Source organism: Phalacrocorax aristotelis, chromosome Z (genome assembly GCF_949628215.1).
Source record: "Phalacrocorax aristotelis chromosome Z, bGulAri2.1, whole genome shotgun sequence".
NCBI classification, from domain to species: domain Eukaryota; kingdom Metazoa; phylum Chordata; class Aves; order Suliformes; family Phalacrocoracidae; genus Phalacrocorax; species Phalacrocorax aristotelis.
The window spans coordinates 54,332,377-54,620,734 of record NC_134311.1 but is presented as its reverse complement, the minus strand read 5'-3'; the positions used below and the strand labels follow the sequence as shown (position 1 = coordinate 54,620,734).

The 288,358-nt window shown below is 42.3% G+C and overlaps 1 protein-coding gene across 11 annotated transcripts; it reads right to left on the bottom strand.

The window, feature by feature from the left end:
- Nucleotides 1-146,579: 146,579 nt before the first annotated feature.
- On the bottom strand, nt 146,580-276,993 carry ARHGEF28 (Rho guanine nucleotide exchange factor 28). 11 transcript variants are annotated; one of them, XM_075078226.1, is made up of 37 exons: nt 276,325-276,993; nt 268,352-268,395; nt 246,281-246,428; nt 244,132-244,425; nt 232,273-232,456; nt 230,703-230,883; nt 227,235-227,307; nt 223,298-223,344; nt 221,721-221,781; nt 199,125-199,255; nt 196,538-196,839; nt 193,916-194,060; nt 191,840-191,951; nt 189,562-189,642; nt 188,534-188,573; nt 187,899-188,022; nt 186,395-186,527; nt 185,967-186,022; nt 184,415-184,466; nt 183,712-183,847; nt 183,489-183,610; nt 182,439-182,579; nt 181,716-181,966; nt 180,696-180,818; nt 180,183-180,300; nt 179,185-179,439; nt 178,173-178,249; nt 177,297-177,475; nt 176,528-176,622; nt 175,495-175,677; nt 173,148-173,279; nt 172,328-172,413; nt 169,525-169,563; nt 169,388-169,435; nt 167,546-168,025; nt 164,281-164,593; nt 146,580-147,665 (listed from the first exon to the last, which is right to left on the bottom strand). In XM_075078226.1, the coding sequence occupies exons 2-37, from the start codon at nt 268,382-268,384 to the stop codon at nt 147,508-147,510; spliced, it is 5,133 nt and encodes a 1,710-aa protein (XP_074934327.1). In that variant the 5' UTR covers nt 268,385-268,395; nt 276,325-276,993; the 3' UTR covers nt 146,580-147,507. The 11 variants fall into 11 exon arrangements, with proteins under 11 accessions (XP_074934327.1, XP_074934328.1, XP_074934331.1 ...); XM_075078227.1 differs by having other exon boundaries at nt 244,135-244,425; XM_075078230.1 differs by lacking the exon at nt 164,281-164,593.
- Nucleotides 276,994-288,358: the final 11,365 nt, after the last annotated feature.

The window sequence follows — 288,358 nt, the reverse complement described above, 5'->3', positions numbered from 1 at the left end:
GCTGCTGCCTGTTATGGCTGCTTGGGTCATCTCTGTTACTAAACATCTGAGCTAACCCACTCCCCAGGTAAAGGGCGTGCTTGTGATCTCTTTTTTTACAGAAATATATGTATATATACATTTTCTATGCTGCTTTGTAGAAGGTATAGATACAGGAAATAAATGGTGGGGAAAGAACTGCACGATTTTTGAAGGCCTGCACACAGATCCATCTCCCTTTCTGCACTTCTGCTGCTATGTAGAACTGACAGGAAAATGTATGTTGCTTACAGGACACTGTCAAGGAAAGAGAAAGGGAAAGGAATCTGTGCTGCTTTGTCCTGGCAGAATGAAAGAGCAGTAAAGGAGAGTGAAGGTGAGCAGGGACTGTGTGTGTGGAACGGCATTTCACAGCATGTGTATTCAGCTGTGGGGCACCGGCACTGTAGGAATATCTATAGGATGTGGCATTTTTGTCTGGTTCAGTAAAAGGTAAGAGAATACATGCTTTAATTTGCAGGAATGTAGCATTTTGTTCTCTTTGTCACCTTTATTATTTACTTCCATGACGAGTTTTTAAGCTGGTTATGACAGTGTTTTAAGTGTTATAATTAATGGGAAAAGGTGTTGTTATTGAAGTAAGGAGTGAGCATTTGCAAATACACAGCAAGTTTTGCCAACAAGTAGAGATATATCTACAATCTATTTGGTGTGAGGTTACCACCTGCTAGTAGCATATAGATTTCTTGCTACACTACAGTGGAGGAAAAACATTGTGCTTTAAAATATTCTTCCTCCTGATCCACTTCTAAATCAGGTTCAACATTTTCAGGTTGAGTGGCCATGAATTGTGATTGGAAGAGCTTATCCAGAGTGCTGAGTATGTGCAACCCCTCCTTCCAGCGGAGTTCAAATAATCATTTTCAAAATGAGACCCTGGGGTAGGGAGGGGTAGAGGTGCCTCAACATAAGCCTCCGCTGTCTGATCCTCTTTAAGAAGAACGTGATTAAAGTAAGTGTAGAAAACCTGGGGCTCCTTGGCTTCGAGGAAACAGTGAACAAACCATGAGGCCAGCAGGAAAATAAATGAAGGAAATCCTGTAAATAGAAAATGGAGCTCTTAGCAAATAGAGGAGGGTTGCTGGAAATTTTGAGGCAAGATGGCTAAGGGTGCTTCACTGTATATTTGTAGGAAAGACGATTCAAAAAAAGAATCTGGTGGGGGTAAGGAGGTATCAGGTCCTGGCATCATAAAGAAAATACGCTTGCTGGATTGTAGGGATCAAAACACCAGAGGAAGAATTCAAGGATGTTTCCAGAGAAATATTCTGTAATTAATGCACTAGCAGCTCCCATTCTCAAGCAAAGCTGGAAATCCTTATTTTACTTTTAAAATATATGCTGTTTTAAGTATTCATTGCATAACTGTGGGTAGTTTTTTGAAGAATGTGAAACTTTTTAGCAAGTGTTTTGCCAAGTGATGACAATCTCAGTAGATTTACAGAAAATAAATATTGGAAATTATTGTGCTAATTACTGCAGTTTTTATAAGATCTCATAACATCATCTTGCAAGAAATTTTAAGACAGGGTCAGACTATTGGTTATGTCCAAAGGAGCTTTTCTATTTCAGATTTTTCGCAAGCCTAGTTTCCCTTACTTTTGATTGAAACGATAATATGAAAACATACTGTGAAGATTATCTGAGAGGAATTATTAACTGTATTTTAGTTGTTCAAATTGGGTTTGTATCTCTTTTTATTTCCATTGATAGTGCCTCATGTAGCCAATAAAAGTAGTTTCAAGACTATTTGCAAGAACAGCAAAATTTAAGCAAACATTGTAGACTTAAGGTACAGAGTAGAAATCCAATTCAGGATTATGAGTGTCTGCAGAAGAAAGCTCACTGGAAAATTTCTGTTTATCCAGTCAGAGTACAGTAACCAAGTGGCTTAGGAAACTAAGCCCTGAATATATTCAATGTTCATATCTAATGGCTTGTTCACAGCCTGTAGGATGAGATTAGCCTTGCAGAATTCTTCAGAAAGTATTTTCAAGCAGTGACTAAATTCTAGAAGGCTGTGATTAAAAGAGACTTTTGAAATCACATTATTAGTAACTTGTCCAGCTTTGGAAATTGCAAGGTCCCTGGTAATGAATTGTGCAAAGTAAATATCCAAGTTTCCTTGCTTTTTCAGTTGGAGCTACAACACTCAAGTTTAGAGAAGTAGTATAGGGTAGTACTACATCTGTCTTGCAATCATGAATTTTTAATCTGAGCTTGCCACACTGAGATGAGCCCCTTTTCCAGGACTTCAGAAATATCCCTTTAGTATTTGTAGCACAGGATCTGCAACTTTTGTTAGAACAACTTAGTGAAACCAAAGGTAACCTCATATTAATGACTTGGAAAGAAAACAATTTTTTAACACACTTTAGTTGGCTGCTTGGAAGTGGTAGAAAAAAGTTTCTGTAAGATATTCAATAACAAGGAAGAAATGTGTGCAAATCCAGAGGACGTACAGATTTGTTATTGGCAGAGGAAGCATTAGGCATTGGCTAAGTATGTGGTTGCCTGGAATGCCACAACTAAAGAAGTATATCAGTATTAGGAGAGGTGGTTACTCAGTAACACCCCAGTTGAGTAGCTGTTCTTTGATTTTAGAGGTACTCATTGTTATTTGACTATGCAATGGAACAGGGATTGGAAAAATCTATCTAAAAGTGGAAATGCAATAGACAGGGAACTGGATATATGGCTGAGAAAAGTGTCAGGCAAGGTCTTATTAATTAGAATTATAATATACTCCTTAAACTTGTTCTATACATAGATAACTTCAAAATCAACAGACTGAAGCCCTCATAGTTCTTGAATTAATTTAATTTCTCTGGGATATAGGTCTTTTTATGAGCACCCCAGCCAGGTCTTGCCCCCCCTCGCCCCCAGCTGCCAGCTTCTTTTCCCATGTTTCTCTGCCAAAATGAAGCCCCTCCGCTGCAGACCCCTGCTGCTCTCAGCAACCGCTTCTGCAAGCTGTGTGTCCCTAAAGCACTTGCAGGTCTGGTCTCTCAGGACCAGTAAGGCCAGTGCCACAAACACTGCTGGAAAACAGAGTATGATTTGCTCTGAACAAACTCTTTCAGGGATGGATCAAATTAATAAAACACTTATAAGCATGGCAAAGTTAGTTATGAAAGGTAGTGCTTTTTGGTCACAGAAAACAGACAAGCTTGGAAGCATATAAACCTTTCCACATATTTGCCTTCTGGCACCACCTATTTTCCATGTGGAGACCCTGGTAGGTGAGGGATGACCAAGGTCAGCCCACAAAGCCTATTTTGTTTCTCAGTGTTTCATGCTTCCCGGCTCTTGACAGCCCTTCTTTCTTTCTCTTTCCATAAAAACACACACACAAGACCCATGTCTCATTAAACCTTTTGAATGAGACGAAACCAGACAGTGTGAGCCTTGCCAGAGGGTGAAACATCAAAAAGGTAGTTATTTGCCTCATTTCATTACTAGGGACCTAAATTAAGCACCCACCAGTGCCTTCAGTTCCTACCAGAAGCATTTACCAGGAATAAAATAACCAACAAACTTATGTGAATACATAGAACAAGGATAATTCTGTTGTCCTGGAATATTTTAATTATTATTTAGTGTGTCAGTGCAGCCTTATCAGTCAAACAGTCCTGAAAAGTGTGAATATCTTAAACAAAATCATGAGCGCTCAGGGAGAGAATGCAAAATAAGCCAGGAATGACACAATCTGGTTTCAATAGCAGACAAAAGGGGGGTTTGAACTACAGAGTTGCAGACTCAGAGATGAAAGCTGGAGCTGTGAGATATTGCATCAGCACAACCGCAGCTGCCTTACACTCATACCAGCCTCTTCTAGATATTGCAGGGGTGGTCTGTCAGGGGGTGCCCAGAACCAGCATCACATCTGCTGAAATCAGGACGCCATCAGAAAGACCAGAGAACACTGTTTGCGTCTTGTTAGTCCTAAGGATTTTAGATGAGTTTTCCCACTGTCTCTTCTATTCTGTTCTAGCTGGTAAAAAGCTCCATGACCCAGATGTGCTAGTGTTGTTGTATCTATGCTTTATTCCTTTGCATTTACTTCATAAACTTTGAGGTGTTTTAGTAGTTGCTGTGGCACAGTTACCACAGCAGTGCAGACTCATGCTATAGCCAGTGTGTTGCACAGCCCAAATATCCCTCACTATGTCAGAGAGAGGTGCGTTATAGCAACTGGAGAAAAACAGAGTATAGATAATTATAAAGTGCCGTGAAGTAAATTCAAAAATTATGGCCTTGCACAAATTGATTAGCATTCCCAAACCAGGGCTACAGTCAGCCTAAAACCAGTATGTCTCGTTATTGTGCAAGTGTAAGCAGGTTCATGACCATAATTTTTGATACTGAAATGTGTCTTAATCTTCATCTAGACCATGATCCTGTAACTCAATATCTATTAATAACTTTGAATAATAATTTCACTTGTGTGTGCTTCTAGGTAGGAATGGCAGCCAAAGCTCAAAGCTCCTTCTTTGTCATACTTCAGCCGGTCCTCTGGGACACCTGCACAAAAGTCTCTGCAGCAAACCCCAAGATAATAACAACATCCTGGGTCCACTTATTGACATCTACAAGTTCAAAAATTGAAGTGTCTGGGATGTAAATGTAATGTTTTTAAAAAAGACGGAGGAGTTTTAAAGATAACAAGGAGCTGAGAAGATTTTCAGAAAGATTTTTTCAGAAAGTTTTCTTGTAGGAACCAAACTGGAATTTGAGAAATTAGGTCTGTGTAAGAGGAGTACAACCAGTCACACCTAGTCTTCTTGTAATATTGCCCTGTAGTATAAATGGGAGAATAGCTGGAGGCATCAACAGGCACTGGGAGCCCAACATTTATATTTCTTCTTAGTAAATGAGAGATTACTTTTAGGTTGAAGGAGAAGATGGAAAATTATTACACAGGATGGTGGGGAAACAAACATGTTGAGGCTGGGTGTACTCTAGGTTGACTGTGGTATCTTTTAAAGGAGAATATTCACACAAACCCGTCCTTGTGCTGCACAGAAGAACCTAAGGTATATGTTTTTTTGACACCATTTCCCACAGCATTCTCCTGAAGAAACTGGCTGCTCATGGCTTAGACAGGTGCATTTTTCACTGGGTAAAAAGCTGGCTGGATGGCCAGGGCCCAAAGAGTTGTGGGGAATGGAGTTAAATCCAGTTGGTGGCTGGTCACAAGTGGTGCTCCCCAGGGCTCAGTGTTGGAGCCAGACTTTTAAATATCTTTATCCATGGTCTGTCTGAGGGGATTGAGTGCACCCTCATTAAGTTTGCAGACGACATCAAGTTGCGTGGGAGTGTTGATCTGCTTGAGGGTAGAAAGGCTCTACAAAGGGATCTGGACAGGCTGGATCAATGGGCGAAGACCATTTGTATGAGGTTCAACAAGGCCAAGTGCCGGGTCCTGCACTTGGGTCACAACAACCCCATGCAACGCTACAGGCTTGGGAAAGAGTGGCTGGAGAGATGTCTGGTGGAAAAGGACCTGGGAGTGCTGGGTGACAGCTGGCTAAATATAAGCTGGTTTTAGGCCCCTCACTGAAAGACGGTTGTAGAGATGTGGGTGTCAGTCTCTTTCCCAAGTAACAAGTGATAGGATGAGAGAAAACAGCCTCAAGTTGTACCAGGGGAGGTTTAGATTGGATATTAGGAAAAATTTATTTACTGAAAGGGTTATCAAGCATTGGAACAGGCTGCCAGGGAAGTGGTTGACTCACCACTGCTGGAATTATTTAAAAGATGTGTAGATATGGCACTTAGGGACAATGTTTAGTGATGCTGGACTTGGCACTGTTAGGTTAATGGCTGGACTCCATGGTTGTGAAGGTCTTTTCCAACCTAATTGATTCTATGTTAACCAGTAAACCTGCTGCACTGTGAGAAGAAGGGCTGGAGGTTGCTTTGGGCAACAGGCATCTTGTTAAGACCATTGATCATGCCATTTCTCCTTATCCTCAGGGGACTGTCTGCCCTGATTCCCCAAGGTGGCACTTGCCCCTGAGATCCATCAGTGATATGGGCTGTAAGTTGTATTACCCCTGACTGATCAGGATGATGAGGACGTGCAGTGCCCTCCACTCACTGTCTTGAAATCTGTCTCTGTCAGCAGGGAGTCTTGTCAAAGATGGAAACATTTTTATCAACATTTTTTCCCCACCTACTTTGTTGAAATAAAAAGGAGATTTTTTAAAAACTATGACATACATGAGAAAATTACAATGCTAATGATATTTCAACTGAGGTGTGAGAAGAGGAAAAAGAAATATGATTATTTTAATAATAAACAGCTGATGGTGATCTGGAACCATCTGGTTGTGCAGATGTTTGGTGTACCAGCTCATGTTATCCTTCTCCTCTCATTTGCTTTTCCCTAAGATGATGTGGGGTTTGTTTCTTCACTCATACTTTTAAGTATTTTGGCACTTTAAGTGATGCTGCTGATCTGAGGTTCATGGCATGTTCCCCATAATAGCATTCTTAGAGAGTATCCACTCATGCTTCCTATGTTGTTGCAGACTTCCCACACCTCTGGGCTCTTGGTCTGGAGGACAGCTTCTATACATGCCTCCTTTACAAAATAAATAACCTAAATTACAACAAATTGGAGCCTGCGGGATTCCACTTCCTCCCAGAAAAGTCACAATGATGTTCATTCTCATGAATAAACATACTAATGGTCATTAATTCTTTGCTTTGTTGCAAACACAGTCTTAGAAAAAGTAATTTCATAATTGAAACAATAACAATTTAAGACATTTCTGAGACCAAATATGTAGACACTTAGGATTGCTAGATCTTCTCTATCAATGAGTAAATAAATGCCTTTTGCAATCTCCATTACTTTAGCGTATTCATGTTGTTGCAATGGAATAAATGTGTATGTTTCATGCAAGAAATCATGGACTTAATATTGTCCATAGAGCAGCGGCAAAAAGGGCTCCGGGGTCTGAGACTGGGACTCCTGTGAGTCTCTCCAAGCCAGTATCCACAGTACATCACAGGCTTCAGCTTAGCTTCAGTGAAGGCTGAGCTGCTGCTTTCAAAATGGTTCATTGGCACAGAAGTGTGTATTAGCCTCTGGATTCGCAACAGAAAATAGCTGATGAATGCACTTTCTCTAAGAGAATTTAGTCTGAGAAGTCTGTGAAGACGCTGGTTGGAACTTACATGCCTGATATTAAAATGCATTTAGAAGAAAGGTTTTTGTTGAGTAGGCAAGGTGAAGACGGAATAGATGGCCTGAATTAAATAAGAAAATTATGCTAAATAATGTTAAGATGGTGGTCTGTGTTAATAAAAAGCAGGTGGGAAGACTTCAGTTTGATATTCTAGTGTGAATTTATTTTCCTTCTCAGTTAGTGTCATTACCTCATGTTGTATTTATATAAAATACTTCATTATGATGGAAGGTGAGGACATATAGAAGAGAAAAAAATAGCACATGGTAAGGGCTGTTTTCTCTTGAGGAAATATTTAGAGTCTTCCTTAGAAAGCTTACCAACTGTGAGCTCAGTTACATGGGCATAAATCTTCAGTAACACTTTTGAAATCAATGTAATTATAATGGATTTATAGGGGTATAATATGCCTTTTACAGATTATTTACCTGATAAATGCTAATGACTCCTTGGAGGTGAAAGTGGAGGGAATTTGGGATTCTACCCAAGGAATACAAAGTGGGATTCTAGTGTATAAATCTTCCTTAACTTTTGAATTGTTGCCAGCAGATAAATTCTTCTCAAGGAAATACTAACAAAAATCTTTTCTGAATTGTATGTGCTAACAGTAACAATGAAACAAAATGCCACAGTGTTCTGAAGTTGCACCAGAGACAAATTTGGCCCATGGTAAACATAAACAAAACTGGCATCTCCTTTTAATACTTTCCCATTTTTTCATGGCAGTGCTGTGGAGGATTTGAGGCACAAGCATGTACACACAATTTGCTTACTGCTGTGCTGCAATACAGTTAACATTCCTCTCTGCTCAGGGCTGAAGCAGCCTCAAGCCTCCTGCTTACCTCTGAAGTGCAAGAGTTGTTAACTTTAATTTTATCATAATTTCCTGTGTATGGCCAGAAGTCCATTTTCTTCAACTATTAATACAATACCAGGGAGACTTGTAAGACTTCTACAAAGCTTGCTCCATTTTGCAACTAGTTGTGTGTGCTAGTCTCATATATTTATGTGTTAATGAATGACAGTAATGCCCAATCTCTTTTTAGGTCAAAATCCAAATCTATGAGTAAACTAAGTGCAGAATGGCAGGAAGGGTAAGGATAGTACATCCATTCTCCACATTCCTTTCTAGAAGAAAATTCAGAAATTACTCTTTCCAGAAAAGCTGCGTAATAGAAAACACAATTGTATGTTTATCAGTTAGTGTAATGAATGTACATTGTGGGTTTTTAACTGATTATCTCTAAAAAGTACTTAAGGGGAAAAAGGGAATATATGTTAAAGAAGAGGTAGCCTGATAAATACAGAGAAAATAGTAACACTCCAGAGAAAGAAAATGCAACAAATGGAGTCTGTTTTATCTCCCGTAGGCTCAAACCATCAGGCCCTTCCAAAAATAAAAAAAATCGCCTTAGCTTAACTGTCATAATGAAATAAGTCTTGTCTAAGCATTTTGCAGCTTCATGATAACAAAATAAATAACAAATGTTGTATCTTAAATACTTCCTTTCCTTCACACTCACAAAAAACAAAACAAGGGAGAGAGAGCATCTAGCTCTCCCCAAAGACATATAGACCCACCGTTGATTTGACAGGCAGCTTTCCTTCAAGAGCTCCCTCAGTGTATGATGGCATCCTTATCAGGGATAATGACCTGTTGATAGCCTCTGGTACAGCCCCGGACACCCACTGAGTGGGAAAATGATGTGCTCAACCATCAGCCAAACCAGCCATAAGCCTACACCAAGGTCTCCCTGTGCAGCCATTGAAGTGGGTCCATGCTTCCACCTCCACAACAGGGTACTTGGGATCCAGAGGGGTTTTGCCATCCAGAGGGACCTTGACAGACTTGAGAAGTGGACCCATGAGAATCTCACGAAGTTCAACAGAGCCAAGTGTAAGGTCCTGCACCTGGGTCAGGGCAAACCCAAGCAGAAATACAGGCTGGGTGGAGAATGGATTGAGAGCAGCCCTGCAGAGAGGGACTTGGGGGTCTTGACTGATGCTCAGTATGACCTGGCAATGTGCTTGCAGCCCAGAAAGCCAACCACATCCTGGGCTGCATCAAAAGAACTGTGGCCAGCAGGTCGAGGGAGGTGATTCTGCGCCTTGGCTCTGCTCTGGTGAGATGCCACCTGGAGGATTGTGTTCAGCTCTGGGGCCCCTGACATAAGAAGGACATGGGCCTGTTGGATTGAGTCCAGAGGAGGATCATAAAGATGATAAGAGGATTGGAGAACCTCTCCTATGAAGACGGGCGGAGAGAGGTGGGGTGGTTCAGCCTTGAGAAAAGAAGGCTCTGGGGATACCTTATAGCAGGCTTCCAGTACATGAAAGTGGCCTACAAGAAAGCTGGAGAGAGACTTTTTACAAGGGTATGTAGTGAGAGGACATGGGGCAATGGCTTTAAACTGAAAGAGGGTAGATTTATGTTAGATATAAGGAGGAGATTCCTTAAAATGAGGGTGGTGAGGCACTGGAACAGGCAGTCCAGAGAAGGTGTGGAAGCCCCACCCCTGGAAGTGTTCAAGGCCATGTTCGATGGGGCTTTGAGCAACCTGGCCTAGTGGAAGGTGTCTCTGACCATAGCAGGTGGGTTGGAACTAGATGATCTTTAAGGTCCTTTCCAACCCCAACATTCTATGATTCTATGATTCTATGATTCTATGACTCTATGATTCTATGACTCTATGATTCTATGATTCTGTGATTCTATGATCGGGTTTAAGTAAACCCTGCGATACTCCCACTGATGCTCAGAGGGAATTTGTTCCTGATTTCTCCTAATGTAGAAGTCTGAAATGCCAGTTCCGCTGCTAGAAAGGTATGACCTGATTGCCATTACTGAAACTTGGTGGGACAAATCCCATGACTGGAATTTGGCTATCGATGGCTACAGGCTGTTCAGAAGGGACAGGCGAGGAAGGAGGGGCAGAGGTGTTGCTCTCTACATCAAAAAATAAACAGAGTGTGAAAAGCTATCCCTGAAGAATAACCATGGGCAGGTCAAAAGCTTATGGGTAAGAATCAGAGACAGAGGCAACAAAGGGAACCTTGTGGTTGGTGCATACTACAGGCTGCCTGATCAAGGGGAGCCTACCGATGAAGCCTTCCTCCTCCAACTCCAGGAGGCTTCACACTTGCCCCCCTAATGGGGAACTTCAAGCACCCAAACACCTGCTGGAAAAGCAGCGCAGCAAACTGTAGTCAATCCCGGAGATTCCTAGAGTCTGTTGAGGATAAAACTTCGTGAGCCAGGTAATAGACAGCCCTACCTGAGGGGATGCAATACTAGACCTGATGGTCACCATTGCAAGTGAGCTCATCAGTGACATCAAGATTGGAGGCAGCCTGGGCTGCAGTGATCACACAATGGAGGAGTTCATACTCCTGAGGGATATGCGGAAAGTGAGGAATATAGTCAGGACCCTAAATTTTAGGGAAGTGGAATTCTAGCTCTTCAAGGAGTGAGTCCACAGGACCCCCTGGGAAACGGTCCTCAGGGGCAGGGGAACAGAACGGAGCTGGCAGATCTTTAAGGACAAATTCCACACAGCACAAGAGCTCTCGGTGCCCAGATGTAAGGAATCAGGCAAGGAAGGCAAGAGACCAGCATGGCTGAGTCGAGACCTGCTGGTCAAAATAAAGAGCAAGAGGGAGCTGCACAGGCAGTGGAAGCAGGGACAGGTATACTTGGAAGAGTATAGGGATGCTGCTTGGTTGTGTAGGGACGGGGTCAGGAGGGCCAAGGCATGGCTGGAGCTGAATTTGGCAAGGGATGCAAAGAATAACAAGAAAGGCTTCTACAGGTACATCAGCCAGAAAAGGAAAATTAAAGAAAGCATACTCCCCGATGAACAAGAATGGTGGCCTACTATCAACAGATGAGGAGAAGTCTGAGGTGCTCAGCAACGTTTTTGCCTCATTCTTCACTGGTAACCTCTGTCCTGACCCCTCCCAAGCCACTGGACCACAGGACGGAAACCGGGGGATAAAGCATCTCCCACAGTAAGGGAAGATCAGGTTCATAACCGCCTGAGGAACCTGGATATACTCAAGTCTATGGGACCTGATGAGACACATCCCAGAGTCCTGAGGGAATTGGCGGATGAGGTTGCCAAGCCACTCTCCATGATATTTGAAAAGTCGTGGCAGTCAGGTGAAGCCCCTGGGGACTGGAAGAAGGCAAACATTGTGCCCATCTTTAAAAAGGTAGAAAGGAGGACCTGGGAAACTACCATCCTGTCAGCCTCACCTCTGTGCCTGGGAAGATCATGGAACAAATCCTCCTTGGAGCTCTGCTAAGGCACATGGAGGGCAGGGAAGTGATTCGAGGCAGCCAGCATGACTTCACCAAAGGCAAGTCCTGCCTAACCAACTTAGAGGCCTACTATAATGGAGTGACTAGATCAGTGGACAAGGAAAATGCTACAGATGTCATCTGTCTGGACTTCTTTACAAGCCTTTGACATAGTCCCCCCCATCATCCTTCTCTCTAATCTAGGGAGATACGGATTTTATAGGTGGACTCTTCAGTGGATAAAGAATTGGTTGGATGGTTGCATCCAGAAGGTAGTTGTCAATGGCTCAATGTCCAGATGGAGACCAGTGACAAGTGGTGTCCCTCAGGGGTCCATACTGGGACCAGTGCTGTTTAATAACTTCATCAATGACCGAGACAGTGGGATCGAGTGCACCCTCAGCAAGTTTGCAGACAACACCAAGCTGAGCAGTGTAGCTGACATGCCTGAGAGATGGGATGCCATCCACAGGGACTTGGACAAGCTCAAGAAGTGGGCCCATGTGAACCTCATGACATTCAACAAGGCCAAGTGCAAGGTCCTGAAGCTGGGTTGGGGCAACCCCCAGTATCAGTACAGGCTGGGGGATGAAGGGATTGAGAGCAGCCCTGCAGAGAAGGACTTGGGGGTACTGGTAGATGAAAAACCTGGACATGAACCAACAGTGTGCACTCACAGCCCAGAAAGCCAACTGATTCCTGGGCCACATCAAAAGACATGTGGCCAGCAGGTCGCAGGAGGTAGGTGATTGTGCCGCTCTACTCCACGCTGGTGAGACCCCACCTGGAGTGCTGCATTCAGCTCCAGAGTCATCAGTACAAGAAAGGCATGGACCTATTGGAGCAGGTGCAGAGGAGGGCAAAAAAGTGATCAGAGGAATGGAGCACCTTTCATATGAGGACAGGCTGAGAGAGTTGGGGTTGTTCAGCCTGAGAAGACTGCAGGGAGACCTTATTGTGGCCTTCCAGTACTTGAAGGGGGCTTATAGGAAGGATGAAGGCAATCTCTTTAGCAAGGCCTATTGTGACAGGACAGGGGCTAATGGTTTTAAACTAAAGGAGGGTAGATTTAGACTGGATATAATGAAAAATATTTTACAGTGAGGGTGGTAAAAGACTGGCACAGGTTGCCCAGAGAGGTGGTAGATGCCCCATCCCTGGAAACATTCAAGGTCAGGTTGGACGGGTCTTTGAGCAACCTGATCTAGTTGAAGATGTCCCTGCTTACTGCAGGACGGTTGGGCTGGATGCCTTCTAAAAGTCCCTTCTAACCTAAACCATTCTATGATTCGGTGATTCTGTACTTTAAGAAAAAAGTACAAAAGAACCAAGACACTTTGCTCCCTCAAAGAGGTTAAAAAGATGGTGCACTGGGTGTTCTTTGCCTTTGCCATTGAGCCTAAAGTTTTCCTGTTTTTCTTCAGTGAGGTTTAAAAGTCCATTTTAAATGTGAAAACAAATGTTTGAGTAATGATGGGACTTTAGGAGCAGCAATGGCAGAAATCATTAGGTTTGCTGACCAGGAATTAACTGATGTCTTCGAAAAGTATGCCTTAAGGACTATCTTCACTGGGCATGGTTCCTGAACGGGAAATTATCAGCAAGTTTTTAAACAGTTTCTCCTTGTCAACAAATATTTCTGTGTAGATGCAGATAAAGCTGGCATAAAATATTATTCTGATATTCTGTAGCATGCTTATATTTGTTGTTTGGCAATCACATTGGTAATGTACATGTGTCCTTAAAAGTACAGAAATCGTCTACATGGTAAGCATTTATGGCTCACTGATAAGCAGGGAGTTTGGAGCTCTGTTAGCCACTGCCCTGAGTGTGAACCACACAGTATATATATGTATGGAGTATATAGTTTTCTGTTTGGCTGCAGTAACTTCTAGTTACTAGTTGGGGGAATAAAAGTAATTTTATTTTCAATGAAAGTAATTTTTTTTTATTTTAAAAAGTATAAAATCCTCAAAAATATAAGAAATATAATGATAGAAACAACAACAGCAACAATAGTAACAATAACACATTTTAATTATTATTAATGTAATAAATAAAAATTACAAGAAGAATTACACATGCTTCCTTTTCTTCTGCCATCTCCATGATTTCTTTTGGAGGGAGTCACCCTGTATTGCTGGCATAAGCAAAGATTTCAAATAATATTGAATTACTTTAATGTCACTGTTGATTTCTCAACAGCCTCTGGTCTTTCTTTTAGAATTCTCACCCCTTTAACAGCTTTCCTGTACCTCCTTTTAATACATTCAGGATTCTCCATTCAAGCTTCTTTGAAAATCCACATGTACTATTCAGGCTTTACTGCCAAGGTAAAATAAGGCAAAATATGGCACTGGCAGCTTTGTGCCAAAGCCTGAATTACCTTTCCTGTTGTCTCAAACTTGTTAGTGATACTGGCAGTCAAAGTCCACATTTTGCCTACAAGTGGAGAGGGGTTTTGTTTGTTCGTTTTTTTTTTTTTTTTTTGATGCTTGGCACATCGGAGGTTTAAGTCTCACCCAGGTATACTCAATTTGTTAAACACACATTTGTAGCTGAAAAAACAATCTCTATATTCTCCAGGAGGCATTTATCAGGCCTATCTTGGCAATAGCAGTAGGCAGTTTATGGTCAGTTTCACCTAACAGTGGTGTCCCATCAATAAAGAAATTATTTTTACAGCCGTGGCTTAATGCAAAAGCCTCCTTCATTCTTCCAGCATATTTACATTCAGTTTTTGTTAGTGGCTGTGATGCATTAGCCACTTGTCTCCAGCTTCAACTGTGTTATTGAAAGAATATTGTGCCAATACTCTTCTGGGATGCATCCATTAACAAGTTACTTTTGTGCTTATTGTCATAGTATTTCAGGACTGGGGCCTCTTAATTAAAACCTTCAGTTTCTCAAACAATCCCTTAAGGTTTGCATCTGTTGTTCTTTGAGTGTTTTTGAGCAGTCATGCTCTAAGGCTGCTGGTTCAGGCAGCTACGTCAGTCATAAATTTCTCTATGTAATGTACAGTTCCAAGCAATCATCACACCCCTTCTTTCTTTGTTCAAGCAATTATGCAATGATGGCCGTAGCATTATTATGATCTTTGCTGGGTTCCCTTCTCTCCCATCCCCACCCTTTGCATGACACCATCTGTGTTTGTTTAGCTTTAACCTCACAGCACCACGTCTTTCCAAAGCTGTCCAATGCTTGTGATCATGGTTGTGTTATCAAAAGCTAAGTCTGGGTCCCCTAGGAGCTTTGATTTGAATTGTTCCTGACTGCCATCTACTCTCTTTTCAGGGTTGAAAGCCTGAAATCTAGGGAAATCTAGCCCTGCATCCAGTGATGCAGCCCTAGATTTGCAAGATTGGCGCTGTAACCTCTTTAGTGCTTTTTTGACTTCAAGCAACTTTAGTGCTTCTGTTTAAAAATAATGTGTTCCTCTGTTTCACTTCAGTACTTCTGAGATTTCTGGACTACTGTTTCATAGTTGCCTTTTTCTGCCTGAAACCAACAACACTGAAAAAATCATGTGGCCTGGCCACCACTGTTATCACCAATGGAGAGACTGGCCAGCTGCCTTCCTCTTGGCTGCCACCCATCACCTGCAGATGTATGCATGAAGGCAGAGGCTTCCGTACTTTCCAGTGTGCTTCCCAGGAACTGCTGGTTACCACAGCTCAGCTGTGGTGTGCTGATTTGTTAAGCTTTAAGCTAATCATGTGACTGCACACTGAGAATGAAGAGCTTGAAATAACCATCTGTGGGTCTGCACCTTGAGCTCCTGTGGGTCTTTTACCAGTTCTGTCTTCTTCCCAGGGTTTCTTTATCTTGCTCAGCCTCTGGGATTGTGCTTCATTCACTGACCATGTGGAGCCTGACAGAGCAATCATATAATCATAAGATAATTAAGGTTGGAAAGGACCTCCAGGATCATCAAGTCCAACCATCAACCCAACCTCCTAACCAACCCATGCCTCCTAAACCATGTCCCAAAGTGCAACATCTACACATTTTTTGAACACCTCCAAAGATGGTGACTCCACCACCTCTCTGGGCAGGTTGTTCCAGTGCCTGATAACTCTTTCAGTAAAGGAGTTTTTCCTAATATCCAATCTAAATCTCCCCTGATGCAACTTGAAGCCATTTCCTCTTGTCCTACCACTAGTAATCAACACCCACTTCGCTACAACCACCTTTCAGGTAGTTGTAGAAAGCTATTCTCCTGACTAAACCCCAGTTCCCTCAACCTCTCCTCATAAGACTTGTTTCCCATACCTTTCACCAGCTTCATTGCCCTTCTCTGGACACGCTCCAGCAACTCAATCTCCTTGTTGTGAGGGGCCCAAAGGTGAACACAGTATTCGAGGTGCAGCCTCAACAGCGCTGAGTACAGGGGCACAATCACTTTCCTACTCATGCTGGCCACACTATTTCTGATAAAAGCCAGGATGCTGTTGGCCTTCTTGGCCGCCTGAGCACGCTGCCGGCTCATGTTCAGGTGGCTGTTGACCAGCACCCCCAGGTCCTTTTCCACCAGACAGCTCTCCAGCCACTCTTTCCCAAGCCTGTAGTGTTGCATGGGGTTGTTGTGACCCAAGTGCAGGACCCGGCACTTGGCCTTGTTGAACCTCATACAAATGGCCTTCGCCCATTGATCCAGCCTGTCCAGATCCCTTTGTAGAGCCTTTCTACCCTCAAGCAGATCAACACTCCCACGCAACTTGATGTCGTCTGCAAACTTAATGAGGGTGCACTCAATCCCCTCAGACAGACCATGGATAAAGATATTTAAAAGTCTGGCTCCAACACTGAGCCCTGGGGAGCACCACTTGTGACCAGCCACCAACTGGATTTAGCTCTGTTCATCACAGCTCCTTGGTTCGGCCATCCAGAAAGATTTTTACCCTGCGAAGTACACCTGTCTAAGCCATGAGCCACCAGCTTCACTAGGAGGATGCTGTGGGAGACAGTGTCAAAGGCTTTACTAAAGTCCAGGTAGACAACATCCACAGCCTTTCCCTCATCCACTAGGTGGGTCACCTGGTCAGAGAAGAGCAGGCTGGTCAGGCAGAACCTGCCTTTCATGAACCCCTGCCAACTGGGCCTGATCCCCTGGTTGTCCTGCACATGCCTGGTGAGCGCACTCAGGGCGAACTGCTCCATAATCTTCCCCAGTACCAAGGTCATGCTGACAGGCCTGTAGTTCTCCGGATTCTTCTTCTGGCCCATCTTGTAGATGGGCGTCACATCGGCAAGCCTCCAGTCATCTGGGACCTCCCCTGTTAAACAGGACTGCTGAGTGGCTTGGCTTCTCCACCAGCTCCCTCAGTACTCTCGGTTGGATTCCATGTGGCCCCATAGAGTTGTGAGGGACCAGGTGACTCAAGAGGTCAGAAACTGTTTCCTCCTGGATTATGGGGGTTTGTTCTGTGATCTGTCCCTGTTTTCTAGCTCAGGGAGCTGAATACCCTGTGGATAACTGGTCTGACTGAGGCAAAGAAGGCAATAAGTACCTCAGCTCTCCTCTCATCTTTGGTGTCAGTGTTCCCCTCCACATCCAGTAGAGGATGGAGATTCTCCTTGACTCTCTTTTTGTTGTTAATGTATTTGTAAAAGCATTTTTTGTTATCACTTCAATACTTCATTCAAAATGAGATTTCAATACCCTGACACTGGCCTCTGCATAACAGTAATCCATTTAGCCAGCTCTTCTGAGAAGGTTTCAAGGATGCATATGTTAGAGAAGTTTAGCTGCATAGCACAAACTCATCTTAGGACTCTAATAATGTTCATAGTAGTGGTTGACTTGTTGATAGTAGTGATTCATTTATTTGTAGTAGTGGTTTCCAGAAACTCAAATGGACATATATTTGCTTACATACAGACCTGATCTTTTGTGTCTCTTCTGTGTTTTTCTTTTATGACATGGTAAGTTCTGGACTGAACTGTACTCCCAATAGAGCAAAATACAAAGAAAATTTGAAAAGGTGTTTTGTCTTAGCTGAAAAAGTTTTCTTGATACTGGAAAATGCTTGTTCTATGAGACCAGAGCAAATCTGGGAGGGTTTTTGTTAGCTAATAGCAAAAGAGTCCAACTCTGCATTAATAATAAGCCTTTTTAGGCAAAGTCCTAGAAACTTTATCAGTCTGAGCCTCAGTATCTACAATATGCTCTATAATCACTGGTAGAATACCTTCTGCAAAGAACTTACCTTCAGTGCCTTCAATTCAGGCAGGCAGTCCAAGCCATCTCAAGGTACAGTCTTTGGGATTGAGATTTGTTGTGGAGTGTCATCTGTGCTTGGCATGTTGTTCAGGTATGGTATGAAGGCCAGCAACAATGACTTGGTTTCTTCAGTGTTGATTATTTTAGCATACTCTAATTCTCTAAATGTCTTGGAAAATGTAGGCTATGGATCAGAATTAGGGAATTTTCCACTACATTATGCAGTGTTATCCAGTTTCCAGCCCATGAATCAGATTTGGCACTGTGGCAAAGGAGCCCAGGGAGCACACGGTCACCTGTCTCACTGTCATGGTTTAACACCAGCTGGCAACTAAGCCTCACAAAGCCGCTTGCTCACTTCTCCTCTGATGAAATGGGGGACAGATCAGAAGTGTGAAAGTGAGAAAACTCATGGGCTGAGATAAAGGCAGTTTAACAGGTAAAGCAAAAGCCACACACACAAGCAAAGCAAAACAAGGAATTCATTCACTGCTTCCCATGGGCAAGCAGGCGTTCAGCCATCTCCAGGAAAGCAGGGCTCCACCACACGTAATGGTTACTTGGGAAGACAAACGCCATCACTCTGAATATCCCCCCCCTTCCTTGTTCTTCCCCAGCTTTGTATGCTGAGCATGACATCATACGGTATGGGGTATCCCTTTGGTCAGTTGGGGTCAGCTGTCCTGGCTGTGTCCCCTCCCAGCTTCTTGCACACCCCCAGCCTCCCCACTGGTGGGGTGGGGTGAGGAGCAGAAAAGGCCTTGACTCTGTGCAAGCACTGCTCAGCAGTAACTAAAACATCCATGTGTTATTAATGTTGTTTCCAGCACAAACCTAAAACATAGCACTTTAGTAGCTACTGTGAAGAAAATTAACTCTATCCCAGCCAAAACCAGCACACTCACCTTCCCAAGGATGTCAAATATGTGCTACAGTGTAGCAAAGCTCTACAACAGCTGTGACTCCCTTCTGCCCACTTGTCTTCTTAGCTTCCTTGGCAGCAAGAGAAAAATTTGCCAAAGGAGTGACTGAGTGGTTTTGCTGAGCAGTGAAGAGCTGCCACCACCTTTCCTTCCTTTCCATGCCATAGCAGCCCTCAGCACTGTACATTTTCATCTCCTTGACAAGCCAGTAGGACCTGGGCGCACAGCCCTTGATCCTCTCATGCATGAGCCAAATGCAACTACTTTACTTTCCATTGAAGTATCTGTGGCCAACAGGACACTAAGACAACTTTAACTGTTCTTCCCACCAGACCACACAAATGCCCTGACATTGGCATCTAATCCCCAGCATGAGAAAAACTGAACCTTCAGCTAGGAGTTTTGAGGGAGCTGGTGTGGGACACTGAACAACTGGAAGTCATTAGCTTCCCTTCTGAACAAAAATTCAGCTTTGTTGTGTCTATGTGCCTTCAGCTTCTCACTCTAAACAGTGTTCATATTCTTCAGACTTGTTGCAGAAAATAGTTTATTCCAAGTAAATACAGGAAATTCCTTTTTGGTATTCCAATATGTCTTGGACAAATCCACTGCTGCTGTGGGTTGAGGTATTCGTGCTCAGATCAGTGATCCAATAACCTCCCTTCATTAAAGAATAACCAAATATGCTTGGTTTTTTTCTGGAACCAGATGAGTGAAGCAACAGCAGAGTTACACTTAAAGCCCAAGTAACTGTCCGTGCTGAAAACAAAGAAACCTGCAACACATATGTGGGCATTGCGGTTTTGCTAGGTATTTTGGTGAAAGACAGGATTAGAGTAGAGAGTCTGCTTATTGGCGTGAGAGTATCAGAAAGAAACAGCTGGAATAGGCCTGGGCTGCTTCCAATCAGCCTATTATGTTGTTGGACCAAAAACAAATTTAAGAGGAAGAAGAATTCTGTGTACTGGAAACCCAGGTTGCCGTCAAACACCAGCAGAGTCAAGAGGTGAACTTTGGTCCGCAATGCTGACCACAACCAACTCCAGCTGCTCTGATTCCTGATGACGACCGAAAGGCTGCCTGGGGTGGGAAGGGAAGGGGAGTCAAGATGAGTGGTGTTCTGCTATACACAGGAATTTAATTGCACTGAAATGCATTTCTGGGGTCAATATTAAAGAGTTTATGTCTACCCCACTACTTTTTAACTGGATGGTTTCAGCTTTTCCAGCCCAAATCTTGTTTCAAACTGTTATAAATAGGAAGCAGTAGCCTGGAAGTTCGTGGAGCTGCACAAACATATGATCCCAACAGAAAAAAAAGGATCAGGCTCTTTCAAGCAATATACTTTATGCTAGGGACCTTACTGTGAACTCAGACAGTGAAATACTTGCATGTTGGTTTGTTCAAAAGTTGAAAGATCCTTTTATAAACCACCTTTATTGTACACGCAGGCTTTATTATATACCAACATGTATTTAATTTTTGTCTTTGGAATGGTTTGCATTAGTGTACCTCAGTGCACATCCAATTTAGATTTAATAAGATAGTGCTTGTCCGTTAATAAAATAACAATAATTAAAAACATATTTCTTGCCATTCAAATTCTATGCAATCAATATATTTTCTTTGCCTCTTGAAGTATGTTTTTAATGATGAGGTGGAATTACTTTTATGCAGGAAAACTGTTTTTAATAAATGAAAATTAATGATACATTTGTAAACTTTAATTTTATAAGAAAAAGGACTAAACAACCCCCATACACTTTGAACATAAACAACAAGCTACAAGCAGATTAAAATTTCAAATGCTAAATATGAAAAATAATTTATTGACAGAGTTAAAGATGGTTCTTTTAAAATATCTCTGTTTTCATCTTTTTCAGTGTGCGAGATTAATTATTTCTTTTTCACATAGCCCAGTTAGGGTTCTAAAAGAAAGGGGTTTCTCCTCATTTCAAAGGCCCTTTTATTCCCAGCGCAGAGAAGAGAGAGGATGAAACCCTTGACTCTACCCTTGGAACCCTGCTCTGCCTGTGCATTAAGGACCCATAAAACCTGACGCAGGACATTCCCTTCTATGGCTGTCTGTCCCATGTCCCTGCTGGAGTTTGGGAATGGTCTGTGGGTCACCTTCTCAACCTGCTGTCATTCTCCATGGGGCGTAACACCCCACCACAAGTTTCAGGTCAGATCAAAAATGGAGGAAGAGGGTATAGAGGCAGAGGTGTGGATGTGATGTACCTCTTGTTCCTTCTGCCTGAGAGGCCAAGAGGAGAGCTGGTGGCAAAAACTTCTTCAGTCACCCAGCATGGATGTCCAGGGCTGCTCTGAGGAACTTCTGTTTTCATGGCTCTTGGCACAGAGACATGTTGGAAATTCAATTGGGGATGAAGGGTGTGGCTAAGACACTTAACTTTTGGAGGTAATTCCAGCTGGGTCCAGCTATGGACCTGCCCTGAAATATATGGGGTCTAATCAGCATTCCCATTTATCTAGGATCAGGGAGCCAAAGATCATGGACAGAAATTGTGTATGACCTCTTCCGTGCTGCACAATACACTCGTTTCTCTGTTCCCAGAAGAGTGTACCCATAACTGAAGACCAAGACATTGTCTTACAGATATTTTGAAACTAATAAGAAACGGTGACTATGTCAAGCAAAATACATGCAAGGAAGTTTTGTTATGGGGGGATCAAAGGACAGATGAAAGAGGCTTTTATTTATAAACCACTTTTATTCTTTAACCCACTGGGGGCTGTCATAATATAAAAGACAACCCTTTCTTTGACCTTTCTGTGCAGCTTTATAAAAAAATAAGCATGAGACAAGTTTATAAAAGCATTACTTGAATTCTAGAAATAAAGAAGTTATTGTTCTCAGTACCATAAAGCTCAAACACAATTAGCACAATGTGCAAAATCTAAGAATAACTGAAAAATTAGTTTATCTTAAAACTATTAAGAGTTTCACTATATTTTAATCTGCTCAGAGGATTATAAAATATGTAAAATACATATTTATTTTGCCCAAACTACATTTTAATATAAGCTAGTTTCTTTTTCAGTGTCAAGTACCAAAGCTTTTTCTAACTCTCAAAAAAATACCCACATTTGTAGTTTTACTGACAGAATATGACCCCATCTCACTCACAAGACAGGCCTTTTTAATTTTTCCTCTAAACCATATGCTTTGCATTTTCACTAATACCTACAGTAGCATCACCAGTATAATTAAAATATAATTCAAAAAATATTTGCAGCCTGTTAACATTTCTTTGACTATGCACAGTTGCTAAATCCCACTCTGATCTGAAAACACCTTTTTTCTAGTGTACATCTGATATGCAGATTTAACTTAGTCTCTTTCTAGGCACCAGTAGCTACCTTCACAGAGACTGACACTTTAATTGTGTCCAAAATTTTGATCCTTCAGTCTCCTCTTCAGCTGCTGCCTAACTTGAGAAGAAGCCAATTTTCCCTACTCTTTTATTTCTCCCAGGAAAATCTCCAGAGTGCTTACATATTTGCCACACATTTGATATATCTGCCATCAGTCATTCCTGCAAGGTAGCTCACAATGTGTCCCACTCTTGCCCTGCCCACCAGACATCCTCCATGCCTTAGTCAGTGTATCTGAAACTTGCCTACTAAACTGGCTCTTGCACAAAATAACCAAGCCACACTGCTCGTGCAGAACAGAAAATGCAGCTGAGAGTCGGAGAGAGAAACTAGGGACCATATTCCTACTTCTGCCTATGGGCAGAGCAGGATTTCAAACAAGTTCCCCAGAGCAAGACCATTAAGCTACCACGAAAGCCGGCAGCAGTAGTGTGATCCCAGCCAAGGCTTTTTTCATGTCCGTTTGCTGAAAAGGACCACTCTGCTCTGGGCTCCAGCCACAGATCCCAGCTCTGAATCCAAATGGAAGCGGTCAGGTACTGATTGCTTTTGAGGCATTGATGTTGGGCTGTTTTCCTCACCTTGCTATTTCCTGCTTAGCTTAGGAGCTCCCTGACCTCTGGGGCAGCCCTCTTACACATTTCTTTATGTGGGGGTCAGGCTTCTAATTGAAGGCTGAGAAGCCTGCAAACGATAAGTGGTTTGGGAATAAACACCAGTCTGTGGAAGCCAGGCTCCTTTAATAGCACTACATCTTGCTTGGGCTATTGTAATAATTTCTCTCTATTTTGTTAACTTGTCCTCCTCTGCCTGAAATTCCCAGTCATGATTATGAACTAGGCTGTATTCTGTTTAAAGCCAGAATGCTGTACCCCAGTAGTCAAATCTCTTCTCCCAACTGATCGAAGTGGAGTTGTTCAGGCCTGAAGGAACAATTGATAAGATCAGGCATTTATGTTTCAGTCTTGTAAACAGCTTTTATGTAAATAATGTCTTGAGTTCAGCGGGGTGTCTTGCCTGCGTAAAATACATCAGGCAAGTCTTCTTTTGTACGCTTCTTGTAACTTGGAGAACTGAGGTCAGCTGTTCCATTTTAGCAACTCTTTGCATCTTTGCCATTTTGGAGATGGGAAGCAGAAATGCTGAACTGCCCCATGGTAGATAATTCTCTTCCTGTATTTCTTCCAAGCTGCTGCCAAAACATATTAAGGTAAATTTGCTCTCTTGCAATTTATAGACCTATTTGCAAATCTGTACATTCTGACAAAGTCTGAAGAAATTGGTACTGCTTCTCTGAGCTGGACAAAACCTCTGGGATCCACACAGTGTGTCTCCAGGCTATAAGCCAAGGTCAACACCACACTCAGTTCATCTCACTGAACTGATCTGAAATTGCATTTAGGGTATGACTTGAGATGTGTTGGTCAGCAATGACAAACATGACTGAATAGTTTACTGCAGACAGGTCCATTTATCGAAGACCTGAATTAGTGAGGTATTACATGACAGGCATGAGTCATTTGGTATTTCTGGGCTTAACTCTCACCAGAAGAGGTTGATGAAGAAGCAGGTTTCAAGTAAAGAAATAAACTTAGTCACCATAGGATTCTGGAATCACCTTCTTTCACAGGCATATGTTTCTTCTTAAGCTTGAACTCTCCTTAATACAAGTGCTTCAGATCTGAAGACAATTTGTGCTGATATCAACAGGAAATTCTGTTATCATGCCAATGAATGTCTCATGACTGACATATAACCTGATGTCTGCTCAGCTGTGAGTGATTTTGTGTTAAATTGCATACACTCAGAATTAAAGCCTTTCTGCTTCAAGATAAAGTTCAGGCAAGATTTCCACTGAAATCAATTGCATTTACCTGAACAACTATAGGACTGGGCCAGCATAACATGCAGATCTAAGACACAATTTCACGTACCTAGAACAGAGAAATATAGTCCATGGCAAATAAGACTAAAAATTATGCCAGTGTTCTGTGTTGATTTCCATCTTACATTTCACAACAGTCAAGGTGAACTAGTTCTACTGTGCCTTTAACACTGAGTCTCACTCATCCACCAGAGACAAAAACGCTATCTATATCAACATTCACAAGGACAGGCATTGCACTGGAAAACTCAGGTTGTCCATGGGACCGAAATAGAATTAGTTCTTGCAGATCTGATCAAACATACTATGTCTCCATTAATAACATGTTGGAGCCTTTATTCTATTTTGAATACATCTTTCATGCTTTCTTACAGTGAACAATTTTGCTCATTTTATGTTGAAAAAGAAGCAGCTGTAGATTTTTTACAGTGAATGCTCGGGTATGAATTAAGGAGTTGTAATGCATTGTAAGGGCAAAATATTCTACTAACTTTCAATTCCAATGAGAATGAACAACCCTGTAAAAGGTCTGGTGGCTCAAAAGCGGTTAGGTTATTTTTTTCTCAGCTATATCTGCTGGCTTGAGAGAAATCATCATCTCTTCCCACAGGCTTTGCCTGACAATAATATATAACAGGCACTGGATGGATCTCACAGTGCTTTGCAAGAGAGGGTGGAATGGGTGTCCACCAAGTCAGTGAGGGTAAAAGGCAGGTGTCCTAAGTGCAGAGTGTTGTAGCTGTCCCCAGCCTACTCCAGTACTGCTCTAAACCAGAGGATACTTCAGGTAGTATTCTCCTTACTCACTTTCATCAGAAGCAGACCCTTCCTGGTAGAATCCTGTGAAAGGGCAAGAGCAACCGGCACTAACTGAAATACAGAAAATTCCATTTCAGTGTAAGGAAAAAAACCCCACCTTTTTTTTTTTTTTCAGCTGTGACAGTGGCCAAACACTGGAACAGGATATCTAGAGAGGTTGTGGAGTCTCAGACCTTAGAGACAGTCAAAACCCAACTGGACATGGTCATGAGCATCCTGCTCCAATTGACCTTTGAGCAGGGGGGTTGGATGAGATGATCTCCAGAGGTCCTTGCCAACCTCAATGATTCTGTCATTCATAATCTGTTCCAGGCACTTACCTAACTGGACAAATTCTTCTTATTAATGATTGTGCATCTGAAGCAGTTTGTTTTCCATTTTGCCTCCAAGGAAACTGCACGTTTCAGAGACATTTCATACAACCACTAGGTCCAATCTGATCTTAGGTTAATTAGAACCCAGCACCGCCTCCTTAGCAATTAGAAGTATTTTAATCTGTTGACTTTACTTAGATGAAAATAAACATGAATGGATTCTTTCAGTCTAGTTATACACTTTGAGATGTATACACGGAATTTAGTCTGTGCTTAATCTTGCAAATCTCCCACGTCTCTTGGAATGCGCACTGTCCCCTCAGTTGGGCTATCTCCTGGCTTCCTGACATAAATAACTAGGTTTCTCAATAGTTTCCAAATGAATTTTCTTCCTGTTTAGATACAAGGCCTACATCAACTAAGCAGCTGGAGGTTGCAATAAATTTTGATGGTGGACCCAAATAGTCCCTCCTTGGGAGGGAACCAAGTAGAAATCAGCACAGTGCTGAGGACCCTACTTGATTTTCCTGTGTTACAAGGCTGGGGGAGAGAAAGGAAGAGGAGGAACTGGCCCTCACTGTGTAGCCAAGAGACCCTGGCTCACTGTGACCATATGCATCCCCTTGCCATGCTGCCCCTGCTATAAAGAAACTGGCAGCTGCAGATGGGTTAGATCATCTCCAGTTAAAACCTCAGTTAAATCCAGCAAAGACAGTGAGTCAGAGCCTCTGTGTTCACAAGAGAACTTGTCTGAGCTTTTTCAAACTGAACCTGCACTGAAAACTACTTCAGCACAAATCCCAGCCTGACTTGTATATGGGTACCTTTTCAAAGAGTATCTATCTTTGCTTGAAAACTTCAGGCTACGCCTGCACGGTGCAAAGCAGAGCTGAGTGGAGAGGCTCCCAGCCCTGAGGACCAGCCATGCTCAGCAGCAAGGGCAGAAAGACCCAGGAGAAACCAGGCTGCTGAGCCTTAGTCCGGTGTCATGTCAATGCATTGCAGCACCTGAGGGACCATCCTGGCCTGGCACCAAGACATATAAATGAGCCGGTGTGCATGGAAGTCTGTTGGGAATGTCTGACAGACTGCACTTAACCAGGTAAACCTGTCCTCAGAGGGGTGCTTCAGTGCTAATCACCCTTATAGTAAAAAAAAATTATTTTTCATCTTTTGCAACCATTATGAACTTCCCACCCTGAAATCATGTTCTGCCTTCTTTGCTTCACTAGAGAATCATCTGCTATCAACAGACTTTTCCCTTTTGATTTGCTTTCAGATAAAGCAGATAGATTGAGTATTGAGTTTCCCACCACTAGGCACGTTTTATGGATTCACTGAGTCATGTAGCTCTTTTGAACTATTCCCCATTTTTCAACATCAATTGTAAGTGGGAACACCAGATTTGTTTGGACATACTACTGCATTTGTTCATGTCAAGTTACAACAGCTGGGCTAGCTTGAGTGGCTTCAAGATAAAATATCTGCCTTTCCCTATGTTCATGTTCAGTCTAATCAAACTAATGACGCTGGCTGAAAGAATAAAACTGTTATTGCTATTAAATTCATTTATTTTTATTTACCAAAGAACTTGTCCCACTTGTAGACACCTGTATAAATAAGACTTGAGAAAAAGAAAAATGTTCTGGCTTCATTTGTTCTGGCTCAAAAAAGCTCATTCTTCATTGTGAAAAAAAAAAATATAAATGAGTGTTTTAGTTTGCTCTGCAAATCCAGAAATCTTAATTGGAGAGGCAAGGTCAGGGACATGGGATCTTCCATGGTGACTTTCCCTTTTAGTACTGCTTAAGGAATTTTCTTTTCAAGTGGAAGGAATTACTACCCTCAGATCTTGCGTTCAACCCAAACAGCATTGCATCGCAGAGGAGAAAGTGCATGATCTGTTATGATCAGTGGAAGGTACTGAACTGTTGGGCAGCAGCGAGTCACCTGAATTTCCTATGTCATGGAGGAAGACCGATTAATGTAGTTATTTAAGTCAGAGACCTGGAGGGAGACTTATACTGAGACGTTTGACTTCAGTTTTCTGTTGCTATAGTGTCTCGTGGCACATCAATCTCACACAAACATACCACTCCTGGGGACAGGGAGCAGGTCAGCTCTGTTGCTTAGTGTCTAAGAAAGCCAATATTCTATCATGTAAGTGGTTTCTATTCACTCCTTGCAAAACAAAACAACAACCAAAAAAAATCCTTCCTGTATTGTTTCAGGGCTTCTTTCTGGCAGCGCAGCAAGTCTGTTTCCCTCTATTCTCCATTGTTAGGGTTTTTAAAAGAAGTGGGTGGTAGAGGAATTTTGAATGGGAAGCAAGTTTTTGTGTGTTACCTATTATAAAGTCCCCAGCCAGCAACAGTGATGTGTACCTCCATTCATCAGGTACATCTTGCAGAAGTCAGCTGCAGAGTGGGGAAACAAGTTTTGTCTCTTTGCAGGACTGTACACCTGCTTCTGCTCAGTGTGTTAGTTACATTTTTCCTCCTGTCTGCCTTTCCTACCACATTCCCCTCCTCGTAACTGTTTCACTGCCTCTGAGAGGTTAAAAGTAGCAAAACCTATACGATCACCTAGTCTATCACATTGTCAGTCTAAATTGCTGCCTCCAGCATATCCTCTCATGTTTTGTCTGTCTGGGCTTTTTCTTGCAACTGGAGGCTGGAGATGATCACGAGGCCCCAGAGAGCAACTTTTTCCCTTTTGATCTGCTTCAGAAAATTAATCTGTTCTGAATCAGAAGATGGATGCGTATAAATACATGTATATATACATATACATGCCTATATCTATCTATATATAATGACATTTCAGGTTTCTTGCATTTATTTGCAAAAAAGAAAAAGAAAAAAAGCCAAAGGCAGAGTAGTTCTTAAAGATTTAATTAATAAAACGTATGCTTGACAGAAGTTCATAAAAACATCTGTTATTTCATTTTGAGAAATGCCAAGTCTGCAGTATGAATGGCATCCTGGCCTGCTTCCAGTATGGATAATTGCTTTCTTCCTACCTGTGAATGTTCTTGCCATTTCAATTGGATGCAGCATTTCTTCCACCCTCCTTTGCCAAATTATTCTGTGCTACTGCTGTGAATCTTTAAATGGCTGCCACGTTTCAACCCAGAGATGGCTTCCTATCTGCTTGCAAGTGGCACCTGAAGCTTTGACAGGATTGAGCCTGCTGGAATCCCTGCAGGTATAAAGGATGTCATTGTCAAACCTTTGCTTTGGGGCTCTGAGACTAAAAAAATCTAGAAGATGTGATGATATGGCCAGCAACAGTCAGCCATTCATCTGAGCTGCAAATTTCATTTTCAGAGATATTTAGAAACAATGGCCATACTAGTATGCAGTAAGAAGTATTGACGTAAGGACAGTGCCAGGCATGCCCAGCTGCATTGCCTCTGGAGCAGAGCTGTATGGGGCTTTGTTGACTTTGCAGGTGGACAGAAGCACCCTGTGGACCTGCACTAGGCCATGGGCAGGCTTGTCTACTGAAGGGTTTTCTATCAGGCATCTTCCAGCAAAAGTGAGCTGAACTGAAACAATTGTGAGAAGTGTTTTTCCAGGTTCATGCAGGACAAAAGTTAACATGTGGCCATAAGTGGGTTTTGTTGCAGTTGTTGAAAAGATTGAGACTTGAAAAGCAAACAAGCAAATAAAAGCATAAAAGGTCTCAAAACTTCCTCATACCTCTCTACTCTTCATGTTCCCATACCCTGGTGGGCTGGTTCCTGAGGCTGTTGGCACTTATTACTCTGCATAGCACACACAGGCATGATGCATCCAAAATGGCACAAATGCTCTTTTCAAGTAATTATTTTGAGATACAAAGTGTTGGAATCAAAGAAAAGCCTTTTGCAAGAAAGATTGGATATTCCTCAGCCTTAACCAGTGACTTTAATTTATGTACAGTATCACAAATGGATTTGGTAGCATTTCACTGATTTTGGCTGAAGGTTTCCATTTTATGGGAATTCTTGGGGGAAAATATTCACTGTTAGCTTAAATAGTGAATGTGGGAAGCAACATTTCCCACAAAAATTTTTTTTTAAATCACCCAAAGGTCTCTTTTCAAAAGGAGTCTTAACTTAGAATTCCCTAGGATTAAATGCCCCATCTCACTAACGATTCCCAGAGGTGTGACGATTTCTGAGCCGATGGCTCCAAACAAGAAACATGGAAGTTTCAGGAGTCCTATTGACTCAGCTTTCAATAGCTTCCACAGCAAGGTTATTTCAGAGCTGCTGACCCTGGAAGCCCCACAATGTCCTTTGTCAGCTGCACAGAGGCTCAAGCTCACTAGCATCTTTACAGCAATGAACACATGGTAGGTGGTAGCACAGAGGTCCAAGCTGGACAGTTAATGGGCTAACAAGAACCTTATGAAGTTCAACAAGGAGAAGTGTAAGATCATGCACCTGGGAAAACATAACCTGGGAGTGCAGCACAGACTGGGATCCACCTGGCTGGAGAGCAGCTCTGTGGAAAGGGACCTGGGGTCCTGGTGGACAGAAAGCTCAACATGAGCAAACAGTGTGCTGCTGTGGCCAAGAAGGCCAACAGGATGCTGGGTTGCATCAAAAAGGGCATCACCAGCAGAGAGAAAGAAGTCATTATCCTGCTCTACTCAGCGCTTGTCAGGCCACACCTGGAGTACTGTGTGCAGTTCTGGTCCCCACTGTACAAAAAGGATGTGGACAGGCTGGAAGGGGTCCAGAGAAGGGCCACCAAGATGATCAAAGAACTGGGAAGCTGCCATATGAGGATAGGCTGGGAGAGCTGGGTTTGTTCAGCCTTGAGAAAAGGAGGCTCAGAGGGGACCTCATCACCATGTACCAGTACTTAAGGGGTAGCTACAAAGAAGATGGAGACTCCCTTTTTACATGGAGTCACATGGAGAGGACAAGGGGGAATGGACACAAGTTGCTCTTGGGGAGATTCCGGTTGGACATGAAAGGAAAATTTTTCACAGTGAGGATGGTCACCCATTAGAATAATCTCCCCAGGGAAGTGGTCGACTCGGCCACGTTGGACACCTTCAGGAGTCGTCTGGACAGGGTGCTGGGGCATCTTGTCTAGCCTGTGCTCTTCCTAGAAAGGTTGGACTAGATGATCCCTGAGGTCCCTTCCAACCTGTGATTCTGTGATAAGCTTCATGAGGTGAAACCTGACATCTGTTCAGGGATTGCCGGATGTCTATTGGAGCTGCCTTTTGTCACGAAAAGCTATTCGTCAAAAATTCTGACTAGTTTTCTTTGACTTTCCCTTTTCACCGGGCTGAGAGATGCACTACCAGATGCACTACCAGATCAAGATCAGTCAGCTCCTTTTAAAGCACTAGGTAACTCCACTGAAATCTCTGAACTTGCCTCTTCTCCACCACCAGAAATCTTGGAACAGAGTTGGGCTCTTTCAAAGTCTTTTCAGTCATAAGCCCAGGAAGCAGAAAAAGAATAACTGCATTCCTATAGCTTACAAATGTGCATTAATTTGAAATACCAGTGTTTGAAGTGAGACTACTAATCACTAATCACAAAAATTATTTTCCCTCTGAAGCAGGGATATTTTTGAAAAGTAATTGTATTTATTCCAAATCCTATTCCCTCTGGAAGAAAAAAAAATTGATCTTGTTATTTCTCAGAATGTGACGTATTTCTATCTGTTATTCTTTACAGCACGCTATATATATATGTATGAAGGTAATCTAGTGGTCTTTCCTTCTTTAACTGGTTACTAGAATGGAGTGAAGTGAGATGGGGATTATCTGTGTAGATTCTTTCTTGATTCCCAGCTTCAAATCCAGAAACATGAACGACAATGAACTGGCTCCTAATCAGTTACTAAGCAAGGTTTATTAATAGACAAACTGTGGGAAAGGTAAACTTTAGAAAGTTAAGTGCCTGAGAAAGGAGGTAGCTAGCAAACAGAAAAAATCCAATTTCACAATGAAGTGACAAGTTAGTCGCTTAAATGACATGAAATTGATTTTTTTCCCATTAGAATTGTCCATTGTTTTTTTCTGATGTACATAATCAGGGCCTGAAAATGTATTTCAGTTTGTTTTTTTTCATATGGATGGTTTGTATTCCATGGTTTTCTACCTGTGTTATCAATTGGATGACCTAAATATTAATAATTATGTTCTCTACTTCAGAGCTTTGTGAGTTACTGGATGTTTTCTGTGTATATGCATACAGCTTTACATAGCACTTTCCAGAAATGAAGGATATCATGTCAGAAGCACTTGAGTGACTTGGGTTGTCTTTACACAGGCAGGCACGCACAGGCATGAAGTCTTCTGCCTCTACTCTGCACTAGTTTGAGAAGATCCACATAGATGTGTTTCTGTTGTGTCAGCAGAGCTTTATCGCTGCTGATACCCAGAGAGGCTGCTGACATCTGTTTTGGCATCTCTGCTCAGCACTGCAATGGGAAGTGTAAACAGGTTCTGAATTCCCAAGACCTGTCAAAAACGATGTATAAATTCATAGCCAGCTAAATCTTCAAGACATTTTTCCCTTTAAACATCTCTCCAGATCTTTTTTTTCAATCCTGTCTTTATAGTGTGCCCTCACTGGCTTTCGACTCCTATATTGTTTACACAGGAAAAGAAACAGTGGGTTTCTACTGTGAAAATTTCGCAGACAAACTCCTTTCTGGCTTTCTTCATTCATCGTAAATGAGAAGGACAATAAAAATTGCCATCTGCCCCATAAAGCTGTGTCCTAGACAAGCCAGGTGCTTTGGACACAGAGGAAGGGCAGATGTAATGTGGCAGAAGTACTTCTTTTCTTTTTCTTTTGATATTCTGTTTACCAACACACACTTCCTCTTCAAAATCTTTTGTAATCTGAGTAAGGAAGGAAAGTCAACGCAACTGTACTTGAAATAAAAGCTTTTCATGAACACCTGAAGTAAGTGCTAAGATACACAGGTTTGTTTAGCTTGCAGCAGAGAGGGAACATTTGGCAATAACCCTTAAAGACAGCAAATACAATTCGCTTTACATTTTGCTTCCCTCCCTCTCTGTGTGCAAATGTGGACATTATAATGGCTGTTTTGCTTTGCTATTGTCAATGACAACATGGTCAGCTGGGCAGTATCCTTCCCAGAAGCAGCCATTCTTTTATGAAGGTGGTTGTTTTCTCCATCCTCTATGCACACTGGCATACTGCAGTGAGTTCTGAAACATGTCTGCTTGCCCACCTGCCACTGTACCCTTAAAATTGCTGTGCTTGAATATATGGAGGACCAGTGCTGCAGAAGTGGAAGGGACAAGCATGAGGTAAGGTTAAATGACTTGAACAACTTGAATCTAGCCATAGAGCTAAGAGCAGGTCCCAGGTGTCTTATGTTGTAGATGCCTACCCAGGGATGCAATAATTTAGCCCTTCAAAATGCAGGCTGTATAAATGAATACATGCTAAAAAGAGAAAATCTTTTGGAAAATATTCATTCTGTGAACAATAGAGTCATATTTCCTCACTGCCTAGTAAACAAGGAGAAAAAACTGTACATGACTGCTTTTCTTCACTGTCCTGTAGAAGGAAGCATTAGCCTGGTTGTCTTCTCCTATCAGCTCCCAGCACTGCTTCTCAGGTGTTTCCTCTTCCAGTAAGCCTCTTCTCCATGGGTTCCCACCGCTGCCAGTCCCATGCAGATGGGGGTGACTGTGTGAATGCTATCAGCAGTAATCTTTCCTCTGCTACTCAGACCTTCCCTGGCCTCCAGTTTTTCCCAGTGCCTTGGAAATGAGAATGCCAGGCCCCCTAGTGCAGCTTCCACCCCATTGGAGGGGAAAATGTTATCTCCACACAGGTTTTTGCCCACGCATTCACTTAAGGGGCTTCCATTACTGCCCCATCATTTGAGTCACAGTATCAAAGCTCCTCCAGTCCCTGGCTTGTTCCTTTCCTGTTTAGGCTATGTAATAACTTTGATGATTTACCAGGAATATGAGATTACTACCCTTGCAGTTTCTAATCAAGTACGACATAGGTTATAAAATGAGTGTTGAGGCTAAGATAGCGTTTTCTCTTAATCATTCACACTTCCCAGTACTTAAAGGTAATGCACATCCTTTTCAGGAACAGATTTTCCCTACTCCTACCAGTCTGTTAACAAACATTTGCTGCAGACAGTTCAATCAGTAGAAGAGCAAAGACTCTTCCCAGCCTTTTTAGGTGAGGCTTTAGTGCAAGAGGTGCACTAGATAAATACCTCTTTGTGGGATGAAAATTATTATTGAACAGTGCTCTGGAGAGTCACAGTTCACAGTATTTGGTGTTACATCATGGGTGGGTCAGTGACCTTTTCAACTTGGCTGGGAATCCACTGAGAAACAGCTGTGGTGTTTTTTCTCTTGAAATGCAAAAAGGAAATTCCTGGCCTTAATGTCTAGCATTGTTAGCATCACTGCAGTAAACTTCTGGGGGATATTGTAGAACACTTGATGTTGTTTTTTAACTGTGAAATGCTGATTTGTTTGTCATTTATAGGGGTTACCCCAGGGTGAGCCAACACAGTTTAGTCTTGTGTTACTTTGGTCCTTGAGCCTATAAAAATGTTGCAGACCTTTAAAACTGCAATGGGAAACAGATTACACAGTGACATATTTTACTCCCAGATGCTGAAGAGGTTTGGGCAGAGGCAACTGATTGCAGTATTTTCTGTTCTCATGTTAACTCTGATAAAACATTTGCTAAAGTCAATCACTGATATACCAGGGAAATACCTACTTTTTTCCAAGTAACAAAGTTACAATATATGCCAGAGTGTGAGAGGTCAAAATATAAAATGGAAGAAGCATGAAATAGCAGTCAAGTCTCCAGGGTGCGACTGGAGACATCCAGAGATTTAAAGGAATTAAGGAATGATGTGATGGAACTTGTAGCAATAGTGTTTGCAATGGGTAGATTATCATAATGTTCAGTGATAAGCAACTTTTCTCTGCTGAAGGCTGAAAGCTTTTCAAAATTTACTCCAATGGCAGAACTAGGTTATAGCATGTAATCTGAAAAATCCTTACCAAGACTTCACTGAAATCAGTGATTATCCCAGAGACCTGAATGACAGTGTGTATTTTATTTGTCACATGGAATAAAAAGATCAGGTCTGTGTTGCTGCTTACCACAACCATGCAAAGACTTGCCCCTTACCTACCCGTTACTACCTAGGCAGTCTTATTTGGGAATACCCACCTGGAGGACTACTTGAACTATTGAAAGTCAGAGACAAAAGCTAGTATGAACAGTCAGAGAGTCTGGAGAGGAGCTTGGGGGAGCAGAGCACTGCCAGGAACTGGAGTTTCCTTTGGGCTTGCCTCCTCTCTCACCTAGATTAAGCGAGTGAGCTATAGGATGGACTGCATACATTGGGAGGGACAAAGCATTGTATCACTTCTCGTTTAGGCAAATCAAATTCAAGGAAATACAGTAAAACTCCAGTTGCATAGCTCAGAAGGGAGTGAGCCCAGCTGGAGCTGTAAAATACAAGTGATTGACCGCTTCCCTTCCTCTCCCACTACTCTGCCCCTTGCTTATCACCGCTTATGGCTTTGTCTCTTGTTTCTGCATCTCTGCCATCAGTCTCTAAGTTTCTGTGTGTTCACAATTTCTCTTCTCAGTATAAAACACTAGTCTCTTTAGATTTAATACTGCCACATTGACAATAGTCCTGTGGACTTTGTAGGTCTGAGAATGACAACCTTCCTGGCAATCCTGTGTGAGGCTGTTTCCAGACCCCACAGTCTCTCTTCTGCTGGGGGAAAAAGACCTTCCCCTTGTCATTTGAGGAACAAGGAGGGAAAATTCTTATCCTCAAGAGAAAACCATCAGAGTCTAAAACTCCATGGGCTGAAGCAAGATAAGGTTTGTCAGTGTATCACAATTGCTTAATTTGTGCTGGCCGTGTTTCTCTTTCACTCTACCTTCAGGAAAAAGCATGCCGTACTAAGTTACTGTGTCTGAGGCACTGCATGGGGTGCTTCTGTTAATTCAGACAATTTCAAAGAAATTGTAAAACAGGGACAAAATTTCTGCTTTTCAAGAAAGAAAAGAGCCTCACTAGGAAAGATCTTAGAAAACAAGCAACGCAGTAAGGAGGTAAGATTTGGAAATAACATGGACATAGATGAGATAGTCCAAGTGAGACAAGTCTGTAAGGAACTTCTGCTGGAGTAGAGAAAGCTAGGTGGCTTCATGGTAGATTAAATTCCTTGCAGACAAAGGCAAATTAATACAAGTTGGAAGGAAAAATCAGACTGACATATTTCTTGGCTCTAAATTAATCACAACTGTACAGAAAAAAAGTGTCACAGCAGATATCTAAGCCAAACCATATGCTCTGTGTGCAGCAAAAGTGCTGGCAAACTGATAGATTGTAGCAGAAAAAGGATAGAAGACAGTACTGGAAATAATATAATATAATTATATAATCCAGTGACATGCCTTCTCTGTTCCTTCCTGGTCACCCGTTTTGAAAGTAATATTGCAGAAGTACTAGGGGTCCAGGGAAATATATGACAAAAATGGTTAGAGGAATAGAAATCTTTTTTTTGTTTTTTTCATGTAAGGAAAACATGGGAAGTGTAGAGATGCTTAGATTAGGGAGGAAAAAGAAGCGACGGCATGACAGAAGTGTACAAAATGCTGCAAGTAAGATTGCCTTTCCCCCCCCAAAAAGCATGGGGACAAGAAACTGAATAACAAGATATTTACAAACAATAAAACAACCCCATTTATATAATGCATAATAGGTGAGTTAGACATCTACATGAGCAACAGGAATGGAAAGATTTTTTGGGGACAAAAAAAAAATAAGAAATAGAAAAGGGCTTATATCTGTGTGATTTGAGGCATAAACCAAAAGACAGTATTAAGAAGCAATTTTAGCCCTGTGGGCAGGTTACACTCTTAATATCCTTTATGAACAATTTTTCTGAGAAGAATCTAGGCACACTTTGAAGCAGGGTGCCATAACGAATAGGCCACATCAGTTCCCACACTGAAGGCAGCTGTGTTCCCACTACATATTGAGCAAGACCTGCAACGTAATGAAGGCACTGGAAGAAGCTGAGGTACCGATATGCCATATCTGGGACTGCCATGGGAGAAACACCTGTGGTTGTGCATCGTGAGTCCAGTGCTGTCTAGAGGTGTTGGCCATAGTCTGCCTGTCCCGCTTGGGGCAATAACTGATAAGCTATCCACGCAGCACAGGCAGTGCGTGCCATCTAGAAGATTTCAGCTCTGTGGTGGCCTGTGATCCAACTAGGCATCCAAGAACTGAGAGAAAAACAGAGGAAGCCACATCTGGAAAAGCTGGGTGCATGGTAGCCTTATCTAGACTTGGCTAAATAGAGTATTGTGTGCGTTGAAGTACTCTACTGAGAGCAGACATCTGTGGAGATACATCCTCACAGTTTTCTAAGTGAGAAGGGACAAAAATTTCTAGCAGATGTAGTGCAGCAAGTAATTGTTCAAGATCACTTTACCATGTCTGATGTCCTTGTATAAACTACATACACTTGTTTATATTAAAAACCTAGAAGCATTTCTTGATGATGTGCTGGTGGATTAATTTTGCTCAATAACTGGAGATGATGTCTATCTTTTGTCTTGCTCCAGACAGGAAGCTAAACAGTCACTTCTCAATCTTATAATCTCCTTTTCTGAGGTACAGCTATATGTTAACTGGAACTGCCTGGAATTATTTCCCCCAACAAAATGATACTCTGGGAAATGCTTCCATTAAACTTCTGCCTGGAACATTTAGAAAATTCCTAATTAAATGCTTTTTACCTAGATTCTCCAGAATATTGCTATGGTCTACAGGAGACTGAATCCAAGTCCTTGATCTGCCTGATGTAGCATTTCATTCTAATTCCAACGCAAATCCAGGGATATCTCCTGTGTCCCCAGTAGCCCATAGTGTCACAGAAGGCCTGGGCACGCAGTCAGCAATTTCATCTTCACTTCAGTATGGAAATCATATATCAAAAATCACAAATTCTGCTATGGGCACTCTGTACTATCTGTCACAATTTACTGCACTGGTCAATAGCTATATTGAACCTCTTCCTGTTTGGTCTACTCAATTTGCAACCTTGCAGAACTCGTTTCCTAAAAGTCAGCATTTTACAAGAGAAACTCATGAGCCATTTGCTCAGCCTCTTGGAAAAGGAAGCCCAGAGATGCCTGCATGTGGCAGTGGTGACGCAGCTACTGAATTTGCAAGGGTTCATAAGATGGTTGAGGTTGGAAGGGGCATTTGGAGATCATCTAGACAAACACCCATGCTAAACCAGGGCCACTGAGAGCAGGTTGCCCAAGACCAAGTCAAGAATTTTTAGTAGGCCTGTTGCAATAGGGCAAGGGCTAATGGTTTTAAACTAAAGGAGGGTAGATTGAGACTAGAAACAAGGAAGAAATTTCTCACGATGAGGGTGGTGAAACACTGGAACAAGTTGCCCGGAGAGGTGGTAGGTGCTCTATCCCTAGAAACATTCAAGGTCAGGTTGGACGTGGTTCTGAGCAACCTGATCTAGTCAAAGATGTCCCTGCTCACTGCAGGGGGGTTGGACTAGATGTTCTTTAAAGGTCCCTTCCAACCCAAACTATTCTATGATTCTAAGTCAAGTTTTACACACCTCCAAGGACGAAAACTCTCAGCTCCTCTGGGACACTTTTTCCAGCATTTACCACCTCAGAGTAATTTTTTTCCTGTCTTGTCACCAGGCACCACAGGGAAGAGTCTGGCTCCATCTTCTTTACTCCCCTCATCAGATGTTTATTGACATCTATAAGGCACATCCTGACCCTTTTCTTCTCTAGGTTGAACATTCCTAGCTCTACCATCCTCCCTTTGTATATCAGATGCTCCAGTCAGTACATTAACCATCTTAGTGGCCCTTTGCTGGACTTGCTTCAGTAGCTCCATGTCTCTCTCATCCTGGGGAGCCCAGCACCCAACACAGTACTCCAGATATGTCTCATCAGTGCTGAGTAGAAGGATCACCTCCTTCCACCTGGTAGCAATTGTTCTAATGCAGCCCAGGATGCTGTTGGTCTTCTTTGCAGCTAGGGTGCATTGGTGGCTAGTGGGTAACTTATTGTCCACCAGAATCTCCATGGCCTTTTCTGCACAGTTGCTTCCCAGCTGGTCAGGCCCCAATGTGTACTGGTATGTGAGGTGCAGGACTTCACAATTCCCCATGTTGAATTTCACGAGGTTCCTGTCAGTCCATTTCTCCAGCCTGTCAAGGTCCCTCTGGATGGCAGCACAACCCTCTGGTGTATCAGCCACTCCTTCCAGTTTTCTGGTAGCTGTACTGGTGTCTGTAGCTCTTCTCAAAAGGCCAGGGGACAAAGGTGAGGAAAGGATACTTTTTAGGGACTGATCAGGCAGGCAAAGACCAACCCCACTATCCCACTGTCTAAGTGTTAACACTCTGAAACTAAGGGTGAAATCTTGGTGCTACTGAAATCAGAGGTGGTTTTACCATTGTTTCCTACTAGGCCAGGCTTTTAGGCTTTCTTTTCAAAACCATTCTTGCTTTTTGCTTTTGTCACATGTTCCTTAAACACTTCTTGTTTGACTGATGGAGAAAGGACTTTAACTGCTGAGAAAAGGACACTGGATGAAATCCCCTTCTTTGTTGGACATCGTTGGCTGTAGTATTGTTGAGCTTAATGGCTTTCTTCCCAGGTTTTGCCTACCCGTTATAATTTTCATGGAAAATCCAAGGAATCATTGTCATTCCCATTTAGGTTACCCATACATTTCTAGGATGCAGGTGAACTGCTTAACTGGAAACATCTTCTATCTACTAACAACAAAAGATTTCCTGGCTTGAAAAAAAGAGTTTTCCTCATCAATAACAAAGCAGACAATTGCTGCAATAGTGCCTGCTTTCATGTATGCCTTAATTAATTTGTTTAGATGAATAAGTTCGATGAATAAGTTCTATGAATAAGTTTCCTATGAAACAGAGAGAGCACCAAATTAAACTTTGCTTTGTGAAATGATTCTCCAAGATGTCTAGCTCTCTCTAGACTCCTTTAGCTATCAGATAATCTGGGCAAAAGCTTTGTCTGAAATCAAGAAGAGAGAGCTGGTGTTCTTACCTCTGTCACTCTCTCCCTTCTCTGTCTACACACACAAAGAACAAAGTTTAATAGATAGCATATGCTGTTAGCCAAGCCTTTGTTCCTGCCCCAGCAGAGTCAATACATTGCCAAGTCTCACTGAGTTTCAGTGTGTCTCCCCATTTTTGGCTTGAGTTTTCTGCAATCTGAAGCAGTCTCACATAAAACTCTGAAGGTTCACAGTACTTTTAAATGGAAAATTTGAACCATCACTCAGAAAGTTCATTTTTCAAATCTGACTCCTTTCAGTGACCAAAACTTGGCAGGTTTGCCTACAGTCTGATAAGGATGGATGAGAGACGATTGAGTCTCCTCCCTGATTCCATACAAAACCTTAAGCAATCGGAAAGTGACTAATCTCATGAAATTAATGAGTAAGGTGTAGAATCCTCTGCTTTTGTTTTTTGTTGTTTTTTTTCTGTTTCGTTTTTTTACAACGATATTTCAGAATTGAAGATAGTAGACCTGCTGTCAAGCTTAGGATATTAATAAGTTGTCTAGTCTGTGGTCTTAGAAAGATCTTAGGTATGTGGAAAGATATGGTGCCTTTCCCTCAATGGCTGGGCAATTCTTTAACATGCCTCCTCCAGGGGAATTTCCCAGGTGAAAAATTGTCTGATTCTTCTATATTTGGCCTGTTAGAATTTGTTATTCTGTCTCTTTCTTTTTGAAAAGTTCTTTCCTTTGATTCTGTCTGATTAATTGTTGAAGGATTACACAGGCTTTTAGCTCTATGCCTCTTACTAAAGGTCAAATTGACTAAGTCATAGTGTACTGATAAAACTTCATGAAATACTGTGAAAATGTGGAGGCTAGAAATTGTAACCTGGGATGGGCTGGTTCTGAAAATCCCACAGTCTGCTTTTTATCTTTTGCGTGTAGTGGAGGAACATTTGTAACAGCATAGTTTGCTGGTGAGCTTTTTTTTATCTCAGTTGTTTCCTACCTGGCGGAGAACAATGCTGTGTGGTACATACTGTTTATAAAGTCTATTTGAGTGAGGCTGAGAAAGATTTTGCCATGAATCTGATTAATGGAATATGTTTGAAAAACTTCCAATAAACCTTTATCATTGTGAATTGTAGCTGGCACATCAAATGGGTGTGAATGTACACAGAGACATGTCTAATGGCTTGGGAAATGCCCTGCTAGACTAGCAGGATTTTGCAGTCTAATGAATTAAATACCTAAATGATCTTGAAATAATGTTAAGGAAACACAGTTGACAGAAGCTGAGAAAGAAGAGAGATTCAAGGTTGGGGTTGGCATTCCTTCCCCAAGACATCACATTGCTCTGTGAAGAATAGCAAAAATGCATATGTTCGAGTAAGGGAAGGTCAGTTTCTTTATTTTTTGTGTCCTGGACTCTCAGTCTCACCATGCTTGCTTTTATAAAACCAAAATTACAAGCCAGCTAAGTAAAAGTTAGCAACTGCACCAGTTACGAAGGACTGCATTCTGAGATTCTTACTTCAGCAATAAGCCTGCCCATGTATCCCCATGAACCCATGGGTTGCAGATACCAACTGATTTTCAGCAGGCGCAAGTATTTTGTGAGGTATTTTGTGCAGATCAGCTGAGCTTGATACTCTGTATTAATTAGGATGGTTCCTGAGCTGAGGTCCTCTCCAATCTCTCAGAAGGTCCTGGGGCACACAGTCTATTTCTCACTCTTTTTTCTGGGTGGTCCTGGGTAACTGCCTCCACTCCTCTTTTGCCTCCCTTTGGACCTGGACTGCACCGCCTGCTTTGATTTCCCATCAGTGATAGGTCTGTGTACATGATCAACACAATGCAGTAGAAACTGCATACAGATAATAAATCTGCAGTATGGATCACAGGGCAACGTTTCCTAAGGTGTTATTTCCATACCTAGAAAAAAAAAATTGTGATCCAAAGATAGGGATGGGTTCTGCTGCATCTTCCTCCCTACCAGAACAAAATCAGATTTGTGGCAGCAACACTGGTAGCCTCAGTAAGTCAAGTTTCTTTCTCTCTGTGAACCAGAACGCCACCTGCACAAGATGCCCTCGGTGTGGCCCTCCTGGGACACCTTCCTTTGGGAGCAATGCTATGTTCTGAGTTTTTTCCTGCAGAGCAAGAATCAGAGCTTCAGGCCTTGGCAGATAAAGTCAAGCCCAGCTTTGTTATTGTGGCATTAGGATGATTCATTACCTTTGTGCCACAGTGAGCACGTGTGGGGAAACCTAATAAATATCCCTATTCAGCCAAGATAATGGGGAGAATTAAATTGGTTGGCACTTGGATCAAAGCTCATTAGCCTTGCATCTAACAACTGACACCAGAGATAATATCAGAAAGGGGGTTTTCTTATGCCGTTTTCTGCATGTGTTGCAGCGATTGGTCATGTGTAATGAGATATCTTAGCAAAGAATGAGAAATAGCATTTTTGCTGGTTGTCAAGACCTATCTGAACATAAAGCTTACTTAAATACATTTTTTTGCTATAAGCTCATATTAAATCTCAGCAAGTTTACCCATCTCTAATTTAGTTATATGGTCATTACATGGAAAATCCACTTCAGATAAAGCAAAGCATTGTCATCCTCTAGTTACACAAGTATCAGGTCACAGCAATTACATGCAAATGTCAGATATCTATTACGCCACTGCAGGGTTAACTTGTACATGTTCTGCACAAATAATGAGGAGCTTATTCTGCACAACAACATAGTGAATGTGACATTGCATCAGCAGGATGAAGGAGGTGGACAAGCCTAGTGAATGAGCTGAGCCTCTACAAGGTTTTTGACAGAGTTTTTGATAAGTATTCCAAATGATTCCTTCCCTGTGGATGGCCTCCACAGGCAGCAAAAGAAACAGCACAATACAATATCTGGTGTAAACCTCCTGCAGTGGATTTGACTGACCTTACCCCACTGAGCTTCAATCATTTTCTACGGATTCCTAGCCCACCTCCTGTGAAAGGATGGAGTAAATAAGCCACACCTGCTACAACATTTTAGCCTTGCCTTTCCACCCCTGCAGCCAAACTACTCACACACACCTAATCACTCTCCTCTTCGGCTATAGCTAAAGGACTGCTTTCTCCCTTTGCTGGGCTGTCAGAACATTGCTGTCAAAGACATCTTTCTTATTCTGGCTGTGTCATCTGCCTCTCTCAATGTTGGCCTGTTTCCTCAGTGCTCTCTAAAGAAGTTTAATGTCCTAGTCTTGAAGATCTGCTGCTGTGCAGTTTCTCTTGCTAAATCTAACCTAGTTTCTTTACCCTGTTATTTCTACTCCGTCATGCTGGCTACCTTCCTTGTTCCAGAAAAGCCTCCATGCCCTCTTTCCCTGTCCTCACCAAAGCTGCTCCTACAGCCACCTCCTTCTGGCACTTTTGGCATTCAAGGGCATGAACTAAAACAAAGGAAAGAACCATCCATATGGTTTGCTATTGCTAGTCTTGTTATTGTCACCGTTGTACTTTCTCTTTCCCATCTAGCCTGCCTGCAACCTTCGCTTGCTGAGTATATGCTAGGCATGTTCATTTGCCTGAGGAGACAGACAGTATTCTCCAGTCTGCTGCATTCACTGGCCAAAGACTCCCACAGGAGAATTCCTGTCATACAGCAATATTCTCCTATGGTACAGAGCTCCAGCATCAGACAAGCTTTTTGGTTATGGTGGGGCATGAGCAGATATATGCAGGAGGATCTTTTAAACTATTGTATTAGAGGCATTTTAGCTGAAAAAACAGAGGAAATAGTAAAGCATGCAAATTTAAAGCAAATCAGTGGATCAGAAAATATCTTCCTTTGTATCCATAGAAATTATCTTGACTCTTTTTTTCTGGAGCGATCTAAAAAACAAATATGGTCAAATAAGTATTGCCATCTGGATCCACTGCGTGAGTATGTTGAACCCCAGTAAAGATAGGTCTTTGACAGAAGAATTTGACAGTGCAAATGCCAACTGACCATTAGCAAAATCAGTATGATAATAATTGCATTGTTATTTGTCTCTGCAGCCCTCTTTAGAAAAAAGCACAAGCTGTGCCAGACAGAAAGCGAAAGAAGAGCAAGCTTCAGTCTGCAGCCACAGCAAAAGCCAGTGTTCTTGCTACACTGACCACAATCAAGGCTATCAGTCACTTCTCTAATATATTCTTCCTGGCTCCAGCCACATCCATATTTACTAGATCAATCAAAATCTGCCTTTTGTTTCCTTTTATTCCCCTTGGTGGCTTGAAGAAAACAAAACAAAAAAGCAACCAAAATCTAATAATTTATAAGATGTATTCTTATTCACTCCAAATGATAACATCACTCTGAGACAGCTGTTCTAATCTTCTGGATGAAGACCCCAAAGAAAAGATGGGCTCAGGCACTTCATGATTAGTCCATACATTTGTTGCTGTAAAATGCATCTGTTTCACCAGTTTTCTCTGTGTCTGTGTGTGTGTGCGTGCACGCGCACGCCATGGAAAATGCTCATACAGAAAAACATTTACATGGTACCGACATCACAGTCTTACCAGAGACCTCAAAGAGGCAGGTAAATGAGCTTATTCCTGCTCATAAATGCAGGCACTTGCATTATTTGTGTGATCTCTCTCATCATCTTTATGGTCAGTGTACCTAATCCACAGGCCTCTCTATAACTTCATACAGAAAAAATTAAGGAAACTAAAAGAACCCGACAACAAGAAGCACATGAAGTCCTGTGTTTTAGTAATGGCACCCCTTCTGTGAAGGCCATAATCACACAAGGACTGAAATTCCATGGTCATTGGTGGGCATTCTCCCTCCATAAACAGAGGAATTGACCCCGCAGGGAGGGGGCAATAACACAGCATTTCCAGAGTCCTTCTTCCCTCTCCCACATCAGTTTTAAATGAACTCAGCAAATCTCCTAGATTCTTACTTAAATAGAGGGCCACAAACTCAAGTCTGTTGTCTGCAGGACGTCTGTCAGCATCCTGACAGGGTTAGGCTTCTTGGAAGCATCGTGAGCATAAATCTCAAGTTACCTGATCCACATACTATGAAGAGATTCTCTTCATTTAAGGCCTCCTATTCACTGCCCCCAAATATTTGTAGCAACATAAAAATCATATTGCTATAACATTTTCCATCTGTAAAGGCATATTTAAACAGTTTTCAGCCTTTAATTATATACATTGAAACTAATTTTCCATTGCAGACCGTCATACTTCTCAAACCAGCCCTGTCACTTTATGTTGTCTCTTCCCAACCTGTCATTTTTGGTATCTGACCATCCTCTGGGTGGCCATGGGTAAGTCACTCCTCCTTTGTATGAGTTTACTTCTACATCTCTAAGTTAGACTAATAATATTTACCAGCTTCACTGTGGTTCCTTTTCACAAAGAACTGCAGAGATTTAAAGGACTATGGAAAAATTAAATGCCACTGCCTTTAAACAAGCTGTACTTTTCAAATTCTGTCACCAGGACTGATTTTCAAGGGACTCTCAGAATGGAACCTAAACCTTTTCAAATGCCTTCAGATTATTTCTATTTTTGTGCAGCACATATTTTTTCCCATTAGCAGTAAGTTCTAAAACAGAGCTATCCACTTGTTGGCAGTTGGCAGGAACTCAGCATTCCAATGTAAAGTGATCTTTTTTTGTCTGCCAATAATGCAATATTAACAAATTTGTCTTGATATTTATCTGTTGTTATGTCTGTTGTCAGACTGTACAAAGAAAACAAAACTTGGAACACTGCAGAAGCCATTGTTTTAAGATATCTGATATGGCACTGAAGACTTTCTTTCAGGAATTACCAGTTTTGAGGCAATGCAGAATCATATCATGTAAGAAGCTCCCTTGCATGTTTTCCATCACTGGCCATTTCAAGATACACCTTCTTTCATAGCCCCAAGAGCTCAGATTTCATTTCTGCTGATTGGAAACCTACCTTTGTCATGTTATTTCTGGTAAGTTTTACGTAAAATGCAGGACCAGCTGAACCAGCTGTGAAGAAATCCGTATCACATCCAGTATTTAAATTTTCACAGCAAGAATATTTGGAGTTTGTCTTCCAGTACTCACAGTATCAAGTCTCCACATATACTAGTGCTGGACAAAAAGCATGAAGAATGGCATGGTTTGTCAAACCTCTTGCTTAGTACTTAAGAAAGATGGACAGAGATGTCTTAGATTAGGATAAAATGAAGCTGATTAAACCTAGTCTTTAATTTGCATAGTCAGAACACAGGCAACTTGTCTGAGCAAAAGCTCCTGCAATACTTTTGTGAATTTCAAGTTAGATAACAACATATACTTGTTCTAAAAATGCAAACTAGCCATTATCAGCCTGATAATTGAGATCAAAGATCTTATCCAAGATAAGTAAAAGCCAGGCTTAGTTGAAAGCAGTGGCTTTACAGAAAAATCTTGAACAAGGATTTCACAATTCAATATCCTTCTCAAATATCCAACTCCTCTCTGCAAGAGTAACTACAGATCTCTTTCTTGCTGTCTTATTTTACTGTCAGGTATTGTTTGGGGCAGGATCCTGCATGGCTTCCAAAAACAGAGTGTGAAGAAAAGCACACAAAGGAAAGGGTGAGAGAGCATCAATTTATTAGTTACAACTTGATCAGATCGGTAGGCTGGAACTGAAAAGAAATGGTGATTTTTATCCAGATTGATGACTATATTTATTGTAATATTGATGATCAGCAGAGACTTAGTAATAGTTGTAACAGATGTGGCCTCCCTAACGCTGCACACAGGAGTCCTCTTGCCTAAGAGGGAACAGTAATTATCCACTGTTTTTTCAAAACATCTAGCCTGCAATTGAGTTGTCACAGTCTCCCAGACACTGCTCCAGGCACCACAGATGGTACCAGCTGACACACTTGGGGCATATCATTATGAGCATGTGTAAACCACATGATTTTGTCTACTTTCCTGATACCTAGTGCATGACAGCGTGTCAAAGAGAGACGCCTTTCAGGAGGAAATATGGGCTCCGCTGAGCTGCAATATGACTGAGGAGAATGTTCAAGTGAGGACACATCTGAAAGAAATTGCTAGCATAAGTTATAGCAGGGAACAATCAGCTTCTGTAACAAAATTCTTGTTTCTAGCCTGAAGTATCCAAATTGTTTTTATAGGAGGCCCAAGTCAATGCTATTGAAGGCCTTTTCTGTTTATCTTTAATGCTTCATCTACTGGATTTGCTGAAGAGCATTGCTTAATCTGAGAGTGAATGCATTAATAAATGCATCCAGAAGCCCATTACAAATGATTTGCATGCCAGGGGAATAACAGGTTTGTGGAGCTAATAAAAAGAAAACAATTGCAAATGTTCACTTGGAATTTACACCACTTTGTTTTTAGATAAGTCAGTCTGAGGCAGTCAGTTTCCTAAGCCTGGTGGTAACGTAAATCACAGCTTGAAGCTCATTGCAAGTAAAATTAAGTCAGCCTAGTGAGAAATCAGAAATACAATAAGTGTCATAGCGTACAATCTTGTAGAAAATCAACTTCAAAGTAATTTACAGTAGTTAGAAATTAACATTCAGTGCTGAATCTCTGGCAGCAGCCATGCAAGTCTGTATGAAGAGGAGCTGAATGCAAAAATGTTTCCACAAAAGTGTATTTCACCTTCCTTTCTGTCCACAAACCATTTATAAGCCATATCAAAATCAGCCAATTTTTGGAAATTGTTCACACTACTTTTGGCAAATTGGTCTTTCTGTGCAAACTTTGTATCAACAGTTCACTACAAAATGAAAAAAGGATATCAAGAATGTGAAGAATATGCTGTGCTGCTTATCTGCACTATGAGTTGTTTGGAGAAGTGATTACCTGACAGAAGCATATAAGCAGTTTCTGGAAAACTGGGTCCAGATCCTGACATTACTGTGATGGAAATAATATGAAAATAAACGAGGTACATGCATTTTCTATGAACTGAAGATTCAAATGGAAGCAACAGGCAAAGGTGTTAAACCTGTGCATAAACTTAATTGGTATTCAATGACTTGCAAACCCTGAAGTGTACAAGATTAGAAGTAATGCTTGTAAATCCTTCAACTCATGAGGTTTCAGAACTTAAAAGATAAAAGGAAAGTGAACTTGGAAAGATGAGGACTGTGGCCAAGTTAGACATCACTTCTGTGGCCCACTAGATGCTTTTCTGGTTTTCTTCTGGTTTTTTCATTCCTGTTTAGGCCAGAGTCAGTATCACTAATACATTCCTTTAATACCCTTCATGCCATCTACATAATCAAATGCATAGCCTACTAGAATTTCATGAAAATTCAAGAAGCCTTATAAGAACTGCTATAATAGAGCCTGGGACACATTTTAAGTTGGCTTACATTCTGGCTAATCTTATGCAAATTAAAGGGATTTACTGTATATAAAATCTGGTTGGATCATACAAATTGGTTAGAAAAAGGATAGTAGTAGTAAATTAGTATAACTGGCAAAAGCATGAATTAGAAACTATAACTGAGAAAACTCTAAGACATGCAAAAGGCCTCTTTGATTAGATTTGACAAATTTTTTTGACCTGCCAGCTTCAAGCTTCAGCTTCTGCTATCAGCGTAAGAGATCTCTGAGTCAAAGAACTTGCTGAGGATGAAGGTCCAGGTCTCCTGTCAGTCAGAAGGCCATGCTTTGGGCCTCTGGGGACAGAAGGGGGTGAATCCATCACCTTTTCTGTTGCAATCATTTTGCTCTCTATAAAGAGCTATTTACTCATGGGAAAACGGGCTTATTTCTGTTGAGTGCCCTAGCCGCTGGATTAATTGTAATATGAGCTTCTTTAAGAACAGATATTCAAAGCACAGTTCAACAGAATGGCCTTTTCACTCTCACCATAATCTCATGAATTTGACTACACTGTGTAAATATAGCATAATTTATGTTGAATCTAGTAAAATCTGGGTATGTGTACTCCAACTTCACGAATTTTTTATTAAAAATCTGAAATTAGGTAAAATCAGTTTATATGCTGGATATATGGATCAACATAGCATCACAGTATTCGTACTCTTCAGTTCCAAAACATACATTTTAAGTAGTTCAATCCTATCAGACAAGATAGATATTAGCCTGTAAGGGTTTGGAAAGTGCAGTACCCCTGACATTAAATGCTTTATTTGTTGGCCTTCTTTCAAAAAGAAAAATAATTTGACCTTCCAAAATCTAACTTTCCACATCATCAACAAAGACTCTCACTTTCAGATTACTTCTCTGTTTTAAGACTGCATTCTCTTAAAAAGAGGAAACAGTTGTTCAGATGACCACAATGATTTAAATACTTGGCTGGCAGCTTCAGATTACCGATTATTTTGAACTTCATATTTATGCATGGCAAACTGACCTCCATTTCTTCTTCAGATACAGACTGTCCATCAAAGGCATTGGTTACAACTTGTTTGGAAACAGACTGCTGTCAACTGCATGCGAGCTTGCCGTGAAGGAGATAGGCACCTAGAAGGAGCTGTGGAAATACTGCAGCTTTCAGCTTTGACCAACCAGACTCTCGTTCTGTGATCCCTGGCATTTTTAGACTCATTAGAGGACTGATCACCTCAAGGCCTAGTTATTATTTCAATATTTCAGATTTTCTGTTTAAGCCCAAACAATAAATCATGGTGGGCAACCTTTTCACAGTAGAGTGCTCTTTAAACAAGCCTAGTATGCTGGGATGAAGTTCAAATAAGATTGTTTTCCACTTTTTAGTCTCTATCTCAAAATGAGACTCAAGTCTCCTGGAGAACTGAAACAGATCTCTGAAAATTTTTACCACTTTTTTTCATTGTTATGTATCTTGGCACTTGCTAGTCATGACCAGAAGTAGCTGTGGTATGGAATGGGCTATCATTATTTCTTGATTTACTGGACAATAAGAGCAAGGATATTCCAAGGTTTGTGGCAATGCATCTGAATATGAAGAAACATTTCCTGAATTTCAGGTAAATTTTTCTTCCCTGTGTTGCACTCTGATCTTACTGCCTTTAATCGTATCATTTACAGGTTTACCATGTCCAAAGTCCTTGTTGTTCTTTAACATCTCCCATTCGTTGACTCAAGCTTTGGTGATTTCAGTTAAAAAGGATCAAGATCCAAATTATTTCCAATTCCGAGATTGTTAAAGCACTATTTTTTTCAAACTACCACACTTGTTTGCGCACTATGTTATAAAGCTAAAATCTTGTATATGAGTCACTCTGAACTTTTATTCACTGTCCATAGTGAAATCCAGATCTGAAGTTTCCCTGCTTTGAGGTCTTATTTTACAAAAAAAAATCCCAAAACTAAAATCAGGACCCTTCACCTCATGTAGCAAGTCATACCTAAAATAAAATTAAAAAAAAGAAAGAAAGAAAAAAAAAATACTCCTAATTCTTGCCTAATATGATGAGCAGTCATACTGATGTGAAAGGAGGAGAGCCAAGACTTCTATTTGAAGTTGCAGTGGGAATTTTAGTTAGTCCAAAGTGAATTACTCAAGCTGATAGCCGGGGTTTGGCTCAGTCAGGCTCCACCTATGATAGATGACCATGAGACTCTTATTGACCACAAGTTCCCAAATCTCAGCTTCAGTCTCTAGCGAAAGTCCATCTCATTCAAAAGACGAAGAACAAACAATATTTCCTTACTGTTCATGTGGTAAAAATCTAGTGCTCTAATCCATCTATGTGCTTATTTTGAATCCTACTATGTAGACCACATTTACATTCTAGGCAAAGCATTTATCCATGCCTGTACATCTGGATAATCCTATTTTTTTCCATAGGCCTGTGATGATACACGTGTATATAACCCTTCCCTGCACACTCAGGCAAGACAATATGTAGAAATGCAAAATGATAAGCAACGGCACAGTTTTATATGAAATGTGAATTTTCAGTTCTGTATTTTATTCTGTCAGGCAGTCCTGACACAACACCACAGCAGGAGAGCCAGAGACCATGGTCTCCATTTTACAGCTTTTTGTGGTAGGAAAATCTCGGAGTGATGCTGAAGTCCCTTTGCATTTCAGGTGGGAATTTGGTGCGTGGTTTTTTATCATCCTTTTGTCCATACTGCGTATTATACAATTGTAGAAGCTGTGTCACAGAAACACTATTGTAATTAGACAGTACTAAAAGACGTTTTCCTGGAAGCAGTAATTCAGCAATGAGTTCAGTTCTCCTGCAGTGAACAACAGGGTACAGCACAATCTTCAGAGTTCTGGTGGGATAACAAGCTTGGGGGGGTAGGAATTCCCAAGCCAGAGGCTTGGCTCCTCAGAGGTCTTCCCACCAAAAGGTATGACTAAACCAGACAGATATTCACAGAATTAGAAGAGTCAACAGGAGATAAAGCAGAAAAAAACTCTTGGAAATGAGCCTGACATCTTCACTCAGAATAGAAAATGCTTCCTGGAAAGTGCATTTTCAGCAATGCAACATTGTAAAATAAGAACAGAAGAACAGGCTTTTGCATAGAAGAAAAAGGGAAACTTTTCTAAGCTGACTAGGAGTCAATTCAGATACTCTGGTATCAATCTCAGTTGAGGCAGCTGGGTGACAAAAAGGTCAAGGTGTGAAGACACTCAGACTAGTGGGATGCTTCAGATGGATTTATGCACCTACTACGGCATTTAAGTTCAGGGCAACAGTAAGCAATTCAGCCCTTGTACACTCCAAAACTGCCAAACCCCGACTTCTTATGCAGCCACCAAGAAAAGCAAGTCTTTTGTAGGATACAGATCCCATCACTCTCAGAAAAGCAGAGTGGCTGCTTTTTGGAAAGTTCAGATTAATTTCTTTGGGATTTCTCATTATCAATTGTACAAGTGATTGCATTAATCCTGAGATGGGTTTTCAGGAGGGACCTGTGCAGGGTACAGATAAAGATCTCATGATGTGGCTCACAGTGCATAGAGGAACGAGTTGTCTGGGCAAGGATGATGTTTTGTCTTTTAGCAAGCTGCTTGGTCACCCTTACCCATGTTCTTGTTTTAAAGAAGAATAAATTTTCTGTTTCATGATTGAATGTTGATTTTAGGACCCGCTGAGCTTTTGTAGGGCATGTGACATATGTTGAAGAGGAAACCTAGGCACATTAGATATTTCTGGGCAAAAGTTGCTCACTACCAGTTTTTGGATTTCACATGACCCCAATTAAAGAGTCCTGTGCTGACATAATGAGTCCACCTTATGTCCTGCATTTGATAGCATGCTACAAACAAGTTCCTGAAACTTGAGACTTACTGGAAATCAATCTTTTCATGTTTGGATTATATCATTTTGGTTTAACCTAAGACTGAATTTGTTCCAAGTGAAAAATCAAAAGCCTCTTTTGGGATGCATTTTTACCTGCAGAGAATCTGTGAATTTAACCATTGCTTGGCAAATGAGGAAGGGCCTGTGTTTCAATCCACAGCATTCACTCACAGGGAAATAGTTGCTTTTATAGCTTATTTCCCCTGTTTTTTAGCCAGAGGGGAAAAAAAAAAGACAGATGAGAAAGCATCTGGGGACATACTCAGAGAAGCTGTAGATTGGCTTGTGGTAGGTGCAGAGTGTTCTTTGCTCTTATCCTGATTCCCTGCCAGCCAGTATCACTTAGCAGAAAGCTAGGGGATGAAGCCTGAGAGGGCCTGCCAAAAGCACAGCTCCCACCTCATCCCCTCTCCCAGGCCTTGGCCTGTTGAGAAAGATTTCTCTGTTCAAGGACCTCTATCTTCTATTCTCTGGAGAGCTGAAATAAAGTTGCCTGGGAAATGGTCAATGCCTTGCAGTGCCTAGTGGGATACTGTTTATAAAGTGGCTACTTTAATGAGCAGGCCCAGGATTTCCCTGCTCCATTTATGCACAATTAATGTAATAGTTAATTCATAACAACCTGAAGCAGCAGAACAGGCTGGAAACGGTAACTTTGCAGTATACAAGACTAGAATTTCTTGAAGGCTTAGCACAGGGATACGGCTCGATTGTGGGTACAGACATGTGAAGAGGTTGTAGGGATAAAAAGAGACTGCATGAACAGAGCATCAGAATGACGTCCATTAACTGCCAGTTATCCCATTGTGAAAGACAGGTAATTACAAGTTGCTTATTTTTCAGTCTAAGAGAAACATGCCTCCCTTGTGTTTGAGGAGTAAGAGTTGGTACACAAGCAATTAGAGTGGGTCAGCAGATACACTGTAAGTTCACCTTCTAATTCACCCTACAATGATTCATTCATGTGCCTACACCTTGTGTTTTTACCAAAAGCCTTTCAGCTTGATTTAGCTCCTCTGTTTCGGTTCCTGCTGTTGTTACAAGCTGTTTCCCATGTTAAAGGTTCAGCTGCTGTAAAGCTTCACTACTGTAGCCCTCAGTAGAGTCAGCTTGGAGCCAGCTCCGGCAAGACCAGTAGATGCCATTCTGAGACGTTGGTGGGAACAACCAGTAGACAGGTTTAGTAATTTCCAATTTTCTCATCTTTCACTTATTATAAAGTATTTTCTTTTCTTCTTTTACAACTTTTCCCTATTGATTTCTTCCTTCTTTGTTTAAGGAAGGAAATGAAGAATCTTTACTCTTCATGTCCTGATGGAAAACCTTGGAGCAACCATCTACTGAACTTACTCTTGCAGACCAGACAAGACTCCTTCTTGGCATACTGCCATGAGTGTTGAGACCACCATGCTCTGATTATATAGTATCTAATTGCTTAGATGGCACCCAAGATCCAATTGCTGTTAGAAATATAACACTGTAAATCATACAACATTAGAAATCAAACCCATATCTCTTTGAACAGTTTTTATGTAGTCAACTGAAACAGGGACAATATCACATTTTTATCATCTACTCCCAAATATAACTACCAGCTGTAGCTGAAGGTTTGCTTAGGTACCAAACAGTATTTTATTTTCTAAAAGAGATTCAATAAGCAAAAAGTAATAGAAAAGGGAAATCACAGGTGATTCGTCCATTCCACCTGGATCCAATTGCATCTAATCAATTGTTTTGGGTGGAAATTTCTGAGTTATGGGCATTTACTATGAGATGACTAATGTCTTTTAGGTAGACTCAGGTTCTGACTCTGGGGACAGAGATCTGTTGAAGTCAGATCTGACATTTGCCCTAAAAGTGTAAAGGAGTTTTTGAGATTACAAATGCTTTTGCTTGAAATGTTCTCAGCTTCCTCAGACCAGATGGGTCTCACTAAGAACAGAGCCAAAGCAGGCTGCCAGTGTAACTCATCTTTTTTAGTACAAAGCCAGGTAAATTTTCATTTTCCCTTCACTCACTAAGTTTTCTGATGGCCAGCATGGTTTCTGCAGTTACTTGGTGTGGCTGTAGAAGTTGCAGTGACTAAAAGTAACAGAGTGAGCCTTACCCTTTTTCTAATTTACAGACAATATCCTTTTGAGCATGTGAACTCCATCAGGAGTTAAAGAGAGGCCCAAGAAATGCTTGCAGTGAAAGGGCTTTCAGTGCTCAATTCACAATTTCCTGCTCAGACTCAGTCCTTACCAGCTGTGATTTGGGGAGCTGGGAGAACAGTGTGTCTCCAGGAGCACAGGCGGGCAGAGATTCTGCTGTTGCTCATTGCCTTTTCCACTACAATGACAGTGAAAGAAAAGAAGTGAAACAATCTTTGCTTCACTAATTATGTACCTCTAATAAAACCTCTAGCCAGAGCACTGAATGCAACAATATACAGTGCTGAGTGAAACTTAAAAGGTTCTCCTGTACAGCTTGACTGTTTTCTGATGTGCAGCCAAATTGTAAATATCTCTTGAGCATACAGAATAGGCTGGAAATTGCATGCACACAGTCCTACCTCTGTAAGGATTCTACCTTCTACTGCAAATGGAAACATCCCAGTAATATCCTTGTGATGGTGTGTCTGGGTTTCCAGTTTCATTCTTAGCCAGTTTTAAGAAAAAGATAACTAAGATTACTTTTTAACCCCTCTCCTTCCTACTCCCTACCTCTGAAGAATTTGCTTGGACCTTTATGAAATATCATTATTGCTTTTACATTTGTTCCAGTCATTTCACTCTTAGGGAATAGGGTACTTTAGCATAGGCCAGACCCCATTCTTGTTGGAATTCATGCTCTGTCTGCTGTGACCGCTGATGACTGGGTCTTCAGGCTGTATGTCAGCTGTTCACATAAGCCAGAGTACTTCTTTCTGCCTTTTGAAGGCTTTTTAGGCAGCCTGAACTGTAGCCTTGCTACACCTCAGCTTTCTGACACGTTATTTTGGCAAATAGTCTTTGAAGACTCTAGTAAAGGGCTTTAAAATCCTCAGGGCTCTTCATCTCACCTGTGGTTGCACATCCTCGTTCCACAACCCAGCCACAGCTCCCAGTTCTGCCTGTTGGTTGCTGCTCCCCATGGCAGCTGGAAGTTACTGGCCCCTTGCTCCCATCCAACAAGGTGATAGCATTAGGTCGTCTCTCAACATTTCAGCCCATGTGAGCTGAGTTAACACAAGCCTGATACTTGTGTTATGCACATCGGTGTGACTAGAGGCAGAGCTGTTGCCTGTAGCCTGTCCAGCTGCTCTGAGGAGGGGAGTAAAAGGGGAGACCCAGGGTCTGCTGCCCCACAAGCATGGCCTCCTGCTCATCCTATGCTGCCTGGATTAGAGTCTTGGCCCCTGTTCAAACACTTAGCATGTATGGACTTTTATAGGGGAGAAGAGGTTTAAATAACAAACAAATTAACTCTTCTCCAGTTTCTTTCTTAAAAATATTCTTTCCCATGGAAACTAAAGAGGAGTGCAGACAGTAGTCAACTAGCAGTGAAGCCTGCCCTTTCATGAGTGTTGGTCCCTCTTTGTGCAGATTTCCTTATCTCACATCCTCTCTGTAACTTTTCAGTGCCCAGCCTCATCACTACCATTTTTCAAGCTCTGTAGAGCAATTACAACCTTTAATAATTACAGCTACTTAAGTATTTTTCCCTAAGGCAAACAGAAAGCAAGGATGGCAGCTCACCAGCAATTGGTGTGAAACAATTCTGTACACTGTGCAAAATACATTAGACAGATCGGAGCTACAGTTGGGAGAAAAATTTCCTTTACATTGGAGAACATTTTCATCCTCATGAAATGTACATAATGTGAGATGATTTATATACATGGCAGCTCCAAATATTTGCAAATACAGACACATGCATATTCAGAACCCTAGAGATATTTCTAGTGCACCTGTCATCAAAGTACTCCTGGGTAAATATGTTGCACAAAACCTCTACTGGGGCTGACTGTGATATCTCAACCCTCTTCATAACTGAGTACACACATATTTGGGGATGTTCTTCCCAGACAGTTCAGTTTCCATTTAGTAACTGTGTACACAAGCGATATAATTTAACAAATGAAAATTGAATGTTGGTCATGTCCACGCGCAACAGGTAGACCCTGCTAACCTGTGTATAGAAAGTGTAGGCAAGAAATGCAAGCAAAAACATGTCCATGCACAGGGACTGAGGGATGCTAGAGTTCTGTTTATGCTCTACAGTTCCAGAATCGTGCTCATTCTCTCTAAGGATTTCTTTGCCAGTTGCTTTCAAAGTTATTCTTCTCCTCCTGTTTCAGCCCTTAAATCTTAAATATTGAGGAAGGCCTATAAAAAGACAAAATACAAAATATCTTTCACAATATACATAAGAATGAAGCTGTGCCTAGCAGGGCAAGTTTTATGTCCTGCAAATGCTGCATGGGTAGGGTACACAGCAATCACTTGAGTTAATATAAACATACATTGTTCCACTGGGGCATTAGAGTAAATTGGGTTTCTACTCGTTTATATCCTGAGGATCTGGGTCACTTATTTCATGCTGTATTTTTATTGTATTTAGCATAAAATTGCTCTGAAATGTGCAGTTAATTACACAACTTCCTGTTTTAAATTCCATAGTAACTATTCTCCTGCCAGAAGTCGATTGCTTTTAATAGGATTGTGTCCTTTTTGGCAATATGTGGTTATGTATACTCCATTCCCATCCTATTTATTCACATACTGCATCAAGAGAATACAAACTCATGGGGTGAAATTCAACCTGTGATAAAGTCAGCAGCAGGCCTTGCAGGCATTCAGGAAGGCTATGTTCCCATCAGCGTTTTTGCATTCCCACCACACCCTTCTGCTTGTCAAGCTAATGAAGCATCTCCACTAACTGCACTGGAGGGGAAAGCCTGGTCTGTCTATAACCCTAAAAGGCAGTCACATCATTTTTCCTCAAAGCAAGTGGGTCTGGCAATATCCTTTGAATCTTAGAGTCTCTCCTGCACTTTTAACCCCTGGCTGTAGATATGCAGCAGCCATCAGGAGATGCTTCCCTCCAGGACAGCTCTAGAGCAACTAACAACCCCCTACCCATCACTGCCTAAACACGTAGTAGGTGAACAGAACACCTGCTGAGGAATATGTGAAGGGTGCAAATCTGACAGCACAGACTTGACCATCACCTTTTTTTATTTATTCCCATCTGCTGTTATGCTGAATAGTTCCCTTTTGGTATGGGGGTAATGCCTGTGGGTGTAATCTGGCAGCCTTGAAGATTCAAAATATGTCTGAAATAATTTTTCTCCAGGGTTAATATTCTTTATTGTTCTTATTGCTTTAATGTGCTTTTGCTGGGAATTTCAAATGCTTTTGTGGCAAGCATAGTCACTACCATGCATAAGACTAAATGCAGACATATTTCTTTGTGAAATCTAACAAATATAAATACTGAAAGACAAGCATATACGTATGCACATATATATGCAGATATGTTTTTATATAATAAAAGTTAATGTATTCTGTTTATCATAGAAACGTAATACATTAAGATTTTAATATTTAAGTGTAGCTGATTTACTTGCATGAATATATTCTGTGCTAAGAAATTTTTGTGTTCACACTCTGGACTATACTCTGAAACATACTGGTTGAAGAATTCACTACCAGGGTACATCATTTGCTACAGAACTTCTACATAAGCAGATTTTTATAGCTTTATGATACCAAACATCAAATTTGTTATACCGTTCCTGTGAAGCATTTGCAGAAAAAAAGAATAAAGGAAAAAAAGGAAGGGGCATTTCTATGTATTTTCAATTAAAACATGTTATGCTCTATATTTGATATGCCATACCTGAGATGAGTTCTTCCACAGGGCATATGCAGCTCCTCCTTCATGACTAAAGCTACTAGTCAAACAGCAAGGTATCTTCTGCATGCAAGTATTAATAACTGAGCTAGCAAGACCTATTAATGGAGGCAATACACTGGGAAGCCTTAAGACATAAAAGTAAGGTCAGGAAGAAAACATTCACTACCAGCCAATACAGATGTTAGAAACACAGAATTTCAGAAATGTCTCAGAAGGGCAAAGAGGTCGCATCAATACACCAGATGATGGGATGGCCCCATCCTAAAATGTAGTTGTTTCAGAGATGACTCCAGGATATGTGACTCTGCCTTGAGGCATTCATTTGCCAAGTTTTGGGCCAACAAACTACTGTGAACTTTTCTTGTGGACCGCCATGGCTCTTCTTCGCAAACCTTGAGCTGAAAACATTCAGAATTGAAAACCCTGCTATGGACTTTGAGAGATGCTTATCACCCACACTACACAGCATGGGAACTGCTGCTGTAAGGTAACCAAAACCGCAGCTGCCACAACATTTGACTCACCTGCTACCCAAGTACTGTGAAAAGGAAAATGAAGCCTCATAACTCCTGTTCTCCTTGAAGATCCACAGTTATCTTGCCTACTCTGGGCTATGGGGAATTATGTTGGAGTATTAGTGAAAACCCTAACAAAGCCATGGCACCTATCTCTCCCACTCAAACAGGGCTAGCAGTGGCATTGGAAATGGGAAAATCCACTGCCCAGTCATGCATTTGTGTGGGAAAGGAGGTGGCAAGGGCTGGTCATTACTAGGCAAAGCTTGACATGTTTACACTGAAGACTTCAACATACTGCTCATTCCGGTATAAGCTGATCAAAGCAAAGGGCATTATTATATATTTGTGTAGTCCCAACAGTGTGTTAGGCACTTAATTTGCCATCTGAGGCTGTTCCTTTTGCTGTGATATTTCAGGCAGGAATTCCCATTCATCACACTGATCCCACTCTGGGGCTGGAGCACAAGGTCAGCTATCATTGGCTCTGTCATGCTCAAAGGCTGCACTGCTCTGGTAATTAAGACTGTTAGATGGGAGGGCCTCTTTTCCTGCTATTTGATGTAGAGTAGGTGCAGATGAAAGATTTATAGTTTTAATTCAAATACAGGACTTGTCTTTGACAACTTAATTGTGTTTGCAGAGAAGTTCTGGACCCTTTCTCTTGCCAAGTCATTACAGAAGGGCCTCACATCTTGGATCTACCAGGAAGCTGTTTGGATTAAAGAAATAACCAAAGGGACTCTGCATTAGTGCTGATAGAAACAATAAACATTTGCTTGTCCTTCTTCTGCTTATAGTAAATATGTTGCTCAGGATAGTACATTTTCATAGTTCGAGGCCAAAGTAGATATGTGTTTCCCTAACTTTTCTTCTGTGGCTGTATTCTTCTCTGTAAGCAGAATTTTCCTTTTATAGCACCCTTATGAAATTGATTAGTGAGGCTGCTAAAATGAAGGGCTAGACTGAACAAGATACTAAAGCCACGTACTTGTTCCTTTAATAAATATGTGATTATAAATAATAAAACGTGGTTTAACTCTATGAGCAAAATTGCTTTTACATTTTTTTTGTTGTATGAAGTCATTGCAACACTTTGTAATTATCACAAGGATTTTCCTTATACACATCTAGTAAGCACTAAACGTCAGGAACTTCAAAGAAAATTACCTGAAAGTTAGGAATCACTCAAGGCACTCAGCCAGTAACATGCAGATTTCTCATGGATAGGTATGTAGTTTTGAGCTCACACTAATTGCCTTGATCACCAGCATTGGCTTCTGCCAGCAGCTGCCGGCAGAGGCAGGCTGTTACGCTTTGTGTGGACAGAGTGAGGAAGACAATGCACTTTGTTTTAGCAGATTACGGAGTAATTCCCAATAGGCAAGGTGGGAAATTCCCAGCACAGGAGCACCTGGCTCCTGTGCCTGGCTCTGGAAGAGGTGACAGATGGTTAGATGGGTCGAGACAGCATACCTTGCACATTGGTTCACTTGTTCAGGAATGGGGTCTGCAGAAGAGCTGCAGGTTTGGGATCCAGGACCTAGCTCTGGCTCTGTTTGGCATAATAAGTAAACTCAGTTTGTCCACAATAAAAAAAAAGATTCCTACCTTCCTTACACTGGTCGATGTAAATGAACAAAACTAGGCAGCTCCACTTATGTGTCTATCATTACAGAGCATCTGAGGGTTTTACAACCATTGTTGCAATTGTCCTCGTAAAAGGAGTTGAAGAAGAGAGGCTTAAAGACTGGCATTTAAAAGGCATTTCAGCCCCTAACGTGGCTGATAGTTTCCTGGTGAGATTATCCAGAAGTCCCTAGCCAGGCATTTTTCTCAGCATAGATGAGTATCTTCAAGCTCATAAAAGCCTTCAGACCATTGCTATCTGACCCATAGTCTCATGAGAAGCAAAATGAGGAATTTAACCCCAATCTCATGAGCTCCTGATATCCAGCACTTTTTCCACGTACACAACACATTGCTACTGAGGTATGGCTCAGGGCACAGGGTATGGTCCCTTGCAGCTCCCCTCCAAAAGGGAAAGCAGAGGCGGGGGGGGATGCGCATTATGCTGGGAGGAAGCGTGAGTGCTACTGGTGGGACCATCTCTGCAGGGGGATCAAGGGAGGGGAGGACGTGTCACCTCCCCAGGACCTCCAGCTCCTGTTGCATCTGGACAATGCTGCTTCCCCTCCAATCCCAGTAGCCCAGTGGCTGTGGAGAACAACAGGCCCCATTTAAAACAGTGGGAAGGGAGGACAGGCACTGGGCACATCTGAAAAAAATTAAAAGCAATTGAATTTGCACTGAAGGGGAGAGGGTAGAGCTGTTGATTGGGGTTTTTTTTAGCCTGGTTTCCTGGTGAGAACCAGGGCTGTGCAAGCTGGCTCCCACCATGGGTTTTTGCCTGAGACCCCAACCCATGGCCATACCCCCTGCTGGGGGGCCTTCCCAAAGGCTGGTCCCCTCCTGCCCGGGGGCAGCCTCCATCCGAGGCAGCAGTGCGCCTTTGGGTTTGTGGGTAGCAAAGGGAAACAGCCTTCACCATTTCCTAAGCATTGCCTAGGCCTCAAATGAGGGTTATGACCTCTCAGGTAGAGGCAGACAAAAGCAAACCAACTGAAGAGAGCAGCACAAGGGTACAGGTCCTTGGCCTCTTCACCCAGAGGCCATAAAGCAGAAATGGGAAACTTTCCTGGGGTTAGCAGAGGCTACAAGGACAGAAGAGCAATTTGTGATACCAGGGTGGGACTGACCACCCCAGCAGATGAATGCTGTGCTCTCTTGTTTACCAGTTCTGCAAATAGCTCCCCCTTATAGTTTATGCTACAAATAAATCTCATAACTTTTACCGGGTGGTGGTGCTAACTTCTTCACATGTGTGATGATCTAGATTCAGGCCACATGTTGATGGTATAAGAGGGGTCTTTCAGTCAAGAAGTAGTTTTTCCTCGTGTTCAAGCATGTATCTGCCTGGCTGCCATGTCATCTCCACAGGACGCAGCATGAGGAGATTCATCCACCTTTTGCAAAAAAAAAGAAGCAGCTCTTTATTTACAGGCATCCCTGGTCAGTATGATCTGGAGCCAAGGATGTCCAGAAGTGTGCGTGTTGGACAAAAACACTAGATGTACATTTGTGTGGGATTTTTACCTCTGAATGTATTTTCAATTTATACACCTATGGATCTTACTCATCTCTCAACTGGGTCCAAAACCTGATTTTCCTCTGCATTTGCTTAGTGTTCCTAACAACCTGGCAGCACACATTAATTGTACACACATGATTATAGGATATAGCTTTATAAAAGAGGGAGTTTTACAGCCCTCAGTTTTAGTGTGTCTCATAGTGCAATTTAACAGTAGAGCAGAGCCAGTTGTGTCACCACATGCCAATGCTCCTGCTTTGGAGAGCACTGTGGAAGCAAGCAGGAGTCATCCAAGAAAAGATTTGGTCCAGGTGTTCAAAAAGAACTCAAGTTCCTTTAATGAGACAATGTCGACAGACCAAGAAGCATATTACCAGTGTAAAGGAGAGAAATGGCTGTAGGAGACAGAGGTTTTAATGGTTTTGAAAGTTTTTTGATTAGGCTGATTTGTACTTGGTGCAGTAGAAAAGGAGGGCTGGAAAGCCAACTTTTCACCACCTCTGAAAACGTGAACAATTTTTTTCTAAATACCTGAAAGTAGATTTAGGAGCTTAGTATTAGCCATCAACTTTTGTAAATGCTGGCCAACAATAATGACAGATTTTCCCAGCTGCATCTTAAATCCTTTGCTTCTTGTTATAACCTCATTAGCTAAGAAGCATGATAGATATTTCTTTAGCACGTCCCTTTGTGTTTCTGCAGTTAGTTGTCATCTATCTGTCATTCTCCACGTCATTTATTGTATGTGTTACACTCTTCTGAGCTCTAAAGGAGGCCCCAGACAATTCTAGCACCACAGATGAATGATGTTGGCAGGACTGTTCAGTTGCTGTTCCTCAGAAATAATTCTGCCTCTGCGCAGGGATGAAATGTTGCAGCAGATCCTTTCTCATTAGCTGTGAAGTCCTTCCCCAGCATTGCCATTGCACTGCCAGACCCTGCTCTCTGGAAGGTGGTCAGAAAGTATCCGTTGACCAAAATTAAACTGAATCAGATGCAAATAATTCAGAGAGCCTTTTGGAAGGTGAATACAATTTCAGATTATTAGTATCATTATTATTATGCATCTTGATTGCTCTTCAGCAGGGTAAACTAGCCTGTGCTGTGCTCTGAGCTGTCATAACAACGCTATTATCAGCTTCAAACCTGTTAATTTAAAGCTACCTCAGACTCCCTACACTATTATTCTCTTCCTGTCTAGATATCTTTTGAAAAGACACACTCTTACACTCTCCCTGCCTGGTTTTTGATCAAATACATGCCTGAAAATGCCACGGCGTATTAGCCAACCATCAAAACCCAGCTCTTTAGCTGGGTTCTTTAACAACCACAGTACCTGAAGCCCAGGGATGGTGGAAACAGAAGGTAACTAAGGGCTAAATGTAGGAACATTTCTGACAATAATGCGTGCAGAGTGTCACAGCATGTCCATCCTTGTATATCTTTCTGGATTTCTCACATGCTTTAAATCAGGCCAGCCATTTGCATCTTGGGAGTATAGAAAATAATCTATCAGAAGACAAAAAGGTATAATAATGCTGCAGACAAGAATATATATCTACTGGGCTATTTCTTAAGCAGGTCTGACTTTTACTTGTAGGGATAGCCTATTTCTTCATTGGAGATATAGCAATTCTCACATAATGGATCACTGTGATTTAAAAAACACTTTTGATTAATATCACTCAGAAATTAAACATTGAGATAGTTTAGTTCCTTCCAAGGAGGAAATTCAAATCCACTGGGGAAGTCACAGACAACATGTGTAAACTCTTTCACGGATGGAAAATGATGAAACATCCCAGAGCATCATTATTCTCACTACTTCCTGAAATCTGTTCCTCAAATCCCCCAAACTAACAACCCAGTGGATTTATGATTTACTGAGAGGTCCATGGGTTTCTCAGACCATTCACCCAGCTTTGTGAGGAAGTGAGGGATTACAGGGAACTACACAAGCAGGTCAGCCAAGGTTCATGTCTTGACTTAACTGTAAGTTGATGGTGACGTTTTCCAGATATTTATGGGGACTTCATCTTGGGAGACGTTCATTTTATAGACACAAGGTGGAATTTCCTGAAACAGGTATTTCCAGTGCCATGTACATCCTTGCAGAGTAGCAACACTTCCATCTCACCAGCTTTTTCAAGGGCACTTGAAACATGAAGACACTGCATTTTGTGGGTAAGAGAGGAGAAAGCTGAGACATGCCCTTTGTCCCCATCCATGCTCCATCCCCAGCCACCATTCACACATGCATCTCCTACTAGGCAGGTTCTCAAAATGATGCAAGAAGGAGGTGGAAGTGTAGTTCCTTCCCCTCCACACCAGGAAACTGTGGAGATCCTTGCTAGCAGGGGATGGACAACACCTCTGTAGGGTCAACTCTGAAGCAGGGGGACCTCATTACACATTCATGAAGGGAGGTCTGTGTCTCTAAGGCAGGCTGGCTCAATTCCTCCTGAAGTTCTGGAAAGCATTGATAACTGCTTTCTGCTGTGAAACAGTGTCACTGTAAATTTTAAGGTTGATATCAGCAGCAGTGCAGGCAGGAGACTGCCTAAAATCAAATGGTATACTTTCAACTCTAAATCTCTTGCTACTCTTTAAAATGCCAGATGGTCATTTTATGCAACTGTCTAATTGTTCTTGATAAAAAGCCAGAGGTGTGCATGTTCCTTTACAGATAATCAAAAAAGGGCAGGTCTGGACTGTAGATGGCTTCCAGTCCGATTAGACACAACACTGCAAGGGATGGGAATGACACAGTTGCAAGTGAGGGCTGGAGAAAGTGAGGACTGGAAGAGTGAGAGATCACTCGAGACCCTTCTTGTATACACTAGTCATCTCCATCCTCAGGAGACATTTGAATAGAAGTTTAAATGGAGATGATTTTAAGCAAATCAGTGCTCTGTGGACAAGAACTTGTTCAGCACTAGCTTGAAAATGATGGTCACAGTTTTTGCAGATGTTTGATTTCAATGCGTTTGGATATAATATTTGTTGAAAGACAGGAACAGATTTCCCTTGAAGAATATGTTATTGCTGCTTGCTACAGCTGTTCATAAGTGTTTCCAAAATTGATAACCACTCTTGCCAGCCCTCATTTTGCTATCATTCTCTTTTATAATACTTAGAAATATTGTGTAGGCAGATTTTCAGATTGTCATTTCTCCACTGCCCTCTAGTCTGCACCTACAGATTTACCTCTCATATCTGTTGGGTAAGAGTAAGTTCTTCAAGGAAGTTCCACAGATTTTTGGCACACCTGGGAACACAGTGGGGTGCAGAAACAATTGACACTGTAGGTCCTACTCTGCAATATATAACAAGATATGGCCATTCATATTTCTGTGATTTCTAATGCAATATTTATAGGTATATCTTTGTAATCTAAATGTAAAATCTGTTGAGTGACTAATGCTGAAAGGAGCCCATTCTTGTGGACCCATGTAGAACAAGAAATATTTTATATATGACGTGAGCAGGATATTTTCTGTTTGCACCCACTGTCTTGCCCAGGAGTATCTTGCAGTCAGCAATATTGAAAGCAACAGCAAAGCACAGAGATTACCATTCAGCACAGTGAGCACCGGTATATGGAGGAGGAAATGCTGCTGTATGATGCTAATATGTTAGCTTGTCTAAGAGGGACATGCCTGCACAGGACTGTATTCTTTCTTTCTTTAGGACAACTTAGAAATCTTTTTTTCCTTTTCACATGTATTTGGTCATCTGGTGCCCACACAACTTTATAACTTTGATAAAAGGAGCTAAATGTTTTTATTTTTAATATAATTCTCTGGAGATATAAGTAAAGGGCTTGAATTATTCTGACCATAGCCTGCTGTTGCATTGCTGTCACTTCAGCTGATCACAAAACTCAATTATTTTGCTAAAACAAAAATATGGTTTCCCAGGCATAGTTCATAGAATCATAGAATCGTTAAGGTTGGAAAAGACCCTCAGGAGCATCGAGTCCAACCGTTAACCTATCACTGCCAAGTCCACCACTAAACCATATTCTCAAGCACCACATCTACCCTTCTTTTTTGAACACCTCCAGGGATGGAGACTCCACCACCTCCCTGGGCAGCCTGTTTCAGTGCCTGACAACCCTTTTGGTGAAGAAGATTTTCCTAATTTCCAACCTAAACTTCCCCTGGTGCAGCTTGAGGCCATTTCCTCTTGTCCTGTCACTTGCTACCAGGGAGAAGAGACCAACCCCCACCTCGCTACAACCTCCTTTCAGGCAGTTGTAGAGAGCGATAAGGTCTCCCCTCAGACTCCTCTTCTCCAGACTAAACAACCCCAGCTCCCTCAGCTGCTCCTCATAAGGCTTGTTCTCTAGACCCTTCACTAACTTTGTTGCCCTTCTTTGGACTCAATCCAGCACCTCAATGGCCTTCTTGTCGTGAGGGGCCCAAAACTGAACACAGTACTCGAGGTTCGGCCTCACCAGTGCCAAGTACAGGGGCAGGATCACATCCCTGATCCTGCTGGCCACACTATTGCTGGTACAAGTCAGGACGCTGTTGGCCTTCTTGACCACCTGGGCACACTGCCGGCTCATGTTCAGCCGGCCATCAACCAACACCCCCAGGTCCTTTTCCTCCAGGCAGCTCTCCAGCCACTCCTCCCCAAGCCTGTAGTGTTGCACTGGTGACCCAAGTGCAGGACCTGGCACTTGGCCTTGTTGAATCTTACACCATTGGCTCCGGCCCAACGATCCAGCCTGTCCAGGTTCTCTGGGTGTAAAAGAGAGAGCACAAATCCCATTACCTGTAAACAAGATTTGTGCATTTACCTCCCATACAGAGATTTGGAAAAAGTATTCCCATAGACTTTTACCCAGAGACCTCAGCTGTGTTGCTAGTTGTAAAAACTATTTAAGGGCAAGAGCATAAATTTCAAGATGTGGGTGTTAGCACTGGGGTACGCAAACCCTGAATGAGGGCATCAGCATTTCAGAAAAGAAAAAAATCAATTAAAAAGGGGGATTTCTACAAGAATGCCATTGGCTTAAGTTACAGTATCTGTTTAATTGAATCATTTCTGTTGAAACCTTTTAAAATCTGGAAATCACTGTCATAAATTCTTTACTGAAGTCAGGACAATATAATCATAACAGGTTTTGGACCCCTTTCCTAGCACTCTTTTTCTCTACTGTTCTCCTTTTGAGTTGAAAAAGTAGAAACACCATCTCTAAGCCATTCTCTGCTATATTATCTACACTGAGAAAGAGGGATGCCTCCCACCACCTTTTCCACTCTCAGGCATTTGCTGTCTGGATATTTGTTTTCTGTTTTCTCTCATGAAAAGTTAGCATGTTGGATGAAAGCACCACCTCAACAGGATCTGGCCAGCAGGCCACCAGCCAGAATGTGCTGTAGTGCCAGTGTAAATGTCTGTGACCCGTTTAGGTATCCAGCGCTTTGCAAAGGCTGTAGCTGTAACATGAATGGTGTGCCTGCATTTTGCATACCAAGATGCAGTACTTTAGGTTCCTTGCATGCTGGCTTCTCTCTTGCACAGATTCAGCATCATGTTACTCTATCAACAAGCTCTAAATAGTTTGCAGGAACAATGTGCAATGATTTCGGTGCACAGTGCTTCTAGGAGAACACTGGATTTTCCTGTTCCCCTCTCCTTCTGCCTGTGAGGGCTTATATCCTAAGACGTAGGGTCTATCAATTGACGGCAAGCTGGGAATCTCTGAGGGAGTTAATTACTACAGTGCTGGAGCTCTGAGTAGTGTGAACATGCTCAAGTAGTCTGTTTACCAGACGTGGATCTGTGCACTGTGGGGATCCTGTACCAATGGCAGTGGGTGGGAATCCCTTGGATGCAATTCATTCATACGTATGTCTGCAGATACAGAGATCTGCACCTGAGCTGGGATCCGTTAGGGAATCTGACTGAGGGGATCTGGTCTTTAGAGTCTGTGAAAATCTGGAAAGTACAATCAATGGAGTCTCAAGCATTTACCATCTTGTTTCAAACTAGGTGTCTGAACCGAAACAGGATAATTTTAACTTCTCTAAATTCAAGCAAATGAGAGCTAGGAGTATATAGAGTTTTAGTATCAAAGGAGCCAGGTGGAAGATGTTTCCAGCCTTAATAATGGTGGAGAAGCAACAAGAGAAATCATTTAACAATAGAAATTTTGTGTGTGCTATCACCCCTCTGGGTCCAAAACAATGGTGCTGAGGATTAATTACCTTTTCACTTGAAATCTGCCAGAGCTGAGGTAAGTGGCCTTGAAATAAATACAATTCCAAAGAAGCTTTGCTGGTCCACACAAGCGGAATTTGCCAAAAGGATTGTTAGACATGTACATATTCACCTGCTTGGTGGCAAAGAAACTTTGTGCATGTAAACCCTCCCTTTCTGGTTGGACTTCTGCAAGTATCAGCTAGTGTCAACATTTCTTTCCAAACTCCTTTTGTCATGACTACCACTACATCTCATCAAATTTCAAGAGGACATTCAAATGGTGAAGGATTTTTAAAATGGGTTTATTTAATATGCTTTGCGCTTTAGTCATGGCAGGAAATTTTCCTTCATGAACGGCTCAGTCTGTAGGCTTCAGCTCTCTGGACTGAGCATGGCAAGAATCTTTTATTTCTTTCAGACTGTCAGAGTACCTCCCATCTGGTAATCAGGAAAATGCAGAACAAAAGAGTGTTTCCAACAAACACCAGCTTCAGCAAAAGCTTTTTTTTAAGTTTTCAACCAATCTGGGTCTGCATCATAAAGCAAAAGGAATGGTACAATATGTGAAGAGCTGTGCTGTGTAAACAGATTGCTGTTGATGTGTGTTCCACAGCTGGACTTACGGCTACATTAACTTGTTCTGATGTGATAAAATTTTAACATCCAGGCTTCATGTGCCAGCTGATAAATAATGGGGGACAAATTAAAAACAGTTTCATTAGCACAAAACAACACTATATCAGGAGTCTGTCAATTAGGTGCTAGCACAGAACATTGTCATTATACAAGTGCCTTTTGGCTGTAAACGACTGTCCAGAAACTACTAGAAACCTGGGTCTAGAGGATTGCTAGTAGGAGGCTGATTTCAAAGTTCATTAGGCTAAAACTTGGCAGACTAATTCTTAGGCCAGATGTGCATTTTTTATTTTCCAAAAAATTGTATCAATGCATTCAAGCACCTTTGATCTAGACATTGGCAAACAGCTCCCAATTTTCAAAGTTTCATATGGATGGTTTTATTCCAAACTTTATGTTAACAATGGTTTCCTTAAAAAAAAAAAAAAAAAAAAAAGAGTCCTTGTAAGCATCTAGCCCTTCAGGATAGCTGTATTGGCCTCCTACATTTTCCCCCTTCCCCCTCCTCAAATATTGCTTGCAAACGGCAGATAACAAAAATGCATGAACATATCTAGTAGCCTTGTTGCCATGCTTCAGTGCCAAATTGAAACCATGCCACCCTATAACAAACCTTGACCTGCAGCGTAATTGCTCCATTTTTCATGGTTTCCTACTCTGTCCTGGCTATTTCAAATTGCACTGACCTGCCACCCACTATTCCAGACAAGTTACCAGCCAGGAGTCCAGCTTTTAAATGAAGCAGGGTTTTAACTCCAAAATGGCATGAGGAATTTAACTGCTTCAAGATGTATCAGGTATGGCTAACCAAAGCCTGGAGTGTTACTTAATATATGACATCCCCATGGAAATGTCAGCAAATGCTACTGCAGTGCAGAAATAACAGAAGCTGCCTACAGTAAAGGGAATGAGGGGGAAGATTATAGATATATTGGTGAGCTTCATTGCTGGAAGTTTTCAAAATAAGTCTGCAACTACAGCTAGACTTTTATGAATCGTGTGTCACAGATTTCCAGAGGATTTTGTAGATTGAACAATATAATCTTCGATAAATTGAAAAAAGGCAGTGGATTGTTAAAATGTATTTTAATGCACAACTAGTTTTTTAAAGCAGTGGTGTGTAAGCCTCAATAGAGACAGTTTCATGCCACAGATATTCTACAGTCACCCTGATACTTTTGGAGGTCCCTCTTTGCGCTTAGACCTGGATTAAAGTAAAGGTTCTGCAAATGCTTTTCACAGGACCCCAGCTCCTTCAGATGCACAAGGGTCTAATTTTCACTTTCATTAGTGTTTAGGGTATAATATCCGTTTCTAGCCCAAGCTGATACAAAGCACACCTTGAAAATATAATTGTCCGCCTTTCTCTGCAGGCAGCCTGGAAAAAGGATTTGTGCCGTATAAACCACCTGGGCATCTTAAGCACTATAATATTTAACTCTGTCTGTGTACCAATAATAGAGGGAGCCTGTGGCAGAGGAAAATGCTAGCTGGCCCGAAACACCCTCTAACACAGACACAGCATGTGCTTAGCCAGGCTTAGTGCAGACCAGACATATGGTCTGGCCTTAACAGAGTAAGTCAGCAGTACCACTCTGGGCTGCCCGAGGAAGGCTGCTGCCCTGTGTGGGGGAAAGGGCAGTGTGGTTGCAAGGTGCTGAGGAGCCTCCTTAACCCAGACTGTCTGGTCTGGGAGGATGAACCTATACTGCCCCATCAGACAGAGCTCTCAGGACCTCCTCGGAGCTGGCGATGCTTTCAGCTGGCATTGATGGCACCAGGACAATGTGAGGGGGCGATACTGGCTCCCTGAGCAGTGCAGCTCCCCTGGCTTCTTGTGCTGTCCAAAGGCAGGAAAGTATCATTTGGGTGGAGAGACACCTGTTCCTCCTAGCTGAAGTGTGCTTGGCTCAGCCAGGGACTCTTCCGGCTACAAAGAGGGGGCAGGTTTTTGCATGCTGTTAGGCTCTTCAACATTGTTTCTTGATGAACAGTATTAATAAGGCAGGTGTTTTACCCAGCCCAATTGGTGTTTTGTCTCTGGAGAGGTGTAAGCCAGGGGTGTGGGAGAAGGATGTTTGTGTAGTAAATCTTTTATTATTTAAATAGGAAATACTTTTTATGGGGGATATGAGCAGTGTTTAAAAGCTGCACAGCTAGACACTCCCCAGGGATCAGCTGTAAACGAAGGTTAAGCCTTGTGAAGGCTTCTACCTTGGCTTTTTTATTGGGATTGTTATTGTGACTGAAGCCTTGATGTTTTATAACACTGGCCATATGGTTATATGGTTTTGGAGAAGATGGTTTGGCCAAGGACAGAGGATAGGGGGGAGGGAAAGGAGGTGGTTGTTACTCCTGCAGTGAAACAAGTATGTTCAACTTTCTCATTCTGGTGTGTCCTAACTTACAACATATGGACACCAATTCCACAGTCTTTATAGGGAAATCACATGGACATTGTTAAATCATTTAATCTAAACTTTGAAAGAGAAAAATAGTAAGGTGATTAAGGACAACCTGAAGCTACTTGATAATGTGATGCTGAGGGGATGGAATTGCCTTTCCTTACTGAGCTAGGATGAACACTAGCTGCTGAGTGCAGGGAAGAGGTAGGTGATGGATTTTTCTGTTTTTTTTTTAATAGGGCAGCTGCTTATGTTCTTTCCATTATAAGAGAGACAGTTGCATAGAGCAAGAGCTTCAATGCTGTCTGCAGAGAGCTCTATTAGTTCTCAGCTGAAATTGAAACATGCTAATTTTAAAGCACTGCAATATAGCTATTTATTTCCTCCAGCTGTGGGTCTTGACTTTCAGCTAGAAAGAGAAGGCAGAAAGACAGGGCAGAAGAAGGACTGGAAAAAATAAAACTGCAGGATTCCTGTCAATACCTACTTTTGAGTTAGGAGACCCTGGACAGGACTAGAATTGAAAGATGTTATTAAAGTATTGTACTGCCTCCCCCTGGAAATTAGCACAATCCTTGTCTTCTCAAAATATTTGGGATGCACAATTCAAGAAATCTTTTCCACCTGAAATCCTTCTTAGGAATGGGGAGTGCCTGGAGTGTCCTAACAGAGTGCATGTGGTAAGGCCTGCTATTCCAATTCTTTTCATCGGAGGCATCAGTGGGAAAACTTTTCAAAGACACAAAAGGGAATTGGGTACTTACTTCCTACCTAGTGCTTAAATCCCCTCTGTGCCACTGGAGACCTATCCTTAGACAAATAACCAATGAACTCTGAAGAACCCATTTCCAGATGTGAAGCTGGATTTATGATACTAGAAATTCTCAATAGTGGCAAAGTACTGAATTTATAGTGCACATTTGGATTCTTTCAAAAAGGCTCACTTGCTAGAATTTTGTTGGAGGTTTCCCTATTAATTGATATAAAAGTTAAGATGAGGAGAAACGTCAAGGAGTGATTGGCAGGTGCCCACAGGTTTGCAGGCATTTGCTTTGGTGACATTTATGAAATGTTGGAGGAGCTGAGTGTTCCCAAAGTATCAGTCCACACTTCGCAGGAAGTCTAAGCCATTTCATCCTGCAGATTAAAAAAAAATAGCGTCTGTTTCTTTAAATCTTTAATGAGATGTGCTACATGTTGCACCAAGGATTTAAAAGCTAAATACACTTTAGGACCTGCTTTATATCTCTGTTCTTTGACCAGCTGCAGTAGATAAATGCAGCTTAATGCGTTGTACTTAAAGGATAATGTTATTCATCCTGTTATTATTTGAGGCAGTGTGTCTCAGTCACTGCACACTGGCAGCATGCATTTTAGGTAGCTCTAGGCATACTCCACAGTTTGGAAGTGAGTAAACATCAGTGGTGAAATTGCCAGATTGCTTTGTGAGCAGTAGTGCTCTGGCTTTGCGAGAGCACATACCTTCCAGTTGCACGCTGACTGCTAAGTAACAAGAAATGGCAAGCATACTGGATGAGAATAACTCCTGGAAGTGACAGAAAGGTGGCCTTCCCAAAAGTAATGAGGAGCGAGAATTGCCTCACCTTCCTGAGGCCAGAGCTATGGCATTTCTCTGAGACCTGCAAATTTCTTCCAGGCTGTCTATGATACTGCAATGCCAAACCACTAGCAACTCATTACATTCCTACCAGTGAAGCCTGGCTCTGGGAAGTCCAGGCTTTAGTAGCCAATATTAACTTATTATTCTAAGTAAAACTATTTGTAACAGGTGTGTGCCAGACACATTTCCAATCTGATTAAGAAAGTAAAAAAAACAAATAAGGCAAAAGGTGGATTTTGGTTGCCATCCAACAAAGCATATATGTGCACATGTACTTTCAAATGTGACATACATCCTTCATATTATCATTACGATTAACACTTGACTTATAGCTGTTGCTTTTTATCTCAAGTTAGTAAAAATGCTTGATCATCTGCCCTAAAATCTTCTGTCTTGGAGAGTTCCTGAGTAGACCGTAAGCTCCAAAACTTTTGCCGTGTGAAGGCTGACAGTACGTACACCTGCATTCCCTGCCTCTGGAAGCAGGGGTGGAGGGGTCCAGAAGCAGAGCACAGCCTTGCTGGAATATGGCGAGTATAGAGTCCACGTGCTCAGTATAACCTATGGGCAGAGGAAGAAAAGTAAACTTTGATCTACTCTGATCATTCCTTGCCTTGGAGACACTCCATGGCTCTCACTGAGGGTGGTGGTTCTAGGCCAGGCGTACAAAACTAAAAGCCCAAAGTTAAGCCCCATGTGGGTAGGCACCAAAACAGGAATCCAAAGGACTGTGGAGACCTAGGTGTCACTGCTTCCTCTGGAGATTTACCATGGGCAAGTGTGCAGGCTTATGAAACAGAAGGTGATCCTGAAGTTCTCCAGTGACATGTTGGAGGCTAGTGATGATCTGGTGCTAGCAACTGGGCTACACTATGGATGCCAAAAAAGACTGTCTTGGTTTAGCCAGCAACTCAGCCCCACACAGTGGGGCCCCACACCATTTACACCATTCCCAGGTCCCATACGATCCAATACAACCTTACCAACCATGACCCCTCCCCTTCCCATTCTTCAACATAATACACAGACATCATTCCCTTAGTCTATGGACCTTCCCTGTAAAATGTCCATAAAAACGTCCATTGAGTTCACCCGGTCCATGACTCTGGGCTCCATCTGTCGTATCAGTCTTTCAGGGTGGGAGAGATGGTGTGTGGCGTTGGGTTGCTGCATACCGAGTCAGTCATCGTTCCATCGGTGCTGTACTTTGCTTGTTTCACCATTTATCTTCCATGGGTTAGGAGGCTCGTACTCTGATATCATTGATACAACACAGAGCTGACACACAATATTATATAGCAGTTCGCATTGTGCCATTAAGTTCATTGGCTGGTTTTGCCCCAAATCAAATCCCCTTGAGGCACACATCACATTTCTCCATCCTCCTGCATCACCCACCAAATGCACCCAGGTCCTCAAGCAAAAGCAGTCCCACGAAGGGGTTTGCCTTTGCCCAAGACAGGAAGAACCCAGGCTGCTTTGCCCAGCATACTTTTTACATGCAGTACAGGGACTCTGTCCCCTTCCACAGTATGTAGGATTTCTGACTGGGCAAGGCCAGCTCGATTGGCAGATCCCCTTGTGTTAACTAACCAGGTGGCTTTTGCTAAATGTGTATCCCAGTGCCTGGATGTTCCACCCCTCAATCACGAGCCCACCTGTGTGTTGCATCTCTCCCTTGATGGCCTGAGGTGTCATGGGCCCACCAAGCTAGAAATAGTTCACCCTTATGTTGCCAGTCCAGATCCACCTCAGCCACTTCAATCTTGGCAGCCTGATCCACCTGCTGGTTGTTCCGATGTTCTTCAGTGGCCCAACTCTTGAGGATGTGAGCATCCACATGACATACTTTCACAACCAGGTTCTCTACCCGGGCAGCAATATCTTGCCACAATGTGACAGCCCAGATGGGTTTGTGCCTCTGCGCTGCCAGTTGTTCGGCTTCCACTGCTGTAACCACCCCCACAGGGCATTTGCTGGCATCCGCGAGTCAGTAAGAGATAAAGCACTGGACACTTTTCCCATTCAGCGATGTCTAAGGCCAGCTGGACAGCCTTTACCTCTGCAAACTGGCTTGATTCACCTCCTTCAGCAGTTTCTGCTACTTGTCGCGTAGGAGTCCACAGAGCAGCCTTCCATCTCCAGTGCTTTCCCACAAGGCGACAGGACCCATCAGTGAACAGGGCATACTACTTTTCATCTTCTGACAGTTTGTTATACAGTGGGGCTTCTTCAGCAAGTGCCACCTCCTCCTCTGGTGATAATCCAAAATCTTTGCCTTCTGGCCAGTCCATAATCACTTCCAAGATTCCTGGGTGACTGGGGTTTCCTATTCAAGCCCACCGGATGATCAGTGCAACCCATTTACTCCATGTAGCATCAGTTGCATGGTGTGTGGAGGGGACCTTCCCTTTGAACATCCAGCCCAGCACTGGCAGTCGGGGTGCCAGGAGCAACTGTGCCTCAGTACCAACCACTTCTGAAGCAGCTCGAACCCCTTCATATGCTGCCAATATCTCTTTTTCAGTTGGAGTATAGCGGGCTTCGGACCCTCTGTATCCCCGACTCCAAAACCCCAGGGGTTGACCTCAGGTCTCCCCACGTCCTTTCTGCCAGAGGCTCCAGGTCGGGCCATTCTCCCCGGCTGCAGTGTAGAGCACATTTTTTACATCTTGTCCTGCCTGGACTGTCCCAAGAGCTACTGCATGAACTATTTCTCGTTTAATCTGTTCAAAGGCTTGTCGTTGCTCAGGGCCCCATTTGAAATCATTCTTTTTCCGGGTGACTTGATAGAGAGGGCTTACGATCATACTGTAATTTGGAATATGCATTCTCCAAACAGCCACAACACCTAAAAAGCTTGCGTTTCCTTTTTGCTAGTTGGTGGAGACATGGCTGCTATTTTGTTGATCACATCCATTGGGATCTGACGATGTCCATCTTGCCATTTGACTCCTAAGAACTGAATCTCTTGTGTGGGTCCCTTCACTTTACTTTTTTTGATGGCAAAACCAGCTTTCAGAAGGATTTGGACTATTTTCTCTCCTTTCTCAAAAACGTTTTCTGCTGTGTTGCCCCACACGATGATGCCATCAATGTATTGAAGGTGTTCTGGAGCTTCCCCCTGTTCCAGTACAGTCTGAATCTGTCCATGGCAAATGGTACGGCTGTGTTCCCACCCCTGGGGCAGTCGATTCCAGGTGTACTGGACACCCCTCCATGTGAAAGCAAACTGTGGCCTGCACTCTGCTGCCAGAGGGATTGAGAAGAATGCATTAGCAATATCAATTGTGGCATACCACTTGGCTGCCTTTGACTCCAGTTCGTACTGAAGTTCTAGCATGTCTGGCACAGCAGCACTCAACAGTGGAGTGACTTCATTCAGGCCACAATAGTCTACTGTTAGCCTCCACTCTCCATTAGACTTCCACACTGGCCATATGGGACTATTAAAGGGTGAGTGGGTCTTATTGTTGACTCCTTGGATCTTCAGTCAGTGAATGAGCTCGTGGATGGGAATCAGAGAGTCTCGGTTGGTGCGATATTGCCACTGGTGCACTGTTGTGGTGGCGATCGGCACCCGTTGTCCTTTGACCCTCAACAACCCCACAATAGAAGGGTCCTTTGAGAGGCCAGGCAAGGTAGACAGCTGTGTAATTCTCTCCGTCTCCAAGGCAGCTACACCAAAAGCCCACCTGTACCCTTTTGGGTCCTTGAAATGCCCTCTCCTGAGGCAGTCTATGCCAAGGATGCACGGAGCCTCTGGGCCAGTCACAATGGGGTGCTTTTGCCACTCATTCCCAGTTAGGCTCACTTTGGCCTCCAATACAGTTAGCTCTTGGGATCCCCCTGTCACTCCAGCGATGCTGGTGGGTTCTGCCCCTGTATAGTTTGATGGCATTAAGGTGCACTGTGCACCAGTGTCCACTAAAGCTTTATACTTCTGTGGGTCTGATGTGCCAGGCCATTGGATCCACAGAGTCCAGTAAGCCCAGTTATCCCTCTCCTCCTCCTGGCTGGAGGCAGGGCCCCTCTAGTCCTGATCATGGCAGTCACAACTCACTTCCTGTAAATGTGAATCAGGAGTTCCTCTATTACACTTAGAAATAAAATCAGCACTTCTACTCCTCTGTCTGGGGACTTGCTAGCTGGAAACTGGAGCAGCAGCTTTCCTGGAAGAGCCTCCCTGAGTGACTGTTCTTCCTTGCAGTTCACGTACCCGTGCCTCCAGGGTCGAGGTAGGCTTGCCATCCCACCTCATCATGTCCTCTCTGTGGTCACACAGGTAGAACCATAGGGTGGCCTGTGGTGGGTGTCCCCTCCTTTGAGCCAAAGGACGCTTATTCCTAACAGGTGAGACACTGCTCTGTCGAGGTGGGGAGTAGGACAGATCTTCTTTGAGTTGCTGGACCTCTTGGGATAGTTTCTCCAGAGCAGAGACAAGGGAAGAAGAGATATTTGTTTGGTAATCCCAGAGTCTATCAATCACCTCTGTCACTGTTGGTGCCTCATCCTCTCTCCAGGACATCACTGCCAATGAGTTTGCATGCGAAGGTGCTGCGCTCCGTACAAACTTCCGCCACATGGGTCATGTGCACTTGGCTTCATCTGGATCTTTGGATGACCATTGATCGTCCAGGTCACCCTAAATCACCTCAAGTACAGCCAATTCCCTTAGACACTGAATGCCCTTCTCCATGGTTGTCCATTTTCCTGGGTGATATGTAATATCATATTTAAAGGGATACCTTTCCTTCACTCCAGACAGGAGTCGCCTCCAGAGGCTGAGGGCTTGTGTTCTTTTTCCAATTGCTTTGTCAACACTCTCTTCCCCAGAAAGGGGTCCCAGTTGTTTGGCTTCTTTTCCCTCTAATTCCAGGCTACTGGCCCCGTTATCCCAGCATTGGAGCAGTCAGGTGACAATGTGCTCACCTGAACGATGGCTGAAAACTTTTCGCATATCGTGCAACTCACTGAAGGACAGGGATCAATCAGGTGGTGTCTATTTCATTTATGACTTCTTCCTCCTCTCCTCGTAATGGCCTTGCTTTTTCATCATCCCTTTCTAAACGAGTTGACGTCCGCTTCCAATATTTCTTCTTGTGTATGGGGGCAACTCATACTGGCAAGGGTTGATTCTCTGAGTCAGCTCCAGTACTCGTCGTGGGGGTTTGAGTAGCCACAGTGCTTGTCCTGGGGGTTTGAGTAGCTGCAGTGCCTGTCATCGGGGTTGGAGTGACCACAGTGCCTGTTGCTTTGCCTTTCAACCCAGAGAGCTTCTCTTCCCCTTGGGAGAACTGAATACTGTTGAGCAGGGCTCGGTACGCGGGGGCCAGGCCCCAGCACGTTGCAGGCATCTGTGTCTCTCTGGATTTCCCAGCATAACAACATACTTTCTCCAAATATTCTACTAGTTTTTTCAGGATTCTGAACTTGTTCAGGGGTGAAACTCCAAAACACTGGGGGTGCCCACTGCCCTAGGTATTTGCCCATGCTATCCCACATGCCCTGCCACTCGTAACTATCAAGCCTTGGGGCAGATTTCTGGGTAATATTCTTAAGTTGTTTAGTCAAAACCAAAATAACATGCCCAAAAACTAACTATAAGTATACCTTAACCACCAAAGGATGTTCAAGATACAAAAAAGTTGTTGTAATAAAGGCAGAGACATCATAGAAGAAAGTAGCAAAGACACCATTCTGTATTTCCTCCATATAAAATCTCTCAGAGAAGGAGGTATAGTTGCTAATAGCCTCAGCAAGGTGGTATCCAAAGTACAGTAACAATTTCAGCAAAAACCCCAAATACCAGATAAAGATGAAAACCAGTGTTTGCATAACAAATCTCGTAGGCAAAGCATCACTAATCAAGGCAGACCAGAGCAGACTAAACAAACCAACACCAATCTTTAACACAAACTGCAAAAATGAAAACATGGTGCTGTGACCAGCAGCTGTTGTTATCTCCAACCCTTGAGCCCCACGCTGGATGCCAAAAAAGACTGTCGTGGTTTAGCCGGCAGCTCAGCCCCACACAGTCGCTCGCTCACTCCCCCACCAGTGGGATGGGGGACAGAACCAGAAGGGTAACACTTGCGGGTTGAGATAAGAACAGTTTAATAATTAAAATCTAAAAAAAAGAAAATGTAATGGAAAGGAAAACAACAAGAGGCACAAAATGCCAGGGAAGGGGAAGGGGGGGGGAATGAACCACCAAAACAAACCACACACGACACAGCCACTCACCACCCACTGACCCAACACCACACCTCCCCAAGCCGCAACTGCCCCCTTAATATGCTGGTCATGGTGTCACATGGTACGGAATGAACATGCCACTGGCCAGTCGGGGTCAGCTGCCCTGGCCGTGGCCCCGCCCCTCCCAGCCTCCTGCCCACGCGGCAGAGCGCGGGAAGCTGGAAAAGTCCCCAACCACCACAGTGAAGAGAATTAACCCCTTCTCAGCCAAAACCAGCACAACACTCCTAAGAAAAGAAATAATGTGTAGAGCTGGATCCCTTGTTCATTCCTCACTCTGTAGTACTTTGTACTGAAATGTTTTTAAAAGAAATTTTAGTTTGGATCTCCCAGTTCTTCCTAAAGGGTTTTAGTGATGTCCATATCTCTGTATTGTGAAGTTCCTGGGGTAGGGCTATATCCCCCACTTAGTAAACTTTACCTGTAATGCAACCCTAGCCACTTTGGCAGTACCACAGGCAAATAGGACTAAAAAGTGCATGGAAAGTGATTAGACAATTTGATCTGAATTCAAAGACAAGAAGAACCTTTTGGCTGTTAGTAAAGAAACACTAGGTCCCACAGCTCAGTGTTCTGTATCCTTTAGTTAGCCAAACTCCAACTTGCTGTCTTATCAAAATCATCTGATCCTGCTGCCACCACAGGAATGTTGGTACCTGGCATAAATACTTTTCAAATAATATTTAGTTGTTTTTTGTTATACCAAAATATGTGCCCTCTGAGGAAGGTCTCTGCAGTGCACCTGCAGATGATATGGTTGTTTGAACTGTCTTAAATCTGAACTGTGAGAGTCCTGGAGTACTTGGACTAGCAAAATTCCATTGTCATAGTAACCACTGATTACTTTAAAATAAGCCTCTCTTCACCTAAATAATAGTTAATAATACCTTTTATTCCTCACGGATATTTTCTTTCAAATTGTTGCTCCTCATGAAGCTGGAGCAGCTTCTCACATCTCAAGCAAACACATGAGCAAAAACATAAACCTAGATCTTCTAGATGCATAGAGGATTGGATTCACTACTGTGAACCTATTTTTAATCCCTGTCACGGCCTGTATTACATAAACAATTTTCAAGCAGAAATCCCCATTTACTTTGGTTAGTAGTTCTGCTTTAAAATCAATTACATAATATATCTTCCGGGAAGGAAACAATTTCTGAGAATAAATGAAGGCCCAGATTTCTGGATCTTGGAAATAGCACTAAGATCTGTTAAAATGCAAACCAGCTGTTTAAGAAGCTCCTCAGAGGCTTCTAAAACACAGAAGAAAATTGACAATTGATCTTCCAGCAGAAGTGTTTACGTTAAAAATAAGTAACATTAACAGGACTTTGATGTCTCATTACCTAAAATTAGGCACTTCTTAGCTCACTAATTTCCTCTGGTTTTCATTTGGTATGGTTAACCTGCAGGAAACATACCCAGTGCATCAGCTAAACGCCAACTGGACTACAAGGAGTGGATTGACATGACACAAATCACAAACAATACAATTTCTTTAGAGGCCTTGTAAAGCTCTTGTTCTATTCATCTGAATGCATTTGTGCAAGAGCTCTCTGAGTTATGCTAGCAACCCAAAGCCACCCTTCCAAATCAGTGAGCTTCTGGGATTTAATCACTTCAAGTAAATGAGCTATTCTAGTTACCGACAGGGAAACAGTTGCCAATCATAGTAGAGAAGAAAGCAGACCCACTGCAGGGCATGAAATTAAATTTTCCAGGTAGTAGCCAGTAATTGATACCACAATGTGACCTTTGCCTAAAGCATCCAATTTAGAGCCATGTGGAACCGCAACTGGGGCAGGACAGAGTCTGTGACCACCAGCAGGCTTGCTCGGCAAACAACTCTGACAGTACTCTCCAATTCCACTGACAGGTAGCTCTGTGGCTTTGTAATCTGCATGAAGTGAGGCTCTCACCCGATGCAGACAGCACCCCAAGAATATTTTTATACAGATCTATATTTAATAGTATTTTTGTAGCAGGAATATAGCAAATTTGCATTAAAATGACAAGGAACCAACAATTTTTGTTGATACTAGCATATTGTACATGCTATTAGGCAATGGCATTTTTTCTCCCTGGCTTATAGCTCAAAAATTAATGAAGAACCTGTCTGAGAAATATAGCATAGCTTCTTCCTTTTAAATTACCTAGATCTCTGGACTCCCACGGATTCAATAGCAAGTGCAGCTGATGATTCCCATGTGAGATCCACACTCAACCTCCAGCCATACCCGCAAACCAAGGCACCTGAGTAAGGCACACAGATGGCCCAGCCATCCCATGCAAGAGAAACAGACATTGATGGAAGGGTATTTTTCTCAGCTGCAGGTTCAGGCAGCCTCCGGAGGTGCCCATCTCACATTTGCTATTGCTCAAAGAGAGAATCAAGTGTCACCAAACTCCCAAAATAGGCACCTCAGTTAGATGACCAAAGCAAAGGAGGATCAGTCTTGGTCCACCTGCTGAAGCCAACAAATCTTTTTCCAAGAACTTCTGATGAGGACTTAAACTGTCATCTGCTACTAATGAAATCAAAAGGACCTTTGTCACCAACACCACACTGTCCAGATCAGGCTACAAAACTGAAAGCACACATAAGGGAATCTTTGTAAAGTGACTGCCTTTCATACCTTACAAAATGCAGCAGCTGCTTAAAAAAGAGTCTTCCCACACTACTCAGGGCCTTCCCATGGATTTTCTCCAGCACATTTTTCTCCATAAAATTAATAGGACTACATGTGTGTTTAAACAGGCAGGATTCACCAGTCGGTGCCTGGAACAAGCCCAGTATCACTGGGGCTTCCCCCCAAAGCACTGTTTATAGTGCTGAATATCAAACCCGTTGCTGACTTTTTACTGCTCTGCTGTAGGAGCAGTAATGCACTCTCTTGGGCTATGGGAGTTTGAAGCTATGCACTGAAACCAAAACTAACAGACCCAAGAAATGCTGAAAATGCTATCAACTGGGAGAAATTAGATACATGTAATTTAGAAACGCTTCTCCAAACACAGCTGTTTCCCAGATTATTTATTCTTACAAATATGCATCCATAATCAGAGATAAAATTCTAGCTATTTGATTAGAAATGCCTCCTGAGTTTGGGCTTATTAGAATACAAAACCAAGTGCATAAGCAGGACCAAATTTTAAAAAAAAATACCCACACAATTAGATTTAGCTCTCTCAGCCATGTCATTTTATGATTGCGGAAAACTGGAAAGTCACAGCTCCCCATTCATTTTATATTGCAATCAGATTCTAATTCAGATTTCAATTAATATTCTAATTTTAGGGAAAAATGCCACAATAGTAAAGAAAAAAATGAGCTGCGGGGACTCTCCATACAGAATTAAATGAAGGTCAAAGTTCAGAAATTCACAGATGAATAGAAACCCCATGCTATTCGTTATGACCACTGCATACTAGGGAAGGGCAACGAAGCAGGAAATGTCCTTTTCCTTTTTGATTGGATCGTTACAAAAATAACTTCCCAACTCTCTCAATCTCACCTTCCTGCAAATGAGACCAATAGGTGTCATAAAATTCTTCAGCCTGCTGGTAGCACCGACAAAGGAAAGATGATACTTGGCTGTCCTGCATTCATTGCTAGACCTCTCTCTCAGCCTGCTGTCCCTGAATTATATTACACTAACAGGGAGGGCTTGACTGCCTCTGAACCACAGAAAAAATTGAATTTTGCTGCTCCAGATAAAGGATTAAATGACTTCCTGGCATAGCACACGTGTGATATGTTCCTTTCCACCCCTGTACCCACCCACATGTGCGCACACACAGTCCTTGTTTCCTTCCTGACACTGAGCAAATCCTCTTCTGCCCCATTCCCTCCACCTGGAGCAATATACCTTCCCCTGCCACAGCAGCCCCCAGCACCTTCCCTGCACCCCATCACTTTGCAGACTCTCATTCAGGTGCCTTCTGCACCCATTCTTCTGGCCCAAGTGTGCCTGTAAGGTACCCCAGCTAAGTAGCTATACCCATGGACAAATGGCTACTGACAGCCATCAGCAAGTGTATAATCAAGTAGGCATCTGCCTCTGTTTCGCTTTCAAATTGGATGTAGTTTTCTGCTCATTCAGTAACTTCCAGCAGACTGTGAAAGTCAGCCCATAGTGGTAATGGAAAATGAGAGTGCTAAGGGACTATTTACAAAGAAATAAACATTTTCCCTGTTTTTAACAGTTGGAGGGTTATAAGGAGTTTTCTGTGAAGCAACCTGATGACAGGATATGCTATGGCTGGAGTGGGAATTTCATGTGAAGAAGCTGCTTGAAATGATAATGTGGTAAACACCCCAGATGCTGTACAAAGCTGAGATATAAAATGTAGAACAGCTTTCAACTGACAGCTTTAATCTTGCTTAATGTGCGGTCCTGAAGCAAAAAAAAATAATGTTTGGACATAATGCTCTGCTATTTGCCCTTGAGTATCGATGTTCAGTGTAGAGGAGGTAAAAGTACCCCCTGTACAGAGGTGATACCAAGGCAATGCCCACCAAGGCACCAAAAGTCAGTGCTTTCCCAGCAGGGAGACAGAGGCCAGGCATTGGGAGACCAGGGCCAAGCTGTGCCTGGGAGCGCAGGCAGATGCCTGCATCAGAAGCAGAGGTGCCAGAACTCTTTCTTCAACACCAGCTCAGCTGAGGAGGCCATTAGCACAGCAATGGCCCAAGCTGATGAAGCCTTCAAAAACTCTGAACTCCAGACTAACAGAGTTAGTGAGCACCAGCCCTGCACAGCTGTAAAGTGCCATTCTGCCCTGTGCTCCCCCAGTGCTTTCCCTGCCCGCTCAGGCTTCCCTAGTGCATCCTACCATCCTCCATTTCACAATGTAGTTGTACCCTATGCCTGACACATTGAAAACCATGTTTGTGTGCTTTCCTTTCCATTTCAGAGTCACTTGCTATTGAAGAAAAGGGGAGCTGCAAGCACTTTGCTCCTTGGAGAAGTGTGGTTATGGGGCCCAGTGACTGAGAACATGCTTTCTGCCTTCGGCTCCTTTTGCCAGCGCTTCTTTTGCTCCCTTGCTCACTCTTTGGTTTTTTTGTTTGTTTGTTTTCTTTTTTTTTTTTTGGCCAGGCCGTGAAATGTCAGTGTTAATACCTATGAGGGGGAGGAACAGACAGCTTGTCTCCTGAATTTACTTATCATCAGATAACTGTTCATGTAAAGAAAGTCAGGAAACATATTATTTCTGTCCTAATGAAGTACTTTTTCAGTTGAGTTAAGGGCAGTACACCCTCAGCCAGCCTTTGGTGGCCCTGACCATTTCAAGGTGCCCTGTTGTGGAGATTGGCAGCTAGCCCAGGGCAAAAGCACTCCACATAGAGTCAGGCTAAGACCTTGGCGAACCAGCACAATGAGGAGTTCAATAGCCAATCAATAAGACAACCATCAAAATTAACATTAAGGGTGTCTTGTAGGGAACATAATTAATTTTATGATAACAACTATGAACTAATAGTTGAATGCCATTAAGAGATGACATCGCCCTCAGAGCTTTTGATGAAAGCAATTATCTAGCTGCGTGGAGGTTATTGTTCTGCCTGCATCCAAAGTTGAGGGAAATAAAGTGTAAAAACACCAGACTGTCTTTATAAGCAAAAATATAGGCTCTGTGTGTCACAGTTTGATGATTATATTTGTGTAGTCATGTGAAGCTTGGTGTTAATTTTTGGAGACCTTCCTCCCTAATCAATTCTCCACAGCACCCAGCAGCACTCATTTGCTTCACTGTTACAAGCTCTATCCTGAGTTAAGAGTCACATTTTTTTAAATTGCTGTATAAGAAAGGCTGATATTTTTAAAGTGTAAGAAATAGGCTTAATTTACCTAGTAATTATGGCTGAAATTAATATCCTATATGAAATGCCATTAATGTCTGTATGTCTGTTATTATTATTTCTTTATATGTATTTTGTGAAAAGAAAACTCTTTTAACCTCAAATAATGTTCTGGTCCACGCTAGCCAGAAAAAGTTTAATTTGGACAAAATCCAGATGCAGTTCTGACTTTCACAGCTGTCACAGTTTTCTTCAGCAAGCAAATCCAGAATACCAGGTTTTAAATGCTCTTCCCATACAGTTTCCCCCCACAACAATATGCCTGGATCAGGGTCAGAAATTCCTGAGTTTATGGCTTCAGTTTGATCTTTTTGTATGTCTCTCATTTAGATACACACCAAAATGGAAGGAAGCCTGAAAGGTTTTCTGCTTCTCAAGATGGCAGAGTTGTGACAGATTCAACAGTTTCTCTGGCATTTTTATTTTGGCATGAAATCTGACAACACAGATTTTGAAATTTTCACATGATTAGGCCTTAGCCTCAAGTAAGATCTGAGCTCTAAGCTACACCAGCCTTGTGCAAAGTCTCATTCAAATGCTACTTAATGTTGAAGAAGAACAGAAATGTTTTCCAGTCATATTTTAGGGCATTGCTCCATCCCATCTCACAGACTTTTACTGTGATATTCATTAATGCTCTAATTTCTCTCTCTAACTGCCTATTTCGGCCATTTCAGAATACCCTCTGAACCTGCTTTGCTGTGAAACCTCAGGTAGGTTTTTTTTTCTCATCATAATGATGACATAATGCATTTTTTTAATCTTATGGATGATGGGAAGTGACCAATTTTATTAATGATGTTTTTGTGTTGTGCTGACTTTCTTAATAATCTGTTGACCTGATGGTGGACAAAAAGTAGCACAAGGTATGATATTTCAGTTGAGGTCTTCTGAGCAGAAAGGGCTCGGTTCTGACCTGCAACATATTAAAAATAAATTAAAACATCAGAAGACGTGAAAAAAACATTTTGCAGTGTTAGAAAGTGTTTTACCAAAAAATAATCCTATAACTGTATTTATTAGGATTATAGGATTATAATTTGGTGCTTGTGTGTAGCTTTTCACAAGTGTCTGGAAATAGAAAGGACCCGTATATAGACAGTGCATAGTCTTGAATTCCTAGAATACTGCAAGAACCGAAATCTGCAGGGCACCATCTGTACCATTTCTATTGTTCATCTGCTGAGAATCTTGAAATCAGTGTTTTTACAAAGAATCACCGTGCTGTCTTAATTACAAGTTTAGAAAAAAAGCCGAATAAAATTTTTGGCAGCACCCACACTGATGGGAAATTCAAACGTCTTCAAGCGCATAAGCCAACAAAGCTGCTAAAACTGAGCTCATTTGGAGCAGGACTTTGTTTTGATGTGTGTGAGATGAGCCTGAGGCTGGAGGTGACTCTGTCAAACAGAATGGAAGAGTAGCAGCAGGAGGAGGAGGGTGGGGATGAATAGAGCACCAAAACGTGCTTTTTCTGTGAGTGTTCAGTGGGTATTTCCATGCCCAGCCTCCTGCATCCCTGCAGAAGCCGTCGTGCTCTTGGGCATGATGCCAACCCTAAGCAGAGTAGCTGGTACTTGCCTGGCAGGAAATCAGCATTTCCTGATGCCCTATGGGGCAGACCATGTCCACAGGGCTGGCATAAATTGTCCTCCTTTCCAAAAATATGCCAGCTACTTACAGGTACTGACACTAATTTTACTTCCTTTCAACATTTCTTCTGCTTGACACATCGTGCACCGTCTCCTCAAACTGTTATTCATCAGTACAAATTCCCTCTGGCTTCCTCTGAGTTGTTTTCAGAAAGATCCTGCATTTTTTGATCTAGCTGTGTATCTATTTTTCCTGATCTCATTTGCATTCATGGACATACACACAGACACATCAATTTTACAACCACTACTAACATCATCTTCAGGTGAACTCTGGCAGCCAGACAAAACACGGCACATTTTGATCTGCCATGCTTAAATGAGTAGAATCTATTGAACTCAAAGCAGTGACAGCAAGATAACATAACAGATTGGGAACAAAACCTTTTACATATTGGGTAAACTAAGATTATTGGGGACCAACACACTTGGAAAATGAAAATGTGCAGAAATCCAATTTGCCTTCCTCCGTGGAAGAGGGAAAAAAAACCAACAAACATCCACAAAACCAGCTAACTTCCCCACCAGTAAGCTATTCAGTTCTTTACTTACTATTCAATAAACTAAGGTAAATAATATTTCATTTTCTATAACCACTGTGTTCTTGATATTGCGTCTGCATGCTCTGCGCTCTGTTCCAGGCAGGTTGTTCTTCAAAGCTCAAGCGACTAGCTGTGAGTTTTTGTTTCTAAAACAAGAAATCCCTTTTCACCCCAAAAAGATTTCTGTCTTGGCTACAACCAATCAACTTCTCTCCTCACTAATAAAGCAACTACATAGTTCTTTTCTTCCTGAAAGAGAATGACATCTGAAGAACTATTTGAGCCAAATTAGTAATCTTAACTAGTGACTCACTGCAAAGTGAGGCAGGCTTTGCACAAGCAGGCTCCCCACACACTGCTTCCTACGCAAGAATTGGCAGCAGTGTCCTTCACCGAGCTCCCATCAGCTCTCTGGAAAGGACACAATTGTGATGCCCTGTGGGCCATTCTTGCTGCTAAACAATCAGTAAAGCTGGCAGGGGCCAAGAAGGACTGCCCTCTGAAATGTAGCTCAGCTGGCACATGCTGCCCTTTTACTCATAGGAAATTTGAAGGAATATTCAATGGCAGGATTCTTGCTTTGGGTCTTATAGCTGGAGGATTTGAAGGTGTTATTCCTTTTAGGAAACAGAAACAGCTGAGCTCCTAGTAATGAAGGAGGTCTGCTGAATTTTAAAATATGACTAGTAAAACTGCACAAAATGAGGCATTGATCCCTCTGCATATTCCATGTATGAATGTTGTTGGAATGCTGTCACAGGATTAATAATATTAGTGTCCAGAAGATCATGACTGCAAATCACTGCAAAACAAGATCCTAGCAGACCAAGAAAAATTAACAGCTAATTATTGTGTCCTCTGAATACACAAATCAGTTCCTTGTATTGTGGGGCGCAAACACTGCTCTTGACTAGGCTGAAACCAATGAGCTTGCATTTCTGTAACTAAGAAATACAACCCTTAACCTTTTTCTCTTCTTGAAGCCAAATGCTATTCTGCTGCCTTCTGCTACTTGCCCCTGTGGGTTCTTTTCTTCAGCCTCGAAAGAGCTGGGTTGGCCTTATAGGGACAGTAATAAATGTAAAATTCAGGTAAGAACAGGCTCCTTTACCTCAGTTGCCCTTTTCCACCCTAAATTGCCTCCACCCTGCCTCAGCTTTCCCTGGAGGAGTAATCAACCCCCAGCATTGCCACTGACTAGCAGTCCTTGCTATTCCTCAGCTCTCTTTCCCACCTTCTGCTTATGCCCGTCTTTTTCAAGCTCTTCAAAAGCAGAATAATACATGCTTTGCAGTTAGGTTTGTATATGTCTTTAATTAAATCTTCCTGTTCTTCTGAACTAATCTCACACTTTCTGCACCCTGCAGATTAGTTTGCTGTTCATTTCCACAGCTCTCTGATGAGACACGCTCTTTTTCAAGTCTGTGATATTGCTTTCATGGCTAATTTACTTTCCTCCATTAGAATAGGAGTTTTATTAATCTACTCACATTGCAAATCCTCTCCATCATTTCTTAAGGATTTCCAAATTTCCAAGAAATGAAACTGTTCCTCTCTCCCACTCAATTTCATAAACGTTATCATTTTCTATAGCATATTTTATGGTGTGCCTATGCAGGAGTATCTGTGGTAATATGTATTTATAGGACACCCATAATTCTGTAATGTTGCAGCATTAGCCAAAGAATGAGTCTGGGGAAAATGAGAATGGGAGTATTTTCAGCTACTTCTTGGATTACTCCTCACAGTTTATAAAACACTTGGTGTCCAGACGGTAACTTCGGTGGGAGCAGAGGGTCAGCTCCACAGCCAATGAAAGCAGATGGAGCTCAAGCAATTCCAGTCCTTTTATCTGTGTGCAGTAGCTGGGACTCGCTCACAAGTCAGAAACATTTGGCTTCCTCAGAAAGAGAAAAATCCTGCTCTCAAAGTGTTGCTCCATGTTGTGTTTTCCAAAACAAACAAAAAGGGGGCTGCAAGGTTCAGCCTGAATCCCTGACCTGGCATTAAGCGTAGTCCCAGGGTATCACTGGCCCAGCAAGGAGTGAGACTAAATCTTATTTAGGGATTGGAATGAGCAGCCAGAGGCAGGAAAAGGTGGGGATCTCTCAAACCAAATTTAATGTAATAAGGAGCTACACCCTCAGTCAGGCCAGGGGAAGCAGTTATATAGAGCAATTTCTCTGCTACAGTAAGTGCTGGTGATTTAGCTCAACTACATACAGAGTCCAGCAGCTGTAACGGCTTCATAGCACAAAGTAGAGATATAGCTCAGATTTTGCCATCCTTTCCAAAAACTGTGACAGAAGTCCCTTTTGCCTCACATTTTGCCCATATGTTTGGGAGTCAATGGGCGAGCTCTCCCTGAAAGTTGAGCCCTTTAGGCAAATTGATGTTTGGTTATGGTACTGAGAAACTAGCAATTCATGAGGATATGGAAAGTCTTCTAGTACATTTACTACCTGTTAAGAATACTTCATTCTATCAAATGTGAAGTTAGTTCAAAATAGTGGTGAGGGCTGATGGCTTTGGGCAGAACTAAGGAAAGGCCAACAAGGAAAGAAATTCACTGGCAGACCAGAGACCCGTGAAGGACATGGCATGTCTATATAGGATCCTAAACTACACTGTAGTAGAAGCAAAGATCTACATGTCTCTAAACAACCTTCTCTTCAATGAGTTCCCCTGGAGTTCAGCCTATGGGGGTAAGGATTCAGCACCAGTCCATAAGATGTTTTCCATTTGATTCCTGCCACCCGTGCTAGCTGGACTTTCATGGAGAGCTTGGATTTCCAGAGGCTCAACCAGTACAAACAGAAGTAGTAAACTGGTCCTGGTGGGAGGCTGAGGACTGAGGGATCTCCTGGCACTTGGGAGTGTGGTGTTGTGGAAGGGCAGGACCAACCTATTCAGTGCCCGAAAAGCTGCCTCGGATGTCAGCAATGCAGGCCAAGACCTGCAGTTAACAGCCATCTACCTGCTCTGCAGCAAGGCAAAGCAGCAGTTGTGAGGAACACCTGGGCAGCTAAAACCAGCTGGGTGCTCGTGGCTATACAGACACTGTGCTTTCTGCTGGTATCTCTTCCCGTCTGGCCACTTGTGGTAACACTCAGTGTAGGGACTGGCTTTACAGTGGAGAGGTTGGCATTAGTTTTGCAGGATTTAATGGTAGTTGTCCTTGATGTAGCACTGTTTGCCATACAAAAGCTAGGAAAGGTGTCAGAGGGCGGCAGGGACAGGATAAAACCTAACGCTTTCAGCATGTGAGGGAATTGTAGTGCCCCAGACAGTGGCTTCAGGGGTCCCCCCTACCCACAGAGGGGCTGGCATCAGCCTGTCCCAGTGGGCGCCCATTTGGGGTGCTGTGCTTACTTCCCTGCCTTGGCTCTGCAAGGTCTACTGCTGAAGAAAGAGCCTTTATGGAGCTACAGGCTTCATTTTTATTCCTAGCCACAGGCGCTCCCCCTCAGCGGTTCTTATTTATGGGCTGAAGTGCTGCTGAAACCATAAACATTCAAGGGTTCAGTAGCTTTGTTTGCCTGGGGTGCGAACGAGGTGGCAGCTTTTGCAGCCCCATTCTGGCCATTTTCTTCCTGTCAGGGTGCAGATGCCAGCTGAGGTCTGGCACCTTGTTTTATTGTGTGATGACTGGATAGAGATTTCTCAATTAGCTTTAAATTAACTGTCTCTTGTCATTAGGAGTTCCCTGAGGATGGGTGTGAGGGTGCTCTCAAAAAGGTTGTTAGGCAGGCTGCCTGTGTGTCCACTATCTGGGCACCCACCAGACTGCGCCTGCCGTTTCTCATCCCCAGGTTTAAAGCTTTAATTAGGAATCTCCTGTGTGTCTGGTCTTCACAAGCACCATCTGGCACACTGCAGAAAATATGCTCCATTTTCATTACTCGCAAATCCTAGGACAGTCATTTCTGTGTGTCAGAGGCAGGGACTGGAGGGTCAGAGGATGGGGGTAAAAACTTTCAAAGCATTTCAGAGTGGAAAGAATCTAAAGGGAAAATGAAACCTGCATCCAAGCTTGGATTTGCATCTGGAATATTTATGAATATGAAGTTTTATGCAAACATTTTCATCGTCAGGACTTCTGCATAGGGACTGTGCTGCAGCATGCTGGAGCATGGCCACATTTGCCACTTCCCAAGCCAGAAATGGAAAATATAAGATGACTTCTTATTTATGGCTTTGCTTTTCTGTGTGCATTGTCACCAAGATGCAACATTTTGTTTCCTCAAAATTCACAGCTACACAAAGGTTTTTGTTACAGGCTAGAGCACATCTGGTTAAATGCAAGTCCTTTAATTGACTCTGCTGTGATTTTGTAATATCCCGCACTCAGAAATGTTTGTAACTTTTTCATATTAATACACACATCTTCCTTTTCCATCACTTTTCTTAGTAGATTATTAAGCTGTAGATTGTAATTCTAACCACTGAACTGGAGCTACTGAGATACAACTCTGATTCACAAATCAGTGAATGAAGAACAGGCACCACACTGTCCAAAATCTTGAAAGCCTGCTAGAGGGTGGTTGCCTGTGGTTCCTTGCAATATCTGTCACTCTGAGAGAGAACGACAACATTTTTCAAGGCATGTCTTGGAAACATTACAGCAGGAAGTGCTTTAATAGGTATTTCTTCTTGAGGTTTATATTGGACAATTATCTCTTCATGGGGCTAGTAAAGACAGCTTTTGGATATGTCAGCTTTCTCAAAAAGTAGCATAAAAGTTCTGTTTTGTGTGGTACCTACAGTGCAAGTAGAAGGATTCAGGCTAAACTATAACTGAGCATAAATTTCTCTCAACCTTCCTTCTGCCCTTGTGTTTAAGCTTGTTTTTTTCTAAAATCAGCCTTAATATTTCTCTAGTGCCTGTTTTATGCTGGAATTGGCTGCATTTTCTTGATTAAATTATTGTATATAGTAAAGGAGTGCTGGATCATTAGCCTAATGTATGCTAAAATATTGCTAATGTTCAATTTGGTTTGAATTTTGGATGCAAATTCCAGTCAGCACTTATTCCATGGGAACTGTTGGTCTTAACCCTCAGGGTTTAAATCCCCGGGTGATAAGAAATGCCATACAACCTTTAGCACTGGGAAAACTGAAATGCACTGGGCCATTATTGTTTGCAGTTGCACACAGAGAGGAAGGCGCTACTCTTTCCTCATCCTTAATTTGGTTTCCTGGTATCCCCTGGGGAGCTGTGGGGGACCACCGCAGGCACATGTGAGAATGGCATTCGAGCCTTAGGTCTCCAAAATTCACCTTCAGCACCTGATCACCAAAGCATCTGGAGGGAGGCTTTTCAGAAGCTCCCACTGAGAGCAACTGGGAGCTGGTGGGTGCCTGCTTGCTCTGTTGAAAACCTCTCCCTAATTGCATACGGTGAATGCTCTGGCAGACCTGCTCCCCTCTCCTCCCTGGAAATTCTCCTGCTTTTGAACTCTCTGGACACAATTACAGGTCAAAGTCTTTGTGACCAGTCCTGACATTATGGTTTCAATGGCGTTTTGCCTGGGGGCATTAACATGTCCATCTCCCAGGCTGACCTGAGAGGATCTTTATTAGCTCATAACGGTTTTGTTAAACTAGTGAATGGCACTTTAGGAAACAACAGACAAAATGCTTATTTATGGTGAAAGCTTCATCTATTTTAAGATGCCATGCCCCAAAAAGATAAAAAAAATATGAAATGTAGAAGGAAATGTTACTTTGTCCGTATCCATCAGTCTTAATTATTTACCATACCACAAGTTTTGTGGGATCCTTCGAGAAGGAAAAGTCCTGTATCTCACAGACTCATGGTAAAAAGTAGGGGCAGCAAAATGGTTATTGAAATGAGGATTTTTGTCAAAAAATGAGATGCACTGCTGTGTTTGGCTAGAATAGTGCACTGCACAGATAAATTGCTCTAAGTAAGAAGTGGGCAGAGAACTGGACTTTTATGTCACCAATACTCTGATAAGATGTCTTAACTACTTTTTAGAAGACCTAAAATGTAATAGTCATCTGAAAAAAACTTTTTCCTTGGAATGTGATCCATTTTCGCAACCCAGGTAGCACTTACAGTGCTAATAGCTATTCTAATATAAACAAATAAAAGTAAAATTGCTCCTTAGCTCCTACCCCAGAATATAATTTTGCACAAGAATATCTGATTTATCACACCCTAAGATAATGACTCAGCTGCACTTCTTTCATACATTGTTCTCTCCACCCTCAAGAGAAAGAGGAAGCAATATACTTGCTGTGCAGAGACCTCTTTCAGTTACAGCCGCAGAACAATTAACATTACCTCATTAGCTTTTGCAGTTCCTTGAAAGCAGAAAAATCCAGATTTTCCTCTCTCCATCTGCCACTATTATTCAGCACAGACGGTTGGGTGAGAAGTAAGTTGCTTTAATTTGAACAAAATCTTCAGGGCAGAAATCCACGATTGCTAAAATGAACGTCCAGACTATTCTGCTGCTCCCAAACTGGCTAACTTGGAAGCCAAAATTCATTTGTACGCTGGTAATAAGACAGAGGACTAATTAATTCTCTGGGCTGTGTTTGTTTTGGTTTTTTGGTTTTTTTCCTTTTTTCTTTTTTCTTTTTTAACCAGGGCACAAGTAAAACATTTGTGTAAAACCCTAGAAGAGGCAAGGCACAGCTTGTACCACAGATGGCTGGCAGGATGTATTGCACTCCTCCTACCCCTGAATCCAGAGCTACAGACCTTTGGTAAACAGAAACAGGGGCATGCACAGTATGCAATGGCCCCAGTTGGAAAGCTGAGATTTTGATCCTGTCTCTATTTAGGTCACGTATTACAGTGAACCAGGGACTTCCGAGTTTTCTGAACAGCATGGTCTGCCAGCACCAGGGCTGAAAGGGGAGCTGTGGTGTGTATGTGTGTTGTCTAAAGAAAAGGCCAGGCATCAGCAGTGCCTGCTGACCATCGCAGGAGATGTAGGGTATGGCTGCACTGCGGTGGCAGATGCGACTAGCACTTGGGGCCTTCCAGTGCCAGGGCTGATGTACCCTGGTGGCAGAAATTACATTTAACAGACACTGACTTAGTCTTAGAAAGCCCTTCAAGATATGCTTTTGTATGGGACTTTTGCTTTTATGGCCCTTCAGCACATTAAACATCTGTGAGGTCACTGTAAATGAAACAATGGAGCATTACAATATATTTTGCCCTCTGTCTCCACATTTCTTGATTACACTGAATTCACTCCAAGTAAGGTATGGCAGCACCATGAGTTAGGAAAACACTCGGCGTATGCATTCCTAGATAAATTTATTATCAACACTCTCAATGGTCTCAGTGTTAGTCTCTATGTCATTGGCTAGATGTTTTCTCTGGAACATCAAGGAAAATGGTAACATTGTTCCTCAAATGAGGCATTTCATTACCAGTAAAGTTAGTGCATTTCAAATCTTGGTATGCAACTGGGCACAACTGTTTAAAGTAACCATTGAATGCTCTGGATCCTTCCTTCCAAGCAGGTGAATACAGCAATCCAGTTCTTTAACCACGATCAATCTTATTTAGGACCTGATTCAGTAGAGCATGTAAGGAATTACTTAATTTAAAATGGACATGTATTGCCACTGCTTTTAGAGAGATGAGGTAAAAGTTAGCCAAACAGGCCTAGTAAAAATTCTCCTTTGAAGAGGTAACAGAATAATTATTCCAGAAAAAGATATAGAAAAAGTACAATGAAAAAGCAAAAAGAGAAAAGTATATCTATTTTTACCCTTTGAAAAGGAATTACATTATTGTATTTCTGGAATTACAGTTAATTTGCAGAATTTTTGAGTAAAGAAAGGAAGCTATTCTCATTGTTCGCAGACTCCCATCTAGCAGAACGGTACTATGGTGACAACTGCTAAACGAAGCATTGTAAGAGATGGCAAGATAATATTTAAAAAGAGAGGAAAACTTAACCTTGCTGGGAGCAGGGATAACCATAATGACCTAAACAGATTATTCCTGTTTTCAAGGCTGTACACTTGTCCTAGTGAGTGAAAACTGTCAAGCTCTGAATGCCCCATTGACACTCATCCTCCATTGTTTGCTGGCTGTCTGAAAGGGTAGGATGGAGTGATGTGAAAAATAATCAAATAATAAATACTAAAAAAAAAAGAAGGATTAAAAGCTTTCTCACCCCTACAATCTGTTGAGAAGCTCTTAAGGATTGCTATAGCAATATTGGGATTCTTCCGTGACATTACTTTTCACACCATGCCTAGGGAAACTGCAGCTGAAATGACTCAAGAGCTCCTTCTGAGTCTTTCCAAACTGTAGCTTTCTGGATATAGACAGCACCTTTTAGCCACCTATCCAGTCAGAAGTCTTAAAATTTCTAATAAGTGTAGCAGGAGACTGGGTATTGGTTTCACCAAAGTAGCATAGCTCATGGTTATCATATTAATTTTGTTTAACCAATTAAAAGTTTGGACGTGAGTAAAAAACCAGCAGCAGCAGCAGCATTGCACTGCATATGACAGGAGGTATGCAATTAGTATGTCCATCTGGAATATAAGAGGATATCAGCAATTGCTATCAAAACCAGAATTCACATGGAGATCATTACAATTCAAACAGCTATTTGACCTGAGTTTTTAAAAGACCAGAATAAAGCAGCCTGATTGGATTCCCCAGGGAATCTGGTGTTCAGCTGGGAGAAGCTTTAGCTTTGTTAACTGTCAAAGCACTGGCAATTGTTTAAACTGGAATAATAAGGTTTGTATTCTCAGGGTCAGTAGGCCAATGCAGAGAGTGTATTTTTAAAAGAAAAACATGCTTTCTAAAGCAATTAATAAAACTCAGGCCCTAAGGTGGCATCTGTTCCATTTATTTCAAGAAAGGCATTGCAGAGTATCAGCAAATTGGCTTATTTCTTTGTCTGAGTTCATCTGAAAATGTATCTAATTGTAAAAGAGTCCCAGGAGGACTGCCATCAGGTATGGCAGTCATATGTAATTCTCATGGGCTTGAATTTGTATAAGAAACCATAAGATGCATTTCACTGAAACTGAGAAGCAAACCTGCTGTATGAGGGTGACAGCCACACATTCTCACTTTCAGGTATGGTGGTATTACCAGACAAAGCAAACTCTTGTGCAGTCCTAATTTATGAAAAGAACCCCTAAGTAATTTCTATTATTATTTTTTTCCTTTTCTTTTCTTTTTAGTTATGTTAACCCAGTAAGTGAGCAGAGAAGAACTATCACTGGAGGTACTCTTTTAGGACATCTCAGTCTGGCAAGAACCATAATTACACGGACATTCAATTTCTTAATCAGCTATGTCTTTTCCTCTTGTGTTTGAAACATTAATCTCTAGCTTGTTTCACTATGAGTTACACTGTAACATTTTATACAACAACCTTTGGTCTCATTATATAGATCCACTGTAAGTCAAAGGCAGCTTTAGGTTACCACAGAGCAAGCCTCATCTTCTTACATGTGCTGTAAATGCCACATAGCTTGTATAAATCAAACAAACTACTGGACATCGTCAGGATTTAGGTTTATGCTGCTGCTCTCACTATTCCAGGCTTGCAAAGAATATTTCAGTCGCAGTCAGCAGTTGAAATAAACAGTATTAACAAATCATTACAAATTTGTAATGGAAACTAAAAAGCAAAATAAATATACATTTTTCATTTTAGAAAACTTTTGTTTAAGTTTCCCAACACAGTTTGATACAGTGTGATCACTTTCATCACTCATTTCAGGCTCTGATGCATATTTAGATGCACTGCAGAGGCTGTGCAAGTAAATTAATGGCATGCATTTATAACCTAACCTGTACACCAGAGCTTGTGGAAGACATTAACATGAGGAGCCTGCATGATCAGAGAATATTTTCAGAGGTACCCCATATGTTGCCTGCAGGATCTGTTTTTAAAACAGACATAGGTATCTCTCTCCTATTAAACTCCATGTAACAAGGTACCAGAATACCTTCTCATTTGTTTATCTAGTTCTTATGGCGACAGTATAACAACTAAGTATAAGGCAGTTCACTTGAACTGGTATTAATGCAAGTGTTTACCCTGTCCTCATGACTGAATTAGATCCTTAACGGGACATGTGTGCAACCAGAGCTACCATGTCCAGCCAAAATTTCTGTGCAATGATTGATGCTAATAACTCTGCAGCAAAAGTGCATCATATGGAACAAACTATTCCTGAAAACATAAATCTAAGACCCTAATTTTGAGTTATTCTGTAAAGTAGAGCTAGATTTTTAAAAATAAAGGGTTGTTTTTCAATATAATTTTGAGCAGTAAAATCCTACTCCAGTGAAAGTGCTGTTCAGTGCCTCAAGACAGTCCTTCTCCTTGTTCATCCTTTGAAGATAACTTCTACTAATCTCTGAAACATGTCCACCTTAGGTATTCTGATAGTTCAGATGCGTGTGAGCCTGCTTGGAAGCTCCAGTATTTACCTGCTAGTCATAACAGTCTTGCAGAAAGCTAAAATCAAGTACTTAAAGAGTAGGAAGTATTTTGATTGCATTTTTTGGAGGTGAGATAAATTAAATCTAAAGTAAATAACCATGAGCTTTCCACAGTTAACTCACTTTGGATCAATAGTTATTTCTCTTGTAATTGATGTCTAATCCTCTCATCCACTCATTACCAATAGTTAATTCTGTAGAAAATTGCACGTAGAAGGTCAACCTTGTTCATCTGTTTTTAAAATCTCTCCCTCTGGGTTTAATTGATCAAAGTTGCCTCTTAGTTAAGCTCTGTGTTCATAAGAAAGTACAGAATAACCTCCTGTCATAAAACATAAAAATACCCTGTGGTTCTCCTCCTTGGGAAAACAAACAGCTTATGCCTTTAGAGCAAGCCGAAGCCCAAGGCAGGAGAGATGAACTTGCCTCCACATAGTTCCAATACTAACCACACAGCATCTTCCCCATCTTCCAGACAGGAGGATGAGATGCCCTTCAGATGTAGCTGTCACAGCAGAAGGCTCCTACCCTTCCATTTTGTCTTCTCAACCAGAGTCATGAGGAGGTAAAGTGAAGGGCGTTGGCTTGACACGAAGGGCTATGATTTTCAATCGTTATCTTCAAAGCAGGTAGCCTCTTGTCACCTGCTGTCTGTTTTACCTGCCAATTAAGGTAAGACACCTTCACTTTGATGTTTAAGGTTGGCCAGCAGCATAGCTTCTTCACAGAGTTGCTCACAGTATGAGGGAATGTTTAATTCAAAGCTATTAAGTGTTTATTAATAGAACAAAGGAAAACACACCCATGTCTCACTTTTCCATGTACCTAAAATATTACCATGGCATTGCTGACCTGTAAATTGGCTTTTAAATAGTATCAGTCACCAGAATTTGGGCATAGGAAAATATCACTGCAACTTAGGAGCCATTGCTTCTCATGACCCTATCCCCTGGCCCCAGATGGAAATACTGTCACTTGCAGCACCACGAGGAAGGTGACCTTTCTGAACTTCTCCAAATACTGATGCAAAATGGAAGAGCAGCTAGTACTTTATCCTTGTGTGTTTTCCAGATGGTACTGCAGCTGCAAGGTTGCAACCCATTTCACAGCATAGATCAGATCACATCCCATGTGATCTGCTGCTATCCCATGTGAGCTGCTGGTTGCTCAGCAGTTTCCCAGGCTGGTCACTTAGACACCCGTATGAGAATTTAGGATGGCAATTTAAAGTGAGAATTTCCAGGTACATTAGTAATACTACTTAATGCTTGGAGCCTTGTTTATACTGGCTTCAGCAGAATAACTGTATCCAAATATGGAAATCTTTGATATAAAACTGGTGTTGTCCCTTAAAGGCATGTCCCTACATAGAAATAGGAGCTTGTACAGGACCTGTAGTACTCCCACAGGATTGAGCCATGACATTACTAATGCAGAATTAAATGAGCTTCTGAACTATCTCTTATATGCTGCCCCTTCCACTAACCACATCCTACAGCCAATGCAAAAAATTCCAGGGTATGGCAAGGATTTTTGTGTTTAGAGAGTACCAAGGGCCAGCCATGCTCAGGATACCAAAGCTTCAGCTGTGGTCAACCCTACAGATGTAAGTACAAGGACAAAATTCTTCCCATGCTCACTTTCTCCTGCACACATACGGAAAAGTTAATCAATCCTGACCCTACAGGACTGTTGGAAAACGACAAGCACAAGGTAAATCTTTAGGTCCCAGTCTCCCTGTGATTACAAAATTTAGAAAAGCAATTATCCACCCTTCCCTGTGTCCCATCTGGCAGAGAAAGATGCCATGTTACTTTCTGGAGTGAAGCCTTGCCTACGTGTTGTAAACTGTCTAGGGAAGTTCATGCTGGGATATTTACAACCTTGGCATTACAGCAATAACTTTTCCTTTGAAATCTTCAAATTAAAGGAAAGAAATTGATATTTCATGGCCTTGAGCTTTAAACAGCAGATTTAGAAAAAGACTTCCAGTAAAATAGCCTGATAGAATTTTACAGGATTTGCTACTTCTGCCATATCCTATTATGATTACCATAATTTGATGTGTTTGGTTTGCAGTGGCCCTTAGGGAGTCAAAACAAGGGGAAGGCACCCCACTGGGCTCCACAGTGCTCTCAGGTACAGCACAAGGGTCTTTGCTACTCCAAGTGTTCTCTAATCTAAGTAATGTTTCAAAAAATAGTATAAACTGTGCTGCTAGAAATAATGGTGGGAAATCAATACCTACTGTTTCTCAGCAGACAGTGTCTGTAAAGAAAGATACTTTTGATATGTACTTGCTCCATTTGTACTCACTCTTTTTTTTTCTACAGTTCCCACTCTCAGGTCCTGAACTCTTAGAGGAAGCAACACAGTTTTCCATGAACCTTAATTCACCTTCTTCATTATATGACATATTAAGCTCTACCATGAAAAATATTGTTCCAATTTGTCTTGTGTAAAAAATAATGGTAGTACTCAAGTATTTCATATGTTGACATAGCACCTCTGTTTCCAAAGTGCTACACAATGTGAGGATAAATGAATCTTCACAATACTCACAAGATAAGAATGGCAGGTAAATATTGTCCCTTATTCAATTATGGAAGTGGAGACAAAGATTTTTACATGCTGGAAGGTTAACACAAGTGGCCAGCAGAACCACAGCCCTTTTAATGATAATAAACCTCTAGTGACCTTGGAGGAATCCTGACTTTTTGTCCAGAAATTTTGGGAACCACTGATCTGTATAAAATCACACAATACTATGATTTGATGCTGTCCTGAAATTTGTGCTGTCTTGTATTGAGGACACTTGAGCGTCGTGTTTGGGTGAAGGGCCTGATTTTATTCAGAAAGAGTTCAAAGAAAAGACAACCTATGTCAAATTGCTGTAGCTAGTGCCACAAAGTGATAACATTACTGCGCTTTTTCTCTCTGCTCTGTCACTGGTGTGTGAGGACTTCTCCTAGGATCTCTGCAGGACAGGAGGCAGATCATCCTCACAGTGTTTGCTCTGCATTTCCTTATAATACAGGTACAAAAGGACAGACTTCACCAAGTGAAAATTTTACCTAAGTCATTAGGAACAGGAGTTCATTATTATCACTACAGCAAATCATAGTGGATATCATTAAAATTCCATCTTTATCTGCGTGCCTGCAGAGCATCTTGTGTTTTAATTCTAGGAAGAAATAAAATTCACTTCAAGGAGTTTGGACAGTGGATTTTACTTTTTCAATGTTGTTCCATTTGTGAAAGCACCAGTGTTGTCATTAACACTCATACTAGCTAGAAAGACTCCTCACAGTGGAAAAACCAAGTAGCTGTGAGATACCCCGGGAACTTCCATGCAGATGGATGGACTGGGAGAAGGAGGACACTTAGAAATTCCCTTCCCATCGAAGATGCATGTGGGAGAGTGAAAATGCTGAGCGGGAACAGGCTGACACAGACAACCTTCAGTTTGGTCAAAAGAAATTCTTTTGCTAAAGGCAAAACCTCTCTCACCAGCATGTCAGATCACTAGGCTCATAGCAAGCAAACATTCTGTGTTGAAAAAAGTACAAAAATCCTGCATAACAAAAGCTGAGTTCTGCAGATGAATATACCCCTTCATGTAGGAGCCAGAGACAGATTGTGGTATTCGTCTGACTGAAAGGAGGGAGATGGGTACAAAGACACTGCCTGCCTCTCAGGCAGCTAGTCTTCCCCTTCCTCTGATTTGTTGGAGATTTTTTAATCGTATTTTGATCTTCTTTTGACGGATTGTAAATTGGAGTGAAAGCCCTCTCACTGGCCTAATATTTTAGGATGGCGACAGCAGAGGTAAGTCAATACCTCCTCCTTCAATCATTTAGACAGTGCCATGCTTTAACAAAATGAGACAAAATGACAGCCAACCTCTGTGATCCCTCCTGCTGACAGACCCTGCAAGGCAGTGCCAAATTCAATACAACCCATCATTTTTGTTCAGTTTCTCTCTCAACACGAGCTGTTGCTTTCTTACTGTGACTTCTATGAAACAAAGTCCTTGGCCATTAAATAAAGGGGGATCCTTAGCACTGTACCAGCATCTCTTTCCCCGATAAAAGATGCTGCATGCAGGTAGGAGAGAAACACAACCAGAATGGATAGGTGAGACCCCCATTGCAGGCCACACCAAGACCTGCTGTCCCCCAGCCTATTCTCACCTCTGGCAGGTGACAGGACAGCAGCAGAGCTGCCAGTACCTGGGGCACATGCCCCACTCTGCAACATCACCCATTTCAATGCCAGAGCTTAAACTGATGCACAACAGTGCTTGTGTGTTTAACAGTCTTGCTTTTTACAGCATACACTGTTGTTACCATCCTACAGCACCTTCACTATTTCTACTGACTCTTAGCAAGGAAACCCGCTGCCTCTCACCAGCTATATAAGCTGCAAAATGGGGAAGGCAGAAGCCTCACAACTGGCCGCAGCTGCAGGGCTGTTAGCTGCACTTTGTGCATGGCCCCCAGCAGTAGTAAGGGCTGGGACTTCCTCAGCGTCCCTGGGGCTGGACCAGGGGTGGCAATGGCATGGACTCACCACAGTGGAACCAGGTGTGGGACTCAGAACAACAGTTTTGTTTAGCAGTGAGAAAATATAAGGAGCTCTAGAGCATAATTTAGAAAAAAATGAGCCAATTTTATCATGATAACTTCAATCCTACATCACACTACTGGGATAAAATAAAGATCTCCATTCTTAATTCCTGAAAAGAGCGCCACAGAATCAGATGCTTCTGCTTAAAGTACAGTCTCTGTCCCCCAGCAAAGCCCAGGGAAAAGAAAGGACATTTAATAAGCTCTTTACAGTCAAAAACTTCTCGAAACAGGCTATTTTGGCTTGAGACCCAGAGAGCCCTAGAATAATCTAGAAGATGATCTAATCTATTTCCACTGCCCATGTTGACAGAAAAACCATTTGTGGTGAGTTAAAGTGAGGTGCACGTGGTGCTCCTAACAGCTTTACCAGCATCCCATGAACAGAGAGGTCCCTCCCTGCGGGGGAACATCAGCAAGCAGCTGCAGCTCAGCTGAGATGGAGGAGCTCCAGCTGAGGAAGCCATTACCTGGTGTTTGCATTGGCCCTGGTTGTCTGAAAAGGGAGAGGAGCTCAGCATTTAGTTTTCTTGATTTTCTGGGGAGAATAAATGAGAAAAAAATATGGGCAGGCAGAACAAATCTCTCCCTCAAATCTCTCAGCTGTCAAATTTGACAGGACAGCTAAGGAAAGGGAGAAGAGCAATCAGCAACCAGAAATCCCTGGAGCAGAGTTATAAAATGTCCGGAAAATATGCTGTCTTAGCCTGAAGTTCTCCTGCCTCCCAAACTAGGTATAAAAGAAAGAAACCTGCCAGGAGCTGTCTGTGCTGGAACAGGGTAGTGGAGGATTCAAGCTTAGCTACTCAGTGATTGGTGAGGAGGTTTCTGACCATCCCAGAGTGGCTGGTTTTCAAACGGGCTTTTCAGACAGCACTGCACCTGACGTTTCCATGCTGAGTCTCAGGCTGTGCTGCTGTGACTTTGATCCTCCCTCACGTGCTTCCCTGAAACTCATTTTCTCTCACAATTCACATACAAATAAAATATGAAAAGGTGACACAACCCCCATCTTCACACTGCATTTCTTTGCTTGATGTAGATACTTTCACACACGTGCAGTGTTTGGTCTGAAAGAGCAACCCAGGAGGAAGGAAACAGACGCTGTAGAGTAATAACACTTTGCATTCCCATAACTCACCATGCCAATGGTCTTCAAAGTGCTTGTGAATGAGGTTCAGAGATTTGCTGCTACACACATGCTTTTCTGTCAACAAGCATTATTCTGTTATCAATATTCTGCAGGCGCCTGCCATTGGCTTTTGTATATGTGTGCCTGCATTGAACATCACCACTCCCTTCCCTGGGTATGGCTGTCATCAAGCATAATTATGCAAAGCAAACATGTCAGCTTGCAAAGCAGCAACCTCCGAAAAATGAAAACCCTACACTTGCCTCTTAGTAAGGAAGATCACAACTCTTTGGTGTTTGATTCTGATCTCACACTTCTTCCCTGTTAATAGAATTTCTTTGACTTCAAAGCGGGCACAATTCACAAGGGAGTGAGATCCTCATACGGCCCCATGAGTGTAAACTGCTGTCAGGCAGTCACACATACTGGTCCAGCAGAGTAATAATCACTCCAAGACTGAGTTCTTCCACTCCTTCCATAGCTGACATCCCACTGAAGACTTGTTAACAGCAGTGAATATATGTGAATCACAGCAGCAGCAGCAAGATTAACCAGACAGGCCCAATCACAGCACAAAGAGCTGTGAGGTCAGATTTTAAACCTGGCCTCAACGCTGTGAGCTCAGCACTCATTTCTAGAGCTGGAAGGACAGAAATGTGACAACAGCCTGAGAGGCTTAATCATCACAGTTATTAATTGCAGTTTCCAGCTTGGGAATTATGGGTCTGATTAAGCATTATTATGTGCTTGTTTAAAAAAAAAAAAAAAAGCCCACATGAATTAGTAACAGCAGGACAGCAGGAAAGATTACTAGCTCCTCCAGATACCAGCAGAATAAAAAGTGTGAAAATTTTTCCTTACATATACATTATTTACAATGCTGAAAGAAATTTGTCTTCTGAGAGAGCCAACACTTTCCAAGGGAAATCTCTCATTGCTTTATCTCAGACTTATGAAAAAACAGAGGGCCATTAAGGAGACAGATAGGAAAAGTTGGTTTATTACTGCTTTCAGATGCAGTGTTTTCTACACTGGGAGTAGGTACATGGCAAATTTTACAGAGCTGTAATACCCTTCTTTGTGAGGAAGAAGGACATAAAATATCAAGCCAAATCTTTATCAGATAAATTATTCTACAAGTAAGTGAATAGCTGCATCTAAATATTTGTTTGTTCTTAAAAAAACCTCTAGCAATAGATGGTGATTAAAATGAGGCACTGGAATATTAATTTGAGACACCAATCAAGATTGAGTCTGATAGCTGGAAGTTTCCACAATGAAATTCGCACCAATAACACTTGTGAAAAAGCAGCACAGCAAGATATAGGAAAAGGACAATAAAGGACATCAGAGACTGATTGCAAGGCTTCAAACTGTCATCGTGGCCAGATGAGCTTGCAGGAAGCTTTCCAGACCGCACATCATGGCATACAAAGATAGAGGAGCACTCTGTTCCCCAGGGCAAGAAGCTATCTATCTCCTGTATTTTGTAGAGATCCACCAGGCAAGAGCATGCAGCGTTTCCCCAGCACAGTTGATGCACTGCAATCTCACACCGTGCCTTACACCACAGTGACTTGTTCCCACTCCAACTGTGGCTTCTGAGTGTGAACTGTAAAAAAAGGAAGGCTGTTTGCTGACTGTGTGAGCAGCATACCAACGTTTTCATGTCTTTGCAAACTGTAAGCAATTGTTTGAGGGGAAAGGACACTTGAGAAGTTGCTCATGGGCAGGAGATGACAGGATTGAGCTAGCCAGGACTCGCTGCATCCTCTACCCAGCCTCTGCCGAGAGCACTGAGAGGACCCATGCGCTCACTGCCTCCCAAAGCCGGTGGGAGGGAAAACATTTCCCCAAAGCTTTCAGGGCAGCACGGTCCCGCCATCATCTCTTGGTGAGCCTCCAGCGTGGGAGACACACTTGTGCTCCTTGAGAGCTGCATGCCTCTCTGACACTGCAGCTGGCACTGATGTGGGAAAATAAAGAACTGATATATTTGTTCTGGCTGAAAAGCAATGGGGAAAATGCATGATAGTTGGTGGGGGACAGCCAGCACAGTACTAACTTCAGTACCTTCTGCTGGCCTTTCCAAACTGGACTAAGCTAATGGCAGTAGATAATCAGATTAAATTCTATGCATACTATAGGATATGCATAAGTATTACATGTATTAAACTATATGCAGATTACACGGCATAGCAGGGAAGAAGCACAGCATCAACACAGGCATAGAAATTGCTATTAGAATTCTAAATTCCCACTTTCACCTTTTACACACTAACAGTCCCCTAAATACCTCACGTAGCCAAGCTCATAAAGCCAACACATTAAGCAATAGATTTTGTCAGACTTTCCCACTATCCTAAGTTACCTAGGTTTGATAAACATTAATGATATCACTTTCTCCATTTTCTCACAGTGTCTCCTGGTGAGGAAAGGAAAAATCTTAACTTACAACTACAATAGCCTTCTCAGATTTTAAATAAGGTTTCCCTCACCCAATGAGGTTAGAATTCAGCTTTCTAGCATTCCTGCAAAACCAGTGTCCAGAACCACAGTGCACCAAAGCCTCAAGTATGCGCTGCTGCATAGTGCAGTGGGTATTTGGTTTTTTACACTAAGGACCCCAGAAACTCCAGGAAATGTGTGGGATACCTCTACAGAGTCTGCAGAAGGCAACTGAGAAAACTAAGACCATGTCAGCAGGCTAAAATTTGTTATATTGGCATCTATGCCTTCACTAAACATAAATAAATAAAATTTTAAAAATACACACAAAACAAAATTACTTGTATAGCACAAATATATATTACAATTACTTTTTTGCTTTAGTGTGCATGCATCTGGAACTTGGATTTTACTTCCAAAGAGGAAACAATGTTTTGTACATAAGACAGAAAGAAGGTGAGGTTTTCTGTCTGTTTGCTCTTTAAGGCTAATAATCTATGACCCATGTCAGAAATTAGTGCACCATAAACTATAGAGGATCAAGAAGTGTTTGAGTTTTGGTGACACTCCTACCTGTTTTGAGGGTTTTCAATGTTTAGAGAACTATGTGTGACCTGTGCCTCAGGAAGACAGCATACACTAAGAGGGGATAGACTGGTTACTTGATCACTGAGAGTTTAGCTTGGTGTTGGAGTGGTCCAAGTGGTTTGAGTTGTACTAGCCTATCATTTAACTGGATTCAATACCTTAAGAGAGGAACAATTTGGAGGGAACTAAAAAAGCAAAATGGACACATTTTTGGACTCAAGCATTTCTCTTCAGCTCAGCTTCAGTTCATCAATGGCTACAGTGGTGTTATCATGAAGCATGCAGAGAGTGTGAGCAGGAATCCACCACTCAAAAAGCTGCCCCTGCCTTTGAAGGACTCATCTTTGCCTCTGTTTTTCTCCCCCTCCTGCTCCCTTCTCCTGCCCTGTAGCAGTCAGAGGTGGGAGCATATCCCCTCTCCATCAGCACACCCTCCAATGTTCAAACTTGCAGTCTGAAGAAGGCACTGTGTCAATCAGAGAGTTAAAAATAAAAAGAGGCCTGGTTTGTTTTCCTCAGTAGTCTATAATACCTGTCAAAAATTAATTAGCTTGTTCTTAGGCTAATGTTTGCCAACCTGTGTTCCTGTACGCAGCAGGTAATCACTAAAATCCATATTTGCTCTCTTAGCCTACCTGTTACAATGAACCGAGCAGCCCATGATAAGGTTGTTATGTATTTTAGAGCAGGTACAAGTTGGAAGATGCAGGAAGGAAAGGACAAGCTGAATGCTGGAATTCATGCCTCCCTTTATTTAAATCCCAGTACAGAGGAGCTACCCATGCAAATACTTCAAAGCGTGTCAAATGTCAGCAGCTATTCAGGACCAGCTAACACTGTATTATTACTGAATAAGTAACAGCACACTACCAGGCAATATTAACATTGGGTGGTGGGAGGCAGAAAGCCATTAAGGGTTCCATTAATATTAGCTTGCATTGAACAACTTCACCCTTAACCTTAAGGAAATATATTATTTTGCTCCAAGATACAAAATGCCCTTGGAGGCAATTGGCATATTTTACTTCTGCTACTGCCCTTTTGACTTCTCTGTCCTCCTCTTCTCTCCTCTGGCACGTCTTTAGATATGCCTGGTGATAGCGACGTGGCACAATGTAATGGAGGAGAAGAAGTGATGAGGATCTAACACTCTCAGACTGTGTAATCTTGCTGTCCAATTCAGTGTGCTTCCACTTAGTCAAACTTTGATATGATAATAGCCTCTGGCCCCTTTGTAGCCTGTTTTGCTTAACTCACTGCAGGTTTTGAAGATTGGCGCTGGTCTCTCCCTCTCTCATTACTGCTGTCACTGCCTGAATGCTAACTTGCAATCACCGCAAGTAGGAGGACCAGGAGAGTCTGGGCATGCAGAGTTAAATCAATCCAAAGGTTATTTGTATCACATTAAATTTTTCCTGCCATTTGCTATATACAACAAGAAGAGGCTCTCAAATGAGGTAATGCACATGGAAGGCATTGATAATATATTTTGACAGGTAGAGTAAATTAATTTGGAGACTACCATAAACAGTGTGAGAACATAGATTTTATTGCAGTTTCATCTGTGGAAAGATGGCAAAAATATCTCTTTTCTTAGTAATTTAATAGACTCTAGTTACTTCCAAAATACTTTGATGAAAACTTCAGCCTCTTAGACAAGGGAGACTCCACTTGACTGGCCAGATTCCAGCAGAGCTTTAGCAATTTAAACCAGATGAAACTGTGGCCCATAATACTGTGTTTACACCCTCAGCCCTGGAGAACATTTAAACAGGACAGGTCCAAGTCTCTACAGCCAGTGGAAACACTAACATTAATTTCAGAGCTAAACTGAGCCATTAGCCAAACTGAGTTGATTCATTTCAGATGAAAGGGAGGCATATAGGAAAACAAGTCAGATTTTCAGTTTTAAAAGCATGGATTTCAGAAGGTGAACTGATTAGTGAGGCCAGTCAGGCCAAAGAGTTGTATGGTACTTCAGTTGGAGGAGACCTATAATTTATTTTCAATAAAAGCTGCAAGGAGTTCTCTGGAATTCACTTCACCAGGAAAGGAGAGAAACTTGCAGGAAGGGGCTGCAGACTGAAATGGATGGAGAACCACCTTAGAAAGTCCAGCTTACCATCCATCTGGAAAGGAGGAAAGAGCTAATCAGCAAAGAAAACTTCATTTTGGAGGCCAGGAATCACAGGACAGGGGTAACTATTGCCAAAAGTCAAATTGAGTTAGAAGTTTGCAGAGGAAATTAAATAGCAATAATAAAAGGAAATAGTAAAAAGTTATTTAGTTATTGAAACACAAAGATTTTAAAGGACGAAAGAGGTGATGTTTTTATACTGAGAGGATTAGAGCTGGCGTAGGTGTGTGAAAACACTAAATGGAACTCAGCTTTGGTTTTCTCTAAGAACATTAAAATCTGGAGAAAAGGAGGATAGATACAGGATGAGTGTCAGGAAATTGAAAATACCTCCTCAGGGGAGAAGGAAAACTCTGAGAGCTAGATGTACTCAGCCAGCAGGGAGTAGATCCCTCACCACAGGATGCTTGGAGACCTGGCAGCCACTCCAAGTAATTTTGTCAAGCCATGAAGGAGAGGGATCCACATGACTTGAGAACAGTAAATATAGTAACTGTAATTAAGAAAGTGAAATTGCATCTAAAGGTATGTTAGCTTGATTGTAATAGTATGCAAGAGTATGGGGCAAATTTTAAAGGAAAAGAATAATTAATGATGTGATGATTAATGAAAAATCAGAGAAAGAACTACAGCCTGACCCTGCCAACTGGAGGGTACCAGGCCAGCCTAATGCCTTTCCTTGCAAGGGAGCTGATTGATTGATTAAAGGAAGGTAATGCAGCCAAGTGAAGCTGTCTGAACATCAGAGAAGCACTCATGATATGGGAAATCATTGGTTTAAATGGAGAGAGAAAAAAGGGAAAGGGCACAAACTGCAGCAAAAAAGTAAGAAATGGCTTTAAGGGGAGATGGTAATGGGTTGTGCTGAAGGAGAACTTGTAACATTTTCCAGGGGAACCAGGATCTTTTCACCTGTTTCCATCAAGGACTGTGGTTGAAAAAGAAGATGTGTGTTAATGAAATTTGCTCATTAGCCAGTTGCAGGAGACAACCTGGCATAGGAAGACATCTGAACATGATACAGGTAGAAGGAGATAACCCATAAATCTGGAATGATAGTAATAGTGTGAAATTTAACAATCTTTTCAAGATCATCTGTTTAGTATCTAAAATGAGGCTTTCCGCAGTAGTCTGGGGATTCACCCAGGGGGTTCACTCTACATTTCTGCAGGAGTCTGGGGAAGTGACTGAGAAAGAACGGGGAATTTTATTCACTTACATGAGTTACTATGAATCGCCAGGGTGATACAACTGTACAAAATGCAAATGTCTTCCCAGACATTTTTAGGGAAAGTAGATGTAGAGAAGGGTTCACAGCTTTGTGCAGCATACTAATCAGTGTTACTTGGAATATTGAGAACAAGACCAGTAACCCACATTCAGAAGAGATAAATTCATATGGAGGAGGTAATACAAAAAACTCTGTGTCAAGATACTGGGAGAGTTTGACTTGCTTAGCAAATCAAGGGCTCTAATGTGCTTGAAATACTAACATCTTTGTTAAGTAGAGCGTATAGCCCGACGTGCATTTTGTGTTCAAAAAACAGGTATCCTTGTACATACGTCTTCCTAGGGATCAGCCCCCATCTTCTTGTCCTAGTTTCCTCAGAAATCTCTGGGGTGGTACCAGCCTAGGGTAAGGTGTATATCTGATGGTGCCTATCTCCATCTCTGGTAAGGCATCTCCTGCTTTCTATTGAGTTTGGACTCCCTCACCTATCACATCTGGGAAGGGATGAAGAGACACCCTTAAGATAAAAGTATACAGTAATCAGAGAGGTTGCTTTGAAATCTGTCATCGTACCTGGATTTAGGTACCTAGAACATCCCTCTGGGTACAGGTAACCAGAGACCTGTCTTATAGAGGGCTAAAGGTAGAAGACATGAATCCTACATTAAAGGCTAGATCCAAAGGTATGCTTTCTTAGTCTAAAAAACTGGGATAGGGAGACTTTTAGGGTGTTTTTGACATAATAGCTCAATGTCTAAAGTACATATGCAGGCAATGGGTGAGGTGGTCTGAGTACCATCCTCAGACTGGAAAGCTCAAACCTGTATATTTCTATGTTTTATAAGAGAGGGTCCTAACCTATAAGCTGAAGGTGAATCTGGGGTATGGAAATTGTCCACCATTCATGTTAAAGCCATGCCACTGGTCATCTGAAAACTGAATATTTGTGAGGCTATGGAGGGAGCAAGCAAGAGGGAACGCAGCATATTAAGAGGGCTTGACTGAGAGGAAAATAATCAGGCAGAGCAAACAGCATAAGCCTTGCTCCCTTAAGAAATTGGAATAAGTAGTATTTAAAAGTAAGCAGTTTGCTTTTTCCTGGAGACAGAAATGCAACCTGTCATATGATCTTTCTTATAAACAGTTGATAATTCCTTAGAAGACCTGGAAGAGAAATACATATGTCCTTGTGCAAAAGATCACATGGTGAAATGAGGCTTGGGTCACATCCCTCAAAGGAGTTACATGTAAAGACACACAGCTAGTGAATCCCAGACACACACAGGTGTTGAAATGGGTGCCCATCTGGTCTGTTTATCTGTCCATCATCTGGGTTAGCTCTCTGGGTCAAATTCATCTCTCCTCACCAACATGGAAGGAAAAGCTAGTTCTTCAGGTGTCCCCATGATCAATGAGACAGGTGGTTCAGCACTCCTACCTGGTGTGCTCATCCCACACTGAGGCAGACCAGCCTGCCATCTTCACAGGTATCTCTGCTGGCTACAGGGAGAGCTGGACTGCCAGCTTAGATGACGTATCTTTCTCTGAGAGGTAACACCAGGTGGGACAAATCCCATCATGTGGACCTTAGCACACAAAGATCCAGGTCACGGCAACTCGGGCTCCTCTGAGGTTCAGATGCTTTGGGGAATTTTACCTGGCAAAAGGCAGGATGGAGAATGAAGATCAGCTTGCCTGTGAGAGACTTCAGGCCAAACAGCTGTGGATCAAAGAGTTTAATAGTTCCACTGGCAAAGATAATAGATTTTCGCATGTTCAGCAAACCTAATCTCTTCATTTAACTTAGAAAATTTACAAGCTCTCCCGGCACAGTTGGTAGAGCTTATAACCTTTGTGATCAGATGAAGCCAATGGAACATATGTGTTATGATTGCCAAGTAGTTCAGATGTTCCTTTCCCTCCTTCCTCCTTTAAAACAGCAGAAAAATAAAAGTAAACAACTACTATTAATATTAAAAAATAGATCATTCAAATCCCAGGAAACGTCCCAAATCAGAGATCCCACTGCAGAAATAATTCTGCCCCACTTGTCTTTCTACTTTCTGTGAGAGTGTTTATCATCAATATCCAGCAAGACCACAGAGATTATTGTTCTACAATTGGCAACATTCACTTCAGGAATGTCTTTCCTGTTTCAGGGTTTGATTTCTCAACCTTAATTTTTTCATTAACTTTAATGCTTCACTTTTCATTATCCTCCCATTGGGAAATGACTTGACAAAATAATTAGGAATGCCAGTCTAATGCAGGAGTTCATTTACCACACACCTACTCATTTTCCTGTTTGCATTTGTGTAACAGGGCTCTGCATGCATAGGTAAACAAAAGAGTCCTGCAGGTCCAGGAATAAGTCAAATATAAATAAAGAATCAGGTAAGCCAAGCTAACTCCCTATTGCCAAATTAATCTGAGCTTGTTGGAAACATCAATGGTTTAGAAGGAGCTGAAGTACATTAATAAGGAAAATGCTAAGAGGAAGTATTATGGGGGGTTAAGCCTATTCTGCATCCAGAGGGCAGCCCTGGCTGCCCCAGGGTGTGCCAGACACAACACAGATGCAGCAGTCCTGGGGAAAGGTGCAGCTAAAACCAGCCTCCTGGGCAAGTCAGTCCACTGCCTACATACACCTTTAGTACAAGCTATGCACAGGCAGTCTCTGCAGGCTACCACTGAGGTGGGGTGTGATGGGATAGAGTGGGAAGCATGGCTGCTCTGGAGAGCATTTTCTAGGGTAGTAGAGAGCTTTTGAGTACAGAGTTTGATTGGAAAAAGCCTACCTCAAAACACTTCACAAGTAAAAGTAATAGCAAAGGCTCAGCAGTGCTTAAGGTGGAAATTCTGGTACCAGCTTCAGAGGTTTGACACTGTGGGGAGTCTGATTCAACACCCAGGATGGCGTAGAGATTAACCAGAACCCTTTGTGTATGGGCACAGATGTACCCAGCATTGCAAAGGTGCTATCAGAGAAGGAAGGAGTGCCTTTCACCTCTCCTTCTTCAACTTTTCACCCTGCAATATTTGTGAGGTTGTTTTAAGCAACAGAGCTCTTGTGCCTTCTCTGACTCTTGTGCCAAGGTGAAGCTCTTGCTACATGAAAAACACCCTGAAACACCTCTGGCATTTATGACACATTAACAGAATGAGGCCCAGGGCCTTGTCAGTTTCACAAACTCATTATTTTTTTCAGAAGGGATAGTAAGTCTTGGCTTCTAGGAGTCAAGATCTGTGAATGTTTTCTGGAAGTGCAAGTGTGACCTTAAGACTAAGAAGGTCGTAATGAAAAAAGAGTCACTGTCTTAGAGCTGTGACTTTTAGGTTCTGTCTGGGGTGAAATGTGAGGTTTTCTACACATCAGGGATGTCAGGTTCTCTGAGTCATTCTGAGTTTGTTACTGAATTAGGGCATTAGAATGTGGATCTAGATCTGCATCATCTTTTCCATAAAGTCCAGAAAAGATTCTATCTAGGACTTAGGTTTGAGCTTGCCTCCAGGTGACTTGTTCTTTGTCTTCACTGTCTAAACTCAGTTTTGAAGTTATCCCACCATTTATTCCTATGTGTTTATGCATACACATGCACATATATATTTCTTTTCCACCTTTTTTAAAGAACAGCCATCATTTCATAAGAAAAAGTCAGGATGTATGCTTGCATTTTTTAGCTCGCAACTGAAGGGCAGGCAAACTGGTTATTTTTATCCCTATTTCACCAATCTACCAAGAAAACAAGATTTTACTAACTTTCTCTTGGGCCATCTTTACTCTGAGCTTCAGAGCTCTCTCCCACTTGAAATCAATCAATTTGACAGAGGGACAGTAAGTCCTAATTCCTAGTTTTGTTAAAATCAGTAACTACTTAGAAGAGAAGATCAATTTCTTCAGTGAAGGCAAGTTTTCAGGGCACCAATTCCTCCACCAGCCGGCACATCTCACCTGAATGCCAAGTCCCCAGCTATCTGCTGGTGAGGTGCAGCAAGGAGTTGAGAAGGGAGGACTTGGGAGGGATGTGGAGGGCAGAGGAAGGAGCTGGAGCCATTCTGGACACCATGACTGTGAGGCACTGGTATTGTTGCTCTGAGATAAGGGTAAGCTGTTCTCATATGCCAAAACTAAGTTTTAGCATATGCCACTCGTTGAATTCAGGAAGAAACTTGCAGCAACCTAGCCACATTGTAAATGTGCAAAGAAAACTATATCACACTGCCTTCAAAGAGAGTGTTAGTGTACCTAAACAGTGCCCAGACACTCTTTCTATTCCACCAGACAAACTCCCACTTATCTCAGTATTAGTGGGAGTAGACCAAGAATGTACCACTTGGAAGTGATTTTTCTGTTTCTGAATGAGGAGGAATTTTGCCTCTTCTGCATCTTCCTGGTTGGTTGGATTCACATAAAAGTGCCTGGTTCCTGTGGCTAAACTTGGAATTAACATATATACAGGCCAGCAATCTCTCTTTTTGGTATATTTCTGCAGTGGAAGAATAATAAAGTTCTCACTAGTTCCCTGATTTAAGCTATTTTTAGAATGAAACGTAGTGCAAGTGTCTTTTGTACCCTTTTGAAACAGAAGGCAAGAGGAAACTGTTGACTGGTCAAGTCTTGACCAGGTCAAGTCTTTTACAAATGGTGCAACCCAATGTTAGAAAGATCAAAACTACTTTTTATTTCCTTGTGTAAAATTTGGTTTATTCACACTTGCTCTTTCAGACCAACAAGCTCAAATCTTCACTGTTGTTGCTCATGACAAGCTCTGACACATGTCTAGGCAACAGCTTTAGTACTAGTGCTCTGCCTGCTTCAGCAGAAAGTCATTCTATTCCACATCATTTGGACCCTGAGCACTTTTGCTGTTAGTGACATGAGTCCAGCGTAGGATGGCATTTTACTATGGTCACATAGAATCTTTCTGCAGAGCCATGGAGGACACCTCATGGCCAGCTGCAGCATTTTCTGCAGTGATGTAATTAATGCTGACAATAGGTGCCATTATTAGGCACTGAGCTGGCCCTACAGGATGAACCTGCGAAAGGAAACCACAGTGGTTTGATCACAGTCAAAATGTGACTATAATCCCAGTCCTCTTTCTGCTGTCCCTCCACTCTACTGCAGTTTCATTATGATTTTTGAAGTCCTACCGTAGGCGAGTTTGTAGCCCATTTGGTCTGAACTAGGGACAGCTACATAACTTTTGTGACAACCTATTTTATTCTTAGCAGTGGCCAAAATTCACCACCTTTGTAGCAGGTCCTCACATCAGGTCCCAGGCAAACATCTTCCTACAGCACCTCGGGGCACCCAGCACATATATGTCTCTGGCTGTTCCCTTACATTCTGCATCCTGCCAAGCATGAGCATTCACAGTCATGAGTCAGACCTCAACATTGTGTGAAAGTCTTCTAAAAAACAGTAGTTCTTCGTATTTTGACTCTCGAGGAACTTTTTGGGAGTTATAGCTTGTGACTTGTTTTACAGAAATTTAAGAGGGTTTTTCATATGTTCCTGTGAATCAGGTGGCCCCAACCCCATGGAAGCCCAAGCGTCCCACTGTTTTTATTGCAGCCTGCTCTGGACCCGGTCTGAAGGCAACATAGAAGCGCCGAAACCTCCTGCAGCACTTTTTGCTCTGGCCTGCTCTAATGACAATGACAAGTGAGGTGATATTGTTAATCTTCACAGCAAAGGCTAGAGAGAGGATCCTGAGCTTTCTAGCTGCTAGCTAATGCTGCCTTGGCAACAGTTTAATGGACAATGGTCTGTACTTGAATGAATTCAAGAACAGATGTAATCAACCATTCACTATCTTTCTTCTTTCCATTAAGTTCAAAGTACTATATAATCACTTCAATTTTCTTTCAGTGGTGATAAGGCTCAAGTATAAACTACAAAGCCTGAACTCTCAGTCAGACTCCCTGTTTTATCCTGGGTTTATCTTCAGCCATCATCAGGTGCTGTCTTTCTGCCCGACCCCGTAAGGAAACTGGCCTCCAAGGAGGGTCAAGTATTCACTTTCATACTCCTCTGTGCTGAAATGCTTTTCCTGGCAAGATTAGATAAAGCAATTCATTTTCATTTCAGGCCATCCCAAGTAGATGCTTTACAAAAAACCTAAAGCAATTATTTTTGTTATTCATTATAGATTTTTAGATTGAGGCTACAGCCAGGCTATTTTTATATTCACTGTGCCAGGAAGAAAGCCCAGTAATTTACTCTGCTTGTAGAAGAAAAAAGTTTATTTTTATCTTAAAAAGTCATTTAGAGGATATTGTTGAAGACTCCTCTCCCAGTCACTACCTGCTCAGAATCTGCAATACAACTCAGAGCCAGATCCAGTAAAAGCATTTAGAGGTGTAGTTTAATTGAGTGTGGTTTAATTAAGTACAAATTAAGTAAAATTTACACCATTCCTACATTTTACATTGAACAGCCATTGATGAAACATAGAAGCAATATTGGCAACAGAGACTGGGATTTTCCCTTTCTTGAGTCCTCACCACCTAGCCCTTCTCTTGCTCACCAGGTGAAGCTCGGTTTCTTTGCCTTGCAGCAGCACCAGTCACAGGGGAGAGGAGAGTTCACCAGTTTTCTTACAGCCTAGAGCTGGGATATCAGCTGGGACAGTTTACTGTGGAAATGAGGGTTCATACCTCTGTGAAGAAAGCATTAAACATCTTCCTTCTTGTGTGAATGTCCTTGCCACGTGGCTCTCAGCAAGTTTGTAATTTAAAGGTGGGATCACGCTTTCAGATGGTTTCTACAGTGTGCCTGAAAGCCTGGGGCACCACTGCCTTGAAGGGACTCACCCATATAGTAATGTTCTGCCTACCCAGCTGTTCCTCAGCCCCCCTGGCCTGTGGCTGCTGGACCCCACAGCTCTTGCCCCAGACTTGTGCAAAGCAGCTGCTCCTGCCCCCAGACCTGAATGAGAGCTGAGGCCATGCAGGCAGGCATTGGGTCTTGTCCTTCACCCAGTGACTGGGCAAACAAGGACCTACTGATGTACATAGCCCATGTCCTCAGCTTGGCAGTGATCCTGCACCTCTTTGAATGATGCTGCTGTCCTGCCTGTCTTTGCTGCAGCCTACAGGAGGGATTTCCACATCTCTGCATCTCTGATGCATGGGTTGTGATGCCAAAATGTGGTCCAGCTACCCCTCTGTCTTGGCAATCCTCTCCACGCTGTCTGAGCAGTAGCTGGCATGGAGACAGTCTCTGCCACATGCAGTGCATTGCTCCTTTGACCATGCTATGCCTCCTTGCTTGGGGGAAATATCTGGACCATGGCACCATGCCCCCACCTTTGGTGTGGGGGGCACCACAGAGAAGTTGCCTGAAGCAGCAAGGGGCACATCCTTACTGGGGAGTGGGGCAGCAGGGCAAAACCCTCTGCTCTGAAACACGTTGTCAAATGCCAGGATGCAGTCATAGCTCAGAAGTTAAATTAGTCATGTGGTAAGTATTTCCAGCATCCTTGCACACACGCATGCATGTACACACATGCTTACATGCACCTGCATACACACACACACATATTTCCTTCTATACACATAGAGGTACAATCCAATGCACAGCTGGTGAACCCCAGTTCACCCCAGAAATTAAATACAGGTATTTATCCCCATTTCAGTGTCTTGATCATACAGGGAGTGAGGGAGCTTCCTGGTGTGTAACAACATGACAGGACATGCAGCAAAGGCACAGAGCACTTGCAACATGCTTCAGAAAGGTGAAATTAAATATTGCAGACAGGGCTGCTGGCTCCACCCATTCTTAAGGTTACCAGACACTTCCCATTGTAAGACCCTGTTTTCAGTTTTGACTGCCTGGACTGACATTTACATGTGCCAGATGTTTGTACTAAGTTTCTGCACTATTGATTTCTGCAGCTGTAGAAATTACAGAAAGCAGTAGTGCAAGGCACTTAAAATTACAGAACTAGGGAAGAAACATTGGTTTACCTTTATTAAAAAGATATTCTTGAGGGCCTTGCCCTGAGCATCTCAAGGTGTCCTGTCACCTTTGGGAAAGATTTGGCAAGCTGAATAAGACTGTTTTCACCCTATACATTTATGCCTTCTGTCTTGCTGTGAAACTGTTCCCAAGTTTGCCCAGACTGTAAGTTTAAAAAAATCACCCCTACTGAGTGCAGACCTTGATTTTATCAACTGAAATCCTGAAGACTATTTAAGTAACACCTGTCCTGCACACAGAGTGGTGTGTTCACACCTGCAGAGCTCTTGAGTCCCCTGTCTATCCATCTTCAGTGGCTGGTAAAAAGCAGGGGTAAAAAGCTCTCCCTTTTCCCTGCCATGACCAGGGACTCAGAGCCCTGTACACTAGATACAAGCCAAAAATGTCATTTGGCACCCAGCTGCGCTACACATACCCCAGCACCTCCCCTCACCCTGTTTGGGACAGAAGGGACCTGATGGGACCAAGGAACCTGTTTCAGCTGAGGCAGGAGCAGGAGACAAGTGTCCACAGGAGTGAAGGGGATCCCAGCTCTTGGAGGCACCACATATATGCTTGCTCATCTGGGATCTCACTCACCTACATCTTAAAGGTACCTTTCTTTGCCCATTCTCTGGGTTGAAGGCCACTGCATATTTCTCTGATGTTTAAGCATCTTCCTTTAAATTACAGCCTAAATGTCTTTGTGGGAAGTTTGTAACTATTTGTTCTCATGCCAATGCTGCCTTTTAACAGTGGTTTTCTTGCTTAGGTATTTTTTCTTGGCTACATTTGTAGGCTGCAGCAATATAGGTAGACTGATCAAAGACAGGGTTGGCATGAGGAGCTCAAAGGGAGATACTGGAGTTTCAGTATGGGGAAAAAGCCATGACTCAAAAGTGGAGATGAGTGGGTCAGGGTCTAAGTCCTAAGCTGGAAGTGCTAACTGTTTGTCCTCTACTAGCTATAAAAAAATATTTAATCTTTCACCTAAGGGGGCCAAAAAATATCTATCGCAAAATCAGTGGACAGTAAGGAACACCCTGTTGTCATCTGGGCAGCAACTACAGCTTAGTACAAACTTCAGGTACATAGTCACAGTCTTTTTTCAACAACACCCAGTGTGCAAGATAGATCAGCCTCAAGGGTGAAACAAATGTTCTTCCAATAGCAACATAAAAAGTCTGGTTAAAAATAGTCTAGTACCCCATATACTCAAAAACAGTCTAAGTGTAATAATTCTAAACTTAGGGAATACTTCTGATCCTAATCACTCTGTGGTTCAACTTGCCAGCTCTGTGATGGAGATAACCCTCACCATTGTCCCACAGAGCTAGTGGGAGGATATATTCATTATTCTTTGTAAAACATTCAGGCTTCATAATGGTAAGTACCACAGAAAAGCCTATAAAGCAGTTAATAACTTCATCCTCACAGCAGGATTTATAGGGGTGAGTAATAAATTAAATATAAAACCTCATATTAAATAGCAAGGATGGAATAAAACACTGAATAATTGCTCACTGAGGGGACTCATCTGCCCTGTGCACTTAATGAGGCATAGGTATATGGGAACTTTAATATGTGGTCTTCTTAAAACTGTGCATGCTGCATAAGGTATGAGGGCACCAGGGGTAAAAGAGTACAGGCAGTCTTCATTCTGGCATTTCCTACATTTTGATTAATCGGTATAACAATCTTAATAATGTGCTTTAGCACGTTACTTGTCTGTGCATGTGTTGTGATACAAACATAGAGGAAAAAAGATACTCATGCATTCATCATATTATTTGTACAGCCTCACCATTGCTGCCCTTTTATTCTTCTGGAAAGCGTTATACACGTTTGCTGTATAAGGCAGCTAGGGTTTCCAGTACAATATCCTGGGTTTAGGTGCTTGTCCCACAGAAAGAAACATGGGCCAGGCCAGGTCTCAGCCTGCTCAGCAAAGCAGAAAGGGAGAGCTGCAAGGCTGTAGAGTTTATTAAAATCCTCTCAGACAAATGAGACATCTGCCCACAATGTATTTTTCAAATGTATCAAAAAAGGATGAACTGTTAAAATTAGCGTTTTGTCACTACCCGCTGAGCTAGCAACTTTCCCAACACCAGCCCCCATCTCTGCCCACAGTGGATTTGCTGGCAGTGACAATGGCATGTACACACCTCGGCTGTTATTTTTTCCCCATCTGATTATGGAACTGACGTTGGAAATGGGATTTCTTACCTGGGAAAGACCTTTTCAACTGCTCACTCTGGGTGAAAAATCCATGAAGGTGTGAGCATTGGAGGTAACTGAGCTCTGTTCCCTGCTGCGCCCCTGTGTGGCAGCACAGATGGGACCCAGTGCCACCTCACTGGAGCATGGCATCCCCCCCAGCCAACACTAGCACAGGCAGGAGTGTGGATCAGGGATGCAGGAGAGCATGATCTGATGGCTGCTGAGATGTGCAATATCTACAGGATGTCCTGTAGCTGTGTCGTGTCTCTTGAGTATTGCTTATCTCAAGACAGCTACTAAGTTTAAAACAAAAATTTAAATGGACCATGCAATTTGGTTTTCCATTAATACAAACAACTTGCATTAAACATCAAGAAGGCCAAAAATATAACACTTCATGCATTCATATATATAAACACATACATACACACAAAGATATTTATATATGTCTCTGAGTTTCATGTATGCACAAAAATATCACACATCCTGTTAAGGTAGTGGCACAATATCCCTATGGTCTTGCAACAGGCCAAGGACACACCTGGCTAGAGCATGCAGGCACCCTGCTTCCCATTTCAGCCCCCTGTCCTTAGGACTACGCTATTTAGTATCATGGGAAACCAGGTTGTTAACAGTACTGGCAACCTGCAACACAAGCAGCCTGCTGTAACTGAATGAGAAAATGCTCACCCTCTTGCTAGCACATACTGGACCTCTGGAGCAATGACGTTGACATGGTTGTCCGAGTACACAGTGCTAGCTCAGGTTTCCAGGCAATATCCGGAGCTTAATGTGCCGATGTCTCAAAATACAGGTCCTATGCAGCCTAGTGCAGTGGTATAGATTTAACATTATGTTTAAGGTCATTTTTAATATATCTCCTCTATGGTTGTTCTTTCTGTTTTTATTTCTTCTTCTGTGCTGGAATAGGTATTTCATGGGGTTTCTTTGCTTTCATTTTGAATTTTATAGTTGTGGCTCCCTTTTTTTTTTTTTTTTTTGTTATTGTTGAACTTCCTGCTCTGTTGCAACTTACTGAGTTATTCTCTTTTTTTACAGGGTGGCTTGCATAGTTTTCCCTATCTCTCTCAGGGTTTCAATAAATATATTTCATGTGCCTCTTAGAGTGTTTCGCCTTTTATATTTTCTACCCAGGACATAAAGAAAAATAGATCTGGAAATCAAAGAACACATCCAAATAGATAAATAAATGTGAGAAAGAGCATCATTCCCTCTGGAGCAACAGCATCACTTCCCAGTGACTCCTGAGCAGGTCCTTCAGGACCAACACAGGAGATGGGGCATTTATGGCTAGCCATCACTCTCTCTCCTTTCTTTCTGAGTTGCTGGTTGTGGGCATTTATTCAGTTTATTTCTGAGCTAGTTCTTTCAGCCTTCCCAATAATTTATGTGAAAATTGCCATCTGAAGTACCCCCATAAATTCACTAATGATACCTCAGCTTTTGAAAACTGAGACCACAAAGTCCTTCCAGCGATACAATTTAATACCAAAATTTTAAATTTCTTGACAGCTTTCTGAGACTTACGTGGGCAATGGTAATTGTTTAGCCTGGCTGACTGAGCCCTGGACAAGGACAAAAAATCTCCCTTTGAGAGCTGTTCAAAGTTTTGACTGAGGACTGTCAGCCATACCAGTATGCACTGCAAATGTCTGTGCTTTTCTGGGGCTCTATGTCCTTTTTTATTACCTCTACCTTGATAAGAAATGCTGGCCATTGCCAATAGACTATGACTTCATGTTGTCTCCCTTTCTCTCATGCTCAGATGCAGGTGAGACCATTATTGGCAGCTGCCCATTAATATGACAAAGCCCCCTGACACAATACAATATATATCTCCGCAACACAAAAGTTCTGAGGGAAATAAATCTTTGTCATGACTGATTCAATCAGGTGTATGAGAGAGATAGATAAAGATATGGCAGGCTTCATATGAGATCTCCATGCTGCATATTGCATGCAGTGCCTAATAAAATATGAAACATTTAATTACAGTGAGTGATTACTCTCATTTCTTCAGGACCCCTAGAGCTGTGGTAATTTGATGAGGGAAGATTTGAAAAATGATGCATGAGAGCAGAAACGATGAAACACTGCATGAAAAAAACCTGCTACCTAAACAAGGTCACTGTAGCACTTTTAAAAGAAACCTCCATATTTTGATCCAAAATAAAGGCATCCCCTTTAAAAAGAACTACCTGCTTCTGGACCAAGATACAACAAACAGCACCAGTCACTCTTACAGGCTTCTGTATGGATTTATTATTTTTCAGGATGAAAACAGACTCTGGTAAAACCCAGTGGGATATGAGCTCTGTATTTAATAAAAATTATTATTCACTTGAAAGTCTCCTACAAGGCAGCCTCACTGTATTATCTCTCTTAAACTCTGTTTATGCCTTTAGACTCTCAGGGTTTCAACTAACATTTGTGAGTTTGTAACTCAGAGGGTCATGATCAATGGAGCAGAGTCTGGATGGAGGCCTGTCACTAGTGGTGCTCCCCAGGCGTCTGTGCTGGGTCCAGTCCTGTTCAACATATTCATCAATGACCTAGATGAAGGGACAGAGTGTAACCTCAGCAAGTTTGCAGATGATACCAAGCTGGGAGGAGTGGCTGATACACCAGAAGGCTGTGCTGCCATCCAATGAGACCTGGACAGGCTGGAGAGCTGGGCCGAGGGGAACCTCATGAAATTCAACACAAGCAAGTGCAAGGTCCTGCACCTGGGGAGGAACAACCCCATGCCCCAGTATAGGTTGTCAGCTGACCTACTGGAAAGTGGCTCTCTTGAGAAAGACCTGGGAGTGCTGGTGGGCAGCAAGCTGACCCTTAGCCAGCACTGTGCCCTTGTGGCCAAGAAGGCCAATGGTACCCTGGGATGCATTAAAAGGACTGTGGCCAGCAGATTGAGGGAGGTCATCCTCCCCCTCTACTCTGCCCTAGTGAGACCACATTTGGAGGACTGTGTCCGGTTTTGGGCCACCCAGTTTAAGAAGGACAGGGACCTGCTTGAGCAAGTCCAGCAGAGAGCTACGAAGATGATCAGGGGGCTGGAGCATCTCCCTTATGAGGAAAGGCTGAGAGACTTGGGCTTGTTCAGCCTGGAGAAGAGAAGACTGAGGGGGGATTTCATCAATATCTATAAATATCTAAAGGGTGGGTGTCAGGACAATGGGAATAGGCTCTTTTCAGTGGTGCCCAATGACAGGACAAGGGGCAATGGGCACAAGTTGGAACACGGGAAGTTCCACAGAAATATGAGAAAAAACTTCTTTACTGTGCAGGTGACAGAGCAGTGGCACAGGCTGCCCAGGGGGGTTGTGGAGTCTCCTTCCCTGGAGACATTCAAAACCCACCTGGACGCGTTCCTGTGCCCCCTGCTTTAGGTGTGCCTGCTCAAGCAGGGGGGTTGGACAAGATGATCTCCAGAGGTCCCTCCAACCCCTACCATCCTGTGATTCTGTGAGTTACTGTTCTATTACCCATGAACTTATATTTATAGGGACTTAAGAAAGAAGGAGCTAAACTAAGCAACCTGTTTCCCTATTTTGCCAAAGAGCTGCCTCCCTCATCAGGACTCAGAGAAGGATATGGAGGGCTACGAGCTGGGAAGGACACAGAAGACTACCTTATGGTCCTTTGCAGAACCTCCATGCTGATGTGGTAGCTCTGAGGAGATGGCCCCAGGAGGAAGGCCAGGAAAGGGAGTCATGGAGGATGTTAACGCAGCATTCATCTTTCTCCTTTGACAAGCTTTGTTTTTTCAGTCTCCTCTCTCTTACAAGATACACTAACTGATGACAGCTGCTGAACTGCAGCACAGTCTGTTACTCCACAAGTGACCACTTGGCTGGTGCACATTAGTCTATCACTTGGTACACAGTGATGTGACAGGGCAAGAACATAAGCAGCCACAGTTGTTTTCAAATGCTAGTTTGCTTATTTGAACGGGGTAAAACTGTGCATGCTCCTGAAGTAGTAACTTTTATAAATGAAACTGGTAATGACTCGGCTTTGCAAGGAATGATGCAGCTGTGACGGCATATGTCCAAATGTCCTAAATGCTCATCACCTAGCTACTAGGAGATCCAACCCCTGTTTCCCAGGGAGTATGCAGGCATCTGGGGTCTAGCCCATGTCTAGCAACCTGCCTTTTAACCCTGGGGTCTCTAGCATATGACCACAGTGCAACATCTGCCCAGCAGCCTTTTCCTATTCCTCAGGTGCAGTCCTGGCTCTTGAATGTAAGTGCATCCTCTCCCAAAAAGCAGAATCTTCTATCCTACAAAATATCTTTGCGAAGCCTTGGACAGAGGAGCAAGTAGGCATGTGGATATAAATAGCTTCTGCAAAGACTATGTAAAGACACCATTGCGTTTCCTTACAAAATAAAACACAAGAGGTCAGGTGTCATTAGAAAAAATAACATACCCGTTAAGTGTAAAATCCCCCAACCCATTTATCCTCTACTCAGAGATCACCGGACTCTGCCAGAGTCTGACATCTCCAGCTTAGAATGATACCCTAAGCCAAGTTTGCATGGTCACTAAGCCCACACCTGCCTATGTCCCTAGATTCCCCTGTGTCCCTCCCAGTGATATTTTTTAGTTTGCCTCTCTTTGTCTTGAGGTTGGTAATTTTCAATTTTCTCCAGTCAGAACAGGAAGGGCCACCTCCCCCCAGATTTGGCAAAAGCACCGTCCCCACGTCCTTCATCATCTGTAGGTGATGACAGAGTTCACGCCATTACCTCTGCCTTGGTGCAGACTTGATGCAGCTTGCCTGTCTGTGTGGGTTACTTAGGCAGTCACAAGCACAGCAATTCCTGGGGCAAAAATCTCATTAACTTCGGTAGGATTTCTTAGCCTGACTTTTTCATTTGCCTCTCAAGTGGGACTTACATAGCTTAACTGATAGAAGTAAAAGGTAAATTAAAAAAACCAAAAATAGCACAGTTCTACACCACAGACAGTTCAACAGCTAGCTGACTGAACAATGCTATTACAGGAATCTAAATTTGTAGTCTATTATCAGTGAAAAATACTGAAGCCACTGCAATGTTTTTATCAGCTATTTGCATAGGATTTTTTTTTTATGAGTCCAAAAACATCTATAAAGCATGATCTGCCAGATTATATCAGATGTACTTTTGATTTGTGAATACACATCTCATTTTTATTGCATATGAAAAGAAGACAATGCATTTAACTTTACTCTTATATTAAGGTGAGATAATTTTGCCCATAAGCCTGTGAGCACAATACAACTCTGTATAGACCATGCTTTTTCAGGAATGAGTTTCACTGAAAAGTACCTTGTCGTTTACACAAATATAAATCAACAAACTTCCTTAGTGTGAGTTTGACATACAAATTAGAAACACACACTTCAACTGCATTGTTAATATTACTCTATGGTTATTTGCTATTTGCGTTATTGTAGCACATGTAAGCTGCAATCTGAAACAAGAGCCATTTGGTTGGCACAGCTAGCCACAGACAGGTCTTACCCCAAAGGCCCAGCAAGCCGTATATAAAAAAAAGAGACAAGAGGCATTGAAATAGGTGCTGGGTACAGACAAAAAAGAAGACATATGAAAATGAGAGATGAGGCATTGAAATAGGTGCTGGGTACAGACAAACAAGAAGACTGTGTTAGTGTACATCACATACACTAGCTGTGTTCCACTGGGAACCTAGCAGCTGTCATGTCTTTGCAGGGCACCATGGAAAAAAAGTAGTTTTAAAGAGGTTTAGACAAAATTTCAGCTTGGACTGAAGGAGGTAGTTCTGCAGCACAGATGTAGCTCAGGAAACATTGCAGAACTGACAGGGTTAAATTCATGTTCCTGGCTAGGACTACTTAGAGATAAGAGGTAGAGCAAAACAAGAAGGCAGCCAACAGCAGAGCTGTACAGGGTACTGCAGAAAGTTGACAAGGCAGCAGAAGCATCCCCTGAAGGATGTACCTTGCTGGGTAATTAGGGGATGACAAATTACAGGGAAATCAGAGGAGGACATTCTAGATCCATCATTAGTGTTAGGACATTATCTTAAAATGAAAAAATTTAGTTTAATGATCTATGAGGTAGTTTGTTCTGAGAATGATCTTCTCCTGCAGCTCCATGCCAGCAGGCAGTACCGTCAGATACTCTCACATCAGTTTCAGGGCAATTACAAAACAGTGAATAACCTGCAGAAAGAGGCTGGTTACTTATTTTTAGCATTACTACTTAGACTGGTTAGAATGGCAGAACATACTCTCTAAGAGGGATTTTGCTATGGTTTAATCCCAAAACAGAACTTCTAAGGTCATAGAATCATAATCATAGAATCATTACGGTTGGAAAAGACCTCTAAGACCATCAAGTCCAGCCGTCACCCCAACACCACCAGGCCTCCTAAACCATGTCCCAAAGTGCAACATCTACACATTTTTTGAACACCTCCAAAGATGGAGACCCCACCACCTCTCTGGGAAGCCTGTTCCAGTGTCTGACCACTCCTTCAGTAAAGACATTTTTCCTAATATCCAATCTAAACCTCCCCTGATGCAACTTGAGGACATTTCCTCTTGTCCTACCACTAGTAACCTGGGAGAAGAGACCAACACCCACCTCACTACAACCTCCTTTCAGGTAATTGTAGAGAGCAATAAGGTCTCCCCTCAGATGACTCTTCTCCACACTAAACAACCCCAGCTCCCTCAGCCTCTCCTCATAAGACCTGCTCTCCAGACCCTTCACCGGCTTTGTTGCCCTTCTCTGGACATGCTCCACCACCTCAATGTCTTTCTTGTCGTGAGGGGTCCAAAACTCAACACAGTGTTTGAAAAGTGGCCTTACTAGTGCCAAGTACAGGGACACCATCACTTCCCTGCTCCTGCTGGCCACACTATTCCTGATACAAGCCAGGATGCCACTGGCCTTCTTGGTCACCTGGGCACACTGCTGGCTCATGATCAGCCGGCTGTCAGCCAACACCCCCAGGTCCTTTTCTGCCAGGTAGTTTTTCGACCACTTTTCCCCAAGTCTGGTACACACCTATTGGCCACCATGAAATTTTCTTTCTGAGCCCTATGGTGCTCCCTTTTCACCAAGGTTTACAAGCTTTGTGAAAGCTTATCAAGAGGTTTTAAGGTGTTGTGATTTTATAATTTGAGATCTTGAGTGCTTGGTATTTGTTAGTCATGGGCTTTGCTGGGCTAAATTTGCCTTACCACAAGGAATGTACATACCCAGACGATTTCCTCCCACCTTTCCATCACACGCCTAGGCAGGCACCTAGTTTTGAGAGATGCTGAATTAGTCATGTGAAGCTGCCTGTGGCTGTTAGGAAATAATTCTCACATCTGTTTTCTTGGCATCAGACAAAAAATGCACTTACACATCTGAAATCTGGCTCTTTGGAACATTAAAGGTATGCACAGTGTTTAAATCTAACCACTGCTGTTGAGGCAGCTTTTGATGCTTTTCTCTCCTGGACTTCATGTAACAGCTGTGTTTTTCCTCTAGTGGAAGGAAGCCTCACTCCGAACACCAGCGCTTGCTCCTATTGAAGTCAGAAGGGAACATGCCATTACCTTGGGCTAGAGTCTCAAAGGGTATAAATCAGCAGAATTTCTGTCTCCACTATATGGGAGAGACGCCAATGCACTCTGGTTGCAGATCTGCCCTTGCAGGTTCATACACCATCTGCTCTGCAGTTTGCTGATTCCCTGGATTAAGAATAGGAAGATGCTCTCAGAGGTGATGGGTGCAGTCCTAGCACTCTGTGGCATAGCTGTGTTTATCTTGCAGTGCTAGAAAAGCTGCAAGTCGCCAGAGACAAACTGATGTCATCTGGGAGTAAAAACCTGTAGGAACTTGCCAGCTTTCTACTATATCAGAAGTAAGGGCTTGCACTTCTCTCTCAGGTTCATTCACTCTATAACATGCCAATGTTGGTAGACTTCAAAGACTTCCCTTTCTTCTGTGGGGATCAGCAGTTTCTGAGCTCGGAGTGGGATGAGTAATCAAAGCTTTGTAAGCATGCCATAGCATTTACAGGGGATATAATTCATACAGAAATAATATATATATTCATGCATTTGATTTCTGAGCCTTCCGCAGTCCACATGCAATGAAAGAAGAGAATTAATGTAAAACCTCACCAACCTGATGTGACATGTTTTACAGCCAGAGCTCACTCTTCGCAAAAGTGTAAATGACTCTGTACGATAGAACCAGGTGAATGAAGTAGATATAAATATCTAAGAATCACTACTGCAGGCCTAAGTCTTAATGAATGCCCCGTGAATGAAGCAAACTCTATAGCAGGCTCCAAACAACTTTCTGGCTGCCTCAGTAGCATTTGCAATATAATTTCTAATTCTAAAATACTATGCAATAAAACAATAGGGTAAATTAATCCAGGTCAACAGAGACACACAATGTGTCGGCCACACCTTTCCTTCAGATGCAGCATTTGGGTTTTTTCCGCCTGCTTACTTCATGGCAGCTCTCAGCCTTTGCATTTGCCTCATAACAGTCCTTGCTTTTCCATAGCAGTAAGTGCCAGTACTGGCAAGAAAGAAAATGTTGCCCTTTCAGCAGCCCATTTTTCAGCACATCTCCCCATTTCAAGCTGGCCAACATGATTCATTTTAAGCACCATATTGTGCTGTCCATCTAGTAATCAAATGTGAATAACAGTGAATCTTAGCACACTTAACCTTTTTTTTTCCTGAAGCAGGATATGTGTGGTGACAACAACTAAATTATTTCATACTGGCCCTAAGAAAAATAAAGAGTCAAGAGTAAAGACTCATGTCCTGGTCCCTTAAAATTATTTAACCATGTGCACAGCACTAAAAGATTTCCCCTAAATGTGTCTCTCTCCAATTTTTCCAGGAGGGATTACCACTTCCTCAGTCTATTCACCTAATTCGGGAATTCGTCTTGCTTGGAAAGTGTTGCTCTGATTCAGTCCCAGCTCCCAAAGTAGCATAGAGAGGTACACTTACTTCCTCAGCCTGGAACAAACTTGGCCTGGCTTGAGGGGCTGGAAGCTGGTTTGCAAAATCAGAAGCCAGCCAGACCCAGCTCAAAGGTTTTTCACTCCCTTTCAGGCAATGGCGAAGACTTGATCCCCGTGGAAATGAGTGCCAAAATTTCTGCTGACAATCTGAGGCCACAGTTTTAACCCAGCAGTATCATAACTGGCCATTCATTTTCTAGGCCAGCAACGAAATACAAACTCTAACCCATTTTGCCATGTTGTCATGAGAGGGAGAAAAATGATAAATGGATTTAAAGAGCGCTCACCCATATGGAAAGAAAATGCTGAGGTGCAGAGCAGGCATGCATGTTGGGAGGACATGGGTCAGAAAATGTTCAAGCCCTGCCAATACATCCCAGCACTTTTGACTCAGCTCCTGGTGTGTGAAAAACCTTTGTCATGTATTGAGGGGAGGTGATTCCTGGAGGAAAGAGGCCTCTGAATCATCAAGGACCCTTCCTAAGGCTCTCACAGCGTCTCCTCCACCTCAGGGATATCAGGAAAATCATGCATCAACAAGGCTCTCTGATCATCAAATTACAGCTAGTATTTTCCAGGATTTTTCAGTCTCTCAAGTCACCCTGGCGAGGAGAGCAAACTGGTGCTAGGCTTCTTTGCTGCAATGGTACTTGTTTGTCCCAGCCCTGAGCAGAAACACAGCCTCACGTCCTGGTGATCAAGGACCACGAGTTTACTCAGCTTATCCCCGAACACCCTTAGCCCTTGATCTGATTCTCCCCTCCTGCCTTTCTGCTGAGCTGGGAGAGCCAACAATCCTGCCTCCTCTCTGTGCAGACACGATTTTTAAGCTCCTTTTCAATTCCTTGTGGTTAGGCTGCTGCAAAGTGCCTGGCACACCCTCCCCTGGACATTCAGTATGCAGCCACAGCTCCAAGTCTGCAAGGTAAAGAAATGTCCAGGTGGCAAATCTGCAAAAGATGGTGGGGATGGGACCCTAACAGGGCAGTAGTTGCCTGTTTGCAGTGTCACAGCTTAGAGCTTGGGATGGTGTAGGAGGGGATGTTTGGGCTTTTTTTGCACCTAGGAACAGCCCCACTCCTGAAAGGGCACAGTCCTGCCCCTGACTCCTGCTTTTCTAGGTATTAGATGGAGGCATGCTGCAGCCCTCAACTCAAACAATTAATCATGTTCTTTAAACATTGTCGACAGAGACTTGTTTCTCATTAAACCACCTGAAAGCAGATCTAGTGACAGTCCCAAGAGGAAAATAAAGAAGAAAGGTATTTGTTTCCAGACACAGTTCAAAGGCAACAAAACTAAGAACTGCTGAACAGAAACAATTATAGTTAATTTTTTTTTCCACAGCCTGAGATAAATTCCCCAAGAGATATCCTACTGAGGGAAAGCAGCACAGCAGATATACTGGTCTACTATTTCATGTCTTCCACATGGGGTGAGAGGAGGTAGCTTGAAAAGTGACAAATTAGCGTGACAAAAATCCCTCTCAACTCCAGTGACATAGATGGCCATGAGCTCACTGAGGTCAGTTACAGGCTTGCACCACCATAATCAAGACTCTAGTCCACAGCTGCTCCATGAAATATGGTCAGACAAACAAATACAGATATGTTTAGACATAGATAGATAGATAGATAGATAGATAGATAGATAGATAGATAGATAGATAGATAGATAGATAGATAAAGCAATGCATCTGAATTTTCATGCCCCCTCTCTGCCAGCTGGTCCACCTGACCCAGTGCAATGCTGATCTGAATTAGCAGAGTGGTGAAGCCTTAAGAGTCAGAAGTGTCAGCTCTGTTCTGCAAATAGCAAATTAAAACCCTTGCAGCTGGTGGAGGTACAGGAGGCTCGACGTTGGCTGCAAGCCTGCTCTTTTTCTGGTTTTTTTTTGTTTGTTTATATGTATTCCCACTATATATGTAAAATGCACCTGTTTTTGTGAAAGGACACAGCTGCACTTCCTCAGCCTGGATTTCGAATTTGTTGTTTCCCAGAGTGTATCTTATCTCTGTGCTTCCTGAAAAATTGCTGCAGTCTGGCATGCCAAAGAGCTATGCTGTGATCAGGCAGATAGGAGAGTCTTGGGAAATCCCTATAGAACAGTTCTTGGCTGTTAACTCTTCAGTGGCCTCAGGGACTCCATTACAATTTTCCTGAGCCCTTGTTTTTCTAGCACACAGCATTCATGCCCTCCCAATGGCTCTGTACTTGGGAAGGGTTGGCTGCATGGCCATATGATGAATATGAGCAGATCTCTGAGATCGATCAGAGGTGCTGCTGAAAACCTTGTAACCACCTGGTTTAATAAATCCGTGGTTCCTCAACTTTCACCCATGAAATGGCAATGAGCTTCCCTTGCTCCTGCAGTTGCACCCGGTTTGGCTTTGCAGCAAGACGTGTAGGTAACCCTGCCACTTGAAGGGTGATTGATCATAACACCCTGCTTTCCACAGGCAGTGAGCGCTGGTGGTGGGAGAAGGGTCATCTGAGGAATGGCCAGGATGAGGAAGGAATGAAGTAGATGCCTCCCTTCCTGCTTCTGCAGCCACAGAAAGACTGAAACCATTAGTCCCTTCATTTCCCTCTAGCACATGGACAGCTGAATGACACTCCATCACTAAACCGGTTTCCCATCTTTCTCCCTTTCTCACATCTTTACTCCACTTGGGCTTGGAGGGGAGAGGCATGCAGCTATGTTGGCCAACCTACCATGAATCTTTAAAGTTTGTCATTTGCTTTTGTTTTCCAGATAATTTTTCTTGGCTGTCAACAGGAAGATCGCTCAGACCCTGATACTAGTATACCAAAAGAAGCGGTAATATTTAAGAAACTGACAAATGGGTACGTGATCCTCAGATGTGGCAGACACCAGACATGCCACCCTTAGCCTTTGCTCTTTCCTTTAACAAGGAGAAAAAACATATTGAACATATAAAATAATACATCATCTGAGACCACCACAGCCCGGACATCCTGCTCTTCATACCAAGGAATGTCAGACGTGATTTGATTTTCCAAGAAATTTTACTAATTGCTCTCAGTCACTCAGAAGGTTCATTATCTCCTCTGCTATTGTTTACCAATCAGCTGCACCTATTCCTAGAGCCTATCCTTAAACCATCAGCTAAGATGAGTGCACCACCCAAATGCTGGAGTCTCTGCTGGCATGCCCTGACCCTTAGCAGCATCTCCCAATGTCCATGTGCTAATTCCCGATGTAGAAGGTGCACACTATGGTAGCAAGAGTCTGAAAAACTTCTCCCCAGAAGCTGTCTTAACACTCAGCATGCCGGATCTGACACTCCTTTTGCTACATGGTCCTAGATCCAGCTCTTAGGCTCTGCCTTTCTGATCCAGCCCCAGCAGTGGTGGTCAAACACTTCAACCTCCTTGAGAAAGAAATGCATCACACACTGCCTAGCTGGTCATTAAATAATACAATTCCATCCCCTTCTGCCAGCTCCAGATGGGAGCTGGGGATCTCCATGCCACTCCTGGGAGGCAGATGCTTGCCCTCCCCTTGCGCTGTGCCTGTGGGTGGCCTTCCTGGGCAGCCCCACAGATGTCAAAGGAAGAAGGACAAAATGCCCCTAGCCTCCTTGTCAGCCCCACAGGTGACATGCCATGTGGTGTGGCAATGGCTTTTGCACTGTTAGTACTTCTGTCCCTGGTAAATAAAGGGACACATGCGTGTTTGGCTGGCACCTTTCCCAAATGATTACAGGGCATTTGTCCTGGGCCTATTAAAGCCAATGCAAGTTTTCGCCTTCACTTCAATGGGTTTCTTAAAAACCTTAAAGAAAACCCCACATAACCTCAAACTACACATCAGTGCAAGAGAAAGAACTTGAAACTTGAACCTCTGTGTTGTAAAAATAATTAGTAGGACTTAAATGATAAAAAAGAGGCACAAATTGTTTGGAGTATGTATCATATCTTGTGTGCAAAAATACCTATTAAGGTCACAGGTTTTCAGCAGGAAATTCTATGTTAGCGAAGATTTTATTCTGTAGCTTTGATAAACAACTGAAACAGTGTGGATTGACGTTTATCATGTTTCAGATCCTCGGTTGCCTTAGGTATTATTTCTAGACAGCATGTGAAGCCAAGGCTTGTGTTCTTCAGTCCAAGAAGAATATTTTAAGAAAAAATATTCCAGCCCAGCCTCTGAACCTACTGCCTGCAGAAGATCAGCTAAATTGAAGGTGAAACCAAATAATTGACAGAAGCGAAAGTCCTTCTTGGTGTAACACTTAAGATAACACAGTTACATATTGTGCCCTACAGAGACCAGTGACTGTGTAATAAAATCCAGGGTAAAGAACAGTGACCACTGGAATTGTATTGATAGAAAATAAATCTGTGTAATTGCAGAGTATGGAATTTGAAATAAGAGTAGAAATTTGTCTGTTCACAGTAGTAAGTATCTGTTACATGCCTTGTAAGTCAGAATCAGAACGAAGGAGGTGGTAAAACCCAAATGAAACACCAAGGCTCTAGTAGAGCGATGCAGACAATAATGCTTTTATATGCTGGTAGACTGGATGGGGCAGGATAGATTTAATAGTGATTCTAACAAAATCAGGGAGTAATTTAAGTTGAAGGAGATCTCTAGAAGTGGGTTGGTCCAACCTCCTCCTCAAAGCAGGGTTAACTCCAGGTTAAGTCGGGTTGTTCAGGGTCTTGGATAGATACATTTTGAAAATATCCAATGATGCCTCCCTGCACAACCTCTCTGCACAACCTGTCCCAGCATGTGTCCTCCCCCATGATGAAGAATTTTTCCTTTAAATGCAATAGGAAATCCCCTTGCTGCTATTCACATTTGCTGCTTCCTGTCCTCTGAGAGCAGTCCGAGGGCAACTCTGAGAGAAGTCTGGCTCCATCTCCTCTATATTCCCCAGGTGAAGGCAGCAGTAAGACTGCAGCTCAGCCCTCTCTTCCATGGACTAAGCCATCATGATTGCCTTAGATGCTCCTTGTATGGCATCCACTCCATCCTCCTCTGGACCCCCAAACTCCAGTTTCCCAATAACTGTCTTGTGCTGGGTCCCCAAGCTGGACACAGTATCATTGAAATAGCATGACAAGTACCCAACAGTATCCCTTGACCTGCTGGCTATGTTCTTTCTAACACTGCTGAATTTGCAGCTCTGCCTTCCCCACTGTAAGGGCAGATTGTTGACTCAACTTGATGGGTCCACTGGCGCCTACTACTCCTTTTCTGGGTCTCCAGGTCCCTTGGGTCTGGATCCCCCAGATTCCAGCCTCTGCTGCTGTCTAGCATTACTCTAGCACAGACGCAAGACTTTTTGATTTATCTTTATTGACAAATACCCTGCCCAATTTTGTTTCAGGAGTGATAGGAGAAGCCATATTGAAAGCCTTCCTAAAGAAGTCAAGTCATAAATTCAGTAATAAGTGCCAGGGAAAGAAATTGAGGCATAAACACAGAACATGAATCCTTGACCTATTCAATAGTTTTAGCACCAAACATTTCCTGAGAAAGCCCTGGACTTTTTTGGCATGGAAGATGCAAAACACCTTAACAATGTCCAAACTCTATTTCAGACGCAGCTGTATGGCACTCAACTACAAGTCATTCTCCTTGCCAAGGAGTTTAGCACATGTGGGGCTTGAGGTTGTCACAGCTACATTTTGTCTAGCATCCCAGCTAATTGATTTATACCTAGCTGAAGGCTCTTAATGGTGTTGATTGGTGTAGGCATATTCTATGACCCTTCAGATACAAAAGATCATTTCAAGAGTTATCATTCAGTTATCATTTCATTACGGAAGACAGACAATTAAGGACCTCAGGGAAAATAAGGATTAATTTGAAGTCCAGGAAGGGAGAATGGTATGTGAAAATGATCTAATAAGGACTTGTACAAAGGCTTTCATGTAAATATTGTAAAAACATAGCAACATTTCACTGTGTATTACTAATGAAAGGGAAAAATAGTTCTTGACAGAAAAAGATGGCAAATAACTGTAAGGTCAGCCAATAACATACTCAGCCAAAGAGCCGAGGAGCAGGGAGCAGGAGAAAAATAGTATTTGGGCATCTACCTAAAACTGAGAAAGCATCTAAATTGCCACTGAAATCAAGTAGCTTGTAACTAAATACGTGTGTTCAGAAACCATCTATATAAGAAAAGTCTGGACTAGTATAACAGGAAAGTATACTCCAGATGAAACTGTACTGTGTGTCTAAAGAGACAAGTCTGCATATATGTATAGAAATCATTCAGGTTTGACTTGCCTAAAGGTTCAGGACTGGGGCAGAGACAAGAGCAAATTTACTTGAACTAAATTCACTTGAATTTCCCCACAAATCTGGAGATGCTCTTGCTAGGTGGTTCATTTAATTTCTGACATTTCCTAGTGACAGGGTAGCTGAATCAATACCCCAGTCTACATCAGTACTTTCTATTTAAAAGGTTATATATGTTTAATTTAAGCATATTCGTTTGATCAAAACCATTCAGCCATTTCTGTTCATTTTTCAACTTTCTCTCAAAGATTTATTTTTTCACATTGTGGATTAGATTGTACTTTTCTTTGGGGGAAAAGATGTTTTCTAAATCAAAGTAAGAACTAGCAAGCCTCTCATTAGCAAAAAGAAAACAGAAATAAATCTAGTCTCATTCAAAAACCAGGCTGTAATCTTTTCTAATTATTTCCATAACTGTAAGGAAGCCACATTTCCCAAGAGAGCATCTGAGATAATCCTTGAATATTAAGAAACTAGCAGAAAATGCAGCAGATTTAGCAGGCAAATTGGACAGAGAAAGAGAGGATTGAGCACCTTGGAAAGAGTCATACTTCAGCATTCATTCGTCTGGCTGTTATTTCTCACAAATCTGGAAAAATACATCAATCACTTTTCATTCCTCAGTCACACAGACGATTCAGAGACTTTTACACTACAAATAATTCAATTGAAAAAAAAAAAAAAACAACAGTATTTCACTTACCTGATTGTTATATGAGCAGCAGACTCAGGAATGAAATTTTGCCAAGAGTGCTTAGAAAATAATTCCTAAAAATAGGATCCAGGATGAGAATTGTGTCACAGAAATACTTTATTTCATATCTCTCAGCAAGCTAATATCCTTGCTTTTGCCCTCTACCTCTTTAGATTGAAATGCCTAACTTTGCATACTACTAGGTGTGGTAGGAACACATTTTCTAATTGAGAAATACTGGACACATGTTCTTGTAAGACATGGAGCTGTTGGGCTTTTGCAACATTTGGAAACACTGTGAAGACTTTTTCTGCACCGTAGAAAATGTGTGCAGTTGTGAGAAGCTGATTTCTTTTCAGTGAAATACTCAGAAAACACTGTGAGCACTTTTTAAATTTCTTTTTCAAGCAGCTGCAGTCCCAATGCAACCAGTTTTTCTCAAATCAGCCACGGCTGCTCTGGAGTATTGTATTCCCACTTCTTACAGGCTCAAAAGACCAAGTTCAGGTAGTGGGTTTTTTTTCCATGGGGTAGCTTATGACTTTTTTCCTCCCTCTTGCTTTTGGATGAGGCTTTGAAAATTTGGGGCTATCCATCTCCCCATGCAAAGGTGGAAGGAGAACAGAAGTGGTGATGGGACAGTAGATGTCCACCACCAAGTCCACCTCTCTCTTTGGAGGGTGCCTCTCCTATGTGTGGTCCCTTATACCCAAAGAACCTTCACTATGAAGCTCAGGGCACATGCTGAAGCACTGTTAGAGAACTGGGCACTACTCCCTCACCATTAGCCAAAGAGGAAAGAATTTAATAGCATCTTAAAGATCTCAAGCTCTGCTATAGCAGTACAGCAAATGCTCATTGAGGACAGGGAGAGGAAAGGGGTTTGAAATGATGTTTCAGTGCTGCCTTTGGGCTCCGCAGTACAAAACAGACTTCAGTAGAAGAGCAAGGAGGCCTAAACTTTACATACACATGCATGTGTATAACGTACCCCCTCTCTCTTTGCATGCATAATGTTATGTACACATATAAATGCCCCTAAAAGCTATGCAATGTTTGAGATTTCTAGGCTAACATTAAATGCTACTCTTTAATCTTAATCTATTTCACAGGTGAACTAGCTTTTCTGAATTCCTGAATTTTGTAGGAACAAGGAGGGAAGCTTGTGTCTTTGATTCTTGCACATGAAACATGATGAGCCAGTCAGATGCTGTTTTTGATAATTCCTTTTTTCTTTTTTAATCTGTATTTTTAGCATGTATAGAGGCATCACTTTTCATATATCAATAATTCATTTTACCTGAAAAGCTGCTACACACAAATTGAGGTGGGTATCTCTCTCTTCCCTTCTCATCCCCCACACACGCACATTAATTACGAGCAGAAAGCACAAATTACACTACATATTCCACAGCATCTGCTCAGGCCTTAATTAATCCAACCTTCACGTGGTCCCCATGGCAACAATGCTCAACAGACTCCCCTGACTTGGAATATTCAATAGAGCATCTTACACTACATATTTTATTCAAATTATGGCCACAGAATTATTTCTGTGTTAGCAATGTAGTGTCGGTGTTGATGGGAACAGAGCAAGTCCTTGCTCTACTTGACCCTTCCTCATTCATTACCTCATTAAAATGTATAATGGTGCTCAAGATAAGTCACATTAAAGCAGACATGCTCTTTTTCAAAGCGTAGAAAGAAGCCCATTACCACTTCTTTATGTTTAAAAGAAACTGTCGGGCTTCAGAAAATTAATAGAAATATTTTGCAGTGCTGTGCCTGCACCTCATATCATAAAGGCGATTATGAAAATACCAGCAGCAAAAAGGTATTTTCTTGGTGTATTTTGTATCTCTCTGGTCCAGCTATCTTATCGGCTTAGCCTCCAAGCATGTGTTTTGGCACGGTGTGATCCCCACTATATAAATCTTAATGGAGGCTGGTGTAACAGCAGCTGTTACAGCTCATGGAAGAGCTGCTTGTTTCAGTTGCTGGGTGGGCAAGGGACTCCTATTCTTGGTTTTTGGTTGCACCCTCTCTAGCTACACTGAACGAAGCACTGGGCTGGATGTCTCCACCATGATGGTGTCAGGCGCTTTGCCAGCTGGGTGCCAGGGCCCCCTGCTTCCCAGGAATTAAAAGCTCATCTCAGCCTCCCAGAGAAGTCAGTCCTGATGGCCAAAGGCCAGGAGCAATCCATTCCCAACCCAGCCTCCTGCATAGCCAGCAAGGCAGTGGGAAGCTGTTTGGATAAAACCTCTTATGCCAGCCTCAAAGAGGGAAGCATGACCTGTCCCTGCTGTTTTCCATCTCGCACGTGCCCAGCAAGCCCCTTCTCCAGAGACAGCTGTGGGAAGGGGGGAAGGGGCCAGCAGAGGACCCTTGTGCCCCCAGGCCAGTCACCATTGGTGGGGCTGGAGCAGTGTGCTGCATGGGGCCAGAATAACACCCACCAGTTATCATCCTGTAAACCCAGAAATTATCTCTTTTTTTTAAAAAAAAAAAAAAAAAAAAGAAAAAATAAAAACAACAACAACAACAAAACCCAAACCAAAAACATGACAAGTGACTCAAGAAGGGACTTGGGTATAACAGTGGGTGGGGAAGAGGCAGGAGAAGGTGGCTTTAGGCTGTGACTGTGCACCAGTGACAAGTGGATGGAGGGCATGTTGGCTTGGAAAACTTCTGCGTGTTTGCATTTCATACACTGCATATCTTTCCTCTGGGTATTAAATTACAACTTTAAACACTGACAGCATACACACAGAGTTGAAAAGAATTATTTTGCTATTGTATGCAGACAACTATGTTGCTCTGAAGGTATGTACAAATTAAATGTTAATCTGAGTCCAGGGATAATCTAATTATTGCTTCCTTTTGAAGTAAGAGGAACAATATTTACTGAGTAAATTATGGACCTCTAAAGGTAAAACTTGCTTTGAAGATTAAACAACACACATGTTGTTAGTTATTATAACCATACTTGACCCTTGTTGCTTCTTAAAATTTTAAATTAATTTTGACTTTTCACAGAGATGTTGCATTTCAGAAGCTACTGCTTCATATCCTTGTCAAACGTCTTTCAACAGTAACTGAAATGGCAACGTAACAGAGAGCTCCCAAATCATAAGAAGCTGCTAGTGTTATATGTGCAGTGTACAGCTACTCTGCAATACAGAACAAATACGCCTTTTAGCATAGTGGGGACTCTGGCAGCATGGGGAAACCATCCTCACCACCATGCACCAGGCCTGTGAGCCAGCTCCCCACACGCTCACATCTCTGCCCCTGGGGAGAAAAGCCCTGGCCAGATGCCTGCTGGAAAGGGCCCAGAGCATCCTGGTTTTGCGCTGGGGGGGATGACCATGGTGTAGCAATGGACTCAGAGGCAAGAGATGGCACCTCCAGGGGCGTTCAGCAGCTCCAGCAGGACCAGACAGACAGTGCAATCTAACACTCCTCCTCTGCCAGTCATGGGTCCTCGACCCACGAAAAGCCTGTCTATGGAAGGAGATAATCCTCCTACTACATGGCTGTGAATTCTTGTGCCATATTAACCCAGTCCATTATACTCAGTTTTTACTTTCAGCACTAGAACTACCCAGTAATTTAATTATATACTAAAACCCAGTACAAACCCCTGAAACAACAAATTATTGTTATAATAGCATAATTTCATAGAATGCCTGTATGGATATTTTTTCATCAGTAACTCCATGAACACTGTAGAGAAGAAGTGATTTCTTGTGCTGTTTATTTCCCCAGTCACTTATTTTTGAGTCCATATTGCTTTGTGTGACAACTCATAATCTTGAGTTTGGAAAACATTGTATTGAAGTGGAGTTGTTTGTCTGAGATTTTCAAGCTTGGATTCAGGTCTGCATGTTCCAAATAACTAATGGCCTTCAGGTCTCTTTTATGTTCAGGTCCAGTTCTGTAATTACCCCAGAATCACTGGCAGAAGTTGCAGAAATAATAGCTTGGAAACATGAGCAATGTTTAAGGAAATGTTCCTGCTTATCAGAAGGCAATTGGGAAATCAAGTGGTGAGCACTAATTGAGTTACATGTAATTGAAATTACAGATGGAAGCCCTGCATTTGGGGAATTTCAGTTGCCCAGATGTTCTAAGCTCTTAGTTTCCCAGAGGAAGAATATTTTGAGTTTGGTGTCTGTAAACCATGTCCTGTTAGTCATGTTCAGAATATTCGAGAAGCGTGTTGGGAGTCCCGGCCATCTCATGGGGTTTTTAGTTTGTGAGACTCCAACACAGTCCTGCCTGCAGGACAAGCAGAAGTGACTAACCCCTTACAAATAAATTAAATTGTGTCCCCTCTTTTTGGCAGTCTCATGCAACGCTGATATATTGTCCTTGAAAGTTGTTATCCTGATGTCTTTGAAGAATTATGCTGTAAATCAAAATAGAACAGCTGGGTTCACAATTAGAAATGGAACCATTTCTGCTGTGCAAACTGAGATTTCCAGTAAAACAGTTGATGAGCCCTACCCTTTGTCAATAATTACTTCGTATTGTGAAATACCCTTCAGCGCTCAGCTTTCATTTTACATGCCAAGAGTGGTTTCCCAGGGCTGTAAGCCACCTTTCACAACCTGCACAGAAACATTCAATTTCAAGATAGGTACTGCAGGGATGAGAGCCAGACAGAGGGGTAACCCGACTGGCACACGGGCTGCCCTGTGGCCCCACCACTCCTCTGTATGGCAAAGCAGGGTTGAACATGTAGCCAGCTCCCAGCATGGCCTGTGGCATCAGCTTCAGCAGCACCAAAAGTCTTGGTCCTCCCACAGCTAGGTTTTCAGGATTACCAAGCTGCCAGCACCATCCAGCTGACAGCCACGTACCAGCCCCAGAGCTGGAACCATTCCCTTTGCACCCACCATTCCTGTTATGGGCCATCTGGAGAAATATGCCTCGTAGCTCACCTGCAACATTAGCAAATGCCTGTTTCTCAGGGAATTCACTCCCCATCCATGGATCAGCCACAAGCAAGCTTTGCCTCCTATACCTCTGCGTTTCACCTGATGGTAAAAAATTCTGCTGTGTCAGCTATATATCAACCAACTATATATCCCTCTAGTCTGGAGCTTTAGATGTCTACTGAGGACTTAAAACCAAAGAAAATTATCTTGATAATCTTCCTGCAGAAAGCCTGGGCAACAACTGGAAGGTAGACGTGTTTCTTAAGACATGTTTCACAGCATTCAAGAGCAGCAACAGGATTTCCTACAGTCACACGACTTACTGTCCAGACATTTTGCATGGCTGTAGTCTAGATAGCTAATGAAGGTCAGTTGAGGCCAGGACATCATTTCCATGGTGGGATACAGTCTTCAAACCATCTGGAAGATGGAAGGGAATCTTACAGATACAGCTATGTGCAAGTTTTTTCTCTCCACAAGGCATCTAGAAGCACTGCCAGATCTCAAAGTAAATGAGTGATTTGATGCATGCTTCAAAGATGGCGACACCTTAGCTTTGAATCCTCAAAGTCCTTCCTTCACCTGCAGCATTGACACTGTTCACTGAGATACAAGCTGTTTTGATATTACTTAAGCATCAGGCACTTGGAGATAATTTTATGAAGTCTGTGCCACCTTGTCACTTCACGGGGTGGCTGCAGACAGGTTTAAAATCGGACCACATCTGGTCATGTGGGACTCTGCAAAGGAAAGTAACGTCAGCAGAGAGGCAATTTTACTCCTTCTGGTATTCTCCTTTTCACTGAAAATGAGTATGTCACTCTGAAACCTTGCTCCTCACGCATATGGGACATCAGTAGCACGGAGTCAACAGCATCAAAATCTGAAGAGAGGCCACAGAGGATGAGAATGGTTACCCTCCACTGACAGAATCATAAAATCATTACCGTTGGAAAAGACCTCTAAGACCATCAAGTCCAGCCGTCACCCCAACACCACCAGGCCTCCTAAACCATGTCCCAAAGTGCAACATCTACACATTTTTTGAACACCTCCAAAGATGGAGACCCCACCACCTCTCTGGGAAGCCTGTTCCAGTGTCTGACCACTCCTTCAGTAAAGACATTTTTCCTAATATCCAATCTAAACCTCCCCTGATGCAACTTGAGGACATTTCCTCTTGTCCTACCACTAGTAACCTGGGAGAAGAGACCAACACCCACCTCACTACAACCTCCTTTCAGGTAATTGTAGAGAGCAATAAGGTCTCCCCTCAGATGACTCTTCTCCACACTAAACAACCCCAGCTCCCTCAGCCTCCCCTCATAAACCTGCTCTCCAGACTCTCCAGCAGCTTTGATGCCCTTCTCTGGACACGCTCCACCACCTCAATGTCCTTCTTGTTGTGAGGGGTCCAAAACTCAACACAGTGTTTGAAAAGTGGCCTTACTAGTGCCAAGTACAGGGACACCATCACTTCCCTGCTCCTGCTGGCCACACTATTCCTGCTACAAGCCAGGATGCTGTTGGCCGCCTTCGTCACCTGGGCACACTGCTGGCTCATGATCAGCCGGCTGTCAGCCAGCACCCCCAGGTCCTTCTCTGCTGGGCAGCTCTCCAGCCACTCTTCCCCAAGCCTGTAGCATTGCATGGGGTTGTTGTGACCCAAGTGCAGGACCTGGCACTTGGCCTTGTTTAACCTCATACAATTGGATTCAGCCCATTTATCCAGCCTGTCCAGGTCCCTCTGCAGAGGCTTCCTACCCTCAAGCAGATCAACACTCCTGCCCAGCTTGGTGTCACCTGCAGACTTACTGAGGGCACACTCAATCCCCTCATCCAGATGATTGATAAAGATATTAAACAAGACTGGCCCCAACACTGAGACCTGAGGAACCCCACTCGTGAATGGCCACCAACTGGATTTAGCTCTGTTCACCACCACTGTCTGGGCTTGGCCATCCAGCCAGTTTTTTACCCAGCGCAGAGTACACCTGCCTAAGCCATGAGCCGCCAGCTTCTCTAGGAGGATGCTGTGGGCGACAGTGTCAAAGGCTTTACTAAAGTCCAGGTAGACAACATCCACAGCCTTTCCCTCATCCACTAGGTGGGTCACCTGGTCAGAGAAGAGCAGGCTGGTCAGGCAGAACCTGCCTTTCATGAACCCCTGCCAACTGGGCCTGATCCCCTGGTTGTCCTGCACGTGCCTGGTGAGCTCACTCAAGATGAACTGCTCCATAATCTTCCCCAGTACCAAGGTCATGCTGACAGGCCTGTAGCTCCCCATATCCTCCCTCTGGCCCTTCTTGTAGATGGGCATCACATCGGCAAGCCTCCAGTCATCTGGGACCTCCCCTGTTAACTGGGACTGCTGATCAATGATGGAGAGTGGCTTGGTGAGCTCCTCCGCCAGCTCCCTCAGTAGTCTCAGTGGGTCCCATGTGGCCCCATAGACTTGTGAGTGTCCAGGTGGTTCAGCAGGTCATAAACTGCTTGCTCCTGGATTATGGGGGGCACAAGCCATCTTCAGTTCATGGGACTGTTCATCCATACAGGGCTTTGTTGTTAGCAGTGGTAACCTGCTTTAGAAAAAGCGTCACACCTCTGCATAGCTCCTGTAGGCATGGTTTGGCAGTTTTATAGAAAGCTGATAGAGAAGGTTCCCTTGGGTATGTTAAGCAGCCTCCACAGGAGAAATTCTTTGTTTCAACTTGCATGCTTCACTCTCACTTTTGTAAATATCTGATCCTTGTTCCATCTGGCACTGGATTTAAAAAATATGGCATCTAGCCAGTTCTCAGATTATCATTCTAACAAACAGTAAGTAGTGTGATAATTACTGGGGTTTTTTTTTTCCCCAAATAAAAAAGCTTGTTCCATGAAGGAGCCTAGAAATCATCCCATGGTAGGGGACACTCTTCCTGCCTTCTCTATACACAGAGTGCCTTTTTCATGTTTCTTTTCTCTCCTCCTGGTCCCCACCCAGGATATTTCAAGACCCAAACTGAGAATTCCGCAGGCGCTGCAAACCTCCCTGTGGCAAAGCTCTTCCATGTAAGGGATGGGAACATCCTTAGCTGAGCCCAAGACTGAGCGAGCGAGGAGAGGAAGAAACTTCTGCATAGCTGATCCCCAGGACAGGAAACGCAGCTCACTGGGAATTTGGGACTCAACGACTGACTTGGAGAGAGCTGCTGTCAGCACTGCTCTGCATGTCAGTGAAAAACATTGACCTTCCCAGATGACACACCTGGACCATTTCACCTCCATGACCCACAGAACACTTGCAAGTTCCTCCACAATCCTCTCAGTCTTGGGTGATCTCCTGATACAAGAAGCCTAGTAGCCTATTGTCTGATGCACTTTGGCAGAGCAATGGGCCGTATTAATGAGAACACTTTAGATTAATGCCAGCAAGGTTGTCCTCTGAGGTTTTTCCTTTGTATTGAAGAAATGAAACACTCTGATTTCATATCAGCCTGGTAAAGGGACACTTTATGCAAAATTCAAGCCATTGAAATCAGGCCATCCTCAGTGTCTTATAACCTGGCAGCAAATGAGATAGGAAGACCTTTTTGGAGGTTACCATGTAGCTGTGCTTATGCCCAAGATAACTAAGCATATTCACAGGTACTTCTGCAGTGCTTCTATGTACAGATATTTACTAGAGATGAGAAAATAACAAATACCTCCATTCACTCTGGCAAAAAAAAAAAGCACAAAGCAACTGCAATTCCACAAGAAAAATCAGACATCCAACCTGTTACAGTACGTTAATGACCCACAACCTATGCTATTTCTACCTCTGTAATACGAACTGGGCACAGCGAAGGCTTTGGATGGGAAAGATTTGGGGCTGGAATTATTTTCAAACAGAATATTCATTAGAAGGTATCCAAGCAGTCACTCTCTTTTCCCATTTGTCATCAAAAGCATAAGGAAAACTGCCTCATCTGCAACCCTTCTTTGCTTTCAAAATTCAGTCAGAACAAGTTGTACGCATTACTTACCACAGCACAGCCTGTTTGCTTTTCTCTGAATGAACACCACCATGAACATGATTCTACAGGTGTTATGGCACATTACTACAGAATTTGCACCTACTTGATTAAGAAGCAGTGAAAAATCTTACTCACTTTTTTAACCTAAATGGGTGGCATATAAATAAATGCAGCCCACAGGGCACTCCAAGTAAAATGATTCATGGCAGACATTAATAGATTTTTTTTTAATCACTTTAGTAAACAATCTTTGGGGAGTTTTGCTAAGAGCTTAATCTGTATTTAATTTAGTCATTTGAAAATTACATGGACAAGCTTTGTGAAGAATCTTTTAAAAATGCAAGTGTGTTGTTTACCTTAACACTCAAACAGCAGCCAAGTGAAGTGTTTGCTCTATTCTGGCCTCATTCTGTATATGACTGAATGCATAAATCCAAGGTTCTGGATCCAGCCCACTGTAAGCTTGAGCCTTTCATGAATTCCTTCTTTACCGTTTTAATAGCTTTGCTCAAAAAAAGAAAAAAAAAAAAAGCTTTGTTGCAAGTTGCCCTTAAAAATCTCTCCAAGTTGTTAGATATGAGAGCTTTACAAGCATACAACAACGTTAAGGAGAAAATGCTCTACAAAGTCTAGGTATTACAATAAAGAAATCTCCCCATTGTTAAATGATGCAAAAAGTTTAAAAAAATTAAAAACAAAGAGAAAGCCCAGCCCAGCACAGTGGAGGTTTGTGGTACAGCAACTGCCCCTTTAATTTAAACAATGAAATGAAATTACTGAATTAGATTTTGAGCTTTCAGAGGCAAGATGCCTTGAGAAGCACGGCAAAAAAACCCCACAATATAGGGGATGAGTTAAAAATAAAAACAACAGTACTTGCAAATATGTCCACTTCAAAATAATGTAATAAAGGTGAAGAGGAGAACTTCTGAATCTATTTTTCTAATTAAAAAAGGCCAATGATTAAGATATGCCTGACAATGACTGAAAATGAAGCCTGCTAAAATGGCTGAGTCTCAGTGGGGATGCATTTAAATTCTGCTTAGTATTAAGAAATGCCTAAATAATGGACAGAGTTCAGGGGTGCATAATACATCTTGTTATAAAGAGCACCTGCCGAGACCATACTGGCCTATAGTTTAAACATTTTCTACAATTAAAATACCTACATCTCGAGGCCACCTGTTTCCTGCCTTTGCCTTCCTTAAGTTAAGTGCCAGAAGTTTTACTGTAAGCACAGGTGAGCAAAATAAGATGCTGCCTGATGTTAGGGGACTCAAGGAATTTGCACAACAGCTGAAGCCCCAGTCAGCCACTTTTCGACTCCCAGCCCCTTAATTAAAACTGATGAGAGAAGCAGTATCCTCTCTTCCTCTCCCAGTGGCAAGACACTTACATGGGAATTCCCACACCGGGCTGGGACAGCAGCTATCCATCCAGCAGCTTGGATTTGACAGTAACCAGTACCAGATGTTTCAGCGAAGGCATAATAAAATGCAGAGAGAGTAACTGTGGAGAAAACTACTCAGTTTTTCCCAATTTCCTGCTGGTCCTTGGGCAATGCACATATCCTGGGACATAGTGCATCCCAAGAAACTGGTCTGGCTATTCAGAAATTTGCCAAAAGGCTGCCCAGATGGCAACCCTAAATTCATTGCTGACTGATAAAAAAGAGAAACTGTGGACTGTCCTTACCGTAGGACCCTTAAGAGAGGTTAGATTCCCATTTTAGATTTAGTCTAACTGTGAAATGTAAAGAATTGAAAAAAACATTTCCAGAAATTCTAAAAAGGTTTTTCTTTTTTACAAGGAGACATATTAAAGAAGTTCTGTCAAGTGAACAGGAGTCTTGAAGGTTGGAAGTAGAAACCAGAAAATACATCTGCAGGCCCAGTCTTTCCCTGAGGACAGTGGCACACCAATTAATACCAGCTGGGAATCAGATCCTGCTCATCAAGAATATCAGTCGCTCAGTTGTTAGCCCACGATACCAACTGAACAGCTAGTCTGGTAGCCCAGCACGATGCAACTCAGAAAGCTCTGCTTTTCAATATTCCAAATGGCACACCAGTCCCTGGAAAAGAGTCTTCAATATTGGGAACGCCTTGCTGACAAACACTTACTATCTAGATCTCTGCCCCTGCAAGAGATTTTGCACAACACAAGGCTTAGGGTAAAATGGAAACCATATGACGCTTGTGGCTCATCCAGACAAATGGGCAGGGGCAATCCTGCGCTCCTCTGCCTTGTGAGCTGGGCAGATGTGAAGTAGCTCTGATCCAGGAGCTGTGCAGTTGGCATCCCTGCTGCACCACTACCAGTACCGGCAGCCAGGCTAAGCAGCCCTTGGCCAGTCCAGAGGGCTGCCCATGCCTGCACGTCCTTGGTTTTGTTAGCCACCTCAGGTGCCTGGAGCAAAGCTTTGGCTGCGCTGGACCAATGCAGGCGCTATCTGCAGCAGGGCAGAGTACAACCCAGGCAAGGAGATTTTATTTTTTTTATCTCCTGTTCCCAAACTTCTTTGGAGGGCCTGACAATGAATCAAAGTTACAGTTTTGCAGGAACACAAAGAATGTTTATTCAATTTGACAGAGGTGTACAAATATTTCTGAAAGAAAAAAGGCACAAAACAGGTGCTGGTTTCTTACTGCCTAATGCACAGATGATCCCATGAACCTGAAAGCAGGAAGCTAGCTGGCTCCTACATGGGAAAGCAACAGTGTTTCAGAAGGATTCAGTTAACTAAAAGCCTACTATTTTCCCCCTTTCTTTTCTTTTGACCAGTGAGATGGTTCCATCTGGTAAATTTTAATGTGTAACGGCACTTACTGAAATGAGGTACAGTTATAATACAGTAACAAACTGATTTACTGCACCTCTGCACAGAAACTGGCAGTAGTACCAAAATGATGATAAGCTTTGGGACGTGAACAAACACTTACAATTATACAATTATGTTGTGACCATGAAAAACATCCTCTTCTGAGCAGTTCCTGAGCCAGGGGATAAGGAAAATTACCCAATAGTTAAGGGTACACAGCACGTTTCAGCAAAGATTACAGCCATCATTCTTACATTGTTGTCTTCTCATGTTATACCACAACTGTTAGAAGGTTACTGATCCATACTCTGAAATCTCAAATAGCAGGCCCATCTCTTAGCTTGCCCTTTTAAAAACAGGGCTCAAGAGAAAATCAACACTAGGTTTCACAGCTCTCGGTGGCACCTTTACAATTCCAAAATGTTACATCTCCCCTGCTACCCATTGCTTCTTGCAAAGCATTTGAAACCATGTCATAAATTAAAGATTATAAAACAAAGGCTTCAAAATAACTTAATTGTTATATTTATCATGGGCAAGATCTTGAATATTAAATACTATCCTTAAAGCCATTTGGTCATACAGAGAGCAACTATGGACATTTAGAAAATCAAACACAATTATATTTCCAAAGTGCTACTGAAATTAGAAAACAAGCCATCAGAGGTAAACAATCTTCTCTACTCTGCCTCCATGTTCTGCATCCTGCAGGCTCTCAGGTTTGTGGTTTACCAGCAGTGCATCTACCCGTGGCGGCTGGATGGATCCCTGGTTTGGAATGCTTGTTTGGGGAACCTGGGTCTGTGATGCATTCAGATCTGTAATGCATAAGAGAAGGACATGTGACAATGCATCCTCTGCCATGCCTGTGCCATCATAAAGAGCAACTTCTGACCTTTTCATTAGCACCATTTTCTAGTTTGCTGCATCTGTCTAGAAGGGAAAACACTGCCGTATTACAAATTATACCACAGCCTGGTGAGAAGTACTTTACTCAAACTTACTGAAATCTGTTCAAGTCTGTCCACTGTCATCCAAAGGATGATCCCTGTCACTACTTTTACAATAAAAGAAATTTATACTCTTACTTCACTAACGAGACACACAACAATGGAAAGGCATACATGTCAGAGTTGGGCTGGAGTAAAACAGAGAGCACACAATTAGTACCTCTATTAGTAATAATACAATTGTAAAAGGAATACAGTTTCCATCATTACACAGAATTTTTATTTGCAAGCCTTCCTTTTATGGATTAAAAAGAATCAGCTGATAAAACCCAGTTTAAAGTCTACTTGACCGGCACTTGTAGTCTGTAACAGATGTATAACCATTCAGCTTTTACTCCTAAGTTTATCTGTGTTTATTTGGACAAACTACCTACTCTATTCTTGTCTCAATCCTTTCGGTGTGTCGTGGAGCTAATACTTGCACCCAAACACTAACAAACTATTTCACAAGGATCTTCACTTGTTATCTTTCAGATTTTCTCCTGCAAATGAAAAGAATCAGGTACTTGTTTTCCAGCATCAAGCTCTGAAGGCTTTTGTGATGATCTATGCACTACTCAAAAATAACCATGGTTGGGTTTTCTCCCTAGTCAGCTTTCTGTACCACTTCAGGCACTCAGGAAATACACCTTAGTAGTTGGCTTTTCTACATCTTTATTTCTGCAAAGCAATTTTTACCATAAAAACAAGCTGCATAACAAGGGAGTGTGTATCCTTGTACCTAGAGATGAGAAAAGTGTGCAATGGACAGGCTGCAATAATTTTCACTGTAATCTTGGCCCAGCTGACCTCTGCTACTATATCAAGAGAGTTAACTTTTCATTCTCCCCTCTGCAGAAAGAACTCTGCAGGAAGAAGGGGAGATTTGCACCCCTCCCACAGCACGGGCAAAGCCAGAAGCAAGCAAACCCAGCACTGGGGTCCTTTGAGCCTTGGTCGTTCATGCAGAGAGCTAAAAAGGCATTTCATGCCTCCTCTGGTCCCTACCCTTTCTCCCATGTATGTGCAATGAAAATCTATTATGAAGGAGATATGGTGGGTTTTTTTACATACTGTGCTGCTCTAACTGGTGGCAATTTAAAAGACACCTGCCCACATTTGGCATTCTCCTGACGCATGTGGCTTTGTCTTGAACCAGTCTTGTTCACCGAGGCAGGAGTTTAAGGCAAAACAAGCTTGCTGGCACCCTGCAAATCCTAGGCTCCCTGTCTGCTCCCTGCCACAGGGTGTGTGGAGTGGTGGGATATTATTATGCGATGGGCATGTAGGAACACATCATATCGCTACCTCTGCCTTCAGCATCTTCTCTTTGATATTCACACAGCTGGGGGGAGCAAACAGGCTCTGGGGCTTCAGCTCCCAGTGTAAGCCACATATATGTTATACCTGTGTTGAGACTGCAGGGCTAGTGGCAGAGGCAAGGTATTTATACACAAGCAGTGCTTGGTCATAGTGGGATGACACAAAATGATAAGAAAATTAATCCCAAATTCCCTTTCTTTTACTGTTTCACACTGGATGTAAAGGATCGAGTTTAGGTCTTGGTGAAAATCCAGAGTAGGTCTTGATTGCAGATGTTATTTGCAACATGTAACACCGAAGGATTTGACTCCCTAACTTATTCAAACAGCCCAGTTTTCTAAAAGATGACTCTTGCATTCACTTATTTTTGATAGCCGTATTAGAAAAAGACTACAATTTGCAGCAATAGAAGAAACCAGAATTATCCCATGTCTGCTTTTCTTTATGGAAATGGAGGGGGTTTTATTTATTAAAAAGAGCCCTACCAGTGAAAGTTCCTCAACCTCTAAACACTTGTATTTCGGGGTAATTTTACCCACATTAATATTCCTTTTAAGTCCTGTGAGTCTATTCACCTCTAACAAAGTTATGTGCATAAGAATACCAGGCAGTAAGCACTTATTTGAAAGATCTGTTTCCAAAGTTTATGAAGTACATAATTGGAGAAGCCTAATTACAAATTTGAAAAAACCCAGAAAAGAAACACCTTACATGCAGTTATTTTCCATCAAAACTAAACAGTAATTGCTTCAGCAATTAAAACAGTAGCTGCTTCCAAACCATTTCTCATTAACTGTTACAACTCTCAGCTGAGCAGTGGGAACTGTCAGCATCCTGGAAAAACAAATCAGATTCTGTCACTATCGAAATAAATGATTTATTGCTAGTTTAGCTGCTTTTTTATTATCTTTTTTTTTTTTAATTCTGTTGCATCTGGAGAACCTGAACAGCAGGAGAACACCGAGGAGGTGACAGCCTAGCTGCCACTGGGGTGCTAAGTAGCTTCTCAGGCTGGAAAGGTTGTGCTAAATTCAACTGAGGAGGGAAGGGGCTGGTTTTGGCTGCGCTCAGATGGCACGCAAACAGTCGCTGCCTAATAAAAGCACAATGTGTCCCCAGGCTGACATACTCAGTCTGCCAGTGGGGAGGGTGCCTGCTGTCTCCCTGCCCCATGCCATGCTGGAAGCAGACCAGCCAGGAGGCCAGCTGGTATCACAGGCAGCATCGTGATGTGCCCCAAGAGCAGCTGCTCAGGGAGAGTGGACGAACTGCCAGAATTGGTAAAAACAGCCTCAGGTGAAGGGATAGTGGAGAAAGCAGACTAGTCTGCCAGCAAGCACCAGTTCATGTTATGCAGAGCAGTGACAGCTGCCAAGAAGCCTCCCCCAAGCTCCCCAGTGCAGCACAGGGAAGTGGGCTGCCCTTGGCCCCAAGCAGAAAAACACTGGGAGAAATCCTCCTCTTTAAATGCTCTCCCAAAACAGGGAAGAACTCTTCAGTACCATCAGTACCACCCTTGAAAGCATCTGCTGCTGCCCACTAAAGATCCCTGAGAATGGAGGATGTTCAAAAAAAAAAAAAAAGGAGGTTGGGGGAACAAACCAATTATCCATGCAGAGAGCAAGGCAAAGGAGGGCTGGCGAAGGCGGCTGCTACCAGAAAGCAATGCCAGGAAGTTCTCCTGTACCCCCCAGGCAGCCAGGACACCCACGAGAACCTCCCCAGCCCCAATCCAGGCCCATTCTCTGCTGCACTACATCTGACAGTTGGAACTCAGTAAGGATCAAGAGCCAGGTAAATAAGGACCATGGGCCTTTTATGAGCTTCCTTCGTTGCAACTGTAACTCACCTGCCAATATCAGCCACAAAAATAAGTTTTGTATTATTCCCTTTCTTTAAATTCAGCATTTACCTGTCCTTTCTTCTGCTCCCTTCCAACCTGCCAAGCGATGCTCGGGCAGGCTGTGTTCAGCTCAACAGCGCACCCACCAGACCAGCACCCACATCACCAGCACCCAGTAAAAGTGCTCCTACTGCTTCTGCATGCACCCATCCTGCCTGAGCTGGGCTCTGCCCGCTGCCTCAATCCTTCACCCCTTGCACAGAAAGGACAAGCGAAGGTGACTGTACCTGGCCACAGCCTTCCTCTTGCTCATTTACCCCTAAGGATCACAATATTTCCTTCATATTTATGTAAGTATGGAGAATATTCCCAGATTGCCAAAGCTTTAACAAAGCTGAACTGTAGCTCAGACCCTTCCACAGGGTCTTCTGTGAGATTCCCAGGCCCCTGCTCCCTCCCACTTCTGCAGCAGCCAAGGGCTGTCGGCATATCACCAGCAACTCACCGCATCCCAGACCCTGGAGTTTATGTGCAAACTGAAACACCCTTTAACCGCTTCTCAATTATGCAAAATGTATTACTCCTACAACACTCCAGGTAACTCCTTCCTAAAGAGCCAGACCCAGATCCTCAGCTGCACCGTGTATTCCCTAGACAAAACTGAACAGCAGACCAGAACAATCCACTCTTTCAGTGTTGCATTAGTCAAACTCCCCAGCAAAGAGGGATGTGTTTGAGGCTGGAGGCCAAGTATTAGGTGATCCGTGACAGCACTTCAACATTTTGGGTTTGTATAGCCTGTTCAGTCCAGCACTGCCATACCACAGTACAAAATACCACCTAAACCCAGCTTTTTCTCCTTTTTATCTCAGCTGAGACATTTTGCTAAATAAAGAAAACCCAGGCACTCTCTGTTGTCTCCCCCACAAATTTTCTCAAAAGGAATTAGAGTCTGTTCCTATCAAATCCTGGAAGAAAGTCACAAATTTTCTCATGCACACACACATTTACTGCCAAATCCAACATTAAAAACAAATAAAATTTTTCCCCATTTTCTAAGAGTTTAGCTCTGGTACCATAAGGATAGCTATCAGGAAACTGCAGATACACTCTGTATATGTATAGAGATACACTCTACTAACCCAAAATAAAAATACTTTTCTAGGCAACCTAAATATAACAGTAAGGGCAGACGGCAGGCCTGCAGCACATGGGGCCAGCTTTCACGGGAGTTTCCATGGAGACCTCAGTTCTCCACATGGGGTCTGGGTCCAAACTCGGAGAAATGACAGCTCCTGGCTAAAACCATGCTAATGTTGTATGGGAAACGGGGGAAAAAGTGGCATTCCGCATCCTAGCTACCATGCCCTACCCTTCCTGTAGCACTAAGAGGCAGGATTAGTGGCATCGCATAAACTGCTCGGAAGGTGAAGGACAAAGCAATGCCATTTGCAGGAATCTGAGATCAATACATATCAAAACAAACACAGCCCATGCTCCTGGGGGGGGTGATACAAAAGCCAAGTAAACAACTCATTAGTCACACTGATTCTCACCTTCTGTCTGTTGTCATAGGATGTAAGTACTTCCACATCAAATAAATGCCACAGATTTTCTCCTTCGCCCCTCCTCTCTCTCCCCTAAGGATCACAACTCTTCAGGTAAGCCTGGAGTACCCACAGTGACGATTATAGGAAAGACAGGAAGACATTATCAAGGCACTAGGAAACCCTCTAGGCAAAAAATCCTCCTCAAGTCTCTGTTTTTAATAGAAAGCCCTCAGTTTTTCTCTCCAGCTCTAACCCTAATTTCACAGCATCACAGGATAATTCAAGTTGGAAGGGATCTTAGGAGGCCTCTGGTTCAAACTGCTGCTTAAAGTTGGGTCAGGTCTCAGGTCAGGCAGGGCTGAATACTCGGGGTTTTTTTGCTTCCCAGCTGTTTACACACACAGGGAGGGGGAAAAAAAAAAAAAAAAAAGAAAAAAAGAAGGGGGGGAGGTTTGGAAGGAACTCACCACTTGGATTTTTCAGAAACTGCATAAATACACTGGATTAATTTGATGTGACTTTCAGAGATCTCTGTCACATGTTGGCTCTCTTTACAAAATAAAATTTCATTAAATGAAGAGGGAGTTATGCCACTTTTAGGAACAAATATGTTAAAGATTCTCAAAACCATTACTCCTCTGAAAATAATACATAGAGTTAGGTTTGGTTTTATCATTTATTTATAATAACTGGTACCAGCTTTTATACCAAATTCATCTGGACTGACAGATGACACATCAACTTCAGGCCAAAGTTATTTGAAATGGCAGAGCTGCTGTACTTAATCCCCCCAATGGCACTCATGCATAATGCAAAGCACAAGCAGACACCTCAAAACCAATGCTAAGTCTACCGGGTGTGGGATATTCAAAGGAATTCAAGGGTAACAGGCTCTCATTTGCCATTACAGCTCAATAGCAAACGGCAGCCTAACTCCCATGAGCTCCACTGAAAGCCCCCACCAGCAAATCCCATGGCACCTCTTTGTCTCTAATGATGCCCCCAGTTGTTTCCATGCAGATTCATTAGCGTTCCCCAGGGCACTCCAGGCCTGTCAGCCTCTCTCCCTTTCCTCCTGGTGAAAGGCACTACAACTGGGTTTTTTAGTGCCTACTAAGACTTTCCCAATTTGCGATGGAGTTTCCATACCGCAGGTTCAGTTGTTTATGGAGCTGTTGGTTGGTGGCAGAAAGAAAACCCTCAGCAGCACTGGACCTGCTCGGGCAGTGCAGTCCTTACCCTGGAACAGCCAGGACCCAGCTGCTGCTGCGCAGGTTCAGACCACTTGTTATAGAAAAGGCATCTATAAGCTTTGAGGATCTGAGGGCTCCCTGCAGTTTAACTGGGAGTCGAGACCTGAAATACCATCGAGAAACTGGGCCTTCGCACCTCAGTAAATCTCATTTCACAACAGGAACAGAATTTGGTACTGGCTCTCAAAAAACACTGGGAAAAATATTTTGACCTGTAGCTACCAAGGAAAGAGGAGCCTAATCCATTTCCCAGGTGACTGAATAAGGCAGGAAATCAATCTGAGAATTTTAAAGCTGCTATTTAATTTTAACTAGCCCAACCCTGTGAAAAAGCAGCAGCTGCATTTCTTAGGCAAACAAGCACCTTTATGAATAAAAGGTCTTTTCACAAAAAGCAGATGAGCAATTAGATCGCAATAGATCCTACATTAATTAGTCTCATCAGCTTTTGGTGCATTTTTTTCTTTTTTGTTACAGAACAGAGAAGAGAAAGAATTCAAAGCCTATGATGAATAAGGTCTGCAACATAACTCTTCTTCACGTCTGTACTTCAGATTTTTGATCATAGTAAAATTACCGGAAATACCATTATTCTGCATGTTTCTGTTCTTTGTTTAGTGTTGGCTTAGGTAAAACAATGCAATTCAGTTTTCAGGTTTTGCCTCATAATTCCTTAGAAAAGTCTGGCCTACAGAATTGGACCAAATTCTTGGCTAAAACAAAAATTTACATTTATTCCACTGAAACTGCTTTATCATAAAGCTCCATAATGGTTCCAACTCATTTATTTGATACTTGTCTTAAAGCTCCAGGTTTTGGAGTCACATGATGATGCAGCCTTCTTTTCTTTAATCAGAGCCCTGTAAACACACTAGTTCTAACACTGGTGTTATCAGAGAAAAGATTTTTAAAACATCCAAGTTCAGATGTTACCCAGTGATACTGCTTTAACATCAAGTTCATAGCGTGCCCCTAAGTTGAACTAATTTAAAATTTTAACTTACTTATGTGGCTGTTACCTGTTGCGTTGGCTTTAAAGCACACGGCATCTAAACTATTTTTGGCATGCTGGTTTTTAATGCATATCAATAAGAAAGACTTAAAAATAGGTCTGACTTGAAATCATAACTTGTTTGTGCATTAAATACCCACATTCTCACCTTGGCAGGGCATCCTGCCTGCCAGCTGTCTGCTTCTGCTTAATATTAATTTATTTAGGTATGAATTCCCTATTAAATTGTCTTTGTGCTAAGCTTTGAAGCTTTAGATGGACAATTACAGACACACACATGGTCCAACAGGTATTCTGCTAACAACGAACACATGTTTTATTGACCTACTTCTTTTCCAGCTCATTAAACACAGCTGCACTCAAATGATCAAGAGAAAATAACCATAAAACCCCAAGAACACCCTTCCTACAAAGGATCACAAGGAACATGACCAGCTGTCGGCGCGGGGCCACTGCTCCAGCCAGCGCAGCAGCATGCCTGTGCAGGGCACCTCTCCAGGGGCAGGGGCGCATGGTCTGTCCCCTGACAACAGCAGCAGGGAAGCACAGGCAAATTCCCGCAGCCTCTTTGCTAGGGTGTCTAATGCAGGTGTACCTAAAGTGGGCTGCAACTGTTTCCCCCACCGCATAATTTGCAGAATACAAATTTGGCCAGCAGGCTGAAGTCAAAACAAATTTCGGTCAGTGGGTTAACGCTCCTGCTTGAATGCTTGTTGGAGAAAAAGAAATCCCATGAAGTTACAGACCCAAACAGCATTTCCAAAGACCTGGCAGATGATGAAACCAGCCCCCCTTTCTGCTGCGAGACAGTATATCCCCACACCACCCTTGTCTGCTGTCCCAGTTTGCACCCCGCAGGTAAAATGCTGCGGTGAAGCTTCCTCTCCTTCCCTCCCCAAGAGAGAAACAGCATCAACCCTGAAAAAAGTCCCTCTGGCACAGGAATTCACTCCCTTTGTTTCAAAGGGGGACATTTACACATCAAAACTATTCTTTTGAGCACTCCATTACCACAGAGAGACATTATTGTGCTGATTAAGTTTGCTTCATATTTTATGGATGGGTTTGGGTTTTTTTTTAAGCTATAATTTTGCTTTGAAAAAAACATTAAATCAAAGACCTTGGCAAACAATTGGTTTTGTCCCCAGCCTTTGGCCAGTCTTTCAGGTGCAACACAAAGGAGCATGCTCTGGACTTTGGCAAATATTTTCTTTAGTAGCAGAAGGGCACAACTCTGTTACAAAAGCCGAAAGGAAGAGGGCATTTATAAAATACTCTCAAGTCTTCTCCTAAGCACCTCGGTTTTACAAAGTAGTTTCCCAACAACAAACCAGATCCATCACTTCTTACTCATAAAAGCTGATGTGATCAAAACTCAGAGTAAGTGGCAGAGGAATCCTAAGCCAATACATAGAATTGCTGCAGAAGCAAAAATTAAGGCAAAGCACCTGTTTCAAATCATATGCTAATCTTACCCTTCAATAGAAACTGCTGTTTGTTCATTAATGCAGGAAAAAATAAGGGCCTAATGTAAGAGTGAGCATTGAGAGAAGCCTCTAGTCTGATATTCACAGAGATAACTTGTTCTACCCGGAGCTCAAAACAAAGAGAAATAGTCACTCATTTTTGACTGCAGTTTGAGTATTAGCACAGGCATTTTTATCCATTTTTAGTCAGGCTGGTAGGAAGTACATGCACTGATGTTTGCTTCTTGCAGTCACTAAAAAAACAGCAAAAATTGAAAAGTTGCACATTCCCCAAGTTGTGCGTCATAAGCATAGGAAGTTGCAGGGTGTGATTGATTATTTTGAAATGGGTGCCCTTTTAAATTGTTTGCTAAATGCTCTGTGAACATATAGCTGCTGTGAAAACAGTCTGCATAAAAGCTAAAGGGAAAACTGGATGTCAAAGCCAGAAAAAAAGCACAATTATCAAATAAGCATGTGCTTTCATCCCTTCAGCCAAGTGCTTTCCTTGAGTGCATGGAACATACTTGGATTCTCTTTTCTTTCTTCTGCTCCCACTTCTCTCCATTACGGGCAACAATGGTCTTACCCTTAAGCCCAAATGCAACACCACCTCCTTATACCTTGCCTTTTCTACAAGCCTTCTTCATCTCTAGTCCTGCAGCTGTGCCTCTGTAAACCTTGGCTCTGCTTTGGTCCGGCTCTGCTTTGGTCCAGCTCTGTCTGGTGCCCTCCCAGCCCCCTCACTTCCTGCACTGCAGCTCTGTACCAGTCCCATCCCACCACACCAGAGAGCTGGCCACTTCCCCACAGCAGAAACAAAGTGATGTGATGTTTGAAAACACCCTCCTGCATTCATTTTCACCTTCAGTTCAAAACTGCCTATGTTTAATGCAGAAGCCTTATGTAGGACTTTCAACCCTTTCCTGTTGCCGCTGTGTTGTAATGTCAAGTTCCTCTGCATAGGAGACAGCTTCTTTGCAGTTCTTGCTGCCAACAACTATCCTGCAATTCTCAACCTCAATTAAAAAAAAGAAAAAATCTTTTCATCCTTGCCAAATATACTAGTTTCCCTATCTGCCACGTATCCTTTAATACGGAATATGTTAAATGACTTTTAAAGGCACAAGGGTTTCTTTGATTTTTCTATGGCAGACCCTAAACAAATACAGCCAAATCACATTTATTTTTGTATCATTTATGGTCCAGCTCTAGATCAAACTTCCAAGGAATCTCGGCAGGTGACTTTTGGAAGTCTTCCTATTTGATTAAACTAAAAACAACTTCCATACCAGCACCAAGGCTGCTCCCCTCTACTGCCCCACCAAAAATTTACACCCAAAGGAAAGTTTTCTATAGCATCTGGGGAGGCAGAAGAAGATAATCCATGAAATCTCCTGTAGCAGTTTGGCTACAGCCAATATAATTTATGTGGAAGGCAACTGGGTGCTCCTGTGATGAATGCCAGTAAAAGACAGACAGACAATCTTCCCGAGTTTCTCAATAAATATTTAACAGCAGATGCTGCTGAGGAGGTTTCATATTACTAAGACTTCATTACTTTTATACAACATGCTACAGGCCATTTCCTGGAATATGTAAAGCATTATACTAAATAATTAAAATGAGATTGTACTTTTCAAAATAAGCCAGACAGATACACTTGGTGATTCAGCTACATGATTTTACAGGGTGTGTTTGCGTACTCAGTATCTTGCAAAATTTGGTCATCCATAAACAGCTTCTCCCAGCCATGAGGATGTATTATTTATTCATACTTGTGCATCTATTTCAGGCTCTAACTCCATTACAAAACATATACAAAACATTTTTAATGCACTAAAGCAGGGCACACAGCCAGGTCTCCACCCACATATTACATTACCTGAGGAAAATGGGGACCTCCCAAGCTATCTTCCTGACATCAAACAACAATTAACAAGACTCTTGTTTTGTGATGGCTCTTCCTAAGAAATCACCTCTTTCCCTGAGATTTGCTGCCAAAGTCACAGCTCTGCACAACCTTGAGCTGGAGCTGCCTCACTACAAACCAGTTGTCTGGCAAAGGCCCCCTGAGCAGGGTCTTCTGCTTCAAAACATGCTCCTTTCCCTCCTTCTACTTCCCTGAAACCCGTATCTGTTGGAACAACCTTACCCAAGTAAAGAATAAATCTGTGTAAGAGATATGGTCCAAACCATACCAGTTTCATTGATGCCAGTTAATTCTACTGACTTCAAAAACCACTGCACTGAAACTGCTGGAACCATAAATAGAAGGAAAATGAGAACGATTTGGCCATCATCCTGTTGTTGTTTAAGAATTCCACAGGCAAAGAAACCCTGAATATGGTGTTCAGACTTACACCAACACCAGTGGTACCTCAAAAGACAGGGATGGACAATCTCTTCACTCCATCACGTTAAAGATGTGCACTGTTTTAAACTTCCCTCCTAGTGAATGAGATCTAAATAAGAAGATACTAGAAAGAATAAAATCAGACAGGCATTACACGGGAAATTCTGTACTTATATTACCATACAAAATAAAACCAGAACATCATTAACTGCCTTAATTAAAAGGTTATGTAATACTGTGGTTATGTTCAGAAATGAGAAGAAGTATTTTGAGATGAGAAAATTAGTAACAGTACAACAAAACCCTAGCACTGCAGAGCTGAAAAGCAAGTGTTACTTGAAATATACTAATTGCAGATGACATATAACGACATATGTTTCGCTTTGGTATCATAGTGCCATGTGATTTAATCTCTTTTGCCATCTGCTTTAAACAAATGGCAATGTTATTCCCAAGAGGAAAAAAAATACTTCCCCTGTGATTCACTTCCACCAAGTATCCCACAGAAACTGATGTCTTATGGCAGAGCATGAAACTCAGTGTTCTGTCGTTCGGAAAGGAGGCAAATTTGCTGTTACCTGTTACAGAGTTAAAAGACCTTACTTGTTCTAATAAATCGATGGAATTTTGAACGTGGGCAACGTGGGTGCTGATGTTACTCAACTTCATATTCTTATATCTTTGCATTTCATTTTCTTCCTATTATAATTTATGTCAGGCACTGAATGGGCTCTGTGTTTACCTATGCAGCCATGCATACTAAGCGCAGAAGGGATACGTTGAACACAGAAAGGGCAATTTGGAATTAATTGAATGTTTTCAATTTGGCATCTGCTTAACTAAAAAATACAAAAAAGTTTAAAGTAGCTCAAAATACCACATCTGCTCAGGAGGCTTCCTGACAAACCAGGAGCTCCATGGTAATGTCATCTTTTACTTTTAAAAGATTTCTCTCCTTCCCTCTTCTAAAGTGAAGGAAGAGAAAGAATTCGCTAACTGTGCAGGGCAAACAGTGAAAAACTGCACTATTAAAAATATTGTGAAACACACCAGAAAAACTCAAAATAGACAGAAATGCATCTTCACACTCCATTCCGCAAGTGGTAAGGGGTTCGCCTGCCATTGGCTACAATGGATGCTGTTTAAACAGAAGACATGTAATGTGTATGCTATATGGGGCAGTTACATTCCAGCTCAGAAGACGAGTGGGTCAGATATACTCAGAAGGAGTTCACAGAGCACCAGTAGCACAGAAGTTAACTCTCAATGGTCACATACGCAGAACTGTGATGACTTTTTTTGTGGGAGCTGGTCATTATTTAACAATCCTATTCAACAGGGTCCTCAATATGGGATCCCATTAACCACCTCTAGCGCTAGCAGCAGTATTTGTATGCTTATTTGAATAAGGCACTGAGTTACTGAGCTTCACGCCTTGCCAAAATCCTGTGCTGACTTGGAACCACAGGGAAACAGCTTGTATGTCTTCCGATGGCTTTTTAACACTGTAGTGCAAAGCATATTTCACCTGGTTTTTAATGACACTTGCAGCAGCTTTGCATTGTATACCTCTTCTGACTGAAACAAATTCATCTTACGCAAATATGAGAACAGAGCCAGGCCCATCCAGCACTGTCCTCAATGTCCCTGATGCAGACAAAGGCAGGTACTTTTATACAATGTCATGGGACATAACTGATGTTATGGTAGCCAAAAAATAATGTGTTGTTCTAAGCCTCATCTCAATTATCAATAGGAAACTAAAACAAATTAATCTGATCTACAGTTTTAAGAACCGATTCAATACAGCAATCACCACTAGCACAATCTGCCTTAAGGAAGGGAATTTCTTATAAAGAATAAATAAAAATTGAATTATACAATACTACACGTTGTTTCTGGGCTTCTTGCTTTTTCTATTGCAAATTAAATATTTTACATCTCTAGAAACCACTTTCTTTGATGAAAACCACTATAAATGGATTATTTTGCCAAAATCAAAATATCACATTTGTTTATATGCATATATGTACAAATTCCTGTCCTTCAAAAAAGATTTGTCAAATCTATTAGCCAAGTGGAGCCCTACTTCTGCTCCCTGGTTTTGCATTTGTCTGTTTATGGAGATCACAGGTTTTTCTATGCTCTCCATAAATATTTAAATTATATTTTTCACTACATCATGCATACAGGCCCTTCATGCTAACACTGCAAACGTCTGGGGGAAAAAGAACCTCCCACAATAAAGTTGCAGTGCAGTTTTCCAGATCTCACTTTTCAACTCTATTCCTGTAGCCAAAACATCTGAATAAAAAATTGAAAAGCAGTACCAGCAAACAATGCTGTTCACTTCAAAGCTTAAAAGAATTAAAATTGCACTGATTCCTGAAATCAAAGAGATAAATCCATAGGTAAATCCTTAGGCATCACTTCAGCTAGTTAACCTGACACATCAATTAAATGCAAGAGTAATTTATTCAATTCTCAGTCTAGTCTGACACAAAACCTATACATCCCCTGATTCCTAATTAGTCAAAGTACTTGTCTTCTTTCATGCAGATAATTTCATAACCATTAGTGTAAAGCATTAACACATTTTTCTTTCAATCGTATTTTCCTCCTGTTGACTGACACACCTTTTCTAGCGAGTGTACTTGTGCCAGTTTCAGCTTTGTGGGAACTTGCCCCAAGGTCTTTAGTGAAGTTCCCTCCCATACACATAAAACAACGATATATAATCATGATGCTAGCTATGTGAAGAGACATAAGTCTTACCTTATAAAATATGAATGGAAAATTATGCACTGGAGGAATGTGGCCATTTCCATTTGAGTATACTTATGAAGCTAAATTGCATAGTACTTAACATAGGGTAGAATGCAGCATGATTAACTAACTCCTTGAAAACGTGTTCATGTGGTGCTTCTCATTAAATAATTTAGGCTTTTTTGACAGAGCAGAGTTCTTACAGGATGCCTAATAATTCTAGGAAAATTAATCAAAACCAAGAAATTCTTTTTGTGTACACACAAAAGTTACTATATGCAAGATCAGGCTATGCGTATATTCAGTAGGTGCCTATTTCCAGTAAACCACACTCAGTATTTGTTTCTTAGTACTATTAGACTTATTATTTAGGAATGTTTTTTGAAAGATGATTATGAGACTTTATACAGAGAGTTTGTTGGAAAATGCAGGAAAATGTCATGAAACATTCATCCACATGAAAATACTAAGTTTCAGCTAACTTTCAAATTCTTTCTAGCCCTTCTGTCATTGCATCCCTGTTATTTTCCTTCACATTGCTTGGAACTGACTATATCCTGCAGAGGTGTCAGGAAATGGAGGCACAAGGTCAGAGATCCTCTTAAACTCTGCTAAACTCTCTTGCAAAAGAGCACAGCCAAAAAAATACCAACAAAAAGGAAATCAGTTTCTTTGTACGAAAGGTTCGTACTGCTCAGCTTGATTCATATTGCTTAGGAACAAGTGATTTACTTCATTTCCATGTACAAAGCCATTTGCCAGGGTGTTTGGATGCCATCGGTCTCTCGGGGAAGTTTAGCGTTCTTCTCATTCCCTGCTCCTCGTACAGTGACTCCTGATGCATGACAGAAGCATGTCTAAATTGTGCAGACTCATGCACTGCACGATCAGAGCATAAAATACTTGTCACCCTCCGAATTACAAATGCAACTGTGAAATGTGATGGCACATCTCTCTGGAGGGAGGCTCCCAGTTGGGCCTGCGCTAGTGACGTGCCAAGGGGCTTCGCACCACCATCCGCACCATTAGGATGCTGCAAGGATTTGCTGCACTGCTTTGCCAAAGGTGCCTTGTGACTCAATCAAGGCAGTAACTGCAGGTTTTACAGACACGACTTAGCCAGAGAGACTTATACTAGCCTGTTAATCTGCCTTTTGGGCAGGCTTTGTAGCCAGTGCTGGTCCCCAAGCTGCGAGGACTGCACAGGGCAAGAAAAGAATGTCTCCACAAGATGCTGTGACAGCAGCTGAACACAAAGCTGGTCCTTCACCTGTAGGTGAAGGGCATCTTTACATACAGAAGCTCCACCAGCTTATCTTAGAATCAGTGCAATTAAGCTGGTACAAGCCAGTTTAATTAAACCAGACCCTCTCATGTGGGCTCAATAGAAAGTATCCTGGTTAGCTTGCATCTGAACATTTGCCAGAGCAAGCTAATCCACTTTTGAGAGGTTTAAACCCACATACGTGTTCCTTTTGAAATTTGCACTAGCTTAGCTAACCTATTACTAAAATGACAACTTCAGTCAAACTAGAACAAGTTTCACCAGGCTAATTATTTAGGCATTTTTAGAAATATTAATCTCTTTTACTAATCAGCTTGGTTTGCTGATTATGGTGATGAGACTGGCCTGCCCTACCTTTGATTATAAAATGCTTTTTTGGCAATCCATGTACTCAGGACTAGTAAGGCTGCAGTGGATGCCTCCTTAATACATTCCAAGGAGTACTATGAGCAAGTTCCTTCATCAAGGACTTTTTTATTTGAACAACTATAAGATGTGACCTAAGATAATTTAAAACCATTGTACCTGTTTTCAACTTCTGATCCTGCTGCCCGCTGGTCTTTGCTGTGACCTGACCTGCGTGCAGCTGGTGTGGGGACAGAAGTCATCCTGCACTGCAAGCTGCAGAAAAATGGGAGCTTGGGCACTGCTGCAGTGCTGACTTGACATGTCTCACCTGAATTTCACAACTGTGCAGTAAAAACCCACCAGATCACTTAATCTATTACACCAAAAGCACACCACTGCTCCCTAAGACTTTTAGCTGTTGTGTTTTTGCATGCTGCTCTACAGCTGTCACAATAATGAGAGACACCAATCAGATCAAAACTACCACTGTGCAACCTGAGAAGTAAAACCCAGATAATTTAGTTTCTCTTTAGCATGTTTCTAAGTCCTTCAGGGAATTTTCAATGCAATGCAGTGCTCAGACAGGTGGCCTCTTCAACCCATGTTGATAGCCACCATCAATAACTGCCATGCAATCTACATATCTTTGGGGGTTCTGGTAAAATACAAGAAGAAAGGTAATGCAGTAAGAGCTATTTTTACTAACATAGAAACTTGTTGTCAAAGATTATATTATCCCTTAGAAGTGCTGTAATTTTCTTTCTACAACTACAGCGTCTTTTGAGATACCTTCATTTCATTCTCAATGAAGAAGAGGGTGTTTGACCACTGATTATCATTTTAAGATGGTAAACCAAAAGTTATTCTAACTAGAAATCATCAAGTGATGCATATATGTTCTAAAACAGACATTAAAATGCACTTGAAATAGCAGGAGTAACTTCAGCTCAGAAAAAAAAAACACCTCAAAAACCGTTGGGAAAGGATTTGGAGAGAAAAACATTCTGAGTACTGTTACGCAGGCACAAACAAGGGTTTTGTGTGTTTTTTTCAAAAGTTTTCTATATTTATGTTCTGCTCATTTTCTCACCTACCCTCAACAAGCTTGCAAAATGCATGCAGTTGTTTTAGCAAAATCTATTGCTTCCACCACTACCAAGCTGTCTTCGTTCCTCGGCCTACTCATTCTGAGAGGTGGCAAGCTGCCCATACTACTTGTTAGTTAAATAAAGTGTTAATTACCATTGTTAAAGGCATCCTCGTTGCTTTTGCAGGAAAAAGACATCTGCTGGTAAGGACCAGTGGATTTCCACAGTGCACTGGTTAATGCTGGCTGACAAGAAGTGTCCATTTTGAAGTCCGCCTGATTTTCACTAATCCTTGCTATATCAGAGTTTGAGATGTTCAGCCCATACACACCATCCTCATAAACGAGAGAAGAATCTGTTGAGCCTGCTGACCTGTTGAGACCGCTTAGAGACACACACACTATAGCTTCATTTAAGTAGAATGTATTTTCGCCATGTAAGCTGTCCGACAGATTATGTTCCATTATCTGCAGAAGGGGGGTGGAGGGAAACAGAGAACAGCATTTTCACCTTTGTCCACACCAGAACCACTGAATCACAGAACACCTTGAGTTAGAAGGGACCCATAAGGATCATCGAGTCCAACTCCATGCTTCTCACAGGACTACCTAAAACTAAACCACATGATTAAGGGCATTGTCCTGAAGAATCCTTATTCCTGGATTCACAAAATTCACTGCCAGACAGAATGGGGATTTGTAGCAAATAGTAACCTCATTTCCCAGAATTTAACCTCAAAACATTAAACTAAGCGTGTACCTAGGAATAAACAGCAAAAACTTAGTACATTTTGCCTTGGCTCCCTTCAAAACACAGAAAAAACCAGTAATAACTGCAAAATAGCAAATAATGAAGGTCTGCTACCTGGGATCCGCTGAGTTCAGCTGACTTCTTTCAGGGGGTTAATATTTTGCCCCGTAGCTCAACAAGGTATCACTTCACATATGTTAATCTGCATACACTGCAATCCAAAAATAATGCTGTACCTCACATAGACAGGTAATCATAGAAAACAGGATGGCAGCAGTCAAACTGGGGATGGCAAACAGCATTCAGCAAGTGGCCATTGCTCCCAGGGGCTGGAAATGCAACTCATGCAGAGACTCTTGGCCTGCAGGTGTTTATTAAGGCCAAGCTCACAAAAAAAGCAGTGTGAGTTGCTGCAATGTCTGGCCATCCAAAACTAACTAGGTTCAATGTAACGGCAAAAACACTGGGCTGGGAGTACTGGCTGACTGGCAACCACCCAGCCAGCTCTGCTGCTGCAAGGAGTATGATAGTGCAAATTGCAGGACAAAGACAATCTCAAGGCCTGGAATACATCCAAAGTCATGTAGTTTACTTGAAATAAAAATACAAGTAGTCTTACACATGAAATAGTTCATTAAGAACTACTACACCTTGACACTCAGCATTTCATTATTTTGCCACTGTGTGTGATCCTGGTCATCTCTGCACCATCCTCCAACTTCCTCTGCTCAAAAGATTTCAGAAGGCCCATCCATTAAAGCTGATGGGCAAGTTCAGTTTTGGTTTTATCATCCACTTCTTATGCACTGTCTAACAAGTCAAAATTGTACCACATGCTATACTAGTAAGAGTGCCTTCGTTGTTTGGGCAAGAATATATGGATAAGTCGTGTTCACACAGTGTTCACAAAAGCTGGATGAAAAGGGGGAGGCCAGAGGCCAGTCCTTTACACCCTCATGCAAGCACAGGCATAGACCCCGAATGGTCCCTGCCCGTTGTGGGTCAGTTGTCAGCTGAAAAACTAGGGAGGTAATGGCCTGAATAAAGGCTCTACAGATATTCTTGTGAAAACAAAAACCTGAGGGAAAAAAAAGCCGTTTGGGCCAGTGAGATTTCAATATATGCAAAAGCCAGGCAAAATATTTTGATTTTCAGGTGCTTTAGAGAACTGTAATGGAAATGAAGACCATACACATCACAGCAGGGACTAGAGGCCAGGTCCCACCTGGGAGGTGAGCACCCAGACAGCTGAGTTCAGAGTCAGACTCTATCCTTCACCCTCAACTAAAACTTAATCATTTTTTGTATTAAACGCTTAAGCAGCTTCAAAGCTACTTTAACTTACATTCCTTAATAATCACCATCTCCAACAAATTACACTGCCAAGGATGGAGCCACACATCACCCTCTTCCCCTAAGGGGCTGCTTGTTTCAGGGTAGCAGGACAGCAGGGGCTCATACATGAGGTTCATGGGGGCCTGGCGTTTCCCACTCCTGGAGCAGCCACTATTCCTCACTGGAGACAGCACTGTTGTCCAGCAACAAGGGCAGCAGCCAAAGACGTCACTAAAAGCTTTTTATGCCTCAAGCATTACTGTAACTTAGCTTTCCTACAAGAGGCAGGAAACACAATCTATCTTTGCAAACACAGCAGCAAAGCAGAATAAAACACAGACTCTCACGCTTACAATTTCCACCTCCTCAATTTAATATCCATCAGTCTGAATTTGGCTTCTTTAGGTCACCCAGCTTAAAATCACTGAATGGTTGAGATTGGAAGGAACCTCTGGAAGTCACCTGGTCCAAGCCATCTGCTCAAGCAGGGCCACCTAGAGCAAGTTGCCCACGACCACGTCCAGATGACTTCCGAATACGTCCAAGAATGCAGACTCCACAACCTCCCTGAGCAACCTGTGCCAATGCTTGGTCACTCTCACAGGAAAAAAGTGTTTCCTCACGTTCAGAGAGAACCTCCTGTGTTTCTGTTTGTGCCCACCACCTCTAGCCCTGTCACAGGGTGCCAATGAAAAGAGCCTGGCTCCATCGTCTTTACACTCTCCCTTCAGGTATTTATGTACATTAATAAGAACCCCCATAAGCCTTTTCTTATCCAGGCTGAACAGTCTCAGCCTTTCCTCATAGGAAAGATGCCCCAGTCCCTCAAACATCTTTGTGGCCCTTCACTGGACACACATCACTCCCCCCATACTCCATAGCTCTCTACGTCTCTCTTGTACTGGGGAGACAGAACTGGACACAGTACTACAGGTGTGGCCAGAGCAGAGGGGAAGTTCACCTCCCGTGACCTACTAGCAGTACTTTGCCTAATGCAGCCCAGGAGACAGTTAGTCTTCTTTGTGACCAGGACACATTGTTGGCTTATGTTCAACTTGATGTCCAGCAGGACCCACACATCCTTTTCTGTAAAGCGGCTTTCCAGCTGGGTGGACCCCAGCACATATTGATGCATGGGGTGGTTCCTTCCCAGGGGCAGGACTTTGCACCTCCCCTCATTACATTTCACGAGGTTCAAACAAAGCCCTTGGATATGCCTGAACCTCAGCTTCCCACATGCTCACTTGTTACGTTACCAACAAAATCCACATGTACTAGGGAAGGTCTCTCTAGGTCTGCAATTGGGGATATAATTATGGCAGGGAACCACACACCTCATAGGTGCCTGCAGATGACAACAGGCTACTTTGTTGACCATGCTTCCAGTGCCAGAGGAGCTTCTTCTGCATTTTCAAATTGTGTCTTTCTCTCTCCACCATTTTCTGGCCCTCCTGGAGCCTCTCCAGGCTCTGCTGGTACTCCTGCAGCTGCAGCACCAGTCCCTGTCGACTCCTCTCCAGCAGCTCCTCCTGGTACCTGCATTCCCTCTCCCGCTGTCCCAGATGGCCCTCCCTTGCCTCCTGCTCCCGCTGCCGCTGGTCGCATTCACGAAGCCATCGCTGTTGCTCTTGCTGAAACTGCTGCTTCAGTTTGTGTACGTTGGCCATCTCCACCCTTTGTTTTTCCAGATTCCTGTATTTTTCTTGTTCCAGAAGGAGGTTTAGCCGAGAACCATGGCCCCGACCAGTCTTCTCATTCTCTTGGAGGAGTAACCTATGGAGCTCTCTGTGGCTGTCCTGGATAGCTAGTGCTGCCTAGACACCACAACAAAATCAGACACAAATGTTTCAATATTAGCATTAATCCATTTCTGTATTTTCACACAGAAGCATTATATAAAAATGCTTCAACCTCCCATAATATCAGCAATTAATGTTTTTTTGGGAGGTTATTTCTCATGCAAGTAGAGAAAATCCTGTGTTCATGCCTTTACCAAGAGATGTTTCTAAAAGCATTCAGTCATTGCAAGAACTTTTAACATGGCTTCTCATTTACACTTGGTAGTATTTTCCACGTTTATGTTAGAGCAGTGTATGCACACTTCAGTTACAGCTGGGGTCCTTGTTCCATCAAAGGATGTTAAGACACACAGGAAAAATTATTTTTCTTGGTTAAAGAGGGCATTAAGGCACTGGGAATGATACACTCAACAAAGTGTTACTAAACACAGATGTGGCTTATACAGATAAAACTCTGTACTGTTTCCAGTACAGCTCACTCCAGTCCTATGGCTCTCCTTGCTAACCTGGAACAGCGCGGTCCTACCAACATCAGTCCTACAAGTACCTGCCAACATACCAACATAGCCATTTCACCAGGACCATACTGCTACATGCAGCTGACTAAGATATCTGTGCTGACAGAAATCTGCAGTATAGTAATTATTTCAGTTTTGATGTTTCAATAATTTATTTTACAATCAAGAGCGCTATATTCTGTCCTTCACAAGGATGTTGTGATATTGTTTGCATTAAGGATTGTGACACCCTCCAATAACACAAAAATAAATATCTGGGATCAAGAATAAACAAAAGCATGAAAGTGCTATATCTGCTGAGGCACTTACTGCACAGCCTATAAAACCGCACCTAAATAAGAAAAAATAAGTTAAAACGTTGAAATGTTGAAAGAGGTAAAAACTTCAGACTAAGGCCCTACAGAATATACACAATAATTAATTGAGGTTGAAATATCTAAAATGGGCTGAGTTTGCTACCTAAGTGGCAGAGGCTCAGTTTACTAGTGGCCGGGAGAATATTCTAAACAAAATACTACAATTTTTCAATATTTTGAACTATAATTTCAGAAATCTGTACATTAAATGACATCAGTTCAGTTATAGCCATAATTTTACTTTCCCCCTGGATTTTTGGATTCCACTCACATCTTTTTCAGGGGGCAGACACGACACTGATCTTCAAGCAACAAGCATTATTCAGTTCTTAAAGGAAATCTACCACTGATATAGAATAAAAATATATTATATGACAACTTATGCAGCAGTCGGTAGAGATAAGTATCCACTGACATAATGTCTAAAAGTAGGGCAAGATGAAAACAAATCTTAAGAAGTAAATTATTAAGAGTAATTACAAAGTTAGCAGTGGAGTAGTCACCTGTATGCTGTACAAGAGACGGGTTAAATTCTGGATTGCTTGTACAATCTAGAAAACAAAAGAAAAGGATTTTCAAAGGTTTGACCACTATTAACTAAATAGTTACTACATTGTGTCTGGGATTTAAATAAACTCACCTCTGTCCCTGTAGATCCCAGGAAACTCATACTTCCTCCCTAAAATAAACAAAAGTTGCTTTAAAAAGTAGTTTTTACGTTTAGAATTGTATCTTCTAGGTAACTTTTTCTTTTTAAACTAGTGGAGACATTCATATCGCTAATATATGCAGTGCTGAATCAAACCTTTTGTGGGTATGTGAAAAAAGACAGAAGCAATAACCTACAAAGACTAATAATTCATCAACACTGGAGTTTCCGTGGAAATCGCTAGAGATTTTAAGCACAACTGTAAAAACAAAAATATTTCATCCACAATTTTAATCCTCTTGTGACTAATGCTACACAGAAAAGACATTTCCATTCATCCTTTGTTTACTTGACAGTTTTGAAATACAGTAACCAGACTTCTGTATACACAGCACAGTGGGTTTAGATTACTTATAGTACGATGAAACAGCACAAGACTCTTCAAAAATAGAGATATTAATGTAGCAAGAAGCTAGCAGAAATCATATTAGTGGTATTAGCGTTAGATGTGCTGTGAGGCGCTGAGCAAAGGCTGTGTGCTCCCTATACTCTGCAAAATACACCAGTGTGGTTACTATTGTCCACTGCAGTGAGGCTCAGCCACTTCACACTTTCCACCCTGCTCCCTTTTCCTAAGAAGCTTTCTAAATTTATGGGGTGAAGCCACCCATAATCCCTTCAGCATGAAGAACAGCTCCTCTGAGAAAGATAAGGTGAAACGGTGGAGAAATAAAACAATCCCTTCTGAGGCTATGCTGAAAAGACTTCCTGTATGATATTTCTCATTTCTTTTTCAGGGGAGCAGAGGAGGGTTTGGGGAATATTTGCTCTCTCTCTGATAGAGTCTCATTTTCCACCGCAGGGAGCAAAGCAGCTGCTCCATTTAGCTCTGATAACTGCAAATGAAGATGAAAAAGGCCAGGCCCCAAAACACAGCTCAACACAGACAAGCTACAGGGAAAGGGAGCACCAGCTGCAGCATTTCCTCCACTCTTCTCTCTCCCTCTCATCTCCCTTCAGTATTTCCCTCCATTCCCTCTCCATATCTTCACCTCCTCCTCTGCTTCTTACTGCACCCACACGGCACATAACAGCTGAGCTCTGCTGAGAGAAGCAGAGGACTTTGTACGGATACCTCTGTGTAGCACAAGGACTCATACAAGGGAGTTCCGCTTTGCCTTTGCTGGGAGGCCAAGATAAGCAGCAGGCAAGGAAGAAAAGCAGGGCCAACAGGGAGAGAGAGGAGAAGGAGATGCTGGGAGGGTGAGGAAGAATGAGTGTACATAGGAGAGCCTGCATGCTGAACAAGAGTGGGGTTTTGTTCAGTTTTTTAAGCCCTTTTTAATTTAATAAAGGAGGTGTATAGGCAGATTGAAGGCTTAGCTGGCTTTGGCATGGCCAAGGAATAGCAAGCAGCCAGCCCAAGCGCCTCTGCTCTCCTCACTGCAGCACCACTTGAGTCCTAGGGAATGAGCCCAAGGCCAGTTTAGTCAAGCTAGCCAAGGCAACAACACATTGCAGCTGCACCACTACAGCTTCAGCACAAGCCCTGTAAGTCCAACTAGGTCCAAAGCAATATACTGAGCTGTTCAACCTGTGGTGCAGGCCACAGTCACCTCCCTGCCACTCTTCCTTAGCACCTTGGTTCAGAGCAATGAGCAGCAGTGGAGATAAGGATGGTCAGATGCCAGGGCAGGCTGCATGTACAGTACCTCAGACAGTCCCCCAGAGATGTGATTACAAGGCAGGAGCAAGGGGAACAAGATGGGGACCACCTCCCACTGCTGCCTGCTTGGGACCCCACATGTTGCACAGGCAATGATCTTCCTTCTGATGCTTGGTCAGCATTCAGGCCCTGAGCTGGGGGCTTTTATTCCATCCTTCCAGCTCTCAGTTTCCCAGGCTAGCTGGTCTGAGCCCAGTGCTGCCACCCCGCAACCCCAGAACTGCAAACCCAGTGACTGAAGCCAGGCAGGAGAACAACCTCCCTCCCTTGAAAGCCCTTGCCTTGCCTCTTTTGTTTGCTCGTTCTGCCACCTCCTGGTTAAATCTGATTCTGACATGGTAAGCTGTGACAATTACAGTTCAGTTTACTTCCATATGATTATTCATACTGCTCTTGCTCTAACACTCTGCTGCTACATGAAATTTGACATTCGTAATTTTGCCCAGAACTGACTTTCAATTCTGCTTTTTCCCCAGATTTTCTTATCAGTTATAGGACTTTGAAAAATGGGCAGTTTCTCTTCTATTTTCTAATTGCTCCATTTTGTTTTAATTCAAAATCCTGGAGCAAGCTGGTGTAAGACAATCCATCCTATTTTATATGCTTGCTCTTGGGACGAAGTTCTTCCAATGCATAAATCTTCCTTGCATTAGCTGAGGTCTCTGTCATTGCAGGAGACTTTCATCATCCTGTGAATAGGAGGAGGGAGTAGAGGGAATACTATTGTCAGCTCCATAGAGAATGATGACAGCAGAGAACCAGGCTCTTAAGTGGCCCATACAAGTGGTACAAAAACATTGTGGCTGTTATTAAAACCCACTGACCTGTAAGCCTGGCAGGAAAATTGTTCTGCATTTGGATTGTTTATGATTGCATTTTTAAAATTCATTGTTAACTGCAGTGACCTCTATTAAATTGAATTACCTGAATCTGGGTGAAATGTGCCTATCCCATGCTTTTGTGTTTTACAACAGTCTTTAGATACCCCATAAAAAATTGGACCACATTGACATTCCCTGTTCCCAGAGTGCTATGTGCAACAAAGGAAGAAAAATCAGTGTACAATACCTTATCCTCTAGAATGGAACCTGCCATTTCCTTGTCAACACTGAGATCAGCTTCAGTTGATTCTTCTACTTCTTTTATTTCTGCATCTAACAAATAAAGCCCCAATAAAATGCAAGAGAAAGGTATCAAAGCATATTCTGACTTGAGAAACAAAGGGCACACTTTTTTACAGCTACTCACAGAATGCTGAAAATAGAGATTTACATAATTTGGAGTTACATAATGGATTCTAGGCTGGGGAAAAACAAACTCAGAAGCCTGGATGGCACAGGTGGGACAATCCAGTTTCCCTACCTTAAAAATCAGCAGTGCTTCACTTATGAAAGTTTGGACTTAAGTATACCCATATCTCTAAAAATGCTCTGCAACAATGTTTTTTACAGGACTTTTTTTTTTTTTGCATTTTTATTGCAAGAAATCCATGCTATACCTTTACGGTGGAAATTACTGGAATGTCAATCCTGGTTTTCAGGCCTTCTGACAAAAATCAGCCAATCTGGAAATGGCCTATACTGTGATATAGATTTGCTGTGGAGCTGAGGAACAGTGACAAGAAAGCGTACGCAGATATGCAAATCTGACTCAATACTGCTGAATGCAGGCATGTGCCATGGAAAAAGGTGCAGTGGATGCAAACCATCCTTTTACTTCAATGAAATTATATGACAATTCACACTACCGGAGCATTTGCCCAAATACAACTTTTATTATATTATTTTCTATTGATTCTGCCACAGACTGAGAAAGCTTTCCAAAAAAAACAATCCGGTATCAATTATTTTAGCACTCTGAATATGTAAAAGCATCAAATTTTACTCACCACCAGGAACAGATTCTAGGATTTCATCGGCACTAACTCTGTGCTTCACACTTAATTCCTCAATATCTTCCTCTGGTGATCTGTCTGTTTCACTTACTTGTGATGTCATTACAGCAACATGGAGACTTTCAACTAGAGAGGCAAACATGCAGAATTACAGAGGCCCCTTAAATAGCTCCTAATGCATAAATCAATGACATAGAATCATAGAATAATTTAGGTTGGAAGGGACTTTCAGAGGTCATGTAGTCCAATGTCCTACTCAAAGCAGACCAAATTATATTGGGTTGCTCAGACAAGCTTTTAACATCTCCAGAGCTGGAGACTTCACAGCCTCTCTGGGCAACCTGTTCCAGTTTTTGACCAGCCTCATGGTCTATAATTTTTCTTTTAATTTAGTTGGAATTTCCCATGTTCCAACTTGTGCCTGTTGCCTCACCATGTGCCTCCACAAAAAATCTGGCTTCTCTGTATCCTCCTGTTATGCAGCTGAGGACAGCAATGACATCCCATGAAGCCTTTGTCTCTCAAGGCTGAACAGACCAGCTACCTCAGGTATCATGTGTGCCAGCTCCCTGGTCATCTCGGTATCCTTCATTGGATTTGCTCCAGTTTGTCAATGCCTCTCTTGCCCAGGGAAGCCCAGCACTAGTCATGACACTCCAGATAGGACTCACCAGGGGTGAGCCTCCCTTGACCTGCTAGCAACTATCCTAATGCAGCAGCCTGGGAGGCAGTTGGCCTTCTCTGCCACAAGAGCACATGGCTGCCTCATGGACAACCTCCTGTTGAGTATGACCCCCAGATCAACTTCTGCAAAGCTATTTTCTAACTAGTCAGCGTCCAGCCTGTACCAACACATTGGATTACTCCATGCCAGATGCACAACTTTGCACTTGTCTTTGTTGAACTTTTAGGGGTTTCGCTTAGCTCTTTTCCCAGGCTGTAGCGGTCTCTCCAGCACATTGATGAGCCCTCCTCATCTGGCGACAGCCATGAATTTGCTAAGAGTGTACTCTATCCCTTGGTTAACTTCATTAATAAATATGTTGAACAGTGTTGGTCTCAGGATCCACCCCTAAGGGAAACCCCTAATAACATGTTGCCAGCTAGATACCGTATCACTGATCATGATCTTTTCAGCCCAGAAGTCCAGCCAATTTTCTACCCAGTTATGCAGTCTGCATCTCACCAATTCAGCTGTAAGGATACTACAGCCAGTGCAGACAGTGTTGAAGGCCTTGCAAAAGTCAAGGTAAGCAACATGCACTGCCCTCCTCAGGCTGGTCTGACGTGATTTGCCCTTGATGCTGGCTGTTCCCGGTCATCTTCTTGTCCTTCAAGTTCTTGGAAATGGCTTCCAGGAGGATTTGCTCCATCTCAGAGACAGCAGTGAGACTGACTACTTTGTAGTTCCCTATATATTCCTTCTTGAAGAGGGAATGTGATGCTTGCCTTCTTCAAGTCATCAGGAACCTCTCCTGATCACTGTGACCTTTCAAAGATGATAGAAAGCAGCCTCACAATGACATTGGCTAGCTTCCTGAGCAGCCTTGGATTTATCTCATCTCATGGATTTGTGTATATCCTATTTGCTTAAGCAGTCCCTAGTTCTATACTTCTCTACTCTAAGCAATGCTTTATTCCTACAGAGTCTGCTATTAGCTCAGGGACTTACTATTTTTGTTCTGGAAAATGATCCCCATGAATTGCCTACAGTGTAAGCAATTGTAAGTTCCTTACAGTGTGCTGAAAAGTCCAAGAAATTATCAACATCAACATTAGCATTACAGAAACAGAAAATTAAAAGTGGACAGAATAAGATGTGTTAAGTACAGTCTGCCATTTTAGCTATAATGGCATTTACTATTGCATGACTGACTTATATTCTCTACCCAAGTTTTATCAATTTTATCAGTAAAATGCTCTGACTTCATAATGATGATGGAGACCAACCTTCACTGCTCCATCAGTTGAAATGTTGTTATTAGCCCACAGCTCTCAATCTAGGTGATGCTAAAATCTTGTAGTCCTTCTCAAAGATGATATGCCTCATCCTGAATATGGCTCAGTTTACCTGGACTCTTTTCAGTGGAGTTTAGCAGGAGTTTAGCTGAACTTCCAACTAGGCAAGGTAACCACAAATACCATTCCCTTCCTTCGGAGCACAGCACTGTAGGTAGCACAAGGCTATTATCTCTCTGTTAGGTGGTATACAGAAAAAACATGGCTCCTACAGCAATTGGCAGGTGTTTCTTGGCAGACCTGCCAATGTCATCTGCAGTTTACTCTTGAAATATCTGCCCACGTGAAGAGCCACTGGTCCACTCTTCCCATACAAACTCACCTTCTCTGAGTGCTGCTGCCAGCAATGAAGCAGCCTGTGGTGTTTCTCCAGAATCAGGTTTGACAAGCAGGTGAGGTTCTATATGAACATCCTCAAACCCACTCATATCTCCCAATTCTGCATAGATATGCAACTTCTCTTCCAAATAACTACAGATCTGCTGGTCCTGGTTACTCAGTGATTCTGTCAACCAAAATTGAACACTGCATTAATTTTTTTTTTATCCTGCAGGTAAAGCATGTTCCTCATTCACTCCTCTAATCCTTACACCACACAGACATTGCCAACCCAAGCTAGGCTTTTTTTAAGTGGCGAGGAACCAAAATCATCCTGTAGTCTATCCTAATGAAAGCTGGCACAGACCCTGGCAGAGGGCCAGGCCAGTGCCCTGCCCTAATGAGATGGCGTTGGCTGTGCTCTGGGGCCCTCAGCTACCTCCCTTTGCACTCACAATGTTCAGTGCTGGAAGCTTTTGGCTCATGCAGCCAGAAGATACACTGATTCAGTGACTCAACGTCAAAGAACACCTGCTCTCAGTGGAGGGTGCCCTTCCTCGTGGCTCTCTACAGGAAGGACATTGCTGAAATTTCTCTCCTCGCAGCAGTATAAAGATGTGGAAGTTAGGTGCAGGGGAACTAAAGAAGCAGGATTTATCCCTATCAGCTATATTTTCAGACAAAAATAATAGCAGCAAAGGATGAAATGCCATAAACAAGCACAAAGCCATACAATTACAGAATATTTGAGGTATTTCCACAACAGGGAACTACCTGCCCCTGATGCCAGTCTGGGAAATTCAGTGTTCATTCTGAAAGCATCCATTTTTCTTTTTCTTTCGTACTCACAGTAATGTAGCAAAAATATAAACTGTTTGGAAAAAAATGGTTCTCTTTCAATAAATTCACATTATCAACCAGACCACCCCAGCTTTCTCTGCTGTGACCCTATCTATCAAGCCACTATGAACCCACCAGCCAGTATGGGTGCATTATTCATCCTCAGAGCAATCAGAGTGGTAGGAAAAGTACCGCACCTTGACATTTCTGAATTCTGGATGCTTTGGCCTCAGCAATACGTCTGTCCTCATCAGATTCATTCATTTTTCCTTCTTCTTCTTCCTCTGGACAACTTCAAAGATGAAAGACAAAGATGGATGAAGCAAAACCTGCATGTCATATATTCATCTTCAGTACAGTGTTGTGTTCATAATAAACAGAACACAACATCAACACCAATTTTGCTACAATCCAGAAGCATGTCATTTGTCTCCTTTAAAAAGCAGTAACTGGACACAAACCAGACTGAAGGACTCCTTTTAATTCTGGTACGGCTGCATCGTGCAGCGAATGGGTGGCTGGCCCTCACACAGGTTTGCTGTGCTAAGCATAAGCTTGGGCCCCATGATAAGCAATGCTTTCCCTGCCAGTCTTAAGGAGCTGACACCAAGATAACAGGCATGATTGGGGATTTCCCCAAAATGGTTATAAGGACACCTGCAGGACTCTGGAAAGCATCCAGTGCCAAAGGCAAAGGCAAGGGAAGCTTACAGTGGCTGGTAAGGACATCTAGTGGGGAGCGGGAAGGGTCTGCTTATTCAGTGGGAAACCAGAAGTAACATGGGAAGATTGGCAGAAGTGATGGTGAGGTTTTGGGGTCTGTGAATCCTCAGCTCAGAGGAAAACCCGGCCTCACAGGATGGATCCAGTGCAATGCAGAACACAGAGCACACTGCCACAAGTATCTAACCGACTTCCTGTCTGCTTTGGACTACCAGGATGAAAACTCAAAGCCTTTTCCTCTACCTTTCCACTGCATCTTGAATATGCCTCATCCAGTTGTTACGTTCCTCCTTGGAGCTGGTATGAACCTCATACATCTCAGGCCCTGCAGATGAAGCACTAATCAGAAACATCCCCCTTTCTTCATTGGCTACTTCTCTTACTATGAGCCTCTGAAGGGAGATAACAGAAGGCTTCTGGTCCTGGGGAAAACAGTCACAGCACATGCAAACAACAAATTACTCTCTTATAAAACACCACACTTCTAGAAGAGCACGATTTTTCAATTAGTTGGACTAATTCTAGCCCTGGTATAGACAGACTATGTGTGTTCTTGCCAGGTGTAAGTGCCTGAGTATTCAGACATAATTTTAAACTATTTTTTTAAAATACATTATAGTATTTATGAACAAGTAAAGCACGGAGAATGTGCTAAAAAGTAAATCCCAGAGGCTCAATGATACTGAGACACAGTATCCATATGGTGTTTATATTTATATAGTTTGGGAACTTCTCTCCGTGACCTTTCATACATTTTATATGTGTTTACTACTACATTTGCAGTTAAAAGTATTCTTCTGTTTTGTTTTACAGAACCAGAAGTTAAAATTTATTTTAGATAATTAGAAGAGCCTGCTCTGCTTCCTGCCTTCATAATCAGATGAGGCATGACACTAAAAAAATAATTCTGTTATTTTCATTTTTCTTCCTCAAAAAATTATTTAATTTTGATAAAAACTTAATTTTCCATATACTGGCATATTACTGTTCTGAATACACTACCAGGATTTTAGTAAAAAAAAACATTATGTGGGAAGAACCTAGAAAAGGACCAAATCTTTGAGAAACATACAAATAAGACTGCAACATGTATATACGAATTTCTGATAATATACTTACAACAGCTGCAAAGATGTATTTTTGATCTTTTTCTTGTAAGAACAGTAGCACATCAGTTAGAAGCAGAGCTAAAGTGTCTTAAAATGAGAAAAGGAAAGTGTTTTTTAAAGTTATTACAATTATAGTTAATTTCTTCTTTTACCTTTAAAAAGGGAGAAGCCCTGATCAATAAATATCCCACAGAATCCTACAGTAAACTGAACAGGAAATGTCTGGATTAGCCTACGATCTGCATGAAGCAGCTGCAAGCCTTCACTTTGTATCTCCCAGGAAAGACCACGCTTCCTGCTTTTCCCCTTCTGCAGCACTGTGCTGGAGCACTGGCCCACAGAAAGAAGAAATCCTCGCTCCAACATTAGTACAGTCTCCCCAGACCACTCACGGGCACCCTGCAAAGACTATCCCACATAAATTTTGCTTTGCCTATGCTGTAACATATACTTACAGCACAGTATTACACTGGTTAAAGTATTTCTGGAATAACAATGCAGACAGCTTTATAAAGTTGTACAGCAAATATTAGTAAGTCCCAAAAAACTCAACTCCTACATGTGATTAACACCAAAAATCAAATTCTGGGTTTGCATGCAGAAATCATCCTCCAGCCAAATACAGCTCCAGGATGTCCCACTACCGCTGAAGAATAGCATGTGATTCTTCATGTATTCCTTTAAATGGCCAGTACTGTGAAAAATATAAATGTACAAGTCAAGACTCTATGTTATGGGATGAAACTGCAAACCAATGAACTAAAAGCAGGGGACTCGAAGAAGAAATGCAGCTGATGGCTTTGTATGTGAACTTGTCTTCTTACCCAGGTGTATAGTGGATTACCCGCAAACCACAGCAGCTTCTGGAACTAGTCTTCTAGCATATAGTGGTATATTCTCAATATCATTACCTCAGGAATTTGTGTTTGCAATACAACGTAATAAAGTATTTTCATTCTTAAACCAAACAAGATACATTATTTGTAAATAAAAAGTTAGACTTTACTGCTCAGATGGAATACCTTTGAAACGACCAGTCGCCGTCTTCCAGTACACTAAACCTTCATGAAGAAGTACCCTCTCTTTCCTCATCAAGTCTTGCTTCCTAAAAATATGGCCGTTTTTCAGCTTTGTATATGTTTTGTTTTCAGTTCTACTGAGAATTTCCAGCAGCTTTTGCTTTTTCTCATATTCGTTCACTTTAAAATCTACTGCTGCAATCATGTCCTTAATTAGACGAAGGGCTTTGCACAAGTCTTTATGTTCCTCTGTTCCTTCTGGATGAAACAAAAAATAAACATGATAGTAGTCAGCATATTCAAGAGCAGATATCATTCTTTAATTTCTGGGAAAAATCAACATAATGCAAAGCTTAAATTGATAAATATGTCATTTTAAATTGAACCTGGCAATTAATTTACTAGAAATATTAGAGGCATCTACCTTTGTTTGACTTGCCTATTAAAAGATGACATATACCTCAGATTTATTAATTGGTCAAAAAACCATATTGAATAGCTTCTGACATATTTATGAGCTGTTAGCATTTAAAAAAGATTTACTGGCTAAGTAAATAATGTAGCATTTACTCTTCTGGCTAAGTGAAAAAAAAACCCTTGAAAAAGGACTGCAAACACAAAGGGTTTGCATTTAGATATGCAACTTTCTACAATGCTCATTTATTGACTATTTGGGGAGCCATATCTGTAAGCTATTAGTGTTTCTAAAGTGCTCTACAGAATTCCAGAAGTCATTCAAGTTTTCAAGATCTTCTCCTAAAATAAGTATGCTCTTCTGGACTTCTATGGCTCACTGGGCTGGAATGTTGGAAATCTTCACAGCCCAGCTTTGAGAAAGACTACATACACCAGACACCCTGTTTAGGTGACATGTACCTGAACAGTAGATACTTGCATTGCCCTGTGAATTCCGTCTTTGCTATATTGTAGCAGTGCATATTTCTTATGTTAGAAACATGCTAGGATTCCAGACATGAAGCAACACTTAAGCTTTTATTCACCTTTTGAGTATTGCAATATCCTTTCAACCAGAACAGGGTATTTGGTGATTCGCTGGGTGACGAGCAAAATGCACTCAGGGATTCCTCGGCGTCGTGCCAACAGGTTACTATTTCTCAGCTGCACAGATATAAATATATACCTTAAGTAGTAAATGCATATTACAGCACCAATTGACTAATAAGAAATATGATTTAAATGCATTAGAATAAGGTAAAACAAAATGCTGCATTATCTGAACCATCCTCAAGGAACAGTTGCTGCCCTGAGGGATGAGGTGTACTATAACAGGAACATGTGTGTAATACACACTGGATGCCAAAGCTTTCTAAAATTTGAAAGAAAAAAAAAATAATTTATCAGCTCACTGGTTAAGGAGGAAAAAACTTTCCCATTTTTATTAGCTATTAAAAGTGAGTTACTGAATATAATTTCTATCCTAAATCTAAGTAAAATCTATGTTTCATTTTCCTGAGCATTCTGTCAATAGTGATTACGTTCCCATATAAACTTACTTTAATGAAATTCTGGAACTTCTTGTTTTGTTGCAACTCTTTGAAGAGATTAACAGCTTCTTTCTGATGGCTGCAAAACTCTCCGTATATTTTCTTCATTTTAGTTGCATTTTCCTCTGAAAACTGAATAAATTAGTAAGTCAGTCGTGCTCAACATTGCACCTAACAGGAAAGCGTATACCTTTAATTAATCTATTCTGTACAAATACAGACCTTTTCTGCTACCTATTTCTCAAGTTCTCTGAATTTTGCTAACAGGGCCTGTCACCACAGAATGAAAACAGGCTAGCTGTTTTTAGGAGCAAGAAGAGGAATGTAGGCTCTAGAGAGCACAAGTGACCTCCACTACAGTCTTGCCAATAACAGCTAGAATAATCATTACAACAGCATTTCATTCACCTCTTTGCAGACACAACCCCTTTCAGCCTTATTTGCATTTGTCTGATCTCCACACCACTTCTAGACAAGGTAATGGTTCAGCTTCTTTATTTCAGTGGAGTGAAAACTGACTGACCAAAGGTGAAAAGCCACACTCCTGATTGCAAGGAACTGACCAGCAAGCAGTTACTTATTGTTCTACAGTCACCATAAACACACTGTGACCACCCCTTCTCTGGTGAGCAGCAGCTTAAGATGCACCATGCCAGATTGCTACAAGAAATTAACAGATAGTTTCTTTTCCATCATCAGTCAATTCTTCACACCTCTGCTCAGTTATTAGAAAAGTGAATCCATTGCTTCCATTTTTTGTAGTCCATGGTATGATGGCAGCAGCCTTCTACTGTGAACAGGACAAAATTCATCACTCTCCTCATCACTTGTACCATATAGGTAGAAGTTCATCCCAAGTTCACCGCAGTTACTTGTCAGTTCTGATTTTCTCTCATTGCTATTTTACCCTGCAGTAATCTAAAGGGGACAGTCTTTGAATTTTATGAGGCAACCATAGCTTTAAAGTCAATAATCCTTTCATTTGTGAAGCTTGAGTACAGAAAGGATTAACAGAACTGATGCCTCTACCTGCTGCACAAGGATGTCTCCAATTCTGCTGATGACAAAATTACGTTCGCTTCCCGTCTCACATGATTCCTGCCGTCTCTCCTTCATTCTGCAGAAGAATTGCCTATGCATCTGCAGTAACTCATCTAAGCAGGGGAATATTCTGTCCACTGTGCTGTGGTCCAGCTGCAGTTCTTCCTTCATCCCTCTCCTGAATATTTCAGACATAATGAACAGGGTATGGATGTGATGTGCTTCTGTTTGCATCAGCTCTGCAGTATAAAAGAAAACAGCATAGTACAGTAATCACCTGAACATGTTGCACACCCTCTAAGATAGACTTTAGCAACTCTCAAATATACAGTCATCATCATTTTTTCTGTGTGAACCTCAAACCTAATAGACTACATCAGCAGGCAGGCTTAATTTATCTGGCTCTGGCACAGTTCTCTCAACTGTACCCCACTGAACAGGCTGGGGTTGCAACTGCTTGAGCTGGGGATTGGATGAGGTCCCTTCCAACCTCAACTGTTCTGTGAACAGAGTAGACATGTCTCTGGTAATCACTACTCTCCATCTCCTTAGGTCTAGGAGACATTGTAATTTGTGACAAAAATGTTCTTTGAACCTCCTTATTATTCTGAGTTGAAGTATTCATTCTTCTGGGCATAAAATGTGTAGGTTCCCTCTGTATTTTCTATGCCAAATTGTTTTTAAACCTATATGAAGCTTTGAAATACTGACCAAAAATTACATCCTGCCTCTTGGTAACATCCTTTTCTTGCTTGCTGCAGAACACTGGATCCACAACAAGACTCCAGGACTCTGCCTCAAACTCTTGTGCATCTATGCAGAGATCAGTCCACTGAGACAAATCCACATCATCTACAACAAAACATGTATCTCATTAACACCAGGCATACGAACAGTAAAGGAAGTCCCCTTGCACATGCAGATTTATTCATATAGAAAGGAGAACACATCACAGGGATGAACTTTAGACAAAGCTTCTGCAAACACTGGCAGTGGCTTTACAACAGAGAAGCTTGCCAGCTGTCATTACCAAAGTGTTGAAATCCAAATGTGACAGAAGGGGAGGAGAACAAAAAACCCACCCTTCTTTTCTCAGATTAAATCCTTTTTATACTTCTTCGCTTGACAAAACTTTCTAGAATTTAAAAATAAAACCCAATATTTTCAAAGGTAGCTCTGGTGTTGGAGGGGCATTGGCCATTTTGCAGATGTCCAGTCAGAGATATCTGCACCATCCTTTGTGAGTGAATGCCCTTAAGTTTGAAATTCAGTCTCACACCTAGCTACAGAAAAAGCCTGTTTCTATTCACCTCACAAGGATATGTAGCCATTTTAGGAGAGCAGTTCACCAGTGAGAGGTAGTATTTCGGGGCTACTGAGGAAATACAAGTGATGTAGGTTTGTGTCTTGCAATGTACACTGTCAATGGACATGATTAAGACAAGTGCAGAATAAAAGTATAGTGCTGTTCTGGTTCTGCAAGGATGCTGAATACATTTATCCCTGTTACTTTAAAATGATAACACCATACAAAAATATTCTGTACATTATCAAAAAGACAGTTACAAGGAAGAAAGGAAAAGTTGTATTTTAAGACTACTGTGTCTGATGGTATTTTAATGCAGACACGATTATAATTATAAAAAACAGGTGCTCTTCTTTTAGCAGCTGAAATGGCTTCCTATATCAACTAAGGAGTTTTTCTATTTTGCACTTTCCAATGCAGGTTATAAAATACAGTATCTCTACAATACTTCTCACCTTCTATCATAAAAGGTTCCATTGGAGAAAAGGTCCCTAATGCTTGTAACATTTCTTCAGACCGTGACTTGGACCTCCAGGTGCTAGTCTCAGAGTCTTGTTCAGAAAATGGTGTAGATCTTCTACAGCAGAAAAAAAAATCCCACATTTATTTAATGTTTTCAATTTTCTCAAAAATGCTGAATGATATATTTAGCATAGCCCCCCAGCAGCTGCCCTCTACCTTTCAAAACTGGCACTGGGGACACTTTTGGACAAGAAGTGGGACTGTTGTAAGGCTTCCCTCCGTCCAGCAGACAGTCCGATAGGCACAGACGAAGAAGAACGCACTGTCTGTGAAACATCTCCAGGCAGGGAATCTGTGAGGCAAAGCACAACACATTATTTTGACAAACAATGTAGAGTATGTCATCAACAGCACTGTTATACTGTGAAATGCCATCTGGTGTTCATACAGATCTATACTGGGTATCAAGAGTGTCCGCTTGCCATGGTACAAGACCGTGATGGTCTCCGATGGAAAATAAGGATAAGCCTGTAGGCAAAGTGGAATAGCTCCACCATGGATATTACTGATAAGAAAACAATCTCAAATCATATACACTCTAGCGTCGCAACCTGAACATAGAACATGCAAATATATGTGCATACAGTAAATTACATACTCAAAAGCACGACAGAACTGTCTACTTTTGATTTTCATTCTCACTCAAAACAAAATGTAGTAAAACATTTCAGTAGAAGATGAGTTAATTCAACAGCCATCTCTTAAAAAATCCTACTCATATTAGAGACACACACACTTTCTTACAGATACTGAAATGAGAAATAGACACACAAAAATGATGTAGTAAATTTCACGTTGTCAGTCCCATGATTTTTAACCAAGGCTTAACTTAGAAGTGCTAGGTTTACACCTAACTTACTTGTTACAACAGCTTGGGGTTTGTTTTTATTATGGTATCTCTCCTGGGATTTCTAGAAAAAGAAGAATTTTTTTAAATTGCCATGAAATCATAGCTGATAACACACAGAAGTCAAGTCAGTAATTCAGTGCCATATATCATCACACAAAAGGACTTCAAGAAAACAGTCCTAAATTATGGTCCTAATTTCTACCAATAACCAGTCAATCCAAGTTATTGGTAGATAACAATATTCCGAGTAGTATTCCGAGTACTAGTTGTACTACAACACAAAACCGAATCTGTTTATTTGAAACCAAGTCACTGAGTTACAGGATTCTACTTTCCCTATATGAATATTGCCTGTGAAAGTTGCAAGAAAAGGAGTTCACATTTAGGGCTTTATATTCAAATAAGCTTGAAGCACCTGTGGTAGGGCATTACCTGAGGAAGCCTGGGTACCAGGGGCAGAATCAATCCCCCTTCCAAAGTGGACTTTTGCAAAACCTGTAGAAAAAGCCTGCTATGCTTAGGCATGTATTTCACTCGAGGTGAGTCAGTGAACACTTTCTGCACCTCATTATTGTTGAGAGGAGTCAGGGGTGGTGGGGACTCTTGTCTCCTATTGACAAATATCCCACCAATCCCAGTAATTAAAACTACCAGTTCCTAATGCCCTAAAGTTGCCCAGAAATTTGTGCAAGGCTATGACATGACACCTATAACCAAAATAAATAAAAACACCTGACTTATGTCCAATTTAAGGCTTGTTTACCCTCAAGGGTCTGTATGGGAACATTTTCTCCCTACAAGCCACCATGATGCAAAACTCAGCTACACCTGAAAGACACACACCACTAATTTGAAAAAAGGCTTGTATTGCTGTGGCACACTTCTCTCAAGTCCCATTTTATTCCCTGAGGGTAGAAGCCTTACACATCTATTCTTGAAAACAACTTCTGTGACATGATAACCTCACCATGATACTACTTATAAGGAGACAGTATCCATCAGCTCTAGCACTGATTTTGCCTTGTCAGCAGCGGTAGCTGAACACTAGGAGCAACTGCCTAGGCAGGCTGTGGAGTCCTCCTCCAGAGATTTTCCAGAACAGGTCAGACAAACATCTGCCCAATTGTTACCTAGAAGTCAGCCTGCCTGAGGGTAAGGAAATGGACCAGGTCACCTCCCAGAGTCCCTTCCATCTCTGCTTTCCATTATTTGAAACATAGGGGATGCCACTTCATACACAAGGGGATATCTGTAGTTTTGAGAAGCCTTTCTTTTTAATCCCTTTCTGTATTCGTCCAGGCACACCATTTCACAATAGGACCTTGCAACTCTTCAAAAATCCAAGTATCTCTTTATATGCATTTTTGACTCTCTTCTACAAACTGTTGTTCAACTTGCTCCGTTGCTCTCATTAGACATTTTGACACCCTTGCAGCCCTTTCCATACCGACACTGGGTCTGGGCAGGCTGTTGTGTACTTCCTTTTTTTCCTTCATGATGTTTCTAGACCCCTTGGAAAGCAGATATGCTGTAGTAAAAACAGTGTGGTATAGGAAGTTACCTTGGTGCACACAGGAGCACACTCCTTGCAGCTCTTATGCACAATCACATTGCAATCTGAAAGAGAAGGCATGATTCAAAGCCTGGCGCCCATCAGGATCCCCAGCCCACAGAAAATGTTACCTTGAGGCTTCACTTTTTCCCCTTCTCCATGCCCACTTACTAAAATGGCCCTTAGGATGCTTTGATGTTACAGCCCCTGGCTAGGAAGCAGTTTCTGCTTAATGTGCTGGGGCTAGGAGAGGGTTGTGGTCCCTTTCTGAAGCTGTCACTTGCCATCCTTCCTCCCACTGCCTCGCCAACCTCAGCTTGTTACATAAACCAGGTACATCCAAATCTATGCAAGGTTTCTACAAAACACTGAACCAGGATCCCAAAGCAGGATTCAGAACACTGTAATATCACACACGAAAGCCAGCAACTACTTACAGGAGCACTGCAGTGACTCCTTTCCTAGGAGGGCTTTTTCACAGGCCATACATGGGACAACTCTTGAGAAAGTCCCGTTTGTAAAATTGTGCCTACTCAATTTCTCTTTGTCTTTGGTATCTTTATTTTTTGTCTTCATCCCCAGGAGCACAGGCAGGAAAAAAGTAAAAAAAGGGATATTAGAAAAGAAGATTAACTGATTCAATCTTAAAAACACTAACGCATTCACTTTTAAAAACAAATGATTATAAAATATTTATGCTCTGGAAGACTTGTAACAGTACAGTATATTATTACATCCAACATTGCTGAAGTCCTAAAATGATGCAGGCATTGCTTTCACTGGCAGCTAAGCCAGCAAGATTATCAAGGAAGACTGGCAGAAATACATTTATAAAGCTGCAAAAAGGAAAGGGCCAGAAAATAAAATTTAGAAAGCATCATTGACTCACTGCACATACGAACAAATATCAGTGCCTACATCTCCCTGAGGCATACATGCAAACTCGTGCCTCTGCAGTTAAAGCTGCAGTTATGTAAATTTAAACTACTTGTCTTTAGATCTTAACAGTCATTAGAAATAACCTATTTTTAATGAGTGTTAATGAATTTAATAAATTCTGCCTGTTTTTACAGTACTCCTGTTGGTGCGCGCATACATTTCCCTGAGCAGCCCTGATAGTCATTCTCTAGGAGACAGGCTGGTACAGCTGCTGGACCGGACATACATGTTCGCAGCCAGTTCTGTCACTTGTGAAGACACCACCTCAGCCAACCACTCACATCCACGTACAGTCAGATATCCTGGGGCACAGGAGGATGTACTAGAAAGCCTGCAAAACTGCCAAAAGGCCAGCCAGAAAGATCCGGTATGCCAAATCCATCTCTCAAGTTGCTAATTGACGTCATTAATCTAAATTTCAGATGTCTCAAAATTAAACCACAAGTGCTCTAATCTACCTTTCATAGTATGTGTGTTTGACTGTGCAGGTCTCCAATCTGCAATTCTTTAATGCTAAGCAGTATTTACTCATGCAAGAAGTCCCATTAACTTCAAATAAGGCAAATTCAACTGGTTACGTGCCAATGTAGAAGTTACAGACTCATGTACTTATTGAGCGTAATTGCAAGAACAGGCCCATACCTCTGAATTTCATTTAACAAAGAAAATTATTTCTTAAAGGCAAGTCATACGTTTAAACTTTGGCAAAATTGTCAAATGCGATTATTAATAACATCAAAAAATGGCAAGGGAAATACTTGATATGGTTCAGCAAAGGCTATTGTTTAAAAGGACAGCTGGTTTTTAATACAGAGGCTGTTTCAGGGTATCCTGTATGTTTTAAAATTAAAAAATAAAGTTAAAAGTTTCTTCCTATTACTAACGTGGTTTTGTAATAAACAACAACTTATCCTTACATAAAAATTCAGATTCTCATCTATAATTCATTTAATTATAGTGACATGATTATACATAATAATATAAACATAAATCCCAAATTACCTTGCACTTATTACGTGTGCTGGTCATTCTGTTCATCAGAAAGCTGAAAGTCCGACTCACTTTACATTTTTCAGACTCATTTTTTGAGGGTACAATATATTTATTCCAGTCCTCCACCTGAATCCTAAAACAGAGACCAGTCAAAACACCTCACACCAGTGGCAACAGTCCCTTAAAACACAGCAGAATCTGGATGGTGCTTGTTCCACTCAACATTTACAATTACATGTTTTACTGTGGGTTTAGCTGACGTTATTAAAAAGACTGCAATCCCTGTTTATAAAAAGGAGTAACACTAGATGGTGGAGTGCTCTGGTTGTGCCATATGTTACAAGCTTGCCTAGATCATGGCTGGTATCAAAAGCTCCCTTGTTTTTACTACAGTGTTTTGGGTGTTCCTACAGTGGATAGGACATGCACAGTGAGGACAGCACAGAGAGAGCCGGGCTGAGCTCAGCACAGGGTTTAGGCATGGGCTTACAGAACCCCTGGGCAGGGAGCACCCCTCTGAACCACTGGTAAACACCCCATTAAAAGGGATGCCGAGGCCTCTTCCCTGCTCTGCTCCCTAGATGGCATTCTTGCACAGACCTGCTCCCTGTGCCTCAAAACGTGGGAGCGACAAGTACCCGTACCTTTTCTCTCGGCACTGTTCGGGCAGACTGTATGCTCGCTCTGCAAGACACAAACAGTTATTGGCATTCAGATTGCAGGGTTGTCAGGTTTATTTGAAGCACACGACCTCCAGCAGGCCATAAGCTTGTCATTAAGGGCTTGCAATGTCATTTGAAAATCAGGAAAGCAAAAACATATATACATTAGAAGCAACTTTTCCTAGATAAGGCCATGGCCTATTAAGCTTTGTTTAGTTGACAGAATCTGTCAGAACTGAGATGGATATCAGTGAATGCCAGGGTCTGCAAACAGTCTGTTTTTAAGAATTACAAAAAAAAAAATTATTTTTTTTCCTTAACAACCCAGACTTGAATGATTCACACTTCCTTTTGCTTTTTACATAACTTATTGTAAAATATCTTAATGGCATTCTAACATTTGTAATTATCTGCCTTATGCAACTTTATGTACAGTATTAAAACAATTTAAATCCCTCTACATAAAGAGGAACATTAGTAGTCTATGTACTGCAGAGGATGTGTAATGTCTTACAAGTTTACATCCTAGAAACAACAGAGGTGATTTAAGGAGACACTTTTCAACAATCTTTCTAAAAAGTAAAATGAAAGATAAATAATTCAGTTGGGTTGTTCTGGAAGAAATAAAACAGAAACCACTCTTCCATTTCCAAATTAGAAGCCATTCCGTTTTGCAGACATTTTTTGCAAAGCTACCACAGGTATGGTTCAGAAAGATACTTAAACAACTGCCTAAGTCAAAGCATCAGACTATGCCTTCTTTAAAGTTAGATACAAACTTAAACATGCTTCACTTAATCAGCATGTCTTCAGACAAATGTAGACTTCAGGTTAGTGAGAGCTAGAATATTTACCAAAGAAGCAATGAGACTAAAAGGCTATTTCAGTTAGTTGGCAGGTACAGCCTGTGCTGCTGCATGTTTTTGGAAGAAACGAAGGCCACGTCCCCATGGGAGATAAAGACAGCCTCATGCAGAACAGTACCATGGGGTTTGCACTGAGGTACTTACTACAAGGGTGGAGCAGAGACACTGACTTAGAGAGTGAAAGAGCCTGAAGGAGGGATCGACCACTGTTCATGAGCACACCATCTACAGAGCAGGGACAAATCCTTTACTGTTACAGCCTGGTAATACCATCTTGAATAAAAGCAGGTAGTTGTTTTAAACCTGAGCCTACTGAAAAGCTTCCACCACAAATGTATAGTGATTTCCCATTTTCTTCTTGTCCTTTGTGTGAGAGAGACTGTCCTGTTGCCATCCTGCATTCACCTGCTTTGGCTTATGTCTCATTGCAATGTACAAGGTCAGTTGCACCTCCCTCCCACATAGCTAAGCCCCAAGCAAGATGGCCAAAGCACTGGCAGCTGGGCAGAGGGGAAGGGACAGGTTTTCAGCGCACAGACACCTGCACAGACCTAGACACAATCCCACTACAGCCCGCAGATATCAGGATGAACTATCTGACCTAGCTTCTTGGACCAAGCTCTTGGGCTAGTCCTGTATCCAGATGCAACTGCTCAAAACAAGTGCAGCTGTGCCTGCCCCACACAGTAATCACCACTGCCAGCTGCCAAACACTGTTGAACGCTCCTGTCCCCACAAAATGCTGCCAAGGAAGGGATGAGGCAGGAGGTGCGGGTGGTAGGGAAGCACCAGCAGGAACCCTAGCAGACCACGACCCTCCCCTCCCAGCAGCACACCACATCCGTAGTGCAGGCTGCAGAACAGCCACTTTCCCAAGCATGGACAGGAAAACATTTCCACCTTCTCCACAAGACAGGTAAAGGTCCAGCACTGACAGTACCAGGAGGAAAGGGAGAGAGAATGAATAGAACATGGGCCCAAGCCCAGAGCAGGTCAGAGCAGGTAATGGTGTCTGGGTGAAGCTTAACAGGCTGTGACATCAACAGTTCCGTAGCTGTGAGGTCAAAGGAATTCTGTTTTAAATTTAAGCACATGCCACAGGGCTTTGCTTATCTGCCATCCTCCACTCTGTGACAAACTTCCCTCTCTTTCTTCTGGCTTGTTTTCCCAAAGACTTCTCACCTAATCTGTTGGATACAAATGGTTACAAATATTACGCAATGGGGAAAAACAGATCACTGCTGCATGCTGCAGTACATACTCCTCCTTACAAGAGGACACGAAATCTTAGAGTGAATTTGAGCAACCACAAACAAGTTATTTGTTGCTCTGCTTAACACAGTTTCTTATGGAAAAAAGGTGTCTGCAGTCACTGTATGTATGCCCATCAGCTTTTGCCATCTCACCTTCCCAACAGAACTTGAATTTAACTGGTTTCAAAGTTAACAATAAAATTTCCACAACTTTTGTGTGTTTTCACATTCAGTGTCACACAATCGCAGAATGGTTTGGGTTGGAAGGGACTTTCAAAGATCACCTAGTCCTACTCCCCCCGCTACCGGCAGGGGCATCTTTCCCTAGATCAGGTTACTCAAAGCTCCATCCAACCTAAGCCATGATGGGGCACCCACAGCTTCTCTGGGTGTCCATCCCACTGGGTTCACTGTAACTCACATGTCCTGCTCAGGACTAGTGGAAAGCTAAAGGTACACTGGAGGGAGACACAAGCTGGAATTACAGCAACAGAGAGGATTATAGGGACAGAGGCCAAGCCTCTTGAAATGCAAGTGTTTTTAAAGTAATGGAATCTATATGAAAAGCACAGTATATGTATTTCACACTTTGCATGGTTTTCAAATATAACCCATTCCCTTACTGTGAAAAGTGTGGGTTATCTTCTAAATATGAAACTATGTGTCTAGAAATAAAGCGTGTTAGAAACAATTTGTAAAAAATTACAAGCTTCTTGCAGAGACATCTCTGACTCCACTTGATGGAGAGGGTGGGCTTTGGTCCCCAGCCTATGGAGATGACAATAGCCCATCAATGTTTCAGAGATTCCCCTCTTCTGTGTCATCCTGAGCTTCCTCACAGACTCTGCCAGGCATGCAGCAGGAGGATGGGTTAAGGATCTTCCAAAAAGATTACTGCCCTTGCCTGCATTACTTTTTCTGACTAACGTTCTCCCAGTTTCTGTGCCCTCCCAAGGATCAGCTGCTGTACTGGGGTGGGGCATGATGGGGCAGCAGATGGGAGAAGAGCAAGGCATGATGGTAGGGGTACCCAAAGGCAACCGAACCCTGCTTTCATGTGCAATGGTGAGGTCTGTGTACAGGACAGGCCTGTGTAAAACTGTCAGCACTAGGCCTGAAGCCGGCAGGCATGATACGAGGCTGTGCAGGTACAAAGCCAGAGCACAGACCTTCATGTGAATCCCCAACTGCAAAGTCCTGAGGAATGCAAGGTCTTCCTAATAAACCTTTGGGCGAGGAGCAGGAATAGGAGCGCGACCGAATCCCAGACACTGTGTACTCCTACAAGAAATTGAAAAATGCATCAGCAACAGAAACAAAATAAATCAGTGACAGAATTTCTGAAAGCCAGACAGCTGACCACATGCATACATTTTCTTGGTTTCATTAAAATTTTAAGTTGAAGTAGAATTTTTAGGAAGCCTGTCATACATCCACCATGATAAATTTTTACATATGACAGTGTCGTGGTTTAGCCCCAGTCAGCAATCAAGCATCACACAGCCATTTGCTCACTCCCCCCACCCCAGTGCGATAGGGGAGAGAATTGGAAGAGCAAAAGCAAGAAAAATCATGGGTTGAGATAAGACCAGTTTAATAACTAAAATAAAACAGTAATGGTAATAATGGTAATAATGGTAATAATGGTAGTAGTAGTAGTAGTAATAATAATAATAATAATAATAATAATAATAATAATAATAATAATAATAATAATGATGGTAATATAATGAAAAGGAAAAGAACGAGAGAGCTAAATGAAACCCAGGGAAAGAGGGGAAAAAAACCCAAAACACAAGTGATGCAACCGCTCACCACCCGCCACCCGATGTGGCCAGTCCCTGAGCCATGATTGCTGCTTCCCCTGGCCAACTGCCCCCAGTTAATATACTGGGCATGACATCATATGATATGGAATACCCCATTGACCGGTTTGGATCAGCTTTCTTGGCTGTGCCTCCTCCCCTCCCAACTTCTTGTGTACCCAGCAGAGCATGGGAAGCTAGAAAAGTCCTTGACTAGTGTGAGCACCACCTAGCAACAACTAAAACATCAGTGTGTTATCAATATTATTCTTACACTAAGTCCAAAACACAGCACTGTACCAGCTACTAGGAAGAAAATTAACTCTATCCCAGCTAAAACCCTGACATACAGGAAATAATTTGTGGGTGCAAATTAGACTAAGAGACTAAGAGAAAGCTTATATTCTTCTCTAGTTTGGTGGCAAGCACCATCCAATGTTGTTGGCCATTATAACTGATGACCAAACTATCTTCTTTCTACAAGGGAGCCATTAATCTTAGTACTTTAATACCTCAAGAGCATTTCAGGTATACTAATGCCCTGCCTTGTAGTTATTGATGTAAGAGTTTCCAGAGACAAGGAGTTAGCCTACTTCTTTTTTCTCTCTGCATTTTTTTTTATTGTTCATGAAAAGATTTTCCAATCCCTATCATGTCAGTGATGAGGCTTGAAAGGAAACCCCCTGATTTTTGATACAACATTGGCATTTCAACAAAGCCTGCTCCTAAACTGCTTTCTTTTTTTTTTTTTTATTTTAAGTAGCTCTAACAAAATTCAGTGTTTGTGCTGGACTCTTTTTCCCTTCATGTAATCATTTGCTAAAGGTCAGATAAAGCTCTACAGTGGCAGGAAGTCTGTCTAATAAAAACATAAAGAATCCCTACAAACAAAAAACAACTTTATGTATGTGTCTGAAGATCTCAGAAGGGGCACCATGGTCAAATGAAAATTAATGTAGCCAGGATGCTTTACAAAACAATAATGAAGAGGAGAGATTTGCACTGGTCAATGCACAAAACCCAGCCAAATTTCCCTGACTCTAGCAATTGTTTTAAAACCAGCAGCAGGCTGCTTTTATAGTTTACAAAGCTGTTACCCTTTCACATAACTACAGTTGGTTAAACATTTCCTCACTAAGTATATTTTGGCTAGAAAATGCTGATTCATTGAACCTGAGATATTCCCTTTGAAATGCTTCTTATAAATCATGCTTTTTTCAAAGCTGAAATGAATCTCTGATGGACCCTTCCCACTGCTGCTGCTGAGCCCAGCCACAACCAGGGAGCTCTGAGTCCACAACCCTGTGCGTGCTGCTCTCCTGAGGGACTAGCGCTGCCAACTGGGAATTCATTTTTCCCCTTCAGATTCAGATGCTTCTCACATGTTTTCAGTGATTTAGTTAAAAAGAAAACAATGCAAACCCAGATAGTACCAAATACCTTGGGCTGCAGACTAGTAGGTAAGTCTAATCCATCTCTGCTACAAGCCATGGTCTCTGAAGAGCCAAGGGGAGGGTAGAGAATGTGGGATCTGTCCGAAACATCTCCACTTCCGCCATCTACTTCAAGGTCATCGAGGCTTGAACTGAAGCAAGCAATAAAGTCTTTAATCCCCATGAATTCTAGTAACAATCCATCTCAACCTTAATGCAACAAGCAAAGATACTGTTGTATACACTAATCAATGACAACCCAAACCACCATGATTGTGTCAGGTAAGTCATGCTCTGAGTCCCCTCGCAGGTTTGCAGTCACCTGGTCAACGTACTCGGTCACCCTGTACAGCACTCGCCTGACCCAACCTGGTGGATCTGCAGGTCAGACATTTATATCGCCCATGATCACGCAGACTCCCACCACAGTCAGCCACCTTTGCAGGGGGATGATTTTCAGACCAATGTTCAGCATCTCCCTTAAAATGAAATGTTTTGTTCCACACATCTACCTGTCCCTCTATACAGATGATAGGGGGAACTGAGACAACTAGCTCAGATTTCAGTATTAAGATATGCGGCTATATATAGGGATATTTTGTGCACATGTGTATTTGAAAGATATGATGTGGCCACTCACAGATGTCTTTTTTCTACATCTGTGACTTGATGGAGGATGGAAGAGAAAACTAACAGGAGAGATGAAGGAGGGTCTGAGACAGTTTATGAGATTCACTTCAGAAGATGTAAACTTAAAACACAGAGGACTACAAACAGACTGAAAACTCTCTTCTGCTCAATACTTCAAACACCTAGAGACTATTTGATTGGCAAGGGTTCCTGAGCAGGAGAGTGCAGTAAGGTTTCTCAGCAGTACCAGGGTCTCCCAGGATGGGTGCTGTTAGCTGCAAAAGCAAGTTCATAGTCTCTTCATCAGAGTGACTGGAAGGAATGGTTGACTGCTTGCAATCACATTCCAGCCTTGCAACATAAAACGTTAAATTATGTGTGGTATTACTAAATACCTAGAGTTTTTACCAGGAATAGCACAACAATTCCTTCACACACCACTAAAATTCACTTTGTCAAAGGGCAAATCAATAGATACTGTCCAAAACTACTTCCTTATTACACTTCTGGAGACCATCTTTCACAATGTTCCCTAGTAATAGCCCATGTGACACCTCAGAAACAAGTTACTTAACTGCATTATCAGTTACTGCCACATTTTAAACTTGGAAAAGCAATACGTCTATGCCAACAGACAAGCATACGTGTCTTACTGGGGGTAACCTACCCCAGGGGATTTTTCTGACATAGAAAGCTGGTTTAAAGATCTGCTAAGTAACTTGCTACATCACCTCAGATACTTCAAGGAAGGTGCTGCTGGAATTACATACTGATAGTCTTACTTTGCATGTAATATTTGGATCACTTATATTTGACATACTAAGGTCAACCACATCTCTCTGAAAATTCATATAAGCTCTTAAAGATCATATATAGGTACCTGACCTTGGTCTTAAAAAAGGTGGGAATATCTAAAATGTATAGGAGAAAAACATTTATGACAGAGAGGCAGAAGAAGAGTATTTACAGTAATCTGCATAATATCCCAGTAGCTAGCAAAAATAAAAGGTTTGGGAAATAACGACTCCTAGTCTGACATTTATTGTCTTATCTGTGTTGAAAGATTTCTCCTAAGTGGGACTTTACAGTTGTATAAGAAACTCAAAATTAAGGTAGAGAAATGCTGTTGCCCACTTTAATCAACAACGGACAGATGCTAGAGCTTCTTTACTGTTTTTACACAGATCTGATGCCCTACCTCCAACTATCCCAAACACTCTTGAAAGGTGGGAGAGAGATTCAAATTTCCTCCTGTACAAGAAGGAACTGATTTCATGTCTCTTCTATCCAGAGGAGCAATAAAGCCTTTTTATCAAGGCAGTATACTGATTGTTAAATACAAAAATTATAGTTTCGTCTTTGAAGCTCTCTGCATTCCTGAAGCCAATCAGTTCCCAGCATAACCTAAAGTCATCTGCAGGAGGGTCCACAGACAACTGGCTCTGCTGGCAGCAAACCTTGTGTATCATCAAAAGAGCAGAAAACAGTCTGAACCTATCAGAAACATGACCTGTACTCTGCATTGTGTCTTCTGAGATTAAAAAAAATTCAGGAATAAGTTGGTTCTTCTACAGGCCAGTGCAAAGAATGGAAAGATTGCAAGAGAGTTAAACAGATTTTGGACTGTTTTCTTAATGGAAAATATAACTGAGGAAAACTAGCGTGAAATTTTGGTTTCTGATAAAGAGGCCACAATGGACACTCTTACAGTGAACAGCTGATTCATTTTTTTAAAGAATGCATACAAGAAAAAAGGTACAAAACAATAAATTTGCATTAAAAATAAATTTATTTAGAAGACATCTTTTATTTTTTAAAAATTTCTTCAAAACTATTTTATGAAATCCAATCACTAAGATAATTTAAATATCAGTGATTGAAAACGGTGATTTTACCTCAGGAATACTACTTATTACTCCAGATTCTGCTTCATATTTTGAAATAAAAGGTTGTCATAAATAATCATTATTCTGGCCATATCATCAAGTCAAATCCATACCTTCTTTTTTTCATGTCAGCATGAAGTTGGTCCCGATCCTTAACAGATTCGTGGGTCTTGAATGGAAGGCATGAATCCACTTCATACGGATCAGAAGGTGAAACATTATGTCTTACACCTGCATTTTCTCCATTTTTCATTGGCCTTTGATTTCCTTCATTTGGATCATACATATATTGGTCATTCTCCTCAAGGGAGGGAGATGAAGAGCTCTTAGCCATCAGGATTGAGTTGGTGGGATTCAGACATGTTTCACTGCTGACACCATCTCCATGAATGTAGTTAGTCTTTAAATCTCCAGCCTGCAGAGAAAAAAACGAATGCTGGTAAGAGGCAGTAACAAGATATGTTGTCAGGGAAAAAGCACCAGAGTAGTTTGCCATTTTATTTATGGTTATACATTTTGCCTTTTTCTTCCCTCTATTACTTTTTACAGTACCATGAAATGAAGGCAGGTTATATGGCTAAGAGATTCTAGACCTTGCATTACTTTTTTCCATAGAGTAGCAATGAATTGGTATTTGCAAGTCTAATGGATTTCTCACTCATGTTTATACCTTTTGTTAAACATATCAATTCGTATATTTATAGCTTTTATTAAAAAATATCGTTGAGTCAAGCAAAAAATATGCATAATACATTAGTGTGGGAGACATATGGAGGAGAATTCAAACATTATGCAATTTTATTTAGAAAAATCAGCCTACACATCATGCACTTTTAATTTTCCAGCACCGATTTCCTAAGCTTTGATATAAACATGCATGACCTGGAACAGAGGTTGTCCAGGGGAGGAAGGGAAAGGAATCTTTATTTTTTACCATTAAGCAATTATGGGCATGAAGCACCCCTCCTCTTGCACAAAGACAGGAATGGAGTTGGGAACTATGTTTTCTTAGGTACAGGGATCAGAATTTAGACTCTGGTAAGAAATTATTCTTTGTGCAACCAAGGTTGAATTCTCCTGTTGATTCTGCAGAAGTTATTAAAATACAGTTTATTGTCAGTCTTTTAGTTAGGTGTCATCTATTTAGATGCTGAATAATACTGAAAAGTCACACAGCCTGTAAAAACACTCAACCTCCAAAAAGCACCCATATAAAAGCAAGAAGAAAGGAAGGATTGCAAGAATCTCCAAACCCCTGGTCTTTTAGACTGCTGACTTCCTCGTCTTCAGCCCCACCTGAGATGTGTTTTCACCCTCATCCTAATGATGTTTCTTGTAGTAAAAGACAGAAAGAACTGCTGGCATTTTTACAGCAGCCAATATTTACATTCACAGATATGGTGCACACAAGTCTGGAATTACTTCTGGTGCACTGGGCAGATGAGATACATGAAGGTAAAATGCTTCTCCCAGGTCTTAGGCAGCTCTTCCATCCTTCAAAGTTATTCCTTCCCTGGCAGGGCAGCATTTGCCCTCGGCACCAGAGGGACCTCCTCCAGCAGCCACTCTGGCTCCTGCTGTGTGGCGCTTAAGGAACAATTTGGCCCCAGTCAGCAATTTCACAAAGCTGAATGTGGCTACATATTAATCAAATCCAAGCTGAAGGACCCCCCAGCTATACACTCAAGTAACACCTGCACCTGTAACGGAGCTGCACTTCTGCAGCTCTGTTCTTCCAACTTGTATATTGTTAAAATCAAAGGTTCACACATTTCATATGTAGTCCCCTGCCAGTTGCTCACTCTCAGTAACCTTAGATGCATTTTGAACATGCTGGCCTCTTACTGAAATTTCCATCTCAGCTGTCACAATGAACTGGATCTGCAGTGAATGCAGTGGCTGAAGTGTTTCAGGGAATTTTAGGGGGAAAAAAAAAAAAAAAAGGAAAAAAATCACACTTGGAAAATCTCAGCCTTCTTCTAACATTATGATCTGATCACTTCTTACTCCTATATTCCAACCTTCACCCCACGGAAAGCCCACAAGAGTTGGACTAGTCCCCCCGCCCAAGTTATGACGTTTGGGGGAGCGATTCAGGGATTTCAGGTGCAACATGGTGATGCAAAATATAATTTCTTCTGAACACTCTGGCTCATCCCCACTGCTGGTGACAAGTAAATCAGTAACACAAATACTAAGTCAGGATCTCCAGTATCAGAATGCTCTGTGCCAGTTGTAGGACATCGATTTCACCTTTTCAGCAATATCTTATTTTTGTTGAGCCTATAAGCTTATAATTAACCTGAAATTAGCCAGCATCAGCAAATTCATCTCTTCTGTGAATATACATAGAATTCAGAACATCTGAAGTGCACATTAGCAAGTTACACTGTGTTAATATTTCTTAGAAAGAAGTAAATAACATCCAGCTCACAAACACTCAGAAAAGACAGTAAGAGCTGCCTTAGAGTTCTCCTTAAGGCCAGGGAGAATAATTCCTATCATCAATGCAATCTGTTACAAGAGACCTCATAAATGGGTTCCTCTGAGAAGAGTAAGGTATTATTGGTTTTATTTTAGAGCTTTACAGATTGACAACACAGCATTACTGACAGATCCAGAAGATCCTACTATGACACACATAAGTTACTTTAACAGAAGATAATGAAAAATTTGCCAAAAGTTCAAGCATAAGCTTACTTGGTCTACAACCATGCAGTTTGCATATACTTCATCACCTCCACTCAGCATGGCAGAAAGTCTGGTTGCAGCTAAGAAAGTAGGTGGAGCTTTGAGTTTTCTGAGAAGATCAAGGGTAGAGTGTCTCTGCTCTGGAAAAAAGACATTGTGGAAAATATGTCATTAAATCTCAAACCATTTTCTTTTCATGTATATATACTGTCATAAAAATAGCAAAGTTAAGCATTAAGCACCAAATCTTAAGATTACAAATTGAGTAATATTTGCATGGCCTCTCAAAAATCTGCCCATTTTGTAATTGGCTAATACTTGCTATACCACAGAATCACACAGAATCACAGAATCCCAGGTTGGAAGGGACCTCTGGGATCATCTAGTCCAACCTTTCTAGGAAGGGCACAGGCTAGACAAGATGCCCCAGCACCCTGTCCAGACAACTCTTGAAGGTGTCCAATGTGGCCGAGTCAACCACTTCCCTGGGGAGATTATTCCAATGGTTGACCGTCCTCACTGTGAAAAATTTCCCTTTCATGTCCAACCGGAATCTCCCCAAGAGCAACTTGTGTCCATTCCCCCTTGTCCTCTCCATGTGACTCCGTGTAAAAAGGGAGTCTCCATCTTCTTTGTAGCTACCCCTTAAGTGCTGGTACATGGGGATGAGATCCCCTCTGAGCCTCCTTTTCTCAAGGCTGAACAAACTCAGCTCTCCCAGCCTATCCTCATATGGCAGCTTCCCAGTCCTTTGATCATCTGGGTGGCCCTTCTCTGGAAACCTTCCAGCCTGTCCACATCCTTTTTGTATAGCAGGGACCAGAACTGTACACAGTACTGCAGGTGTGGCCTGACAAGAGCTGAGTAGAGCGGGATGATGACTTCTTTCTCTCTGCTGGCGATGCCCTTTTTGATGCAACCCAGCATCCTGTTGGCCTTCTTGGCCGCAGCAGCACACTGTTTGCTCATGTTGAGCTTTCTATCCACCAGGACCCCCAGGCCCCTTTCCACAGAGCTGCTCTCCAGCCAGGTGGATCCCAGTCTGTGCTGTACTCCCAGGTTACATTTTCCCAGGTGCATGACCTTATGCTTTTCCTTGTTGAAATTCATAAGGTTCTTGCTGGCCCACTCTTCCAGCCTATCCAGATCTTCCTGCAGAGCAGCTCTCCCTTCTGGAGTGTCTACTTCCCCACTTGACTTGGTGTCACCTGCAAACTTCATCAGGCTACACTTGATCCCGTTACCAGATCACTTATGAAGATGTTGAATAACACTGGGCCCAATATGGATCCCTGGGGGACCCCACTTGTGACAGGTCGCCACAAGAAGCCTGTAGGTGACAAGACTCTAAAAGTAGCACAGAATAATTCATATAACTTAAAAATAAGTGTTCCAGTATCTTTACAGCTAAGGCTGTTAGCAAAACCTTCTACTTTCCACTTAAGCTAGAACTTTGTAGAGATCTGTGGTTGCAGAAGTACCTAGGATAAGATTTATGGGCTGGGATGAAATATGCATGATTCTGGCCTATACATTAAACACCTAACATCTGATGCATTGTATGAACAGAATACTGTTCAATTACATTCAAATAATGATTCTCCTAAAGCACTCTACCTACTAGGAGCAACAAAAATACTAATCTTAAACCAATAAAGCAGATTATTTTTCTTAAAACAAAAAACAGCAACAAAATTCTAAGAGGGATATAAATAAAATACCACTGATAGTGCCTTTACAGGGTGACAGCAATCAATCAAGATTTGACCCACGAACAAGATGTTTCGGATTAAAACATCATCTAATCTGCTTTTGGTACTGAAATGAGAAATTATCTGCTTCACCAGAAATCATTAACAGAAGTTCAGAGTTCAATTTTCAATAGTGTGTTCATGAACGCAAATATTATAAAAAGCTGCATGGGCTGACTATTTTACAGCTTTGAGCAGTAGAAAACCTAACCAAGTGCTACAGAAACACTGTCAGTCTGTCCTGCAGGCCACTTCTCTTAAAGCTGCTTGTAAGTATGAAAAGCATGCACCAGTCTAGCATTTGAGCTGCTAGTCAAGGCCTCATATTATCTTCTGATTGTACAAGGAGCAAAATTGGACAAAGTGGAAACCAGTCTTGTTCTAGGCTGTGTGAAAACAGGCTAAAAAAAATCACAGTTGTAATGTAATTTTCCTTATTTTAAGATGCTGTAAGTCAAGCATTGCCATTGGACATGAACTGAGATAGACTAGCATAAGAATGATATGATAGAGAAAGTATCATACCCAGCAAAATATCCGAAATCAAAACTCTCAATAAACTCCAGTTATTGAAAATTATGAAAAGAAGTCCTTCTTAGTCTGTATCAGAAATCTATTTTCTACAAAAATGGAAAGCAAAAGGCACCACTAAAGACCTTCCCCAGGCTATATTCCTAAAGCAGCGTAACTGCTTTTGGAAGACCACAGAATCATATAGCATGGTTTGGGTTGGAAGGGAACTTTAAAGACCATCTAGTCCAATCCCCCTCTAGTCCAACCCCCCTGCCATGGGCAGGGTCATCTTTCACTAGATCAGGTTGCTCAAAGCCTCATGCAAGCTGCCTATGGCCATCAGATTGCAAGAAAAGTTGCAATGAAGAAATAGGACTGGATTAGAAACTACACTTGTCAAGGTCTAGGGTATTTGTTCCTTTGGAAAAAAAAAAAAGTGTCCCAGACCACTGCCAAAACTGCAATGCTATACCACAGCTTTTATTTAAGATGCTATCTCATAAAGCCCAAGCACAGTAAGCTCTATACTTAGAGAAAGCTGGAAATTCCCATTTAGAAATGGCACACTATGAATTACTTGGTTTCTAGTCCTGGCAGGCCTTGTGGGATCTCATACCATTAAACGATCCTTGCTTTTCCTTCATGCAAGAATTTTAACATGATTTTAGTGACTGCCATCTTGCAAATTGCTAAAGCTACAAACCATATCCTTATGTCTGCCAAGGTCCCAAAGCCCTTGTCTATAAATAGTATAAAAGCATTGTTTTCTACAGATTTTGGTAGCTAAAATCATATGAAAATGTGATTTGGCAAAACTGGCATTACTTTCTAGTGGCAAGTAAAGCTTTCCAAGAGCTGGTCTTAAACCAACCACCAGGAAGAAAAAAAAGTCAGGTTCTCCACTGCTTCTGGCATGCTTATTACCTTCCCCAGCATGCACTCCCTCTTGTATATTAACCCACTGGGTGGTATTTGGCTCCAGTGCTAGGCTGCAAAGGTTCAATACCCCTGAAAACCAGCACAGGTGCTAGGGATTCCCAAATCACAGTGCAAACCCAAGCCTATGGAGACAGTTTCTTGACTTCAGCAACAGTCCCCACTACTGAGGTATCTACAGACAGTTAATGGACTGTGCTATGAACTACACAACCCGAGCCAGAAACAACAAAATCCCCGTATTAGTCACATTTTTATTTATATAGCAACTTCTAATACCACATTTTACATTATTTTAAAATTCTGTAAGAGAGTAATAACCTAAGTAACAACTTCTGAAGAAAGTTGCTGCAAATACAACAAGATATACCAGAATAAGTATCTGCAGTACTCTCCATCAGTAAATCTTCATTGATTATCACTGATAAATGCCATGTTTTTCTGTCATTACTCTAGTCACTCTGTTGATAAAGATGAGATGACTAAATAAATATTCACTGGCAGTTTAAATGAACAGACAAAAGGTACCAGGTTATTTTGGTTATCATGTTGCAATATGGCCTCACTGTACTTCCCTACTCCCACTCCTCCCTGCAATTTCAAACACATGTGAAGCGATCACTACATCAAACTAACTTTGTAACAAGAGAAGTATTTCAAGACTTCAGTGAATGCAGGGGAGAGCATTATTAATTACACATTGACTGTGCTAGTAACTTATTTCCACCAGACATGCCCGCATAGTTTAAAAAGTGACAAAACCATTGCGAATGTCCACATCACATACTGCATTCCTACAGCCCCACTAATCACCTCCTGCCTGTCTGGCTGGCTACAAGTCATCTCAGTCTTACGGGGACCATCAACAGGCCTTCCTCCAGGTTAACAGGGCAGCAGGGAATAGCTCATTGCACTGGGTACCAATAGTAATACGCAGGAAGGCTGTTCTGGCCTGAACGATGAGGAGTATTGTCTCAAAAATCAACCCTACCCATTCAAAGCTTTTATTCTCACTTCAGATCATAGAATCATAAAGGTTGGAAAATATCTCAAAGGTCAAGTCCAGCCATCCACCCAACACCACCAGGCCTCCTAAACCATGTCCCAAAGTGCAACATCTACACATTTTTTGAACACCTCCAAAGACGGTGACCCCACCACCTCTCTGGGAAGCCTGTTCCAGTGTCTGACCACTCCTTCAGTAAAGACATTTTTCCTAATATCCAATCTAAACCTCCCCTGATGCAACTTGAGGACATTTCCTCTCATCCTACCACTAGTAACCTGGGAGAAGAGACCAACACCCACCTCACTACAACCTCCTTTCAGGTAGTTGTAGAGAGCAATAAGGTCTCCCCTCAGATGACTCTTCTCCACACTAAACAACCCCAGCTCCCTCAGCCTCTCCTCATAAGACCTGCTCTCCAGACTCTCCAGCAGCTTTGTTGCCCTTCTCTGGACACACTCCACCACCTCAATGTCTTTCTTGTCGTGACGAGCACAAAACTGAACCCAGTACTCAAGGTGCAGCCTCACCAGTGCCAAGTACAGGGACACCATCACTTCCCTGCTCCTGCTGGCCACACTATTCCTGATACAAGCCAGGAGGCCATTGGCCTTCTTGGTCACCTGGGCACACTGCTGGCTCATGATCAGCCGGCTGTCAGCCAGCACCCCCAGGTCCTTCTCTGCTGGGCAGCTCTCCAGCCACTCTTCCCCAAGCCTGTAGCGTTGCATGGGGTTGTTGTGACCCAAGTGCAGGACCTGGCACTTGGCCTTGTTTAACCTCATACAATTGGATTCAGCCCATTTATCCAGCCTGTCCAGGTCCCTCTGCAGAGGCTTCCTACCCTCAAGCAGATCAACACTCCTGCCCAGCTTGGTGTCACCTGCAGACTTACTGAGGGCACACTCAATCCCCTCATCCAGATGATTGATAAAGATATTAAACAAGACTGGCCCCAACACTGAGCCCTGGGGAACACCGCTCGTGACTGGCCACCAACTGGATTTGACTCCATTCACCACCACTCTCTGGGCTCGGCCACCCAGCCAGTTTTTTACCCAGAGCAGAGTACACCTGCCTAAGCCATGAGCTGCCAGCTTTTCCAGGAGGATGCTGTGGGCGACAGTGTCAAAGGTTTTACTAAAGTTCAGGTAGACAACATCCACAGCCTTTCCCTCATCCACTAGGTGGGTCACCCTGTCATAGAAGGAGATCAGGCTGGTCAGGCAGCACCTGCCTTTCATGAACCCATGCTGACAGTACCAAGGTCAATCTGAGAGGCCTGTAGCTCCCCAGATCCTCTTTCCGGCTCTGCTTGTAGATGGGCGTCACATCGGCAAACCTCCAGTCATCCGGGACTTCTATTAACCAGGACTGCTGAAAAATGATGGAGAGTGGCTTGGCACACTCCTCTGCCAGCTCCCTCAGTTCTCTTGTGTGGATCTCATCTGGCCCCATAGACTTGTGAGTGTCCAGGTGGCTCAGCAGGTCCTAAACGGCTTCCTCCTGGATTATGCGGGGTTTGTTCTGTCCTCTGTGCCTGCCTTCCAGCTCAGGGGGCTGACTACTCTGGGGATAAGTGGTCTGACTTAAAGACTGAGGTAAACAAGGCATTAAGTTCCTCAGGCTTTTCCTCATCCTTGGTGGCAATATTCCCCCCTGCATCCAATAATGGATGGAGATTCTTTTTGGCAAAACTTCAGCACAGCTTATGGAAAGACAGATAAGACTGCCTGGGCAAAATGGTACTTCATGTGAGATTGAAGGTGTCTCAGAGAGTTTTAGTTCTGAAAGGTGTCAGTGATGGATTTCAAGATGCTTACTAAGATAAAAATGACCCTAATATGACACAGCTTAGTTGCTCTTGTACTGAAACAACCCAGCACATACACCTCACCAAGCTCATCCTCCCGCCAGAGCTGAACACTCTCTGGCTGTATACTGTGCCGTGGCCACAGAAGAAGAATAAAATAAAGGCATGTCTCCTTTAGCAAAGCCTGTGGCTCTTTGCCATCTGCCTGGTAAACAGTCAAGAAAGATGTATGCGTTATTTAGACATAGGTGAACAAAAGCCATAGTGCTGCGAAGGATCATCTCCAAACATGGATAAAAGAAAAGACCCTGACCAATGAGTAACTAGGTACAAGTTGTCTACATCTTCTGCCATGTTGTCATCAAAGTTATACACCAAAGGCTGCATATTTTATGAGGCACAAAAGCTTATAAAAATATTTTTTAAACCCCCATGATCATCATAGCAATAATTCAAAACATGCTTTATGTTGGCATAAGAAAATGTATAGCCCTGAATGACTTGTGTTGGAAAATGGCAAGACCATAACACTGACTGTTTTACCACAAAAATCAAAACTTAAATCATTCTATGAGAGAGGACACAGCAAAAGAGAAGTGAAATACATCAATGTAACCAAGCCGCAAGCCAGGAAAGAAATTACAAATTCCCTTCTCAAGTTATAATAAATAGTTTTCAGACAACTCATCACATTTACCCCCAGCAATCTGAGCAGGGGTTAATGTATAACTGGAAGTAACAGAGTTATGAAGTCAGTGAAAAACCCAGTATGCTAGTTTTGGCTGGAATAGAGCTAATTTTCTTCACAGTAGCTGGTACAGGGCTATGTTCTGGATTTGTGCTGAAAACAGCATTGATAATACAGAGATGTTTTAATTATTGCTGAGCCGCGCTTACACAGAGTCAAGGCCTTTTCTGCTCCTCACCCCACCCCACCAGTGGGGAGGCTGGGGGTGCACAAGGAGCTGGGAGGGGACACAGCCGGGACAGCTGACCCCAACTGACCAAATGGATACCCCATACCGTATGACGTCATGCTCAGCATATAGAGTTGGGGGAAGAACAAGGAAAAGGGGGGACATTCAGGGTAATGGCATTTGTCTTCCCAAGTAACCATCATGCATGATGGAGCCCTGCTTTCCTGGAGATGGCTGAACGCCTGCTGCCCATGGAAAGCAGTCAATGAACTCCTTGTTTTTCTTTGCTTGTGTGCATGGCTTTTACTTTTTCTATTAAACTCTCTTATCTCAGCCCACAAGTTTTCTCACTTCTACTCTTCTGATTCTCTCCCCCACCCCACTGTGGGGGGAGTGAGTGAGCAGCAGTGTGGTGCCTAGTTGCCAGCCGGGGTTAAACCACAACAAGCAGACAGCTAAGTACATTGGTCATGCAGGACTGCAGAAATACTCCTCTAAATCCAGAAGTGGTCAGCTGAATTTGGAGAAAGAAGTCCACATGTTCCTGGCGAGGGGCTGACCAAAGTAACATGAACATCTGTGGATGTGGACCTTACAACCAGTTTCAATGAGCGAATCTGTATCCCTAATTCCGGTGTCTTAGTGCTTCATGCAGACAGTGCAACTACTTATGACTACTTATGACAGTAAAATTAAGTACATAAGAACAGCATTACATGGAGCGTAAAGCAAAGTAGGCTTCAAATTGCCATTGTCATAAAGACAAACACTTAACTGTTCTACATGTATGGAGTGGAAACAAAAGCACCGCGCTTCCTATATACTGCATGAAAAGCACCAGGCATCTGGCTGCGCGAAATCATACCATCATGTTCAAGATGCGGTCCTAAAGTAGCCACTAAGAACACTGAAGATAAAGGCACTTGTCAATCATTTGTCACCTAAACATAGGATGCAAGAAAGTATCCCTTTCTAACATGGGATTCACAGCCTTGACCTCCCTCCCTGAAGCAGGCACCTTACCTACTATACAAATGAATACACAAGCAGAAATAAGTTGGTGACTCATTTTACACAACAGCACAATAGATAAAGTACTTTCCCAAGATATAGGATACTCTGTTTCAGTTCCCACTTCTCCTAAAGTGGACTCGGAGCACAACTCTCACCTCCCAGCACAGTGGGATAGACTTGTCTGAGACAGATATTCTCAGCACACCTGAAGGTTGTTGAAGCCTCCAAAAAGGTTCTGAGAGCCACTGCCACTAAACAGGTGGGGCTATGCAGCACTAGGGGAGGGGAGAAGTGACTTGTCTTATGTCCATTTCACATTAAATATCAAAATAAATACCATTAGGGATCTTGCAACAAGGAACAAAACTTAGACCCCCTCAGCTCAATCACTAAGACACAGTCATGTTCACATTCTCCGTTAAGCCTAATTAACCTTTAATTATGCCATGCACATGCAGCCCCAGCAGGAGGGAGGGAATCTGCAATGCATGGTCCCAAACGTGCAGAGGCTGCGCTTGGGTCCTGCAGGCCCCTGGGAGTTCAGGGAGAGGGTAGGGACTCTACCACCCAGCCTGAGAGGTCCCCGAGCAGGGACAAAAGCTGACCTTGGGGCACTTTAAGAGAACTTAAAATCTGAAAACACTGATGCATACAGTGCAAAGTGGGGTATGAGACTTTCTGCTTTGGGCTTTCCCACTGGAGGTCTGCACAGCTCCCAGGGCGAACAACCCCAGACCAGGAAACCAACAGCCTGCTGGTTTGGAGGGAAAAGTTGGTGGCTGACATTTCATTGCCCAGATCAGCTGGAGTACCCAGTGCAGGAACACAACAATGACTTCATGACTTTCAGGGTGGGGAGGAAGAATCCCGCACTGCTTCCTGCCTGGCACTACAGGTCTCTTATTCACCAAGACCTGAAATCCTGCATGAGGGAAATGCAGCTGTCGGGTATGTGCCCCACACCTGTGTGCCAGGATCAACGGGCCATGTTCAGATACTACCAGAAAAAAACATAGATGATGAGTGTAGATCATGAGCATGCTGCCCCCTTGCAGAGGCACTTCTCCTACCCTGTGGGCAGCCAGGATTTCAACTCCCCAAGCACAAGTGAACCCTTGGACTTCACCACTAAAACATGCACATGAAGCCAAAAGCAACTTCTTGCTCCAACAACCCCACGTATATGGTCACCTGTGCATACAAGCCACATGAGTTGGTATACTATTAACAAGGATGGGAAACAAGATGTAATACCATAACACACAAACACCAGATCTGTATACAGTGCTTTACAACGGGTGAAGTATTAAAAAAAAAAAAAAGAAAGGCTGTCTAAACGTAAAATAAATAACAACAAAAGTGCCATGGAAGATGGATGCACAGCCACAGCATTTAGAGATAAAACAAGTCCTTATAAGACATAGAAAGAACACACACCATGCAACTTGCGACCTATTTCATCTTCTTTGCAAATTGCATGTGCATCCGTGCACGCTGCAGAAACTCCTGTGTACTTGGGAAATAGCGGATTTCCCCATGAATAAAAGTAAAAAGTTCAGAAAATGTTTTGCATATTAAAATGTGCATTCTGTACACATTTTTCACTCTAAAACTAGGTCAAACTCTCAGTCTGTGTAAACGTGATTCTCCTGGCTCATTGACTTCAATGACACTGATAGATTTTACTTCTCTTGTTTCATTTTTTCCCTTTCTGAAACATAAAAAAGCAAATTTATGGAACAAAGCACAAACTACATTTTTTGCTATTCTTTCTCTTCATTTATTTGCTTTTAAATGTAGTAAAAATTTATCTTTCCTCATTAAAGCTTTCAGTGATAATTCTTCCTATTGTAAACTTGCTGGTCATTGCCTTTCAAGCTCCTTAAAACCCCCTTTATCATACTGACAACATTTATAATGCTTACCTCCCAAAGACTTCTTCACAAAGGAGGACAATGTCTAACCTTGCAAAGACAGTAACTGACCTTGCCACCGAACAGAGTAGCTGATCCTTTTGCTTTTTTTTAAATAGAAAGCAAAATATTTCCCTCTTCATTCTGTAAGACTTTTGTACATAATTTTAAAAAATTCCTGTTAGCTGTTGAGGCATATTTGAATTACCAAATTCTCCCTAAATGAAAACAACTGCAACCAGCAGAGCTTTCTGCAGCCGCTGCCGTGCAGCTGCCAGGGTGTCAGAACTGCTCAGTGAGAGCTACACATGCAACCAGAAGGAAAAAAAAGCTGTAAGAGAGTAAAAATCAATTTTAAAGAACAGCACAAAACATGGAGAAAACACTTTCTTCTTAACAAATTCCAACACCATTATCTACAAAAGCACAGAGTTTTGATAGAAAGAAAATCTACCTCATACAAGGTGTTTATAGCCATCTGCACACAACCAGACAATGAAAAGGAGGCAGAGCTATTAAGCAAGATTCATTTAAAAGAAGACAGCTTTTTCTACCTGGTTTGGATGCCCTTCTTCGAATCCTCATTTTAGGTAAGGAAGGCCAAGAGTAATTAAAAGGTGAATCAGAGTCTGAATCCATTTTTGTGCTAAATAAACAGAGAGCAGATTCCCAAAGTTGTACTTTGTTGTTCTCAATAGCAAGTCAAGACTAAGAGTGATGTAAAATAAAGGAATGGACAAAGAAGGATCAAATTGCCCACTAAACACAGGGGAGGGAGAAGCTGTAAATGTTTGCTCTCTTCAGGCGTCCAGGCATGTAGACAGATCAGGCTGAAAATATTAAGGCAGAAGCAAGGAGGTTAAAGAATGAGAGCTTCAAGTAGAGCTGTTGCATCGTGGTCCAGATTTGAAAGGTCACTGTGTGCCAGTGAATCATTAACTCACCTTTCCATTTTGATGTAAATGAAAACAATAGGAGCCAAGTAAGGAATGAGAAAATATGTCTCAAAAGTAAACAAACTATTGCAAGCTTTTTCAGACCTTTCTTTCCAAGTTAAAAGTGGGGTTTACAAGGGCTCTCAAATTAAGGACTGGAGAAATGCTGGAATTAAAAAAGCCAAAGATTAACAGTGAGCTAAGAGTACAAATCAATCTGCTGGACCCTGTATTACTGCAGAGTAATACCCCTCCTCTCAGAGTTTACAACTTTGGCAGACCTTGGGACGTGGCACCTGGGAAAGCACTGATAACCCACTCAAAATCTGTTGCTCCCATCCTTCTAGCTCAAATGAGTTTAAAGCTTAAGTGTTATAAAGAAAGATTGCACTGTCATTAGAAGAGCTCTCTTTCCAATAATACTCAGTCTGAATAGTATTTTCTCCTTCACACAGTCACCAAGTTAGACAGTGAATCATAAGGATTTTGTAGAGCTGGCACCTTTACAGCTCTGGTCTAACCTCACAGCAATGCACAATACAGCTAGTGACTAATTTACAACAAATCCTCCATTCTTATACAGTCTCCCTGAACAACTCGTAGGCAATTAGTATTCAGTAGGAACTCATTATCCCTTCCCCCAACACTTTACACTACACAAACTACATTTTTTTAAACAGGCTCAAATGTGGCTATACAAGAGCTAATAAAAAAATAACATGTCCACTGTTTCTTTACCAACTCCACCAAACATTTCTTTTAGTTACTCCACAATGTATGTGGTTTTGTATTCCACATAAAGGAGGGGAAGGAATGTGGATCAGCTTAAATGTCAGTTTTTGGAAGATGATGACATTTGAGCTTGTTAACATTCCTTACTTCAATTATTTTTCAGGCTGCTGAGGTCTGCAGTGCTACTTCTGTATTATGTTTCAAGTGATTCCTCAATCCACATTTCAGTCAGAGATAACAATGTATTTGTTGATAGAAAATAATGCAATTCAAATGCAAATTTAATTCAAAAGCCCTTAGAAAAATATCTATCAGATTTTCAGGGATAAAATAATTATTATACAAGCACTTCATAACGTGCACAAATGATATAAAACACAGTTGAAATACATCATTGTTCTGCCTTTCCCTTAACTGAAGTTCTACCAGCTTTGTTAGGCCTGAAAAGAAAAATTCACCCCAGACCCTGGAAGCCTTAGACTTTCACTTTAAATATTAGACACTCCCATAGACTTTGTTTGATTTATATACATAATTATCAGCCCCAGGGAATTACAACAGACAATGGATGACTGAAAATACAGAGAGGATATAAATCCATGCTTTAAGCATCCACTTCAAAATATCTCTGCTCCCTGGAATGTCAGGTTCAAATTGCACTGATAAATCCCCTCAGCATACAGGAATGCAGGCACTAACATACACCTTCCTGCCTGCACCCCATGCAGGGCACTCACCTGCCTCCCATCGTAGCCTCAGTTTGAGAGAAAATGAAAGGATGGAGCATATTTGATGGACAACTTGTTCGCTTAGGAAATGTCTTCCCAACTGCTCCAATACAAAAGATTTCCCCTCTACACAGCAATTTTCCCTACCCAAGTGTGGTCTCTTGTTCATTGCATGTATTTAACACCAACTGGAATAAAAGTCTTAATTTCAGATGTGTACAAAAGGCAGCGCTCCACAGACGAACAGCAGTTTACATTTAGAAAGAGCATTTTACACTGGCTTTAAAATTCCTCATTTTTTTTATTTTAGCAATTATTCCTTTGTTCTGCATTATGTGAAACAGTAAATTTTGCTTACTTCTGTGATACCTCCATTTGTGCATCTTTTCTCTAAATTGGCCAATTCTGGATTTTTTCACTTTTATGTTCAACCAAAATACACTTACACACTCCCATTGGTCTTCCTGGACTTCTGTTTAGTCCAGGGAGGGATAACTAGAACCGTACAAAACACTCATAATGTGGAAATGCAGCCGGTGTATTTAATGGCATTAAAATATTTTACCTGCCAAGACATTTAGTTTACTGAATGACCTCTGCACGCTGCGTAAATGTTTTCACTGACAGCTCAGTTATTGCCTGCCCCCTCCCTTAAACTAGCTGCATTCATGTAGAACCTTCTATTACAAATGAGTAATTAGGGATTGTTAAATAATTTTTCAACAGCAGCCCTATTACATAACACTCGGAGAACCCAGCTACTAAATTTCTGCTGTGATAAAAACCTGAACATCTACTCCTGCCGTTTATCTTCTGTTTCTTGGCCAAGTTCTGCAATCTCCCCTGAATAGGTTCTTGCACGGGAATTTGTCAATGGCAGTCTGAAAGCACAGATAAATTATCAACCTTAACTCCTATTTCTGAAGGGTTAATTGAAAATCCCTCACGTTACTTGCTCTGTTTGGGCCTTGTGAAAGATTTTTTTTTTCTAGTTTGTAAAACTCCTTTATGCAGCCATGAAAGATTAAATGCCGCTTTTTGCCACAAAGAAGGGCTTTGCCTTACAGTCTTTGGCTAAAAATATTTTTCTTCCCCATTCTTGCACTTTGTGGGATGATCCAACCCACTTTTCACCTGCCACTCTCTTTCCAAAGGGGTGGCATTTGCATGCAGCTGGCAGCTTATAAGATAAAAGGTGCTTTCTAGCTGCAAAATATTAACCTTACTTTCCACTGAAAAAATGTTTTCAATTATGTATACCAAGGTAGAGATGTGAAGATAAAGAACAAATGGGTTTTTTTGTGTGCATTACCTAAGGCTAATGCTTTTGATAAATAATGTAATGCCTTAAATTCTTTCACCCAATGCTTGCCAAAACACATCTGTATGATATAAATGTTTTTCAGAGATATTACAGTCTATTGTCTATTGTCTGAGCGTGCCTGCAGCTCGTGGCAAGACAGAAGGAAGCAGAGGAATGTCACCAGCATCTGCAGTCTCCCTGGAATGGCACTGTTGCCTCCCTGGCACACTCAGACGACAGTCCTGTGGCACCGAGCAGGTGGGCTCCCTCTCCCCAAACACTGCTAAACTATGGGCTGGCAGATCTCTCTCTCAGGCAGACCAGGAGACAACCCCTCTGGGCCCAGTGTCCCCTCCCCCGATGGAGTAGGGATGTACATGGGATGGAGAGTGGGGCTACCAACTCCAGAAACAGGGCTGGAGAGGGTTGCTGTTGGACACAGGTGAGATGAGAGCTGCTTGAACAACAGCTCCACCAAAAATGCCCTGCCTGGTGTGCTCTGGGCAGTCTCTCCTGGCATTAGAGATTAAGTTCATTCCCCCTCAGCTTGGTTCTGCCCCAGGACCAGAAGAGTCTGCATTCTTTTTCCAAAGCTGTGGAGAAGGCTCTGGCAAGGAAGGATGGTGTAGAAAGGGCTAGGTGATTTTCTCCACCAGCCTCTGTGACCCACAGGCACATGTGGCTTTCCTACCTTCTTCACTCCACTGTTTTTATTAATTAGAGCACATCTTCCCACAGAGAGGACCAGCCAATGCACCTGGACAAAGTGTCTGCATTACCCTACATTAGACTTAACAATCATGTTGAAAACTCAGCAAATGTGAATTAAAGGACACTAAAAGCAAAATGCTATCAACCAGAATCCACCCACCAAGCACCCTCCAACTCTAACGTTCTTTCTACCTGCCCACAATGATGACACGATGGCTGCGCAGACTGCTGTTGGCAACAGCCTCACAGGTCTCATAGGTTGCCTTGTCACACACATTATTTTTACCACCTCTCTTCTCTACCAAAAAGCTGGGTCTTTCTTATGAGAGTTTATACTAGCACAGTCAGAAAAACTTGCGACATCACTATTCTTCCCTTTCCCAAATCATTGACGAACCAATCATTGAAAAACACAGAACCAAGCCCAGATCCTTAAGATCTTGAGATGACCTCCCTGGCTTGTTTTTATGATCTTCCTTATTGCTAAATTTATGATGGGTGATTCATGCATTCAGTTTAGGGAACTGGCCCATTTATTTCCTTATTTTGGGAACAGAGATCTGTCGAGGCCTCCCACAAGTAACACGGCAGTTTGGTATTTAAACTGTTCAGCAGTGGATCCCGAAAAGGTCCAGGCAGGCAGTCACTGTCCATCATCACTGCTCAATGTATGACAGTATTTGGTGGATCCCATCTCTCTCACTAGTTCCCCGCAGCAGGCTCCCCATCCTGCATCACTCACAGCAGGACAAGGCTGGGAATGCCAGGGACCTGGGCAGGGGAAGGAAGAAAGGGAAGTGTTTTGCACTGCACACTTTCCATTGCAAACACACCTGCTTTCCACTGTTTCAACTCGGATGAAGCCACAGGTTTCAACAGGGTGAAAGATCATTAGCGTCCAGCATCGCAGAGACTCTTCCTCCCACTACCAGTTTAAAGCGGCAGATTTTGCTCTCCCAGAAAAGCGTAGTCTTGGGTGAATTCAGATATCAACGCAGGGACATTCTGACATGAGATTAAATGACCCTGACTGCCCCCAGGCCCAAACATCCCACTCACACCTCCACTTGTGCAGGTCTTCTCCGCTCTTCCATTTAAACAGCTGATGATGAAACCCACCCACATTAGAAACCCCTTTTCTGTAACGAGCATCTCCTATAGATGCTGTGTAGACAGATGCCAGGAATATTAATAAAAAATACAAAATAATGATACAGTACTATAAATTTGGGTCAATTTTTTGTTGGCTTATTTGTGCAGTTTCTTGGACACTAGCCTGGAAATGAACACAGAACAGCTGCTGCCTTCACAGACACCCTGCTGAGAGTGACAGGCCACCCTACCCGTCTCCAAAACACTGTTCTACACTGACCCCAGGGTTTACTGAAACACTCCACAGTCACGGCAGGCTGCAGTAGAGTCAATTTGTGTGTGCCATTTTCTGGATTGCTTTAAGCTAGACTGCCAGTCCAAGCGTTTTTATGCTTCACTGCATTTACTTCCACATGGATATATCTTTTTACCAACCCCAGACAGGATACAGTGTACATAGAATCACAGTGCTGCTGCAAACCATCCAGACTGAAAGAAGACCTGCCATGTAAATTTACATCTAACTCTTCACCTTTCACCTGTAGCTGTATTCCTAATTACAATATGAATCATTAAATTAATTCTTAAGGCTGTTCTTTTAATATTTTCTTTGAAACCAGGTTGACAACTACAGTTAAAACAGCTATAACAAGAATAACACTTCCATGCTAAAAATACCATGTTTGTGATATCCAATGAATGACGCATTATTAGCAACACTGACCTCTTTTGAAAAGCAACTGTTCGTAAATGGCAGTACTTAAATCTTGTTTCCTTGATAAACTAAAGGAGCAATGTACCTTTAAAAATTTAAGAGAAACAACTTTGCATAAATTATACTAGTTCTGCAAGACCCTTGGAGAACACCCATAAGACTGGGATGAAGAAGGGCTCAGAGTTTTTACAAAATTGAGGCAAAAACATGACCTGTGCCCAATCCTGACTCAATGCAGCTCCAAAGAGCCAGTGACCATGCACACTGCATTATCTCAGGCCTTGTCCCAAACTCTTCGTGTTATCCAGTTCACTGTCCCGCTGTAGGATTTCACAGCGTTCCTCTGACTCAGACCTTTCTGATGTCTGGTTCATGACCAACTGCAGATTTATACTTTTTTTTTTCCTTTTTTTACCGCACCATTCATCTTATACGGTTTACGATAACAAGCTCATTAATACTACATTCACGTGACAGCGGTCGGTATGCCCTGACTCTTGAAACAACCACTAAGCACTTCCAACAAAGTACATAGAGATAATTTGCCTAAATGCTCTCCTTGTCCAGTATCTTTTCACATCAAAAGACCAGCTGGGATACGCACTACAAATGTGGATGGAAAGCTTATAATTTTTTGTCTTGTATCCTGATGAAAAAATCCCCTGAGCTTATTTGCAAAAGTTTGAGAAATAAGGGATAAAGTAAATAAAAACCTCTTCCTGGCTGCAGCTCCACAGAGGCCTGTGCGAGACCAAGCAACACAGAGAGCACACATGGCCTCACATGAAAGCAAACCCAAGTTTGACTTGGACCTCACTCCTACTGAACTTTTGCCAATGACTTGGTTGTTCAGTCTACACTTACGCCTGCTCTGCCAAAAAGTTCACCAAATATCCATCTCATTAAAAATCCGATTTTCCATGTTTCAGGGAAGACTTCAAGCGAAAGGCTGCCTCTCAAGGGGGAAGAAAGCTGAGAAATGTGTCCATGTTTGCACTTTCAAGACTACGACTGTTTTCTTCACAATGTATTTCTGGAGTAACTTGACATTAGATATATCCAAGATTGTTTATTTATGTTAGCGTGAAATGACACTGGGCAGAAGACAGGCAAAAGAGCTTATTTAAACATCAGGGTAAAAAGAGCCTCCTTTTGAAAGATTATTTTGTCGAGCAAATTTGTTTCGGATTTTAGGCAGAGGAGGAGGACAAGTTCTGGGAAGTCAGACAGCACATGTTTGTAACTTGTTCATTTTTCTTTCTGTCTTCCTTTTGAGGTTAACTTGAATTATAATGTCTCAGAAAATCAAGAGCAAAGGAAACTCCAAGAAACAAGAACATGCTTGTTTCAGTGCCTAATGTTGCTTCTTCCAGATTTCTCCATGGCCTTCTAATTAAGCTCAGTTCAGGCTTACATCCCAGGAAGATTTTATTTCCCACATCTTCTGTAGCTCTCAACTATTCTGCAATCTTCAATATTTAGTTGTTTATATAAAATCCAAACAAATGAGAATATGTTTTAGCTACTGAAATAAAACTACTGCCATGTTTAAATGTTGTTTAAAGGTTGTTTCTGGCAGGACTGTGACAGGTCAATGCCAAGTTAAGCCTCTCTTCTGCAAGGTGCAAGGAACCATCCAAACGTTTTGCAAAAGTCGAAACGGCAACATAAGGATCTCTGAAAGCTGCAGCAAAAAAAGGGCAGAGTGCAACTGCCACAGTCATTAGCTACAGCAATAACTCTGCACTTTCCTTCAGCTATTATTTTTCTCTGCAATTTTCAGACCACCTACCTTTCAACTAAAAATAAGTTTTTAAAAAGCCTCCTTTACCACAAATCGACCTTCCAGAACTTCTTTGGCACAACCAGTCTGAGTACTTGCACATCCCAAATCATCCAAGTACTGCAGTGCCTCTTTCTCACCTCACTTTCCATGGTCTTCCTTGTTTCGGGTGAAAAACTGAGACATAGGGAAAAGATAAGTGACACATGCCCATGGTCCTACTGTAAATCCATTATGGAGAGAAACTGAAGCAAAGGACTGCAGCCCCTGGACTAGAAATGGTATGGCTGGATCACCCAAACTCTCTCAAAGCATACATAAGGGAAAGATAGGATTGAAAGCTGCCAAGGAAAGATAAAAATGACCACAAACAGAGAAGAGCTGCATAGCCTTAGTCACAGGACTTTTGTAACTGTTTCAAATAGGCAACACTTAACATGTAACTTTCACTTTTATCTACCAATAAGCATAAAATTATTTCCTGTAGTTCCAATGTCAAAACAGGCACACTTGACTTAAAACACTTCCAACTGCAAATATTCTGCCCATCAAAAACCAAAAGCAAACGAACACTTAAAAAGGAGCCAAAGATGTGACCACAATAAGTATTAAAAATAATCATTTTACAAACCTAACAAAAACTGTGCAAAGGTGGGACTCCAGACAGCAGGACCATGCTTCTTCTACCTTTAAAAAAACCCTCCTTTTTAAGTATTACCAAACATGGTAAGGCCATCTAATTAAAAAAGAACAAAACAGCAACACTGAAACCAGATTTTTCTGCAGATTACAGTGCAGCCCTACTGGTTTACACAGAGAAGATCATTACGTTCTGTTCCTTAAACTGATCTGTGGTTAAACTGGGATTTCTGTGGAACCATGAAAATCAAAGGGCAGACTCTACTAAAAATGTTTGCAGCTGCCTGGTCACGTACAGCAAACTGCCAAAAATTCGGCATCAGTACTTTTATCTCTCAAAGTGCAAAACATGGCCTGCAGTACTTTTTCACCACTGGAAGCGCAAACAGAATAGATTAGACAGACACCACTACCAGTAGGTAATTGGCACTGTAGCTAGAAAAGCAGGGAAAGTATTTTGAAAAATTAACATCATTCTGCCTTCCTGAAGTTGGGCGGGGGGAAGCTATATTTCCTTGTAAAAAAAGAAAAAGGAGACTTTTGCAGCTTTATAAATGGCCTTCTGATCATCCTCTTTCAAACCCAGCTATGCAAAACAGGAAGGAATAATAAATGTTTAAAAACATATGCCCAGCTAACTCTGTCACATGCCCAACAGTAACAGCATTCAGCTGTCACCTCCCAGACTCTCTCCCAAAATGTACAGGGTTGCTGACTCTGAGGATGACAATGTCTGGCAATAATACATATGCTTAATATTGAAAGGAAAAAAAAAAAAGGTTTTTGTTGCTTTCCATTTGGTTTCTTTCATTCACTCTCCCCAACTGGATATTGTTTTTGTCTCTCAATCTTTCCAGTGTGTTTCTTTCAAAAATCGGTTTTTTCTTCTCTTGTAAACATAAAACAGATCTCTAACAATTTCCAGGGGAGACAGAAGGAGGAGGAAGAACACTGGCAGGTGTGACTAGCACTGAACTCGGGAGTCTCCATACAAGACCCTGCTCAGCCTGGTCTAGCACCCTGTTGTGCCCCACATTCTACTCCTGCTCCTTCAATTCTTGAACATGGCAACCCCAAAAACCATCATCTCCAGTTCACATGGCTTCTTAATGGCCCATCCACACCATGACACTACAAAAGGGTGGGACTTCAGCGGCTCTCCGGCAATCCTGAAGGACAAGAAGCCTCTTGTCCAAAAAACTGAACTACAGTTCTCAAAATTTAACTACAAGACTCAAATGGTGCCTAAAGCAGACAGGTCCCAACCCAAAGATGAAGAAGACAGGGAGCAAGGAGAGTTGGTACCCTTTTAGCATCCTAACGACTGTTGCGAGCACCCCTGCAAAGATACTCAAAAACTTTGTTGGTTGTGGGGAAAGAGCCAGAATGGTCAATATGCTTGAAAGGGCAGGCTGGGAAAGAAAACAGAGAGCAGGAACAGCACAGCCCTTCCAGGAGCCACTGCTTCCTTAAAGGTCCCTTCCAACCTAAACCAATCCATGATGAGACTGATTTTTGTTAAAAGTTTCTGAAAGCAAGAACCATGTGGAAAAGAAGTGAGAAGTAGAAGTGGGGGAATTTCTACCCGTTCAAAGAGCACTCACTTTCTCACTCTCAGAAGTCCTCTTTTATTTATGCATCCATCTTCCTAGTGACATTCCAGAGTTTGCTCATTTCTGTTCATTCTTCTTCACTCAGCTCCCCTTAGCTATTTTCCCTCTACCTCTCCCCCACTGACAACCATTTCCATTTCTCTCCTGATCCCCCACTGTGTGCTTTTCCTGCCCAAAAAATTGCCATTTAACAACATTGCTAAGCAAACAATTTTTTAAAAAGTAATTTTAAAAAATACAGGGTAATAAAACTACAATATTTAGCGATATGGCTATATGAGTCAGGCTAGAACATACACTGATTTTTACATTCAGATAAATCAATAAAACCAGCTTAAATCAACTTACACATTTCTGGTTCTCACCAAACTCTTTCCATCCTTCTTCATCCCTCCACACTTCCACTTTTTATTGCACACCCAATAGACTACTCACTCCCCAGCCTGCACTTCATCCCCATCACATCTCACACATGGTGCTGACTGGAAGCCCTCCAGACCCTGAAAAATCCCATCAGATCTCTATGTTATGAGTGTTTCAGCCAACTTGAGTACATATCTGAGAGATGGGCAACGACAGCCCATGGTGCAGCCCACAACAAGTCCACGCTCCTCACATAAGGCAGCCATATTCTCAGTTACAGTGATTTACTTCTAAAACATGCAGAATTTATTTCACTGCAGTTTCTCCATAACCAACTCAACTTCTTAAATGTACCACAAGGAAATTAGAGTTTAGGGAAGAGACAGACAGTTGGTTCTTTTTCAGGTGAGAGGTACAATAGGGAATTTTTCTTAGTTTAATATAAGCTGAGCCTGTGCTCAGGACAAAAGGTATTTATATACACTTGTATATCTACAGATATTTGCATATCTACACATTAATATCCCTATTTTTAATTTACCTTATACATAAATAAATGCCTAAGAAAATATATTTAAATCAAATATTAAGCACCTAAATCTTGTACCAAGTTGTATGCAAATTCACCATTTTTTTAGTTCTAAGGTTCTACAATCTACCATTCCTAACTAACAGTATGAACCATGGCCAAAGTTGCTCGCTTGTTCCCTGCAGAGGACTCAAGATCTGCAGCAGCTGCCCATCTAAGCATCAGAAAGGAGACTGAGCTGGTCTGAAGCCAGAGGTCCTGGCTCCTGTTCCAGTGGTCACAAGAAGTGCTGTGCAAATGATGCCTTAGAAGGAAAAGGCATTTCAGGGGTAAGAAAAAGGAATATCGGCTGTAATTTCAGGGTGGAGGACTTCCACTGTCAGCTTTCAAGCTACCTTATATTCCCTCCAGATGGTATAACTGGAATGGAGACTGAAGCAGATGTGACTTCAGATTAGCAAGCCATAATCACTCCCCAATGACTCCACACCCTCCTACACTGAGATACAGTCCAATACTTTGGTCTTGCCTGACAAAACAGATTTGATCATGTGGGCACTAACATCTCATGTATGTGTACTGAGTTTTTGTGCAAGGCAAGGACTGCTACACTGTACTAAGCACAAAAGCACTGAAGTCAGGATAACTGTGAATACTAATATTTTTCTACTACTCCTAATTCCCTTTGGCAGCTCCCATATTCCTTGGATGGGAGAGTGAAACAAAGATGATTAAATGGCTGAACTGCAGGCATTTGGATAACAATGACTATAAACAGAGATGGCTAGATGATGATTTTAATGAGAGATTATTAAAATAATCTGCTAGTTTATCTTACAACTGTGTCTCTGAGTTTACATCCGCTCATTTCCCTCTAACATATACCACCCTCATTCATGCACATATATCCTCTCCCTTTCCACACACAGAGAGCAACTCTTCGTTTTGCAGCCACTGAGGTCTGCGCATGGGCTGTCTGAATGCCACCATCTGGGCTGCTCTTTCTGAGCTCAGCACTGGACTACAGGCAAGTGATGCCAGCCTGGCGCTCTCTGCCTGACACAGCAGCTCCCACTAGCAGAGCTTAGTTATTCATTGTCTTCTTCTACCTTGCTGTGCTTTGCAGGATCCCATGTTTGCACATGGTTCTTGGAGCTTTCCCCAAACTTAAAAATACTCACCTTTCAATTTGATTTTCAGTCTCTAAATGTACTGTCTTGTGCAACTGGCTATATTATCCTACCATGCCCACAACCCACATACTGCTGTGGCATCTATACATTTCTACATGCTTAATTTCATCTTCAGTCACATATGTTGGCTCTATCAGAAATTATTTTCAAGATTGTTGTTCCTACTAACACTTAATATACTACTGAAAATTCCTAGGGTGTCATGGTACTGTTGGATCCACCTACCCATACCAGAGATGCTTTGAAAGAGGTTCTCTCTCTGACATATAACTGATTGATCTTCTGCCAAGCTAGGCTGAAATATCAATGACCTTCACCTCTTTTAAAGAAAGTGCCTTGTGTGTATTTAGCATCACAGTATATATCAATAGCTTTTGGGAAATCAAAATAATTATTTTTTTCTTACCTATGCCCAACAGGACATGATCTTCATTTTCTTTAGAAGGAACCACATAGTTTCGGAAAGGCTAGAAACAGAAAAGTTGAGCTATATCTTTGAAGACAAAGAGTTGCATTTGTGCTTAGCTGCAAGTTGTGCTATAGGCTTTCAGAATTCAGTTCAAACACTATGAAGCAGCAGTCAGTTCATTTTAGCCATTTAATAAATGCAAAAGTAGAAAATGCAACAATGCCACTCCCAGACTCTAAGATATGCGCACGAACCCTGGGGACTCAAATTCTAAATATAATCGAAGAAGAGACCAAACCATTCCTTGCAAACTTCAGTTTTCAGTCTGCTCTTCTCTTACAAAGTTTAATTGTGCCCTGACTATCCAATATACAGTGTTTTGGACGAACGAGCCATATTTCTAAGATGCCTCCTTCTGTAATGCCTGAGCTGTTCACACCTGTAGAAATATCATAGGTCAGTTCATTCTTTATAGAGTCAGCTATGGAATTTCTGCTAGATCAAAACAAGAGACAGTCAATATGGTACCAGAACCTTTTCCCCCCAGCAAGACTTATGGGCTGCAACACTGCCCCAACATACATTTTCAACAGAGACTCCAAAATTAATGCATACTGCAGAGATATAATTCTGAGATGACACAGACCACAATAGCAACATGTGAATCCCAAACAAATGGTCAATATGCTACACAGCTGACAACTAAAAAAATAAGCCTAAAGAGGTCACCACTTTTATAATAATGACCTAACAAAAGTGGCAGTTCCACAATATTCCATTAAATTCAAATGTGATTTAAAAAACCAATAGTCATTGGCTATTGAGAAAATATCACCTTTATTAGGTTTGCCAGATTTTACCAGATTTTGTTTCTCTCAACCTAAGTCATTCATTTAGCTTCACACCCAGGTGAGTCAATAATCAAGCTCCTGCTTTAAAAGGTGATAAAAAAACCGAGACAAAGATTTTCTGGTTTTGTAAACAGACACATATCAATAGAAAGCAGACTATACGACTAGAGATCAAATACAACTGACTAACCATAGTGGGACTTCTCACAAATATTGGTCCCCCACAAGAGCTGTTAGCTACCTCCATGTAGAAGACAATGGGAACTGCTGTATTTTTTACATCAAGCATTTTTCCAGTTAAGGACTTGCAGTTACCCACAAGGTCCCTCTCAGAGACCAACTCCTCAGATGTAATGAATCATGCCATCTCAAGGACGAAGCTTGTGCAAGACAGGTGTGCTCACTCTAGACTGGCAGCTGAGCTGCAAGCTCCCTGAAGGCAGTAAGGTTCACCATAACACAAGAGCTTTCTGGTCCAAAAGCGGAGCTTGCTTCGCCAACACAGCTTTCCAGCCCACAACCACATAACAGGTTCCTTCAGATAATAATCATCTACACATGTAACTATTCCCACAGCATAGGAATGGGCAGGAAATGTTGTCTGGCAGGCATTAGTCACCTTATTTATTTGTTAGCTCTGGGAGGTGCTCAGATAGCCAAGCAGAGGTTGCTGCTTCTCAACCTAGATGAAGCTTAGCTATTCATATAAGGAGAAAACAGTACCTTCGTATCATCCTGGGACAATTCATCAGATGCCATGTTCTCAGGACCTGTAAAAGCAAAGATTCCTGCCTTTAATAACAAGGAAATTCAGTTTGGGTTTCCTTTGGTTTCTGCTGCTGGTCTCTCTCCTTTTTCGAATAGGAGGGGGCACATAAGCAGCAGGCAAACAGGCAGGCAAGCCAGAACAATAGACATGGGCAGCCCATGCATCTCCCCACAGCAGCGTCCCCGTGGGCAGCGTGCGAGCTGGACGCACAACAAATGCTATGTTATTGTCACAGTTATGTTCAGGCTAGACAAGCATGGCTAATTGTCAGCCAGCTGCTGATTAACCCCCACACACTCAGAAAATCTACAGTTCTAGTGCCATGCCTCACACCAACTCTGCAGAGCAGCTGTGCTCTGCTTTTCTTCTGCAGGGGCTTCATGAGTTTTCTGAAATCAGACCTTGCATTTTCACCCTCAACAGTAAAAAATAACTTCATTTCTGTCACTCTTGGTTTTTTTAATGGTTTCTTCCAGGGGCTTTGGGGGATGGACACAGCACATGCAAAACAAGGACCACACTTCGCAAGTTTTACCCAAACACAGCCTCTAGGACTATCGGGAAACAGCAAAGAGGAGTAATCTGGCTACAGGAATGCAAATGAACACCAGCATCACCCAGCTTCCAGGAACATTATCATTTAGTAGATATATTTTAAATAATAATAATTATATAGCCAGAGTTATGCTGGTAAATATGTTTCATTTTATAGTGAGTCTTTCAACTCAAGGTTCACATCTGTTCTCAGATACTCAAATCCCTCTCCGTTCTCCAGCTCCAGCAAATAGTTAAAGTAAGTATGACACAGTAGCCAGTATCGGGTAGTTTGGGAGATCGCCTTGAAGAATGTGGGGTTTTGGAACCTCTGTCCTTTCCTGGCACTGCACAAAGTCTTTTCTCAAGTTTTTAAAAAAAGACCTGTATCAATATAACTTTGGAAAAACAATTCAAAGACAGCTGCCTATTATCTAAATCACACCTGCAGGTGTCTGTGAGCTGAGGTTCTGGGACCCAGTTATGGGCCCACTGCAATCTGTGCACCTGTCATCCCTGACCTCAGCAGTGCCCCCAGAAGCTGGCAGGAATCAGGGCTGGGTCCATGCTGATCAGTATCTCAGTCATTAATTTTTAATTAATCCACCTTCTTTAGTTAACCTTCTGGAGCAGTCACGGATATAATTCCCTTTGCATTCTAACAGAGTGCAATCACAGAACACAAAATCATTAGTGCCATCAAACAAAGCATCCCAGGTATCACCTTTCAGCTAGAAGGAACAGACTATTTCTTCTGTAACTGTATCTGCAGAATCTTACTTTAAGAGCTTCAGTGGGGAGATATTTTTTACAGTATTGCCATGCAATTGGCATTATTATTATTATCCAGTTTCACAGTTCTCAGAAATAAAAAGCTGTTTGCTCTATACCTAATATTCTGTAGTAGTAAATGGATTATCCTACAGATAACAGATTTCAGTTAACTCATGGGCATGGGATTTCAAGGTCAGAAAACAGAAAAAAAAAGCACAAACTACTGAATTACCCAAAATACCATCTATTTCACCTTTTGTTCTGTATCCTCACTGGATAATGTATCACTCCATGTATTTGAATTTAATTAAGTTGCTATGGAGATTCACTGCTAAGCTAGTAGCATCACCTTACACTGACCCACTGCTTTCGTAGGACTGCATTTCACAAGAAGCAACATACTGCTATAGCAACCTCTACTCAATAACAGCTCAGGGCTTCTGATAGCATTGTGTTTTAGAGGTCTGTTAACTTTAGGCCTACCCAGAAGTGATTAGTTATTACTTCCTGGAATGGCAGCAGTTTTAAAGTCTGAGGGGCATCCTTTCATGCATGAATGTGCCACATGAATCTCCTGAGCTTAGCAGCCACTTTATAAAGGAGTTCACTGAATGCAACTGAGAATGCTGTAAAAAGTACTCTGTCAATCATTTCATATAATGTCTGTTTCTAGCAGCAAAAATTTTAACTCAATCCTGAAAAAAGTTCTTTTGGTCTCCTGAATGCTGTCAAGTGGAGACTGTAAGACAGGTTACTAGTCACCAGTAATGATCATTCATGATTTTTCAGTATCTGGATTTGGTGGTGGTTAGCAAAAAAGGCAAAAAAAAGAAAAAGCCTTGTTTATAGATAAGATTAAAAACCTTGCTGCCCATTAGGCTACAAACAATAGCTGCAGGCTCCTCATGTCTACAAGTAGATAACTGCAAGCATGATTATCACAATTTGTTTGTATAGGTTCTGAATGCTACCAAAATGTGGCACAACTGCTGTTGAACTGAAATGAGGTGGGGGTGGCCAAGGGGAGCGGAGACAAAGGCACAAAATAACTCTGATGCACAGATGGGCCTATGTCAATATCTATGCAAAAGATCTTTGGCATAAAAGGACAACGAGAGGCTTTACAGCAAGAATCAAAAATGAGACTAGACATCCTGAATGGTGCCTCTTGCTCTGGGCAATCAATAGCCACTGATGTTCATTATCTGCTTATCCCAGGTCAGCCTCACTTAAGACTTCTTTTAGCGAAAAATATCAAAGTAATCATAACCTAGAAGTCATATTGCCCAAGCTACTGCCACATACAGTGCTACCAGTCCAGGCCCTTCACTTTCTATCCCCGAGGAGCAGCATAAAGATCATGCTGGTCAGAGTACTGAACTCAGATAAATACCCAGAGTCAATGAATTTGCACACTGTGTCACCAAAGTCATTCACAAACCTCATATGGTAATTTGCTACTTATGCTTCTAGTAACACATGTGTAGTTTGCAACTGCTGACAATCGCTTATTGTTTCTCTGCAAATTTACCTTCTAACAGCAGAACACTTGTTGCATGAATGCTGCTGGAGAAGTTGGGTATAAAACTCCTTTTCCAGCACTAACAACGGCAGCCTACATGTTTAAATACGACCTACACAATGACTGTGTCACCATTTTATCCATTCACCTAAAGTTACTAGCTGATGCCACTTAGAACTGCAGTCCCATTCCTCTCCCGCAGCCTGGTCCTGATCCTGTTGGCAGTTTATGCAGGTGCTCACATTTCTGCTGCCCTCAGTAGAGATGCCTCCAGCACAGCCACTGAGCAAGATAAAGCCTCTCACAGACCTCACAGTTTTCATCTTATTGCTTCATCCAAATATACAGTGCCAGCCACATAAGCAAATGGCCAACTGATGAAAACTTCTAATTAATTCCTAATAATCATATGCTAACACCCAAAGTGTCATACTTCTGATGCTGAAAAAAGGCCTTTTTTGTGATTTTCTTTTCAGCTGTAAGAGACACTTGCTCTGAGGTACACAGGGATGTATTTTGGTAATGAAAGAGCATTCTCAACAGCAAGCACAGTCCTACAATCCTTACAGTGGTAAACCACTCACCAAAATATTGAATGTCTAATTGAAACACAGGAATTTTTCCACATTAAGAAATCTGGGCTGGATCCCAAAACTATTCATACAAAACTCTGCTCCTACCTTTATTAACTTGAGTTATTCAGCTTTACTGGAATTTGCACGCTGGAGCATTCATTCAGTTAAACACTGCCCTCTCCTGGAACCTTCTGACATTATTCTGGCTCTTGCAATAAAATCAGTTGAGGCTTTTCCAGTCGCTATAAATGTCATAATATTTTGTGAACAATTTCAGTATGACACTGGAAAAACAATGTTTTGTAGGGAGTATCACAATTTACACAACTCTTGTAGTGTATGACTTGTGTATTCCGCTGTTATCTACTTACAGGTCTCTAATATCATATGAAACATGATTCTCATTAATAAATAAATAGTGTATGAATCTGTGTCAACTTTCCAGAGCTTTTAAAGACTGCAACATTATGGAATAAGAAACTGTACCTTCTACAGAGCTTGCTGTACTGCAGGGCATTTTTGGACCTTCCACTGTTTCAACTTGGTTTGAATTAATACTCTATTAAAAAAAAATCAAAAGGACAGTAACTGTATTTGATGCCCATGACATTTATCTGAAAACTCAAAAATAATATCAAGACTAGCAAACAAATATGTTATAAGCAATACAAAAATGATTGGTAGAGATTCCACACAGTATTTTATCGGTTACCCTCCAGAGGAAACCAATAGCAATTCCTCTAGAGGGAAACCAATAAAATATTTTCAGGGCAGAGATAAATTTCTTCCTGCTTACAAGACACAAGGGATCTAAATGATCAGATTTAACATTTGTACTTCATTGTTTATAACCTCCTTCTCTATGAGAAAAGCACCACAGCAGCTTTGCATAACGGCTCTGTTCAGAAGTCATTAACCTTGAAAGCACCCCTATAAAATAAACAATTTTTACAAATAGGCTATACAAAAAGCCTAAATCAGGACTAACACTGACTACACAGTAAACCCAGCCTAGAAGGCAGGAGCCACTCCCTCCCCACATACATGGCCCCTGGCCAGGCTGACCCCTCGCTCAGATACACACACTGACTCTATCACTCCTGCTCAAAAGGAAGAGGAGGCTGAGATTCAGTCCCTCATTTTAGCAATTACCTTCAAAGATTATCAGCAAAGGGGGTGGAGGAGAGAATGTCTCCTTTTGTGAGATTTCATCTACAATTCTGCTTGCTTCTAGCTTTCCCTCTTGTTAGGTTGCCTGTGTGTTTGCCATCTACCAGAGCAGCAAGCAGAGAAAAGGTATGGTAACCTGAATACAAAAGAAAAAGTCAGGGATGACTCCGGGCTGAATATTGCAGCCAAACTGACTTGAAAGGCATAGGGCTGTCAAGCTAGCTACATCCCCCACCTCAGTGGGGTTAGCTCGATTTTTCTGTGCTCATCTGTTGGTGCACAAGACAGTTTCCTGCTTCCACATCTACCTGGCAGAAATAAGTCAGCTCCTCATAGGGAAACTACTAAATGTGTCCATGAGCGGCCAACAAAACTACTCAAATTATCTTAATCATTTTAGATTATTACCCTGGTTTGGCCTGCCTTCTTTCTTTTTTTTTTTTTTAATCACCCTGACATGTGTCCATTCGTCCTTGGATTTCTTTTCCTCTCATAGAGGACCTCTCCCCTGCACTGGCTGTGCTGCCTCCAGTGATTCAGACAGCCAAACGGATCACCCCTACACAGTGCTTAGGGCTCTGCTGGATGTGCATGACAAACCACAGAGCCACACTGATGGGCACTGCTACCATCACAGCTATTTCTGCCCTACAGGGGTTGCAGAGAGTTCAAGCAATTCCATGCTCTTCCTCATCATCTTCAGAAATCTCTCCTCCATATTGCCTCGCAAAGCCACAAAATCTGTGCGTTTACACTTTTTGCACTGCAGAGCCCCTGAAGATTTCCAGTGAAGGCATGGCTCCCATATGGATAATTCTAGCTTACCAATAACTTCTCTGTTTTAACAAAGTTCCTTTACTCTTTTAGACTTGTAAGGAATAGTCAAGAGACTAAAAGAACCCACTGACCAAGGACTGAAGAACATACTTGTGAAAGATTGGGATTTCTTGCATGAATAAATGCAAAAATAGTTTGTGCTGTTCCCTAAGTCATCCCTTTCACACACACAAATCCAATGCTGCATGCCACCATAACTGAGACAAGCCCCTTCTCATTAGTCATTTCTCATTGGTCTTTCTGACCAAAACCTAAAATAGCAATGTGGTCATTTACGCAGCCTCAAGATACAATAAACTAGATGTACAGTCCTAGTCTACTGTAGATGAGCTGAATACTCCAGTACAGCAATAAATTCTACCTCTATTTTAAAAAGACTATTAATATGAAATCTCTAATGCCTACCTTATGCTTTGGATCCAACTAAGGGCTGCATGCCCTTGTTTGCAAGGGAAAGAAAATTAATTTTACCTTACCCTTTGGACATAACACAGAGTTTAAACATGACAGCTTGATCATCCCTGTACATACACTTCAGGATGATATCTGGTGTATAGGAAATTAACTAAATCATGTCATCTTCCCCATTCTTCTGGCTTATATCTGCTTTATTAAAAGTAGTGCAACACTGATGCTGGGCACAGATGGAAGAGGGTCCCCACAAGGAGGACCTAGACTCCTGCAACTACAGGAATGAGCAAAAGGGAAACCCACAAGTGAAGGTTAGTAGGCTTTTTCCTGAAAAATACCAAGTGCAGAATTTTGCAGCCTTTAAGAGTCTTTGTCTCTGACAGCCATGCAAATATCTAACATACCACTCTTTCTTTTTTTCCATTTCAAAGACAGAAAGAAGAAAAAGGATTTGATGAGTGCAAGAAAACAGCCAATGATATAAATAACAGTGCATTCTTCATTACAGTCTTGGTTTTGCTATTGGGTTTACTACTGTTTCCGTGGGTTTTCCATGGAAAAACCACATTTAAATTGTAGGTATTCTGAAAGCTACAAACAGAGAGTAACTTCTTTATATTGGAACAAATCAAAATCTTGGCAGTGTAGTTACATGAGATGACACATAAGGACTATACAATACATCACACCTTAAGTTTTTGTGTTAAGCATAACACATGGATCACAGTCTAAGTTAAAAAAAAACATGCAGAATGCAATAAAGATAACTCAAGGAAAATTAGTGCACAAATAAGGAAACCTGAAGTTAAGCATGGAAAAGAAAAGCTGAATTTTAAGACCAGAAAAAGAGAAAAGCCTACTTTTAGTGTGGTTTTAGTTCACTAGTTTTATATAGCCTTGCAGTCTCAATATAAAAACATAAGTGAGGACCTGCATTGCTATTAAAGAACTTGTGCTTTCAAGAGTTCTCCCTCCTTACTTTACTGAAATTGAGAGATGTCCTGAAGAATAACACAGCAGTGCTCCAGACATATTACAGTAAGATAACACCCACTACACCGTAACTAAACTCTACAGCAAAAGTCTGTACTCTGTATTTCTGCCATAAATAATAGACTGGGTTGGCTCTTGATAAGGACTCCCCAGCATTACACTACTAGACAAAAGAATGGAAATAAATTAAGTATTTCAAAGTACCAGTGTGAATACAATGGCAACGCAATTAAAGACACAAGAGATTTCATGGAAGGATATTCACTGTAGAGTCCACAACAATTCAGAAACAACTGAAGGTAAATGAAGCTTTGGTAAAGTTCTCAATGTCTCTTACCCTGCAGCTTCACACATACAATGTGCCTACACTGACACAAAATAGAAGCCCACAACAGTAATCCTGCAGTTACACTGGCCATTAGTGGCACAGGCACCTTAAATTAAAAGGCTACTCAAGAAAAACAAATCCAGCCTGAAAAAGCCTATAGCTGGAAATTACTGAAGAAAATCTGAGGCAATGCCCTGAGCTAGGTAGGTACCTACCTGGTAAAGAAGAGTTCTGTCCCAGAAGTATCTTCTGAAGAGCTTAATGTCCGATTCCAGCAAGTGCTGTGCAGTGTGGCTAAATGTCAGTGTCAGAGCTCCTGACGAATGAACAAACTGCATGCAAGCACCCTCACTGATCTCCGCTCTTGAAATGTCAAGTGAGTGACTGCCCTGGAAACTGGAACAACACACTCTTTAAACCAAAGCAGATGCTCCACGCACAGGTAGAACAAAAACACAACCGCAGCAAGCTTCCTGCTTGCCTTTGGCACGGTCCGTCAGGATCCCAACACACCCGCTGCAAAAAACAGAGGCAGAAAATCTGAAACATGCACCAAAAACACAGCTGGGCAAACAAATAATTACCAATGACTCCACTCAGGCCTAAGAACACGCTGCTACTTCTAGCCATTGGCAGAGAAAAAACCAGTGTTAGCTCTATATGGTTACTCACTACTAAAATAAGCCAGAAAGAGCTGTGATAATACCTATTTCTCCTTATTGCTGTAAATTAGCAATAGTACCTTTTCCTGTTAATGTTGCCATATTTAGCAGTAGGACATGACTGGCAGCTAGCAGGTTTGTTATTCCACAGTGAAAAACAGAAAGTATCTCAAGAGAATACAGCATTGTTTGAATGTTACGAACAAATGAGACATTCATAACATAATGTACTGTACAAGCGTTAGTCAGGATATTTTTTTTCAACCTGAAGTACAGATAAGTCTTACATAAACTATATGCTGCTTGAAGCCAGAACCTAAAGAGCCACATACCAAAAAAAAAAAAAGTAACTTCTTGCATATTTCTATTTGCAAAGAAAAGCCAACAGTGAGAAGGGGCATCAGACACTGATCATTTGGTACCCCAAAACACATGCACCATACAGCTCCTCAGGTCCGTACATAGGAACCTCCAGACAGCTGAAATGTGCCACAAAGCACTTGTCCTTTAAGTGACTTGTTAGTGTGGGAGCTCTCCAGCAAAAACAGTGTCACAGCAGCAGCACTGGCTTTGCTCCTGACTCTCCCTTATTCATTCAAACCTGAGCTTTACAGAGGTCACAAAGTCTGCTGAGGTTTTGTGAAAGTCAGGTCCTATTTATCACGTTCTGTTTATATCTAAATTTTATATATATATATATATATATATATATATATATATATATATAACTTAAGGGATGTCTTTACTTTTTGGTAATGTGTCAGAATTCAGCTGTGATAGTGCTGGGAGAGGTACCTGATCGTGCACCTGGTCCTCTGTCACTTTTTTACCGCGTTTTTCGGTAACAGTTCACTATTAATTGACTTGCACTACTAATTTTATATTTTTTATATATATATTATATATATATTTCACTATTAATTGACTTGCAAATGTAACAAAGGACATATATCATAAACTTCCTTTAATTGTAAATATAAGTTTATCACTTAAAATTGTAATAACGTCAAAAAGCAACAGAAACCAACACAAAATACACAACTCTTGAGAAAAACAACAGTAGTCCCCACATCACCTAACTGATAGGAGTTTTTCAGAGGAAGCAGCAAACGGTTATACTCACTTTGTGAAGACCTCAACAAGTTTGGAGTGGCCGTTTTGTAAAGCCAAATCTAATGGTGTTGCTCCATCCTCATTAGGTAATGCTAATGCTGATGACCCTCCAGGCTGGGCTGCTAAGAACTGGGAAAGCTTAATCAAGCCCAATTTCATCACAAGGTGGAGAAGAGTTTCTTTATGTTTAGAGTCTGAAAAAATAGAGCAAACAAACAAATTATCAGTAACAAACCCCAGCATTTTATTTCCTAGGAAGCATGAAAAGAAACTTGTTATAGTCTGCGGAAATATCACAGCTCAGGTTCAGACCTAGAAAAGTACTTTGGCAGAATCAGTCTTTCACCGAAATCAAGAGAGTCAGATACCTAATTGCATCTGCAGAGCTAAACTAGGATATCCAAATACCATCTAATTCCAGCAGCCAAAGAAAATAGTTTGAATTAGATAACTCAGTATTTCTCTCTTTCTTTGATATAGCATAGCATTCAGCACAAGTATCCCCCAGTATACTGCAGAAGATAGTTAAGAGGCAATGGCCCCAGCAAAACAAAACATCTGGCAGCAAGGCCAAGTATCTAAATTTAAAAATAGGTGTGATTTTTCAAGACAGGCTGCTTATCAGCACAGTAAGAGCAGCCCAGCGAGCCGCAAGCTAACACGCATGTGGGTAAAATATACAGGATAATTCTTGTGTCTCTCTCAGAAAGGTGACCTCACCTGCCAATACTTCCTCTCCACTTTTTAGCACAGGTTATCAAGCTCAACAGGATGAAGCTTAAAATAAAAGAGTACACAACAACAACTTAGACTCTAGATACTGATCCCGCACTCAAGCCGTTCCCTGGCCTTTATTTGAAGAAGGGTTTATCTGCCTGTACACATTCTTAAACACAAAGCCTCTGCAATTTAAAGGCAATAAATAAAATTAAGCTTAAGTACCACTCAGCTTGTTCCTTACACTGATATTTTGGTATGAAGTTAAATAAAAGGGTACCTTCTCAGCAGTCAAGTATTTAAGGGCAGTTACTCTACAGCTTTCAGAACAATTGGCTGAAATCTATTAGGTTTCCAGTGATTTATGAAATTCCATTGAAATTTATCATCCTGATTCAATGGACTTTTTATTCCCAACCAGTTCAGAACACATTATTGAAAATTATACGCTGCAGTGGCAAAGGAAAGATGAAGCTCCTGAAGCATATGTAGGTAACATGCAAACATTTGTGTGAATAATACAGTTAAAAATCAGCAGTAAATTGCGGTCAAATTTCTACTCTGCATCAATATTTGCAAGATAAAACTGTCTAATGGAAAGCAGTCCCCCAGCAGAGACACTTATGTGGCCAAAAAGCAAATAGATGTGTTTTTCAGAAACACTTAATGCACTGAGCAAAGGTATCGTGTAGTTACATGCAAATACAGTGGCTCACAGCTGACTACCGTTCAGTTTAAGTACTTCCTCTGAAAGTGTCAGGAATATTTCTTTTATAGAATCATTTAAAAAAAAATACATAAAAACCTGGAAGAGTCCTCAAGAGGTCTCTAGTCCACTCCTTAAGGCAGGATCAGTGCAACCTAAAGTGCTCCTGACAGATGTTTGTCTCATCTGTTCTAAAAACCTTCCATCAGCTAGAGGTTTTTGTAACCTCCGTAGGCAGTCTACACAAGGGATAATTTTACCCTCATGGTTACAAACATTGAAATGCCTAACCTAGCTCACCCTTTCCCAGTATAAGCCTGCTGCGTCTCATCCCATCCAAAATGGGCATGAAAAACAATTCATTCCTTTCCCTTCGGAGCTTCCTTTTACATAATTGAAGGCTGCTGTCATGTCTCAGCTGAGTACCTCTTCTCCAGACATCTTAACAGGAGATTTGCCTTCTGCAAAGCTGGACATTTCGGAATGTCCTCTCTGAGCTGGAAGCCAAAATCATTAGTCTCTTTTGAAAATGTTGGGCTTGAAGTGTTGTAATATTAAAAAAACCTGTATCTCCCCATCTCATAAAGCCAGAATGGCAAGGAACCTGAGGGACTTGCTCTACTGCTCCGCAGACAAAATTACCACAGGATTTCCACTGGTGATCAGCTTTTTCTCTTTGACAGCAACCTATCCAAGACTTTTTACCCTTCCGTTTCAAGTGGAATCAAAACTTTCAGACAGAGTCAAATCCCAGAAAAACAGGCCAAATTTCCTTCAATAAATTAAACAAATTCCAGACATCAGATTAAAAGGGAGCCTCAGGACACAGACTCTAGCCTTTAACAGCCAGCAAACCTGCCTGTAGCATCTGAAACCTTTATTTCACTGCAGTTCTAACAGAAGCAGTCACACTAACAAGATGCAGACAGGATTCTTTAAACCAGAATATCACTAAACATGCACACAGTATGTCCCTAACCTAATACACATAATACACATAACCTAATATGTACCTAATTTCTAGAACACACATATAAAATGTTTCATGTCATTATTTAAAAAAAAAAAATCTTCAAACTTCCCTCTGACCTGTGGCTAGCCAACAATGATCTAGTGTATTAGCCTGCCTACCCAACACTTATTTTCTACCCAGATTTTGGGCAGCAGAATGGTTTCTTGTCTCCCCATTTCAGATTCTAGGCAAAAACATGTCCAGCTGGGCACAGGATCTTCTGCAGGATCCTAGGCCACAGAGGAAAGTAGTGAACTATGGTTTTATTTCCTCAAAGGTCTGCAAAATATTTCTAATTTCAGCCTTTGGAGAAAACAGTAATTGCTGCATTTCAGTTACCACTATTAATCACTAATGGCATGAATTATAGTGCTTATATATCCATTAACCAAGATGGCATATATGTTTCAAAGTTTTCAAGTACATGCAACTTTTTAAGTCCACTGAATCCAACTCAAGCATTTGCAGAACTGCTTTGCTAAACAATGATAATGAACCACAGAATGGCTTGGGTTGGAAGGGACCTTTAAAGATCACCTAGCCCAAACCCCCTGCCATAAGCAGGGACATCTTCTACCAGATCAGCCTGCCCAAAGCCCCATCCAACCCAACCCTGAACACTTCCAGTAACTGGGCATCCACAACTTCCCTGGGCAACCTGTTCCAGTGTCCCACCACCTCCATCATAAAACAATCTCTTACTTACAGCCAATCTAAATACACCTTTTCAGTTTAAAACTGTTGCCCTTTGTTCTGTTGCTACAGACCCTGGTAAAAAAATCTTTCTCCATCTTTCTTATGAGCCCCCTTTTTATATTGAAAGGCTGCAATAAGGTCTCCCCAGAGCCTTCTCCAGGCTCATAGGAGAAGTGTTCCAGGCCTTCCCTAAGGAGGGATAGCCTTCTCTCTGCTCCAACACTACTCTTCCAGCAGCCAAATCTTAAAATCAATGCAGTATGAATATGTCTGCTACAAAAGAACCTAGTTTTAAAAGTAACTAATAAACAGTAATTAATCTTTGTGGTCTTAAGATACCACATACAATAATAACTTCTATTATCTCACCACAAACATTCTAGTAACTAATTTTTATCTGCCCAATGTAATAACCTTCATCTAACCTTAAGCTAAATTTGTTCATGGCTAGCTTGAATACATGTGGTAGTAGAACCACCTGGCAGCTCCACCAGCTGTGCTTTCACTCCAACCTTCACCTCTGCAGACCATGCATTTGCTAGGCTACTCTGCTCTTAGTTCTCCCACCCAGCCTGCTGAAGAGTGAGCAGAACCTCATGACATACAGCAATTACTAATAGCTTCATGATACTAAAATCTGAAATACAAATTGCAAAGTTGGACGGATAAATGGAAACAGGAATGTGTTCCTTCCATACAAGTATTTTTCACCACGAGGATGGTCAAACACTGGGACAGGTCCCCCAGACAGGTTACAAACTGTCTGTCCTTGGAGGTGCTCAAAACCTGACCCCAAGCAAACTGACCCAACTTTGAAGCTAGACCTGCTCCAAGTGGAGGGTAGGATCAGGTCATCTCCAGGGACCCCTTCCATCCAAGTTCTGCTGTGGTTCTATTCCAGGATCAGCAATATCAAAGCAAAAAAAAAAAAACAAAAAGACATGATGACTGATAATAAGCTTTTTAAATAGACCTGTCTAAAAAAAACCATTCACACTAAAAGAAAGGTAAAGTTCTGAAACAACTGGGTTTTAGAATTTTTTTCTTAGAACAATTTCCAGTTTCAGTTCTCCTCATTCACCACCTCCTCTTACATCTCCTCACTGTGACAGAACAAATAGCATTTTACCACAGTTTTCACTTTCTTTTCCCCTTCCCTTGAAGATTTCAAATGTGGCAAAATGTGGGGGCAAACAAACAACAACAACAACAAAAACATAAAAATCAAGACATTTATTAAAAAATCGTTGTGAAAAAACAACATAATTCAACTACATTCAGTGGCGAACAGGAAGAAAATAAGGAAAAATGAAAACACAAGGCTTCTTCAACATACTCATGGTATTAAATAGTATAAAATACTATTTTCCAACAAGACACATAACCAACAATTTCTAAGATTTGAAAGATGCACTGCTGGTTGGTTCATACAGGACCAGCTACTGCAAGGCAGGCGGTGCTGTAAAAGATATGCACTATCAGGACGTTGTTTTGCATCGCATCCCGATTCTCCATCCAAAACACACTTAATTACACAGAGCTGAGCCAAACAGAGTCTGTTTTGAACATTAAATAAATCCTTTTGTTCTTCCTTGCACCTGAATCCCTTCCTATGTCCAAAACAATAAACTAAAAACAAATATTTCTCTCTGACAGAAATGACTAAGCCACTTCTGGGCTATGAATCTCATTCGTTTCCTGGAAGGAGACTAAAAACCTCAAGGCTTGTGACTTGAAAAGCAGGGGTAGACATCAACACTAGCTGACAAATTCCAGTTTTTCCTGGCTTCGTACTTTTATACATTACTGTTTCATTTTCTCATTTTTCCATTAGTTAGGAGATTGTTTATAAAGCCATCTTCAGCGCACCCCACTAACGCAGAAACACACACAAGTGGTTTTGTGAACAGACAGTGGCCACGATGCACAAGTCAGGTACGTGAGAGCCCATCTGAGGGCAGGGCTGCAGTGGCATCTCCCTTTCCACTTACCAGATGTCTGGAACGTCCCCCTTTCCTTTAACTAGCTCACCTATTCATCATACCTTTACCAATTAACACCCAGAGGATGGCATCAATGCTGCAGAAGAAAAGGAGGACATGGGAGAAGGTTAAACTCCATCGCAAAGGTGGACTTTGGAGTCTTCCCCCAGCAGTTTTAGCAGCAGGAGAGTTAGAGAAGGCTCCCATCCACCAGCTCCATGCAGTAAAGGCTGCACATGGTACGGCCACCTACATCATCAGGTGAAGTTTCAGTTGACTTTACTGCTTTGGTGACCCCAACAAAGAGGCAAAGCACTACAGGAGATGGTTTCTGTTAGCAGATGGATACTCCTCGTTCTTTGTACTGCAGCCAAACACTCCCTTGAACTGTTTGGTTTAAGACATTTATTTATTGAGCACCACCGGAGTGCTCAATACCAGGCAGGAACACCCTCTCAGCCAGGAGCAGAGAAGGTCTCCGGCTCGCAGGGCGAACCCAAGCTCAGACCATGGCTTCATAACTGGTCTCTCCAGCAACAGAGCAGGCTCCTGAGCCCCACTATTTATGTATTGGCTTAAGTAGGAAACTTAATCCTTTGCATTTCTTACAGTAGTTGCTCTACTGTCACTCTGCATATCACCATCTCCACCAACTGCTCGAGGCTTTTTCTGAAGAACCTCTTCATGTTCAGGGGGATCTCAAACATCTCCTCTCCGCACAGACCTGGAGATGAGGATCATACACTTGCTGGGGACCTGCAGGCTGAAGCATGCTTGCCAATATCTTGCCTCATGCCACAGATTTCTTGGTCAGCAGCAGTCACTGGAATACACTCTCTGCTTACTGATGCCCAGGCTGGCATCCTCCTCCCTCTGCCCTGCAGAGGTTCTAAAGGACCAAAGTCCTACAGGGGCAAAGATTGATCTGTTTCTCTAACACCCTAAACCGTCTGACCAAAAACATATTACCTTTCCTCACAAACCTCACCACACCTAGAATATTTATCCACAGTGTTTTCCTAATTTATTCCTAGTGTTTTCCTAATTCCATGAAAAAATAAATCTAAAATTTTAACTGAGAAAAAGACACAGACAGAATTTTCTTTAATTTAAACCAAAAATACAACATGCATCAGCCAGGTTTGAACTGGCACAGCTTAGCAGGAATGTATTTAACATCAGGTGGAGACAGTAAGAGGATTTACAAAGAAAAGAGAAGGGAGAAGGCAATAAAGTAAAAAATGCCACAGAAAATGGAAGAGTGTTCCCCAAAAGCAGACTATAAAGCAGTGAGGTTGGGTACTTCGGTTCACTCCATAAGACCTATTGCTAGAAAACAATTACAAAGCATTTATGAAATAAAACGGAAATTCTCCTTCTTCATGAAAGGGATTTAAACAAGTATAGACACTGTTTCCTTCCCTACAATCCACAATTAATTTTCATAATTCAGGCTGTAATTTTATTGCTTCTACTAATAGCCTTGAACCTAAAAGAGCACTATTCCTCTTGAAAAGAACTATAAATAGTGGCAAACCCAGCAGCAACTCTTCTTGTTTTATTACCAGCACAGTTAAGTGACGCAGACAACCTGAACTCACCCTCCCAGCAATGCCCTTAAAACAACCAGAAACTGAGGTGCTCTCAGGCCTCTCAGACTCCTTCCAAGGTCCATGCTCCTGTTCCCCGCTCCCCCTCCGACAACCAACGGACATAAGCCTGAGTGTGTCAAGGACAAAAAAGTTGCAGTGAAGATGCTCAACCTGTGCCTGATGGTCCTTGGGGGCTGCCAGTCCTAAACCTGATGCCCTAACCTGATGATAATAAAACAGGAAAGGTTACTTGGAAGCATTTGTCTCATTCAGATTAAACCACTCCGTTTTTCTTCCATCTTAGGAAGCACTTTATGACCTGCTGAGCCACCTGGACACTCACAAGTCTATGGGGCCAGATTAGACCCACGCAAGAGTACTGAAGGAGCTGGCGAAGGAGATTGCCAAGCCACTCTCCATCATTGATCAGGAGTCCTGGTTAACAGGGGAGGTCCCAGAGGACTGGAGGCCTGTCAGCTTGACCTCAGTATCGGGGAAGACTACAGAGCAGTTCATATTGAGTGCGCTCACCAGGCATGTGCAGGACAACCAGGGGATCAGGCCCAGTTGGCAGGGGTTCATGAAAGGCAGGTTCTGCCTGACCAGCCTGATCTCCTTCTATGACAGGGTGACCCATCTAGTGGATGAGGGAAAGGCTGTGGATGTTGTCTACCTGGACTTTAGTAAAGCCTTTGACACTGTCGCCCACAGCATTCTCCTAGAGAAGGTGGCGGCTCACAGCTTGGACAAGTGCACTCTGCGCTGGGTAAAAAACTGGCTGGGTGGCCGAGCCCAGAGAGTGGTGGTGAATGGAGTCAAATCCAGTTGGTGGCCAGTCACGAGCGGTGTTCCCCAGGGCTCAGTGTTGGGGCCAGTCTTGTTTAATATCTTTATCAATCATCTGGATGAGGGGATTGAGTGTGCCCTCAGTAAGTCTGCAGGTGACACCAAGCTGGGCAGGAGTGTTGATCTGCTTGAGGGTAGGAAGCCTCTGCAGAGGGACCTGGACAGGCTGGATCAATGGGCTGAATCCAGTTGTACGAGGTTAAACAAGGCCAAGTGCCAGGTCCTGCACTTGGGTCACAACAACCCCATGCAACGCTACAGGCTTGGGGAAGAGTGGCTGGAGAGCTGCCCAGCAGAGAAGGACCTGGGGGGTTGGCTGACAGCCGGCTGAACATGAGCCAGCAGTGTGCCCAGGTGACCAAGAAGGCCAATGGCCTCCTGGCTTGTATCAGGAATAGTGCGGCCAGCAGGAGCAGGGAAGTGATCGTGCCCCTGCACTCGGCACTGGTGAGGCTGCACCTTGAGTACTGGGTTCAGTTTTGGGCCCCCTTACTACAAGAGGGGCATCAAGTTGCTGGAGCGTGTCCGCAGAAGGACAACAAAGCCAGTGAAGGAGAGCAGGTCTGATGAGGAGAGGTTGAGGAAGTTGGGGTTGTTTAGTCTGGAGGAGTCTGAGGGGAGACCTTATTGCTCTCTTCAACTACCTGAAAGGACGTTGTAGTGAGGTGGGTGTTGGTCTCTTCTCCCAAGTTACTAGCAATAGAACTAGAGGAAATGGCTTCAAGCTGCATCAGGGGAGGTTTAGATTGGATATTAGGGAAATTTTCTTTACTGAAAGAGTGGTCAGGCACTGGAACAGGCTGCCCAGGGAGGTGGTGGAGTCTCCATCCCTGGAGGTATTTAAAAGAAGGGTAGACATGGCACTTCACGTCATGGTTTACAAGACACGGTAGTGTTGGGTTGATGGTTGGACGTGATGATTCTATAGGTCTTTTGCAACTTAATGATTCTATGATTCTTTCTTCTCTGTTTTTTTTTTGTTTTGTCAACTGAAAAACTTTGGGAAGTGTCCTTTTTTTTGGCAGCTCTAACAACTTATTTGGTCTAACATTTAACACTGATTATCTTCACAAATGGAATAATCCAATTTTCAGAAGGAAAATATCCTTAATGAAGGTGCAATCAACAAGAAATTCAGCTTCTCTCTCTCTCTACCCCTCCTTCCACTTTCTTCAAACCCACCAACAAATAAACATCTAAGCATAGCACCTCTGTTGGATGCCCAGTTTCCTCTAGCAGCAAACTCCTTGTGGGCCTAGTGATCTCAACATCTGACCAGTTTGTGTTAGTGAGCAGCTCCTGAAATAGTTGTCACTCAGGCACTTATTACAAGTGATGATTACCAAAAGGTTCGTGCCTTCCTGTTTCTTCTGTTGAACTTCAACGTGGCTAACAAGTCCTGACCTGTGCAACTGCACTAAATTCCTGAATTATTTGCAATGCTCCCTAGACAATCCAGGCCCTCTCTTTATTCAGTCCTTTTTATGCCTTATAAAGGGAATACAAACACTTTTTCCAAATAGCAAAACTCCTATGAATAAATTATTCCTCTACCTTTCCATCAATCTGTATGTCTCTAAATCCTCATAAAAATGAATGATGTCCAAAAACACCAGATGGTGCAACAATTTTCTCCAGAAATGTGTCACTCAAAAGTTAATTTTTTTCCAATAAAAATAGCCCTGCAGCTCTGAAAACTGACAGAATCTCACAGGCACAAGGTCCTAACTAGTGATGGATGATAGCACACGCATCTTTCACAACAACAGTACTAAAGAGAACATCCTGACACTGTCAAGACAAGGAGTTGCAGAGACAGCAGGTAGGGAAAGGTCTCATCCTCTTTCTAAATCCTTGCAAATTCCCTGTTTCTCAACCATTTTTGATCTGGGGAAGAAACAGATTGCTGGGATAACCCTTGATCATGAAACCCTGGAAGATTACAAACCTCCTCCTCTTCTAACCTGTGCTGGGATCTGAAGCACTCCTGCCCCAGTTGATCCCCTTTTCCCTCTCTCTCCTTCTTCTGCATGCACAGGGCTCCCTCAGCCACATGCAACCCTCAGTTGTGCTTGGCCTCTTGGTTTTGGGGACAAAAACACAGTGATGGAGACAGCACGAGGAAGCAACATGAGTCAGTGCTTCTGAGTCAGGTGAAAGGAGAATATGGCTGTAAGAAGAATCAAAACTATACTTTCAGAAAGGAGAGAGAAAGAATACATGCTGCTTATATAAGCTGCTTAGAGGATACTAAAATAGATGTCAGGCCCAGCCCAAGCCTGGACCTCAGAAACAAAGGGAATGACTGACATCCTTTAGTCTGAAGGAGAAACTGCCTGGAAAGCCTTCAGGAGGTCCTCACACTCAACACGGACGGCCAGTAAGCACTGCCAGGCAGGACTGCACTGAGAGCTCCTCACTATGCATGAGCATTGCCACCAGGCCCCACGAATTTGGATCCATTTTTGTTGTATTCAGAAACAAGGGGAAAGATCCCAGCTTCATTTAAGAGCAATAATGGGTACAAAGGGAGATGTCACTTCTTTAGTGCAATAGTGCCCATGAGGCAACTGCTAATGCAGCATGCACAAGACACACTTGTCTAACATTTCAAGCATTCACAGAGACTTTGTATAGTGACTGGAGCATTTCCTGCTTTTCCACTGTCTTCAAATTCTGCTTATGTATAATATTTAAATCTGATAAGTGAACGAAGTATGAAAAAGACATAGAAACAAAAATATTCAAGTCCTATAAAAGTCTCATGAGGGCAACATACTCTTTTCCATATAAATGTTGCAGTATACCTGAAAAATAACAATTAGCATAACTAAAAATTAAAGAATTCTGCTATTTGGATAGCAGCTGCCCTGGCAAAGCTTAGTCTGGTACCAACCAAGCTGATCTCCAACTCTCTGAACCCACAACGCACCAGCATAAACTTCCCCATGTTTCAAGCAAGGTAGTACCCAGTTGGCTTTGCCTGAGCACCTCTCAGTACTGCTGCTATGCTGCCGATGCTTCTCGGTTAGACTTCAACTGCTTTTGACAAAAAGCTTAGCCAAGTCTGTGAACAAAACTACAGCTGATTTCTTCAGGCTTTGAATCAAGGTCTTCATTGCTAAGATCCAACAGCTGTTCCAGTAGTTGAGTAATGTGAACAAATATTTACTACACACCAAAATGAAACAACTATTTTTTTTTTTTTCTCTCTCCTGTCTAGCCAGTATTTGAATGAGACTTGGTATTTGTTTTTCTATCGCTTGAAAGAGCTGTTCACAAGAGACAGACAAAAACCATCCTTCTCCTGAGGAAGGCAGTAGCTGATTTCAAGCTATCTGTCATTAAGAATTAGAAAGATTTAAGACAGGAAGAAAGCCCTCACCCAAAGAAATGGGCTAAGTGCTGTGTTTTTACTTCCCAGAAGCTTGCATGAATCTCTCAGCTTGGCTCATATGGAAACTGCCTGTCCTCCAATTTTCAGCAATTTAAAGTACTAAAAGGAAAATAGCCAAAAGTACCGAATTTTCAATGAAAAACATGTGAACCCATCAAGTTTAACACTGTTTCCAACCTCAGCTGTAAATCAGCTGGGTCTGCAAAAAAAATTATACTCTTCAGCAAAACCTAACCACAGTTTTCTGTTTGCAATGAAACCTGAAACCAGGAAAGATTCACCTGATCTTGTTACAAAATTTTCTAATAGCATACCTTAATGTAAAGGTTCATGTATATTTTCATCCTACTACCTCTACAATAAAAAAAGCCACAAAACTGCTTTAATTATATTCTCCCCAAAGAGTGATCATAGTCATAAATAAAGCATAAACACTGACAGAACCATGACAGACATTTTCTTTACTCCATAAATGAGAATGCCTACAGTAACATAATCTTCTGTTTTATGACCATATCCTTTTTGTCTGAGTAATTAAATATCTCACTTGGTTGGAATCATGGCAGCAATACTTCACTGCCTCAATACTTGCTTTTTTCAAACCGACAGCTCTTTAATCTTGCAAAGGCAGGCTCTATTTATAAATAAAGAACTGCATTCACAGTGAGTCAAAGCCCAAAAAGCTTCTGAAGAGACTGAGTTACTGAAAAGAAGAGTTACAATAACCATTATTATCCTTTTTAAACCTCTGGGCACAAACCAAATCTCTGATTACGCCTTTCTTACTTGAACAGTTTTTCATCTTAACCACAAATTAAAGCACAAGGTTTGAGAACCTGGGATAAAATGGTGAGTTACTCTGCTCTGAACTGTGTACCAAACCACTTTAAAAACGCTTTCCAACTTAAAACAAAACCTTACCACCTTCTGAGCAGCTTCCGAGGATGTTCCAGGTCGATGGCAATTCTTCATGAGCAATGGCCATCACCAAATCATTATCCAGGGACTGCAGATCTTTTATCCTTAGCCCAAACTTATCCAGCAACATCTTGTGACTAGCAGCAGTGACACACTCTGCGTGATCTAGCAGAAAGCGAGACAACTTGCAAGACAGATTCTCTCTGTAAGTGACGGGACAGCTGCCGAGCACCACAGGTGCGTATCCCCTTGTGTACATTAGCACAGACACAGAAACTGCTTCTTGGCATCCATGGCCTGTAATTATAATGTAAATTAATCACTAACGTTACCTATATACAGAAAATGCATTAGTTTTTCATCATTCCCCTGCTTCTAAGAGCTGTGACTATTCATCATGAATTATTTTATTCTTCCCTCTAATTACATGTATGTGGTGTAGGGCATCTACCAACCATTTCTGGTGATTAACTTGGATTCAGCTAGACCGCGAACTGCCAGTCCTCCCAATTATACTGACATAATTAATTCTAGAACCAAGGTGAAGGTTCTTTAACCACAATGGAAAGAAGAGGTAACCACATCAGGATGAAATCCCACAAATCAAAAGCCTGAAGGTTCTTTGATAAGAATTTTAAAAAATGAGACGTTCATTTAAAGAGTGGCAGAGTGGCCTGCAACATAAACTCTGAGTAAGATATCTATTTATTAACACCCATTTTGTACCTACGCAGTGTTTCCATGTAGGACAAAACCCAGAAGCTTTTAAATAATGCATGCTTCATGCTTTTGGCAGTCCTGATTAAACACTGTATCAACTCTCTAACTTACAGGTGAGACCCTCAAAGTCCAAGTGAGTTTGCCTTTGAAACCTCTTAAGCACCTTGTGCATTCCTCCTCCTCCTTTGCCATCTAAGTGAGGGTGAATGTCATACATCTAGAAGAGGTGCAAGCTGTACATGACATAGTAGAGGTGCAAATCTAAATTTTCCAAAATGTCCCTGAGCAACTACAAGTACATATGCAATCTAGTAACTGCAGAACGAAGCATGTACTTACCACATCTGCAGTTGTTTTTGAAGTGCTCTGCACTCCCTTATGTTTAATTTGGCAACTACGAAACAACACTAACATCAGCAGGGCTGTATTTTAACCTCACACTTTTTTTTCATCTGTTCATGGCTTCTGTTGGGAACAGGCAGAGGAATAAGTGTTGCCTGTGGCCTCCTGTTTTTATTCCTAGCCCAGATGCAATCATTTAACAGTGTCTTTTCAGCCCTCTTAAAAAAAAAAACCACCAAACCAAAAGGCTTTGCTAACCTGTAATAAGCCTAGCATTGCATTTTCTCCATTTGTATTCTATGACAATCATTTAACATTTACAGGATCAAAGGAGCCACCACGTAATGGCAGCAAACTTTCCCTTTTTATACTCAGCAGTTACTTTCAGACTCTAAATACCCTTTAGAAAACAAGAACTAATAACAAGCAGATCCTATTGCACAAGCACATCATGTCTATAGCCACCTACTCGCACAAATTAAAAAGTCACAAAGCACACAATAAAGGTGACAACCAGGGTTTATGTTACATCCGTGAGGGGGACAACACCAAGGCAGAGAACAGGCTGGGAGGCAACACAAATCCCCCATTTGCAGCAAGGCACCCTTTGAAACAGTCTCTCCAACACCTCTGCTCTGTGTGCAGCTCCAGCAGAGCTCCAAGCACCGCACACCTCCACCATGAGAGGCTTGCAAGCTGGGCTGACTGCTGCACCCAGGGAAGGCTCAGACAAAAACATGACTTTTGCAGGTGTTAGGATGCCTGGAGGCAAACAGTTGTGGCATAAAATTAATTCACATTAAAAATTATGCCATTCATGAGATTGTGCGTTAAGGCACACCTGACTATGCGAGCCCAGTAACACCATCTACGCCTGATACTGTGCTGCTGTGGACTGCTACAAAGGCAGGATTATCTATGGTCAGTCAAACTCAGCCCGGATTCTAAAGCCCTGCATTCAATTCCTGCATTTCCTCTATTACAGAGCCATAAAAGAGAGTTATACCAAATTGTCCATTTGTGCCCAGCTTTGAAATGGGAGTGAGGTATAGTGAAGGGATGAAAAATGTAAACAGGAGTTAACACTCACCTGGAACAATGGACTGAAGAGCGTTGTCACTAACGCGCTCAGCGAACATTATATGCCTCTTCAGGGATCCATCATAAACAAAGTAAAACTCGGCATCCTCAGGGAGGTAAATGTCTTTGTCAAATTTTGCATTTATTGTCACCTGTCCCTGAAAAATGAAAGCACTTTCAGAAACATCCAGTAAATTTCTCGTCTCCAACAAACCCATTGATATATACTTGAGATGGAAGTTTATCATAACCTTTTCAACTCAACTATACAGAGGCTGTGATCCAACGACAAATCTGTAGTTTTCTACTTCCACTTAGAAAATAACACTGCACAAGCACAGGTGATTTTAAAAACTGCCTTTTAAATAAAATCTTTCAACTAATTCCTTTCATCCCAACCCACACAAATATAACTGACTTTTTATTTAAAATGTATCATAACAAGTGAGTCACTGAACCCAAGTATTTTGCTATTTATAAAAGCATGCTTTGTGTTAAAAAAAAAAAATTCAAAAGTGCTTGAAATGATCTTACTCGGTTTACAAAACAAAAGCACTAATGTAATTCTACAACTGACTATGCTGGTTTCAAAAAAAAAAAAAATATCCTAGTTCCCAGATATCTGCCCGTGGGTTTCTTTATAGTAAATAGAAAGCAACCAGCCAAGAAAAATCTGTCATACAATAGCTTCAAAAAAGAACAGGAAAGGGATCTGAGAAGCAGCAAACAATAACAAATGTCTGACATGTCTGAGGGAGGAAATTTAGATGAAATTGCATTTCCTCGAAGAGGACAGCATGCTCCACCACGGTCCCTGGCTGCCACAGTTGTTCTAAATAAGACAGAATTGCCCCAACATCTGGCAGAAATGGTGTTTTCTGGAAAATATGCAGCACAAGAATATCTCAGCCATTCACACATCCAAACGATGCCTACCCTGACTCTACTCAAACTAGTTACCACAGTACTGACTCTACTAGCTCCATAAACAAGTCTGGTAAAAACCTGCACCAAAGCACAGAAACTTCTATGCTTGAAAGCCGTTGTTATGTCCTTGACCATCCTGACAAGCATCCAGCTCCTTCCTCTGTTCATTTTATAGCAAGCACACACTTTACTGCAGTAAGACTCTTGCCACTCCCCACGTCACATCTTTGTCTGACTTCCCCAAGGACATATTTCTCATCACTTGTTACAAAGCAAATCCTGCATTTGTTTTCCTCTTAAATACAGGCTCATCTATTGAACTACGGGTGAAGAGGCAATGGCTAGTTTCAGGCACAAAATTTTCCTTAGATAGGATTGTTCCTGTAAGGGTAGATGTAAACATTAGGAGTCTAGTATCAAGAGCAACCATGGCTGTCATCCCCAGAAACACATAAGGCACCTCTTTTTAGTAGCCTGAAGTGTTATTATAACTGACAAGTGTTTTCTCCTATTTCTCTTTGGGTTTTGCACTGTTACACCCATAAACCTTTTATTATTATTGTTATTATTGCTGTTGTTATTATTATCATTGATAATAATTTATCACTTTTTTAAAAAATCTTTTTATGTTAGTTGTGAATAGCTCCTTTTGTCTGTTGAGTAGTACTATGGATGGCTATTCTGGGGACACAGGAACAGGGCAAGTCCCTGAAGAGACTCCACAGACTGCTCAGTGGGTGCTTAGTGACAGCAGACTGGTGCAGAGGAGCACAGCAGAATTTCTTCCGCATGGGCACTTGTGGCCTCAACTCCCAAACCACCCCTCCACCCTCTGGACCTGTAAGGCTGAGGGACTACTTAGCCAGCCAGCTTTCACATTTTCTTCGCACTAACTACATGAACCAGGGAGATATTTTATGGCAATATTTCTCATTTCATAAGCCTACACTTGAATAAAACAAAAATCAAGCTGAAATTGTAGCCATTGGCTTATACTGATCCTTTTTAAAAAATTGTTAATTTAGACTCAGCAAGGACAGAGGAACATCTTAAACTGATCACACTGCATTATGTACAGGCACAAGGGAGAATCTCACAGCTCCTTGACTTATAACGGGTGAAGGAAACAAGCAAGAGGGGGAAAGACAGAGTGGAAAGCTCATATGTATATGATAAAAAGCTGTTTTCTCATAACCCACTCCTTACAACCCTCCAGAAGAAGAAACTGCTCGTAATTTAAGCAAAGATTTTACTAAAGGAAGGCAATTGGCAGCTACCTTGTATCTGGCCAAACAATTAAGTGATTAATTTGGAAAATCTCACATGATCCAAATAGAGGGTTAAACCCTTTATTACTAGAGAGGAATCAAAGATAACAGAGAAAGTAGCTTTCACAGAGGAATACTAAGCTGCACCTTTTTTCATGCTGTATGGTTACCGCACCTAGCATCAGAAAGAGCTATTTCACAAAGGACAACCTCCTATCATCAACTCAAGCACTTCCCATTTGACATCACATCTGTCCTGTCTTGAGATGTTCTCATTTAACGTTGTTCAATTATGTCATCATCTTCCCTACTGCCTCTACTAAAACATGCATCCGTTTGCTGTTCAGGCCACCACAGATGCTTTTTGCTCTCACTTCAAATATCTTTTTTCTCCTCATCTACTCCTCTCCAAAATAACTTTGGTGCACTTATGTCATCTCCACTTCTCACCACCTGAAAATCTTTTACTATTGTATGCTATGACTGCCAGAGTTCACCCCTACACTTTCATCCCTTCCTCTCCCTCCATTGCTTTGCACACACAACGCTTGTCCCCAGCCACACTGCTGCCTACCCTCTCACAGGACATCTCCTCTTCCACCACACATCAGCCCTTCTGCCCCCCTCATCCTCTCCTCTGAGCTACAGCATTCACCCTGGTTTCAGATTTACACTCGTCAAAGCTGGTCACAGCCTGTATTTGGGAAGGCATACTTCCTGTACTTTGGAGGCTCTTTAATACCAACCTCCATGGAAGCTTTGATCTTTATAAGGTAAGATATGCTAGCCACCCTTTGGAAAATACATTAAACAAAATTGTTTGTGCTAAAGGGAATGCCATGGCTGCTAAAAATGTATCTAATGCTATATTTAAACCTGAATATTTAAGCATCTCTTCCTTCAGCACAGTCTTCCCTTAGGGCAGAATAACATCTATTTAATGCCAGGTTTGAATGTAAACCAATACTTCCAATAAAAGCCTGAGGGATCTATATGCTGCTGAAGAAATGCAATTCACAGGACAGGGTGAAACCAGAAAGAACCACCTCATACTATGTTTGATCAATTCTTTTCCTACCTTTCCAAAACCTTTTTCTTAGATTTTAATATAATTATTGTACAGTTAATATAATTTTTAGACAATATTTCACCTGTGTAGCATACATATAATCTACACCCTTATACATATATATATGCACTAATAAAAAAAGGATGCTGTAATGCAACTAGACAAACAGATGTGACTCTGACGGAGGTGGCTGCACCCACAATCCATTTGCACTGCTGGCACAAATGTGTTTATTTGGCAGATCAGTATCCCACTCTTACAATCACTTGCACTTCCCTCCAAACATTGCTGGCAGAGGCTTTTTCATTACCCACATGAAAACAAAAATACCACTGAACTTTGAGAATGCTTTTATCGCTGCCACAAAAGGTATCCCTGTGTATGACTATGCACACATCAAAGACGCTTTCCCACTCTTTTTCACAGCTGTGAAGCGAGTTGCAGCAAGACCGCACTGTGATTAGCACATTGTTCATCTCATCTGTATGAAGCCAACTTTGTGACCGGAACTATTTAATTTTTTTTTTTTTTTTCAAACAAAGAGCACCTGCAGTCCATTCTAGAAAACTCCTAGGCAGAAAAATACTTGGAGAAAGTGATGCATGTTGTGGGCGTCCTCCAGACTGCAACTGGAAAAGGCAGAAGTATTCATCCACCTCCTGAGCCAGACCAAAAGGCAGCTTTTCAGGATGGAGAAGGAGGAAGAGGAGATGAGGGAAAAGCCTGCCAGCTTATTTAGTTCTTTGCAGAGTTCTTCGTACTCTGTTTTTGGATGTATGACCTTGCCTTTAGCTGCATTTAAATGCAGATCACTCAAGAGCATTGACTTTACCATGCTATCAGCTCTGCACACAGCCAATCCATCATTTTATTGAGAGCTGACAATCTTACTATAAAGACTGTACATTTCTTCCACAACTTTAATCAACACGTTGAAGAGCCTTGGGCCAAAAACTTCTCCCAGGAATGATACACCCCAGCATTTGTCACAGGAAGGTCAGGAAAGAGACTGATGCAGAGAACTTTATTAGAAGGGAAAAAAAAAATCCCACACTCAGGGTGTCCCAGGCCATATAAGAACAGTCTAGAAAGACTAATACACAAAGTGTTGGGAAATATACGCATTGTAAGTAAAACTAAATTTCAGTGTCACAACTACTTTGGTCAATCACTGAAACAGGCTTCCTCGAGAGGTGGTCGATGCCCCAACCCTGTGAGTGTTTAAGAGGCATTTGGACAATGCCCTTAATAACGTGCTTTAACTTCTGGTCAGCCCTGAAGCGTTCAGGCAGTTGGGCTAGGTGATCGTTGTAGGTTACTTCCAAGTGAAACAGTCTAGTCTAGTCTACTTTGGATTACTATTTTTGGTAGCAATTGTTAAAGCTCAGTGTCAGAAAAGTATAGCAGAGCTTCAGAAACAGGTATGATTTTGATCTCTACCAACTTCTTTGCTCATCTAGGCAGAAACCCAGAAGCCATACATTCGCCCTTTAAGAAAAGGGCTTATTTTATTAGATTAATTCGGAGGGATAATTTATATCTTCCCATTATACCTATTCCCTCCAGAGGCATTTATTTCCTGGATACTTCAGGAAAGGCCAGCCCAGCCCAGGGAGCAGGTTGCAGCAGGAACTACCTGAATAGATCTTTCCTCTGCAGACAAATGAACACAGAGAGCGACACAAGTGGGAGCAATTCCAGCTTCATCCTCCTCCTCCTTTCCTAGCAAGGCACACAGGAAGGAGGGAAGTGGGCTGGACCTTGCAGTGAGACTCAGTAATGTATTCTTCCACCAAAGCTATGCCTCTCTGGTTCACAAGGCTTTCCCAGAGCTTTTGGGGAGATGCTACTTCTTTTGTAACAGAGCTTCTTCTTAGCAGAGCCCAAGTGTTCAATCCAGGTTCTCAATCAAAACATATACCCACTAGACTATTAAAACAATTAAATAGTGTAGGTAAACAACAGCAAAAACCAGTTCTAGGATCTCACACTCAGAGAAAACATTTATTCAGCACCACTCTCACCACATCTGGTTAAAGCATTTCGCTGCTGCTTCCCACCCCATTCTGCAAGGCACGACCAAAGCATCTTCTCAAGTCTGCAAAAAACCCGACACTGCCCTATCACTAAAGCATGAAGAGACTGAAATTATGGTTATCAGCATTTAAAAGTAGGTAATTAAGACCTAATTCATGTACCACTACAAAAGAGCAAAAAACCCCAGAAATAAATTATGATATATTCATTACCTGAAATCGAGACACTGTGCTCCTACACAGTAATGTTTGTTCCGAGCTCATTCCAGACACTGAAGCTGGAAACACATCCCAACTGGCATATTTCTTCTGCATTTCTGAATATAGAACCAATTTAGGCTTAACACTTATCCTCTAGGTACCAAAACCCAAATTAGATAAGTCATACAGGCACCTCGTCTTTGGAAAACCAGCCAAGTGGCCTAAATATAAGACAAATGTAAGCGTGCGGACCCAGAGGACTTCGCTGGGCCAGGTTCCTAACAATCCACCAGTTGCTAAGTGTCTTTGACACTGTTTTCGCACGTTCCTTTGTCCAACAACACTTAAACCTCTCTCCCACTCTTTCCTCTCCCTAACAAGCTTATTTATAGCTTCATGAACTTGGAAAAAAGTAACAGGAGTTACAGGTTCATTTCTATGTGTAGGTATGCTTAAGCATGGTTCTCAGGATCCATGTGGGCCTCAGGTAGTTCAATTCCTATTTAATCAAAGCAAGGGGAAGGCTGTGCCACTTCACCGTCTCAGCAAATAAACACAGTCCCTGGTCACAGCTGGTTTCTCAGATACATGCTGGGGAAGGTCTTTGCCCTCAAGGTCACAGTGCCGATTCTGACGGACTTGTAAGGAAGAAAACTTCAAAGTCAAAGGGCAGTTATTGAGACCAGCTAGCCATTATCTTATTTATTACACCTGAGTGGCTCAAACTCTACCGAACGACGACAGGGACACATGGGAACTGGAGATCCCTCCACACCATCCACGCCCGTAACAGCAGAGAAATTCAGGCAGCCACATCAACATCTCTGAACTGCAAAAAGATGCCAGAAATTGCACAGAACAAAAAGCACATGGGAGAAATCCTCGGTCCACTGAAGCCAGGAGGAGTTTTACCACCAATTTAAGTGAGAACCAAGATGATCATTGCAATCCTTGAAATAAAAACCAAAAAAGCATACAGGAGGACTGGGGAGAGGAGGCTGCAGCTACAGGGGCATTAAGAGAGACACCCACCTAATGCGTTAAACCTCTGGCTGAGCAAGCATTTGGCAGCTTTGACCTCTCTGAGATCCACAAAGGAAAGCATACCTTTTATTGCCAGCAAAAACACTGCCCTGGCACTGGCACCAAGGAGGAGATTAGGAAGGTTTGTGTGTTTAACAGGATTTATACGTCTATGCACTCTTTCAGTGTAACCAAACAGGTTTTTCAGACATATGTTTTCCTTTGGGGTCTCTAGGGTTCTAAGAGCTGACCAGGTCAGGCACGCCACAGCAGGGTCCCCCGAGCCCCATGTCCTAGGTAGGGAGCAGCAAAGACCAGAGTCCCCACAGCCTCAGGAGAAGAGCTCCCACCTCCAGCTGCACTCTGACCCTCTCCTGCACCCCATCAAGGGACAGGGGCAGGCTCCCACAAGGAGAAGAGGGGAAGGGAGGTAACAAACCCTCACAGCTGGGGCATAGTGGCATCCAGGCAGGCAGGATGGGCCGAAGGGGTGACCGTGGCACTTCCAGGGTGTTTGATCCCTGCTCTGCTACAATTCACCCCATGCCCTAATAAATAATTGGCCCTTAAACTGAACCAAGCTTCATCCACTTTGAATTCATTTAGGTAACACAATCTTCTTCACCAGCAACCTGCCCCAACAAAACCGGTGCAATGCAAAAAGACTTTTAGTGGGCTTCTAGATGCAGGCCACCACAACGGCCAACACTTAAATGATTTGCCCCTATCCTGCATACACAGCCTGGATAAATCTATTTTCCAAACAGCCTTTTACTATAAAAATAATTCATTCTAAAGTATATTAAAAATGTCTTTACCAAACTATAGAAGCAACATAATAGCTTGAGAACTGTCTTACCCAGTGTTTTCAAGGATATCATCTGTAAATATAATGGTACAACCAGACCCGACATTTGTAATTACATTTTCTAAGAAAAATATCTATGTACCAGGGCAAAAAGGCTTCTTTGTTCCCAAAATTCAAGTTCCAACATTCTCAAAGTAAATGCAAACCCCGAAGTATGGCTAGCAATAATGAGGCTTTTTTCCTCTATGTAAGCTGCCACTAGCCACTATAATTTAACATAAATATTTATTCACTGTTAAAATTAATCACTTCAAAAAATCTTTACATTTTAGGGTGAATTGTTTAAATATATTTTACTTATGCTTAGATAAGAATAGTGACAAGATATTTCCCTGAGCAGCCATACAGTTTTAATGACCTTTGCTCCAACTTAGCTGCAACTACGAACAATCCCTCACAAAAAATGCTAAAAAAGCAGTAGGAAAATTGTAAATAAACACAAAACAACCATATTTAAATCATAACAAGGACAAAGTTATAAACATGCCTTTCTAATGCTCAGTGATATTTTTATAACGTCCACCAGACAGTTCTTGCCGACAGATCGCAGTAAACAATGTCATGGTCTTGTTTAAGAAGGCATGTGCCCTATTTGAATGGAATGCAATGGGATTCAAGACTAAACACAATGAAACAGCAACTACACCCAAGGAAGGAAAGGAGTAACAAACTGAAAAACAAAATAGGAGATAAAAGCTAGACATTTCTCTATAAGCATTACCTTTCTAACTGTATAGACAATGACATCTTAAATGAAAATAGGGGGGTTTCCCCAACTGAATGACTTAGGAGAAGATGCAACTGAGTATAATTCATTTCTTTTCTACCCAGGGTAACAGAACAAGCATAATTCCACGTACAGACTGGAGACAAGGTATGTGATAATACGGTCATATTTAGTATTACACATTGCCCAAAAGCCTACCCGTAGGTTTTTTAATAAAAATAAAATATGCACATATAGTTGCTTTGAGAAGAGCTGGTCCTCTGCTGATTTACACTGCAAAACTCCACCAGCACCCTAAGAACCTCACTCATTTTCACCAGGTAGAACAACAGTCTTCAGCTTCCACACCTGTATACAAGACACTGCCTGCATGAGAGAAACGCACCACAGCAGATTCTCCAAGCAACATCAGCTTTCTGCACCAAGAATTTGTAGGTACTTCTTCAGCATCAGGCAGCTTTGTGAGAAACGCAGAGGAAGCATTTGCACAGACACCTCTGGCTGCAAGTAAGAAGCATCTCCCCTACATTCGCTATGAGTGAGACAGCACAAAGGAAGCCTGATGCCTAGCAGCTGAGGCAGCTCTCCGTTCTTGTCAAGAGTTAGAAAAAGAGAGTTCAGTGACCACTTGTGACCCAGAATATAATCTGAAGGATGCTTCTAGCAAGGTCCCAGCACAACCTTGAAGACAAAAGCACTAACAGGGAAATTTCTTTATGAAGATTGATAAGCTGCTCTCTTTTGATATGAAATATCAAGTTCATCACTTCAGATCAGATGTGCTGCCTTTTTAAAACTAAAAACAAGTGTTGGCAGAAGCTATTGCCACCTTTGTGACTGCTAAGTAGCCCACATAAAGTGGAAAAAAAGAAACCATTGTTACACCCAAGCCAATGACAAAAGTACACTCCAAGCAAAAAAGAACAAGAAGGATGGAAGACATCCTGAGAAGTCAACTGACACCCCTGCCTCAAGGCAGGATCAACGCTGCCCAGGTTATTCCTCAAAGACAGGTTTTGTCCACCCTATTCTGAGAGCACCCTCTGCACAGTCACCTAACACAGAGCACTGGGAACTTCCTTCCACCCAAACAATTCCCTGCCTGGCCTCTTCCACCTTCCACAGCTGGTACATATTCTAACTTTTTTAAGGGCCTATAAAAAGTCTTTGGCCATGATAACACAATAGCTGGGTGATACAAAATGGCCAGCAACACACCAGAAGCCACACAAAATAATTCAGCACAGCCTCCATTTCTGTACAACTGTTCTCATGCACACACTGAGCTCTAGCCTGTTGAGGACTTCAGAGCTGGATATTTTTTTATTTGTTTTGAAGATGAGGAGAAATGAAGGGTTGTGTTTTATTTTGTTGAGTTTTAACAGGAGATCAGCCTTAAACCTTGTGGGTTTTCAGTCAAGCTAACTGCAATACTCCTGTCTCAGTGACAAACTGAAGTACATCTGCTGTATTGGGAGTTTCTGAAATTGCATACACTGGCATTTTCCCAAAGCTGGTGCCTCAAAATAAGCTGCACCTTCTGCCTCCTCACTAGTCTCAACACAGGCTGTCTTCACAGACACAGGTAGAAAACTAGTTTCTTGTTGAGAACTGCAAGATTTGGCCCAAGGAAAAGGAATCAGAATACAACAGAATTTTTTAAAAATGCAGGCATCTAAAATACTGCTTATTTACTGCAAAAACAAAAACAGTTCCTCTAAAAAGAAGAATCACAGTAACAGGTAATGACATACATATGTCTGCAAGTCTCTATGTTGCTCTGCACTGCTAAGTGGTCTCTAATGTTACCCACTTTAAAAATAAACACTTATGAGACACACCGATGCTTTTCATTCAGTGCTTGTGCAATATGCCCAGATGCTTTCCAAGTCCTTATTTTCTTATCTTACCACAAAAAGTTGCTTTCCTCAGTCCTGCTTCTATTGTTGCACCCTTTCAGTCAGCTTTTTGTTTAGCTTCTGTCAGCTCTTCTAGCTCACACTGCTTTCACACTGCTGCAAAGCACCATCCCCAAAAAGATGTCAAGCACAAACATAGCAGGAGCTTATAGCTCACCAAGGGTTCAAGGGAAGCCTGGCTCAATTTTAGGCCACAAACAAACAGCACAGCATGCAGCAATGAGGCAGTCAAAAAAGCATAACGCTATGGTGTGGGTGTCACGTAAAGCTTTCACGCTACACCGGTGTACTGCTGTACATAGCTGAAGTCTCACAGTCTAGCCCTTGTTCTCGTGGGAGACTTCAACTTACCAGATATCTGCTGGAAATAGAAAACAGCAGAGAGAAAGCAGTCTTGGAGGTTCCTGGAGTGTGTGTGGGAGATAACTTCCTGATGCAGCTGGTAAGTGAGCCAACTAGGGGAGGTGCCCTGCTGGACCTGCTGTTTACGAACAGAGAAGACTTGGTGGGTGATGTGGTGGTTGGAGGCTGTCTTGGGCTCAGCGGCCATGACATGATAGAGTTCTCGATTCTTGGAGAAGTAAGGAAGAGGGTCAGCAAAACCGCTACCCTGGACTTCAGAAGGGGCAGCCTTTGGATTGTTAAGGAGTCTGGTTAAGAGAGTCCCTTGGCAGGCAGTCCTGAAGGGCAAAGTAGTCCAGGAAGGAAGTCTCAAAGGCGCAGGAATTCAAGCAGGTGGGGGAGAAGACCGGCTTGGCTGAATAGTGAGCTTTGGCTGGAACTCAGGAAAAAAAGGAGAGCTTACTGCCTTTGGAAGAAGGGGCAGGTGACTCAGGAGGACTACAAGGATGCTGTGAGGTTATGAAGGGAAAAGATTAGGAAGGCGAAGGCCCAGCTGGAACTTAAACTGGCCGCTACCATTAAAGATAACAAAAAATGCTTTCATAAATATATCGGTGACAAAAGGAGGGCCAGGGAGAATCTCTCTCCTTTGTTGGGTGCAGAAGGTAAACTTCCCATGAAAGATGAGGAGAAGGCTGAGGTACTTAATGCTTTCTTTGCCTCAGTCTTTAATAGTCAGACTGGTCATCCTCAGGGTTGTCAGGCCCCTGTGCTGGGAGATGGAGATAGTATGCAGAATGAAGTCCCAGCTGTTGAAGAGGTGGCAGTCACCGACCTGCTCCTTCACCTGGATGTTCACAAGTCCATGGGGCCAGATGGGATCCACCCGAGAATACTGAAGGAGCTGGCAGAGGAGCTCACCAAGCCACTCTCCATCATTTTTCAGCAGTCCTGGTCAACTGGGGAGGTCCCACATGACTGGAAGCTAGCAAATCTGACGCCCCTCTACAAGAAGGGTCGGAAGGAGGATGCGGGGAACTACAGGCCTGTCAGCCTGACCTTGGTGCCAGGAAAGGTCATGGAGCAGATCATCTTGAATGCCATTACATGGCACATGCAGGACAACCAGAGGATCAGGCCCAGTTGGCAGGGGTTCATGAAAGGCAGGTGCTGCCTGACCAGCCTGATCTCCTTCTATGACAGGGTGACCCATCTAGTGGATGAGAGAAAGGCTGTGGATGTTGTCTACCTGGACTTTAGTAAAGCCTTTGACACTGTCGCCCACAGCATTCTCCTAGAGAAGGTGGCGGCTCACAGCTTGGACAAGTGCACTCTGCGCTGGGTAAAAAACTGGCTGGGTGGCCGAGCCCAGATAGTGGTGGTGAATGGAGTCAAATCCAGTTGGTGGCCAGTCACGAGCGGTGTTCCCCAGGGCTCAGTGTTGGGGCCAGTCTTGTTTAATATCTTTATCAATCATCTGGATGAGGGGATTGAGTGTGCCCTCAGTAAGTCTGCAGGTGACACCAAGCTGGGCAGGAGTGTTGATCTGCTTGAGGGTAGGAAGCCTCTGCAGAGGGACCTGGACAGGCTGGATCAATGGGCTGAATCCAGTTGTACGAGGTTAAACAAGGCCAAGTGCCAGGTCCTGCACTTGGGTCACAACAACCCCATGCAACGCTACAGGCTTGGGGAAGAGTGGCTGGAGAGCTGCCCAGCAGAGAAGGACCTGGGGGGTTGGCTGACAGCCGGCTGAACATGAGCCAGCAGTGTGCCCAGGTGACCAAGAAGGCCAATGGCCTCCTGGCTTGTACCAGGAATAGTGTGGCCAGCAGGAGCAGGGAAGTGATCGTGCCCCTGCACTCGGCACTGGTGAGGCTGCACCTTGAGTACTGGGTTCAGTTTTGGGCCCCCTTACTACAAGAGGGGCATCAAGTTGCTGGAGCGTGTCCGCAGAAGGACAACAAAGCCAGTGAAGGAGAGCAGGTCTGATGAGGAGAGGTTGAGGAAGTTGGGGTTGTTTAGTCTGGAGGAGTCTGAGGGGAGACCTTATTGCTCTCTTCAACTACCTGAAAGGACGTTGTAGTGAGGTGGGTGTTGGTCTCTTCTCCCAAGTTACTAGCAATAGAACTAGAGGAAATGGCTTCAAGCTGCATCAGGGGAGGTTTAGATTGGATATTAGGGAAATTTTCTTTACTGAAAGAGTGGTCAGGCACTGGAACAGGCTGCCCAGGGAGGTGGTGGAGTCTCCATCCCTGGAGGTATTTAAAAGAAGGGTTGACATGGTGCTTGAGGATATGGTTTAGTGGTGGACTTGGCAGTGGTAGGTTAGTGGTTGCACTCGATGATCTTAAGGGTCTTTTCCAACCTTAACAATTCTGTGATTCTATGATAGTGATGGTAGGGCAAAGGAACAGCTAGGGTACTGAAGGGATTAACTCGTAACGGAAGATCAAAAGGCATATAAATATTGTATAACTTGAACAACCAGCTATTTCAGAAATATATTCTAGTGCCGCACACAGAAGCTCAGACACTTTACACAATCACAAGTAGGTGTCTGCAGGAACTCAGCCAAGAGGGAGAAATCCCCAATGACTGCAAATTATAAAGATGAACAGAAGAAAGCATCCACTAATTTCTTCCTCAGCACAGGCTGGCAATGCTAATCTCTGATTTGAAGGTACAGCTGGCAGCAAGACGCATCACCATGAGCAGCACCCAGCCACATAACCTGACCCACACCAGACCTGGGCAAACAATCTCATTTTTGTTGAATTAGTGAGAGCATACGATACGAAACTTATGCTGGCAATGTGCTTTTTATGCCGGCTGTATGTCAGCAGCAGGAAAAGAGACAGTACCTGATATGGCCACCGGTATAGAATTAATCTACCAATGTTTTTAAACAATCTGAACAAGAGAGCAAGTTTATAGCAAACCAGCACTTTGCATCACATGGCCACTATTTTCTTTACCATGTCACCAGCAGTCTTAAAGCCGTGTTTAGTGCACCATCAAACTGTGATAACACGTAAGGTGGAAAAGAGTTTTAAGTGGCAAAGTTTCATATGGCAGAGTAGTCAATACTTGTGGAGAATGGGATATCTTCTAATTCTGGAACTGCTGGATAGAAATAAAAATAGCCTGGACGCCTTTATCAGAAAGAAGGGGTGGGGAAAAAACAGGGAAAAGAAGAAGGAAAAAAATTCTTTTCAAGCATTACAGCCAAAACATGTATTAACATTCTTGGTGGTCTGTCATTAAAAATATTATTCAGTGTTTTGCTGTCAATGGCAACACAATTTATATTGGTGCATAAAATCATACAGAGGAATTAAGAAGCTTGGGAATGAGCTGTTCACGTACACAGGTCAGAAAACCTCTGTAATAAGGCATATTAATAGAAAATGAACATCCATTATGACATATAACTTAATGAAAAAACAGGAATTATCTATTTCAAATGACTTGATTTAAAATATATAAATCAGATTAATTATTATTGTCATGTCCTATGTGACATCAGGGCTCTACTGTTGCAGACACTACCTAAATACATGTAAGCATAAAGATCCTGCCCAGAAAAATCCCAATCCAAGGATTGAACAGGAAAAAAAAATAGAGGAAAAATAATACACCATGGGAGCAAAAAAATTATCTGACTGCTGATGGACATGCTTTGAAGTACCTGCTCTTTTCCTTCATATTTTTTAAAATAGACCCCATTCTTTCACATGTATTTCCTCAGTCTCATTCTGGCAGCAGCTATGCATCCAAACACAGGCCAGTCTGTGCACGCTCTTCTGTGTGCCTCCATGGAAGCCACCCACTATGGACTTGACCAGACTCCCACAGGGGTCAACAACAAAACACTCATGACTCCAGCGAGCACTGGATCAGGTCAGCGAACACAGCTCTCTGCATAGCAAATGCTTGCTGGATGCCCAACACACACTTACATTTTAAACCACATTTCTCTCCTGTGTTTTGAAATCACCATCTAAACAAGACAGTGTTTTCAGCCTGGTTGAACACACAGACTGGCCCAGGATATGCAACAGCAAAGAACATGAAAGAACAGAATGGACAACACTGGCTTCTTTCCATGAAGTGCTGGCTAGAAGAGACTGAACACATGGTAAAAGCAGAAAATCCAAAAGCTGTACCCCACCATGCTCTATCCCTTTCCATCCCTCTTCCCACCTCAACACGTCTTAGTTCAGCATAGAGGAACTGGGAAGGCACATAGCTTGGCCAGGTAGGTGATCAGCTACTCACATTGGGATCAATATGTGTTACTACCAATTCCTACTCATATCATACAAAGGCATCCTGAAATCGTGTATCGGTTTGAACTTCACTTCAATCATTTAGAAAGCAGAATAACATTGTTGAATTATTTCTGTTAATTCTGTTTCCCAATTCTCATGCACATGAAACCCATGCATTTTTGAAGAAGGTAACAATTACAGCTCATTTGTCCCTCTAGCTCTAACTAGCCATACAAGTAACATACTTTAGAAAAAACATTTGGATTTTCTTCCTGCCAAACAAGATGATTCACAACTTTTTAACTGTCTCACCAAATGTTTTCAGAGCCCCTCTGCCTATGGACCTCTGAATATTTTCCAGCAGATGTGCTTAAATTATTCCTGAACAAATTGCTAGATTGCAAATAAAACCCTGTTTGTTTCATCACCTTTTGCACGGGTCTCAGTGCAGAACTGAAAATTTCAGAGGTGTTCAGGATTGTGTGAATACCACAGTGCACTTTAGCATTGCCATCAACTGCAGCAACATCAACCAATACAGAGCACTTTGGAAAACTCTCACCTCTGAGGTAGAAACAGCCCAGACAATTAGAAGTTGCTGATGGAGTACTAAATTAATCCAATCCCTGGATATGCATTAAAATCCTTTTTTCAAATAGAACTTTCTAGCACCCTCTGCTTTCTGATCTCTTCATCAGGACTTTGACTCCTAATTTGAAACTTTTGTCTTTAGTTTCCTCTGCTGTAGAACAGCCATGTGTATTCTGAAATTAGCCTGGAAGTAGTTTATGCAAATGTCCATTATGAAACTCTGTAATTATTCTTCCCCTGCCATGCCACTGCTGTCAAGTGTGCAGATGGCACAACAGTACCAGGGCTAATTCAATGGGGGAGCATGAAAGCCAGCAATGGGGCAAGGCAGGATGGCCCCTCCCAGCTGGCTGGACAGAGCTCCCTTGTTTCATTCCTTGGACAGTGCCTACTGGCTTATGCTTTCTTTTACTGGATAATGAAATGAGATTTTTTGTGAACTAAAACATTTTAGAATTAATTCTGTTTCACCATGTTTCTCACTCATGGAAAACCAGGTAGTTAAATTGTCCATCAGTAGAGCAGGCTTTGCTTTGAAGAACTTTAAAAATCAGTCTAGGAATTTGCTGCTGTTTCTCCACCCCTTGGGTATGAAATATGTCCTTTATTTTACTTTCTCCTCTCTGTTCCTTACTCAGATACCTTCTACAGCCAGCATGACTGTGAATAAGCAGTCATGTTTTTGACTGGGTCCCTGGGAATTATGCCAGCTCATCCCTGAGGAACCACAAGATCACATATTAAGAAAACAGTGAAGATGTTAATGAACCTGGCTGTAGCCCGGGTGTCTGCCCAAAAACTCCTGGAGGGAGGGTACATCCTTTGAAAAAGTAACAAAAGATCAAAAGAACTTCAAAATTGTTACTTAATGACAGAAGGAAATAAAACAGCATGGATCCAAAGGATCATTAACTGAGGCTGTAATACAGACATGCCTTTGTAGGGATAGGCTACAGATATACTGCATGTCATAAAAAAGCTGCCAGACTGTCTTGCCCACACCAGCATTTAATTTCCGATTTTGCACTTCTACTCCTACTCCTACTCCAGTCAACCTCCTGGGCCAGCAGCTAAAGTGAAGGCAGCAGGGAAGCTACACCATCATCTCAACTTGGGCAGAGCAAGTCAACCTGGAAAGCCAGCCATGACACCAGGCTGTACTTCGTCCTCCTCCTTTGCTGCTACCGAGGCTGAGCTCCGGCAGTGCAATGGTAAAGGGAAATGCTGGTGTGGATGGGGACCATGTTTGCATGTGCACATGAACTAGCATATGAATTCAGGACACACTGCCCCAAGTGCTCCAAGCCCTCATGGGAACAGCCCTTGGCCTCGGTACTTCCCACTTCACTGCAGGACAAGGGGACAAAGGGCAAAACATGGTTCCTCTGGCTCCCATTGATTCTCAAAGAGGAGATGGCTGCGAATGCAGACTCAGTGCACCTCCCTCTCTCTGCCTCCATCTAAAGCAGCTGCACTCCTTTCTTTGGAACCATAAATGAGATGGGATGCACCTGCATCCCTTGGGATGCACCACCCCTGATGGGACATGCCATGAGCAAGCTGCATTAGAAGCAGTTTCCACTTACCATCAAAGCAAAGCAAACTCCTGCGCACAAAAATGTTCTCCATACGGGCATATTTAACTTCTAAACAGGTTACAGAGGAAGCATGCTGACCCATCCCAGCATCCTAGGTCAGGATCTGAGAAACCTGGATAGGAGTGTGTTTCATCACACTTTCTTACATTTTGGGCATGTTGCTGCACCTACATCACATCAGAACTTCTTTGTAAATGAGGTTAAACAACAGCTCCTGACTACAAAAGAGCATCATGAGGAATGGTGCACTACAAAGACCACCAGGCACTGACATTATTATAGTGATGGAAAACATAGGCTCCTAAAATAGAGAGCATTAAGCCAGTATCACATTGCCCAGCATGCACTAAGCACCCTGCAGACGCAGCCCAGGCAAAGACCATTGCTGAGCTTATCCAAGGTGGGAGAGTCTCCAGGCACTCAGATGCTTTGCAGCGGTGAGCAACCTGGTGCTATGTCCAACCCTCAGACCTCCCCGACTCAGTCAGACAAAAACTGGAAAACGTGCTGAACCCTCACCTTTCGTAGGAATACTTCAGTACATCAGTATTAAACAGTGAATACCTAAGGACCCCTACTGCCTTGGCACCTATGCTTCACCAAAGAAGCTGTTAACAGTGTCAGAAACAAACCCAGCCCCAAACAAGAACACACCGGCAGTGACACTTAAGAGGTAGAGTCTTAGTGTAGCAGAATACAAGAGAAGTTAATTAAGCTTTGACTTCAAGCACTTTTAGCCAACCCCAGAGGCTGTGGGCAGGAGCATGCGATACCTTAGGAAAGCGTATTTCGAGAATAGTAAGCAACGTACAGTTCAGGACTAAGCCGACGTTTTATTTTGCAGGAGTCTCAAAGCTGGGAGCCCATGCTTCTGCCTCTGCCCAGAGAATTAATGTCCAAATACTCCTTTGGAAAGACAGAATCGACACATAACCTCCAGCATCATCTCCTTAGGAGATGAGGCCCCTCTGATGTCTACAGGTAACTGCTGTGGATATCCTCTGTGGCTCAGCATCCCTATTTCTCTCTGCTGCTCCCACAGGAAACATTCTTCAGGCTCTCAGCAGAGAATAATTTACAAACTTCTGAGATCACTTACTTTCTGCTCTTGAGAGTTGACTACTCCCATGGTACGTTTGACCTATGGCAGCAAGATATTTCTTTGCCAATGTCAAAGAGCAATGTTGGTGATCAATAACATTTCTTTAAAGCAAACAAAAAAAAACCCAAACAAAAACTAGCCACCTATCATTAAATAAGAAGGAAGGATTTTCCATGAGAGAGATTGTTTTTTCCACACTAGAAACTGCTTTCAATACAAGGAAGAACTGTCATACATAAATTTGTTAATATCTGAAAACTGTTTCATCAAATACTTTGGTTTTTATCTTTCACAGATTGTCTTTTTTCTGTCTACAAAGAAACCAGTGGCTGCCTGAAGTCAGCATATGTTATTCCATATACTGTGTTTAGTACACTAGGAAATGAAGAGTCATCTTGCTGCTCTCCTTACAGAAAGAATTGGTTAAATATAATTTTCTTTGTACCTGTTAAAAAAAACATAATTTAGAAGGGCAAAAGCTATTTAAATTTAAGTTCTACTTACTTAAAAGATGTATCAATAGCATTGAAAAAAACAGACATGTATGATGTTTCAGTTAATCCTTGGCTAGTCAATCCTGAAAATTAGACTGGCTTATAAGGAGTAATTTTATGATGTGGTTAACAGTATTTTGCTGTCCAGAAGACGGAAACAGGCTCCTCAAATTAGCTGAAAAGCATGTGCTTCAAATATTTAATTTTCTGCTTCATTACCATTTAATTTTTAAATATGACATTTATGTGTGTTGTAATTAGATTTTAATCATATTGCTGTCATAAAAATAACATATAAAGAGAAGTGTATCAAAATAATGCATTTCTGAAACGGAGTAATTCCATGGAGTATTTTTAAACTGTATTTCACAAAACCTATCTAATCCAGCAAGGTCCTTGAGCTTTCTGAATGCACTCCCTCTTATGTAACAAAAAAGAAGCAGTCGTCACTTGGCTGACCAGTTTACACACAATTTTATATTTGCAAAGAAATTCGGTACTGACAAAGTGTGACAGTTTGAAGTGCCAGCACTGTACGAATGCATCCTCCAGCTGTGTAAGAACTGCTCGCATACAGCAAGTCAACAAAGTGCCTTGCATAATCTTTAAAAACGTGCGTCATAAACACAGAACTGCAGTTATTCTCCAATAATTTGTCATGAAGAACAGGCCTCTCAGGTAGACATTCTTGGAGTAAAGCAGATTGTTAAATCCACTTGATACAGATGCTAAGCATGTTTACATACAGTGTGAAAAGCACCCTAATTTTGGACCCAGCACACAGTAGATCTCTCTTTCTCTCAGAGAACAAAAACCCATGCTTTCACAGAGGCTGGAAAGAAGGGGTTATTTCCTACCTTTTGACCACTTCCACTTTTCCTACAGAAAATAATGTGTTATAACCATATGCTGACATTTTTAAAGTTTCAAGCGAACAGTATGCAATTGCCATGATATGGTCTTCTGTAGTTCCACTGTGCCCTTTAAAAGGGACTGGAACACACCAGAGAAATACCTGAATTCAGTGCAGTGCAAATATTTGTCATGTTCCCTCAGTCTTCCCAAGAGATGTTTTCTCTATCCCTGCTTTTGGATAAAGATTCAACAGATTTTAGACAAGCTCAGCTAGCCAAAGAAATGTTAATGAAAACTGTCTAAGGAACTGCACAACCAGAAGGGACTTTCATGTCTAATTTAAATCCTGATTTGATTGTGTTCTCCAGCAAAGTCGTGCAAATAAAGCAGGAGCCATTAGAAGGACTTTCCAGAACTGATGAAGTATTTGGACCCAACTAAGAAAATAAATGCCTTGACTCAAGGGTTTTTTCAAGATGGACAGGCCTCTTTGATCTTCCCAGACTGAGAAGTACTCCTATCAGGAACAATATTGTGATGGGAAAGATTGTGAAGCTGCAATGCTTTCAGACACTAACTCACCAGAGCAAATACATCAACCTCAGATGATCAGTGTAAGGTCTGCCAAGACCTCCCAAAGTTTTAGATGGGGGTTGAAAGACAACCTTGAATCTTTCTCAGTCACCTTAGGGTGTTCACATAGCCCCTTCCTATTCCATGCCGAAGCCCTGAAAGCTTTACATACCCTTGTTCCCGCATACACACACACACACACACACACTCACCTACACAAAATACAGGAGGCTGTTAAAAAATAACTACAGTCCTAGTGGGAACTGTAGTTCCCAGGTGCTCCCACTGCAAGTCTCTGGAAGTCCATGTTTCACCACTATCCTCAGGCTTGGTAGGACACTGAGGACTCAGAGGAAAGACACCATCTCCACCTGCTCCCCACACAGAAAAACAAGTTGACGACCGCCTAACAGCAACCCAAACCACTCTCATTGGGTTTCTAGCGAGTTAGGAGACCCCTCTGGGATTTACCCGCCTGGGCTGGTGAGAGGCTGCAGACCATACCTAGCAAGTTACCAAAGCCCAGGACCACAACAAGCAAGTTACTAAAGCTCAGGTCTGGTACAGGCTCTCGCTTGTGCAAAGCTTAAGGCAAATGTTCTCAACTAAAATCATGTTCTCACATCCATCACTCTACAAGTGACTAATACACCTCAAGCCCTCTCTGCATCTACCTGATAAGTCCCTAGTTCATACGAGGTGTATCACTATTAGCCCCCAAATGCACGGCTTTGTACCATGTTCTTATTAACTGGAGTAAACAAAAGGTGGGAAAATCCAATCTTCCCACATAATAACTGAATTCCCCTCAGTACTAACCAACATCTCCCAATATTATGATGTCCACAGATTTATACAGCTTTCACAAGCCTACATCTGGCTCTCATGGTAATAATATATTAAGCAAAACTGGCCTTAAGTATGATCCTTAAGGAGTATCACTTGTAATATCTTTCTCTCTACCCTAATAACTGTTCCTGCAGTATCCATATATCCTTATCTCTTTATATTAATCTCCACCTTCTTTATCTTCCACAAGAATCTCCTGTGAGGCACAGTATAAAATGTTTCATTTTCAATAACTTGGATTAAGCCCATTTGCACTGCTCTTCTGTAAGTGGTCAGTTACCTTATTGTAGGGAGATAATCAGTCTGACACAGCCATCTCTGATAAAACCATGTTGAATTTTATCCATTAGCAACCTGTCTTTGACTATACTTTCTGTCAAATATGTTTTTAAAACCTTGCACCACACAGCCAACATCACATGAGCAGGCCTCACAAATCCCTCCATCCCACTGCCTTTAAAGTTATTGCATCTAATTTCTGTGAGCCTGAGGTTCCCATTCCCAAGCTGACAAATACAATGAAAACTCATGATGCTGGTGCATTAGCTATGTTTCTTCAGTACTCCAGGACACCTGTACTCCTCCATTTCCATCCCCATCTTATCACAACAAGAACATAATTGTTTTGTTTCTGTCTTTCTTTCACCTTTTACAATCCTTCAGAAAACCACTCAGTGCCCTCCCACTACTCTCCTAGACATTCATGTACCGCTGCTATTACCATTCTCATTGCAAACCACGGCAGCCAAAAAAGACAACCATGGTTTATTAATGATAATGGCCAGGCTACCCAAGTTTCAATCTCATACTTACATCCCAATGAAGGCACCAACTAAATTAAGTTTACCTAACGCATGTCCTTACTCCTGTTACTACCTGTTTTTGAACTCTGGAGTTCACCTATTCTAAGTAATCACTTCAGGTTTTGCATTAAAAATTCCATTTTATTACAAACTTCAACTTACTCATTTTTTGACATAACATACAATTTTGTGATTTGAGGAAGTGGAGAGAATGGCAATTTGGAATTTTATAAGCAAAAAACAGCCATAAATTGTGGGAAAGAAAGAGTGAGTGGTGTCTTCACAGGCAGTAACTCTGCTTTTGAAAACTGCAATTGAGACTACTGAAGGAGGAGAAAATCATGATCATAAAAGGGAAATAATTTTAAACTTACTTCAGAGAACTGAGCCATAGTACTGAAAACCATCATCCCCATACAAGCCTGTATCAGACAGCAACATTCAACAGCCTGCGGTCTCAGACAAGCAGAGAATGGTTTTTGGTTTCATTCACCCTGCTTTTGAATGAGCTGTTATCCAAAAGAAAGGGACTCTCCCAGCAGAAACCTGATGTTGTAGAACTTACATAAAGAGGTACTTCAGCGCAGCTCAACTCCATCGTCACAGCATCTAGAAACAGAATAAATCAATGGAATTATTACACACCCATCAGGAGTGTAATGTCTGCAAACTAAGTTGACATTTTCCAGAATTAGGGGGAAAAAAAGGATATTAAACTTATCAGCTATTCAGTTGCCCTAAATTTCCCCAGAATGAGGAAACGCTGGTGTAATTATGCCTGTGTAAGGCTGGAGGAGGGGTGGCTGGTTAACAAGCTGTGTGCTTTTCACACCATAGACACAGTAAACAAAACAGGTCAGGCTGAGCCCAGCTGTGTAGTTGCAGCAAATGAAATAGTGGGAATTGCAGCATTTCTTATTTCTACACGCAAAAAGTGGAACCTGAGCTCAAGATGTAGTTGCAGCAACTTTTCCTCCACACCAACATTCCAAGTGTCTGGTGCTGTTCTTTCAGCAACTTCATAGAAGGTATCCCGAAGGCAATTCACCTTAACTAACCTAAAGAGCAAGCTACTGATAAAAGCAATCACTGGAATTACTACAATTACAGTTATCATAGCAACCTTGACTTCTATATTTGAAACTGACTACATCTTCAAAATTCATACCCTAAAAATAATATTCCTGTCAAATGAGAACGCGTACCAGAAGCAACTCCACATCTTTAAAACAGCAAGGGGGGCTAAACAACTACACACAAGCCATCTTCTACTTGCTGAAACAGGCTACGGGAAGAGAGTTTGTCTTAGGAGGAGGCTGTCTCAGCTCACATGTGGCCTTGTTTTTACAGCTGAACAGTTTCCAAGAACAACACAGTTGTGCAGCTCGTTGCTTGTTAATGCATAGGTACAGCCTGCTATGAGTCAGATAGGATTTGAGAAGTTCCCTGCCTACAAACTGCAGAACTTACATGCACAGTTTCAATCAAAACAAAAAACCAGCCACCCACCACCCCAGCGCACACTTCTTTTAAACCATGACTATGTTAATAGTTATCTCCTGTTACCCATCAATCCATACACACTCACAAGTACCTACATTCTTGCCATTTGACTTCAGTATAATTTTAAAACAGAAGGAAAAACCCTTTACAAAATCACTGGCCACAAATGTTCAGCCAAAAAAACCACCACCTTTCATACTGAAGAAAAGGGTATCAAGGTAAACACTAATCCAGCCAGCCTAGTCAACAGCAAGACTCAGACAGAGGAGTTTCTTATTGTCTGTAGAGGGAGGAGGTATCCCACAGCTGACTCCAAGGCATCTCACTTTGACAGACAGATACAAAGCTCTGCAGCTTCCAGAAACGGCATCTTGAACCCACCCTTAAGAGCAGGAGCATGGGCAGCGCAGTGCTGTTTGTACAGAAAAAAACAAGATTACACAAGAAATTAAGAAACGATAACATTAATTCCACAAGGAGTATTTGAAGGTGGAGCTTTTCACAAGCATCACCTTACAGAACAGATGAAGCACATTAACTTTTATCTCAGGCCTGTCACCAACTCTCAATTACTGCCACACACAGATTGTGTATATACAGGGCATCACTTCATGGTTGGCTGAAATGAGACATGCCAGCCAGCTGTTTCACACCAGTGCTCTATTCTGTTGTATAAAATCCCTTCACCTGCAATGTTTCTCCCTCTTTAAAGGAACACATCCAAACTAAACTCCACTGTCCCCTCTGCAGGAAAATATGAGCACATTCAAATCCCTATGCCATGCCAACAAAATAAGACCTACTCTGGGTTACTTCTGTCATATGACTATCTTGACCTCCAGAGCCTCAAGAGACATACCTCAACATCCTCCTCTGCGAGGATAATCCAGTCTAGTGTACCTATTCTACGGCAAGTGTGCACAAGAAGGCATAATTTAGCTCTTGCTTTGGGGGATAAACGTTGCACCACCAGTATAATAAACTTCTTTTGCATTGGATAACACAAACACAACTCACTGGAGAGATGATGCCATCCCAACTTCAGTTCTCTTCACCCTTTGCTTGTGTCACACTGTGAATCCCGTGGGAGCTTGTACATTTGGGAACACTACGTACCTAGCTCCATATGGATCCTGAGTGGATAAATAACCTGGAGACTTAGCTCACCTAAAGCAATCAATGTTTTTCATACACTGATTAGAACCATGCTGAAATACGCTCGGTACTTTCGACGTGACCTCCCCTGACAAATCAGCTTATAATGGTGTTTCCTGGATACAAAGGTGTATCTAATGGCACGCTTTTTGCTCCTGCAGAAGAACCAATAATTGTCAAAGCACAGCACTAAGTGACCTCTTCTGCTTTTCTCACACTCTCACAAGTGCTGGTTATTTAGAAAAAAGTTTTACACAAATAGGTCACGTCTTTCCTCTATCTCGGGCTTACAGTAACTCAGCTTGGCTGCTGGAAGTGGCTGGGAGGGGCAGGAAGAAGAAGAGGATGCACGTAGGGAGGAAATACTCAGCTCCAGCTACGGACCAGCTCTTGTGCAACCTCCATTTCAGAGCGAGGGACTGACGGAAACACTATCACATGCATGCTACCACCCACCTCTTCTGTATGGCAAAGAGCTGCTTAGCTCCCCAAAATGCAAGGTCCCCAGTGCCCAAGAGGTGCCACACAGACAACCACTCTCAGGTGCTGAGGTGCAGCCCTACTCCACACAGCAAGGGGAGGGTCGAGCTACATGACTTCATGGATACACATCATTTCACACAGCAACACCTGATCTCTGACACCTGTGCCTCTGACACAGAAATCAGCAGGATGGGCATCTAACCAACAAACAGGTTCAGTTTCAGGCATTGCCCACAACTATTGAGCTTACACCAAGGGCAGCAGTAGCCCGATTCATCTATACACAAAAAAAAAAAAAACCTTTTCAGCATCCACTTTAGCAGTAAATTTAATGGAAGCATTTACTGTGATGTGCTGCAAACTGGAGAGGCTTGCAGTATACGTTTCAGTCAAGTAGAAGTAAATATACAAAAAAGAACAACTAATCTTGAAAACAATTCTATTTAATTTTTTTTTTCAATCCACAATCTTCCCTTTAACCTAGTGTGCTACTGCCAGTCTCCTGACCAGCTCAAGTTATTGAGATGAACACCAACAAGTATTTTGGGTTTTATCAAAGATGCAAGACATTTCAATAATCCTTCCAACACTTTTTCTCATCTGACATTTTATTTATTGATTGCCAATTATGGGACTTTCATATATCCAGTTTCTTTCAACATTATAAATTTTAGCATTTTATAGCATGGTTTCCCCAATTATCAAGACATGTTAGAAGGACCACAACAAGGAAATAAACCAATGGAAAAAAAAAGCATTAGGTATTGACTTAACTGCATTTTAATGGAAAAGATGTCACTTATCAAACTTTTTTACTCTGTACACACCAAAGAAATTAGATAAGGGAAAGCATTATCTAAATCTCAGCAGAAAGGCATTTCTGCTGGTTGACAAGGTGACCCCTCAGCTAACACTGTGACTACTATTTGGGTGTCCTAGCACCTACTGTGTATCATTAGCATTTTCCTAAAGACAAAAGGACACTTCCTGATCCTACAGCAACCTGGCTTACAACTCACAACTTGACTTTCTCTTCTTCCCTGTAAATAAAGCATGTAACTGTGGGAGAAAGACACACAGAAGATGAAGACAGGACTCTGGCTTTGATGCTGCTCTGTAATTCAGCAGTCGCTTGTATGAACTTCACTTAACTCAGGGCTCCACTGCTGCCATAACGATCCTCCAAGTCTCATTAAGCAGCACCAGACCACAGTTCATGCAAGCCTTGCAAACAGCTGCAAAGTATAAGCAGTGGTATAAAACATGTATTTCATACTTCTCTTCCATGTATCAATAAAAAGATAAGAAAACACGAGGTCTTTAGACCCTGTTCCCTATATTGTCCTTGTAGGCCATAATTCCGCACCTCTGTGCCACAGGCCACTACTGCTGTTTCATAAATTGTAAAGCAACTGACTGAATGTTGAAACTGTCAAGTTATGTAAATAAACCCCCAATGATGTTCCACAGGTGCCTGGGAATTAAATTCTTCTGGTTTTAATTATATTTCTTCTTGGTGATGGTCACATTGAAACTCATGTCTATAAAACACTAAGAATTACAATCTTATTACCACCATCAAGACAAGCATATTAAATCTTTATTTCTGATTAACTGGAGCAACAGGAAAGCAAGGGTGCGTCCAACCCAGAAGCCACTGGAAGGTAGGCGGGAACCCCCGGAGCATCATCTGTGATGCTTTAAAACCTAACATCTTTGTCTAAGCAAAATGTCTTGTGCCTTGTAAAAGTCTAGCGCAACAGGCACATTAAGAGGTTTTTCTGCCAAGCTCTCTACCACTGGATGACCATGTTACACATCACCATTATCACTGTCTTATTATTTTTTACCATGCAATAGTCTGTAAGAGGTAGATGCTACATCAACCCACAGGACATAAAGATGGATAACGAGTCATTGTACATACTGTGTTTATACTTCTCAGATCTTAATACTCTTCAAAACCAGTGAGATTCCAATATAGTGCTCACAGACCAGCCAGTTTCCATTAAATAATGTTCATCCCACTGCTTCCTCTCAACAAGCACAGCAACTGAACCAAACAGTAGTTTTGAGTTTACAGATTCCATCTGAGTTATGTTACGTGTGTATACATAACGGCTTGCTCACAGCTTCCCAAGCACCAGGAACCGTGCTGTACAGTGATCAGGTCTAACACGGTACAGAATGTTCTTTTACATGCAGATCTTTGCTCTGGACAGGATTGAAAGACCTGGGAAGAATTAAATTAAAAGAAGAAAGTAGCAAGCTGAAAACAGACACATAATAAATACCACATTCCCAAAATCAGAGTTTTACACCTTTACAGCCAATGTTTTTGACATGATTTTTCATTTTTACACTTGGCTCTGCTGAACGTCTAGAGCATGGAGGATTGCGAGAGGACAAAGCAAAACTCTCAGCCAGCAGCTTCACAAGCACATTTGTTTACCACCATCTAACAGCATTCAGACTAAGAGGTAAAATGAACCCTTCCCTATTAAATTTATAATGAAGTGGCTTGCACTAGTGTTGATTACTACACCACACATTAGTTGGTCTTGAAGCAAGTGAACAGAAGAAATGTAGCTAGACACCTTTTAAAAGAGCTCTCTTTTCAACAATTTGAGACAAAAAGAGACCTAAATCTTCCTCCAAAAACCATCAATCCATTCATGGCTATTGTATTTCTTTAATTTGTTGAAGCCACAGCCACTCTGTGCTCCTTAGCAGGGAAAATATTTAAAGAGTGTCCAAAAAGGGTCACATTTTTAGCCTTTTAAAAATAGATTTGGATTTTAAAACACAAAAACAACTCTAGAAAAATGCCTGTTAGGCAGACGCCTGCTCCTGAGGTTGGCAAAATGTATTTTTTAGGCATTCCTGTATTAACATTCTTAATGTAGCATTATCATTTCAACTAAAAATAAAATGGGGCTCTAGATTTCAGAAATCTTAGAAATGTGAAACATGGGTTATACAATACAGAAAGACACAAATAAAACCAAGTATATAGGTAAGACCACTAAAACAAAATAAAATCTGTTTGATACTATTTCTGGACACCTGTCTCATCTAGCTTACTCCTTTTAATGCCCATTTTGACAGAGATAGTAGCTTTTTAATAATGAATTTTTTAATGGCTTTTAGAATTTACTGCTCCATAGTTTGGGCACTGTGAAGCCATGAGACATGAGCAAGAGCAAACTCTTTTGAAGAGTTCATACAGTACAGTCGTACAGTTTACTGACAAGGAAGCAAAGAAGTGGACCAGAAACGGCTGTTTCTACAAATGCATTCAAATGCATGCTCCAATGCTATCTGTGATGCTTCATCATCACGCAGGCGTGGGCATCCACCGAACTGCTGTAACTAGCAAACAAAGTTAGCAGATATACTGTGTCTTTAATAACACTCTAGTAATTTGCATCCCACCTCCATGAACAGTTAGAACAGCACAACAAAGAAAGAGCACAGCAAGAGACAAACTTTTGATACCAAAAGTTGTTATATTTAATTCTGATAGTCACAGAAGCAGCTTCCACTGAGAAGGGCGACTATTCCACCTCACAGCCCTCTTCTAATTAGTAAGGTAGTTTAGTGGTACCTGCTTGTCTTAATGATGCTGAGCCTGAAAGACACAACTCACACAGCTTAACTAGTCAGTAGGAGAATCTGTAAACTTTTGAAAATTGTGTATTTTTTTAAGAATTTCAGCAGACAACATTGAGGAAAGTTCCAAAAACACTCCTGGGACAGGGGGTGAGAAGATGCTACGGATGTAGTGATAGTCAAGCTAACACAGAAGATAAAAAAAAAAAGAGTGCTCCAGTCAAAAAGTATGAAAACACCCAGTGCAAACAAAGACCTCTGTAGCTTCAACTCTTGGGCACAACCAGACATGGTGATGCAAATTCTGCTTGCTCTTCTAGGTAGCACCTTAGAATCTAGAAGACTTATTTGTAGAAGGCACAGAGAATGTATGTTCCTGCCCTGAGATTACCGTATCCCCACCATCTATAAACAGGAAATCAGTACGCACAGGTGCCGACTGACTGAAGTGTGGCCATGCAGGCTTTTGGCTGGCAAACCCAAAAATGGGAACTGGATCTTCTGAGTCACTACATTAGTCATAGGCTATCCTTCCAATATCCTGGTGCAAATTCTCGTTCAACATGTTATTCAGATCAAAAGAATGTTGGACCATTTCGCACACCAAACCCCTCTGAAACGGCTCCACAAAGAAGCTATTCTCGGGGGAGACAATGGGAACTTCTCCCGAGCAGCAGCAGCAGTTTCAGATCAAGAAAAGGAATACTCCTCCCTGATATTACATAACAAAATGTTGGCAGAAATGTCTAATTTACAAGTCAACTGACAAGGCCAAATAAATTTCCTGGTAGACCAAGATACATCTACACGATCACTTTCTTTGCTGCTGATCTTTCATACCGAAGTCACAGAACAGAGTTCATTTTTCACCTATGTGGAAAAAACCCTCTTACTCAAACGCCTCCTGAAATCCTACTTCCACAAAGCGTGGTAGAGAGCAAACTACCTCTACAAAAGAAAAAACTTGTGCTCTCTGTTAGGCTTTCCACCGCATTCGTGTACCCTATAATGACTTATCAGAAGAACTACCTCCATTCTTGTATGTGACCAAATACACAGGCACGAGTAAGCCCATAAAAATGAAGAAGGATTTTAGAGCCCTTTTTCTGTATGAGAATCATTGTGCAGGTTGAAAACTTGCACAACTCTAAGCTGCACACACCAGCGTCCCAACAAAACGCTACCAAGAACTACTTTGAAAGCTGTCTCTCAGAATTCCACCGTTAGAAAAGTTTTCATTTCCTTTCTATTTTTCGGTTGTTAAAGAAGATACAGTAAGTTAAAAACTCCTTTCGCTCCAGCTGAGAAAGGTAAGCACAGATACCCAGTATCTTGTCCACTTAGGGACAAGAAGTGAAAAAAGCACAAGCGGCTTTTAGGGCAAAAAAAATGAACAAACAAGAGAAAAAAACCACCTATGTGGAAGGAAAAAAAAAAATCCTCCCCCTCCCCACTTTTGGGATTTCGGACTTCAACCGAGAGCCCACGGGGAACGTTTTTCCCGGACACGGGGAACGTTTTTCCCAGACACGCCCGGGCGCACGGCGGCGCCAGGACCGCGTCTGAGCCGGCGGGACGGGGACGCCGCCGGAGCTGCCCGGGGCTTCCCGCCTCGCCCCGCAGAAGGGAGAGGGCAGCCCCCCGCCCCCAGACCAGACCAGACCAGCCCAGCGCAGCCGCCCCGACGCCCACCCGCGCCGCGGGGCCGGGGGCTGCCGTGCGGCAGGTGCGGCGGTGCGGACTCCGGACTCCCCCGCTCCGCCCCGAGGGCCGCGGCCGCCTTACCTACGCGGGGCGTCCCGGCTGGGGCTCCGCCGCCGCCCGCGCTGCCGGGGAAGGAGGCGGCGCTGCCGAGCCGCCACCGGGGCCGCGCCTGCGGGAGTCCGGCGGGGCGCGCCCGGCCCCGCCGATGCGCCGCCCCTGGGGCCCGGCAGCCCGCGGGGCGAGGGAGGGAGGCCGCGCTGCTGCGACGGCCCGTGGCCGGGGAGCGGGCCGGTGCCCGGCGCCCGGCGCCCGGGGAGCTGCCCCGAGGCGGCCTGTCCCCGCCGGAGACGAGGCAGCGGCGGGCGGCAGCCCGCCCCACCGGCAGCGGTAGCCGCGCTCTGCTCGATGGGGCGGGCGGGAAGGCGGGACCCGCTCGCGGGGAACTTTGCGCGGCCCCGACGGCGCCCTGGCCCCGGGAGGGGGAGCACCGGCCCCCGGCACCTTTCGGAGGGGAGCGCTGCCCTCTCCCGGCCGGAGCGCGGCTGCAGGCGGCAGGGTGCGGGCCCGCCGGGAGGCGGGCGGGCCCAGGCACATCCCGCGGCACCCCGCACGGCAGCCGCAGCCCTCCGCTCCGTCCCGCGCCCGCCCGGCCGCGGTCTCGGAGCCCGCAGCACCCCGCGGGCGCTGCCCACGCCAGGGGCTGGGCGGTCACGCTGCTGCCCAGTCGCTCCCGGCGTGTTTCACGCGGCATAGTACTTTGATCCGCACAGACCACGCCGTATTTCGGCTTTCAGCTGCTACAACTACGCAACATACAACTTCAGCTGTTCTTAAAATCGCCTTACAGCGTCGACTCCCTAAACCTATTCCGATAAGCTGTTTCACTCCTAAGGACGGTAGAGTACTGAAAATGTGGCGTTGAGTACCAGGTTGGGAGCAGCTCCCTCTCGCTGCAGTGTAACTTAATTCATGGCCTGTCAGCTGTAGATGGACGGCATACTTTCTTTGCAACAGCAGCATTTTTGCACAATGCTGTGGGGATGAAAAAAGTTTACCCAAGCACTGTAAGCAATACATGAATGCGTTCCTGTGAAGCAGTGGCACAAATGCTGTGGAAGTGTACATTTCCTTAGTATCCCAAATATCTGTGAAACAGAGGTAATCGGAGGAAGAGAGCTGGACCTGTTTAGTCCTATAGAGCTTAAGTAGGGTCTAAGTATTAGTTTATCAAGCAATGCTACCATTTTAAAATTAACTAAGCCAATAGTAAGAACTATTATCCAAGGTCTCCAGGAGTATTATCTGAGATGAAAGCGTGTTCTGTTGTCGTACCTCTTTTCCATCCTGTACTCTTTTCCCATACCAACAAGGATACTTGCAGGTCATGACTTTTAAACTGAAAACCACATACAAAGAGAATAATTAACATTAATAACCTGTGTTGATAGTTTAAAAAAACTGTACATAGGAAACAGCAACACAACTTAGACTGACATTTTCCTTAGCTGATATTCAAAGATTTACGTGTTGCACAGTCAACTAACAGAAAACCTGTAGCCAAGCTAGTAAACAGACTTAAAGCCCCTGCTTAAGAGCACAAGATCACAACCTGACTCACATTTCATAATCAAGAATTCAAGCTTCGCCGTTATTGTCTTCTTACCGGATGTCCTTAAGACAATTAAACCCCTCTAATTCACTTACCCTCACCCATCTAAATGCATTGTAGTTTCACCAGCACTTTTAAAAAGGAAGTATATTAGTCTGCTGCAGCAGAGCACAGGTCATGAAGGTAGCTCGCTGAACAAGAGAAAGAAGCCAGTAAAACCCCATCAACATCCCTTGTGCTTCAGGAAGAGTTTCATGGCTCTACACGGTGTGTGTCCATCTTTAAAATTTGAAACTTTTCCTTGGTTTGCTTTGAGTGGCTTGTCACTTGGACAAACATCTGCGCAGAGTACAAGGAAGCAGGGACTTTCTGTGTCGTACTTGTCAGAACAAGTTCCCAGCTCTGAGATTGCACTGCTGGCTACAGTGCGATCAGGACTTTGGAAAGTTACATTTGCAAAGAGGAAAAATAAAGGAAAGGAAAAAGGACATAAGGGTTGATGGGGTGCAGCCACGTTAAGGGTGGCTGGCAACCATCTTACAGCACCTTTGCTCTACATGCAGCCCCAGCATACTTCACTGGAAGCATACATAAGGATTACTGTACTTCAGTTGCTATATGCACTTACCACTGAATACAGCAAGCTATCCAACTGCATATTACCCAGAAGACAAGCATAAGTGGAACTGCAGCAGCTGTAGACCCTCAGGGTTTCAATTCCAAGTTTTCCTGATTGAAAGAGTTATGAGAATAACTAGGTAAGAGTTGTAATTTAATTTATATTGTTTCCAACATTATGTAGTATTTATTACTCTAAGATACTAAGACCTCAATTCCAGAGGAAACCACCTCTTGCGTTTCCATCTTGCAAACAAGGATTTAGGTAAGCTTTTTGTACTTGTTTGGACTATGCATGCAATATGACAGGAAATATTTGCTGGCCACATTCAAACAACAAAGGAAAAAAAATACACTTCAGAGACTGTCTTTGGGTCACATAGAACATCCTGGCATCAAAGCAGTGACTGTTGCCCAGGACGTACAAATCACTGTCTAACGTTTACTCAGTTTTTCATGATGTGCAGAATGGTTTCTGCCTGAATACATCTGTATTAAATACAGCTTAAAGCAAAGAATCTGTGATCTGCCAACTACTACCTCAATTAATGAGAACTGAAATGTTTAGATGAATGCTTACCTTTCAACACATACATGCACAAAGTAAAGTTACAAAACAGAACGCGTCATAGGCAAAGAGTCAGTGAGGTGGTTTCTTGCGCTTGCTAATATTACGGCTGCTGACTTGGTACTTACTACTACTCCTACTTCTCACGCCCCTACCCCCCAGTGACACAGTTTGGAGAAACTTCTCCATGTGAACTTCTGAAATTATGGTCTTAATAATTGTTTACTAAAATAAGAAAATGCTGAAATAATCTTTGCCTGAAGACCAAAGGTGGTGTTAGAAGTCGTGGTACAGTAAACTCCAGAAAGCAAAGTACCACTCGCTGAAGATGTTAAAAAAAAGATGACAAACCACTTTTTAAGTCATCTTCCACCACAATATGTCATTGTAGCTACAAATAGCTACGTAGATAAGGATTAACATCACAACTTACACTCAGATCTTTTCACAACACAGTGTTTTGACATTCCCTATACACCTTTTCCTTTATTTTTAAAGGGAATTGTAAATTAAGAAGTATTGAAAACTACATACAGGGTGGGTTTTTTTGTTTCTTTAGTTTTGATTGTTTTTCAAGTGTAAAAAGTGTGTGATCTTCATTGAAAATCTGCTCTGTAGCTACAAAATTTGTATTTTAAATCACAGACTGCAGTATCCTATAAGATCTGATGTTTTTCCATAAAACCTCTGACTTCTTTCTTTTGCAGCATTTCAGTCATTTATGCCACAGGCTACGACCATGGAACATCAGTGAAAGGTAGACTGTGGTTACCTAGAGCAACCTGAAAATGTTACAGCTCAGTATTGCAGCTGTAAACTTTGCACAAACTCTGAGCTCAAATAAGTATGCAAATCAAAATCAAGTATTTGGCAAGATTTGCTTGTGTTGCAAAAGCATTGTTAGAGCCATTACGAATCCTTCATGTTTGCTTTTAAATGCAGAGATGGGAAAGAGTCTGAAGACTAATGGTAGCTATTTGCTGTCAATAGCAATGCCAAATTCACCATCCAGGTGGACTTCTGCAATACAGGGAGGCTGCTTCGTCTGGGTGGGGTCAGAAAAAATTTTTGCATCTGTGAAGGGGTACGTTTTATTTCTTTGTTTGCTTGGTTTCTTTTGAGTGAGGGATGTCTTAAGCCTGCTTTAATGTGCTCAAAATTAATGTGCTACAAAACTTACTGCATTAAAATAACAAACTTCTGGAATTTCATAAATTATGGAACAAGCATGGCATTGTGAAATGACTTTTCAAATTGTCAGTAGCCCAGCATTACTTGAAAGCAAGCAAATGCACTTTATGCCATTGTTATACAAGTTGCAGATGGTGATGACAGTCAATGAGAAAGTATTCCATTTAGGAAGGAGAAAAGTACATCCCATTATTTTGATTTACACAGAAGACTAATAAATTTTGTAACAATCTAAGAACAACTGTGTCTATTAGATAAAACTGTTTCAGTTTCAGAAGCCTTCCATGACCAAACACCAAGTCTTTAAATGGAAGCACTTGAACTACGGTTCAACAAAAAGAACATGTCTAAGATGTAAAAGGGACAAAACAATTTTTTACCAGAAGTATAGAGAAGGCCAGCAATAGTAGCTGAAACCAAACACCTGATCAATCCAGATCTCCAAGAGCCAGAGCTAATCATCATCAATTTTCACTTCATTTGATAGTGAAAGACACGCAGAAAAAAATAGAAGTGTCTATAACAGTTTCTTCATAAAAGCAGCTTTAACATCTTTTTGTAAATTCAGATGGTGATGCAACAAACCTACCAGATCCTAAGTTCCCTTTGCAGCTGGAGAAACAGCATCATAATTCACAAAATAGTTGAGGTTTGGGAGCTCATCTAGTATCCATTCTTCTCCTCCACTCGCACACAGTCAACTCCCTGAGCAGAAAGGCAAAGATGGGGTTGACAATTTAATACCCCTGTGGTTACATTAGCACTCTAGTCCTTCTGCCAAATGAAATGTGGAACTACTGCCTCTCACCCACAGTGGAAGGAGCATCCTCTTTTTCTCAGTGTATGCTAGTGACACAAAGCCAAGAATTACTCATGCAGAGAAGAACAAAATTAGTTGGGTGCAACTGCTGTTGGGACCACATTGTGTCTTACAAAGGACAACTGGTCAGAACTACTTCCCAGAGAGAGCATGCAAGGAAATGAATTCTCTAGGACTCCATTCCAGACCTTGTTCTGGTCCAACTAGTTAAATCTGAGGTGGACATCCTCAGAGACACAGTCTGACCAGATTATGTTTGTCTTCAGTAAGCCTTAATGAGGCAACAGGGGTAACATTGGTTGTCAGAATCCAAATATGAAGTACACACACAATATGTAGTTGCACTTGAACTGCTGAGTTTTTTCATAGGATCATAGAATATCTCAAGTTGGAAGGGACCCATAAGGATCATCAAGACCAACTTCCTGCTTCTCGCAGTACTACCTAAAACTAAACCATATGACTAAGAGTGTCATCCAGATGCTCCTTGAACTCTGACAGGCTTGGTGCTGTGACCACATCCCTGGGGAGCCTGTTCCAGCAACTCACCACCCTCCCAGTAAAGAGCCTTTTCCTAAAGCCCAGTCTGAACTTCCCCGGATGCAGCTTCGTTCCATCTCCTCATATCCTATCGCTGGTTACCAGATGTCATGGTTTCAGCTGGGATGGAGTTAATTTTATTCATAGTAGCTAGTATGGGGCTATGATTTGGATTTGTGCTGAAAACAGTATTGATAATGCAGAGATGTTTTAGTTGTTGCTAAGCAGTGCTTACACTAGTCAAAACCTTTTTCAGCTTCCCATGCTCTGCTGGGTGCACAAGAAGCTGGGAGGGGATGCAGCTGGGACAGCTGACCCCAACTGACCAAAGGGATACCCCATACCATATGACATCATGCTCAGCATATAGAGCTGGGGGAAGAAGAAGGAAGGTGGGGGGAGGGGTGGAGGGCAGGGGGAACAGACACAGGTTCAGAGTTACAGCATCTGTCTTCCCAAGTAACCGTTACGTGCGATGGAGCCCTGCTTTCCTGGAGATGGCTGAACATGCCATCCCTGCCTGCCCATGGGAAGGGGTGAATTAATTCCTTGTTTTGCTTTGATTGTGTGCATGGCTTTGCTGTCTTTATCTCAACCCATGAGTTTTCTCACTTTTACTCTTCTGATTCTCTCCCCCAGCACACTGGGAGGGAGGGAGGGAGGGAGGGAGGGAGGGAGGGAGGGAGGGAGTGGCTGTGTGGGGCTTAGTTGCTGACTGGGACTAAACCATGACACTAGAGAGAGGAGAGCAGCAACTCCCCTTCTGCTGCCCCCCATGAGGAAGTTTTCAGGTGCAATGAGGTCACCCCTCAGCCTTCTCTTCCTCAAGCTGAGCAAACCAAGTGACCTCACCTACTCTTCCTAAGTCTTGCCCTTCAGACCTTTAACCACCTTGGTCACCCTCCTCTAGACACACTCTAATAGTTCAATGTCCTTCTTCTATTGAGGCACCCATCCTGCACTTGAGGCATACTTGAGGTCGGGCTGCACCGGTGCAGGGTAGAGTGGGACAGTCACCTCCCTCAACGGGCTGGCTGCGCTGTGCTTGATGTACCCCAGGACATGGTTGGCCCTTCTGGCTGCCAGGGCACGCTGGTGACTAGTATTCAACTTACCATCAACCCAAACCCCCAGACTGCTTCCTGCGGGGCTGCTCTCCAGCCTCACGTCCCCAGTTTTTATGTACAACCAGGATGTAGGTATACCCCAGGTGGGGAATCCAGCACGAAATTGTTAAATTTCATATGGTTGGTGATTGCCCAGCTCTCTAGCCTATCCAGATGTCTCTGCAAGGCCTCTTTACCCTCGAGGGAGTCCACAGCTCCTCCTAGTTCAGTATCATCAGCGAACTTTCTTAATGTACATTTGGTGCCCGTATCCAGATAATTTATAAAAGCACTGAAAAGAACTGGCCCTAAAATTGAGCCCTGGGGAACCCCACTGGCCAGATGTAACCCCATTTACTAAAACTCTTTGATCCTGATCCGTCAGCCAGTTCGTCACCCGACATATTATGGACTTGTCCAGCACTTGTGTGCTGGATAGTTTATCCAGAATGTCCTGGTTTCAGCTGGGATAGAGTTAAATTTCCTCGTAGTAGCTAGTATGGGACTATGTTTTGGAGTTTTGCTGGAAACAGCGGTGATAATGCAGAGATGTTTTAGTTGTTGCTAAGTAGCGCTTACACTGGTCAAGGACTTTTTCAGCTCCCCATGCTCTGCCGGGTGCACAAGGAGCTGGGAGGGGACACAGCCGGGACAGCTGACCCCAACTGACCAACGGGATACCCCATACCATATTACGTCATGCTCAGTATATAAAGCTGGGGAAGAAGAAGGAAGGGGGGACATCTGGAGTGATGGCGTTTGTCTTCCCAAGTAACCGTTACGCGTGATGGAGCCCTGCTTTCCTGGAGATGGCTGAGCACCTGCCTGCCCATGGGAAGTAGTGAATGAATTCCTTGTTTTGCTTTGCTTCCGCGCGCAGCTTTTGCTTTACCTGTTAAACTGTCTTTATCTCAACCCATGAGTTAGTTACCTCAATTTCACTCTTCCGATTCTCTCCCCCGTCCCACCAGGGGGGGAGTGAGCGAGCGGCTGCGTGGTGCTGGGTTGCTGACTGGGGCTAAACCACGACAGTTCATTTTGGCACCCAACGTGGGGCTCGAAAGGTTTGAGATAACGACAGATTTTATTGGAATGTGCTAGATGGAATTTATAGCGGTTATTGCTGTTTAGCTATTAATTGGCAGGCTTCTGTGCTTGCTATGGGGCTTGCCTGACTTACTGTATGCCTTAAAAATCTAGTGCTCATTAGTGGTACTTTTTGCTTTTACTGCTTGCTGTACTGCCGTACCACTTATCACCTTACTCTGCTGTGGCTGGGAGCATTCTGATAACAGCCATGGCGATGCGCCTGGGCTGGCAGATGGCCAGGGCCCCGCTGCTGTTTCTGTGCTGCTGCACTGGACAGGCTGGAACTCCAGTGTGAACTCGAGTCAAAGGGACTGTGACCTGTGGATGAGTCCATGTGGGAGCAGGACACCCCAAAGCATCTGTGTCTGTGTATAAGCCTGTGCCAGAGCAGGTATATCTTGAAGCATCTGTGGCCTTGGTTATGTCTGTGCCACAGCAGGTATGCCTCTGAGGCAATTGTGGCCCAAGGATATATCCATCTTGGAGAAGGTACACCTCGAAGTGTCTGTGGCTGTAGCTAAGTCTGTGCTGCAGCAGGTACACTTTGAAGCATCAGTGGCTGTGCATGAGGTCATGCCAGAGCACCTCAAAGTGCGTGGCCATGGATAAGCCCAAAATGGAGCAGGCTTACTTCTGGAGGGACTGAAGCCATGGGGCAAAGCCATGTTGGAGCAGGCTTGCTTCTGGAGGGATTGCGGCCATGGGAAAAGCCATGTTGGAGCAGGCTTTGCAGGGACTACAGCCATGGGCAAGGCTGTGTTGGAGCAAGTTTACTTCTGGAGGGACTGCAGCAGTGGGTAAGGCCATGCTGGAGCAGGTATAGCCCTGAAAGCATTGAGGCCCGTGCAGAAGGCCACACTGGAACAGGCACACCTCGAAGTGACTGTGGCTCTGGATAAGTCTATGCTGCAGCAGGTGTGCCCCTGGAGAGACTGTGGCTCCTGGGTAAGGCTCCACTTGGAGCAGGTACAACCCTAAAGGACTACAGCCTGTGGATAAGCCCAAGCCAGAGCAGGGGCAAGGGGAGGAGTTCATTACAATGTCAAACCTGATGGTCTGATCCAGATGGACCAGGGGTGGAGACTGTAATGGAAATACCTTTAAATTGTTCTAACCTGGGATTTGAGTTACATGTTATGGAAATTACTGTAGCAGAAACCCCTTGTTGCTAGCCAGGCTGGGAGCAAGGGGAGGAGTTCATTGCAATGTTAAAGCCTAGACCCTGGCCCAAACGGGCCAGGGGTGGAGATTGTAATGGTTCTACCTTTAAATTGTTGTAACCTGTGACTTCAGTTGCATGTTATAGGAATTACCACAGCAGGAACCACCCGAACTGATGGAGGACAAGCCTTACAAGCAGCAGTACAAGTGCATCAGTGACCCGACCTGAGCTGGTTTTAGTGCCTAGTAACTCCACGCAACACACCACCTCTCCTGTCCTGAGTGACCACAAGAACAGATGGAGACCAAAGCCATGGACTAAATTATATCCGTGTATTTTATCAGAGGATGGGAAGGAGGAGGTGGAGGTTAATGTAGTTGTATGGGATAGTGTGGAACCTGAGCATGATGTAAATGGTATGGAATAAGGGGTGGATACTGTCCTGGTTTCAGCTGGGATAGAGTTAAGTTTCCTCGTAGTAGCTGGTATGGGACTATGTTTTGGAGTTTTGCTGGAAACAGCGGTGATAATGTGGGAGATGTTTTAGTTGTTGCTAAGTAGCGCTTACACTGGTCAAGGACTTTTTCAGCTCCCCGTGCTCTGCCGGGTGCACAAGGAGCTGGGAGGGGGCACAGCCGGGACAGCTGACCCCAACTGACCAACGGGATACCCCATACCATATGACGTCATGCTCAGTATATAAAGCTGGGGAAGAAGAAGGAAGGGGGGACATCTGGAGTGATGGCGTTTGTCTTCCCAAGTAACCGTTACGCGTGATGGAGCCCTGCTTTCCTGGAGATGGCTGTGCACCTGCCTGCCCATGGGAAGTAGTGAATGAATTCCTTGTTTTGCTTTGCTTCCGCGCGCAGCTTTTGCTTTACCTGTTAAACTGTCTTTATCTCAACCCATGAGTTAGTTACCTCAATTTCACTCTTCCGATTCTCTCCCCCGTCCCACCAGGGGGGGAGTGAGCGAGCGGCTGCGTGGTGCTGGGTTGCTGACTGGGGCTAAACCACGACACAGAAGGATACTGAGAGTATCAAAAGCTTCGCTAAAATCCAAAAGTACCACATCTACTGGCCTGCCTTGGTCAACTAGATGGGTCACTTTGTTATAAAAGGAAATTATATTGGTCACACAGGACCTTACCCTTGTGAACCCATGTTGGTAAATTTTTGGTAGCAGGTGGGAGTGACAGAGCTACAGAGGCGGCTTCTGTGAGAAGCTACCCGGACCTTCTCCTATGTCTGTAAAAGTCAATACCAGCCGGCTCCAAGATGCGCCCACCGCTGGCCAAGGCCGAGCCCATCAGCAATGGTGGTAGCACCTCTGGGATGATGTATTTAAGAAGTGGAAAAAAGTTGCTGTGCAACAGCAATTGCAGCCAGAGAGAGGAACAAGAATATGTGCGAAAACTCTGCAGACCCCAACGCTAGTGAAGAAAGATGGAGAGGAGGTGCTCCAGGTGCCAGAACAGATTCCCCTGCAGCCCATGGCAAAGACCATGGTGAGGCAGGCTGTCCTCCTGCAGCCCATGGACATCCCTCGTGGAGAAATAGAGGACCCCACACTGGAGCGGGTGGATGCAGGAGGCTGTAACCCCATGGGATGACCATGCTGGAGCAAATTCCTGGCAGGATCTGTGGAGACAGGAGCCCATGCTGGAGGAGGCCCGCTGGCAGGACTTGTGAACCCATGGGGCACCCATGCTAGAACAGTGTGTTCCTGAAGGACTGCACGCTGTGGAAAGGACCCACGCTGGAGCAGTTTGTGAAGAACTGCAGCCCATGGGAAGGACTCATGCTGGAGAAGCTCATGGAGGACTGTCTCTCATGGGAGGGACCCCATGCTGGAGCATGGGAAGAGTGTGAGGCGGCCTCCCCCTGAGGATGAAGGAGTGGCAGAGACAACGTGTGATGAACTGACCACAACCCCCATTCCCTGTCCCCCTGCATCACTGAGGGGAGAGGAAGTAGAGAAACTGGGAGTGAAATTGAGCCTGAGAAGAAGGTAGGGGCGAGGGGAAGGTGTTTTGATATTTAGTTTTTATTTCTCATTAACCTAATTTCATTGGTAATAAATTAAACTAATGTCCCTAAGTCAAGTCCATCTGCCCGTGACAGTAACTGCCAAGTGACCTCCATGTCCTTATCTCCACCCACAAGCCTTTTGTTGCATTTTCTCTCCCATCTATCTGAAGAGGGGAGCAATAGAGTGTTTTTGGTGGGCACCTGGCATCCACCCACAGTCAGTCCACCACGTTTCTTCAGTAACGCCCAGAATATCCGTCTCCATAATTTTACCAGTCACTGAAGTGAGACTGACAGGCCTGTAATTACCAGGGTTCTCCTTCCTACCCTGCCTGAAAACCAGCACATTTGCCAGCTTCAAGTCAACTGGGACCTCTCCAGGCTCCCAAGACTGTTGTAAAAATAATAGAAAGAGGTCCCACAATGACGTCTACCAGCTCTTTCAGTACCCTGGGATAAATCCCTTTGGGCCCCATAGATTTATGTGCAACCAGTGGGAGCAGCGAGTCTTGAACAAATTCAGGGTCGGCTAGGACTTTATCAGTCCCCCAACTCATGGTCTCTGAACACAGGGCTCCAAGGGTCCCAGAGCCCATCACTGGTGTTGAAGATAAAGGTGAAGAAGGCACTAAACGTCTCCGCTTTGTCTAGGTCCGTTTGTGAGATAACCAACCTCATCAAGCAACAGACCAATGTTATCACTGATTCTCCTTTTTATAAGCTTGTTTCAGTTTCTCATTTTATAAACACTCTACATAAGCTTGATTGTAATGTTAGATCCTAAACATTTCAGTATTTTCTATTTTCTCATCATAAGTTACTCAGCTTTGAACAACTTGAGCAATACAATTTATTAAATTCTAGCAGCACGGTCCTCAAAGTGTATCTGCTCAAATACAAAGGTATTTACCCTCAAGAAGTTATAATGTGTAAGTGATCTAGCAACAAGTGTTTCACTCATTAGCAGAATTAGTCCAGGGAAAAGAGATCAGTGTCTTTCCTAAGAATTGTTCGGTCAGAAGCTTGATAAAATCAACCAAGTGACCAATCAGCTCATCTCTCCCTTTCTCCCACATAATTCTGGTGGCTGAACACAGGAAAGAGAAGTCCTGAACTTACTGTGCTTTTTGAAACCCAGTCTATTTCTGGATGCGTTCACTTATAGAAGACTCTTTTCTGGCAACCCACAATGCTAACTCTGCTCCTGAGCCGTAACGGTATTCAGGGTGGGGAGGTGTTCCCTCTGTCCATTAAACAGCTGCAAAAATGCTTCCTATGAAAAGGACATCAAAAAACTAAGACACACTTTTGCCTGTAACTATCTGCCCTGGGAAAAGATAATTTATCAACTATATTTCAAAGACAAATCAACTTGGTAATTT

Coding starts and splice junctions, on each gene's coding strand:
- ARHGEF28 (XM_075078226.1), bottom strand. CDS start 268,384: ATGGAGTTGAGCTGCGCTGAAGTACCTCTTTAT. Junction 230,884..232,272: donor CTTGTTGAGGTCTTCACAAA/GTGAGTATAACC, acceptor GTGTTGTTCCAG/TTTCCAGGGCAGTCACTCAC. Junction 180,819..181,715: donor GAGACATCCTTGTGCAGCAG/GTAGAGGCATCA, acceptor TAATTTATTCAG/TTTTCAGAGGAAAATGCAAC.